This window comes from Indicator indicator, chromosome 1 (genome assembly GCF_027791375.1).
Source record: "Indicator indicator isolate 239-I01 chromosome 1, UM_Iind_1.1, whole genome shotgun sequence".
NCBI classification, from domain to species: domain Eukaryota; kingdom Metazoa; phylum Chordata; class Aves; order Piciformes; family Indicatoridae; genus Indicator; species Indicator indicator.
The window spans coordinates 79,689,989-79,956,951 of record NC_072010.1 but is presented as its reverse complement, the minus strand read 5'-3'; the positions used below and the strand labels follow the sequence as shown (position 1 = coordinate 79,956,951).

The window sequence follows — 266,963 nt, the reverse complement described above, 5'->3', positions numbered from 1 at the left end:
TGTGCAGTCTTAGATGAGGGGATTTCCCTGATTTATGAAAGTTTTGTGACTAGGAAGGAGGTAGCGTTGTATAATGCCATGTGTAAAAGAGGTATTTGAGGTATAGGCTGAAATGCAAGCAATGAAATGTAGTAGATAAAGCCTGTGTTGGTATAATGGTTGTTTAAAAATTGTATTTAAAACCCAAGCTGGGATTCAGCAGAGTTAGAGCTAACTATAGCACAATCTCTTTAGAAGACAGTAGCATTGGCTCAAAGTAGTCAAAGCTTGGGCTAACGAAGCAGTGGGGGACCTTTTTATCTCTAAGGCCAGATAACATTTTCCATGTGTTTCCATGTGTGGGGAAAAAAATCAATCAGAAATGGGCTATATGTCATAAACTACCTATTAGACTGTCACCAGCCCACTCTAGCTCCCATCTGCCTGCTTTTGGAGAGCAGCAAAGTTGCTGGTTTGGGCATCCCATTTCTCAGTTGTTCAGCAAAGAGACTCCTACTGAGGAGTCCAAACAATACGAAGCGTAAAAGTCCCTCAGGTGTTGGTACACTGCAAAAATCTCGAAGTCTGCAAGTACAGGTGAAAACACAGGCATGTTCTTCATTATAATAGCAATAGTAAGTCACTAAACAGCAGTATACATCATCTGTTTTAATTCCACTTTTTAACTGCAAAGTCTCCATGTTAGAAATGCATCAGGACGCCACTGATAGCACAAATTAAAGTGTCAGCTCTCTAACCAGTTCAATTTGTGATGGCCAGCATTTACAACACTGTGGAATATTTCATTAAACTATTGACACTGAACACAGTATAAATATTTTTTTCTTAGCTATTCTGATAAAACAAATGTCTAGTAGTTCCTAGATTCTGCTTTTACTTACTGCAGCACAAATTCCAAATAGGCCCATGCACCAGAACAAAGTGAGAATTGTTAGCGGGTCTTCCCTGCACCACCAAAACTGAGGCTCTTCGTTTTAATTGGATACTCTGCTTTCACTTCTGGATTAGGAGTGGAGCAGTGTTGGACCCCCACAGGCAGTGCACACCAGACTATCTTAGTGACTTGCCAGGTCATACCTGCCCTGAAGGCCGTTGGTGGGGCAGCTTTGAGAAGTCAGTGATAAAAAACACGCAGAAGTTGTTTTGTGATGACGTATTCTCAGTTTTACTTGTGACACTCTCTCTAATGTTTTTTCACATGGTGATCTTTCTAGTAGTGGAATCCTGTGTTAAGAAAGAGGAATGTAAAATGCATTATTTCCCTGTGTTAATGGATTAGTTACCCTTTTAGAAATGACCACAGCGTTCTGAACTTCAGTCTTAATCTTTGTATTCTCCACGTGGAGGAAAGCCTGGGTCACTCCCAAGTGCTGATGGTGGATGTTCTAGATTATACTGAGATATTTAGTTTTCTTGTTCTTTCTGAAGTGAAACTCACTTTACATTTCAACCTTTGGTTTAGAACTCGATTTTCATATACTAAAGAGCAGTGATGTTAACAATACTTCATTGTAGATGAGCTGTGAGGCTTAAGCCTACTGTATACATAAATCTCTGTGCCAGGATAGACTGATCTGTCGTTCATGTGAGAGTTGAACAGCACAGGTGTGAGTGTTTTTCTACTGAGGCAGGCCACTGCATTAATTACACTCTTGGAGTGGAATATTCTGTTTCTTTAATTGTTTTTTAATTGGTTTTCTGATTCAAGTGCTGATGTGTTAGTAAGACTGTAAGCAGTATAAAGTTTCAGCATGCTACTTATTTTAGCAAGCCCTGCCATGTAACATGCCTCTGGCAGGTTGCTGAATACACCACTTGCAACCATGACCTTTGCAATCTCACCTCCAGTGTGTGGACTGGTATTTAAGCCATTGACCAAGTATATAACATCTTGCATTGAGTAAGGAACTCTAACATAAATCTTGATACTAATTCAAAGTGAGAGGTTCATATATTTCACAAAAATTATATAGGAAAGGTGTGGGCTTGAATACCATCAGTATTGAGGCAGTTCTGGTTTAAAAGTATGGCAATATATTAGGAAGTCATGAAGTCTACTACAATGTCATGAACAGTGGCTTTATTACTGCTGCCCGAAAGAGGAACAGTGGGAGCAAAGGAGAGAGAAATTGTTCAGAGGGACAGAGGTAGCAAATGAGAGATCATTCACACAGACAGGACAGAGGGAAACCTGCCACCACTGCCTTTCCTGGTGCCATGCTGCAGCTCTGCAAAACAAGTGTGCACCTCTTCTTCCTTTTTTTTACAGCTCAGCCCCAATCCACAGTCCCAAAGACAGGAAAAAAGTATTGCAATATGTTGAAATCCTAGCCTGAATAAAAGCAGTAGGGCAGGGATGACAGCTGCAGGCCTTGAATCTCCTTTATTAACACAGATTTTTACATCTGTTGACTTCAAAAGAGATAGTCCTGATTTACACAATAGGTACAAACCTATGAATCTTCAGTTTCCAAAGGGTCAGACCTAAGTGAACCACGAGCCCCTGCACAAACAGCTCAGCATTCCTATTAAATCATGTCTTTGGAGAGAGCACATTAGCTGCTAGCAAAGCTGCAGTTTCTCATAAGCTGTTTCCCAAGGCCAGCACAGGTGTGTTTGGAAATGGATGGTTCTTTTCAAATGTATGGTTCAATAACATTCTTCTTGGGTGAATTGTTCAGGCAATGCATTGCTCTTTCCTTCAAGCAGGATGGAAACGATTCATTTAGCAGGTGCTTTGATAAAAATCATGAGTGGCAGCTACACAAGTTATAATACTGCAACATAAGACTATTGTTCTTCGGCTTCCATTTAAAAATGGATAATAGGTAAAGGAGTTTAAAAGTTTGCTTCCTCTAACTGTTCATCCAAATTTATTTAATTATTTGAATGCATGGTGATGTTTCCCCTCAAGGAATGTCACCTCATTTCTTTTTGATACACACAGACACACAGTAATTAGGACTACTCACGAAAATCTGTGAATTACTAGAACAGTTTATAATCAAGCTGTTGAAAGACAGTAAATGGAGGCATTGCATTTTGCATACGTTAGTCATTGAACAGGGACGAAAAAAACTATAGCTCTTTAGATCACTGAAACATGTTAAAAATCACACCCAAATGCCACACAAGAGAATGGGAAAGTTTTCATTTGCGATTTTTTATTTCTTCTTTTTATTTTATTTTTTTTTAATACAGAAAACTAATAATTCCACTTGAAAATATTTCTCTGTTATCCTTCCATTCGTTCTCCTTTCTTTTCTGGTTTCAGTGTCATTTTCAGATTTTAAGTATTAGAATATCAAGAAGTATATGTTTTTTAAAAATTACTTTCTTTTGTATTTCCTTTAAAATTACTTTTTCAGGAGGCTTACAGAAAATAGAACAAGAAGTGACAGTACTAATGCGATGTGGCAACTTGAAAGTCAAGACAGTTTTTTAAGTAAAAGAAGGAATGCAGATAAGCCTGTCACTCTTCTATAATTACTGAATTATTTGGTTTAATTTTTCTGAAGTATTAGAGTATTGCTCTCTAATTAAAACAGTGTTATGAGAACTGATTGAGGAGCACAAGCAGAGGAACAGTAGATTATTTTAGAATAACCCTGTAATAAGTTCCCTTTAATAGCAAAATATATACGTTCAGCCTCATTAATGTCAGCTTGTTTGTTGGGGCTTCTGTTTGTTTGTTTGGGTTTTTTAATTTTTAAATATTGTGTGTGTTCTCTAAGCAATAGTTCCCAGCCTAGAAGTATGTGTCAATTTTGGAACTAATTTCTTATGGAATTATAGTCTAATTCCTTATGGAATTGAAAAGAAATATCCTCCCTATGGCAGGTGTGAAGCTGGTGCTAGTACAGTGAGAACATATGCCACTGTCAGGGGCAATTTGATCTCTATTTCTGTCATCTTCTTTGTGCAAAGTGATGACCAAACTGAAGTTTAAGTAGGTTCATCCAGATTTGGGGATGTGGGAAGGGGTGGAAGGCCTCTCTGGTGATCATGGCCGGTGATAACGCCAACCCAGAATTAAAAACTAGCAAATGGAGGTTTGTTCATTAATGCAATGAATAACCTATCCTTTTAATGTCTTCGAGTGACTGTGACTCATCTCTCAATTTGTTCATGTTTACATATACCTGCTCATTGAACATCTGTTAAAGCTGGAGCTGAATGGGTTTGGGATTTTATTTTAACTGTTAAGTTTTTGTCAAATTACTTCGAAAACAAGCATTATTAATATAACATTAATAGCCTATGGCAGAATGTAGAGGTGAAGAACAACACAGGACCTAGAGACCAGAGGTGCAGGCTGAACCACAATGTTGCTCATAAACATAGTTTCCATCAATTGCAATTGACATTAATCTAGTTGAAGAGAGAGGCTCACAACTGAATTCAGCCTTGGCATATACATGAATAATGGTCAGTACAAATTAGCAGAGGGGGCTGAAACAATTTAAAAAAAAATGTGTGAAATTACAGTTGATATTTTTTCTGTTCTAACAGTTAGATCACAGAATTCCTACATTGCTCATATTGAGAGAAAGAAGAGGTAATATTAGTAAAAAGTGCCCCATGTTATACTGTAATTCTTACAAATACAAGTCCCATTGAGGAAACTAGGATATCTTTGAATGATATGCTCAAAAAGAACAACAGAATAAGAAGTTATTTATTTACAATCAATAATTCAAACCACTGTACCCAAGCCCTCCCTTCTTATTAGAATGTTGATGCTGTGTTCTTGCATCTCTCTGTGGAGAGGATGAAACAAGATACTTTTGTCTTCCTGTTCTTATAAAGTCAGTGCTCCATATTAGTGTTACTTGGAAACCTCTTAGGATGAATAAATTTAGTAGGAACAAGTACACAGTTCTCACCAGTCTTGGAGCCTGAATAAACCATTAGCCAGTTTCAAGGATGAATTACCACCAAGTTATGAACACTTTCATGTATTTTTAACTCTGCAAAAAACCCTAAACCCATAGCATTAAAAAACAGAGGGATAAATTTTATGTAGATGTGGGAATAGACATAATCTGGTCCAGCCACAAAGCTGCTCTTTGGTACAGGGGCAGGAAAATATTGTGATGGATTTGATATAAAGTGCCTGCACTTATACTGGTTCTCATTCACATAGAAATGCTGTAGAGCTAGCAGAAATAGTGAGTCTATTATAAGTGCATCTGGAAGACTACAAAATTCTGGTCTACCATAGTCTAGGAAAGTAATATTCAGTAACACAGAAGCAGAGAAAGAATCATCAGAAGTGAGAGCCTAAGTCAGAAGGGCAGATGGATATGTGGTTTGTTTAATCTAGCAATTGATGGTTGAGTGGAGATGAGGTCATTGTGTCTGTAAACACAGGACCTGGGTTAGCACCAGGAAAGGCAAATAACAGTTTTAAGTAAAAGTCAATATTGGTATGAGAATAAATGTAGTCAATCTGTTTATGGACAGTCAGGTCTATAGAAATCAAGGTCAATTCATGGGACAGCAAGAGAAAAAAAGGAACCTTGTTGTTTCTTAGATACAGCTTTGCGTGTGAGATGAATCATGCTTCAGTCTAAATGCCCAAATATTAGTTGACTGGGCCTAAGCATATTTGTTAGGCATCTTCTCTAACAAATGGGAAACAAATATCATCTCCATATATTCATCTCAGTCTAGCAGCCAAACTTGAAATAGGAAGAATCCAATGCCATGAGTGATCATTTGCCATTTATCACATAAGTAGTCACAGGCAACAAGCATGTACTTGATACCTGCCTTTTAGATAGCTAAAGGCAGATCAAGTAACCATCACTTTATATATTTAGCAAACAGGATAATATTTAGCAAACAGGACACCAACATCCTGTATGTCTTTATCAAGATACAGAGAAAGTCCATTTCTTTGGATATAACAGAGAAATTATTTATAGACAGCTTCTAACTTAAATCCTTGCTATGCTGAATTAAGCAGTAATCTTTCACTAGCCTCAGTGAAGCCCAGATTTTACCTCTTTAAAGTGAACAAGATAAAATACTGTAAGGCAAAGTTATATTAAATGTAGAAATCTTCCATAACCAAAGACTGTTCTAACCACTGAGCCTTTGTCTTTTGAAAGCAAGTTATTTGTAACATTTCATTAAAATGACCTTCCAGGCAAAGTCCAGGCATCTATTTGACCACAAACTGTCTCAGAGATGATATGTGCATTCTATCACAGTGATAGTGTGCGCAAATATTTTAGACTCCAAACTGGGCTGCTTATCCATTGCTGGAAAACCCTATGTATTAATAGTTAGCATTGTTCTGGCATTATTCTTGAAGTTTGTTTTAATAGACAACACAACTAGATCTCCTCTGGCATGTCCTAAATTCAGCATGTAACTTTAAGGTTCTATCAAATCTGGAATAGGTAGGTATCAGTGGACATGGCTGCATCATTTGTTCCTCACAATAGTAAGCATATATCAGTACGACAGACAGAGTAGAAGTATTAAACTCACAGTGACTGTGAAAGCAGGTTTTGTTTGTGGAATAAAGAGCTCCTCAGCATAACTCTTTTCTGATGGAAAAGTAGCCAACAATTATAAGTTAAAAGGAATGTATAAGAAACAGCTGAGAAGTGCTGGCTTTTTTACATGTGAGTCGGATGTTGAGGTCAAAAGTACTTATTTTGCTGTAGAATTTATTTGCATCTTCTGCAAAGGAAATAGGGCTGGTTCTCTGAAGGGTAACTGATAGTCCTTTTGATAGCCATCACAGATTGTTTTGGATGGCTACCTTCCAGAAAATCTTAATGGGGAGAGAAAAATATTCTGCGTATGGATGTAAATATCCTTTCTTAAAAGGATTTTATGTTAGACTCATCTCTCTACACTATATAGGTAACTTTGAGAGGTTTTCTTAATCTGTTCCTAAACAGCAGGAGTATTTGTGTAATGATGCTGTTGTGAGGTTTGACTCATCCTTCAGGTTAATAGAGTGCACAGTTGTAAAAACCCCTCACATGCAAAGTATTGTTAATTGCTAGTTCTTTGTAAAAGGAAAGGAAATTACTCAGGCTGGAGAAACGTTGTGGTGAAGATTATTGATGGACTCCAGTGTGATAGAAGAAGAGTTGTTTGTATAAAATGTGAGACTTTCTGCAGGAAGCACTTTCAGATGGTAAAAGGATTAGTGCTCCAGGAAGGATAACTAAGGAACATTGATAGGAAATCACCCAAACTGGGCAAATATTTTGGAAAGGTCTTGGCAAAGAAGGATTCAAGTCACAGTGAAAATGGCAACATGGACAGGACTGAGCTATTCTGGTGCTCTTTGGAGGGACCAGCCTGAGCATTTCTATTTGCAAAGTGTATGGGAATAGCTTGTGAAACTCCACTCCCCCATTCTGCTTGGGGGTCACAGGGTCAGAAGCAGCAGCAGAAATTAAAAGAACTGAAATGTAAGTCAAGAAAAAAGAATCTGGGAATATTTTATTTTCCTATTCTACTCATTTAAAAAAAAAAGAAGAAAAAAGAAAAACGTGAAATGTGCAACAGTAGGAAACATAGTGTCAAAGACTTTTGTAAACTGGAAGTCTTTCTCCTTACATTTGTGATTTGTAATATCAATGACTATTGAAATGGAGTCAGCTTTTAAACTGCAACTTATTTTCACAGGTTATGGCAGCTTGCTTCATGGCTTCAGTTAATTTTCACTATTTGAACAAAATTTTCCATGATTTCTGCTGCCTAAAACTCAGTTAGCCTACAGTCCTGATTCATGTGCAAGCAAGGCCTTACATCCTTAAGGGTTTCCCAGTCTATGTGGAATCAATTTTGTCTCATTATAAAACCTGAGCCTTTTCAATAGCATGATGGGAACATGGAGCTACTTTTTTTTTTTCTGTATTTAGTTGACCCTACCAAGCTTTTTGGTAAGTGACCTAACTGAGTATTGTGTCTCTACAAGGCCTCTAGTTTTGGGAGCTTCATGGGTAGATGTGGCAGAAGTAAGGCTGATTTGTCTCTTACACAGAAGCAGGCACTGACTGAAAGGTTTAAGCAACACTGAGTGGTTTTGTGCCTAAATGGTGGAATGGCATGTCTGAAGGGTGGTGAGGATGTTTGATGCTGGATGACGAGTAAGTTTTGCCAAGGCATTGGTGAAGTCTCATTATCAAAGATGTCAGTGAAATAAAACTACAGTCACTGTAATCCCAAAGGACTTTTACAAAATTTTTGTAAGGTTATTATGCTCTGAATGGTGTTAAAATATTGAATTTATGTAAATGTAAATGACTTGTTTAGTTATCGGAATAAGATACTGCGGATGTATTGTAGGATATATATATATAAAAAAATGAATGTGTTATCTAGATGACTGAGTTATAGAAGATGGTACACTGGCCATCTGTCAGTGATTTTCTTTCACCAGGAAAAAGAATTTGTTGATAGGAAAAGAAATTACAATTTATTAGCAAGTTTTGGATTGTATGAATGTGTCTTGATTTTTGTAATAAAGAATGTTAACTCTACCTCTTAATTTCTGCTATAGTAAACCTGTGAATTTTAGGAATGATTTTCATTTGAGCAGAATCCAGCATAACAAAACTAAGACTGGTAATTAAACCTTCCCTAACTTATTTTAAGATAATGGTCAACAGACTAGCAATTTCTTCATGAATCCTTGATTCACCAAAGAAATCCTATTGATGGGAAGTCACAGAGCATATGCATCTGGAGGCATCTTTCCAGAAATTTGTCCCAGTGACACCCTGAGGAGAACAGTGAAATCTGTAGTGGAATAAAAACATCAGGACTTGCCTGACTTTTTATCACAGAATCACAGAATCAACCAGGCTGGAAGAGACCTCAAAGATCATCAACCAATCACCCAACCCTAACTAATCAACTAGACCATGACACTAAGTGCCTCATCCAGTCTTTTCTTAAACACCTCCAGGAGCGTCTACCCCACCACATCCCTGGGCAGCCCATTCCAATGGGCAATCTCTCTTTCATGTCAAGAAAAAGGGATAAGGGCTTCTAGCCTCACACCCTCAGATTATATCAAAGTCACTCCTTGAATCTAAGCCACTTTTCCCTGTTCACACAAACTTTCTCCTCCATGTAATTTCACAGGAGCTGAAACAGTTCTGTAGCAAAGTTATTTTGTGGCATAGAACTATTCAAGTCAAGGGTAATGACAACAAAACTAAATTTGGAGAGGTGCACAGATAAGGGAGACAAAAGAGGGATATTTACCGGGATTAATGAGCTGTGTACAAGATGAGTAAAACAAAGTTCAGAGGATTTGTTTCTCTCTCTTAGAATCAACATAGTTTCAGGACTACCTCTGAGTCACAAATTCCAACCAGCAGCATAGAAAATGTTTCATTTCACTTTTGTCTGAAAGACAGCTTTTGATCACAGTTTCATAGCCCTGCCTCGGAGTTAACCTATCTAAACTTGCTTAGAACTCTCATCAAGTTAATGCTAGAAGAATCACACCCTTTTAGTCATCTTTAATTGCTGAAAAATGAGAAGAATGCAAAGTGCATGAGCCAACAAGAATGCAAGATTTATAAACCCTACATTCTTCTCTTGGCATAATCACTCCTTGAATTAGCATGCTTTACAACCATTTTAGTCAAGGGAACCTCTTAGTGAGCATAGTGTGTTTGCAACTATTGTAGTCCAATGTTGGTGTCCCATCAGCTCTCCCAGGGAGGGCTAGGTCAGGTCCAAGTGCTGGCAGTGCTGAATACAGTATCCTTCCCCTTCTCAGACTATGTGTGGAACCCCACTGTGATGCTGTGACACGTCAACACCAGTAAAGAAGTTTAACTGGAGCACACATGGACATACTGAATGAGCTTCACTGAAGCTAATTGTGACAGCTGTTGGAAACGCTGCAGTTAGGCAACTTTCCTTTTGCTGTGCTTGAAGACTGATACCACATCCCCTATGGGTTTCTTTGTTTGTTTTTCTGTTGTTTTATATATAAAGTCTGTAGTTCATTCTGGTTTTCCCCATGAATCATGTTTTCAAATATTTCTCATCATTTATATTGCTTCCTTGTTGTAATGGTCTAACCCCTGCCAGCAACTAAGTACCACACAGCTACTCATTCACACCTCTACCCTGGTATGGGTAGGAGAGTCAGAAAAAGAAACAAAACTTATTGGTTGAGATAAGAACAGCTTAAAAATTGAATTGAAATAAAATAATAATAATTATAATGAAAAAGAAGATTGGGAGGGAAAAAAAGAGAGAAAGAAAGAGAGATTAAAATAAACCCCAAGAAAGACAAGTGGTACACAATGCAGTTACCACTTGCTGACTGATGGATGCACAGCAAATCAGCCGCTTCTGGCTGATATTTATATACTGAGCATGATGTTCTGTGACCTGCAATATTGCTCTGGCTAGTATGGGTCAGTTGTCCTGGCCTTGCTCCCTCCCAGGTTTACACTAAATCCAAAGTGTAGCACTGTACTACCTACTAGGAAGAAAATAAACTCTATTCCAGCTGAAAACAGGACACTTTTAGTGTTGGTTTTTTTTTTTTTTTCTATTAATATTCATTGCTTTTACTACAAAAACAGTGACCAAAACTGGATACAATTAAATGCAAGACTCACAGCTGTTCGGAGCTGAAGGGAAAACCAATCATCTCTCAAGTCTTCAAACCTCAGAATAGTGCTTGCCTTTCTCCTTACACCGTGGTAATGTTGATACCTGTCACAATCACTGCAATCCCTGTAGACTCTTCAGGAGAGCCACATCCAGTCTGTCTTCACCTTGTCAGGACCATGTCTAGTTTTAATCCCACCTTGTTAGGATCGTGCCTGCTTTCAGTCTTGTCCTCCAATGAATTTACAATCTGGTTTTGTGTCAGCTGCAAATGTAAAAAAATATGTCCTCTGTCTACCTCTTTGGTGTGTATGAGAACTAAACAAGAAGTGTGCAGCCTGAGATGGACCCTCTCTTCCTCTCAGGAACACCCATCAGTGTGCTTGGGGTATTGTGAACTTAATGACAGCTGGTCTCTGAGCAGAGTTTTCTAATGACCCTTATACCTACTTGTGGTAGTCTCATTCCTATCACATTTCCTTTATTGGTTTCTAAGATGGTCATAGGAGACAGTGGCATCAGCTTCACTAAGTCCTAACTACGTGACAATTACTGCCTCTTGTTTCTTCTCAGATCTGGTTACCCTGCTGTAGAAGGAAAGTAGATTTGTCAGATATATTTGCTCCTGACAAATGCATGTTAACTTCTACTCGTTTTGAAGCTATTTTCTAGGTGCTTACTGATGTATTTTACATGAACAGGCACATGAGGAGAGGCTGATGGAGCTGGGACTGTTTAGCCTGGAGAAGAGGTGGCTCAGGGGAGACCTCATTGCTCTCTTCAACTATTTGAAAGGAGGTTGTAGCCAGGAGGGGTTTGGTCTCTTCTCCCAGGCAACCAGCACCAGAACAAGAGGACACAGTCTCAAGCTGCGCCAGGGGAAGTTTAGGCTCAAGGTGAGGAAAAAGTTCTTCACAGAAAGAGTGATCTGCCATTGGAATGTGCTGCCCAGGGAGGTGGTGGAGTCACCATCCCTGGAGGTGTTCAAAAAAGGATTGGATGTGGCACTCGAAGCCATGGTTTAGTTAGTCATGAGGTGCTGGGTGATAGGTTGGACTCGATGATCTCTGAGGTCTTTTCCAACCTTGTTGATGCTATGATTCTATGATAAAGTGCTGATAGTGATGACTGTTATTCTCAAAAATTGTGATTGTTATTCTCAAAAATAATGTGATAATTTTTTCCAAAGATCACTAAATTCTTTCTCCAGATTTATATGCAGTATAAGAAAAACAAAATAAAACTCAGAACAGATGAAAGAGGAAACAGATATTGTATGAGATGTTTGGTTCAAAACTAAGATATATAAATGCTAACATGTGACTAGTGCCTAGGCCTAGATGTCTAGCACCATTTAAGAAACTCCAGGGCATGGGAAATATCTGTGGGGATCTATAGGAGACATGACTTCTCTGGAGCAGAAGGCAAGGTACTCTAGACACATAAAATGGCCTACAGTTAACAACTGGATCATTCCTTGGTTGACCTAAATTAATTGACGTTAATTTTGTCATTTTTAATCTCTTATGGTATCTCTGCTCATTCAGTTTTATGTTACTGCTGAATTTTGATTCCTTGGTTTTGGAAGGCCCTCTTGGGCATATTATCTTGAGGCTGAGTTTAAAGGGGAAAAACAAGCCTTTTAAAAAAATTTCCTGGCCTTTTAGAATATAGTCATTTTTAAGTATAATGGGAAGGAGGAGGAGAATCTTTTTGCTTTGCTATATCCTTGTCATAGCATATCAGAGACTGTATTTAACTGCCTTAACACAAATAATTACAGTGAGTCAGAAACCATTCCCAGCACTGCTACTTGCATTTGAATAACTGATGTTCTTTCAAGTTATAAAAAAGTCAGGAAGCAAAGAAAGGAGATTCACATACTGGTCTGTGTTTAGAATAGTGCTAAGTGGGTAAAATAAATCACTAACTTAATCTACAAAGAAGAGAGAACATGTGAAAAAAAAATGCCTCATACTACTCAGGATAGCACTGTGGTGCAAATGGGGAGGCTCAGAAAAGAATATGCATAAGGATGAAGGGTCCACTGAGGAGCTGAAGCTATTTTTACTTTCACAGAAAATGCTGACAGGTGCCCTGTATCATACTTAAAGAAGTTACAGCAGAAGGCACAAATTCCTATGTCTATGTCATGTGATTTATTCATATAAGACCAGACCTCTCTTCTCCCAAAAGGACACTTCATTCAGTGGCTGGAGGTACAGAGGTTTGGTGCTGCCTCTGTGCTACTCTCCTCCACACGTTGCAGAAGGGTGCATGGATTTGTGTTTGTTGGGGTGCCAGATGCTCTGCCTGAGAAAAGCAGCAGCCTTTTTGCACCCCTAACGGAGGCCACATTTGTGCTTACAATATATCTACCAGATCCTTTTTGCACCCCTAATGGAGGCCACATTTGTGCTCACAATATATCTACCAGATCCTTTTTGCACCCCTAACGGAGGCCACATTTGTGCTCACAATATATCTGCCAGATCTTTGTATGTCCTGCCTGTTTACAGCCTGGAGAACCTTTTGACAAGAGTTATCTTCTGCAGCAGCCCTCTTAACTCTGCAGTGCTATTGCCAGAGTCTCAGACCCAGCCCCAGGCTCCCGCTGACCTCTGTGCACACTGACAGCTCACCGTTTGGGGTTTGTCTCCCACGTGCCATACACATGTGGGGATCAAAATTAATGATGGCAGCATGTTTCCTACAGCATTATCAGAGAACATCTGTGTGGCAAGGACCCATTACATAATTATGTTCTCCTTTAGGTAAGTCCACCTTGGCAAACACCCAGCTTTTAAGCTGGCCATGTCCAAGACATTTGTGGTCTGGAAGCTGTAGAGCTGTGTCAACATTGGACTTTCCCAAGTGCTAGTGAAGAAGTGAATTGCTTTGTTGCAACATAATTCCCATGCTAGACAGCCATATACTTTCCAGCTGGGGCAGTCTCAGACAGTGCTCCCAGAGTGTGGGTCTTCTCTATCCATATATGCATCCACGCTTCAACCAATTAACATCTCATTCATCAGCATAAGTGAAATATGAGCTAAGTCTTCATAAAATGGATTTAAAACAAAAACATTTTTTTAAGTGTCCTGGCAATAAGACTTAACAACTTTTTTCCAAATAAGCTTCTTTTTAAAAAGTCACTAATTTGTAACCCCACATTTTTTCCACAGTTGTAACAGTGAATTTAATCCAACTTCCCATCTGTTTTGGAGATGTCGTTTTTATGCTTTCAAAGCATTCAGAAAGTTCAAAAATTATTCAATGTTTGTTTCAGTATCAATCTAATGTAATATTGAAGGCCTGAGAAGGCATGAGTGCTGTGATTCCTGAACAATGAATAGCCACCACCTGACAAGCAATCTTCAATGTGTTCCAATTACTAAGAATCTTATAATTTTCATTTGGACTATTTAAAGTACAGAATACTTCTCACTTTTGTTGTTGTTGTTGTTTGTTCGGGTTGTTTTCTTTTTTTTTTTTCCAGTGTCTCCAGTCCAGATGCTAGCAGATTAACACTTCATTCCCCATGAATTGCTCAATAAAAATCCTCAGGTTCAGCTTCCAGGGAAAAAGTCACAGTAGGGTGGTTTGTGTTTAGCAGGAAGAGAAGATGATTGCAGGACCTTGTTGGGAACATTTAGGGAACATCATTGTAGTCTACTTGTAAATCAGATCATAGATTCAGTAAAAAAATGTGTATGTATTCATGATATATATTGCCTGCCTTCAATATTTGACTAAACAAATGAAAATTTCGTGATAGCTCTACTGTTAGTTCTAGGCCCAGAGAGGGAGACTGACTGCTGCTCCATTCTCTGTGAAGGGTAGCCTTGAAGGCCAGCCCCTGGGCTAGAGGCTCACTGCTTGCACACAAGCCTGTTGTGAGCATGCAGTAAGAGGGAGTAAGAAAGTGCCCTTGGAGGACACTCACTGTGTGAGTGAGGGAAGCCTGCATGATGGCCTTGGGCACAGGGAGTGACCTCCTAGCCAGGAGCTATGGATCCAGCTCCTTCAGATCTTACAAGCATAGCTGATTGGGGACCTCTCAACTGAGTGTCTTTCAGCCTGTGCAAAGACCTGAGGAAGGGCTATACACAGCTGGTGAGTATTTATTGGCTAATAAGTGCTCATATGTTCACCACTCACTGGCAAGGCTCTGCTGGCCCTGCAGCCATCAGGCAGGCTGGAAGGTGCCATTCTTCATGGCTGAAACCTTCACCTGCATGGCTGAAACCTTCACCTGCATAGCTGAAACCTTATCTGGCTGAGTTGCCATCATCTGCCTCTTTATTTCTCACCACCACCTAGTATTACAACCTTCACACCATCTGAAGTCCCAGACTAACCATTACAGGCTGACCCCCATTTTTGTTTTCACTTTTCTTTGCTCATGTGGTGCTAGATTGGGAGAGGGGTCACTCCTGGAGGAGCAGACAACACTGAGCTAGACTTGCAATGACACCTCACAGAGCTGGCCCTGGGGTTATATCACCCTTGGCATTAAAATTCAGTTTCATTCAGTAATTTGCACCAGTACCTTCCAGTGTGAGAGTGTTTCCTAAGTATGCACTCAGAGTGGCTTTAAGGATTTCAATAGATAGAAGGTTCTTATATTGAAATTCTTCCAGTGATTAATATAACAGAATTACAGTTTTAAAAAAATAAATCTTACTTTAATTCTGTTTTTTATTACTCTAGTTTCAGCTGCACAGGGAAACACACAATCCAAGATTTAAACAAATTAAAAATCCCCTTTTGAGACGTAGGTATACCTGAAACAGTGAAGGTGGAAAATTTCTTAGAAGAACAATGGTTTTAGAAGTTGTCATAGTTGTCATCATACATAAGATCGCTTGGGGGAAAAATCAAATAAACCAAACAAACAAAAAAAGCTTTTGAGGGAAAATTGGTTAAATCATCAGATAATTCAATAAACAGAGAAGCACCTCTCTTTGCTTGTCATATTCTCAGCTTTAATCACAGCTATAAAAAGCTAGTCCATTGTTCAGACTTCAAAACCTCTACTGTGAAAGAGAAATACAATACCCTTTGCTGTATATACACCAGGTGTTTTTCCCTAACAAGCACTGCTGATAGAGTGATGTTTAACCTTTGATGGTAGTATCTATGGTGTGTTGAATTGCAATAAAAACACTTTCCAGACACAGTATCTTCCAGGATTATAAAATCTATGGACAAGCCATATGATTCTTTATAATGGCATTAAATAAGGACTAGTGGTGCCAGGGAAATTTGGGTAATGTTGTAAGTTTGATCTCTTACATGGGAAAAATCCAGAGTGTTTAATAGCTTTATTAAGCAGCAAGAGTTTATTCCTGCATGTCAGGTCAGCAATAAATTCTTACATTACTACCGTTATAAAAGTCAGTAACAGAAACTTGAAGCTATGTTACATGACTCTCCCCTAGGAAGGCTGAATGATTCATTTTACTCAGTGCTGCACAATGATGGTAGGAAGCACCAGATTTACAGAAAAAGAAAATCAACAGAAGAATAGTAATCCAAACTCTGTGCTACACAATTGCAATTTAATGTACCACTACTGAAAAATCCATTCGATTATCACAATCAAAGTAGATTCTCAGTGAAAGCAGAATTTGGGAGGTGAAAAATGTTATTAAAATACACTGAGAATTCCACATGAGCTAAAAATGAAAGGGAAGAGAGCCAATCGTATACTGGGGTGCATCAAGAAAAGTGTGTCCAGCGGGTCTAGGAAGGTTCTTCTCCCTCTCTACTCTGCCCTGGTGAGACCACACCTGCAATACTTTGTCCAGTTTTGGGATCCTCAGTTCAAGAGAGACAGAGACCTGCTGGAGAGAATCCAATGGAGAGCCCCAGGGATGATTAGGGGACTTGAGCACCTCCCGTGTGAAGAGAGACTGAGAAACCTGGGGTTGTTTAGTCTTGAGAAGAAAAGACTGGGAGGGGGTCTGATCAGTGTATAAATATATGAGGGGTGAGTGACAAGTAGAGGGGACCAGGCTCTTTTCAGTCAGGGTGACAGAGCACAGGAATAGGCTGTCCAGAGAGGTTGTGGAGTCTCCTTCTCTGGACACATTCAAAACCCACCTGGATGCAATCTTGTGTGGACTACCATAGGTGATCCTGTTTTGGCAGAGGGGGTTGGATCCAATGATCTCTAGAAGTCTCTTCCAACCTCTAATTTACTGTGATACTGTAACAGAACCATGGCAAGGAAAAAAAAAATCGTGTCTTTTAGAGCCTTTGCCTAGTACACCTTTGTGTTTCTGTAAAACTCAGCTCATTGTTACCGCTGAAAAGTAAAATCCAAGTCTCAAACCACCCATGACCACAAACTGGAACCCAGAAGAAAGCTGCGATAGAGTTACTGTGATTTCAGCAGCTTAGCACAAGGCAGAAGTCTGCCTCTGTATTACAGAGCTTGAAAACATGCCTCATTTCTACCTCTAGGTAATAGTAAAGTACGTTACAGAATTCATAGGAAGGCACAGTAAGCATGTTGTAATCAGGGAAGCTTTAAAATGAACTGGGATTAACCTCACCTACCAATTAATGTTAATCATTTAGCCTAAACTAGCACTTAGCTTCCTGCTATAGTCAAGGGAGAAGGACAGACACCTTTAAAGAACAATTATTCCACTCTCTACTGATTACCCAGAGTGGGATGAATTGCCTTTCATAAATGTCTGCAAGTCTCCACAGAATACAGAAGGACTCCAGATGATTACCTAAGATCATAACTTTATTTTGAGTCATTGTAAACTAAATGAGATTAAAATAAGGCTGCTGGTGATTAAAATAAGGCATTTTTCACAGCTGGCATCAGTTGTCCATAGAACTGGCAAATCCACGCACTTCTATTTGGTCTCTAAATAAAGAGAAACCTGGAAATGGAGCATTGTTTTTCATCTAGTTCATTCTTTGTTTCCAGGAAGCATGATTTATGTCTGGTGTGGGTAGTCTCAGTTAGCGTCTTTTTCTCTAAATTCTGATTCATCCTAGAGAAAAAAGCAATCTTATGATATTTCAGGCTATACCAGTGTGGTGGGTTGGAAATCCTCCCCAACACTAACTTTACCAGACTAGCTCAGTTTGGAAGCAAATGGAGCTATATTTCAAACAAAACTGCAATCTACAGCGGAATGCAATGAATATGTACAAATATACAGTATTTACAATATTTACAGGTATTTACAATTAGCAAAACAGCACAGGTAACCCCCTGGCCAAAAGACCAGGAAAAGTTGCCTCCCTGCCTCCCCCTCCCTGACTCCCCTGTACAAAGGGAAGAGAGAAAGTAGCAGGATAGGTTAATACCAAAACAAAGCAATGCAGCCAAGGTCAGCAAAGCCTGTTAGAATATCTCCCCAGTGAAGAAGCAGGAAGAGAGCAGAACACACTGCTAAAGATTGTTTTGGGAACCAAATCTTATGGGACCTATCCCTCCATTGGAATTGTTTAGAAAAATCATTATTTTCCTTTTTACACCCAATAGTGATTTATTTACATTTTTCTACTTTCTGCTCGAAGTCTGTGAAAAATCTTAAAGGCATAGAGCCTCAAACTACCACAACCAGAGAATTGTCAGCCTCCCATGGCCTGACATCACATAACATTCCATTGCAATCCCAAGTATTATCTTAATATTTTTAAAGGATGAGAAAAAGAACATTTTGGGCTAGAAAGACTATTGCTACCACAAGTCACTGACTTTTTTTAAGAAGGAATAATTAAAACCATGGTAATGCCAATTACATTAGGTGACTCTGTAACCCATGCTCTTCAGTTCTGGAGCTGTAAAGAGTTAAACACTAGGAGCTTTAGGATGTGATTGCCCTAAGCAATACTATAGTATCTAGAGGACCAGTTCAGCCCAGTTGCGAAGCATGATGGCAGACGTCACATACTTTTCATTCTCTTCCTCTCAATAATTTTTTCCAGGCTGGAGAAAGGAAAATCAGTAACTTGGCTTTTTGAACTTCCTTTTTCTTTTTAAAACTATGGCTGTTTTCAGGGAGCTGACAAGCTAGCATCTCTGAAGAAAGTGTTGATCATTTCCATTAGCAGCAGACAGTAGTTTTTCCACTGTTTTTTCACCAGTCAGGGAGAGTACAAATCTGCTTTGTAGGAGGCAGCTCACGTAATCCTAAGGTCTTCTAGAATTTCATTGTGTTTGATGGAGTTTCATTATGCTGGGGTAGTGAGGTGGCTAATACCTACCAGACCAACTGAAAGTTTTCTGCCGCTGTGAGCTCCTGTCATGTTCAGTTTATTTCATCTACAAAGTAAGACGAGAGCTTTTTACAACAGGCTGGTCTCAGATTTAACTCTAAGACATTCAGTCCTTGAATGTCATCTCTAACTGACCTTTACTGATTACTGATCACAATATACTCAATTAGAAATGAAAATACAGATAATAGACACAGGCAGATAAAGATAGATATATAGACAGATGCAATCACACACACAAAGATAGTGTTATGTGCATCATGCACAGAGCTTCCAGCAGCCCAGAATTCCTTGTCTTCTACACGGTGTGTCCCTAGACACCTCACAGCTTGCCAAAAAAACAGCTTTTCTGAAAGGAAGAGATATTTAGTTATCTCCTTAACTAAATAGCCAGCTACTGAATGTCCATAGAAGGACATTGGTGTTCCCAACAAAAGCTTTGTCGTGTTCAGAAAAGAAAGAAGCCCCAGGAAACTGAAGCTTCCCTGTTTTGTGGTGGGTTATATGGCAAGGCAATACCAAGAGTGGCAAGCTCTGTGTAGCCTTGCTTATGGTCTTCCAGCCAGTGTGAGGTTAAAGAGCTGGAAAGAGCCTGAAGTCTTGGGCTGGGAATGCATGTTTCCCAGGCCCATGCAAAGCTGACTGTGAGATAGGCACTGCTGGGAGAGATGGAATCCTTTCTAACAGGATTAAGCCTGTGCCTGTTCACATGGGCAGCCTGGACCAGGAGTATTAACCCTGAAACAGAAAAGGGCTGGTCTCTGCTCAGCTTCCCTTGTTGTTCCACAGAAGGAGGCATAACGCAACCCCAGCCTCAGCACAAATGACCAGGCTCTCAATTGGTTGTTTTAACACTTGCACCCAAAACCAAACTGAAACCAAATTTGGCTGGTATACTGTTGGGAAATCAGCAGAGATGACAGGAATGCTAAAGAACACACCAGGATTTTGCCATATGCAAATGATTGTCTTTGCATAATTTAAGGAGACAATTATTCTTCTAGATAATTTTATCTGACTATCATTTATCTTTATTACCGTATCAGATGTAATTGCAGAGCAAATTATTGACATGAGAAATTAAGGCTCCCCATTTAGCTCCAGTACTTTGTTAAGATTTCCTTGATCTTTTAGACATTTTTGCTATTTTGAAAGTTCAGCAAGTTCAAGACCTTAAATGAAACAACCATGCAATCTTCCAGTGAGATATACCATAGAGCACAAAGAAGTAAAAAGATCTGCCTTGTGCTCAGAGCCAAGAGGCATTTCTCTCTACAGGGTGTCAAATCTAAATCTAGCTACTGTCAGCAGTGGCTACCCTCCATTGTTACTCTGTGGCTCTTCGCAGCTTTGGTTGGGATCTCTAATAGCTATGTTGTAAATCTGTCATCGTTTTCCATTCTAATTCTGTGTTACTTTTCATCTGACAACATGCCTAAGAGTAGATCATGGACCTTTCTTCAGCATCAGATGAAAGGCAGATGGGAATAATTCTTTTTGTTAGTTCCCACTCTACTCACATCTCTCCAGAGCAAAATGAATGTCATGTGGCATAAGGCTTTATTACAAGCATTTTTTGAATGGCCAGGTTTCTAAAAAGAAAAAAAAATAATCTTTTGAATTAAATGGCATATCATAGAATAGCAAAGTTTGAAAGGAACTTCTTGAGATCATCTCATCCAACCATTGTGGTCAGAGCAGGGGCAGCAGGAGCAGGTTACTCAGGAGGACATCCAGTCAGGTTTTGAACTTCCCCCACAGAGCCTCCACAGCCTCTCTGGGCAAACTGTGCCAGCATCCTGACAGAAGAAAATTTTTCTTGTGTTTAAACAGAATTTCCTCTGTTTCAGTTTGTGCCCAGTGCCTCTTGTCCTGTCACTAGGCACCACTAAGCAGAGTCTGGCTCCTACTTCCCCCCCAACAGGTATTTATACACAGGGACAAGATCCTCCTGAGCTTTTCCATCTCCCTTGATCTGGTGCCAACACTTTGCCTAAAGCAGCCCAGGTTGCTGTTGGCCACCTTTGCCACGCTGGCTCATGGTCAGCTCGATGTCTACCAGACCACCCAGGTCCTTTCTCCCAAGCTGCTTCCCAGCTATTTGACTGGTGTTATTCCTCCCCAGGAATAACAAATGCAGGATTTTGCATTTGTCTTTGCTGAACTTTACATGGTGACCCTCTGTCCATGTCTCTATCCTGTGAAGGTCACTCTGACTTTCACAGCAGCACATTCATCTAGGGCATCAGCCACTTGTACCAGTTCTGTAGCAAACACCTGCAGACTTGCTGAGAGTGAATCGTGTCCCAACACCCAGGCCATCAGTGAGGATACTAAACGGTACTGGTGATTGCACTGATCTGCTGTGACCTACCTCCAGCTGGACTTTGTACCACTGACCACAATCACATGAGTTTGGTAATTCCACCAGTTTTTAATCCACCTCACTGTTGATTAATCAGTTAATTTTTGGTGTCCTCTTGGTCCTTCCTTATCTGTGTGCATATGATTGATCTGGACCTCCTTAGACCATGCTTGTTTGTTAAGTCTCTCGCCTGCATATGACCCTGCATCTTTCACTTACCAATCTAGTTTACCACTACCTCTCTTGCCTCCTTTCCATCCCTCATTGTACCTACTTTAAAAGTCTCCCCATGTTGGCCAGACTGTTGGCAAAAATGTCTTTGTTCTGCTTGGTCAGCTGATCCTATTTCTTCAAGACAAGTCCCCTTCAACATAAGATACACAACCAGGCACTGAGTTGTAGGATCTGTCCACTCCTCCCAAACACTTACCTTTCACAGACAGAATCAAGGAGAAAATAAAACCCTCAAGACTTTCATCCTTGCCATGAGAGCTACATAGTCATGACTGCCACTTTTCAGGGCTCACTTTTCCTTATTGCTGGAGCCAGCATGGAAGAATACCAAGGGACCAAGGGGCAGACACCTACAGATCTTAGTCGAAGCCCCCAGCAAGCAACAATATCCCCCAAGAGCAGGTCAACAGATGGAGGCCTTAATCTCCACAGGAGGGAGTCTTCCACTGTTGCCACTAACAGCTTCCTCCAGGTGCTGTCATGGGGCTCAGGCTCAGCATCTGCAATGCTGGGCTGGGAAGAGCTCCTAGCCCTTTGACTGCTACCAGGATGCCCTACATGTTTGGTAGGTGCAGACATTCCCCTGATTTCCAAATTCACAAGCTCCCAGCCTTTGCCATTGTGTCTCCAGTTCATGAACTGACAAACACAGACCCTGCCTGCTCATCAGGCTCCTCTTGTAGTGACAGAGAAGGTCAGGTCACTCTCCTTTTCATCATCCCTGAGGCCACACAACCTGCTGATCTCATCTCCCAGCTTCTTTCCCTTTTGAGATAGAGCCTCCCATCATGCACACAAGCTGCAGGTGAGGAGCCCATCTGCCCTGGCCCACCAAGGGAACCACCCAGTGCTCCTCAATATCTTGGACCTGCAGCCTTCTGGAGGAGCTCATTCTGGGTCAAGGCCTCTGCTGTGCCAGGCAAGGCTGCTCCAGTCAGTGCTGGGGACTGTGTCTTGTTCCGTGACACTATCATTGCCAAGCCCATGTACAGGGTTTCTGTCTTCTTCTCATGCCCTTCTGTATCAAGTGCTGCAGCTGAGGGCTGCTGTTGCTAGTTGAATGTGTTCTTCAAAGTTTGGTCAGTTTCCATTTGGGTCATCTGACAAATACCTCTCTATAAAAATTTGCAAGTTTTTATAGCACACCATCACATATTTTATGCAAGCTTACAGAGAAATGGACTCTGGCTAACCCAGTGAAGCATCACTCATAGTCTTGTTCTTGCTCTTCTGTCTATACATAATGTATAAAGAGCAGGTTAATAATGTAGAAATATTGAAGATACTTTTGCATATAAATAAAAGATTAAGTAAATGCATGCACATGCACACATGTGCCTCTGCACGTGAGAAGGCATTGAATAAGGTAGGCATTCAGCACATGACCCATGCTGAGGTGACAGATGTTGCCACAATGCCTGAAAGCCCAGAAGCCATATTTACCAAGCTCATATAAGGACTTGAAGAGCTCTGGACCCTCTACGGGGACACATTAGGATTTCAGACCAAGGTTTGGCACAGTGGTGTCAAAGACAGGCCAGAATTTCATGCCAGGCTGTCCTAGCATCGGTGTCTGCAATTGTTTAGAGAGCTACCTTTGTAGTAGGTATGAATAGAAAATGAGATTTAGAGGCTGAAATGATTTCCCTCATTAGAACAGCCTGAGTAGTGGTTATGTGATCTACAGTGAATGGAAGGTTCTGTAACTACAGGTGTCTTCAGGTGGCACTGCTGGCCAGGTTGGCTCATCAGGAGAGTGTCCTGCCTACTGGATCCTGGAAAGCAGGGAAGCCCATGCTATTGAAACTGGTCCGGCATGCAGCCAGGAAGGCCAAATTTTGGGACTCACTTGTAGGTTTTTGAATGAATGAAAGAAAACAAGCCAAGAAAATTTCCACTCACAAGAGTGTAAAAGAAATATTTTTTAAATCAAAATACTTCATGATGGTAAATAACTGAGTGCAACAACAGCTATCTTTTTCACAGATGGAACAAAGCAAGAGCTTCAAGGGGGGGGAAAAAGCAACTAGAGATGACTTGCTGTACCAAAAAGAGCACTAGGCTTTTACAAATTGAACTAGGCTAGAAGCTTGCCAGGGCCAGTAGTTGTGTGGGGTTTGTTATGTGCTATAGTGGTGCACAAGCAGTACAATGGTAAGGCAGTAAGTATTATCAATCCACTCACCTCCAAACATTCTAGGAATTTCAGGTTACAATAAAACTCTATGACCTCTTTTTTTTTATTTCAAGACTTCTCCCAGAAGACTCCTTACTGTTTTACAAATACAAGAAAAGTATCTCCTATGTGTTGTATGACTTGGTTTTGAGGGGGAAAAAAAACCACACCTTAATTAGCAAGAGAACAAAGGAAGGAGATGCACAGTTATACCAATGTGCTACAAAAATCTTACCTATTAAGTTTATCTGTGAAAAATGCATATAGCAAGTCAAACACCCAGTTGTTGATTGTCTGTCATGTTTTCCAAGACAGGATGGGTGTTAATTAATGAATAGCATATCCAAGGACTTTTTGTGCTGATTATCTTTTTTTCTATTTTGGGATCCTGAGATTTGCAGAGATGTCTGTATCCTCTCAGAGAGACTGAAATCGTGTTTCTGAAGTAAATTTCTTACAGCCCTTCTGCATCCTTACAAGCCATTGACAGGAAATAGTATCTCTGAGTGATACCACTGAACTGAAGTTAAAGTCCAGTCCAATTAGTCATTTCCTTGTTTGTGAATGACTGTTCCCTCTACACCCCCTTTTTAAACTGTGTAGCTCAGCCTACTTTTCAAATTACTTTAAAGCCTTTAAAAAGTCTTAGTGACAGAGCTGAACAGTGCAGTCATAGAAATATGACTAAACAGAAGAAAAAGTTTATTGACCTTTTGAACATTCAGGAATGCAATACAACAATGCATGACTTCAATTATGTGAATCCTCATGTATAATTAAATGTACTTTAAGTCTCCCTATTGGGAGTCAACATCAGAGTTCAAACTAGTACTAGGAGACTGATATATTTATTGTATGCTAGTAACACAATATATTATTTCATCAAGTAAGGGGACCAACAGCTGGGGAATTGGTTGTTAGAATTTATCTATGCTTCAATGGGCCTAATTTAAGATTTTGAATTCTCAGGGGAAGAAACCATGTTTAAACTTCCCATCTTTATTGTTTCAGTGAGTCATTCTGGATTTACACCACACTCCAGTTTTTCACATTCTAAGCCTGATATGAAGTTCCCATTACTGGAAGCGGAACAAAGCCTTAAGAACCTCCTAAAGGTCATTAAAACTGCACTTATTTATAAGACATTTCCTTCCACACATCTTTCAGCATACATTGTATCAAAGTGACCACTTGTTTAGTGTGTAACCAGGTGGGTTTGCATTTTTAGGGAAGTTGTTGCAGGGAAACAAGGATACTGAGTGACATTCTCTGGATTTTCTTCAGATTTGCTCAGCCAAGCAGATTGCCTTTGGCATCACTTCAACAGTTGTCATCCAAGAAGCTCCATGGGTTGGGAGGATATTTGGGTCTTACCTTATAAGCATCCTTTTGATGCCACACGCTCATGAGGCTTTTCACAGCTGTAAGCTCTGTGAGTGTCAGTGGACCTCAGGGCTCTGTCCTGAGCCTTTCAGATCTTTCATTAAATTTAAATCTCCTTGAAACACTGATTGTGTCATATGGCTTTCATTACCATAAGCATGCTGATGATATTCAGATTCGTGGTTCACGTTAACCTTTCCTACTGAGGTCAGTAACAGTATCTCTGAGGATCTAGCAGCTGTCTCCCTGTGGATGTCTCACAATTTTCTGATGTTAAACACAGGCAGTAGGATGCTCTGTTAATTATGTCTGACAGTTTCTATTCTTCTTTTGGTTTGCATTTCATGGAATCTGCGCAGCACCTTTAGCTGGGAACTTGAGTCTTATTCCTGACAACAGTTTGTCATTTACTGTGCTTGTATTTTGCTTCAACAAAAAACATGCCATTACTTAACATCTCATAAATTTGCCTGTACTTAATCATTACACCAGCAAAAACATCCATCTGTATGCTTGTGGTTACATGTTTTGAGCTTGCCTTTACTCAAAAACGTATTTGTCATGTCATTGTATGCATACTTTTATGCTTGTACCATCTTTATTCATCCTGGCAGCATTTACGGGATCTGCAGTAGGCAGATGACAGTGTATATGAACCTGGGCATTCTGCCCCCTTAGTGCACAGGGCATTTGTCTTTTGGCCTGGAGTATGTTTGGCCAGCTTGGAGTATGGGCAGAGGAGCCAGTCAGAGACAGTCAGATGACTGTTTTTGTAATTTAACTGAATTGTCTTTGTGGGCAAGAAAGAAAAGGTAACGGTCTGCTCCCTGCTTCTCAGTATGGGGCTCGCTTTCAAGTAGGGTATTAAATAAAACAGTACAGTGGTTCTCCAATGGTCCTTGAAATGATTAGGGGAATTCTGTTGTGTCCAACCAGCAATTCCTGTCCTGAGTGGCAGCAGCGGGACAAGAAAGAAGTTTCTGTTCAAATAGATTAGCAGAGGGAATACACATGTGGTTTTCCTCTATCAAAGGTTAAGGAAAAAAAAAAAACCCACACCAGAAAAAAAAAAACAAACAGTATTAGGTTTATTTTTTCTTTTGATGGCTATTGAAAAGTTGAAAAAAATATTTTCATTTTCTGTTTGTGCTCCATTTTAAAGAGATGTTGGTTGACCTACCAGAGCTAAAATGTTGTCCTCATCTGGGAAAAAAAACAGCTCATATTTTTTTCTTTTTTTTTTTTTCATTTTAAACCCAGGAACAACTTCACTCTGTAGATTTAAAAAAAAAAAAAAACCAAAACCAAAACAAATTACAAAGGCTTCAATGTCTTGAAGGTCTGGAGATGTAGTGTATTGCTGTATATAATCAGGTAACTGAAAATAATGGTGAATACTGGGCAAACAGGATGTGGATTTTTGCATGACTTGGGTGTCCTTTACAATGGTGAGATCAGAGAGAGACACAGGGAGCAAATATGTCTCATAGTAACAGACACAGTAATTTTTTTACAGTATTATACTGATCAGCACATACTTCCCTCTCTAAGAAGAAAGAGCTCAGCTCTCAACTCAGTACTGTCCCACTCCAATCATTTCCCAACAGGGAATAAGGGAAAATACAAAGTCCAGAAATTTTCTAAGAATGTCGTGCTTACACTGCCACCAATTCTAGCCCTGAGCTCAGCAGGTTGCAAGGCAGTGCTTGTGGGTATTATATCAGAAATGTCTGACAAAACCTGTGCTTGAAATATTCTCCAAAAGATTAGTTTGTGACAGATTTGATCCTACTGGGACTGCCAGACCATATTGTTGGTCTCTTTGCTGCCTACTCACATTTGTAACTTCCGTACAGGTGACCTATTGCCTCTTCAGTTTGTGGAGAGAGGGTGCTACCTTCCACAAGTTAGGCTATCAGGAAGAAATAGCCCTGGGAAGGTTTCATTGGGCAGATTAATTCCTTCCTGCATAAGGAGTGGACACCTCTTCATGGTCAGGTCTTCTGCCAGGCACCCTCACCTGAAGCTTAAGGCAGGTGATATCTTTCTCGAATAAACTCAAGTGCAATTGCAGCACTGAGAATGTTCACCTTCATAGACCTCCACTTACCTGATAATCTGGGAACAAGAGTTCTCTGCTTGGTTTGAAATTTGAATTTGAACCTCAGTGTGTCACCCTGAGTGCCCCAACTCCTATGTTATTCAGAGACAAGTGTCTCCCATTACAACTAAGCATTTGTTACAAGCAATCATTATCCTATGAAGCAGTAAGATTAAAGTGTCTTGCCCAGGAAGTGGTGATAAGTCTTACTTTTTATGTTTTCCTCCTCTCAATGAACAGGAAATAATTCTGGCATTTAGAACCAAGAAAAAGCATTAAAAAATGTATTCTGCTTCACTGCAGTAAGAAATGTTTCCCATTTTATATATTTACGCTTATACAACAGGGAACTAAAAGAAGTCACAATTTCTGATTCAGCCAAACACTTTGCAGATGAAGATGGAAGAGAAAATTTGATACACATTTCTCTCATGTTGTTATAGTCTTATTTAGTTGGAAATTATTTTGGTTTCTTCATCTCAAGGATTACCATGACACTGTGAATCTTAGTCTGAAAAAAACTCTTTCAAGATGAACTGAAAATGGAATGAAACTCATTACAAGATGAAGGAATGGAATCAGATATTCTTCATAGTATTATGCTACAGAGGAAAAAAAATGGTTTAATAAGCCACATACTTTCTAGGGGAGCAGGAGAAAGATTTAGGATAATTATGTGGGAAGCCTGATTGACAGTTAGTTGAAGGAGTAGGTCATGATAAGGAATTTGTTTTCTAGTTTCATTGCGTTTCTTAAAGCATTACTAGCTGCAAGCTGGGGAAAAAATAAAAGAATAGATAAAAACTTCTGACACTGACTGTGAAATCAGTAACCACAGAAAAAACTTACTCTGAATTAAAATGCCTCTATCCCAAGTAGCTAGGTCATTTGCAGACATTTTCAATGTCTGGTAAAGTTACATTTTTCCCCAGTTTCTGGACAAAATTTCCCTTGCATTCCAGAAATCTCACAAGAATTTTCAAGTTCAGCATGTGGAAAGATCAAATCAAGACATAATAAAAACAGCCACAGTGAATGAATCTATGAATAAAGATTTTGATGTAAAAAAAAAATGCAAACCACTCTTCCAATTTATTTTCCTATCTTCTGCATGTTTCATTGATGAAGGTGTTACTAGCACCTCAGTGTGGGACACATCTAATAGCTTGAATTCTAGGAGGAATTTCCCTGCTCACACTGAGTTTACAAATAATTTCTAGGGCAGTTTTCCTTGTCAGAATATTTCACTCCTATAAATAATTTTTTCATTTCTTCCTTTCTAAGGTCATTCCCTGTTGGGAATACCCATTAAGAGCAGGAGCAAACAGTTCCTGGGGACTATGTCAAAATAAATGTGTCTCCAAACTCTCCCTGAAACCAAGTTGTTTGATGATTATTTGTTGAGAAAGTTCTTAAAATAGAGTGGAAAAATTTCCTAATCCCAGTCCCATTTCTCATTATTGCAAATAAAGCTTTTAAGAAGATAACCAAAACACTAGTGTATAATTAAAAACGTATAAAAATATACACCCAAATGTGCTATTCCACTCTGTGAAAGAGCTGTCTCTGTCAAACACAAGCTTGTACATCCATTACTTCCCATATTAACTATGTACAGCTGCCTTATCTGCTCTAAACAGTGATATTGAGCAACAACCTTATAGAGGAAATAAAACCACATCTTTCTCTTGCTATGGCTGTATGGTTTGTGTCAATGCTCAGTACTGATTACACGGTCCTTGCAGGGCTGTGAAGGCTATACCAGCACAAGATTCTTATAACAAACTGCTGAAGATAGAGTAGTACTCTTCAATGCATTTTTACTACCTTCATTATAGAATCATAGAATCAAGAAGGCTGGAAGAGACCTCAAAGATCATCGAGTCCAACCTGTCACCCTAAACCTCATGACTATCTAAACCATGGCACCAAGTGCCACGTCCAATCCCCTCTTGAACACCTCCAGGGATGGTGACTCCACCATCTCCCCGGGCAGCACATTCCAATGGCCAACCACTCTCTCTGTGAAGAACTTTCTCCTCACCTCCAGCCTAAACCTCCCCTGGCGCAGCTTGAGACTGTGTCCTCTTGTTCTGCTGCTGGTTGCCTGGGAGAAGAGACCAAACCCCTCCTGGCTACAACCTCCCTTCAGGTAGTTGTAGACAGCATTGAGGTCACCCCTGAGCCTCCTCTTCTCCAGGCTAAACAGTCCCAGCTCCCTCAGCCTCTCCTCACAGGGCTTGTGCTCAAGGCCTCTCACCAGCCTCGTTGCCCTTCTCTGGACATGCTCCAGCAATTCAACATCTTTCCTAAACTGAAGGGCCCAGAACTGGACACAGTACTCAAGGTGTGGCCTAACCAGTGCTGTGTACAGGGGTACAATGACCTCCCTGCTCCTGCTGGCCACACTATTCCTGATGCAGGCCAGGATGCCATTGGCTCTCTTGGCCACCTGGGCACACTGCTGGCTCATGTTCAGGTGGCTGTCAATCAGTACCCCCAGGTCCCTTTCTGCTTGGCTGCTCTCCAGCCACTCTGACCCCAGCCTGTAGCTCTGCATGGGGTTGTTGTGGCCAAAGTGCAGCACCTGGCACTTGGATTTGTTGAATGCCATCATGTCGGACTCTGCCCATCTGTCCAGCCTATCAAGGTCCCTCTGCAGAGCCCTTCTACCTTCTAACAGATCAACACCTGCTCCCAGCTTGGTGTCATCTGCAAATTTACTGATGATGGACTCAATCCCCTCATCCAGATCATCAATAAAGATATTGAACAGGATGGGGCCCAGCACTGATCCCTGGGGGACACCACTAGTGACAGGCTGCCAGCTGGATGTGGCACCATTCACCACCACTCTCTGGGCTCGGCCCTCCAGCCAGTTCCTAACCCAGCGCAGAGTGCTGCTGTCCAAGCCACAGGCTGACAGCTTGGCCAGGAGTTTGCTGTGGGGGACAGTGTCAAAGGCCTTGCTGAAGTCCAGGTAGACTACATCCACAGCCTTTCCCACGTCCACCAGGCGGGTCACCTGATCATAGAAGGAGATCAGGTTGGTGAGGCAGGAACCTGCCCTTCCTAAATCCATGCTGGCTGGGCTGATTCCTTGGCCATCCTTCAGGTGTGCAGTGATTGCCCCCAAGACAATCTGCTCCATGATTTTCCCTGGCACTGAGGTCAGGCTGACAGGCCTGTAGTTCCCAGGTTCTTCTGTCCATCCCTTCTTGTTGATGGGTGTCACATTGGCCAGTTTCCAGTCTTCTGGGACCTCTCCAGTGAGCCAGGACTGGTGGAAAATGATGGAGAGAGGCTTGCCAGCTCTTTCAGCACCCTAGGATGAATCCCATCAGGTCCCATGGACTTGTGAATATCCCAGTGACTCAACAAGTCTCGAACTAATTCCACATGGATTTCAGGAGTACAACACTGCTCCTTGACCCCATCAACCAGCTCAGGAGGCCAGTTATCCTGAAGTCCTCCTGCCTTACTGTTGAAAATGGAGGCAAAGAAGGTATTTAGAATCTCAGCCTTCTCCTCATCCTTAGTTACAATGTTACCCTCCACGTCCAATAAACAGTGGAGGCTCCTCTTGCCCCTCTTTTTAGCATTAATATATTTATAAAAATGCTTTTTGTTGTCCTTCACGGAAGCGGCCAGTTTAATTTCTAACTGTGCTTTTGCCTCTCTAATTTTTCTTCTACATGATTTGGCAACATTCTTAAACACATCACTAGTTGCCTCCCCCCCTTTCCAAAGGCGATAAACCCTCTTTTTTTCCCTTAAATCCTTCAGGAGCTGTTGCTCATCCAGGCCGGTCGTCTTCCCCGCCGGCTCGTCTTACGGCATGTGGGAACTGCCAGTTCCTGTGCCTTTAAGAGCTCCTGTTTGAAGTAGGTCCAACCATCCTGGACCCCTTTGTTCTTAAGGGCTGTTACCCAGGGAACTTTCCGAATAAGTTGCCTGAACAACCTGAAGTTTGCCCTCCGAAAGTCCAAAGTGAGGGTTCTGTTACTGCTCCTCCCTATTTCCCTGCATATTGAAAACTCCACTATCTCATGGTCGCTGCACCCTAGACAGCCTCCAACCATCACATCTCCCACCAGCCCTTCTCTATTTGAGAACAGCAGATCAAGCAGAGCCTTGCCCCTGGTAGGTTCACCTAAGAGCTGTATCAGGAAGTTGTCATCCATGCACTCTAGGAACCTTCTGGACTGTCTCCTCTCTGCTGAATTAAGTTCCCAGCAGATGTCTGGTAGGTTAAAGTCCCCCACAAGGACAAGGTCTGATGATCTTGAGACAGTTTCCAGCTGCTTATAGAATATCTCATCAGCCTCCTCATCCTGGTTGGGTGGTCTATAACAGACTCCAACCAGGATGTCAGTTTTGTGCGGCCTCCCTCTGATTTTAACCCACAAGCATTCAACCCTTTCTTCTGCAACCTCAAGTTCTGAGGCATCAAAGGATTCCCTAATATACAAGGCCACCCCTCCTCCTCTTCTCCCTTGCCTGTCTCTCCTAAAGAGCTTATAACCCCCCAGTGCAGTACTCCAATTGTGAGAATCGTCCCACCACGTTTCTGTGATGGCAACTACATCATAGTTCTCCTGGTGAACCAAGAGTTCCAGTTCATCTTGTTTGTTGCCCATACTGCATGCATTGGTGTACATGCACTTCAGCTGGGCTGCTGATTTCACCAGTTTATGTGGTCCTCCCTCCTCTCCAGGGAGACTGGTTTCCACACCCACCCCCTTCAGACCTAGTTTAAAGCCCTCCCAATGAGTCCTGCCAACCCCAGTGCCAGCACCCTCTTACCCTTTCTAGATAAATTCAACCCATCTTGGTCCAGCAGGTCAGGTGCAGTAAGAGTTGCCCCATGATCAAAGAAGGCAAAATTCCGCTGCTGGCACCATCTCCTAAGCCAACTGTTGATGGTGTGGGTTTTCCTGTTCCTCTCAGTGTACACCACTGCTGCTGAGGGAACTGAGCAGAACACCACTTGAACTTCTGCTCCGTCAATCGATTTCCCAAGGGCCTTAAATTCCTATTTAATCTTCCTGGTGCTGCTCTTTTCAATTTCTTCACTTCCAGCCTGGATTACCAGCAATGGGTAATAGTCAGAGGGCTGGATTAGTTTAGGTAACCTTTGGGTGATGTCCCTCACCCGGGCTCCAGGTAGGCAGCACACCTCCCTATGGGATGGGTCGGGACGACATATGGGTCCCTCTGTTCCCCTCAAGAGAGAGTCTCCACTAACTATAGCCTTTCTCTTTTTCTTTGTAGCACTGGTCCTTAAGGTTTGGGGGGCCTGCTTCGTCTTTGGCATCTCCTTGATCGGTTCCTCTACAATACTCTCATCCACATTGCCCTCAGCCTGCAGAGTCTCATAGTTATTGCTCAAGGGCAGCGGGGGAGGGGAGAAGGGTCGGGGTGCATTCCCTTTGCTTCCCCTGACAGGGACCTGTATCCATCCTCCACTGCTCCCCTCAACTGGAGGGGGTTTCAAAGCCTGTTCCCACATATCCAACTCCCTTTCACATTCTCGTATGGTCCTGAGCCTTGCTACTTCTGCTTTCAGCTCAGCCACTTCATCCTTCAGCTCAGCTACCAAATTTAAGAGACAATTCACCTGGTCACACCTGACACAGGTGTCTCCTTCACCCTCCACAACAAGTGCCAGGCTCAAACACTCACTGCAGCCAGAAGCCTGAACACCAGCACGCTTGCAGAGAGACTCAGTCTGGGAACCTACTGCATGTTTAACACCCTTTGTCCGAGTTGTTACCATGGTAGGTACCTGCTGGCAAGAGATCTTGAGATCGGAGATTTTATTGAGAGTTGTGGTTTTTTTTTAACCCTGTACCCTGTCAGCTGACCTGGCACGTGCAAGCAGGCAAGGAGCCTATAGCTCACCAGCCAAAATGGCGTCGCGCGCTCAGCCCCGCCGGGTTTTAAACATTCCCGCGGCTGACGTCACAATCCCGAGCAGGCACGCGAGAGGACGACCGCTGGTTGTCGCTCTCTGCCAGGGTCCTTCCGCCCCGCAAACCCCGAAAAGAAACGAAAAGAGAGAGAACCCAAAGCAGGCACAGTGAACCCGGTGTCGATCCCGATCAGCTCACCAACCAAAATGGCTGGTGCCATTATATGACAATGCATCACTGGCAGATACAGAACCTTGAGCATCACAATAAACCCAGAATGGAAATTGAAATAAATCCTGCTTATGTGAATATTGATGTAATCTAAAGTGTTATTGCCACCACTCTTATTTCAACAAACTTTTGCTAAAGAGAACAATGTATGGCCCAGACTGTGATTCATATCTCAACCATTTCACATTTCTTTGCTTCTGATAATATTTTCCTTAGAAACTTTTCTCCCATCAAGGTTTTATAGTGTAATTTTTGCCACTTCACTAAAGCTAAATTCCACTTTACTGAATTAGAAAAAGAAATCTGAAGTATATGGTTTAAAATGTTGCACATATTAAAAATGTCAAGTTGGGAAAATAATAAGCTATCCATGAAGAGTTTTGATTTCTATAAGTAGGAACATAAAAGCATTCAAACCTAGTTTAATGCTAGTTAAACCAGAGGTCATTAGGGCTAGTTTGGCCATTCTTGTAAGACTGACAAATTTTATGTATGAGAAACATAAATTTGGTAAAGAAATGAAGGACTAACTGAGATCTAATTTGTTTTATTTGACTTGACCATGTACATGAAAAATACATTTCCCCCATCTTAAGTACTATAATTTGTATTTTTATTTTTAAAAGCTGTTACTTGTTACTTAGTATGCCCTTTCTTTGCTCATGTAGAGTCTCTTTTGTTGGATATATTCCTTTAACACCTATGCCTAAGCATGGGTAGATCCTAAAACCACCCATAATTGCAAAATATTGTGACATGCTCTTGAAAAAAAAAAAAAAAAGGCAAGCATGTTTTGTGTGCATTCCAGGACCAAACAGAAGAAAATCTTTGTGTGTCAGATGATATAGGGCCAATATCAGTAAAGACCTAAAACATATGCAAGTTGTATAAGCTGCTAGAAATATGTTAGATGTTTGACTTTCAAAGTGTGATCTGAAATGTAGAAGACCTTGAATCTCTTCTCAGTGCCTGGGCCAAGGAAGATACTCCAGAGGAGCTTTCCATTGAAACACATGCACTGAGTGAAGAGGTACTGAGCAAAGGGAATATTCTCCTCTAATCCAACAAAATCAGGAGTTTCATTTAACACAGCAGGTCTTTGTAAAGTGTTTAACTTTGGTTAGGAGTATATACAATCAGCACCATGAATTTCACAGTCCTGCTGAGCAGCAAAACTCTGAAGCAAAGGACTGGCAGAGGGCATTCCTCAGCTGGCACAGCACTCTGTCCATGCAAAGCACCCCAGACAGGAAGGAGTGTGTGCCCTCCACTGGGTGTGGATTAAGTACACTCAAATCTACACAGATTTAGTTTGCTGTGTACAGACTCTTATGATGCCCATGTAGCCAGCTAGAACAGTTCAACCCTTTTTGAACTCTGCTCTACCTTGTCTGTTGTATGTGTTTTAATGTGTTAGAATGTTTAATTGCAAACACCAGTCTTTCACCCTGTTGATATATGCCTTGGGGAGACAATGCAATGTCATTTTGGCATTGCTCAGTATCCCCTTGAGGATGCTATGTCCCATCCAAAATATAGCAACTATCAAGTATTGTCATAGCCTTTCTTCTTTTTAGTCATACTAATTTCTGCTCACAGCATCAGCTGTACCTCTATTTTCCAGCTTCTTTTAATCAATGGCTTGTGATTAGAAAACTCTAGTGTTTAAGGAGACCTCTTTGTTTGTTTATTTTTTCTTTCTTGATAATTTCCAGACGTTTCCTATGGCGATTTGTTCTGTAATGCAGGAATTCCATCTGTTCCTTCCTATACATTGGCTTTGTTTTATTTTGCATCTGCATCCCATTGTGATTCAGAGGATTTGAATTAGTGCCTCTTATTTTCTGTACTGCCTATTTATCATAATTTCTGCATTTGCAGATTGTTTCTTCCACTTGTCTGAGTTAATTATTGCAATAAATAATTCATCAAAATGTATTAGGCACTTCTATATGCACTTTAATGTACCTTCAAACTCATATTTGAAACTCCTTACAAATAGCTGTTCCTGACATTAACTGAGTTCCAAAGATAATGGGTAACTTGAAAGGTCATGATTAAGAAAGACACTCAGGGTAACATTTATACATAGTTAGGATGACCATAAAGAGTCATGGAAAGAACATAAACCTCTGTTTGTTTATTGCAAAACGATACAGACAATTTAGTAGTCAACTGACTTCTAGAAAACCAGTAGCTCTCTAAAAGTTGTGAATAGCACTGAAAGTGTGGTCTTCAGGCAACTACTATCTTCAGTAAATAGCTGTGTTTATAGGGAAGACTTCTGCTTGGCTTTGACCCAGTAGGTTCTAAAAACAGCTCAATGAGGAAGAGAATATAGACTCTGATGGTCAGCCAGCAGTTGCAAGAAGTGGTAAAACTGTCACCTTGATAAAGTTTATTAATCATAAGAAATACCAGCTGGGAAGAGTTCCTTAGCAATGTATCACTCTTCATGGAACTGAATATATGAGAGCACTTTTGCCTCTGTGCATTATCCTATTTAGAAGAAAAACATCCCCACTGACAGGCAGCATCTTTTTAGTTGAAATATCAGTATGAAACCCTTACAGAGCTTACCAGAATCCAGAGTCAACAAGCGTGGGTATTACCTATCTATGTGCATGTGGTTTTAAGCATAGTAATTACTTGTTAATCCTTGTAATTATTATAAAATCATTTGTGTTGCACTTTTCTCATGTTAAATATGACTTTAGGAGGGTTGGCTAAACCTGAGAAAATTTGTTTTTCAGTTGGAGAGGGTCCAGAGAAGGGCCACAAAAATGATTAGGAGGCTGGAACATCTCTCCAGTAAGGACAGGCTGAAGGAGCTGGGGTGCTCAGCCTGCAGAAGAGAAGGCTCTGAGAAGACATAATAGTGGCTTTCCAGTACCTGAAGGGAGCCTGCAAGAAGGCTAGAGGAGGGCTGTTTGCAAAGGCCTGTAGCAACAGGACGAAGGGCAATGGTTTTAAATTAGAGAAGAGTAGATTTATATTGGACATTAGGAACAAGTTCTTTACCATGAGGCTGGTGGAACACTGGAACAGGCTGCCTAGGGAGGTAGTGGAGGACCCATCCCTGGAGGCCAGGCTTGATAAGGCTCTGAGCACCCTGTCTAGTGGAGGATGTCCCTGCTGACTGCAGGGAGGTTGGACTAGATGACCTTCCAACCCAAGCCATTCTATGATTCTATTAGTGTTTATATACAGATTATTGGTCTATTCCATTCAGAACCCCCCAAAAGACTGGGCATCTGCTCTGAGACACAGAAGGTCAGTTTGGTGGTGCAGGGTAGCAGTCCAGAGAAAGCATTTCCAATGACTGAAGCATGTCCAGTATGCCAGGAGAATGCCTGTATTATGGAAATTTTCTTGAAATTGTAAAATTAGAGTTTAAAGTTCCCACACAAATCCTTGGAGTTATAAAGAATGTAAAACTTACTTTTTAAAATGAACTTGGCATCTTAAACTCAAAAATATGCCCAGTAAAGGATGAGCACGTTTAAGGATGTGAGGTAGCTGACTGAGGGTAATATGAAGTTCAAACCTTTGGAATGCTCTTTTACCAGTTTTAACACATTTGTTTAATTTAATGCATTTGCTCTCATCAGCAAGGCACCATCTTTGCTATATGAAGCTTTTAAATACAGGCTAATAGATTTCATAATACAAAGTATAAATTGGTAGTAGTGGCTGAAGGAAATCCTGTCTCATGCTCCAGTAAAAGGCATCATACAGCTGTTCTGAAATTAAAAAAAAAAAAAATCTGCCAGAAATTATATAGAGTTCACAGTATGTCCATTCAAGAAACTATGCAGATGAAGTCAAGAAAAGACAGTAATGGGAATACCTGCAGCAATATTGCTAAGAGAGCCTTCATGCTGTGGAGCCACAGGTCCTGCATGTTTTTGAGGGCAGAACATCTAATCGATGCACACTGGGTTATTTTTTTCCTTATTGAAACTTTAAGTCTTCTCCTCATATTTTCTTTGTCATTCTCACTGCTTTAGGAAGTAGCATTCACAAATGAATATCTTAGATTTTGTGGGTTATCAGTTCATCAGAAAAGATTCACTTCTCCATTGACCTAGTATTTCCATGAGTGCCAGTGCTGCAATACTGGCATTTTAATCTATCTCTAAACTGTGTGGTTGCAGAATGATACAAGGAATTTTACACTTGTATTTTTTTTAAATTTCAGACTTCTGTCTTCCCCCCACTGAGTATTAATCTCATATTCAAAACGTCATCTAGAAGTTTATGTCTCTTCTGTGCAGTCTATTGGTACAAAATATATTCCTCAGGGATTTCTCAAATGCATTCCATTTTGCACACTGCTAAAGCACTCAACACCAAGCATTTGGATTGTGTATGTAAATGTAATTTGTATGGTCTGTGTTAAAATAACCTGCTCTTAACATGCTACTGGTATGGTTATCCAGAATCCACTTCTGTTTACAATGATTTTTAATTTGCATTTAAAGCAGCCTAGTGAGTTGCTGTCATCTCTGAGGGTAATGTATAATCTCTGGATTGGACCCTAATAAATAGCTGTGCCATATATAGGAAAATATTCAACAAAATTAAAACAAAACAAAACAAAAACACCTGGTGGATGTGTTACTTATCCAGAAAGATGAAGTGTAAATCCTTAAGTATTCACATAAGTTTTGAGGAGCTTTCATATATATTTAGGTTCAACATTTTTTCTTGTTTTCTCTTGCCCTAGTAAGGCATAAAGCCTCCTTTATTCTTTCTAACCCTTTGCTGTGGCAAGATTTCATCAGCGGAAACCCAATACAGCCATTCCCGTCAATTTACAACAGAAATCCTTTTCTTCCTTCCTTCTGTTTGTTATTTTTTCATGTAAACTGTTTAGAAAGGCTACTGAGATTAGACTGCTCCTTGTATCAGCAGGCACTGCTTTCCCAGAGTGACAGGCTAATTTCCTCCTTTTCTCCTTGTAGCCTTGCACCCTGCTTGACTGTCGTGGGAACTGGAGAGTTTGTCATTAGCATCCTGAAAAGGTTTACCTATGTCTTCACTTGTGTGCATTGGCAAGTGAAAAGCAAAGCAATAAAAATAAAATGCATGCAGTGTGGAGGTGGGGCTTTACTGTCTCAAGTGCTGGAAATCAAACCTCCAGAAAAAAATGCAGCATTTGGGACTCAATCACAGTGAAGGATATTTTGCTAAACGTAAAGAATTACATAATGGCAATGTTTGCAAAAGTATGAGATGAAAACTAATTTAGAGCATGCTTTCATAAGGGGAATGAAGTCACCCTTTCTGAGGAAAATCTGAGGCAGTAGTACACAGCACTCTGACAAATGGGCACACTGTGGCTCTTCCTCCTGGCACTGCACAATTTAGTTTGGTTACTGTTTCCACATTGGAGCATCAAACTGTGAGTTCTCAGAGGTAAGCCAATACAGAAATTTCTAATAGAGGGGAGAGGATACCATTGAGTACAAGTGCACTACTGCTGGCTTTGTCCACATCAGGTGCTAGATGTCTATTAACAGTTATCTGGTCCTTGTTCACCTGTGAAACATGTTGCAGATAGGAATACTGTATGTGAGCTGAAAGGCATCTCACCAGCTTCTCCTCATGGTAAGATGTTCCACTCCAACAAATCCTTCCCCAGAAGACAGCCCTGAAGGGGTTTCACCCTGTCCTTCTGGCACATGGTAAAGCCTGCAGAGGCACTTTCTCTGATTACTGGATGATCACTGTGGGAAAGTAAATTATAATGAAGTTTCCATTTCAGCTGCTATCTCATCCCAGTGAAGTCCTTTGTCATACTCAAATGGATCAAATAGTGAATTAAGACCTGAAGTGTTAGCTGAATCATTAATCTACTCTGAATCAAAATTCTCCTTTTCTTAAGAGCTAACGATAAGATGCCTATTTTCAGTCAGATCCTACTGCTAACTCCCTTTACAATTTATTCTCTCAAATTCATATTTTAGCAAATCACGTTCTTATTCTCATATTGATTGTGCCTTAGGCATGAAACTGTTTTAATTTCACAACAAATTGTAGTGCTGATCTTATTGAACACCACTCAAAGTCCTTGTCCTCTGCACTGATGTCATATCCTTTTCTGATAAACAGCATTAAAAATGTATGTATCTGATATCAGCCATGTGTGCTTCTTACCTAATACACCATGGCATGGCTAGAAATCATTTAAAGAACTGCTGTTGTGAGAAAACCTTCAGGCAAACAGTGTGACATCCTCCTGACAGCAAAATACTTTGCAACTCGATCAGAGTGAATCCAGATTAGTACAAAAACACAGATGACATTCAGTAATTCTATGGTAAAATCCATAGAAATATAATGAGGAGTACAAAGAAACATTAATTACCATAGCTATTTAAATTCATTTGATACAGTAGTACATGCTTTCTGGCATCTAGAAACTGTATGTTTTAGGTAAGTAAAGAAACACCTCTCAGTCTAAATTGCCCAGCTGCTCTAATACCAGAGAGGTAGAATAAACTTTTTCAAGATCTGTGTCTTGGGGAGAGAGGTAGAGGTGGTATTTTCTGTAGTAAGAAGCTTTTTCCTTTAGTTTTTTATGTGTCAAAAAAACCCCATGAAACAAAGAGAACTCCTTCAGTTTTCTGTTATGATTCTTGCTTCTACTGAAGGTCTGTAATCAAAGTATAGTCCAGAAGCAGTGATGAAATTAAATTCTCCTCAGCCCACATCCTTTCAAGGTCCTCCTGAATGGCATCCCATGCTTCAGACTTATTAAATGTACCATTCAGCTTGGTATCATCTATAAACTAGCTGAAAATGTGTTCAATCTTGTTGTTTATATCATTGATGAAGGTATTGAACAGCACTTGTCCAAATACAGACCTTTGAGGGACACCACTTGTCACCCATCTCCATCTGGACATGAAACCATTGACCACTACCCTTTGTTTGTGATCATCCAACCTATTCCTTAGCCACTGGACATTCCATCCATCAAATCCATATCTCTCCTGCCTAGAGAGAAAGATGTTGTGGGGGACTGTGTCAAAGACTTTACAAAGGTCTGGGTAGATGACATCTGTTGGTCTTCCCTTGTCCATTGATGTAGTTACACAATCATAGAAAGACACTAGTTTCGTCAGGCAGGACTTGCCCTTGGTGAAGCCATGCTGGCTGTCACAAATCACTTTCGTGTCCTCTATGTGTTTCAATATAGCTTCCAGGAGTAATTGTTTCATAGTCTTCCCAGACCCAGAGGTGAGTCTGACAGGTTGGTAATGTCCAGAGTCCTGTTTTTTTGCCTTTATTATAGGTGGGTGTAATCTTTCCATTCTTCCAGTCTCCAGGGACTTCACCTGACTGCCATGGTTTTTCAAATATTGTGAAGGGTGGCCTGGCAATTACACCAGCCAATTCCCTCAGAACTCTGGGATACATCTCATGAGTTCCCACAGATGTATGCTGAGGTTCCTCAGCTGGTCCTGAGTTTGATCTTCCCTTACAGTGGGAGGGATTTGACCCCACTGCTCCACACCTAGATGTCCATCAACTCAAGAGAGGGACAGAGCAAGTTTGCCAGTGGAGACTGAGGCCAAAAATACTGTCTAAACAGAGAAAACTTTTACCATCCCAAAATGCCTGTTCAGACAACTGAACTTTTGCCCTCCCTAAAGAGCTATTCAGCTGATGCAAAATAATTCTGTATAGTGGGTTCAACTTGCTGTAACACCTTACGAGCATCCAGAGGGTGTAGGATAGACATCTAAATACAGGTGTTTGAATATTGGGCTTGATTTGTAAATTCATTAATTTTAGATAGGATGAAGCCCATTGCAGTTGCTTTATGCAGATGAAGTTATATATAAATGTTTGCTGATCTGGTAGTGATTACCATAATGAGAATTTGCAAAGTAAACATATTTCTACTGTCAAGTATAAAAAGAACACTTCACAGAATATGCCATTTTACTCTCCACCATCCTGATAATTGTGGTTTGTCAGCATTTCCCTTTACCTTTTCTGAGTCTGACTTTTCTCAGTGATTTTTGTATCATTAGGGTACTTTCTTTTCAAATTAAATTATATCCTGCTTTGCTTGCACTGACCTAAATACATTTTTAACCAAATATTGTAAATCAGGGAAAATATTTTCACTTCAGGCAAGTTACTTCTTCTAGACACGTTTTTTGGCATGATGTATATAGTGATTTAAGCTAGCATCAGAAATCTGACATCACAATTTTAGTTATTCCTGAAGACTGGATTAGGCTGAACAATTCTTTTCGAAGTTGTGATCAGTACTGAGTCAAAACACTCTTTCTCCACTTAGATTTAAGACTATTTGAGAGGTTATTTGGGGTGATTTTTGTTGTTTTTGTTTGTTTGTTTGTTAATCAAAAGCCAACGCTGTTGATTTGAAAGTCTAAATTTAAATTCAAACCTTTACCACTTATTGGAAACAGTTCTGGCAACTCGAAGCCCTCTTTACTTTTCACTGACTAATTTCAGATTCCACTTTTAATTCCTTGTTTGATTGTGCCTGAGTTTTAAATACACATGCCTGTGTTAGATGTTAGAATGGGAAAGCAAGAAAATTAAACTATGTAAATTGCTTGTAGGGACAGCAAAAAGGTCTAGAATGTTACAGCCAGCCACATATCTCAGCCATGGTAGTGACTTTGCTTCTAGCTTTACAGAAACAAATACTTCATATCTCTTGCTCTTGGATGGACTTGGGTTAGGATCTTGATTGTCTTTCCTCATTAGGGTATACAGCAGATGTGACATATTAACTTAATTATTTCAGTGGAAGCACAGAATGATGCCAAGGAGGAATCTGTTGCCTTTTTTCATATATATTTTAGGAAAAAAAACAGTTAATGTTTTGACTGGACCAAAATAATTGCTTCTGGAAACTGTACCTTCTTTTTTTCTCTTTCTTTTCCTTTTTTAATTGTTCTTGTGTGGCTTAGGATAAGTGACCAGTATGATACAGCTTTACATGTGACTAATAAAACTGATCCAAGAAAGGACTCAGTTCTCATAATAATGCTCCGTCTCTGCTTGGACAGCCAACAATCGTTCCCAAGGGGTCCTGAGGTATTTTCAGTTTCTGCAATTGGTTCAACAGTGGATGGGAAGGAAATTCTCAATGCTTACTGAAATCCTAAAGGAAATACATAACAAGAATTGCTAATGTCCCTGGAAAGGATGTGACTGCAAGTACTGGGACATGTTACTCTGTGTGTGGTTTCCAGTGGCTGGGATCACAATTCCCAACTGCCAGATCACTCTCTCCTCACAACCTCTACAGAGCCCAGCTCCTCCCAGCATTTTACTCATCTGTCTTCCACATCCAACTCACTGCCAGAAACTGCTGGCAACTTGCATTTTAGAGGCACCAGGATGCTAAAGAACAGATAAGTTTTTTGTGAACTGAATTTTCTTTGTCCAGTGATACTTTCAGCAGTAAAAACACACTTCCAGCATGCGCAGGCTGTGATGTTCCCAAACGGGATAAGTGGTGGCTGGCCCATTTGCTTAAGCTTAAGCTTTGATTCACCACCAGGCAGCACGTACAGAAACTTCACAGAATTGGTGTTGTCTGCTGAGTAATTTTGCAGCAGCACCTAACCTCCTCCCCAGTATATGTATTTGTTGCCTGTGATACACGACCAGAACACCTTTTGCTGAAGATCTTAAATGGTTTGTGAATAAGGGTCTCGTATCAGCGTAATGAGTGTGAGACTGAGACACATCATTTTTCAATGATTCTATTTGTATTGTTGTATATGTCATTTTTCTCTTCCAGAAAGCTTTTTTCATAGTATGGGGGAAGATCTACCTGACCAAAATCACTGTGGTATGGGAGAAATTATACTCCTATGCAGCTAGTGAATTTAATTAGAATAACAACTTTTCTATCAAATGAAAACTCCCCTGAAAAGTCCATAGCAGGCATTGTCTCTTATATTCTAGGCTACTTTAAAATAGTTATGATTTTCTTTCTGACTCCCGGGGAATTTTCATAAGCACTAGAAAACTCTTGGCTGAATCCTATTTTCCTTATTCCAAGACTTAGTCTGGGTCTTACTGAAATTACCAGGAATGTTTGCATGAGTAAGGCAGGAAACATTTTATGTTATCCCCACAAACTATGCGATAGGGAAATTTGTCAGCCAGGCTTTCCAGGAATTATTGCATTGATTTATCTTTGGTGTGGTATGTCTCAACAAGATTTCTTCAAGCACTTCATTCTTGAAGTTATTTCCCTTTAAGATATTCCTGACATCTGCAGCTTGTATGGCTCGAAGCACTAGAAAGTTGCTCCTCAGATGGTCATTACTTCACAAACAGTCATGGTTTTGACAGCATGGGCTATGCACTGAAAAATCCCAAATCTTTGCATTAGAGACAGTATTTTTTCTTTTAGAGAATAATTCTTGTGACTTTCTCCAACACTTTCTTCTTTCATTTTGCATGGTTTCTTGTCATGCTTTCTGGAGCCATAAAGGGGCTCTTTATCCCTTCCCACAAGCACCCTCCATACCATGCTTGTGAGTGTGTTCTCTTTCTGTTCTCCCCAAAATTTATCTGCCATGTCAGCTGGCTATGTAAAAGTGGAAGATAAAGATTAACAACATGTCCTTGTCCCCCTAACTCCAGGATAAGTCCTGCATGGCACTGGAAGTCACCATTTGTCCAGGAGGGCTGCAGCATGAGAGATAAGAAAGGTATGTGGGCTCCATAGAGAACCTCCATAGGAAGTCCAGTGGAGATCTAAGCACCGGGAGAAAAGTGCCTGGTATATGTTGCATGAAGACTGAAAAATAAGGAGATACCCTAATTCCACAGTGAATTCAACCTCTTTATCTGTTACAGACTTTATAACTTGAAAAGGATCCTATGCTTATTTGGAACCTCCTTGAGTCAGACCACAGTGGCATTCATCCTGAGCTGTGGAGGGAGAACTTTTGACTTGGCAGCTATGTCTGGAAAAGCTTTGCCTGGAAAAGCTTTGCTGCTGCCACAACGCCCTAAAAGAATGATGGGGAAAATGCAGACTGCTAAAAATTAAAAGGATGAACAACATAAACAAACTGATTACTTTATGGCTCTAGGGTAGTTTATGTCCATTAAAATGAATGGATTCTGCAAGCTAGGAGAAGGAAATTAGAGTTGGTTAATGACAATAGAAAAAAAAAAAAAAGAAAGCAAAAGCAAACAAATAAACACAAACAAACAAAGCCAACAAAAAAACTACCAAGCAGTGTGTAGTAAAATAAGGTGCAAATAACTAAAGAAAATTGCTATTTTATTTTATCCATCTGGTCTACTTTTGTGGTGATCTGCCTAATATTCATAATACATGACAAGTGTCTCCATGCAAGGCTTTACAGAATGCAGGTAATTAATTCACCTAGTGTCCTGAAGGGACAAGCCCCAAAACATGCCCTAACCCAGACAATAATCTAAGCACCTAATGTGCAAACCTGGACACTTCCTGGGGTCTAGATGGTCCAGGCAAACGTGCAGCATGTGTAATTAACCTTGTAACACAGCAGTGAACTGTGTGTGCCCCTGACCATGTTTGGATATGCCCCAGCCTATAGGTTCAGCTATCAGGTTTCTCTGTTACCAAAGGGCATTAATTGTCTTTGGACAGTATTTAAACCAGCCAAGAAGGTAAGCAACTTGCCTTATTCTCACCCAGACAGCAACAAGAGCCAGATGCTACAGGAATTGCAGCTGAAGAGCTTGCCACAGCAGGCAAACTACACCTGGACCTTGTTCTCACTGAGGAATCACAAAAACCACATGCTGCGGGAGTTGCAGCTAAAGAGCCTACCCTAACAGGCAAACCACACCTGGGCCTTACACCTGGACCAAGGCAACCAACACTGCAAGAACCCTGCACCAGAGGCAAAAAGCGGAAAAGTCCCAAGAGAACTGAATCCCAGAAGAGCCACAGAAAGGCTACACCCAGCGACAGTGCACATGAGAGAGAGAGGCCTCCCTAGCCCTCTCTGAGCCAAGGAAAAGCTCCAGACCATGAACTGGGCATGAGAAGGCAGAGGACCCTTAGCCCTCTGTGAGCCAAGAGCCACTTGAATTATAGTTACAGTATCTTGGAAGACACTAGACAAAGGAGCAAGATGTGAGTCCCTGGCTAATTTGCTACAGAATCCCTCTTGTGCAAAACCACAGATCACGGCATCTTTATTTCCAGTTTGGATCACTGTATTGGAAGTTCCCAGATTTGTGCTTAAATTGTTTAACTGTCTTCATATGTGGAATGTATCACTCGCAGCTGAATAACAGAAGCTGTAAATATAATTCATAAATAAGTTATGGCAGTGTTTGAAGATACCACTGCCAAAAATATTAAATATAAAATATATAAATATATATATGTATTATTACACCTATCTGATATTGTTTAAAGCAGATTTGAAAAATACCATTCCAGAGCACTTTCCAGGATAATTGTGTTCATCCAAATCCGAAATATGTTAAGATATGACAACAAAATTCCTGCCCTGTCCTATTTCAAAATACCTGAAATAAAAAGTGTCTTCAAATGAGGAAAAGTATGAAGGATAAAACTTCTTACCAGCCTTTCCTTTATAGCACAGACTTATTTCCACAAAGACTCCATATAATAAGGTAGGATAAAGAGAGAGTAAATATAAACTATTAAACATGTCAAAGGTTTCCTTTTTACATGTGGACTTACAAGAGACATGAGATGTTTTGTGTCTCTGTCATTTGCAAAAGGTTTTATCAGGTTGGGAAACTCTCTTCTCTAGCATGTCCCAAAGTACCTACACAATGGCAATCCCATAAGTGTGTGCCTCCTTTGCAGCTGGACACACAGATGCATCTGGAGAGCTGTCTTTGGCATTACCATTAACATGCTTGATAAGCCCTGTGAAGGACAGCATAACAAAAACACAATCACAGGTTCCTTTGGGATCCTTGAGATTTGGAGCTGCTCTTAGCTGCAAGAGGACACACGAGCCAGTAAGGGTGCAAACAGTCACCTGGGCCTGCTCTCTCAGGTAAGAGGTGCAGGATGTCATATTTTGAACATGCCAAATTGGGTATATGTACCCAGGGCAGCGGAACAAGACAGAGGAAGCTTCTATTTTCCTCAGGAAAATATGGAGGAAATCATCACTGAAAGAAATCTGGGCAAGTCTTGAGCTAACAATGTCATTAGAAAGATACAGTAGAAAGTTTCTATTTTCCTCAGGAAAATATGGAGAAAATCATCACTGAAAGAAATCTGGGCAAGTCTTGAGCTAACAATGTCATTAGAAAGATACAGTAGTGTTAAAGAATTGCACAACTTGCTGTGAAAAAGGGTGATGAAATTATTGCTCTGGAGATCTCGGGTCAGATGAACATGATGCAATGAACTGAAAAGTCTCATTAAATTATCTGTCCTGTTTCTTCCCTCTTATATCATGAACACAACTAGTGTTCCACACAAAGAATTCTGGTCAGCCAAGAGAACAACTGAGAGGCTGAAATACTTCAGTAAGAATGAAAACAGTAGAGGAATTTCAATGAGTTCAGTCCCCTGTCATTTGTGGCAGTCATATCATGTAACCCCATAGGTTTATAACTGATCAAGCTCTATTTTACAGCTAATTAGATTCTTCTTTCTTTTTCTTTCCTTAATGCCTCCAAGTAGAATGCTATTCCAGGCCTTCCCTGTAATAATGTCTAGAAGTCTTCTAATTATCAGCTCAATCTTCTTTATGGCCAGGTTATATTAGTTCCTTAACCTAAATAACACTTTCTCTGCCAGGGGATTTCCTTTGTTAACGTATTTATGAAGATCAGCCCTAGCCCCTTTCAGTTATTAATGGGAACCTAAACAAACCAAATCAGTTGCTTTATTATTATTTACACATGCTCTCCTTAAGAAAGGTGAGTGGGGGAGAGAATGACAGGAATCTGGGGACACAGCCTGCATCAAACTTGATGTGAGTCAAGGACTCATCACTCCGAGGAGAAGCACCTCTGGGATCCTCCCTTTATAAACCTGCAAAAGAGTAAAATAGTTCAGACAAAACACTGATCTCCACTTGACTGAAGTGCACTAAATGCCTAAATACTGCCTTTGATATAAATTGAAAATGAACCAGCCACTGTTACTGTCATTATAAACTCATAGCAATGAGCTTTTGTGCATATGCTGTACTTTCTATCACTGATTTCTTTTCTCGTTCTGGTTTGTTTGATCTTTTGCTTGTAATAATAGATAGAAGATAAGAGAAACCTGAACTGGTTTTTTTTCTATTCAGTATTTGAAGTGTTTGCATAAGTTCTAGCACATAAGAGACAATACATTGTTAGTGGCTGCTTTTATAAATGCTTTGAAATCTAACCCAAGTAACACTGTTTAGAAATTATTTACACAGACATATTTATCACCTTTGATATAACAAAATACAATGAATAGAAGCCGAAATGAAATAACATCAAATTAGAAGAGCAATATAAAATTGCAACAGCCAGAATAGGTGAAGTTTAGTGCAGGTTTAGAATAATGGGAGCTTCTACAGCAGCAGCCATTATTAAATCATGACTGAAAGCTTTCCTAAAATCTATGCATTATCTCAGGGAAGAATTTCACTCAGTGAAGTATCTAAGTTACACAAGGTGTTCATAGTAATCCTGACTGTCAATAAAAAGAAGTTGTTTAAAATTATTGGAGGTATTATAGGATTATTCAAGCTGTTCTAGGCTAGAGCAGTAAAAAAATGAGGTAACTACACTGCAGAGAAGTGATGCTGGTAGCTATCTACTGTAATAAAGAGTTATAGTGGCAGCAAGAAAAGCTTATACACAAATATGAAATAGTTGTAATTCCTTTTAATGAGCGTTTCCTGTTAAGATTAGCAATTTAGCTGAAATAATGAGTACAATATGTAAGATATTCACTGTTAGGGGAGCTAGGGAAACCTATAAGACTTATAAGGGTAGTGCCCATTTTTGCTTAAAGGAGCAGTTCTTGGAATAGAAAATCCCTGTGAAACCTCTTCATAAATGTCAAAGACTCTGGGACAAGCTGGCTGGAATCTTATAATACACAAATTTCAGACAAAATGCCAATAATGTGGCTGGTTTATATTGACTACAGACATGTTCCAGTAGATCCTTTCATGTTCAGCTTGAGCAAAGTGTTGCCATATTGTAAGCAAGATGCATTCGAAGAAAGTACATAGTGATACAAAGCAGATGCTGCCCTTCTGCCATCAAAACAAACATTTGTAGAAATGTTGTTTGGAGGAATTCTCCAGAACAATCTAGTCCAAAAAGCTAGGCTATTGCCAATTGTCAGCCTTGGCATTGTCTTGCCACATCTTGAAAAGGAGATTCCAAAATGTGACTGGGCACCTGTTCCAACATTGCACTGCTCTCCTAAATTTTTCATACGCCCTGCCTTCCAGAATATCCTAACATGCAAACTGAATTCTCACTCTGTCCTTTGCTTTGTCTTAAATTGGGAAGGCTTGGGTCCATCCATATATGTAGAGACCTTTCCTTAGCAGGATTGCCCCTTTTGTAAGCTTTTGCTTACTTTGTTCTTCTCTTACAGTCACATAAGTTTCTGTACTTCTTTATTGCCTCCCATTCATTAGTCACATTTCTTGACACCCCTATACTAAAAGTTCTATGGCCATTTTACTGTTCTGTAGTGGGAAAAATCATTGCATTTTCCCTTACCTTGTGATGCTTCGATTATACAATAATCAGTTCTGCTTGACTTACAAAGCATTTGAGGGAATGACTCAAAGTTCGCAGAAATCTTTTTGGAAAGATCACCAAAATGCTGATTTGATTTCAGCTTCAAGTGAGCAATTCTAAACCTCTTCAATGTGCTGACCTTTCCAAGAGTAAAAATGCAATAAGACCCTTCATATAGAGCATGAGGCTCAGCAACATAAACTAGTGCAAGGGTTGTAATTCCACGTAGTTGTGAGATAGGTCTTTCCCATTTCTCAAGTTTAGAACAGGCTGAAAGGGGGCAAAACATGAGGAATTTTCTTTTTTATATAATGGTGGTGGAGTTTTTGACAGTATTAACTAGTTTCATGTTTCTTTTCTGCAAGATGGGGAGAGAAGAGCATAAGACAAAATTTTTACTTTGAAGTATCAATGCCCTTTTAGACTATCTGTTCTTCAAAAAGAAAAATTACAATGGATTTGAATAGGAGACCTCAAGCCCTAAGCATAATAGATAAAGAATGTGAATGTCCTTTGATGTAACCAGAAGCCTTTGATGTATTTATAAAATGTTGCAACTCATCTTGTATTTTTAGCCAGTTATTGTAGGGATTAAAAAAATAATTAGTTATAACTAACACATTTTACAATATTTTAAATCTGTTCTCCTGAATCTTCCCTTTCCTTCCTTCACTGCTGACATACATGCAATTTTGGAAGCTATATCGCAAAGGCAGATGTGCTGATACAGAAATGTTTAATGACTCAGTAAAGCTTCCTTAATACAAATGGAAATTAAGAGTACAGTGTGTGTTGGATGAGGGAAACCAGGTTATGCTGCTGGTTTCATTTACAGAATTGACAGCTCCCTTGTTCAGTCAAACTGTACTTTCATTTCATGACACTATAGTATAATCTACCCTAGTTCCACTGAGGTCAGTGCATTTATTTTCAATTTCTCTCTTGGGGAGCAGTATTTGGCTATCATTAGAATAGGGGTTCATTAGCCACCTTGTAAGATAAATGTGTTAGAGACAGTTAGGAAAAATCTAAACTGAAGTATTTGTTCCACAGAGCTACCAGTGCTATTAAAATAATCTTATTTCTTTTCGGGGACTGTTTTTTATGAAGAAAAAAGATCTTCCTCTGGGTTTGGAGAATTTTATCTGACCAGTCCTCTCCACTACTCCTGTCCTGCAGTCTAAAATTGATGCCTTCCCTGAAGTTCTTCTTTCATCGCTTCAGACTTGTCTTGTGCTTCCATTTCATGGGAAAATTGTTGCCCTGAGAAAATATCAAAAGCTCTTCTGGCTTTTTGGTTACTCATGACTCCATTTTTCACAATAAAATCAGTTGGTTTTGAAATCAGCAGAGTGTAATTGCATGTGCCTAGGGAACATTCACATGTCCTCTGCTATAACAAATGTGCCCCAGGGCTATGGTGTCTATCTGCCCTTTCAAACTGTCTGCTTAATTTCCCCTGCAGCAGTCAGGCACCTGCTGCTCATTTCACCATGGGGACTCACTGTGAAATGTTCTAATAATATACGTGCATCTGTCCTGCACACTTTCTTATGTGAACAAGTCTATTACTTCCCTTCAGTCAAACCACCTTTGCTTCTATGACCTTTCTTTCATGAATAACTAGGGACTTGGTACTATGTGAAACGTTATCACAAGTACCACCTGGTCTTCATAGTTCTCCACCTACCTGAATGGCAGGTATGATATACCAAACACCAAAAACATAAGAAAAAGCCTCCTGGCCTTTAGTTCATATATTTTATACTTTCAGAGAAGGTTTTCCTTGTAAAACCATGTGGCTTAGGGGAAAAATGTCAACAAAATGCACTTTCTGCTTCAAATCTCTTCTGTCGTACTGTCCTCATCATTTCTGTCCTTGCAGATCACTGCAATTGCTCCAGCTGAATTACTGTCAATCATTACTTCAGTTACTGCTTCTGCCCTTTGCTTGATTTACTGCTTTGTCAGAAATTCCACAAAGTCACCATGGCTGTTTTCCAGTGATATACTGGACAACATGGGAGCAGGTTCAGTTTGGGATTAAGATGTGTGAATTGAGATGTCTATGCTTGAGCTACAGGATAAAATCTGCTTCTAAACTCAGCTGAAAGGTAGGTGCCACACATCAGCTGAAACGTGCCAGGACATCCAGCAGATCCGTAAAGGACTAGCAGGTCATCTAAGCCATGTAAGATTTCCTGAAGAAACAAGTCCAAGGAGAAGGCACTATAGCATAAAAAAATTATGTTAAAATATCTACATCTGCAGGCTAATACTACTTTTTTCAGGTGTCCTAATATTGAATTGTATGTTACAAAAGAGGAGTCAACACAGCATGCTTTATTTAGGCAAGAGCTGCTTGGTAGATGAGCTTTTGACTGAACAAGGATGTTTGGGTTTGGTTTCTAAGCATGTGTGTGATTATTTTTAATGCAAAATCTACTGGAAATATTAATTTTTGTTTAGAATAGCCTCTGTTGAAACCACTTTTGTTTTTCCTTCCTAAAAGGTAAAACAGGCAAAAGCTGCCGAATGAGATTTTTTTTCCCTTTTCATACTGTAACTTTCAACTTCTTCTGAGTCTAACACACAGGTTTCTCATTGTTTCCCTTCAGATTGCTCCCAGATACATAATGGGCCCTATCTGTATTCTTTTGGAGTGGATAAGGTCCTCATACTTCAGATGTCTCTGAGAAAGCTTTGTTTTTTTTTCAACCTCACAAACATGAATGAGTCATAGTCTGATTCATTCTCTCTTCTGGATTTAAAAAAAAAAAAAGAATCCCCAAATCTCAGCAGCATGATTTTCATGAAAACAATTTATCTTCTCTTCTATTTTCTTTATGAATGTGACTGTCCTGTTTTTGCAAACTCTTCCTCAAATGTCCTGCTGGTACCCCATGTACTTACATCAGGCTGACTAGTAGAAGATAGGAAGGAAAACAGCAGTACTTCACTGAAGCTACATTATATTTCATTTCCTCCAGATACACCATGTCTTGAAAGAATAAGTAAGGCACTGAATTAAAAGACACTCAGTGAGACAATGAATTAATGAGAAAAAGACAAATACCAACACAAAGAAAAGAGGCAAGGAATCAAAAGAGGCCAATTCAGTGAAGTCCACCTTCAATCTTTAAACACAACCTTTTTGCTCTTCAAACAAAAATTTAAAAGCTAGAAAATGCTGAAAGCCTTCTGTAGGGAGTTTTAAAAAAGAAAGTACTCAAAAGGGAGGAAATATGAAAGTTCAATAGAGGAGTAAAGTCTTGGAAAAGATTTTCTGGGTGACTGAGTCTGAACCTCTGCCATTTCAAACAATCTTTCTGGTAAACTGAGCAGCCACCCTCAAAGTAGCTGAGCTTTTAGTCCCTTCCTTCCTAAAGGAAAACCACTGCAGCATTGCTGATTTCCTGCCTAAATTTGTCCACAGCAGTGCAAATGAATAACTTCTTTAATCAGCATCATTAATTGAATTCAATATACTCATATTCACCCCATATGAGTTACTAATACAAAGCAAACTTTTTAAAACATAATTGCTTTTAATTTCTCCTTTATGAATACATTATGGTGATCATCATCATTAACCATTATCTTGCATATAATACATGCACCAAATATTAAGATTATTGCAATGTTATTATAAGATTTTAGAATAATATTTAATACAATTCTTGATAAAGAAATCACTCCCTAGCCCACAAAAGTAAGAGATAGAGGTTAACAATTCCAGTTCTTCTGGAAACAGAAGAGCTTGTATGATGCAGGCAACTGTGGGTGGTAAAGTTTCCAGTGTCCTTATTAGCTTAAACTTCCCCTGTAGCCTTGGGGTTTCACTTTGCTGTGCTGTCCCCATATTCACTAAAATGGAGATAATAGTATGTTACAGAGGGTTACATCAGGGTAAAGGGTTTCAGGTCCTGTGATATCCATAGACATATTCCAAAGAGACTGGCAACAGGTGTTTGTTGTGAAAGCATTGCACCCTTATTTTTTTTTATGGGTTAGGCATGTGTTTCATATACAGTACATAGAGTGTGTCATATTTCATATAGTACCACCAAAGACTGCAGTTTATTAAAGCTTCTATCATGCAATTAGTTACTCTATGATCTCATATAAATTCAATCTGTGACACATTTGCAATGGCTATTGTGTTTGTAAAGTACTTGCACCATATGGACTGCAGTACACACTCCCCTGCAAAGAGCATGTAGCATCCTATTCACATCATGACATGTAAACCTGTTAGTAAACAGAAAGATTCTCATAATGAGCACCTAGAATTTAGACCACAATGGTTGTGAGGGCCTAGGCAGTTAAATAAACCTGAAAAATTCAAGAATTAGAATGGACTACTTGTTTACTCTTGAAGAAATACATTAAGCCAAATGAAAATGTGAGTGGAAAAGGGGAAATCCTTTAATTCCCATACTTAAGGGAAAGTAAAGGAATTTTGATACTGCAATTTATCACAGGAGGGAAAAAAATTGAAGTTGTACAGGGCCAAATTTTTATGTGTTCAAACTAGCACTCGACTTAGGAGTTTCACATGTTGCATCGCTTTATACAGACATTAAGGTGTAAATCATCACACATAGCTTTTGGTGTCTACACCTTTACTAGTCCACAGAGAGAAAGAGATCTTCTGCTCATGACTCACAGGGCTTTAGATGCCAGCTTTAGAGTGGAGAGAGTCTTGCTGAGTTCTGACCACTGACTATAACACGAGGTCAGACATCTGTCTCAGAGGATAGATGTACAATATGGTATGTTGCCAACATATACAGAAGGATTCAGCTGCCTGTATGCATGCAGTGCAGTTTTAGGCACTGTTTGGTGTCTTAGCTATCCCCTGCTACCCCAGCTGGCATATGTAACATCTGCCACAGAACTGAGTGTTTGCATTTAGGCAACAGAATGGCCTTCGAGGGTCCATGGCAGTACCATCCAAAGAGCATCTAAGACGTGAAAAAAAGTCAAGGAGAAACTTTGGGAGGGAGGGAAGGGAAAGGAAGAAAAAGCACTCAAACTACTTCAAAAGTACCAACTAAGCATTTACAAAAAGATCTCCTGCATACTTTGAAGCCACAGTGATTTAACTTGTCCTACATCTGGAAGTCTAAGTCTATATGCTGATTAATTTAGAATAGAGTTTAAGCTTTTTAAATGAAAAAGTAGGTGTTTATCAAAAAAGTGGATATGTTCTTCAAACCTAACCGTAATCTTTGACCACTCACCAAATAAAAAAACTATACTTAATGTTTTACAGAAAAAGAGAGGTAAAACAAGAATACTTTAAACTGAAACACATGGCAATAGCACTCTTTGCCTAAAAAAGTAATTATTATGGAAAGTAAATTATTTCAACTGTGTTTTCCTTCCCTGGATATAAAGGTTTATCTATTAACAAAAAGGTGTGAGGCAGTTACATATGAAATTATCCTTTCATGGGATAAAAACCTCTCTATGTGTGCGTAGATGTGAATATTATGAATGTGATTTCTGAAGAGGTTGATATTTACAGGGAAAGGGAGGCTGCTTACTGAGTTGCATAATGAAATCGCTGGCACATGCACTTTGTGAAACGGGGTAAATTCTGTCTTCATAACACCTTAAAGAGTAAGGTGCATGGTGGGTGAAGGAAAGAATTTAAGGGATTTTTCATCTCCAGGCCTTTCAGATGTTGCTTCTCCACTTATCCACATGGTCATAAACCACTAAAAACACTGATCTTCAGTGGTAATGAAATCCACTGCAGAGACTGCACAGTTTACCTTCAGGCACTTGAACAACCTTCTAAAGTCATCTAACTCTCTCCAGTGACTAAACAGGAATGATTGCTTTAAGGTAATGTACTCTGAATCATGTGTGAGGTACACATCTAAAATCATCTTATTACAAGTGGTATTCTTTCCATCTTCACCTACACTGGGTTCATGGTCATCTGTGATCTTTTCCTTCACTGATTTGTTCACTGCTCTCATTTGATTCTAGTTCTTGCAACTTGCTGTGGCAGTAAGTTTCACTTTTCTTATTAAGTATTGTGTACAGTAAGCAACTGTTTTGCCCTTAGGATTTTAACCTTGGCAAAGTGGAGGTGTGTTAAAACTAGACAATGGTAGTCCTGATGTAACTTTAACTTTACACATCACAGTAGATTTTTTACCTTACCTATAGGTATCCCATTTGAGAAAGTGCCCACATGAATTGCCTTCAAGAATTAAAAATTAAATGAAATAATTTTTCTGTTGCTTTCTCAGAAGTCTAAAAATAAGCATTTAAACAAACAATGATATTTTTCTAAAACTGTCAAGAATTGCACAATATTGGAACTTCACAAGGCTGAAGTAACCTTTTTTTTTCACTGTCTACAGCCAAACTGCATGAAACATAAACCCACTGAGCTGCAGGCAGTCTTCTAACTGCAAGGGTATACAGTGCCTTCCATAAGGGATACCTAACTCCTGAGTGGCATTTTTATTCTTCTAGAGCAAATAAGTTCTTGTCAGCACTGCATCTATAGTTTACCAGGCATAGCAGGATGTCTCCTATATTCTTTCATTGGTTAGTCATTTGTGCTGGAATTAGCATTTGTTTGGTCATCTGACACACAATGTCGGTATCTGTAAATTTTTAGTACATTGGGGACACTTTGTACATTTCACCATGCTTGTAACGTTGCCTATACCTCTTAATGTGAACTATCTTTGTTGCATTTTTAACATGAATTTACTGAATGCTCTTGTAAGTTGATAATAACTCTGTTTTTTCATTTTAGATATCCATATGTACATTATTTTGAAGGACATACTTTCCAATAGTCTATTCCACCTACTTTTTCGATTATGGCTATTGAATAATTCTCCAAATAGAATGGAGAGATACATTGTGAGTGTTTGGCAGGAAGTTTTTCATAGCTGACTACAAGAATCAGGAAAGCTACAATACTTTACTCAGAAAACATGTTCAGACCTAAAACACCTACATGACCGAGGACATTTTCTGGGTTGAGTCTTTCTGATGCCTCTCATGAGCGTTTTCTGCAAAAGTCCTAGGTGGAATTTTACATTGTTATGCCACATGAAACTTTCCCTCTTCCATTCTTAGTTTTCTATTGTGTCAAGCATTTGGTTTGAGCTTTTTGCAGGTTGGTTTAATAATTTACAATCACACACTACTTTTTTTTTTTTTTTAGCTCAGATTCTTAGCCCTTTTTTGGGTGATTTAAAGTATTCAGTATTTAGATACCTTGAGCATAGCTGATCCTTCATGCTTAAAGCATGAAAAAATCTATTGGCAAGCTTCAGGCTTGGATGGTATATCATACTGAATGAGTCACCATCCCTATGCTATAGTTGTCTCACCTATCAAACTGGGGGCTAACAATCTCATAGGGATAAGATCACTTATGTAATACATTGTATAGTTCTCTATGTAGTTAAAATAGACTGTATTATTGTCAGTCATTACTATTAAAGACCCATTGTTTCAGAAAATATCTGAGTTCAGAAAAATGTGAGTTCATGGACATTAAATATGTATTTCTCCGCCTCTGAACTTAACTGCATATAGCACTGAATTGTTACTAAAGAGAGCTAAATGGTTTTGAATTACGAGGAACTTTGGTTTTGAAAGTGAACAAGTGAATGTAAGGAATAAACTAACATAGAAAAGTAAAAGACACTGCAAAAAAAATTGATGCATCAGTTGAATTGCTTCTAAACCTCTTCTTTTCTTCAATCAGATTCAAAAGAAGTAAATTCAGATAGATGCAAATGTATGCATTGTAAGGAAACATATCAAATAGCTACTGTATTCCCACAGTAATTAGCTAAAGGGATGCACAGTAAAAAAAAAAAGAAAGAAGGGAAGTGAAAAGGAGCTAATCTGAAAAATAAGGCTAGGTGAGGAAATTGGAAGACAACAAGAATTATGGATGAATTGAATAACAGTGTTTAAAGTCAGGATAGTATCTTTTGGTCAAGCATGCAGCTAAGTTACATTGGTTTTGTTGTTAGGTTTTTCTCCAAAATGCTGATCATTGGCATCTTGCCTGAAGCAGAAGTGAGCTTAGTGAGCATTTCCACCAGTTCCTTCAGTACCCTCATATGTGCACCCTCCAGTACCATAGATTTATGTATGTGTAAGTGGTGTAGCAGGTCATTAACCATCTCCTCTTGAATCATGGGGGCTTCTTTCTGGTCCCCATCCCCATCTTCTAGCTCAGGGGCTGGGTATCCAATGAACAACTGATCTTACTACTAAAGGCTGAGGAAAAAAGGTATTGAGTACCTCAGCTTTTTCCTCATCCTTGACCATTACTTTCCCCTCATGAATCTTACAAGGGACAGAGATTCTCATTAGTCCTCCTTTGGTGCAAATATATTTGTAGAAGCATTTCCTGTTCTCTTTAACACATGAAGCCAAATTAATTTCCAGTTGGGCTTTGGCCCTTCTAATTTTCTCCTAGCATAGTCTTGTGACAATCTTGTAGTTTTCCCAAGTGGCCTGCCCCTTCTTCCAACGAGCATAGACTCTCCTTTTCTCCCTAAGCAGCAACCAAACCTCACTATTTATCCAGGTCAGACTTCTTCCTTGCTGACTGATCTTCAGGCACAGCTGAACAGCCTGTTTCAGTGCCTTTAAGAGTTCCTTCTTGAACAGAGAAGGAGGTAAGGAGAAGCAAGCAAGGGAAAATATTGTGAATAAATATCTAGCACTCATGGTCAAGCCAAAATGCTGTCATAAAAATAAACATTACAAATATTTTCTAATGTAAAATGTTTAGTTTGAATTCTGATCTAAAAAAAAAATAAATCTGTTTATAGCTGAATACAATCCAGATAACATCATTGCTTTCCAAATCACTAGCACCATAAAGCAGAACTACAGTTCAGTGAGATACATGGTAAAGTTTAACTCAGTTCACTTAAAAGTGAGAAAAAAATCCAACCCCCCAAAAAACAGCCCTCTCTCAAAGACAGGCAAACCAATTTTCCTACAACACTGAAAGGCAGTAAGACTGCATGACATCACAGATCAATACAGATTGGTTTTATGCATTCCTTCCAGTTCTCCTCTTTCCAGTTACTCCAATGGATCAGAGTGAATTATCCCAAGCTTCAGGAACATTAAATCACCAGGCCACTGGTGATTCAAAGAGTAACAGTCGATCATAAAGATCAACAACAATAATCTGATTTTACTCTATTAACAACCACTAGCATCCAAATGCTAATTACCATTGCCTTCTTCCCTCATTTCTGCATCCACTCAGATATTAATTCAGAATCAAGTGGCCAAACTGATGCTGAGATTTTAAAACGTTTTGTGCTTTCTCTCTCTTTCCCCTGCATCCTAAGGGATCCGAGTCTCACATCGGACTGTGACAGAAATGAAACTCATATTTCAGACAAATCACTGTTAACTCTAATTCTTAATGCCACTACAGTTTGCCATATTGTCAGTGCAGCTGATGCTGATAGCTTCTCAGTTGTCTTGCCTTGCCCCTGAAATGCACATAACAGCATGACAATGGGACTCTGCCTCTCTCTTTTTGTCAAAGCGAGTGTCTAGGAGCTACAGTGATGAAATTTTGGTGCTGACAGAAAGGAGCTGGTCACAAGCATCCCACAGCTTACATGGCTCTTTGTGCACCTTCTGTCAAATCCACATATATTACCTCACAGAGTCAGCTGTGCCATGAGTCCTCTTGATTACAAGGTATATTGTTGCAGGGTTTTGCTGAAGAAATGTAATAGCTCATCATGCATTTTCCCACCGATTTTTTCTGGCTCACAGCTAGTTTGAACTTAACAAGTATATTTCATATGCTCTTTGCTCTTACCGTCCTGTTTTCCTTTTCTGACTCTTCGTGGCAGTGTCTCATTCATACTTGCGTGATGGTTTTACTGAGTGAAGAAGGAAAAGGGATAGAGGAGGGATGTGCTGGTGCCATGTGACTTGGTAGCCACTCACAGTCCCTTGGCCACCCATAATACTCTCCGCTTCCACGTTAATCTTAATGACAGGAGTCCCCAGTGATGTTTAAAGACTTTCTTTCCCAAAGCAGCTCATGCTTCTAGTCTGTGTCAATATCTCAGTCTTGAACAAGATAGAAAAACGTCCTGTGCAAAGCCAAGCTCCATTATAGAGAAGAGGACCAGATTCATCTTTCCCATTCCTAGTTATCAGGGTATTTGCTCCTGTCATTTTGTTTCCTTGCTTAGTTTTGAAAAGGAGAATAGGTGGGTGCTTGGGAGATTCTCTCTCATTGTCTGGAGCAAGGAAAATTCAGCACCTCGAGTTTGGAAGGAAAAGAAGGAAGAAGGAGGTTTTATAATGCATAAAGCAAAATGCCTTTAGCCACCATTTGCCTTCCACCCCTTCCATGCTTCATTCACACAGTTCTGCTGCCTCCAGGTGCAGGGAGAAAACTATTATTAGATGCTACAAGAGCATTGCCTGGGACATCCATGTTTATCTTCAGTTGTCCTGTTATCTTTCCTGAATGCAGAAACAGGACTGTGCTTCTTTCCTAGCTGCTTGAAAAGAATTTCCCAGGCTGTTATGCTCAGTAATGACCTTTACTGTCCTGTCCTTTCTGTAATCAAGGTTGGGTTTGGTTGCTCCAATTCATTCCATTGGTCATTAATAAATGGAACCACAGAATTTCTAATGTGACACTTTGTTGAGCCTTTGTAAGTATTCACTTTGAAATACTGAAGGATATTACTGCTCTGGTGGTGGAACTGCCTGTGTTACAATTGTATGCAAAATTGTACTGTCACTGCATCCATCGGAGTTCTTGAGCAGTTTTCTTTACAGTTTGTAAAAATAATGTAAAACCCAGTACAATATCTAAGAAAGTTTCTTTTAAATAAAATTTCAAAAAGCACTTGTGTCTAAATATGCTCCAGCTTGTTTAAAAACTGAAAATAATCTCATAATTGTGGCTTTTTTGCCTTCCTGCCCTTCCATCCCTATAAGCTTTTTCAATTGCTTGTGTAGAAAACACCAAGGTAACTCAATCCACAGAGATCTTCTAAAACAAGATGACCTGCCTAGTGGATAAGGGAAAAGCTATGGGCATTACCTACCTGGAATGTAGTAAAGCTTTTGACACTGTCTCCCACAGCATTCTCCTTCAGAAGCTTTTGGCGTAAGGCTTGGATAAGTGCATTCTGCAGTGGATAAAAACTGTCTGGATGGCCAGACCAAAAGAGTGGTGGTGAGTGAACTTAAATTTGGCTGACATCTGGTCTGGTCATGAGTGGTGTTCCTCAGGGTTCAGTACTGGGTCCTGTTCTCTTTAGTATCTTTATTAACAATCTCAGTGAGGGGATTGAGTGCACCCTCAGTAAGCCTGCAGACAACACCAAGCTGGGTGGCTGTGTTGATCTGCCAGAGGGTAGGAAAGACTTACAGAAGGTTCTAGAAAGGTTAGGTCAATGGGCCAAGGTTAACTGTATGAGGTTCAGCAAGCCCAAGTGCCAGGTCCTGCACTTGGGTCATAACAACCCCATGGCAAGCTAGAGACTTGGGGATCTGTGGGTGGAAAGCTGCAACTCAGAAAGGGACCTGGGGATATTGGTTGGTAGTCAACTAAGTATGAGTCAGCAGTGTGCCCAGGTGGCCAAGAAGGACAATGTCATCCTTGCTTGTATTAGAAACATGGTGGCCAGCAGGAACAGGGAGGTGGTCGCCCTCCTGTACTCAGCACTGGTGAGACCACACCTTGAGTACTGTGTTCAGTTCTGGACCCCTCACTATAAGAAGGGCATAGAAATGCTAAGGCATGTCCAGAAAAGAGCAATGAAGATCATGGAGAGCCTAGAGCACATGTCCTATGAGAAGCAGCCGAGCAACCTGGGTTTGTTCAGTCTGGAGAAAAGGAGGCTGAAGGGAGACTTTATTGCTCTCTACAGCTACATGAACGGAGGTTGGAGCAAGGAGGGGACAGCCTCTTCTCCTTGTTGCCATGTGACAGGACTAGGTGAAATGGATGCAAGCTGCACCATGGAAGGTTTAGGCTGGATGCTAGGAAATACTTCTTCACTGAAAGGGTTATCAGATGTTGGAATGGTCTACCCTGGACAGTGGTGGAGTCACCATCCCTGTACGTGTTTAAATGGTGTGTGGACCTGGGGCTTAGGGATATGGCATAGTGATGACCTTGCAGTGCTGGGTCAAAGGTTGGACTACACGATCTTAGAGGTCTCTTCCACCCAAAGATACTCTGTGGTTCTGTATTTAAACAGAGTATCTTATTTTCAGCCCCTGAAAACAAGATACTGAGTTTCACAAATCTAAGGCAAACACTTTTGTTCACTGAATTAAATTAAAAAAAAACAAAACAAAACAAAAACCTCTGCAAGTATAGCTCATGTGCAATTACACAAAAAGTCAGAGAAACAGCTATTGAGAGAAACTTGCATGCAGTGTGGGTTGTTGGGGAAGTAATATCTCTTAATGGAGCCCTGCAGCACAAACGTGTGAGGCTGTTTGCAATAACCTTGGAGCATTTGGTAAGAAACACAAAATGGTTTTGCTGTGAGCTACTTTTCCATCTCCTCTCCAATTTAAAATCAAGTCAGTCCCCTTGCAGGAAAGCTTTGACAGTTTTGCTATGAACTTTTGGTTCTCACAGGGTTTGAAAACTGCATAGCACAGAAGCCTCTGTCCTCTTTTCATATATTCTTCCCTAATGCTCTCTGAAATAGCTTTCCTGACCAGCAAACGGATTAAAGTTGAAGAAAACCAGAGACCACCAGCTTTGTCCCTGATGCTAACCAGAGGAGTTCTCCAACTGGCAGCACTTCTCACCAGCCAAGAAACATGTCTGATATATGCTGAGGTCCTACGTGTTGAGGCCTCAGATCCCAGTAAAGTCTGAGGAATTTTCACTAATTTCAGTGGAGTTAATCCAATCTTAGTCTAAGTGTTAATGGGCTGTAGCATACTCCTTTGAAAATGACATCTTTTTTCTGGTGTGATACCTCACTGAGATGGGATACTGTGCCATAAAAGCTGTATGTTCATGGAATCTGTAGGTCATTTCCTAATGTTCCCAAATTGCTGACAAAGAGAGCTATGGGAGGACAGAGCTTCCCTTTCCATGGGTGGGGAAAAAAAACAAAACACCTTTCAATTGCATCTTGGGTTTTGGGGTTTTTGTTTGTATAAAGCATTAATTCAGAACAGTGCCCATGGGAATCTGAACTACTTTAACTCTAATTTTAATGCTTTATCAGACTTGATATACACAATCCTTCATTTTCTTAATTCTCAGTAGAAAACTATTTCCTTGCTGTGATGTCCTCCTTGACCAACTGAGGAGTAGAAGAACATGAAGCACTCCAATGCAGTTCTCCAGACATGCCACTGCTACCTCAGATTTTTTACAAACATTTTTCAGTACCAGATATATTGTTGATATATTTCTATTATGAACTTTCAATAAACATAAACAATCAACATTCTGCCTTTGAAAGAAATGTACAGATTTTAAATGTTGTTCATCTTTATTTCTTGTGGAATAATATCTTTTTAAGGAAACTTCCAACTCCTATTGTAGCTTTTTTTTTTCATTTTCCATTTCACTCTCCTACAAACTGTTCCTTCAAATCGCCAGAACTGTATGACCATGACATAGCTTCATTATTCCTATATGATCCTTTGAGAATAGCAAGACTGGATTGCTCTGGGCAGTTGTTTACCCTGAGGAAGTGAGTGCTAGGTGGAATAAAGCAGAAGCATCTCTTTCTGGTGGCTCACTCAGAAAAATAGAGTGAAAAGTTGACAAGACACCTGAGCACATCTGATTTGTCAAGAGACTCTGCTGCCATCAGGTAGCTTCCCCATCAGTCAGTCTTGCGTGCTTTTACAGGATTGTCATCTCATTAATTTTAATAGGGTTGCTTGATGGCAATGAGGGTCAACACTGATTAAAATAGTTTCAGACTGTTGCTGATAAACTGGAGCCCAGCTGTATTTTTAATGAGAGGTCAGCAAAGGCCATGAATCAGATCCCACTAGTTTTGGACAATTGGGCCAACAGTTGTCAAAAGAGGAGGGAGTGCAACTAATAAGCTCTTAGAAGTGACCCAATAAACGAGTTTCAAGGAGGTAGTAGAAATACTGAGTCCTATATGCAAAGATCAGTGTCAGAAGTATTAGTTATGAGGCCTGAAGTACCAGTACTGGCCTTTATATTATGCAGCACTATTGCAACAAGACACCTCTTTCTCTCTTTCTTCAATTTTATAACATAATCTGCAACACTAGGAAATTAGACCTCAGGCAAACATCCCAAGTTCACTTTGCAGTCAATAGAGAGAAAGATGTTCTTATAAATGCAATTCATCATTTAAATGCATATTCATCAAATAAACCAGATGAATCATACCCTAGAGATTTTCTCTGTTGACTACAAATGAAGCTTAAGCCAATTCAATAACTCCAGGTGCAGATACCTTTCATTGTTGCTATCGTGTCAGGAGACATGAATCTCACCGAAAGATGCTGCACTTGTGGAGATGCTCTGCTTTTATTAATGGAAAGGAACAGACTCAAGAAATGTGTTCTTCTATCAACAACATTCATTTCTAGGCAGACTTAATGGTCTGTATAAACTGTGCATGCAGAAACATATAAATGCTGATCTTAATGTGGTTCTTTAGCCACAGACCTCTGCTGTTGAAAAAATACCCAGTACTTCTGAACACCAACTCTTTGCACAAGCTACATAGGAAAGAGTTGATTGAATCCAGGGAGAGCTTCAGTGACAAGCTTATGAGGTTTATTTCAACCAATATGTTTGCCTGCCCAAAAGTAAAGAAGGTATGGGGGAAAATATAATGGACAAAAATACCATTTATTGATATTGCTACCCAAATGGGTGGTACAGGTTGTGTTAACCTTCATGATAATTGGTGATACAGCTCATACTGCTAGTACTGGCCAAAGACTGAAGAGCTCCTTCAAGGAAAATTTTGGGGTTTTTCCTAAACTTCCTGCAAAATAAACAATCCCAGCCTACTTAGTCATAGCAATACCATGTGCACTAAGAGAGTTCCTGGTCTGAACAATGCGATACTTGATGGCTGACCAGTTAGAAACTGAGACCAAATTACCTTATATTTGTTTTCAAATGCTCATCAAACCCAAAGACCTTCAGAGGAAAGATGTTCCACAGAATCACAGAATCAGCCAGGTTGGAAGAGACCTCCAAGATCATCAAGTCCAACCAATCACCCAACTCTAACTAAGCAACCACACTATGGCACTAAGTGCCTCATCCAGGCTCTTCTTAAACACCTCCAGGGATGTCGACCCCACCCCATCCCTGAGCAGCCTCCAAGCTGCCTTGACAGTTGCTGCAGTGCTTAGACTATCAATAAACTTTCAGAAGCAGTCCTAAGCACACCATGTTTAAGAAGCAGTACTAAGCAGTACTAAGCCCTCCATGTCCACATGCACACCTCCACTTCTCACACTGCAGCTTAGGTTATCTGTAAAATTCTCTCAGATACCTTTTCTGTTTGGAAACTTTGTGCTCCAGCCCAGCTCCAAGTGCATTCTGAAGGCTTTCTCCATTTCATTTCTATGCATGTTTCCTTGCCTGTCATGGTCAATATACCTTCCCTTAATTTTCACAGCGTCCAGCCACGTGGGTCATGACCAGATTCTTCTATAATGTTTTTATATACTTTGACACTGTAATGAGATCATCATTCAGTCTGCTTTTTCTTTCAGGCTAAATATGCTACTCTTTTGGAGTCTTTTTCTCATCAGTGGCATGGATTTAACTCCTTCCCTTTATTGGGCTACTCTAAAACCAACTGAAGTGTCAAAGATGTAGGAGGTTTCTCAATCTTTTAACTTTTGAGTTAGTAGATGGTTGCTAAAATATGGTGAGCTGAGCATAGCTACAGTTCTTCCACCTTTCTTAAGCAGAAAAATCTGCTTAGAAATGTCTGGGTGTCACAGGAGCTGACATTTGGGATTGATACCCAAAAAGTCAAAGCAAATGAAAACTGAACAAAAATTTTAAAATAATAAAATTCAACCATCATCATCATCCCAATTAAATAATACAATAATTATAATAAAACAATAATAAGGCTGATGATAATAATAACAATAATAGTAATGATAACACCACCACCACAATACCAACAATAATTAATAATAACAATAACATCAACACCAATAATAATAATGATGACAATGATAATAATAATAACAACAATATCCTCTAACCAACCAGAAGAAGCAACTGCTAGCCTGTTGGCTACTCTGGCAGGCACCACTGAAGCCTTACCAGCATCCTTACCAGCATCCTTACCAGCATCCAACCCACCAGAGAGAGGGAAGGGTAAAAGCTCAAGTTATTCTTGCTCCCTTATTATAAACAGAATCAGAGAGAATCACAGAATTAACCAGGCTGGAAAAGACCTTTGAGATCATCAAGTCCAACCTGTCACCCAGCCATGCAGATCAAATTGATCCTGTAATTCAATGATTCAATACACTCCATTTTCAAATTGTTCTTCAATGGGAATGTTTCCAAATAAAATTTTTCTCAGTTCCAGAGAACAACTTGAAAAATCTCTCTGAAGTTGAACGTTTAAGGATGACACATTTCACCCTAGATCAATTGAATACAAAAATCAGTGTTTGGTGTTGTTTATTGTCCTTACTCTATATTCCATTAATGAGCTATCAAAGCACTGTCTTCCTATTCCAAAACTGTCCTACCTGTATTAAATAGCTATTTTTGGAAGTGACAAACTGCCCCTGGAAGCCTCTCTCCTTCAAATTAGATGAGATTAATTAAAATATAAAATACTGCTTGGTAATAGTTTGCAAACTCAGAATGGTGCATTCAATGTAATTAAATCTAGCAGCATGCAATAACTTATATACCCTTGACTTCACATTCCTTATTTTAGTTACATTATTCACTGTCTTTCAGTAGACACCAAGTTCCACAGAGGGGTTTGGGTCAAGAAGCAATTTTTTGGACCATAACTTGATAAAATTCCCAAGGCAAAGATATTTTGACTCCAATACCAAGAACAAGAGCAAGTGATCAAAGGCAGGAAAGCAGAGGAAATGGGAAAGTTATCTTACAAAAGCATAATATAAGCATAGCAGCTATGCTCATATTTCTTTAAGTTGTCAGTGTCTGATGGTCATCTGGGGAAAGTGATATTTAACAAGATGATTTGCAAGACAGCTGCAAAAATGAGTTTCTATAGGACTGCCCTAAACTGTGACCATGCTGGAGATACCAGGAAGTGGGATGAGGGTCAGTCTCCAATATATGCAGGTTCTCATACTTCACTGTGATGGGGCATGTTATTTCTATACATCTATCCACATTTTTGCCATTGCTAACGAAGAAATGTTTCAGAAATAAATCCCTATCATCTAACATTTGATTCCAGTAACCCCAAGTGATCTTGGTAGCTTAGTAGAAACTCTAGGATCAGACTTCCTCAGTTCATCTTCCACATCCTTTATTTTGACATGTTTATAAGTTCTAACTATCACATATACAGAGAGCCAAAGTCAACATAGCTGATTAGGCCTTATCCATGTTCTGTTCTAGACACCTTTCCAGCATGGCCATGTCTTTGCTTTGGATTTCTTTCTCCTGTCTGTCAAAGACAAATCCAGGTCACAGGAAACACACACAAAGTCAAAGTCATTACCTGCTGTGCACCCATATGAGATTGCTCTTGGCTCTAGTACTGAGTCTTCTGCAGCAGTTTTTTGGTTGCTTTTCAGCAAGCAGCATTTATTCCAACTTCTTTATTTTTTTTTTTTTATCTTTCACATCAAAATTCTTATTTGACAGAACATTATAGAGTAGAGGAAATCCTGAGCAGAGGTGTAACAGCTTCTGGCTTGGGTTGTTTTTTGGTGGTTTGTCTTTTGGTTTTGGTTTTTTCCCTCTTTTAATATAGTGCTAATAAAGAACATACTAGACTTCTTTGCATGTTTTTCTGAAACATTTATTGGAAATGAAAACAGTTTATGGATTCCAGCCACTATTGCTCTGTCTTTGATCTGGCAATGGGACTACTCCAATAAACATAATCTCTGTGCGTCATTCACTGTATTTCTTTTTCACCTGTTCTATTTCATTTAAAGACTTTCCTTTCTGTATATTGTTTTTAACTTTTCAATATTGTTATTCATAAATGTTATGCTCCAACCCAGCACATACTGACATTTCACTGCTTGTTAACAGTCATAGAAAGCAATAAATACTATAAAAAATGTTTTGGGAAGACAAAACATGGAGACATGAACAATGGTGGTTTGAAATGAGAAATAAAAGTAGCCTACATCTCTTGATACTTGCTTTAGAAATGCATGAGGTACATATACTTTTTAGTAATAAAGCAGTGCATTGCTGTAGCAAGAAGTCTCAGTGTAGGACAGAAGTATTTCATTAACAAGTGTGGAAAAACATAATAAGGACAGCAAGCTTTGCTTCGAGTAGTGTCAGGGCAGGCAGAGCAGAAAAATTGCATTCTAAATGTCAGAATGGATTTTCAGTGCTAAGAGACCACATCCAATGTATGCAACTCTGACCTATCAGTTACAACAGCTATTTGTCTCCTGCATTCCCATTATGGGTTTTAAAACTAGGCGGTAGCTGTAAAATGAGATTGTCAAGCCACAAGTCAGGAACAAAACAAACCTGAAGGAGAAGATGTAGACTTTTTAAAAGAAAAATTGAGTAAACAAATGATGACCACAACAGCCACTGGTTTATTTCTTCTTGCCATTATCCATTTTCATTTCTACTACAGAAGATTTCTTTCTAAGGGTTTCCAACAAAGGGCACCATGTTTTTGTATATAATCAAATGTCAAGGATAAAGTAAGATATTTGGGAAAATGTTGAAGTGCCTTATACCAAGAAGGAAGACTCATTTGCAGCAACCTGGTTTTCTACTCCTAAATGAGGTAGGCATATTTTAAAATTCCAGTTACTTTCTAAATCCTTTCATCTTTTTTGCTGACATCAATGCAATTTTTTTCCACACTGCACAAGGAATTCAGTCAAGAGGACATTCAGATCTGATTTATTTGTCCAGATGTAGATGCTTACATCTGAGCTGGTCATCTGGCTGTATTATCTAGCAAGGTCTTAACTGGTGAAATTCATCTGGCAGTTCCCTTCACAGGGCATGTTTCTATGCATGCTACAAGAACCAAATCCAATGAGTGCCTGTTTCTTTTCTCTGACTGTGAAAATAGGTATAGGTGAGGAACCCAGGTATAAACATTTTTATGGTAAACATTTCAAGTCAGGTAGGATGAATCACCATTTGAAAATCAATTCCAGACAACACATCAACATTACCCATATCATACCATAGAGCCACCATCAGTCTTCGTTTACTACTCAAACAAAGATAGGGGTCTTTCATCCCTATCTTCTGTCATTCTAAATAAATGGTGGTGACGTCATGACAGACCATGACCTCATTCAAACAAAACACACAGTTTTTCATGACAGAGGGTAAAAGAAGTGATATTTTCAAATAGAACAAGTTTTCTTGACTCTCTCAAATTTTTCTGCCTACTGCATCACAAAGCCAAGGGCAAGAAAAATCAATATGTTATAGGTGTCTGCTATCAAACCTTCCATCTTTGGAGACATGGCCCTTATTTTCTCCCTCTCTGACAAGAATTGCACATCTGACCAAAACAGCTTGTAACAGGCAACCATTTTGTTAATTTTTGGGTTGTCTTTTGTGTTAAACATATGTTAGCATTAAATAAATCCTGGTATATAAGGTATTTTCTATCTTGTGGGACATTGCTACTATTCTTAGCTCCCCATTGGTTAAAAGGTGTTCAGCTGCACTCATTGGCATGTCTGCATTCTTCCTGTTAGTGTTCCCAAATGTGCTGCCCTTAAAGCTTTTTCCCCCTCTTTTACCACATTTGGCAGCTCTGTCTCCATTTCATCATCAGTGCATTAGCAAGGTTGTCTTATGCAACACAGTGAATTTCTGCCTGGATTGGGGATATTGCCAGGCTAAAACATACAATGATTGCTCATTCAGGCTGTGCTGCAAATTGAAAGCCTTATTGACAGCTGTTGAAGAGGCTGCTGTGAGGAGGGAAGAATTGCCTGGTGTCCCAGGCTAGCTCATGCTAGTGGAAGAGACCCAAGGGCTGCCTACTGCTCGAAGATGCAGCAGTCCCATCACACAGGACTCCTGCACCCACTGTCCCTGTGCCCTTTAGCTTCATGTATTACAATGCACCGAACTAGGATTCCCTTTTGAATATAGTATAGAGAAGTGGGAAGTATTCTGGGATGCTTTCTTTTCAAAAAGGTAGTCTGTTTTCAAACTCAGGTAGTCCCAGATTTTTTTTAAATTATTCTCTTGCTAGAGGGTTAGAGGGTAAACATTTTGTTCTTTTTCAAAGCAGAAATAAATAATTCAAGTACAAATTATTTTCCAGTAAAGTAAAGTAGCTATAATTCCATTCCAAGCAAAAGCTGTAATTCTTTTCACCCATCACCCTGTGCACTAGCTCATAGGAATGGAGCACATATCTCTGAAAAATATGCTTACTGATGTAAGTATCTATGGGAATTTGTAGGTCCTTGAAGTTATGTCTGTAGAACACACTGCAAAGAAACTGGGAAACTGCTTTTACTCTTGCACATCACCTCCAGAATACATTTACTCCTTCACGCATGATTGCTTTTATGTGCACTGCTTGTGATCTTGATTTTGTTTTAATTAATTTCCTGTTCAGAAAACATGTAGGCATTGCCACCTGGCTGAGTGTTCATTTAATTATGTAGAATAGAATAAAGCCAAACAGAACAAAGTAGAATAGAACAGAACAAATACGTCAAGGTAATTAATATAGGATATTAAATTGCACTTCAGTCATACGCTTCTTTCAGCTTTTTTTGCTGCAATCATAATGGCTAAAATATTATTTTCTCTTTAAAACAAAAAATGTTTTGTATATTGTATGGTTTCAACACACAAGGAGTGGGTATTATCATGAGAACTGTCAGAACTAATGAACTTTGGCAATGCTGTTTAAAGTACCATTGATCTGGCAAATTTTTCACAAATGGTAAGACTCCTTCAGCCTTCTTTATTTATTTGGCACAAGAAGAAGCAAATAAAAAAAAAAACAAAGACTTTATTTGTACTGGTTTATACTGAACTTGTCTAAAAATATTTAGATAAAGATGTATCTTTGGGAGCAGTAGTCTTTATTCCCAAATCCTTTGTCTGGATGGCTGAGTGTGGCGGTGCTAGGTAACAGAGAGCTTTCGCACACACTGAACAAATAAGGTTTTGGCCTTCTTTTGAAGGTGCCTATAAATGGGAGTCTTTTCTTGGCTGATTTTGTCTGACCAGACTTTATCTGTCTGGGCTCCCCCTGCATTCAGCAGAGAGAAATAATCACCTCCAGGCACATCCTATCATGTCAGCTGAAACATCCTCTCTGGGTAACTACGTGTCTCCATGGAGGGTGCCTTGATGAATACTGAGAATAGATAGACAGCTTTTATGGAGGGGAAAAAAAATTAGATCAGATGGATCCCTCCTGATTGATCATGAGGAGAAAGAGCCCTGCCCCCATTCTGAGCCAGTGAAACCTGCTACAATAACTCATCCAGGCTTTAAACAGACTAAGTGCTGGCAATCCTGCATTCCTCAGTGCATGATGTGGAGAGCTTCAAAGGGAGCTTGTTCTTCACTCAGACTTCAGCAAAAATACCAGGTCAAAGGTTGAAGGTTTGTAAACTAATAATCCCCAGATGACAGGAGAGGAACCCTTACCAAAATGCTTTCAATTTTTTTTTTCTCATTTTTTCGCTTCATGAGGACTATGTCAAAAATGGTTGAAGCACAAATTTTAAGGCAAGCAGTAATGATGCAGATATCTTGGATGAGCAGGGAAAGAATTGATAGCCATTTTCACACATTTTAGAAAAGGAATATGCATGATCCTAGAAGAGACTTATGGGTCAACTCTGAAGACTTTATTAGCATTTGCAGCAATGATAAATTTTGGCACTTTCTGTCTATCCTCTTTTAGTTGTCTTTCAGGCATGTGATTTTTGTAATAAAGAGGAAAACCAGGATATCCTCACCTTTTTTACCAAAGGAGTTATTAAGAAATACTCAAGACAATGCAGATCCTTTCAGTGCCTAGTCTGAACACAGGTCTGCTTTACTAATGCAAGAGTTCAGAGTTTCATATGGGAGACTTTGTAGGCAGGGAACGCAACTGGAAGGCTTGCAATGACCTGAGGTGTTGAAATAGTCTTTGGGATAACAATTTCCAGCCAGAGGAATCTCTTGTCTCTCAGCCAGTAACCCCAACCTGTGCAAGATCAGACATTTATCTCCAGTCAGCTTTCTCCAGCTCAAGTTCCCATAGCTCAAGTAGCAGTATCTCTGAAAAAAACAAAGCAGCTCAGTCTTTCACCCATAGTCCCTCACTACTGACTCTGTGAAAGAACTTCTTTACTGAGGTTTCTATATGCACACATAGATAATGAAGATATTTACAGCTATACTGACAAGAAGAAAATGGCCAGGGAGCAAGCTATGAAAACAGCAATCATTTCCCATGTACAGTCACATTTCTCACCACACATAAATTGCCACAGAGAAAAGCAGGAAAGGAAGACAGCCACTCCAGCAACTACTCATGTCAGGGAGGTATGAAATTTCTTAACTGCCCAGCAAGCGGGACAGAGGCTAAAAAGTTTGCCTGAGAGCAAACACTGAAAAAACACTGTTTTTCCCACACAGTTTGTCTTTGACTGCCACCACTGTGGGCCATTATGGGCTTTGTCTGAGAGAGAAATGATCGGATTTGATATGACAGTCACTCTGCATACAGGACCCACTAAATCAGGCTTTCGTGCAGTTAGAAACATGGATGAGAAATGGGTTGTATCAGTTTGAAGCTTAGATATCCTGTCTGATCTGGTTATTCATGATCTACATAACTACAGACATGAAGGAAGAAAAAAAATTTTTTTTTTTTTTTGCATCTCCTCTCATACCATCTGGGAATTATTAATTTGCAAGCCTTCATACTTTGACTGAATTTGTGCTTAAGTCTAAGAGGGAAATAGCTGCTTTGAAGCTCTTCTCAACCTCATGTGCTATGTCAGCCAGATCTCTGTAACTCAACCTATTTTAAGCCCAGATAAATTATTGTAGCAAGTGTCACCATTTCAGGACAGGTTATTGATGCCCACTGCTTACTCCAAGTGGGAAGCATCTTCACTTGCCTAAAAGATAGGCAGGGTTAACCTTTCAGGCCCTGCTTAAAAAAAAAAAAAAAATAGAAGCCTTTATAGGGCAATTCAGCCACCTCTCTTGGATACCTGCTTTAGGACCTGCTGAACTGACGTCTTGAGTTGCAGCTCTTCCCCTCTCCCTCTTAACATTGACCACAGTCAGCTCCCAGAGTCCAGAATAGACACCCTCTCCAAGGACTTCAATGAACTACTCAAAGAAAATGGCAAAAAGAGGTGTGGAAGAGGGAGACAGGAAGAGTGGGCATAAAGATAAAGAGTAAATGGTTCATGGCATGTAGTGCTTCACAGGTGGAAAAATAAACTGGGCATCTGTTCATTTAGTCACACACAACTGCTCTCTACACAGCACTACTGGTTTTTTCCTGCCGTGCTATCCTTCATCCAAAGAAAAATACTTCACTTTTCAGAGAAATAGCTTTGTCTGCAAAATTTTATTGTCTTTGCGAGCAATGACTAGAAGTTAAAGGTAAAGCCACACAATGGTGGCCCTTGTCCATATATTCTACCTCCAACCTAGCCAGTGTGGTTTTCCTTAAGAATAGCAGATTTGTCATATAGCAAATACATGACATACTACATATGGCTTATCATAGCTAAAACTACATGACAGAGAAAAGAAAGAAAATGCTTAGTGTTACAAAATCAACAGACCTCATGCTCAGAAAAATTTAAGCAATTTATTACTAGTCTAACTGGTATCATTCTGCATGATTGTAAGAAAGCATGAGAGTTTAATTGTTGGGAAAAAACAATCAATCTTTTACCGGAATCTGAAGGATCAAGGCAAAACATGGCATTGAGCCCAGCTTTAATAACCTTCAATGACATGTGAAGCTTAGTTTTCTTCAGTAGAAAGGTATTTTTTCTTCAAGTACTTTTGCTTTTCTTTTTCTTTTTTTTCCTTTTTTTTTTTTTTTGATAGATATTTGACTGCCATAGAGCACATAAGACACATAAGCTGCCTTCAAATAATTTATAAAGTATCTTGCATCCAGTTCTGGATTAAGAAGAAAATTATTGGAACAACTGGAAATCCTTGAGTATGCCTTTCTTAATGTTTTAAAGGATTTTTCTAACCTTTATATGGTAAAATGGATTAATTAAAAAGTAATTTAAGTTAACATATCTAGCTTCCACAGAAATAATTAAATTGCCAATTCTCAAGCTGTAAAACTGCATTGCCCTTTAATGCAAGTGTATAAAATGTTTGATAGATCAGTGATCTTAAATTATTTTTTCCAGTGTGTCTATCCTGAATTTACCCTGTATTTTTTTGTTTTGTTTTTAATTGGCTTATCTACAAGGCAGTTCCCAGCTGCTGTTAAACCCAAGTGAAACTTAAAAAAACAGACCTTTTGTATTTTCCCACAACACTCCTTCTGCATTTCCCAGATGATGGATGAGGATTGGTCTGAGTCCAGGAGCTTTGCTGTGCAATATGCCATGAAAAGGTGGGGGTGAAACAAAACATGAGAAATCTTAGCTAGATTTTGTTGGGTTTGACCTGCATTTCCTTCTTGTACTCTCATTGTATATACAGAAGTTACACCATCAAATTCCATTCTTGCATGCAGCCAGAGAACCATACTGAGTCAGTTGAATATATGCAGAATTAAAATCTGTCTTTGAAGCATAGGTAGACAGAACCAATTCAGCTGAAAGTGCATCCTTTATCACATATGTGATGCTGGGACAGGTTAGAAAGAGCCCACAGAAGGAATGTTGGTCTTGCCCTTAGCTCTCCCTTCCATTGTTTCTAGTCTCATCCTGTTTAGGTGCACTCTCATGCAGTTAACTAATAACAAGATGTTTTGTCAGAAAAAGGAGCTGTATGCAGCAGGGTGAGACATTATGTTCCTCCACCTCTACTCTGCTCTGGTGAGGCCTCATCTGAAATACTGGAAGGACAAGGAGTTACTGGAAAGAGTCCAGCAGGAAGCCACTGAGATGGTTAGGGGACTGAAACTCTGCAGTCATCTGTGGAGGTAGAGGGGCTGCACTTTTTTTTGGTGTTTTTTTTTTTGTTTGGTTGTTTGGTTGGGGTTTTTTTGTTGTTGTTTGGTTTTGGGTTGGTTGTTGGGTTATTTTTGGGGGGGGGTGAATTTCTCTTCTTTTTGTTCTTTTTTTCAAAGATTTTTCATATTGGAACATCTACCTTACCAGGAGAGGCTGAGAGAAGTGGGTCTGTTTAGCCTGAAGAAGAGGAGAGTGAGGGGAGTTCTCATTACTCCATTACATATTTAAAGCACAAGGGTCATGTGGATGGAGCCAGATTCTCCTCAGCCATGTGCAGTGACAGGACAAGAGGCAGTAGACACAACCTGAAACACAGCAGGTTTTGCATAAACATAAGAAAACCATTCTTTGCTTTGAGAGTGGCAGAGAATTGAATTGGGCTACCCAGAGAGGTTGTGGAGCGTCCTTCTCTGGAGGCATTTTAAATCCAACTGGACATTTTCCTGCATGGTTTACACTAGGTGGTCCTGTTTTAATAGCAGGGTTGAACTTGATCTTCAGAGGTTCCTTCCAACCCCTACCATTCTGTGAATCTGTGATCCATCTCTAGGGCACCCAGCATAAGAAAAACATGGGCTTGTTAGAGCAGGTGCAGAGGAGGGCCATGAAGATAGACAGAGGGCTGGAACACCTCTCATGAGAAAATGCTGAGAGTTGGAGTTGTTCAGCCTGAAGAAAAGGCTCCAGGGAAACCTTGTAGTGACCTTCCAGTTCTTAAAGGGAGCCTACAGGAAAGATGAAGAGGGACTCTTTATCAAGGACTGTAGTAATAGGATTAAGGGATTTTTTTTTTTTTTTAACTAAAAGAGTGTAGATTTAGATTAGATATAAGCAAGACTTTTTTGTGATAAGGGTGGTGAGACAATGGAGCTGCCCTGAGAACTTGTAGTATCCCATCACTGAAGGTGTTCAAGGCCAAGCTGGATGGGCCTTTCAGCAACCTGATCTATTTAAAGCGTCCCTGTCTATGGTGGAGGGGGAGGGGAGGGAGCAGTTGGAACCAGTTTATTCTTAAAGGTCCCTTCCAGCAAAAACCATGTTGTGATTCTGTAAGAATGTTTCTTGCCTTTTACTGTTGTGCCAGTATTCTGGATCCATTTTATTTTCAGTCTATTAATCTTCCTTTTTCCCCTTTTGCTTCTTCCCTCCCTGCCTGAATAAAAGTACTTCAGGGTACTGGACAATGGAAATTTTGGAAACTGTGATTCTTCAGTTCCTTTTTGGATGGAAAACAAACCCAAACCTCACAAACATTTAGAAGATTGGGAAAGTCCTTCATTCTCAATTCTGTTGCTAATAGTTACATTTGACATATCGGTGAAATCTTGATCCAATTATATCTGTACAAAAGTTTCAACCGATTTTTAGCTGGAGCTCCTCTTGCATTGTATTTTACATCTGCTGAGTGTCCAAAAACATGATTTTCTACTGGCAAAAGATAAAAGGGACTACTCATTAGTATTGACATAGATATCACTAATTTAACTTTTATCTGGAGGTCTTACAACAGGAAAAAAATCTCTTCATTATTAGATATGTAATAGGCAGTGTGGTCAGGGATATTTCTTCTAAAGTGCAGAAGAAATACAGTTGCTAAACTGCAGAGCTACCTGGATTTGTGTGCAGCTGAATGAATTTTATCATACATTTAATAGACCTTGTTACATCTCTAAAGCCAAGGAAGATATGAATACCAGTGTCAGTGCTGAAAGTTATCATTGCTGGTGCTCTGCCTAAGAGTGACAAGCATGCTATGAAGTATACATGTGCCTCAAGTGATATGCAGTTATGTTAAGCGACCAGTTGGAAATGTCTGGTTGCTGCCCTGCTGTTTTGGTTGGATTCTAACATTAAATCAAAAGGTATGTGAGTGAGTGCTTGAGGATTCCCAATGGGTAAAAATTGTAACATGCCAAAGGGAGCATGAATGACTCACAGCTATTTTAGGAAGAACTTGCTGCGACAAACTTAAAACCTTTGTGGTAGATTTATAACTACATATATTTGCAGTACCACCTCCTGCTATAAAAAGGGACAGAAATTATTTCACATCTCTCTTGCTGTATGAAAGATAAGCTTCAGGAAGAGAAGAGCCGGCACAAAGGAAAAAGCTTTCCAAACATAAGTCTTTTTTTATAAACAACTTAAAACAATTGATTTAATCAGCTATGACCCTTGCAAATGCCAAAGACTGATAAGCTGATTGTATTGATCTCTACTCTATCATATTAAACCACTACCAGCTCTACATAAGGTGACCACAGCTTGGCAGCCTCTGTGATAATATGCTTTGAAACCAATTCTTTGGAAGCTAAGTTTTACCTCTGCTCATTACTGCCTTTAAATTCAACTGGAAAAATGACATCATGCTCTTGCATAGGCAATTATCAATGTTTGCTCTGGGGACCTTTGATTTTGAAGTGAACCAAATGATGTGGTTGTTTCCATGCATAATACCCTAATATTTGCACAGTCTATATATATTTGCACAAAGCTGTGTTTATACAGGTTTCTGTCTGAAGTGGCTAGCTAAAAACTAAGTCCCTTCCTGAAGCTATACCATCATGTCAGCATGGAAAGATGCTGAGTGGACTATGTCTAGCAAAGCACTTTATTAGGCTCTTTGGATCCCATCTGGTTTTCAGGAGCTCAGCTGCCTCAAAACTGGGGCATGTTGAGCTTCCCTGCACTCTTCTGTGCAGATGTGTTGCAGGGCTGCACCCCGAGCTCTTTGGAGGTATCTCAGCTCTTAGTCGTGCATTGGGGCTTTGTGTCTGCAGGCAGGTGGCCAGGCTGGAGGAGGAAGGGACATGGACCAATGTGTGCTCCTGTGCCCTGCTTCTGTCCCAAACTAGGGTGCAGCCAGTTTAGAAACAGCCTTTGTGTTTTCACTGGAGGCTGAAATTATCTGTAATAGCTTACAGGTTTAGCCTGGATTCTGTAAAAATGCAAACATTTGGGAATGGCCTGGGTCATCAAAGCAGGGCTGCACAGATGGGAGGGACACCCAAGACCCCTGTTCCAATCTGACAGTTCAGCAGGTGCTGAGCTGGTGCCAGATGAAGAAATGAGCAAAGCTGAGTTCTCAGGAGATGAGCCCAGGGAGGTGTATGGGAGGCAGCAGGACAGAGGCTGTGGTGGGGAGCATTGTTCCTCTCCCTCCCACTGTGCATGCTGGCTGCCTGGCTGTGGTCCTCAGGAACAAATAGTCATCATCTTGAACTCATTAAAATTGTCCTCATCTCTTACAGGGATTTTTCCTTTATTTCTTTTCTCTTTTCTTTTCTTTTCTTTTTTCTTTTCTTTTCTTTTCTCTTTTCTTTTCTCTTTTCTTTTCTTTTCTTTTCTTTTCTTTTCTTTTCTCTTTTCTTTTCTTTTCTTTTCTTTTCTCTTTTCTTTTCTTTTCTTTTCTTTTCTTTTCTTTTCTTTTCTTTTCTTTTCTCTTTTCCCTTTTCTTTTCCCTTTCCTTTCTTTTCTCTTTTCCCTTTTCTTTTCCCTTTCCTTTCCTTTCCTTTCCTTTCCTTTCCTTTCCTTTCCTTTCCTTTCCTTTCCTTTCCTTTCCTTTCCTTTCCTTTCCTTTCCTTTCCTTTCCTTTCCTTTCCTTTCCTATTTGCACAAACAAACTGTTACCCTCCCTCATTTAAAAAACAAGGGAGATGTCCAGCAATCTGACAACCTCTCAGGATATTTATTTTAATGTACTAGCCTTTCACTTCTGGAGATTAGGGAGTCCTCTGGGGGCCAAGAAAATCTTAACAGTGAAATTCAAAGGGACATGGAAAAGTTTTTGTTTGGATTAATTAAATACCTTACATGTGTGAAAGACTTCTGTGCTATTTTTTCGAGTAAGGCCAGTGCAGCACATTGTATGCTGGAACTGGGTTTGATCTGAGACATTTGTCCAGCTAAAAACATGCAGCTGAGTTGTGGGAAGATGAATGATCTTTCTGATCCAAGACTCAATACCTGGTAGGGAGGAATTTGTGCTGCAGGAGGGAGGGAAAACACTGGGGAGCAGTAGCAATCATCAGGATGTGTCTAACTTGCTCCAAAGGCAATTGTGCAAACACTGCCCCCAACACCCCAAACACAGGGAGCAATCTTGGCTCCAGGTCAGCCATGGGTCTCACAGGAGGCATTTCAGCCCTGAGCTCTCTTTGTAGATGGGGACCAAGTATGCAGGCTTGGGGGTGATGCAGAAGGGACTCCCCAGAAATCTCAGGACTATTTCAGTGTTGGAAACCACAGCCTTCTGAAATGAAAGCTATAACTATTCCTTCTCAGCTATGAAGGCTTTGGTTAACGGTTTTGCCAGGAGCAGATGTCTAACTCTTCAAACAAAAGAGTGGTCACTAGCCCCTGCATACAACAGAGGAGATACCCAAACCAGAGACGAAGAAATCTGAGAGACTGACAGCTTTAAGAAGAAATGTAAATAAGTCCATAACATCCTTGGCAGATTCTCTTCTTTGGTGAAGAAATTAAGATGTCTCTTGTCCACTATTGATTTCTTTGTATTGTTTCTGTCACTTAGAGGAGCTGTTGAGACATTGCTTTTAAAAATATGACGTTAAGAGATCAGTCAAAGGCATGCTGGTAGCTTTTCTGGCTGGCTGCTAAATGGTTGTTTTAGAAAGCATGGAGCTCTATTTTTAGGGAGGAAATGGGTTTATGGATTAAAAGTCAAAGGATAAGGTAAACAACTGCACATAAATCTTTACTGCAAAGGATTTTTCTCTTTGGTGCAGGTTAGTGCTTTCACAACTGGCTGATGAAAGAGGCCCTCGCTGTTATTTTGTCCCTGTATAGGCTACACAACCTCTCAGGTATAGTAAAAAATCATGGAAGAGCAGAACGAGTGTATATGGAGGAAAGAGGGGAGGGGAAGTAAAGCCAGCAAAATTAGCTTCTGATTGTCAACTATCCCAGCTGGAATTAGATTATGTCACTTGTGAATATTTCATAGCTACCAGCTGAAAGACATCTAGCCAAGCAATTAAAGCCAATCAGTGGAAGATCTGAGTGTTTTGCTTCTCAGCCAGCTAAAACCAGCCATGAACTGTATTAAACAAGAAAAACAATATACTTCTTCCTGATGGCAACAGGAAGGAAATGCAGTTACAAATTTGTCAGCCAGTGTGCATTGCTGAGTGGTAATTCCCTGGGGGAATGGGTTAGGGACTCCTGTAGGTGGCAATATGCCTGAGGTGGGGAAGCATGCATCTGTTGTGCTCTGGTCCATGCTGGAGGCATCAGGGAAAACCTCTCTTTCTAACTAAGCACGTTGAAGGGTGTTTTAGCATCTGTTTTATCAGGGACTGTTGCAACAGGACAAGGGATAATGCTTTTAAGCTGAAAGACCATAGATTCAGACTAGATATAAGGAAGAAATTATTTACTGTGAGGATGATGAAGCACTGGAACAGGTTGCCCAAAGGGGTGACCGATGTCCTATCCCTGGAAACATTTGAAGGTAGTTTGGACAGGGCTCTGAGAAACCTGATCTAGTTTTAAATATCACTGCTCACTGCAGGGGGGTGGACTAGATGATCTTAAAAAATCTCTTCCAACCCAAACCATTCTATGATTCTGTTCAGCTAGCTTAGAAATTCTTCCCATGAATCCCATCTGTAAGCTAAACTCCCACTGATGGTGAAGATAATTGTCCAAGGGAGGCAGAAGAGACAGAGGTTCATAGTACAACTTGTGGGGGCTTCCCTCTTTTTTTTTTTTTTTCTGATGTGATTCTAGGGCCATGGAGCAGATTGCTAGCAGGAGAAGGCAGGAACAAAGTTCTTGCTTTCTGAGCCCCATCAAGTGGAACACTGGAACAGGTTACCCAGGGAGGTGGTGGAGACTCCACACCTGGAGACATTCAAGGTCAGGTTTGATGGAGCTCTGCACAACCTGATATAGTTGGGGATGTCCCTGCTTACTGCAAGGGGGGGGAGGGGGGGTTGAACTAGATGATCATTATAGGTCCCTTCTATCCCATTACTTTTTGTGATTCTGTGAAATTAAACCTAATGTTCATTTTCTAGAATAACATTAGCTGCTATGAAGAAATTAATTGTTCAGCTGGCCTCTTAATCTAGATGACAGTTTTATTACAATTAAAATATCACCTCTAGGAGCCCCTTTGTTTGTATTTGACAGATTTTATTGTGTTAATATAGACTAATTAAGCAGAACGAAATTATGCATTTTATATTAAGCTTAAATGACTGATTTATTGTATTTAAACCCCAAAATTTATCATGCATGTTCTCTAATGCCATATAAACTAGATTAGATCACTGCTGGTTTACATTCCACTTTGGTGATTTGCCCAGTTGAATAAGGTTTTGTGAACGCACTAAGATAAGGTGAATTAATGTTCTAATAGTTAAAACAGGAAAGACTCTCTTTAATCATTTTAGAAGGGTAAAAATATCATGATGCTAGCTAGGTCTAGCCTGTGCTTCAGCTCAGTGGCTCTAATTTCATGGGCTGCTGTTGGGGATCTCGCCGAAGGGCTTTAATTAAAGCCTTTGCCAAGTGAGATCAACTTTCCACCCACTCATTTTTGTTATTGAGCTTTCTTGTTGCTTATTTTTATTAATCTATCAAACTCCATTATTCCCCACTGAACATGCAGCTGAAATGGTCCCCACCGCATACAGTATTCAGCAGAAAGGAGTAGAATCATAGAATCATTGAATCATAGAATCAGTCAGGGTTGGAAGGGACCACAGGGATCATCTAGTTCCAACCCCCCTGCCATGGGCAGGGACACCTCACACTACATCAGGCTGGCCAGAGCCTCATCCAGCCTGGCCCTAAACACCTCCAGTGATGGGGCCTCAACCACCTCCCTGGACAACCCATTCCAGGCTCTCACCACTCTCATGGGGAAGAACTTCTTCCTCACGTCCAGTCTGAATCTCTCCACTTCCAGCTTTATTCCATTCCCCCTAGTCCTATCACTACCTGATATCCTAAAAAATCCCTCCCCAATGAGTAATCTCACTAATGAGTACTCAGATTTCCATGCAAGTGCTGAGCTGGTCACTGTAAGTCTAAATGCAACCTGATTCACATCAATCTTAATATTTTATGATGATGGACTTCCTCTCACCTTACTTTAGACTTCTGTCCCATAGATGCTTACAGCCCATCTCATTGCTCATTAACAGAGGCAATTAGATATGTGGTGAGATTCACTGGACATGGCTTTTAGATGCCGACTTCAGGATGAGATTTGTTGTGCTGTTATGCTTCTATTCCTTTCCATACAGAGGAAGCCTAAGGTGATTAATTCAGACGTAGAAGATATCTACAGTGCAGAAATCTGTTTAGTCAGATTAATCCCAGGGCTAATATCTGAAATACTGCTAAGACATATTCAAATCACAGTGAATATGGGTACTTTTTATTGTCAATAGAATTGTAACTGAAGTGCTTGGGATACAACCTTTTGCGAATCAACCTCCAAAACAAATAACTGGAATCACTACTATTAGGGTGTTTCAGATAGTTTTAAGAACCTTTCAGCAGACCAAGAAATGCTATTTAAGAATAGAAATTTTCCTAAAAAATTGGCTTTCAGAGACCAAATTAATTTCATATATCCAGTTTGAATCTGATAACCAGTTTTGGCCAGAGGAACTACGGAAGGAGAATTTCAGAAGATCGTTTTTCTTCTTTTACAAAAGTGGTTGGTGAACTCATGACATCACTGATTTTCCTTTGCAGTATTGCTATATCTTCAACTTGGCTTTCCATTTTGGCTATTAGCTTGTTGACATACATTGTTTCTTGCATAATACTGTGGGGAAAGAATGACGCTGGGGCTGATTTTCTGCTCAGTTATTAAAATGATATGACCAAGTGAACAATTTAAATGATTAGTGTGACTAAATGCATTGTTTAACAATATAGATATTTGTGGGTACGAGTAAACTGGACCGAAGAGTCCAGTTTTTAGGACTTTATGCAGGATGATGAGTCTCATTTCCCTCATCCTTAATCTCCCAGCTGTCTGTACATAGGGACTGTACAGTCTGTAGTGTATGCATTTGTCTTACCTGTGGGTGGCATCTAGCAGTTTCATCAGCAGAAAGCTTCAAGTAATCTCCAGGACTCAGCTGTGCTGATGTCGGTTTCTGTTCAGCGTAAGCAGAGATTCAGTAACTTCCATTCCTTTGAGGTGCCTATTTGAACTGTAGAAGAGCAGGTCTAAGAAAGAAACAAAGTGGAAATAGGTTCCTGGCTGATTGCTCCTACTTCTTGCTAACTCCTCATGCTGCCAAGGACAACACGCAGGCACACTGTCTTGTGAATTATCTATAACGTTCAGGAACTTGCCAACTAGGAGGAAAGGCAGGAAGGAAGGCAGGAAGGCAGGAAGGAAGGCAGGAAGGAAGGCAGGAAGGTAGGAAGGCAGGAAGGCAGGCAGGAAGGAAGGCAGGAAGGAAGGGAGGGAGGAAGGGAGGGAGGAAGGCAGGGAGGAAGGAAGGCAGGGAGGAAGGCAGGAAGGAAGGAAGGCAGGAAGGAAGGAAGGCAGGAAGGGAAGGAAGAGGAAGGAAGGGAAGGAAGGAAGGGAAGGAAGGGGAAGGAAGGGAAGGAAGAGGAAGGAAGGAAGGGAAGGAAGGGAAGGAAGGGAAGGAAGGGAAGGAAGGGAAGGGAGGAAGGAAGGGAAGGGAGGAAGGAAGGAAGGGAGGAAGGGAAGGAAGGGAGGAAGGGAAGGAAGGGAGGCAGGAGGGAAGGGAGGGAGGAAGGGAAGGGAGGGAGGAAGGGAAGGGAGGGAGGAAGGGAAGGGAGGGAGGGAAGGAAGGAAGGGAAGGAAGGGAAGGAAGGGAAGGAAGGGAAGGAAGGGAAGGAAGGGAAGGAAGGGAAGGAAGGGAAGGAAGGGAAGGAAGGAAGGAAGGAAGGAAGGAAGGAAGGAAGGAAGGAAGGAAGGAAGGAAGGAAGGAAGGAAGGAAGGAAGGAAGGAAGGAATGGAACCAAAAAAAATATTTACATACCTTTGAGTTGAGGAAAAAGATATTTCCTCCCAGAAATATCCCTGACTTGTCTTGCTTCTGTCTTTTTTGATCTACTTAAATTACAGCAATGAACCTTAGAAGCAAAGTTGTTCAAGTGTGGTAGTGATGTGTTTGTCCACTTGGCATTGTTAAATAATGCCTGGGTAAAGTGTTGTATTTTGCAGCAAATAATTTGTTATAAAATAGATATTAACTTGCAATGCAGAAAAATATGAAGAATTTGTTTACAAAAAATCCAGGAAAATATTATTTCTGTGATCTTGTATAAAAATTTTTTTATTTAGAAAAGGTCTTGTATCTGTGTATGGATCACCTGGAAGTTTGACACAATATCCTTGAAAGTGATAAAGCTGTTCAGAGTTAGAGACACAAATAAGTCTGCAGAGACATTTGATGCTACAGACACTTCATTGCCATGCTTATCTGGGGTAGGATTTTGGTGGTTTCTTTGTGATAATTTAATAACTTCCTAGTTTCTTAGGATAGCAAACTTTAAAATGTAAATATATGGTTGTCTGCTGCTTTTCCCCTCATTTTTGTGACGTGTCAAGTGATTTATTGCTTTTTATTCCTTTGGGAAGTTTTGGGTGCAAGTTGGGCAAGACAACTTCATGGAGGGCCTGAGGACCACAAAAGACTTTCTTTACACCAAACTAACAGGGCAAAGCCGTAAAGGTTTTAAGCTTGTATTGACAGTTCCTGCTACAAGGGATTCCATACTTTCATTTCACTGCTGCTATTTTAATTTCTCATCAAGTCATTTGAATAAGGAAAGAAAGCTGCTCCACTCTGCAGTTCACAGGCAGCAATTCATATGTTAGCATATTTAATTGAGCCTGTTGCAACCATTGAGACCGTACAGTTTGGCCTTTATAAGTTGAGGCCGCATGAAGCAGTAGTAAACATGCCAAAAAACTCAGTCAGTCTTTACAGTTGCCAGAAAAGGTGTTAATATTTCTCTCTGTTCTAGTGGAACCTCATTGGGATAAGAAAAACTCATTCGTTAAGCACCGCTGCAGACTGACAGATGCTGACATATGTAATTTGACAGCTGCAAATACCAGGTACTAGAAAGTGTCATTTCCCATAAGTATAAAATAATGGGTCATTATTCCCTGACAGATTAAAACCCAAGTACTATGAATAAATGAATCAGTAATCCTGTGTACTTTAAAAGAAAAATAGAACATTCGTTTTCTTCTTCCAGAAATAAAGGTGATTTCCTTTGTTCTTCCCTCACCTGCATGCATTGCTGTCAATTGCCAACCCACTGAGGAGGTGGAGCAGAGGAGGGAGTTGCTCACACTATCTACTTAAGGCATTTACAATCTTTATGTCCCTAAAAGAGGGATGCTCTCTTCCTAGGTAGCCAGTGCAGAAATGGCACATGCATCCAACACATAATTCAGAGGAGAGAATTCCAGTCTTTTTGATTCCAAGAGGATCCCAGGAGTGCAGTCACCCAAGCTAGATGCCTGACATGAAGGGTGGAAATATTTGCCTCTTGAGGGTTATCTATCCTGCTTTGTGCTTATTGACAGGATGCATGCTGTTGTGTGACCCCATAGGCATACTTCAGCTGTGACTGCTTCTTGCCTTTAATTTGGAGCCCACTTTTCTGCAGCTGGGACACTGGCCACGGTGACCTTCCTCAGGCAGATAGCTAACAGTGGAGGAACCTTGGACATTTCAGAAAAAGCACTGTTAGAGACGATTCTCTTGCTCAGGGCGGGGGGAAATCTGTCCACTGGTTGAAAGTGAAGTGCAGGTGGGGAGCAGGGACAGATCACACCTAGCAGAGCTCTGCTTGAGCTGCGTTTGCTGCGCTTGCCAGGGACCTGTGTCTCGCTGAAGTGATACTCTACCTAATGTGGTCTGAGTCCTAAAGCAAGCCACCAGGCACTGCTCCCAGTATGAATACATCTAACACATTTAACAGGAATCTAGTGGATGTCAAACTGGTTTCCAGTGCCTGTCTGTACGTAGCAGCCTTGCACTTAATTTGTACTTTGTGATTAGCAGTTAAAACACAGCTAAAATGTATCTTCCTTCCTCCCTCCAATATGATTATCAAACCCATCATCACCATAACAATATGTGGCATGAGATGCTGCTGAAACCAAAGGCAGTTCTCCAGGTGAGGTGATAGATCTTGTTCAGCCACAGTTGTGGAAAGGAGCATGGCAGGAGTTACAGCAGCGAGTCACTGGCGGAGGAGTTAGAGAAGTTAATGGCCTCTGAGTCATTGGAGAAGTCACCTGAAGAGAGGGTATCTCTTGATAACTAGTTAAGCAGGATATAACAATCCCAGCAGCTCTGCAAGAACAAAGCAGCTGCTTGAGAAAAGTGCTCTTTGGTGTCTCTTGGGACAATGTTCTCTTTTGTGCATTAGGTACTTTCAAAAACAAGCATTATTTGTTAATTTATTCCAGCTTCTTTTAATCTGTGTGCCTCAGATGTAACACAAGATAGGACCATTACAACTGATAATTTTGAGCTATTGTATAATGGAGGCCTTACAGAATTTCACTCTAATGCTAGCATTAGGGAGTTGCTCCTTTTTTCATGTAAGTGCAATCATTCACATAAAAGACAAATAAAATAATGTCTTAACCCATTACTTACTGAACCTATTCTGGTAAGGTTTTTAACAAAGTACTTGAAGCTCTTCAGTGAATTTTAAAATTTAACTTGTATCATGCTATCAGGGCACTATAAATATTTAGACTCGTTAGCAAATCCAACATGTTTAAGATCTGGGTTTTGTGTTGATTTTAGTAAATTTTGTTTGCTACTGTCTTTGTGTGTAGCAGATTAATTAGAAGTGTGATAAAACCAACTGGAAAAACAACACTGAAGTTAATGGATAGATATCCTATAGTCTTGGAAATTCAGGACATTTTTTGACTTCTCTTCTACTGTAAGCACTGTAGCCTTCAGGTCTGTGACTGAGCTCCTAGGAAGTATAACCAATAATAATTAGATGGAAGCTAAAACAAACATGACTGTACTGAACAAATATGCATCATTACAAAAGTGTCTCTATCAATGGGAGTGAAGGAAATATACCTTCAATGTTCAGATTTAAGTACCTCATTACCCAGAGAGCATAAATATTTGTTTAAGGGACAGATTAAAGAGAACTCTTTCCCATTCCCCCATCCCCCTATTTCTTCTCCAGTATTTAACAATTGACAGCAGTTCAGACATCTGTAGAATTTGCTGAGGCTTTCCCATATTTCAATCCCTGAAGACATTATCTTAAGGTTGCAAAGCATCAGACTGAACTGGTTAAAGAGAACATTTCTGGTTGCCTTACACCACTGTTCATGAACTCATGCTAATCATCACCTAAGATGCCAGACTTTCTGTGCTAGCTCTGTTTAAAGAAAGTTGAACTGTTGGGGGAGGGTATATTCTTGCTTTCAAGAACATGTTTTTGAAGCCTTTGAAGACAAGAGACATTGGAACAAGTCTGCAGGTAGAAGCTTACAGACAAAAACATGTCGCAAACATTGCAAAGCTGAAATGAATGCATTCCCCACTTTTGTAAGCTCCATGGTAATCAGGTCAAGTATTAAAGAGTTGTTAGATATTGTTGTAAATGATTACTTAGACAAGTCTCAAGCTTCTATACATTTATAGTATATATAGGATACATGTGTTTACAGTAGTATTATTTAAATTTCAAAGAATATAGGTAATTTTAAAAAAAATTCTTATAAGCAGTAGAGTTATTGCATTTATACTGTTTCAAGGGCACATATTTAAAAGGGGAAGAAAAAAATACCAAACCAAAAGTAAGGTCAAAAGCTTTTTTTGAGAGACCTGATATGCATGCTTACATGCTTTCATTTTCTTCTTTTAGTTTGAGGTGTTGGTAACCGAAATTTCCCTTTGGTGATCCTACTTTGGCAGGGGGCTTGGACTCAGAGATATCCAGAGGTCACTTCCAACTCCTACCATTCTATGATTCAGTATAACATATGGCTATAGTAACAGCCTGTCTGTCTCCCTAGTATTTGTTGGCAGTATAGTTTGCTTTTTGGTGTATGAAGTAAAAACGAGTTTTAAAGGCAGGAGCTCAGGATGTGTGGTGCGTGGAGTGCCAGTAAAGTGGTTAAGGCACTGCTGGCAGCACAAATCTGCAAAGAAACCATCGTATCAGAATGAAAACAGCTGTCTGCCAGCACCATAAAATTTAGGAAATGTTGTGGATGATTAGTTGCTGCTCCTAATGTGTGAAAGTTGGCCTGTCTGTATACAGACAAAATAAACTCCCTTGTACTTCTTGCCACTCATACATAGAAATCACAGGACGTTATGGGATTGATTATAAGACATAAAAGCCAGGAAGTTCAGTTTTAGAGTGAAGACCATGGCAATGACTGTCTCTTTTCATTTGGATGTCACTGCTTAAAAAACTAAGGTGAAATTAAAAGGAGCAGGAAACAAACTTCAAATGGAGAATGGGATAAAAATCTAATGGGAAAAGCAACTTGGTCAGGAAGAAACACTCAAGCACATAATATATGGCACCTGGGCTTTCTGGAACTTGGGGGGTTTAAGTAAACCTTAGTGGTTCTGGAACAACAGCATGGGAAGAGTCCAGCAAACACACATTCTGCTGAGTGCCACATAGTCTTTTTCCCCAAAGAAAGACATCCTTCCCATTTCTTCCTTCCCACTAGCTGGAATATTCTCAATAAATTCCACTTCAGTGAAAGCAAAAAAAGAATCTGGGCTAATTGTGAAGAGACTACATAAGAGGGGCTTTTTGTGTGTGTGTGTGTGTGTGTGTGTTTGCGTGCATGTGAAACTATTCTGTTACAGTTGTCTGGAGTAAACTGTTTTGCAGCTCATTTCAAAACTGAATCATTTGAATGTTTTCTTTCTGTGAGGGAATTTGTCTCACCAAACTGATTACAAAATAGATGTGAAAATCAAGGACCGAAGAGAGGGCAGAAGGTTTTTTTTCTTTTATATACCTCTGAGCCTTCTGCTTTAAGCAATCATAACATCAATAAAAATTTATATAGCACCTGCCATTCTATGGCTTAAAAGCACTTAACGCACTTTAATATACTATTGTTCAGAAAGAGAAAAAAACACTGTTCTAGAGGAAAGGCAATTTCTAGCTGATAGCAGTGCTGGAAAACAGAAAGTAAACAGGATTTAGTGCAAAGTAAACCAGAACTATTCAAACTACAGACTGACTAGAAGAACAAAGCTAACACTTCCACTGCTGCAAAATTTGTCCGTGGGAATTTCAAAGCCTGATGTTTCTTATCTTTCATAAACAGGCTGTAAAACTTAGGTCCCACAAAGTAAATGGATGGTTTAGTACTTACTCTAACAAAGGACAAGGTTTTATTCTCCCAATTTAGTAAGATCCAGCCTTGGAAAAAAACGGTAAGATTTAAGTCTAAGTGCCCACAAGGGGTTAAGAAGGGCTGTAGAAATGACTAATGTTTTTGCCTAAGCAATAAAACCAAATTCTTGAGTTGGGGGGGGAACTGCAATATTTTTGAGTGCCTTTTCATCACAAAAATGTCATAAAAAGATTTTCTTTCTTTCAGCGTGATTCACTTCATTGTATTTGCAAGAAAAGTAAAGGAAATGAAGACTTTTACTCTGGGAAATGCCATTTTCACCTTTTAATACTAGTCAGCAGCCCAGTGATTTAGGAGTCATCCTCAGGAGAATACTAGGACTAGCAGATGAACTTTAATGTCTTCAATTCTTACTGGGCAAAATATTAACTAAATAATTTGCTAGAGAACAGCAGAACCACAGGCCTTAGGTAAATGACCTAGAGGTTGTTCCGCAAAGTGACTCTCATTCAGTGAATGCATATTTATTAGTATTCTAGTTTTGTGGAAAGTAGGACAACTCCAAGAGGAGTGCATAAAAGGGCCAGTCTCCAAGTGCCCTGTCTCACATGACAGATTTATTTCATAAACATAAGCAAACTGCTAACTTTTGCATGTGTAACCTTAATTATAGAGGAATTTCATTTTTTGTTTCTTTTAAGCCTGTTATGAGATTTTTCTGCTTACTGTGGAGACTGTTTTAAGAATTAATTTAAATATCCTAAATTATCATGTACATATACTAAAAATATATTAAATTTAACCTTTGAAGTAGTTCTTAGTTTTTTTGCTTCCAAAATGAAACCAACTGAATAAAAGCTGCTCTGGATTAAAGAGGCATACTCTCTATGTCACTCTTAGCAGAGAAAGATCTTGGTCTGGGCTGTAAAGGTAGTAACAAGCAGCTTTGGTCCCTAACAACTTCAGATGAGGTTCCTAACAACTTCAAACTCCATCACCTCTCTCAGTTCCCTCAGAGTCAGTAGGAATCCATTAACTCACTGACAATCACATTGATTCCAACAAGCTGGTACGGGACATCATGTGCTGCACCAAGACACTAATCCTGGTCCTGAGGTATCCTAGCTCTGCAGGTACAACACTTACTCTCTGCTGATCTTTTCTCCACCTGTACTAGGAAGAAGGGTTGTTGCTAGCCCAAGCAACAAGTTGTGTTGCCTCCTGTTCAAGATCTATACCCACAGCCAGATACAGATTTCTAAATGTGTGCTGTGCTTTGCCATGATTCCATAAGTTTTTGGAAACAGCCTCCAAGACATGGGAGAACTTGGTCTGGCTTAGCCAAGCTAGCCTTCTGGCATCCACATCCATTTTAGGGCTCACAAATCTGGTGTCTCCCCAGCCTGGTGCTCCAGCATTGCTGGATGTCACAACCTACTTATTTTCAGGTACATGACCCAAGGAAGAAGCAATGAACCGGAAGTGTCAGCAGACTGTAAGATCATCCTCAGTCTGGCAGCTACCAGCAGCCACAGCTTCATGTCTCAAGGAACATGTGCTGACCTTCATGCTAAGAAAAAGTAGAGAAAAAAAGCAGCCTCTGCCTTTCCTGCTGAAGCTGGACCACAGTATTGCAAAGGAAAAGTCTCTAACCTAATTGCTGTGACATTTATTTCAGAGTTGGGAGACTTCAGTTCTATCCTTGTTCCCAAACCTGGTAATATATTATATATTTAAGAAAAGTAAGTAAAATATATAAGGAGAGTTGTGAGAAGGGGTGGAAATGCAGAGCTTCCTTATCCTACTGACTGCACTTCTCTCCCTCCTGCCTTTCCCAAGGTAATTTTTCTGAAGGGGTTGAGAGTGGTGTCCCTCTCCTGAAAGGAAGTGGGGAGAGTGGAAAGCCCTGAGTCCTCTTTTTCTACTTCCTGCTCAATGTTCTAAGCTCATGTAAGATGCAGGACCCAGCACCACAACTTCTCGGACACATTTCACAAGAAAAGTGAGCAAGTGCTCTGACTTTGCTCAGAAATACGATCCAGAGGGACAGAAAACTCCTGTGACCGCTAGTACGGGGAAGAGGTGAGATTTTAAGGTCTCTGCTATTTTTCAGTAGCTGACATCAGGTTTTGCCTGCTCTGTGAGTTGGCTACAGTGAAAGCTGTTCTTTAGCACTTAATTCTCATTGTACTTTGAAAAGGGTATTTAAGCACCTGTCTTGCAGCTGTAAATTGCACAGAAGCCTAAAGGTTACATATGGAAATGCTGCCCACCAAGGAACCTATGCTGTTTTCTAGATCTGACCAAGTGATGTGCAGGGAAAGCTTTTTACTTGAATAGCTAATGGTTTTTACTTATGTTTTAGACTTGCCCCTGCAAAATAAGAGATTTCCATGCTCCAAGGGCCTTTGTGCATTTCCTACACAGATTTTGGTATGCTAGGGGAAATGCTTTTGCAAATAGGAAAGATGGTAAAGAAAGTGGAGAAGAAAAATATCAGAAGAACAAAACCGCATTTCTTCTAGCTTCATCATCTTGGCTATATTTTCTTCCTGACAGCAACTTTGAAATAGCAAAGGAATTCCTTCTTCCAACTCTTCTTGTGACCTAAGTGCATAACCGATCAAAATGTATTGGTTACACGAAAGCCTCACAAAAACCACCAGGAAAGCACTGTAGATTATTTTTGTCCTCCTTTTGCCACTATGTTTTTACAGATGTGATATGTGGCTTAAGCAGCCAAAGCAGACAGCCATGCTTTAGCCCTGATGAATAGTCCAAACAAAGAAAAGGGTCTTTCTTTCCTCTCCCATTCACTTTTTCTCCAGAGTGTCACTAATTTAAATATATATATATATATATAATTTTAAAAGCACTTTTAATTGACATATCTAAGAAAATTGCTGAGAAAAAAGTACACATTCAGAGCAACAGCTTTGATTCCTGCAAGACTCAGAAGTTAGCAGGCAGCAAGAACACCCCAGTAGCCTTTTGTCAGCCATGCATGGCCTGTGGCACCCCAAGGCTGCCGCTGCTGCCATGTCGAAGGTTCGAATGCCACCTAGTGGGCCTCCACCACCTGAACCCATTGAGGCCATTAAATTAAATCCCTGCTCATTATCCTCACAATGATTAATACATATCGCAGGTGAATCTAGAGTCCATCTGAAAGAGTGGATTACCAAATACACCCAGGCAGCAGGAGCAGCAGCAGCTGAGGGAGAAATTTGCCACAGCATGTTGCAGGGGTAACCATGATGGCATCTGTTGGTTCAGAGGCAGCACCTAGGAACCATGACAAGTTCACCTGCACACAAGGACATAGGCCTCTCTCAAGTATCCTGTGGTACTTGAATGCCCTTGTGACTCATAAGATCTTTCCTCTTTGAAGTTTATGGAAAACCTACATGTGAAGACAACTGTGAGGCCCTTTGGGTGCTACAGGACAGATCTGAGAATAGACGGTGGCTGGCTACTGGGATAAACTGCCAGCCCACCCTACTCAGTGCACAGAGAGCTGTGATAGATGTAATGATTGATTTGTTTTTTTTCCATTGATCTGAGAAAGGCAGACTATGTGCGTCTGTAAGAAAATAACCTAACTTCAATTCATAGTATGGCTGTGTAGTGTGACGCAATTACTCACTGAATACTCCCTTGACAATCTATGAACTTATCAGGAAGGAGCAGTGGTAAGGAAATTATTAACCAGACCTTCTGAGGACTGAATAAAAAGTCAGTCTCAACAGGGAGAATTCTTGGCCAAGCATCACTGTTTGCCACCTTTTTCCTCTGTGCATTTCCTTTTCCAGACCCCTACATCAACAAGACAATGGAGATGGGAAGAGGTGGTAGCAGGAATGGCCACATTCTGGGGAGGTGTCGATGCTGCTGCTTGCACTGTTGCTTGCCTGTCATCCTAGACAGAGAAAAAGCACCTGGTGTTTCTGTGCATGGGGGCTTGGTGTGCCAGTGGTTTGAGAGAAAGGAGTGGTGCAGAGTTGCAATTCTCGAAGATTCAACAACTTCTGTAAGGGTGTGGGAAGAAAGGGTTCACCCCCTTATACATTGTGCAATCTACAGAAGAGCAGGTCTGCAAGGGACTAGCCACCAGGCAGCTACATGTGTGCAGTGTGCCCCTGTGCCACAGGAAAACATTTTAGTCATGCCCCTACTCCTTCTATGACTAGCAATCAATCACAGTTGTTGTAGGTTTTTACATTGGAGAGGATGGACAATCAGTGTTATCAGGCCAACACGAAGAGCTTATGTGTCCTATACGATGTACGCTGTAACTCTGGGCCTCCACAATAGAAACACAGGACCTGCTCATCTGGGTGGGATGGAACATAGAGGTTGGATATGCATTCAACTTTGCTTATCCACAGGTCTGAATGCACAGCTGGATCTCTCAATGTCTGAGTTTGGCACTTACACCAGACACTTCTCATAGTTCCCTTGTTTCCCTGCACACATTCATCTAACACAAACACCTTGACAGGTTCAGCAGGGAGGCAGATGGGAGGCAGGAGCCTTGGGTTCAGTTCTTGTCTCTCCACCTAGTTAGCACATGTAACCACTGCTAACAAGTGTGTTTTCTTCCCTAGTCTAATGGGTATGTTAATGGAGAACAAAAGAGCTTCAAGAAGAGAGGCAAAATGCTTTACAGCCTTATTAATGGGGCATTCTCCAGAGAAAAAAAAAAAGATCTTGGCAAGGGAAAAATTCCCCCTCTGCCCCATATTATTGAAGTTTGAACACCAAGAAACCAGAATTATAACATAGAGCCAGAAAAAGAACAAATGAGAAAATACATGTTACTGTGGTCTGTATGTACCAGGCCATCAGATGAGCAAGTTGGCTTCTGGTCCTAGCCCCTCAACAGTTTGTCTTTCACAATTCACCAGCACTGAATGTTTATTCAGTGGAAATAATGCTGGGGACTAATGCTCAGTTTATGATTTCTTTCCTGGTAAATCTGCATTCTGCAGAAAGAGCAGATGTGTTGATTTGTTTGGGGATTGGTTTTTTGGGGGTCATTAGAGAAAAGCTGCACTGAGGAGGCAGAACAGGCTGGAACTGAAGGCTGAGCAAGAAATTAGATCAGAGCAGGGAAGTGAAAAAAGGAGGACAGTGATAAGGCTTTTAGCTACCTGCCCTACCTGGTTATCCCTACGCAGTGAGAAAACTGGTACCCTTGGAAGGTGCCTGTGTATCTGGAAAAAGGCAGTCTGGAATGGCAAGATTTAGTAAACCAAAGCTGCTGCAGCAGTCAAAAGCGCAGAGATTTCTGTTACCTAAATACAGCTTGGCAGAGGGAATGATTTCATTGATGTTCACACAGGCCTGGAAAGGAGAGGTGCAGTGGAGATTATGACTCAATCCTTGTGTTTCTATGACTAATACTGTGTGGTGGTGTTCATAGTGAACATAATTCAGATTCTATGTTGATTATCTGTGATGTGGCAAATCTTCAGATAGATTGTGCTTATACCTCTGTTTGACCTATAATTATAGCACCACTTCAATTAATTAATTGAATAAAGAAATAAATAATATGATGAAACAGATGTGTAAATGTAGGACAGAGATTAAAAATCATTAATTACTCCAATAATCCAAATGACAATTGATCTCAAGCATCAACTCCATATAAGAAGATTAAATATTCTGGTCAATGACAAATGAATGTTAGGTGTTCTGTTCTTTGGCTTTTCTTCTTGTTTTTTTTTAGCCATTTGACCATCTGAATATTTTGTGCCAGTGAAACACCTTAAGGAATCGGAAACTGTGAACCAATTGTTTAGGAGTCTGGAAAGCAGGATTTTCAAAACTGAGGAATTCTACAGAGGCAAACTCAGACTTTGTCTATTTTGTGCTTTTAACTGTACTTACCTGAGGCCAAATACTGTGTTCAGGCTACAGCAAGGCCTAAAAGTGTGACAGACACACCACACACACCCCTAATACAGTAATTACCAGAGTACAATCAAGAGTCTAAGTTGCATGTAGAAATCAAGAATCTACATCTCAACATCACTCAGAATAGCCATCTAAGACATCTCTAAGGAAAACTTTACAAATGCTCATAGGACAATGTTTTAGTGAGTTTTTTTCGATGAGGAATTAATTAATTATACATACCACAGGTGCCGATAGGTATATCTTTATTTATTATAAAGACAGACAAGGTTGTGCTGGAGTGCTGTAAAGCACAAAACCCGAAAGCAAGGCACAACCCCGCAAGTTACTCACAACCTAAGAGCAGAGCCTGATCCCAAGCAAAGCGCAGCTAACATCCTAAGCACCCTGTAAGAATCACAGCAGCACCGAAGAACATGAAATGGCAGAGCTGACTGTCTCCCATCCAGGCAGGCATCCCCATAAGACCAAATCCTGTCTTGTTGGATCAAAGAAAACAACAGAACCCTGCCAGTAGAGATCTTCAGGTTTTTTTAAGGGTCCTGTGTCCCATGACATTGGGCCAAGACATCACAGAAGGCTGGGTCTTGGAGCCAAAGCCCCTCCCATATTTCACAATCATGCTATGTAACTCCTCATCCTACTGCTTATGCGCACAGCCTGCTCAGGGGGTCATATGCCCCCTGCCCAGCAATAGCCTTCCTATTCTTCATCTTCCTCAGGTCCATTAGTGGTCAAACAAGGGCTTGAAGGCCTTTTGTAGTTAGCTCAGGATGTCAACACATTCAATACATTCCCATCCCCACTTAGTTTTATAAACAGAGGAAAACTACAGAGATACGTTATCCGTTACTCTTATTGTGCACCTGGGAGCTTCTGGTCAAACATCGAGCATTCCCAGGCACCCCCAGGCAGGTGGGTACAAACACCAATTATTCCCAGGCAGCCCTCAGCAGCTGGGTACTTCTAATCAAACTCCAATTAACTCTCCCCTGCTACAGACAATACTCTTTCTGGCTTGCCAGAAAGACAACCAGAATAGCAGTTAGCTAAGAAGTAGCTGCACAGGGATAAGTGAGCGAGCTCTGCTCACATCAGGAGGTCGGGTGCCACTTAACGTTTAGAAGACCAGTCATATGGGTATTGGGACATTTACTTAAGATTATATATAAACAGGATCCCAGCCCTACCAGATCCCAAGAGTCTCTAACCATGAGGCTACTTTGAAAAACAGAAGGCCTAGCGATAGCACTCTAGTGCTTTGATTTCTTTCTGGAACCCAGTGCTGACAGGGGCCGTTTTGGGGGCTTTGGTAGAGTTTGTAATTCCTCAATTGCGGCAGATCATAGGTGTCTCTCTTCCCAGGCTTGGGGACTGGTTGGCCTCTCTAATTCAGAAACTTTGGTGCTTAATGGTCATTAATCTGAGAGTTAAGTGAGTAAAACCTGTCTCTAGGCAAAATGCAACTTTGACAATGGTCTAAACATCAATACACTTTATAAATCATGAGGCCACATAATAGAGAAATATGTTTCCATGTTACCTTTCCCACGGTTGAGAAACTTCAGAAGCAGAGAACTGCAGTTGAGCTCATTTCTTAATTACTTGGAATGGTCCTTTCTCATGACACAATTATTTCAGCCACTCATTTCTGCTGCACTTGTCAAAGGAGAAACTCAGCTGGCATTTGATGCACCAGTCCTGCAGCACTCCATATCAAGTTGTGTGCACCAAAGTCCCAGTCCAGTTCTCACTAGCAACTCTTGAAAGAACAAGCTTACTTCAAAGGAGAGAAAAGCTGTCTTTCAGACTACATTAGAAAAGAAAACCAATAACATTGGGTGGTTCTCCTGAGAGTTAGATGCCACCATGGAGATAGCTTTGAGACAATAAAGTGACTGTCCCTAGCTAATACAGTTAACTGTCTAGTTTCCTAAGCAATCTGTACATTTTTTTCTGTGTCCTTTAGTGAATCAATGTGGATCAAGAAAGACTAGTTAATCTGTAGGGTGTGTGATCTACAATGACAGCTGGCCCGTGCAGATATTTCTCCAAAGCCTGTGCAAGCCAGGAATGAACCACAGGGGCTTTGCAAATCCCCACAAAGAGTCATGCACTGATGGTTCAGTCTGCAGAATCATTTCTCAAATGAAACACAGCTGAAGTGCCAAATACCGACTCTCCACAGTCTGGCTGTTACACGTGGTAGTGTCTTCCTAACCAGCTAACTGCTGTGACTGAGGAAAGCATTGTATCTGTAGGAACATTCTGACTGGTTGTGACCCGGACTATATAAGATTAATTCTGAAGATAGCAAGGGTTTAAGTCATTAACTGTGCTCAAGCTCTGCTTATAAAGTGCTCAAACTGAGCATATCAGTTATGCTCAGAATGCAAGAAAGATTAAAGGAGGGATATAGTGTTGACCAAATGCTGCAGCTACAGTACAGCAATTCTTGCCTCGTTTTGCCTGAGATCTTAAAACTGCTTCAGGATACAGTTCTCACAACCATGTCCCAGATTCTGATTGACTTCACTGAAGTCACTAGTTACTGGTTGAACAGTGAACACGTATGGATGGCAACCGGATGCTTGTTTCAGGTGAAACGAGGACTGGTGCCAGAATACATGGTGCACAGCTGTAAAATTATGGGCAGCACTGAATTCCTCTCAACATTTTCTTTTCCATTTCCCAGCTGTGCCATCACAAGTGCTGACAGGTAGGTCTAAGGCTCAGTCCCTTGTGACTAAATACAAACTACAGGAACTATTACTACTTATTTGAGCTGCTGTGTGCCTGGTAGCTCCTGGCTTTCCAGTGGATGCATCGGGCTGTGTTAGGACCACAGTAATCAATGGAAGAAGCTGGAGGCCCTGGGACTCTAATATCAGCTTCCAAAACGAGAAATTTAACTTAAACTAGGATATTGCTGACATACCAATTTTACTAAACTTCTTCCATGGAGCATGTCTTGAGCTCTATGTTACTTTTGGATAAACCACTGATTAATGTCTCATATGCACAAAGCCACAGTGCCTTCCTCTTTGGTTAGTATGTTAAGCAGGATGAAGCCCATATTCTTTGCTACTACCTAAAAGCCTCTGATAGAGACTTAAGGGATATTTCAACCAATTCAATGGGCATGATTGAACCTGCCATTTTCAGTTGTTGAGCCTAGCAACTGAAATATACAGAAAAAACCTAAAACACAAGGGATTTGCAACATCTAGCTTTAAAGAAGCTTCATGATTATCGTAAATGGAACAAGCTGGTAGAAAAAAAAATCTTAACTTCTCTTTTTAGATTTCTTTAATAGAGGATTGATGATGTTGTAATAAAAAAACACTTATCTCTAAACCCAACAAAGTCAATAATCAAGGCTGATTCTTTAAAGTCCACTGAGTAAACCTTAGTAACATAATATTAACTAGACCATAACTAAATTAAATATCCTAGATTATTCATCAAGACTGAGTTATCCCTATAGCTGCAAAAAGGAAACATCAAAGTCACACAGAAATATTAAATACTTCTCTATTTACTAAGATGTTCAAGAAGTGTTTCCAGTACTGTCAGTTTTATTTTAAAAATAGAGTCCAAACATTGGTTTTGATAAGTTGCAACATCTTTTCTACAATTAAAAAAAAACACAACAACAAAACAAACAAAAAACAACACCAAACCAAAGCAAAACAATATTCATAATTATAGTGGCATTCCAACGTGGAATCAGTCAGTCTCTGGTAATTCTTAAACATTCTTTTTCTGCTTTGTCAAAGCATAAGAACTAATAATTAGTATCACTGTGACAGCCAAAGGGTCTGGCTAACCTCATCCACATTCTGAACTTTAATAATAAACTTTCTGGTACAGATTGCTTCAAGTACACATCAGAAGCTGAATGTAATTGAACACAGCTCATGCAAAACAAAGGTACAATACTGAACTTGTATCATCCAAAGGTTTTCGTTCTCTTTTTTAGCTTGACATCTTTGAAGTCCAGCTGCCTGATCACAAGAACTGAACTGAGGTTCCATAAAGTGAGCACTGTATACTAAACTACTTACGGAACTCTCAGACTTATCAGGCTTCGTGACTTTATGGAGCTCTAAAAACTCAAATAAATATGTATGGCTGAGATCTACACCTCTTGGAGTCTATTTGGTAACTTCTCAGACATGTTTGGGAGTACAGATGGAAAACTGTGACCGAAAATGAGCTTGTTATGGGGAAATACACTATGTCATTACATCATAACAGCATTTTTTGAGAAACACTTGTTATTCATTTATATTAAGAGTGTTTCTCATTCAGACACTCAGGTAGGCAATGAAGACTGCAGCATGGAAGAAGTTTTCTAATTAGCAAAATCTGTGCAGTTTCAAAGCTCTACTTGTCATTCTAGCATCACCACAGCCTTGATAACTCCAAATAGCTGAAGTTAGCTATGACTGTGCCATTTCTGGACAGCTAGGTATCAATCCCTGATCTAAGGGGGTTGACCATATTTTGAGCAGACACTGGAACAAGCAGCAGCAGTACATAGTTACACATTCAAAGCTTTTTTCTTTGACCATTTAGATATTTAAACCATTCCATCTGAAGAGGGACATGTTTGACAGAATAGATCTGTACACCCATTGACCTGCCTTCTGCTTGGGTGGTAGTTCCAGGATCAATGAAACTGCACCCACAATAAGTGCATAAATCTCAATTCCTTCTGGTTTGTTTTTTTTTTTTTTCTTATAAACCACCATGATGCTTTCATGGATTCTGATTTTAAGGCCTGAGGGCTCCTTGTTATGCCTTTGAATAGCCATAAACTGAGTTTAAGCTGATAAACCAAGGCGATACCCAAATGAGTTTATGTTCATGGCCAGTGTAACTTCAGTTAGCTGATTCCATGTCTTTTTCTCAGGAAATTACAATGTTTTTCAGTGTTGAGGTACCATTCTGGTTCCTGTTAGCAAGCACTGCCCTCAGCAGTATAAACGTAGTCCATAGCTCTGCCACGGACTACATTGTAACTCAACAGGGCCTTGAATTTCCTTCACTAACAGAGAAGACTTTAGACCTCTCCTTTTCCCTGACATACATGAAGCCTTGACTTTGAGTTCAAGTAGCAGAGGAATTCACTCCCAACTTAATTCTCTTGGGTTTGCAAGCAAAACAAGTATTTAGAAGTGTTCAAGTGGGGAGACTATGCACTCTTGTTTCCTATGTAAACATAAAGGAAGATGGATAAAATGTTCATTAAACACGTACGTATTAACATCAAGAACTAGAAAAGTGAAAAGCGGAACACAATCCTTGAGCTTTAATTTCAGAACAAGATTGCTCTCAAAAATCATCTTATTAATCTTAGTCCAAATCCCTTAGATTCTAGTAGTTTTAGGTTTAGTTATGGGAATGAACTGACTTTATGATGGCATCTCTGTTCAAATGAGGGAGTTCAATATTTATGAGCTTAGTTTTTTACTTGGTTGGTTTTTATGAGTTTGGCTGATGATGATGTTTTCCAGAGAAAAACATAAGAAACAAAAATTTTACACTGTATATCTTATTTTCAGAAAGAAAGGGTTGTTCAGTTGTGTAGCTTACATAGCTCTAACAATATCACTTCAATAATACATTGTACTGCAGATGTTCAGTATACACTGAAGTATTTATAGGCTTTGGCCAGAGTGACATATATTCATGTCAGTTTGTTGCAAACACTATTGTTAAAGGCATTACTTAGCAGATTAAAATTATCCTTGTACTTCCGTTTCTTTTACTTAAACAATTTGGGCCATATTTTGTGTGAATGCAGTGGGACATATGCCAGATGGAGGCAGAGTTACTGGAGATAAGAGGAGGAATTTGTGACATGTAACTTTGGGCATCTTACTCAGGCTGCACCTGGCTAGTTTTCTCAGCCCAGGGACACAATAATCGCACAGATTGCCTACAAGTTGGATCAACAGTCTGGCTTTTGTCTGGAGTAAGCAATAGGCTCTTCTGGCGTGAAAGAACTCCACTCATCTCTGTCCATGAAGACCATCTGGATGCGATGACCTTAAACTACCAATATCTGTATGAATTTAAACAGAAATATCATAGATCCTTGAAGTCTAAATGAAGGGACCAGACTCTCTGAGGGTCTGAAGGTGATTCAGGGCATCTAATGATGCAGCTTCTCTTTAAGTTTGTAGTCATGAAGCAAACGATGGACAGTGTGGACTGCATGTTACTGACAGTAGAATTTGGCCATCTGTACTGAGAGCAGTGTGACTAAAGTGCTAGTATATTAACACAGACAAGGTTGACTTTATGCATCTCACAAAGGACCAGAATGAGGGTTTAGGAAAATTTTGCATTTTTACCTGAGTGACTTGGAGATCCCTACCAGAGGCTGTTAAATCTTGTGTTCCTGCTGCAAACAGATAAATAATTAAAGCTTTGCTATCCTTGTTAGCATTCTCAGTCCCTTTGGTCTTACCCAGCCACAGTGTTGTGGGGCAGGATTCCATAGTCCTATGACTAGCAGATGCATAAAGAGTAGATCTGCTAACAGAATAAATATCTGTGACTGTTAACTTGAGCAAGGCAGACCAATGTCATGAAAGAGCAATGATGAAAAGAACTAAATAGAGGATCAGGAATGAACGCAGAACTTCATTAGTTTGTGAAAAATTATGATGTACACTAAGGGAGAGGGGGGAGGAATTCAATCTCGTCACTAACATTGAAGAGAAATGGATAACAGTCTCCCTTTAGTGTTTTTGAAAATTTCTCCATGGGCTTCTATGTTTTTTCCTGTTTTGTCCACAAAAAATAACGTAATACTAAATATTACAGTACCTGTATGCAAAGTTGCATAGAGAAATACTATATCCTTACAAATAAGTAACATTTCAATATTAACAAAGGGAAGTTGGTTGACAGAAATGCTAAACTTTATAAAAATCAAACAACTAAGGCAGGGAGCAGGGCACACCACATTTTGAAGTGAATTGAAATGTGTTCTTGCTCCTTTAACTCCAGTCTTGATTCACTTATTTTTTTTATAAAAATAAATGAAGATGACAATTTTTTTCCATTTTAAAATATGACCTTTTTTTTTTTTCTCTCTCATGAAAATGGTGTAATTCAGTAGCAAATAAATAGCATCATTTCAGTAATAAAAGCAACTGACATTACTCATACACACTCTTCAGTCTGGAACATAAATCTTTGTATCTTGTAACAGCTTATACATAAACAGTGTCTGCTAGTCGGCACACCTGCCTCAGGAGTTACTGTGAATACTGATGCACCCCACTGGTGCTCCTGGCTCTTGGTCTCTAAGCACCACATCACTTATACAAACCAACACTCCAATTGTGCTGTTAGGAATCTCATTAAGGAAACACAGCTTGATGTCTGCAGCTGCTCAGAGCTTCTAAACTGCCTTCCTCATTAAATAAGTGCCATCCTGCATCCAATCCCTCTGTCAGAGGCATATTGGGCCATTCCTCACACACGTTACATTTTCTCTTTAAACAAAATGAAATACCAAACGTAGCCTTTGTGTTAATCTAGAAGGGATTCCTTTGGGGTTACTTTCTTCTTCCTTCACCAGTCTAGTTAAACATGATAGATTCAGGGTCCTGGTTTGCCATTTGAGCCATATGTCTTAATACATCCTTTTTAGTTATGATACCCAGCAGCCTCCTAGAGGAGAAAAGGAAAGGAAAGGTCAACAATCATCTCATACATCATCTGGTTTTTACCCTGTTCAGCTGCATGGACATTGTGTGAGTGTCTCCATACAGCATTGTTCATTGTATGTATTACCAAATTATTATCTTTTATAAAAAGCATTCTCATCTTGTGTATTTTTACTAGCCTGGCCATGATCATAGGTGAAATTGTTACCTGTTCTTGACTGAGTGAGAAGTTACAACTAAGATACTTTGGGTTATAGAGGACCAACAGCACAAAACCTGTCCTGAGCTTGAGCATGGGGTTTAGTAATGTACAAACTAAGCAACAGCACAATTTTTTTGAAGCTTTCACTGTCCAACAGCATAATTACTTAAAATTTGAGTGAAAATCCCTCATTTACGTGAACCTAAAAATTGCATCTGTCAAGAAAAGAGAGGCCTGTGGAATGTCCGACCCCAAGAGTCAAAAGTTTCCTAACCTTCAGTATGTAAGGGCTTTTATTTTGAGTCTTTGAAGGCCATGAGGCACAGAATTTTGAAACTCTGTCATTGCTACAGTTTTTCCACCTTTCATTTCATGTAAGTGCTAGACTTCAAGATTAAAATCCAAGTGCAGGCATCTGAACCTGTGTTCTGACAATGGTTATTTTCTTAATGCTAAGGACACTGCATTGATAGTAACAGCTGATACGCAATATTTTTAAATAATAAAAAGGCTTTTTGCAGAAGAGTAACTTAGTCTTCCACATTTGAAAATTATTTTTTTTTATATCCTGTTGTAAATTTTATACTTGCTGCTAGATCCTAGCATGAGCAATGATCCCAACAATAGCTCGAATCCCATTGAAATTCCTAATTTCATGATTGCCCACACTACTTCATCTCTTTTCTTTTTTTTTTTTTTTTTTTTAGTGGACTTTTGGTTTATATACTCTTTAATTTTCCATTTAAAAAGCTAAAAAGATCCATTTTCCACCTTGGACATCTTTATCACAGTCTTCACAAGCATCTAATCTAGCTGGTTATCTAGAAACAGGCACTTTCTTTTCAAACAACACTACTTGCTACATCTGCCTCTGTTGAAAACTAAACAATAGTAGGACTTGGAACAGTCTATTACGTATTTATCTTTAACTTATCTAAGTGACAATACACTAAGGATTTGGGAGAACAAAATAAATGTGACAACCAGCACGTGCCATTTCAGTTCTGAGCATGACTTCTTTTGTTGCCCTGGAGTGGAGAGACACTGGGTCAGTTTTCCTTACTCTTCCATTCACAAAATGGACAACATCAAAATAGTTACTTGACTGTCTCAGAGGTGATGATTAATTAGCTACTGTCTATACTTAGCTTTAGACAGGAAAAATGGTGGTTTTGTTAATGCTGAAGAAAATCTCTTGAGATTCTCTAAGTACTCACCCACTGCGAGTGACAAGACATTGCCGGAGTCCGAGCTTCCGGAAAATATCTACCACTGTCTCCATCGGTGTATGGTCAGTGACAGTGAAAGGGCTCAGGTTGAGAATACGCCGGAGCTTCAGTGGATGGGGACTGTTGGGCGGCAGTTCAGGGGGGTCTTCAGTGAAGTACACAATGGAGTTGCTCACCACTCCATCCTGACGCTGTCTTGCATTCTCTGTACAAGAGAAAGATTAAGGTAGGCACCTAAGTTAGGCTTGATAACAAAACAAAAGCAAAACTATTGTTCTTTGGAAAGCAAAGGTAGTAGCTGCAGTTTGCCTTAAACACGCTGAGGTCCCCGAAGTTTGGGTTACTGAGCAAACTTGAATTTCCTTGAGACACTGTTCCCTTAAAGCTGATGTGAAGTGATATTTTACAGCCACACACTTTTGCTTGGTTGGGATAATGTTTTCTGAATAAATATGCAGCTTATTGTATTCATAAACATCACTAAACCAAATTCTGTCAAATTCAAGTAACTCTGTGTCATTTCCTCCATTGTGAAAATCACAACAGAAACGTCTATTGCATGCCCGCAGTGGAGTCAACAACTGTGTATGGTCCCAAGCGGTCTTTGAGCACTATGTTTGTTCCCAGACTTCTCAGTGGAGTTGGGGAAATCTGGGCACTGTGAATGGATTTATGAACACAAAGCCAGGGAAAGAGAAATTCACAACCCAGGGATCCAGGTGTGGTGTGGGTGTTGTTCTAGAGCAGCATACCTCCCTGGCATGCAGGGTAAATTTGTGGATTTGCACTTAATTCCTTAAATAGAGTTTGAATCTCTAAATTCCAAAAGGGCAGAAGATCTTAGCATCCTACTTATAGCAGAACAGTAAAAGAAGGAACAACATATAGTAGTACATCAGTTTGAAATGTTTTTCTCAGCAGCAGATATCTGACCATTTTCAAAAGTTCAGAAGTAATCACACATACTTTGATCAAAGTATGAAGTGAACTTCACACTAGATCTGGAATTTACATGATCAGTATAAGCCTTTTACTTTAAAGTATGCTCCAAGAAGAATTTTTAGAATTCACAGATTGCATTGGGTCGGAAGAGACCCTCAAAGGTCATCTTGTCCAGCCCCTCCTGCAGATCAGGCTACCTAGGGCCACATCAAGTCTGATCTCGAAAGTCTCCAGGGACAGGGCCTCTCAATCACATCCCTGGGCAGCCTGTTCCAGTATTTTACCACTCTCACCATCAAGAACTTCTTCCTTATGTCCAACATAAACCTACCCTGCTCCAGTTTAAAACCATTGCTCCTCGTCCTATCGCTACAAGCTCTTCTAAACAGTCCTTCCACAGCCTTCCTGGAGGTTGCCTTCAGATACTGAAATGTAGCTGCCAGGCCTCCCCAGACCCTTCTCTTCTCTAGGCTGAACAGCCAACTGAAGCAGTTGATTTTCTTTGAAGTGTTTACCATATTCCTACGCAACACAACAGGGTGTAAACAATATATGAAATGAATTTCCAAATGACAGACAACTTCTCTTACCCCAGAATATGTGCATCGTGTGTTTGGCTCTGAAATTTTAAATCTTTGTATAAATTACAAAGGCATAGCAATGGACAACAGCTTTAAACTAGAGAAGGGTAGATTTAGACTGGACATTAGGAAGAAGTTCTTTATTATGAGGGTGATGGTACACTGGAAAAGGTTGCCCAGGGAGGTGGTGGAGGCCCCATCCCTGGTGACATCCAAAGTCAGGCTTGACGGTGCTCTGAGAAACCTGATCTAGTTGGGAATGCCCCTGCTTACTGCAGGGGTGTTGGACTAGATGACCTTTAAAGGTCTATTCCAAACCCAGTGCATTCTATGACTCTATGATTCTATGAAACTTGCGGAAATAGTTGAATTATTATCTATGATTAATATAGATTGCTTCTGTTCTTGAGAGGTGTAGCAAATCAGACATACTCAAAGGGTATGTGTATATTCTTGGAGCTCATTTCCATTAATCAAAGTGCAAAAACCTGCTCCTGTGACTTGTAATGTGTAGACAGTAATGGTTTCTAACATGTTCCAGCTGCATTTTTTTCCCCTTTAATGATCATTGTGTTGTAACATTTCTGGAACTGAAGCAGTGCTGGCTCAGACCTAATATCAGTACAATGTATGATTTTCAACCTTCTCACCCCACATATTACGAGCCCTATTGGAATTTATAGGAATGATGCTAACTTTGCCTCATCTTGTTTCGATTCATACATCTAATTTCAAGTGTGAATATGCCCGCCTAGATCTTTGATATATGATCTGTGCTAAGAGGTAACATTAATCAAGGTAACTCCTACCCTTTGATAAAAGCCCTTGACAGCTGGGTATTTCCTTCCCAAAGCAGTGCCCAAAGCAACAGGGCCAAGCATTTCAGTTACCACATTGCTGCTCCCAAAGCAGCAATGACCTGGACAACAGTGATTAGCTAAAGCCATGACTTCACTCTTCCAATTCAAACATCTCTCTGGAGAAATTTGAATGATGTAGTACTATTGAACAAATTCAGCAGCATCAGAAAAAATAAATGGTGGAATTTGTATGCTGGAATGGGGAGTTAGAGTAAACCAGAAAAACAGATCATTCTTGCAGTAATTGGGTAAGAAAAACAGATACAGTTTAACAGAAAGAGCAAAGTGAATGGATGATGATGTTTGGTTTTACACAGTAATCTATGCAGAAGGCTCTTGTCATAGCTAGAGAGTGAATTAGCTCTCCCAAATGTGAAACAGCCTCTCATATTCAAGAGTTCACAGTTCACAACCTACATTAACTATGTTGCTCTCTCAACTCCACATTGGAAAAAATACATTATACAAGCCACCTGGCTTGTGTCCAAGACTCTGCCTTTTGTACAATGCCTCTTACGCTGGCTAAGTTCAAGAAGAGTTTTGCAGGGTCAGATAGTCCCCACTGTAAGTCTGTAAAGTAGGTGCCATCTAAAATGCAGACATCTATTCCCAGAATGTGACTCTACCCACCTGACCTGCCTACCCACTCAACAAGAGCCAGTGGAAGAATGCAATCCTCCTGAAGGTGCTTCTGAGCACAGGGAAGTTTCATTGCCACTTCGTTCTCAGGGACTGAATGCATTTCTAGAGCATGCTTAGTGCCCCTCTTACAAAGAAAGAAATGATGAAGGGGTAAATCATGAGGCAACACTGCCATTTATGACCTGAATGAAAAAAGTCAGTTCCTAAAAATTCTCTGACTCACTTCAGACAGAATCTGATAAATCTGCTTTTAAAACAAGGGCTCTGCATCTTCACTCCATGCAGTTTTCCCGCTGGCACACCTCCCCACAAGGGAGACACTAAAGGCTATAAAGTTAGGATGGTAGCAAGTGTTAGTCATGGCATGGGCAGTGTGAAAGTCAGACACAGGGTAAGCTAAATATATCTAATTAAGTTATTTTACTTCTCACAGGGGAATGAAAGAGGTATTTGAAAATCACTAGCAAAGGCAGTATAAAAACAAACTATTTCATAAATGTTATCAGCTCTTGGCATTAACACTTTAAGTGAGACTTCAGACATATACTTACATTCCTAGCTTTGCCATAAAAAGCATCTTTTTTTACTACCAAAAGAAGATTAGCCCTCTGAAAACAATCAGTTGTTTGAAGGAGGTATTGCAGCTAGCAGCCTTGGACTTCATCTTGATGTCTTTAAAATCCTCTTATACTGAGATCTGCACACAGAAGATTATCACTTCATGGAGACTTTTCTTTTTATTATTTGTTTTTGGAGAAAGGAGGAAGAAACCATCAATGATAGTGGGTTTTTAAGGAAAAAGTTAGATTCCCAAGCTCGTTCAAAGTTACAATTGTACAGTTTGAGGACATGTAGTAAGGAGCTGACACTTTAAGGCCTGTTCTTCTTTCCTATGTTTTGAAAAATTAGTGATGTAACTAAATGCAAAATTAATTCAGTTCATAAACTACTTTCTCTAACTGAAATGACAACTTACACCACAGAAGGGGAAAACCTTCTTACTGAATTTCACACTACATTTTAAGAATAGAAAACCAGACTCTGCCATTTCTCTTCTGCACATAGTATTGATGCAGCATTGATGACTTTCTGCCAATTGGGATAAAAAGAAGGGAATCAAGTAACAGCTGAGTGTCCTTAAATAAATATATATTTAGGTCTAATCACTTAGGCTGAGTTTTTTATATCAAGGAGATAAATATATACTAAAAAACAAAGGAGAGGAAAAAAAAACAACAAAACAAAACAACACAACAAAGCAGCTTTTAAGAGAATTGAGAATTGTTATTCCAGACTTCATTTTAGCTTTGTGAGAAGTGACTAGGAAAGCAGCCCTCTAAAATAGTCCTAATTTTCCAGTCATGGATTTTCTTTTCCAAATAATATGGGAGTTTCCATCTGAGAAAACAGAAGGTGCCTGAAGCAGAGGGATGAAACAGGCCCACACTATATCAAGATTTGGATATGCTAGACATTCCATTCCCCTGCAGAGTATATGGCAACCATGCCCAGCCAGCAACCTGCCTGCCCATCCAGCTGTCCCTCAACACCACGGAACTGCCAAAATTGGGAGTGGACCAGGGGAGTGATTTGCTAGGCATGCAGGATATTTTGTCATATGGTGACAAAGGTTCATGACTGCCACAGCTGCTGCTGGCAGCCCATGGAAACAGCAAGAAGTTCAAAACCGCAATGGCTCTTGATCTGGTTCTGACAGGTTTACCTCTGTTGTCTTGCAGAGTTGTACTGTTCCAAGTAACAGCAAAATCAAGCCAACAAAAGTCAAGTCCATAGAAGTCTAACAGCTGGTAAGTTGCAATACAACCCAGCTATGGGTTATAGCAACTAGTAAAAAGCTAGACTTGGGGCAAAAAGTTAGGTTTAGTTCTTATTTACCCATTCTTCAAGGTGAATAAAACTGGTAACACCCTACCCTATCAAAATCAAACTTGTGCACACACTGATACTGTACTCACTTATAGCAAGAATCAGCTCTCGTCTCTGTGCAAATCCAATAAGCCTCTCAGAGTCCTTCGAAACCACTACTGGAAAGCCGTTGTAGTCAGTCTCCTTGATCAGTGTCTCAACATCCTCCACCGTCATGCTGTCTTGAGTCAGAACAGAGAGAGGAGCTTCACCACGTCTTGGTCTCATAACATCTGTTGCCAGGGTTCGGTGGGTGAACTCATCCTTCACATCCAGGAACGGGTAACCATTTAGATGAATGTGAGCTTCATAGATTCCTTCTTTCCCAAAGGCATCTGCGACCCACTTGCTTGTGACAGCTGCAGCCATAAGAGGTACAATGTACTCCAGGCCTCCAGTCAGCTCAAACATAATCACCACCAGAGAAACCGTCATTCGGGTAACACCACCTGCCAACAAGGAAAGCAGTCAAGTTTCCCTCAGTGCTCTTGAACCTACTAAGAAAGTAACTTACATTTTTGAGTGCTACATTCAAAAAGGCATCAGATTATTCATTATGAGCACTTTGCCTTTATACTTTGTTAAGCATTTTGGGGATTATTTCACTGGAGAAAGATTTTTTTTTGTTTGCTGCACTTTTCATGCAGAAAAAAAAATTGTGTGAACTTGCTCAAGACAAAGAGGCTAACATTGAGAAGTAAATCATGAATGTTAAAAGACAGAACTATCAAACCAGAAAACATACCAAAATATCAGCTATACTGGACGCCTGAGAAACTAAATCTGAATCCTCCCAAGAATCAGCTAAGTACCATGGGGTTAGGTAGGAGCACTGAGAGCTGGCCTTCACATTGGTTTACCTAGCACATTCATATTAAAAAGAAAGCTAAGCATTATTTTTGGGCAGGACATGGTTACAAAATCCTACATAAGGATAGTTTAGGGCCACTGCAAGAGCTATGTTACAGCTTAAACCCTGGGTTTTGATATCAGTATAACACAGTTTGAACTATACACAGCTTGGTTTGAGGCCATGTAGGGGTGCAGCTGTAGATAGGGTTGTAGTTGTGTTTTTTTCTGAATCTAGTCTTTCAGTATCAATTTCATAAGCAAGTTCCATACTCCTTCAGTTTACATTAAGGGATAAAAATAATCACATAAGTGCAGACAAGTGTGTATGTATCACTGAATTATTAGGTAACATTTCTTTGCCTCTGTTCAAAAGGTAAATGTAATAAATCTGCTATTTTTAGGCCTCAAAATACAGTACCATTTTAGATGAGAGAAATCAGAAACAGTTCATTAAAAGATGCTTTTAATCTAGCAGCATACAGGGAAATTCAATTGTTGACTATTTAACACAATGATCCGGATATGACTTTCATCTGAAGAATGCCTTAAACTTCTGACTCTGAAAAGCTGAGAGCAGAGGAAGGATCTTTTACTCTGAGTGAGTCAGGTCTTGGGCTTAATAACCAGCAGTGACCATTCTGCTGTTTGTGTCACTGTGTTATTAAAATCATTAAAGCTTGATTTGGACCTTTTGAAAGGGAATGTGGTTGCCAACTATCAGCTGGAATATCAGAGCAAAATGTATGTGTATCACCTATTTTATGAACATTAAGAACATTCATGAACAAGAGGAAGCGCTTTACTCTTTTTGACATTAAGATTCATCCTAGGCTATTTCAATGTGCCTACACTGCTGTAGGTGTTCACATCCAAAGAGGTGATCCAGATTGCCCTTGTAATCTCTGGAGAAAAACAAGCACTGTTGAGGCCAAATTCATCTGTTCATTTGCCTGGTTTTAGATGTTTATTTCCAGATGAGACCAATCTTTCCAGTACCTCATTTTTCTGTTTTGACTGTGAAAGATATCAACACAGCGAGCTCAGATGTTGTCTACACTACAGACATTTAGACAATCAAATCCCACCCTTCCTTCCCTTATAATTGATCATACAAATAATCCTGCTTTTCTCTTATGAGACTCCAAAACTGAACCTTTTCCAGCTCTTTCCTGAGTGCATCTTTCATTTCAAATCTACCCAATCACATTAATCATGCATTATGCCTCCCCATTATTTCGTCATCTGATGACAGTATCAACCGCAACAAAAAAAGGAAGTAAAACATACAAGGGGCATAGAAGGGGACAGATATGATCAGGCAAAAACATGGTCAGATGGTACACTTATAACATTCCTCTTGCCTCTGTGACTAGAAATGTGATATCTGAGGTATTATTCAATGGTCTTGCTCTAACAGTTAACAGATCATTCCTGTTATATCCAATAAATTCTATTGATTGAATGTAATCAGATACTGGCTTACGATCAAACTCAAAACCAGAATACAGTCCAGTTGGCCATAGTGTAACACATAGCCAAAATAAGATGCAGACTTTTTAACTCTGTGTACCTTAAATTTTGGCCAGAACTATGAAGTTTGTCCCCTGCTCTGAAAGAGCACAGTCTAAACAAAGAAGCAGATTTAATCCAGTTCCAGCAGATTTCATTACGTTAAAGGAGGGGAAAAAAAACAGGCAAAACCACTCCTTCTTGGAAAACTGTGCCCTAACCTTACTTTTTTTTCTTTCCTTCTATGTGCTTTTTGGCAGATTAAAAGGAGTAGTCATTGCTGACTGCAAGCCTCTCTCTTGCTGGCTACTCAGCAGATCACTGGAGAGACCATTAGAGGAAGTTGCCCTTGCTTTAGGCCAGCACATGTTGATTTCAACTTCTATTACTTCCAGAAATGCCAGCACAGTACCTAACACAAACATAAAGCCCTCATAAACAATTTGTAGGTCCCCAAACACAAGTGGTATTCATGCACAAACCAGTGATCAGCAGGTACTGTACCCAAGCAAGCTGCTGCTCCCACCATAGCATAAAGTCCCGGTGTGACACAGTCTGCCCCAGGTCTGCACCAGTTCCTGAAGATGATCCAGTCATGATGGTGATATGCCAGCTGCTCTACTCCAATCCCAACCATCCTGCCAGCCATGGCTCCAACCGCCATGCTGGGAATGAAAAGGCCTGAAGGGATCTTGAATGAAATACAGACACATGAGCACCTTGACAAAAATTACTAGTAATGAACTTATTGATCAAGTAATTTTTACTATTATCAGTAAGAGTTTCCTTATTAAATGCCAGGTGAGAAGGCCACAGCCTTATGGCAACCTACAATGGTGTCTCCTGTGTTAGGTAATAGGCTTCTGCAGTGACTGGGTTTGTGTGGCTACGTGTGTATCCATAGCTTTATAAAATATGAAAGGAGTTTTTAAAGTGATTTTGAATCCTACCTGCTGCATCACACTGAATTTAATTGATAAACTGTGGTTCTGAATAATAGTCTGCTTTTAAAGTCAAGATGCTCCTGATTTTGCTGTTATTGCTTTCTCAGCAGGAAGTCAGGAACGGCTGATGGTTTCATCATGGGTTGAGAACAAGCTTAACTGAAAATAAGCTCATGATTTCACCCTCTGTCACATGGAGTACTTTATGGTTTCATGACTACTCTTTCAGGCTAAATCAGGCCAGATTTTGAATTAAATGTCAAATGCACAATACAAATTCAGAAAAAGGAGGCTGTGCTCAGAGACAGCTATTTCTTCATCTCAGTTTGCTGTATGTTTTCCATGAAACAGTATGAATCATTAACTTCTTGTCTGCTATACAGACAAGGCTCAGATCACTAAAATACACTACTCAAATGAGAAGGAAGGGGGAAAAAAACCACTTTGCCTTGGGTAAGCTGGAGAAAAAAATTCCTGATGGAGAAGACAACTCAGATACATAGTAAGGGCTTGCATGGAGTTGATGGTTTTGAAGAGGAAATGCTGTTATATTTTTTAATTATGAAAACACACTTTGAGCTTCCTAGGGAACTAAACTAATAACCTCAGTATGGCCCAGAGGCATTAGGGCTGGTAACTGGAAGTGCTGTCTCCCCCTCCCCCCAGAGTGTTAGTTTTGCTGATAGAGTTGGATTGAGTTGTCTAGATTTGGCATGTAAATCTATTTTATCTGTTCTTTTGCAGAACACTTGAAACTGTTAATAGCTTCTATTAAATTTTAAATAAAGAACCACATATAAAATAAAGAACCAAAATCTGAAGTTTTTAGACAAATGAACAAGCATAACAACTGACTGATGGCCACAAATCAGTTTATGCAGTGAAGGGCATCTCATTTCAAGTCCTCCTCCAGAAATATTAGACCTGCAACATCCAAGTGCTCTTAAACTCCTTCTTACTCTCCCTGCTCAGGAAATCAGCTTGACTCAAGTCATTGGTCCTGAGTGACCTCCTACCATTCAGTATTTTTTGTTATCAAGTGGAGAAAACATGAAAGAAAAACAAAACTCCAACTTCCTACTATATTCCCGGTAAAAGTCCTTCTAAAAGATGGATCTTCCTTCAAGTGCAGCATTTAAGAGAAAGCTGAGATATTTTAGCTTTGAATGTGCTATAAAATACAGCATATAACTCTGAAAAACCACTCATCATTTGCAGAAGTCAAATCCAGAACTAAATGCTCAGATAATGAGAGCTGTAGACAGACAGATACGTGCTTTACATTGGCTCTAGCAATCAGATCTATAAAATTTACCACAAACAGCTTTGGACATATTGAAATCTTGGATGAATTGTTCTTGGGCTTTTCATCATCCATTTATGAAGAGTTGGAGAAGCAGAAGGAAAAAGTTTCAAAACCAAAATAATCAAATCATGTAGCAGTCAGCTCGCCCACTCATTCCCTATTTTTTCCAAGCTACAGTGCCTAAAAAGATTTTAAAAAGAAAGTTTCAGGTATTTTTAGGGTTTTTGTGACATTTTAAATGTGCAAATCAGTGAGTTTAAAACTATTTCTTCCCTGAGCATGGCTACCTTGAGACACATTAAGTCATTAATCCAAGAAGACAAACAATAGTAAATAGTCCATATCCCTGTGAGAACTGAAAGACAGCTGCAAGGAATCATCTTGAATTTGCTTATAGGCAACAGTGGATTTAAATTCCCACCCAGACTTCTTTTTCCCTTAATAAAACTGCAGCTGACTGGAGGGTGGAAAAGCAGTGCTCATCCCTCTGCTGCAACAGGGACCCACAGAGGAAGGTGCTGGCAGGCAGGTGAACCAGGAGGCATCTCAATGACACCTTTGTCACTGGGTCTAGGTCAGAGACACACAAGCCCTGCCAGATAGGTCACGGCTGCTGACAGCAACTCATCTGTGCCTTGTGCTTGTATCAGCTTCTGCACCTGCCCCTGATTTACCTTCATGCCGAAAGTGAATATCGTGATGACAATTTTAAACACCAAAGCCAAGGCAAGCTGCCACATGGCTGTGTAGACTCCAGGGCCAGCAGGTCTGTCAGGAATGTCATCCACCGGTCGGGTCATGTTTGGGTCGTTGATATAGTCACAGAGCTGCGATGACTCCAGGGCACCACAATCGTTGAAGAGCTCTGAGATCAGCTCACTGGTGCTCCGCCGGGTGTAGGGGTTGGGGTAGGCAATGACGGCGGTGATAGCTGTTATCACTATGACCTCCAGGACGGGGTATTTCCCAAGCCTGGTGGTTTTTCGCCTCCTGCACCAGGCAATGTTGCATCGGATAAAGAGGGTCCCCCACAGGCCTCCGAAGACGCCAAGCAGGATGAAGGGAAAGAGCTCGGCCATGTACCAAGGTGTGTGATATTCCACATAGAACAGGACCAGACGGCTGTTTCCAAAAGGATTGATGGACCTCAGTGTGAAGGCAGCCACGAGAGCAGCAAAAAATGACCTCCAGAGGGTTTTCAGCGGAAAGTAGTAGCTGACCTACAACGAAGCAGAGGCTGTAAACACTTTGCTGAGTGTGACAGAGGGTGTTTGCTTCAATTGCCATTGCTTTGTGCTTTATCTGACTTTAGAGGGGGCATTAGTCCTTACCACAGCCCAAACAGGTTCACAAAGGTATCAGAAAAGGCATTTTCAGCTTTCAGATAGGGAGCAACAACCAGTTAAAGGCCAACAAATCTAAATGCAAAGTTGCTGGCTAGAGATGACAACAAATGCTTGACAGCTTGGCCCATGCAGCAGCAAGCTGAAAGTTGGAAACCTCAGCACAGAGGTGAATAATTTTGTTTGTTCCCAGAAACCCAGTGCTCTTCTCCTCAAATTAGACTAAAACACCTGGCTATTTCTTATTACTAGAAATCAAATGTTTTTGCTTCAGAAGAAATGTAAGTATATAAATATTTGAAAAATTAAGAAGAATGTTGGAAAAAGGTATCAGATGAAAATATATTTATTGAGGCAAGTCAACTGCCAGGTCTCACCTCTTCCAGACTAAAAAGCACTCCTCCAATCGGAGCCCCAAAGGCGACAGAAACTCCTGCAGCAGCTGCAGCTGAAAGCACCTACAAAGCAAATATTTATATACAAGGCATGAGTATTCTGAAACACTGAGTATCCAGACAGGGAAATTCGAGATGATGTGAGCCAATCTCACCTCTCTTCTCTTTCCTTCATTCTTGCTGTACTTTGAGAATAGGCTGCTGAAGAAGTTTCCACAGCAACAGGCCACGTGGACTAGTGGCCCCTCTTTCCCAAGGCTCAGGCCTGAAGATACCACCAGAACCAAGGTGACTGTTTTGATTAAAAGTGTCCACTTTCCTAGGTAGCCCCTAATAATGAACCCACTCAAGATGGTTTTTATCTGGAAAGCAGGAAAGACACATTTAAGAGCTTAAGAAACTTTGTCTCCTCTGAACTTGCAAATGGAGTTGAAACACCAGTGCAGTTACAAAACTGCAGATTGCTTAAAAAGAGACAGTAATGGAGAGAAAGAAACCATAGGCAGGGCAACTTTCCCAGGGATACCTGAGCAGGGGTTAAGCAGACCACACTTTTACTGTTGTTATGGGTGGTCACCTGTGTTGGAAAGGAGTCTCACAGGGATCAATGAAAATACAAAACCCTCACATATCTCTTTGTCTTACAGGATCATAGTTAAACTAGACTCAGCTTTAATAAACCAGGAAAATAAGCACAAATAAACAACCACAGACTTTTGCCAGTTAAAGTAAGAAAAAAAAAAAAAACATTCTGAATATTTGGAAAGACCATCTATAAAAGCATGCAAGGATTACTAGATGAGAAAGTCCAAAAGATCTTATTTCTACACATTTTCTCTGTATTTTGAATGTGACCACAACACACATGTATGATACACAGGCTGCAGGGTGGAATTTGGGTTTGAACTCTAGCCCTGGGAATGGACTGGAGCTGAGCATCACCTCATATGAGAGATTTACCACTTGGAAATTAGATTTACAGTTAACAATGAAAACTTTCTTAAAAACATGAATATATCAAATATGTAGCAAACACACACATGTGACTACTTTGAAATGTGGAAATTATTTAAATATATTAAAATATTTGTGCTTGGTTTTTTTTTCTAATTGTCTACGAAACATTTAGATGCTTCTGGAGATGAAGAAAAGAAGTATACCAAGATTTCTAAAATCTGGGCTATTGATTCTGCCAGATTCCTAAGTAATAATCCAAGTGGTTCTATAGCACTTTTAATAAAAGACTGTCTTGATTTCAAAAATTTTGAGCAGCTCTGCTGCTTGAATTACACAGTTCTTCATTCTAACAGCTTAAATGCAGACTGAGGCTCAATATGTAAAATACTGAAAACCAAGCAGAGACTTTGGCTGCCATCATGCTGTCACACCAGCATGACAATGCGTACAAGGACACAATTTGCAGAATATGGGGACCAGACACTTTTTTTCAGGCATTTCAACTGATGGGTATTTCACATCTTCAGTAACTTAGGAAACCTTAGCTTTATAGTCCTCTCTTTTTTTCAATTTATTTTGGTTTTATTTAAAGCCTATCCTAGAAAATGACCAGTTTTGTAATTGGCCCAAATAACTTAATCCAAGGGAAGTTCTGTATTATCTTCTAACAAGTATGTGACTTGGCCACAAAAAGTTGGGAGTCCACAAAGTGGTGACTGGGAGCCATTGATTTTTTTATTTCAAGTTCTGCCAACGAAGAAGTATGTACATTAAGCTGCCACAGTGGCTTTTGGACATTTTCTACTACAAAAAAATTTAGATGGGCACCATAACAGCATGTTAGACAAAGGCATTAAGGTAAATGAAATAGAAAGACAATCATCTTGTTCCTATGCTATCTCATTGTACAGTTCTCAAATGGGAAAAAGTGGCAGATAATTTGACTTATTTGGATATTCACCCACAAAAAGAAACTCACCTCTGGGATTCCAGAGCCACACGCATAGGGAGCAAACACTCTGACCAAGGAGACTGCCAGGAAAGCAAAACATAGAGCCCACATAATGTATAGAAAATAGTTTAGAATGTAAGCACTTGCACCCTAGAAAAATAACAGTAACAAACATTGTTAGACAAATGCAGGTTGGCAAATCTCACACTTCTACTAGGGATCATGATGGCATGGAGCATGATCTTTTCATTTACATGCTAGCTGCTGGTTTTCCTCAGGAAGGTCCACTAACTTTATAATACACCAATAATTGTATTACCCATGGAAATAAGCAGCATAGCAATATATATCTAGCCTGGTCCATAAAATCTGTTTGCAAAGGTCCCCAACACCTTAAGCAGAGCATCTTTCAAGGACTGAAAAAATTAAGCCAACCACAAAAAGTTCCAAAACATCAAACAATTCTGTCATAAGGGTGATAAAAAAGCACCTAATGGCCCTGTTCATCCCATGGCAGGTGACAGGGGACACATCTTTTCATGAGAGTTAGTATTCAAAGGTCTCCATGCAGATGATCATCTTTTCAAATGACATCTAGTCAGTTCAGGTCACAAATGGGAAGGATAAAACCATAAATAAACCCCTCCCTTCTACATGACACTACTGATGATAAGGCTGAAAATCATCTGAAAACGCAATAGCTCAGTAGATCCCACGTAGACGTATCTCAGTCTTTTTTCCCCCTTGAAAAGCACTACAGCCAATAATAAAACACTCTTCAAACTGAATAGCTTTACTTTACTGATAGATTGTAAACGCTAATGATATTAGCAAGAATTGACTGCACAGTGCCATAGTGAAAGCATAGGGAGGAGCGGCCTTCAAGCTTTCCAACCTGTCTCCAATGGTCAGCTCAAAACTATTGTTGAAATCTGCCTTAGAATACCATTCCCTCTTCACAAGTGTAATTTTTTTAGATTAATTTCAAAAACCTCACCTACAGAGACAAAAGAGAATATAGTCAGAACCATCAAATCAAGTTTCAGACTCGGAAAAATACCCTCTACCAACATGACACTACAGAACTAAAAACAAGATGAACCTCTGCACAAATTGGTTTGACTCCTTCACCTTTAAGTGAACTCTTCCTACCGGATGCAATCCCAGCTGCTCAAGAACATCAGGGCCCCTGCCTTTGCTCTGCAGGACAGCAGCCTGGATATCAACATTATGATAAATCAAACAGGAAAACAGGCATTAACCAGTTGTATTGTATCTTCAGTTAACAGAGCGTGCCAAGCCCAGTTTCCAGTCATAAAAACCTAGAGCTGAGAAGTCTCCCTGTTTGCAAGCCTGCAAGGAATCAACCTTTAACACCACAGATGCTTGCTAGCATTTTCTAGGTTTCCAGCATTTTCCAGGTAATTTTCCAGGTCTCTGTCCAATTGAAAAGACAGTAAGGAAACCACTGCCCTTAGCTTTATGGATATATCTGAGGAAAGGGCAATTTATGATCTTCGTGCTCACTGAAGTTAGTATCTGGCTTTGGCCATAATTGATAGACCAATATGATGCCATTCTCCAATGCCCTGAGACCAAGCAGTCATGAATCCCACACCTACAGTGACTGACATCTGTCTGCAGTAACCATGGATCTTTGTTGCTACAGCTGAAGACAGTCTCATGAATGTCTTCTCCTAGTGCTCTTAATTACAAACAGCTAATACAATATTCACTCTCCCTCTAGAGAAAACTCTGGATATGTTGCCCCAGGGCGAAATTCTCCTGTCAGTGTGAACCTGGAACAACTCCAAAGAAGACCAACACCAATACAAAAATTTGGCTCTGCAATGTTGAGCAAAAGCTGTAGTTTTGCTTCTAAATTCACTGGAGTCAAATTAACTTTGTTTCTTTTTCCTTCTTCTTCTTTCACATCTCAGAAGTCATATGAAATCTATGTCAGCTTGTTACTGCAGTCACACATACACCTACAGCACTGTGGCAGGATGCCACAAGAGCCTACATGGCCAGTTCAGTCCTATCCCTCAGGACAACTTCCATTGTTACATTTTCCAGATATCTGGCATTCTGCAGGTCCAATTGCAGCAGCTTCTAATGATTAATAATAAGAAAACCTCTGGGAAGTGAAGCAGTAGTAACTCAGTATAGCAAATGGCTTCACTTCTCATTCATTACACACAACTACTAAGGCCCTGAATCAGTAAAAGTGTTAAGCCTGTAGACTGGAATCAGAAAGTGAAAAGCTCATCAACAGACATGATCCTGCTGAGGCCTTTTCCACAAGTGCAAGTGACAGGCTCACCCTGGCAAAAATAGTAATGAAGCAAGTAGGGGGAACTCAGCTCTGGTAAGACCCCACCTGGAGTACTGCGTCCAGATCTGGAGCCCCTATTACAAGAGGGATATGGACATGCTGGAACGTGTCCAGAGAAGGGCCAGCAGGATGATCAGAGGGCTGGAGCACCTCTCCTATGAGGACAGACTGAAAGAGTTGGGGCTGTTCAGTCTGGAGAAGAGAAGGCTCCGAGAAGACCTTATTGTGGCCTTCCAGTATCTGAAGGGGGCCTACAAGAAAGCTGGGGAGGGACTTTTTAGGCTATCAGGTAGTGACAGGACTAGGGGGAATGGAATAAAGCTGGAAGTGGGGAGATTCAGGCTGGATGTGAGGAAGAAGTTCTTCCCCATGAGAGTGGTGAGAGCCTGGAATGGGTTGTCCAGGGAGGTGGTTGAGGCCCCATCCCTGGAGGTGTTTAGGGCCAGGCTGGATGAGGCTCTGGCCAGCCTGATCTAGTGTGAGGTGTCCCTGCCCATGGCAGGGGGGTTGGAACTAGATGATCCTTGTGGTCCCTTCCAACCCTGACTGATTCTATGATTCTATGATTCTAACTGAGTAAACTCTTGTATTCTAGTTTGCAAGACCAAGCAGTATTTCAGATCTGGTGTTAGTCCAGTTTAAGAATAAATGGAAGACATTGAAAACAACCCTCAAAACTCATAGTCCCTCAGGATACCATCCTGTGCTTGTTTAATTCAGAGGCCAAAAGCTCTACTCTGACTTGACTGGGGATCTCACGGTTTGCAGACTCCCTCCTGTGGACGTTACAGCGATGTGTCTCCTCAAGGTCCTCCAGACTAACAGATTCAAGCCTGCAAAATTGGGAAGTGCATCCTAGGTATAGAGGAGCTTCCACTCTTAAAGGTCTCAGCTTCATTGCAGGAGATCCAGGAACCCTGGGACAGGAATCCAGTCTATTGCTGGATTCAATGTCATGAGCTACAGAAGACACCAGGTCCTTTCCTCTACCCTGGATAGGCTTCAGTGGGATGGAGTTGGGACTAAGCTGCATCTTCAAAATCATGAAACCCCAGGTCACCAGATACTGGCTAGACATCTAGCTGAAGTGAGTGGCATATGATATACTTTAACACATCCATTCCTCCAGTAAATTTCAGGTGTTGAAGCTCTCTCACATCAAAAATTCTCTTCACCTGCTCTTTGGAAGGAGCTCAGGACCAGAGGAATGAAGGCTATAATTGGCCTACAAAACAGTGAGTAGGGAAGAAACCATAGTCTGGTATGTACCTGACGTACTATTATGTTTTCCATAATAATTTTTATCCAGACTCTGGCCTCATTTTTTGTGAGAACTAGAATTAAAAAACATTTTTCAAGAGATACCCTGGGAAACACCACAATTCTCAGTGAGAACATACATACAGGGTTTATCACAGTCATAAATCAGCAAAACCACAAGAACTGATCTAAATTTGGTGCTCAAATGGCAAATTCAGTTGTCTATGGTGAGAAAGAATCACAGTCATGCATAAAAAAGAAGACATGTCTGAGTGGGATACCTTTAGGGAAACTGTTCCAAATACTTCTTACCTAAAATGAGCTCCAAATTAGTCCTCTATGCACTGCTGTTTATGGGGCCATTATTAAAATGTCAGGCACAAAGTAAGGCAACAAACCAAAAGAAAAGGGGGGGGGAAAGATTAAAAAAAAAAGGGGGGGAGAGGAGGCAAAATTATCCAAAACCTCGAAATCAGTCAAATTCAGTGTATTTTTATCCCTCTCAGAGTCCTCAGCAGCTACAGGAATCATCAAATTTTGGTGATATGGTAAACATTTTGCTACCAAACAGAATTTTTACTTTCCATGTTCACATTTTTGTTAGGTTTTTCAATGTAACAGCAACAGACAGCTGTATTATTGATATTTACTGCATCCATCAGGCTCTGGCAGCCAGATCTAAGAGATCTGTTAATAGGTATGTTTTGAGAAAAGGCCTAAACCTTTTTGTCCACTGTGACAGCACACTAGGGTGGGAGAAGCCAAATTTGAACACATAAAAAAGCAAAGTTTCACAGTACCCACCTAGCTGATTTTGAGTAGCAGGTGAAAGCAATCAATTTTCTCAAAGACATGCTCAGCATATATATTCCAGCCTTTCAGAGTAACAGCATGTCAAACACATGCACAGGAATTCCAGCCCTTGTAACAACTGTAAGTCTCCTCTTTTTGCCTTTCCCACCTTTTTCTTGTTGTTGTTCTCTTAAATTAAATCATCCCCAGACCTGCAGCTTTATACTAGGATAATATTTCTTCACTGTTATAAAGATGCAATCACCCAAACCATCTGTTGATGAACAACCTAGTAAAGCTCTGGCAAAGGGAAGCTTGGGATTCTGGACTGGCAATGCAGAGAGATTTTGGCCTGCAATTAAATGGTGGGAATATTCAGGAAAAGTGAGCACCCCACTAGTTTCGCTATGGTTCATTAGAACTTTGGAAATATGGGTTATACATAGCCACAGACACTTTCATCCAGCACTACTTTTACTCTAAACCTGAAGTGGTACTGAGGGAAACATGGAATGACAAACTTGTAAGGTCATGAAGGTGCCAGCAAACACTGTCTGCAGGATCAGGCTACCTCTGCAATGGAGAAAGATCCGAGACAATCTCTCCAAATCACCCATTTTTTAATTGCCTGGCTGGAGATGACTCATCCCATAGGAGTGTATATTTTCTTCTGCTATTATTGACCAAATTGCATAACCAGACTTTTTTTTTTTTTTTTAATCCCATTACATATTTAAGTCACTTCTCTTCAAAGCCACATTTATCCCACCTCCACGTCATATTCAACTGTTGTCATACTCCAGCCACCCGCAAAACTGGGGGAAGGAATTCAAGACAATAACTCTGCCTAAGGACTTCAGTTGTGAAAGGATCAATATTATTCAATATACTGAATAGCTTAGGTTGAAAACAACCTTTTTCTTTTTTTTTGCATTTTTACAGAAGCATCATCTGTTAAAGGACTATAGAAAGGCTTCTATATTCAAAATGAAACTTTCACATTTTTTTCCAAAATTGTAGTAAGATATAAAATTTTTTTTATATATATATATATATATATATATGAAGTATACATTTTCTGTCAGTCCAGATCAGCTTTTTCCCTTCCTGTCCTCATTCCCTGCAAATTTTTCACTTTAGCCCATTATTTCCCCACCTTCTGGTGCTAGCTAAATATTTACCTATCTGATAGGGAAACTGATTGCAAAGGTACTGCAAGCATTCTTATGCAGCTCCCACAACTACTCCTGGCATTTTAAATCACAAAACCCACTTGCAATCCTCAAGATTTCCTCTTAAATGTATTTCTCAGGTGTCATCTTCTTTGTCCCAGAAAACTGTTTTGAAAAATTTAAAAATGGATAGCAGCTCAGGTCCCCCTGTGATTTGAAGTGTTTGTGTGACGGTTTGAAACTGTCTCTAATTTTTCTTCTCAAAGTTCAAGCAGAGAAAGGTAAAGAGTATAAATAAGTCACTATTGGGTGTAGGAAAGCAAAATAATGATTGTTCTAAACACTTCCATTGGATAGATAGAAATGTTTAAGAACTACCACTCAAAACAAAGTAGGCACAGTCGGGGCAACTTGCTGGGCTGTCTGGCTGCTGTTTCTTCTTCTCTTCTGGCTGAGGATAACACACTGACCTTGGCGAGCTAAGTTAACAACCATTCTGCTTTAGCTAACTCTGCTTTCTGCCAGGAGGGCCTGGGGGGAGGCCCCTTGGGAAAGGTCCCCTTTGGGGGGAAGCAAAGGGAGCTTGGTTGTGCTTTTTCTGTTGATTGTATATATTTGTAAATGTTGTGAATTTTGTATATTTGTACATATTCATTGCATTTCATCATAGATTGTAGATTTTGCTTGTAAATACAGCTTTCATTCGCTTCCAGACTGAGCTAGCCTGGTTATTGTCAGTGGGGGGTGGAATTTCAGCTCACACTGACACAGTTTGGAAACACTTTTTGATTAATACAGATTTTCAAAAAAGAGCAAGACAGAACTCCTAGTTTTCCAGCTTCCATCCCACTCAACACTAAAGCAATGAGACCTCTCCCAAGATAAGCAGATATTGCTTATGGAATGTACTTTTTTTTTTTTCAGCATGCTCACTTCGTTATTTTCCCTTTCAGAGAAACTCTCTGGAGGGAACATCAGTGAGTATGAACAAAGGTCATTCCCTGGCCTGCTGTGATCCCAGCTTAATCAGGCCTTCCATACCTCCGACTGGCTTACAAGAAGTTCTGACCATTTCTGCCACTGGGGACATTTGTCCCTGTCATCAAAGGTAGTTTCATTAGATGTCCAGCAGCACTGCTCGTGGCTGTACCAGAAGGCAGACAGGCAGACACCCTCTTTCAGGTCTGTCATCCAATCCACGGCTAAATCGATCACTCCAGCTAATGTGCCTGAGAAAAGAAATGCAGAAAAAGAAACCGTGGCATTAAAAAACATCGAGTTGCAAGGAAAACACAGGTGTAATTATAGTATCAGCAAAAAAAAAAAAAAAAACACATGATTTGGGGTGGCAGCTGCAACATAAGCATGAATATACCAAAGAATGCAATGCAGTAATAAGTTTGCAAATAAACAGCCGCACGAGCTTGCTGTCAGGCCTTCTCTCATACACTTATGTTTCAAATACTACCTTTTTCATACTGATTGATTGCCAAATAGAGATAGCATAAATTATGTAGGGCTTGATCCTGCAGCTTGTCCCAGGCAGGTGCACTACTTGACTGAGATAAGGAAGACTTCAAGGTCTCTGTACACATATTAAGCTATCAGTCTCAAATCACACTGTCAGGATAGAGGAAGACAAGGAGATGTGTTTTCCTATAGCCTTACTGGTCCCAAAGCCACAAGCTTTCTGAAGGATCATTTCGGTACAGAAACAATACAAATGCCAAATTCTGACTTGTGAACTTATCAGAATCGAGCTCTCCCCATTCATTAGCAATCCAAACACGCAGAATAAAATTATCTTTCCAATTCCCTCTGTACCAAACTAATCCTGACCTGTTTTTTCCCTAGTAATTAATTACACAGAGCTACAGTGACACCCGGTGGCCGCCAGACACAAACACAAGTAAGCTTGCTGTGGCCAGACACAAGAAAACCAACCACACCACAAAAATCCTGCTAAAAAACTCAGTAGCAATGCCCCAGCATCCCCAGAGCAGACGTGTCCTCACAAAGGCAACAGCAGGAGGAAGGGGGAGGCTGGGAGCAGCCAGAACACAGAAAGGCAGACCTGCGTTTGGCCCCTACATCCAAGATTTCTGGAAAGCAAACCACCAGCTGATAGAAGAGCCATGTAAAAAGTTTTCCAAACCCCTCTCAGATACAATGGAAAGTAGAAGTCAGCATTATTTTTATAAGTAATCACCAATATGATTTGAGGGAAACAGTAACGGATTTGAACAGAATTTAATAGTGCATTTCAGTAGGAGTAAAACACTGGGGGGAAAATGCTATGAAAACTACAAAATGTTTTTTTGTTTTATGCTTCCAAATCTTTTAGCTTTGTGGCTCCTGCTAAGAATGCAATTACATGAAGCAGGGGTGGGGGCTGATCTCTTTTCCCCTAACAGCTGGGGTAAACAGGTGGGCTCAAGAGCTGCTTTATTTGACCTGGAAGTAAATTTTTGCTTTTCATTTTTGTTGGAAGGTGAGGGGGAGTTTAAAAAAAAAACAATCAAATAATTCAGGCATATGTAATCTGTTTCTCATTCTACAGAATGGAAATAAACCACCAGTGTTCACAGAGCCTTATACGTAAGTACATTTTCTCACTCCTCACAACACTGACAACCAATGTGACTAGGGTAGCAGTGAAGAATTGTTGCTGTGCAGGAATAATCTGAAAAACTATACAGATACACTAGACAAAAATCACACACACACCCCAAAAAAAAAAAAACACACCTGCAGGGAGTAATAATGTCTGGACCAACAATTTTCTTTCATGAAGACCTTGCCTTTCTCCTCTTGCTTACTCTTTTCTCAAATTTCTACAGAATCACAGAATTAAGCAGGTTGGAAAAGACCTTTGAGATCATCAAGTCAACAACTTTGAGATCACCCAACACCATCTAATCAACTAAACCATGGCACTACATGCCTCATACAGTCTTTTTTTTTAAACGCTTCCAGGGATGGTGACTCAACCACCACCCCGGGCAGCCTATTCCAATGGGCAATCACTCTTTCTGGGAAGAATTCTTCTTAACATCCAGCCTAAACTTCCCCTGGTGCAGCTTGAGAGTGTGTCCTCTCCTTCTGCCACTGGTTGCCTGGGAGAAGAGACTGACCCCCAACAAACAACAACAAACCATATTCTTAGATGATGATAAATCACTGTGCTGTGAGTTGGGTCAGCATGCATGGCTTACTGAGTTTTGCAGTAAACTCTAAATTCTCCTCCAATTTTTCTGCAAGTTTCAGGAAACTGTACAAAGGAATCCTCACCCCTTAGACAGCAGCACCAAATGCTGTGTCTCTTGATGGACTTTCCTAATTCCTGTGGTTACCCCAATCTTCAAAGCTCACATTATATTTAATTAGGAAATTGAGTGCTAGTGCTACCTAGCAGAAGGTGCAAAGGAAGACAAGCCTTTGAATGTCTCACCCTAACAATGTTAAGGAACAGAGTGAGGCACATTCAGCTCACATGCACCCCACTACCCCTAGGAAAATATGCTTAACTATGCAGCTGATCTAATCCCTTTTGCCAAGTGCTTTGGCAGCCACAGGAGGACAATGTTACATGCCATTTACTACGTTGCATAGAAGAAAATCATGAGAGGGGAGGGCCAGCACTTGCAGAGTAATAGCGCAATAGGGAATGCTTCACAAGACATGTGACCAAGACTGGAAGTTTTCCAAGTTTTGAATCTTTGCAACTTTAAGTGAAATTAATGGAAGTTGAAGATTGTTCACCATCTCAGAAGGTCAAGCCTTTCATAGATTCAGTCAGGGTTGGAAGGGACCACAAGGATCATCTAGTTCCAACCCCCCTGCCATGGGCAGGGACACCTCACACTAGAGGTGATTTCTTGTGCTTCTCATGTAAACACAAGACTGCAATAGAGCATCAGTTTATCTCCCTACATCTCCCATCAAAGGAACTGAATTTGCTCTCCCCTTCTACATAATCTCCTGTCCAGAATGAAAAACAATGAAGCACTCCAAAGTCAGGAAATGCTGAACTTCATTTTAGATATTATCCTTTTACCTCTCTCCTTTTCCTTTGATTGATGATGGCCAATACACATCCTTTACAATGTCCTAATGACGATGTTAAGAATGTTAAAAATTTGCTCCTCCTTCAGCTCTCTCACATAAAAAAAAAAAAATCTCATCACCTGCTCTTTGGAAGGAGCTCAGAACCAGAGGGCTGAAGGGTATAATTGACCTACAAAACACTAATTAGGGAAGGAAACAGTCTGGTATGTATCGGATGTACTATTATGTCTTCCATAATAATTTTTATCAAGACTCTGGGTCATTTTACAGGAGAACTAGAATTAAAAAAACGTTTTTCAAGAGATGCCCTAGGAAATATCGCAATTCTCAGTGAGAACATGCATGCAGGGGCTACCACAGACATAAATCAGCAAAAACACAAGGAAGAACTGATCTGCACCTTACCCTCAACCTCCATTCCCAAACTGGACATACCAGCATTAAAGCTTATCAGAGGTCTGCAACTCCAGCATTCAACAGCCTTGAGGATTTCAGCATAAAGTTTTGTTGCAAACTGGAACTGAAACAAACCTTCTGGAATATTTTTACTGAAATGGGATTGTGTGAGTGTATAACACATTTTCTGTATGAGTGAGAAAATTCCTGACCATCCTGTGGAAGGTAACTAGAGCCATCAATAGCTTGCTCTAAATTGATTTACAAACAGAATTCTCCATCCCAAATGAAGCCAACCCTGGCCTTCAGATGGGGTTCAGCAGCCCTGGCAGTACACAGTGTATCAGACTGTCTTGCCACCTCATTCTTCCATCAAAGCCACCTGGAAGTTGTGAAAATTTACATCAAGCTTTTACTGAGCAGTGTGACACAAGAGCACTCTGACATCACTGAAAAAGCATAAAAAATGGCAGGTGTTTCAACTTGGTAAAAGAAGCATAGCTTTCTAAGTTGGAAGATGTGCTAAACTGAGCAGAAGACAGGAGCAATTCAAGAAACTAATGAATTTTCCATCTGAGTTTGTGAAAGCTGTTAAATATGTAATGTCTGTCTGGCCTGGGAGCAGACCCAAAACTGAATCTGAATTTGTATTTTCCCTTTATGCATGTATAAAGATAACCCAGTGTATATAGCAATTTACAAAACTCCCACCTGAGTGTCCACAAGAATATTTTCACTACATCATCATAACCTACTTGCACAGTTAAAGTAAGTGAACACATTAAAAAAAAAAAAAAAAAAGAAAGAAAGAAATCCTACCAATAAAATTTACTTCTGTGACTCAAGGATTCACAAAGCCAAAGTAGCCGATTAAATGTAAAGTGCTCAGATGTATACTTCCAAAAGCAATAGAAAAATCCCTCCGCTGGTGAATAACATTTTTTCTAGGTCAGCCCTCAGCAGGAGACTTTGCAAGTGGGTATTTTTATTAATGTTTGTAACTGCATGGAAGCATAGCTGTCTTTTTAGCTTGAAACATCAGTGGAGAAACAATGAAGCAAAAAGAGAAGCAGATGGCTCTGAAGGAAACTTCATTGAGATGGTTTCAGGCATGACTGTAACACTAACATGCCCATACCTGCCAGTAGTCCTATAAGAAGCATTACAACCCATCCTGACCAGGCATCCAGTAAACTCTTGATGAACTCCCATATGGATTCCTTACTTTTGCTTGTAATCTGAAATTAAACATACATACAGACACGTTGCTGATTCAGGCTGGCACAAATTTTTGTATATAATTTTTTAGATAAAAAAATATTTAACCTCCCAGAAGGCACATACAATTAATTACAATTTCTCTACTGCCCCCCCCCCCCAAGTCCCAAAAATCTTTCAGAGATGCTCTGCAGATTAAATTGCCAGAAGCTCTTTCATATTTACAAACTCAAAAAAAAAAAAAAAAAACCAGAACAAACTACACCCATCTTTTTGGAAGTCACCCTCAAGTCATACAATAAGGTAGGAAGAAATAACTTTGGAGAACTGTTTGGTGTTGTCACCACCATGACAGCTGTAACCCAGGGACTGAGATGCATCACAGCCAGACACCTTTACCTTTCTGTGGCGGTCAGTGTCGCGCGATTTCTCCCGCAGCCAGTCGATTGTGTGGAAATCTTCGTAAGTTCCAACATCAGGGAAAGGCTCATCCAGAAAATCCATCAGGTTGCCAGAACCATTCATGTCTCCTGCATTGACCATATTAGGATCTGTACATAGAGGAAAATCAAGCATGTCAATAAATTGATGCAGCTTTGCCAGAAATTTCAGAACCAAGTTTTCCGAAATACCTCCGCAAACCACAAAGAGAGTATGAGTCAGCAGGCCTGGTGGTACTACTGAAATCTACATATTGCCACTAGAAAACATTTTGCTGAAGACTATTTGAACAGCTTAGCAAACCTTAAAAAGCACAGTGTGCTTCTACATGACTCAATAAAGCATTGCTCCAAAGAGTGATTAATCCCATCCATCTTAAAATAGGTGTCTGGGAAATGGGGTCTTCCAAAGAGTGCCTACGGTTTGCAATCTGAAACGGTAAGCCTAACAAACAAAGAAGAAAACCCAAATAACAACAACAAACTCTAACAAAAGGTTACCAAAAACAAAAAAGCAAACCCACACCCACACCCCCAAAAAAAACCCAAACAAACAAAAAAAAAAAGGGGGCAAAACCAAGAGCCCACTTAAGAAAAAAAATGGAGACAGATATAAACATTAGGAGTTTTACAGAACTGACCCTGCAGAACCTGCATCTCCTTGATGGACACAAGGTAACTTTTGCAGGTCACTGATGGGGCTAACAAGGTACTCATGACTGCTACGTACTTTCCTCCATCTGGTATGTAAACAGAGATTTCACAAGTAAAGAATTTGGATCTTTGAATCCGTGAGGGAATTTCTCAGTCTGTAACTGGAACTGTCTATACACCCTGCTGCTCTGCTCAGCTCCCTTTTATGTACTGCCTTTTCACCACTCCTCTTGTCTCCATTTTCAGCTGTTTTACTCCAGTCATCTCTCTTTAATTTTTCTCACTGATGGAGACTTTGGGGATGTAACAAGCATGAATAGAGTTTTGTGAGTGTTCGCTCTTTGTGCTCCACCGAATGGGACTGCTTTGGATGACACAGGCCAAGCAGCTGAGAAAAGCATGTTATTCACAGGCAACCAGCAGGTCACCATTATAATGCTATAGAAGCCCTTTTAGGTGCAGAAATCAAGTAATCTCCAAGCACCATGAAATGTTTGAAAGTGAATCAAGCAAGGAAGGAACAGCCTGGGGAAGGAAACCAAATGCAGAGCAGGTGCCCCTCATGGCGTTGCTGAGCACAAACAAGCTGCTGCAGGACTGAGGTGATTCAATAAGCAGCAGTTACAAGCAGTGATTTTGAGAACAGCAGTTCTTTGCCAAACAGATGAAAGCACACTCCCACATTTGCTAAAGAAAATGAGAGTCTGAAGGTGGGATGCTGTGGCTGACACCAGGAAGCTGAAGTCACAAATGGACCTTGACTTCATTGTCTTGCAAAGCATTCCAAAGACTGAAATGGGAAGCTGAAATGAGGTGAAAGGATTAGACCATGCTACTGTTTAGCAAGGCTGTGATACTGTGCAGATCATCTACTTCATTCTGTTCTTCCCATACAGCACAGAAGGACCTGTAAAGAACAGGCAGTTGCGACTGCTTGCCTGCATGAGGCAGTCTGCCCGCTACATAAACAAACTTCTGGGAACTCTTGTGCTGAAAACTTTGACAAGTCTGTCTTAATGCTATAAGAAAACTATGCAATATGCTAGTTATATCACAAAAAATAGCTTTTTAAGTGTGTTGTCAATGCCCAGCACATGGCAGTGTTTTGATGGATAACATCAGGCCAGACCAAAGTAAGTAGGATAATTTCAATCTCATCCTGAACCCACCCCAAAAATACATGCTGCATAACACATCCAGGGAGAGAAGAATGTGCTAGAGACCACAGGGCCATGGAAGACTAAGAAATTAAACAAACTTTGAACTCTAGGTAGCACACCAATAACTAGAAGTTGCAGCTAACTGGATGATTATCAGCCTGAAAGTTCTGCTTTTGAAAGCAGAGATGCGATATCATATTATGGAAAAATCTATTTATTAAATAAAACCTAAGGACAACACTTTTGAACTGAGTACTAGAGAGTTCCTACATTATGTCCTTGCACTAAGTACTGTAAAGTCCTTTCTCATTATTTTTCATTTATTTATCTCATCTTAACTTCAGTATCTGAAATAATACAGCTAATTTGCCCTCATAGGGATGCTCTGCTGGCATAACTGAACTCAATTATAGATATTTTAATTCAACAGACATAGATTAAGATCAAATTATTTTAACCCAAACACAAATTGTTGCCAGGTGTACTGCAGCAACCCACTCTGATGATGGCAGAAGTATGGGCACTCATTGTGCAAGTTGTCTCATCTAGCATTAGAAATCTACACTAAAATCTAGATTCTTTTCATAGCTGATGAAAGGAAGTAAACTCTATTCAGCTACAATTTGTTTGATGTATTTTAGATACTGATATTACAATAAGACAGATTTTTTTTTCCTAGAAATGTTAATTTATGTTTACTGATTACAAAGAAAAGTCAGAGGTAGACATCCACAAGTCCAACACTATCAATTGGAAACAAAACATTGCAATACCATTACATGCAGAATTAGTAATAAATGCAACTCATAGCCAGGTCTAACACCTGAACATCTAAGAGGTTTGGAAACCTTTTGCATCTTGCTGAGTAACTGATTGATATGTATTTTATCCCTTTGTTGTTCCATGTCTTAGATGTCCTTGCTGTCCTTTCTACTACTTTTCCAGATGTTGACACAACACAATTTATGCAAGGGAAAACGTTTCCTGCTTAGTCCCCTATTCTTTTCTTAATAATTCCTGGCATTCTACCAGCTTTCCCAAGGGCTAACATCCAACATTTTTACTGAGCAGTCTCTGCTGTGACTCTGGGTTATGCTCCATCACAGGCAGCAGCCAGTTTGGAGCCCATCATTCTGTGGTCTCTTACAGACATTTTCCCTGTTGCTTTGCCTTTATCAAATCTAAATTACATCTGCCATCTTATCCCCTGCAATACAGAAAAGAACTTTCTTTAGCTCTTAAAAGTGAGCTCCCATTTTGCTGACTAGCTTCATATACCTACAAATGAACATTTCTGTCAATGGTCTGCTTCTACCAAAGAAACAAATCTAACTGAACTATGTAAGTCCTGAACTCAGAGGGTTCCAGTTAGCAGATTTTCTTGGATTCCTGGATGACCTCACTGTGGCCTTCCAGTATCTGAAGGGGGCCTACAAGAAAGCTGGGGAGGGACTTTTTAGGATATCAGGTAGTGACAGGATTAAGGGGAATAGAATAAAGCTCTAAGTGGAGAGATTCAGACTGGACATAAGAAAGAAGTTCTTCACCATGAGAGTGGTGAGAGCCTGGAATGGAATGGGTTGTCCAGGGAGGTGGTTGAGGCCCCATCCCTGGAGGTGTTTAAGGCCAGGCTGGATGAGGCTCTGGCCAGCCTGATCTAGTGTGAGGTGTCCCTGCCCATGGCAGGGGGGTTGGAACTAGATGATCCTTGTGGTCCCTTCCAACTCTGACTGATTCTATGATTCAGACCCATACCAACCACTATGGTCTTGTAGATGGATCAAGGTCCCATCAGGGATAAATACACATATCAAGAGAGGTCACAGTGCTAGATTTGAAATTGTGCCTCTTAAAAAGAGGCTCTCCTGGCTGCCACACAATTTAGATATCTTCCAGAAACCTTGAACCGGGTCAACCTGATGTTTAGTCCCTGATTGCCAAGCTACCCATGCTTGGTGCACAATATTCTGAAGCCAGAAAGAAAGAGACATTACCCTACAAACACCAGGATGCAGCATGAGAGCAGCTGGAAGTAAGGGTCAAAAGAGCAAGTCCAAATATTAGCCTGTGATGCTTGATGACTTTAGGAAGCAAGAAAATTTTAAAGCAAGTAATCACTGAACTCTCCTATGTAAAGAAAGCAAAGAAGAGATTAGTGTAAACAACCTAAAAAAAGCTGGAGTGTGAACACAGTGAGTGGCCTGATGGGCTGGGAGAAGCCAACAAGCACAGCAGGTACTGCATGGCTTGCAGGCATCTGCTGTTACATTTACTCACATTTTGTCATTTTTCAAAGAACCAAAAGGTAGTAGAATGATCATATTAAAAGTCCTGGGTTTTATGCAGGCCTCAGTGGGCAAACTCATGTGATTGGGACCAGCTGCAGGATATGCTGCAGATTGGAGCTAAGTTTTAGAAGATCAATAAATTACACTTACAGTGGAAATGCTGACAGCCTCTTAGCTTTATAGCACTGTTACAGCACGTGCAATTATAAAAGCCAAGGCTCTATTGGTGAACTGACATTCTAGATATTATATTGACAGACTGATCAGCTCTGAAAAGTATTTGACACGGCAAGCACAGACCAAAACATCCCATGGTTCAAATAAGCTGAAAAGTATACTGATGGGAAACAACTAGCTGAACAGTCATCAAAGGAAAAGTCTTGGCCCTGGCCTGTTGCTACTAGACATGCTAGTTCCCTGCTACACTCTCCTCATCCTGTTTTCTGTTTTAATTGGACACATTGCACCAAGGCAGGCAGTACGCTTTTTAATGCAATTCCAACAAGTTTCAAGTTACTTTCAACAGATCACAGTTACTGAATACTTCAACACTTCAAATGTTTCTAGCAGATGAACATTCACCTACACACTTTCATGTGTATGCTGCTTTCCTTGAAGACAGTGCCACGTGAAACAACTATACATGCAGCACAGCATACCTCTCCTCAGTGAATCTCCTGCTGTAGCATAAGGAAGAAGTGAACTTGGCAAGAGTCTGGGAGGGAAAAACAGAAGCCTAAAGGCCATTTGTAACTTCCTCAATTCATATTTGCTCGGAGAGATTATTCCAGGGCATCCAAAGCATCATCTGTTCCATCTCTTCCAAAAGTGGTGTGAGTTAGCCAACACGCAAAAGCGGAGTACAGTGCATCTCAGAGCTTTCCTCTGCTTTAGCACCAATATTACATACAACGACAAAACAGGGAAGATCCTACTGCAGACACAATGCTTTTAAGTGGTTCCACTTCAATCATGACTCCATCAGAGTTGAGCACGCCACTGATTTAGTGTTTGGCCATATGCTGTGCCCATACAGCACTGCATGACAGAAGGCATTGCACATAGTAAGGAGCAGGGGGGCTGTGAAACTTCTGGGATTTATGTTCCATCGTACCAGATAATGGCAATGTGATCTTACTAGTTTAATAGGTGACAATCATCACAAGACCCCTTTGTGCTGATGAATGATTTGCCACTCTCTATGCCCTTAAAACTTGTATTGACCATTCCTAGTACTGTATTCTCACAACAGCCATGCATGGTGCCCCAGCCTCATGGCCATTAACTGTTCAGTGTGATCTGCTGAGCAAAGGCACTTTGTCTTGAGACCTACTGACCTCTGTCAGTAGGCATCCACCTCTCATTGCAGGGGACTTAGACCTAGCCACAGAAACAGATGCAGAGCACTCTCCACTGAAGACCTTGAATCCAGGCAACTGGGAGGTCAGTGCTGCCCACAGAGTGAGCTGAAAAAGTCAGTATTCAGAAAACACTGTCAGTGATAAGGCTAAGGGGAAAAGTTCCTAGAGATGAGCATAGTTACATGGCAGGTCTTCAGTACCACCTGGCAAGAGAACATGGGTAGCCTCTATATATGAGTGAATGGCACTGCAAGCTCTCAGTCTCCCGTCACACAAGCACAGACAGGCTGCAGTGTCAGAAACGTTACTGAAAAATAGAGGCAGCATTTCACTCGACGGCCCCACTACCACACATTAAGGAGTTTCCTGGTTTGTACATGTTGGCAAGCTAAATAGGGTCGCATCTTTGATGTGCAGCTTTACCCTGACTAACCTCCGTGGAAAAAATTATGAAGCCAAAGCAGAGCTCAAAAAACACAGGGCACCAGATCACAGGGGAGAGGGCATGAGGGAGAAGGGGAAAGTGGGAGGGAACGTTTGGGATAAATGGTGAAAAACTGAGGCACAAAAGGCTCCTCTTGACCAAACCACAGTCTCCAATTGTCCCTTCTCAAACAAAACACAGGCTTATGGGGTGAACAGGGTGTCTCATCAGGGAGACAACAGGGCTGGCTAGGGGTGCAGGTAGCTGGAGGCATGGGGGCACACAGAGCACATCAGCAGACCCCAGGAACTGATAACTAACCATCAGGGCTTCCTGACCTTTCACCAATGCTCTCTTCTCCTTTTCTCCTGGGAGGCCCCTGGCTCGTCATGCTCCTTTTTCTCCAAGGGGTGAACCTCCCCACAAAATCCTGCTCCCCACCCCTTCATGGGCCAACTCTCCTTTCACAAAATGTGTCTGGTTCTCTGATTTTCTTGGAAAGTCTGTGCAAAATTAATTCAGCTGCTGCGTTATGTCAGAAAGGAAAGGGGAAAAAATATCCCAGCTCTTTTCTCATGGGCTGTGAATGGAATTTTCACACTCACATAACTCAGAATCGACTCTGTATAATGAAAATGCTAAACCCACTTCTCTCTTTCCAGTGAGTCTTAAAGGTCCTTTCAATAAATTTAGTTATTAGTGTAGGTGTCAGGGTGGCTCTTTGTCTCCTCAGAAATAAGGGAGGAAAAGGGAAGGGGGGTAAAAAGCAAGTCATAAGACTGCAAAAAAAGGCAAATACATCCAGAGAGAACAGAGTTGCTCTGCCAGAGGGCAAATAACCTGGCAAATAGTTATTCCTAAGAAGCTCACTCCTTAAATGGGGTGTTCAATGGTATTAAATACAACTCTCACTGAAAACCTCCTTAAGCTTTCAGCTTGCCATCAAGCTGATAAACCTGCAGTAGAAAAGCCATTAATCTGTTCTATCATGTCATTTTCATGATGTGAGTGGAGGTAGTGATTAATTTTCACACTGAGGGAGGGCAATGTTTTCCTCTTCACAGGGCACTGGATTTACTGCTGTGTTTGATGCTGATGGGCTGCACAGTTACAGGCGAGTTAGTTCATACCATCGAGAGGAAGCTCCCCCACCAGTAAGATAGAGAAAGCTTTTCCTTGGGATGATGCTTGAGAGCAATACGATAAAAGTCTTTTAGGAACATCAACTTCTGGTCAGAGTTTCTCCCTTCTGGTATTCAAGATGATGTGTGATTGTTTGGTTATGTTGGACTAGTGATGAAGAAAGCCAAGAAAAGCCAATTCCTGGTGTGTCTGTACGCATGCAAAACCAGATTAGACTCCTACTCTACAGCCTGGTCTCATTTCACTAAATGGAAAAATCGACACACACACATATACACACCTTGGACACCCTGCAAGCTGTAGCTCAACGGCAAACGCAAACTGGAAAAGAACTGGTACCTATGAGCACTATGCTGCTGTTTGAGAGTCATGAACTATGCTAAGCTAAAACCGGGTCAGACCTGAGTGAGGCTCAGGTGCCACAACACTGATCCATGACACACATGAAATGTACCTGATCTGTGAGTGAGGTGAGGGCGAGAGCCTCCCTCTTTGCCCTGCACAAGGACAGGGCTACCGTCATGAACCTGTTCACTTTCCCCTGATCCTGAACCCGGCTTCACAATAAAGCAGCTCCCAGAATACAGAGGTTACGGCATTTCAAGAGCCTGTTTACTCCAGAGTAAATGCTCCTCTCCAACACCATCCCCTTCTCCTCCTCCTCCAGTCCTTGTTTAAAAGCCACCAGTCACTACCTTTGAAAAGGCACTACCTTTACAAGGCAAATCTCAGTGCATGCAGGTGCTGAGTATCCATGCAGCTATGTGTTGAAGCCAGGCATAGCACCCCAGTACTGACAAGAAAAGTGCCCTCCATCTGAGGATGTTTCTAGAGTCAACCTTTTGTACTAAATAACTTAAGTCCCTGATTTCCAAGCTGTCCCAGAATGCATTTAGGGCTTGTACCTTGTCTTTTGTTGCACAAAAGATGCCTGACTCAGATCAAGAGGCCAGGAGAACTACCACCCTGTACGTATTTCCACAGGGCATTCAAATATGATGGGGGGGCAGGGAAGTGGGGCAAATTCAATATGCCTGTAAACCCCATGTCTGGCAGCTCTGCTGTGTACTTCATGTGGGCAGAGAGCCAAGCCTCAATTTGCCTGATGAGCAAGAGCTCAACTTACTCCCAGTGCTGGAGAGAATTGACCCAGCCTCGACTTCAAAGGGATTCAGGAGAACAAACCCACCATGGGCATCGCCAAGATGCAACACCCCACCGCCCCATACAGGGCCAAGTCTGCATTTCTATCACTTGTGAGGCTCAGTCTTGGAAAAACCTCAAGGTTCTGTGGGAGAAAAATCAAACTGAAATTTATTTTCCATTTCAGTTTCAGAGAAATTATGTCCATTTTTTTCTTCAACAATTTTTTATATACTCTCCCCGCCCCCCTTATTTTCTTTCACTAGGATGTAAAACTGACTTTAGCACATGAGATCCAAAAGCTCCCCAATGAGTGCATGGGCAGGCACACAGAGCCCCTGGGCCTGCCATTTGCAGGTTTTTCCAATAGGGGGAAAAATTTATTTGAACAAATAACGGGATTTCCAAGAATAAGAAAACTTCCTGCAGACTAAGGGTAAAAAGTCACCTGACTCTCTGCCTGATGAAGCTGCAGCTGAGTCATTCTCTATTCTCTGGCAGAGGCAGAGAGTTAATTATTAGACTCCTTTAAAAAGAAAAAAAAAATTCTGAAAAGTATAAGCTCAAAAATTAATTTAGCAGCTTGCCAATATTTGTATTAAATTCTAATTGTGTATTCTAACATTTGTATTAAAATATTTTTAAACAGTGATAAAGTATTTTTGAAAACCTGAGATATATTTAAATAGCAATACAGAGAAACAAAAAATAATACAGAAGAGTCACCATTTTTTCTCCACAAATATCACAGAATCACAGAATGTTAGGGGCTGGAAGGGACCTCGAAAGGTCAGCTAGTCCAACCCCCCTGTCAGAGCAGGATCACCTAGAGCAGATCACACAGGAACACATACAGGCAGGTTTTGTATTGATATAGAGTGCACAAACACATGACCACACCGGGAAAAGAAAACAGACTCTGGACTTTGCTTATATAAATACTAACAGTCAAAAAAAAAAAAAAAAAAAAACCAAAAACCTACAAACCAAACCCAAAGACCAGGTTAGTATGGATTTTTCAGCTGTTTGGTGACTGGCATTTTGTGAGAGTAAAAATCTGCTTGTGATCTTTTATGATCCTTCTGGAAAATAATTTTTTCATGCTTAATGGGATGACAAGCAAAATGCACCTTACACTACAGCAAACGATGCAGGAAACCTGTCAGCCTAGGTACACTCAGCAAAAATTAACAATAAAGGAAAAGCCTCTCTCCCCAAATACATCGACTAATCCCCTAAACAAGTTAATGCTCATCCTCTGTACAACAACAACTTCCTTTTGCTATCCGAGGGGGCGGGAATAAGAGAAAAAAAAAAAAAAGAAAGAAAAATAAAGCAGGGAATGCAAGCAAAACACCATTGCTGCTATCCCCGCATAGCTGCTGCTGCTGCTGCTGCCTGCTTGCATCATACAGAATTCAGCAGCAAACACCCGAAGGAGCCATGAAAAAACATAGGGACAAAGGGCCTTCTTCAGCTTTAAAGCTCCATCTGGCAGTCTTTCTACTGGCGATGTCAGCCGTGAGAAGAGCGCAGAGCCAGCGGGCAGCCTCTGCACCTGCAAAGCCGCTGCCTGCAGGCATCCCAGCCCTTGCCCAGCAGAAACTCCGCCCGGCAAAGCTGCAGCTCCAGAGCGGCAGCACGAAAGCAACTGGCAAACCGGTTTTTACAAACAATTATGTTGCTTACCTGCGATGCAACATCATTTAGCCCAGTCCCAAAGATTTTAATAGCATCATTTCTTGGGTGGTATGGCTGCAAAAGCAGTGATGTCATGGGGAGGAAGCAGTAACAATCATGTGACTGCATCCTCCGTCTATAGGATATCTGATCTGATAGGAGACGGGGCCAGAAGGAGACGGGCCAGTCTGTAATCCCGCAGGATTAAACGGCAAACCTCTTTACTCTGCTCTACCTGTTCCGTCACCATTAGAACATGGACTGCTTTATTCCCCTTTTAACCTGAACTGCATATCTTGAAAAGGCTCTGTGGAATTTTTTTTGCAGCCGCGATGACGATCACGTTATTCATAAGGAAAAAGCACAGTACGTGTGCTGCTTACACACCGGGAAGCATTCCTGTTGACTCTGCAGCAATGCCCCCTGTCATGTGTTCTTTCATCTTTATGAAATATATAACCACAGCAGCCTGGACATGAGACAAACCATAAAGCCACCATCCCCTGCATATTTTCCATTTCTCTGTGCTCCATTTCAAGTTTATCCAGACTTGACTTCCCTCTGACTTCTGTGCCCTCTTTAGGCTTTGAAAGCTAACCTCAAAGATTTCATCCCGGCTACGTTCCACTTCTTAATTCTCCTGACATCCATCCACCCCATCATCTGTAGCCTTCTGTCTTTTCTTCAATACAACTGCCACTACTTGAAAGATCCTCTCCTATATGCCAACCCACTTTTCAAAACTTATTTAAGTCTTCCCATTATTTCCAAAACAGAACTTCCTAAAATGTTTCATTTTAAAAAACAAACCAAACAACCAAAACCAACCAAAAAAAAAAAAAAAATCACACAACCAGAAGGCAAAACAATGACCCTGAATTTCTTATTTTGGTTAACTGAATACTACATCTCAGAAAAATATTGGTGGGGTGGAGGGGGTTGTTTGATTTGAGGGTTGTTTTTTAAAAAATAATGTTATTACACACTAAAATGTATTTGAGTTCTATGATAAAATAATAAATTCAAAGTTCTGATTGTAAGAAATCTGTATAATCTACCAGAATCATGTGGTGCAAGGCAAAGGCTGTAACTGTTCATTGTGAAGATCGTGTAAACATTTGCACATGTGCAGTGTGTTTTATTTCAGGACATTCAGCTTACTGGTCCTTCTCCCATGTTTAAATATTGTGCAGACTGGTTTTACCTATAAGGGGATCCAGGGATGTGCTTTTTTATTGCCAAGCAGATGCATCAGTTAATTAGGAGACAATGCACAAGCACCTATAAAAACATCCATGAGTGACTGAAGGCACACACCTGACTTCCACTCACTCCAAAGGCTAAGGAATGCAGTTCTGGAAGACCTTTCTGTCCCAGCATGCTTGAGCAGGTATTTATGGATGCAGGTACTTACTTATGCAGCCTGTCCCAGCACATCATGCCAGTTGATAGAGAGTATACAAAGCCTTTTTTCAGAATGGCCACACAACTCCTCCAAATCTTATCCATAAACTGAAGAAAGTTCCTGTACTTTCTGATATGGACTCACCACAAAGAAAGCACAAATTATAGATTTTATTGCGAAACATGAATGCTTAGCTTGCTTCACCTGAAATTCCCACATCTTTCTGGAATAAGAAGCATGGCTTTAGAGAAGAGATTCGATTAGGCCTTTTGTACACAGCACTGCAGATCACAGTTCCATAGTGCTCATAGATCAGTAACAGCACCAGACCTATCATTACAATGTTAGTGAAGTGTGGAAAAGTGATAGAAGTCCTGACTTCTTAAATTTATTGTCTTGGTAACATATCTGCAATTTTTGTTAATTAGTTAGAAGAAGAAATATGGAAAAGAGCAAGCAGCAGCGCTTAGTTGATCATAGACATCTATTCCTGGAAACTTCTGTGCCACAAGACACACACCGTAACACACACACAGTGTCCTAGATGCAGAATACTAATTTTGTGCACTAACCCAATGAGTGCAAGGGCCTCAGTCTCCCATTGTTTCCTGAACAGGTCTTACTGAATTCAGTTTCTCATTTTCTCTTCTCTGTTACAACAGCTGAACTCACAGAGTTTCCTGCTGAATGTGTATTTTTAGTTGGATGGTCTAACCACAAACATACTACAGGGACAGAATACCTAATTCTCTCGAGAAAATGTCACTCTATAGTCTAGATATCTATGTACAAATTTAAAAGATGATTGAAAATCCTAAGAACCCAGAAACAGTTCCTAAGAAGCTTTTAACTCCAAAAATACTGAGGTTTTCCAAAACGTAAGCAAGCCATCAATAACATTTACAGATTCTAAAATAAAATCAACTTTGCTCTTTGATATTTTCTTCCAATGATACCTAAGTCAGTTATGTGGTCTCATAAAAAGTACTCTTCACATAGTATTTTGGAAAAGACTGTTCTTGATTTTGTTGGTTTGTAATTTCTCAAGTCTCTCCATAAATATTTTGTCCTCTCAAAGATGTGAGTCTGTGGTTGAAAAGGAGACCAGAGTCAAAAGAAACTCTTAAGTTCCCTCTTCCCTAAAAATTTAAACTTCCACTTTACATCCCCTGAAAACAAAATACACAGTTCATGCAATTCCTAAAAAATTCTCCTTTTACATAGCACTTACCTTTACGTCTTTCAAAGTGCTTATAAGAACTGCAGTAAGAAATACATGTAAGACTTCGTTCTTACAGGAGAAAACCGCTACGGACATACCCATTATAGCTTTTGCTGTTGATCCTGATGGTAGTGAGACAGAGACGGTTGGTATTCCAAATGGCTATTTCTAGCAGACCATTTAAAAATAACCTAAACTCTGTCATACCCTTAATGCCTTGCAAACACTGGGCAGAGACAGGAGTCATCTGTCAGTACTGTATTTTGCCCATGCTCCTCAGCTTAGAGTTGCAGTGAGAAACTGAGAAATGGCCTTTCTGCAATTACGCAGGTTTAATGTTTCCTTTGTGAAAGCAGCAAAGTTTAGCCTAAAAAAAAGGTAACCAGTATTGAGTGGCTTCCACCTTGGAATTAGTCATAAGATATTACAGAACTAACAATGGCAGCCTGCTTTCTATTCAAATCCACAAAGCACAAACCTGTTACAGAAAAAGGCATTTCAATGACTTGCAAGCGGAGCTACCCATGAATTCCAGGAATATTCAGCTATGAACCTCTGATACGGCTGTCAGCTTATCTTGAGTGATAAGCACATGGGAGAACATACCTGCCATTCCTTGCATGCTGCATCCCTTTCAGGTCTTCAGTGTAACCCCTCTAGGATCTCCGATTTCACAGGTTCCCTCTCCTACTTTTATTTGAAAATTTCTTACCTTCTTCACCTGTGACAGTGCTAAATCAGAATACAAAATTTCTTCAAAGTGTTAAGAATGAGGCAAATATAAACTGTTCAACAAATGTCTTTGACATACAACACAACTCTGTTTCTTTTTATGGCAAATTATTTTATTTTGTAGAAGAAATACTTTCAGATAATACAAAAATGACACAATCATACAGAACTGTGACAAAAACAAGAGAGATGAATACTGAATATGATAACTCATTACCACATCAAGACAGAACTCATTACAGCAGTCAGAATCACAGACCCACAAGATACACTGATGACGTCTCACAGCGGTCACTATTTAAAAACACCAACTGAACCCTCTGACAGAGAGGCCACCAGACACTGCCCCTTTGTATAGTCACAGAACAATTCAAGGGGGAAGCAGGGTCCCTATCCCAACCCCTGCCCAAAGTAGGCCTGACATGACCAGGATGCTCTGGGCTACATCAAGCCAAGTCCTTGAAGCCTCCATGGACAGAGTTCCACCTTTCTGGGCAACCTCTTACAGTGTCTAATCATTCTCACAGGAACACAGTACACACTGAGTACTTCTGCTGTCGCTGCACGGCAGCTTTTTAAGAGCACTACTATGTAAGGGCCTCCACTGAAGATGAGACATGGAATTCTGACTAACTGGTCTTTTCAAGTAAGGAGCACTGAAAAGCTTGCTGTCCCTAGACTCTTACCACTTACCCAAACACTAAAAGTTTCTTACGTAATTTGGTTTTTATCTGCATAGTTTCTGAGTATGTCTAGCTGTGCCCAAGGAACCCGATATTGGATGGTTAACTTTAGGATGGTTAGCATGATAAATGCTAAATATACTTTAATTTCACATATATTGATATACAGTTCAATCACTTGATGCTTGTAATGGTTACAGGCTATATGAGGAAACAGGGAACACTACCTTAAATGTCTGTGCTAATCATCCTCAGCGATCAGTGATTTCAATTTACTGTCTTTTTTTTTCCCCATTACCATTTGCCTCAGCTTAGACAAGTAAAGGCAACTCAGTTTCACTTTTGGGTTTTCCTGATCTTTGACAAGGTAAGCTCCTGAAACTCATGAAAGACCTACTTACAAAATTGAAAATATTCTGATTGGTCCTGCTAAGTTCACTTCATTTTTGGCTGTTGCTTTTGTTTCCTGACATGTAAAAATTGGGAACCAGTTTGACCTTTAGTTCACAGACAGTATGACCTTCTTTCTAGAAGAATTCAGCAATTTGCAAAGTCAGTCTTGTGTTGGGCACCTCTCTTTGTAGGTAATGTATAATTAGAAAAATATGAGAAACTCTATTATAGTAGCTTAGTAAAGAAGTATTTTTACATACTTGCAGGATGCAAGGACACAAAACTGGCATTCTCGGGAATTCAGGGTGACAGAGTCTTTCTTTAAAGCACACGGTCACAAGTAAAGTTATTTCATACATCAGATTTGAGCTGGTCCAACTAGCAACCAGGTGAGCTGTACCTTCCAGAATTACACACCTTCCTCCTGGAAAGTGTCACTGTTCAACAGAACTTTCATGTAGTAACCTCAAAGCACATCCTTTAAGATGAATGTGTGTTTAAGCATCCTTACTTAATGCAGCTGCTTTCCAAAATCAGCACGTACGTACTATCCTGAATGAGATTAGAATCTGAGTCAGAACTGCAGAAATTACTACACTACCCCTTTAGGGACCTTTCCACACAGCTAGCTCACATTGTTCTTTCTCACCAAACAAACCAAAGACCTGTCACCCATTTCCTTCCTCCGTTTAAACTGAGAATCTAGTTAAGAATATAAAGGTATTTTAGACACAACTGAAATGAAAACAATCTATTAGTGCACAGTAAGAACATGCAAATGAATTCTGCAACGTTTAACCTCACTTCTAATCCGTGTTAAAACACATTGCAGGTGATAATATTTTGCTATAACGCAGACAGTGCTAAAGGATACAATGTACATAATAAGCTACAGATAATAAAGCTGAAGAAAGTGACAATTTTAGAACATAGTATTTTCGTTTCAGGTATCAGAAACAAAACCAGCTCAATGGTTCCATTCTACTGTATGACAAACACTGAAGAACAAAATTTCAGTCTTAAAATACATCTTAAAGTAGGTATTTTCCTTCAAGGAAAAAAAAAAAGGCACTATAAATAAGTTACACTACAGTGAATTTGCCTGAACTCACTTTGTTTCTGTCTTCCAGCCTTTAAGTCAAATAAAACAGCATAAAAACTGTACACGCTCTTAACAGGATAGTCGATCTTTTATAAAATAAGTTGTCTTCAGAGATGTCAGTTTCACAACAAGGAAAAACCAAGCCTTGTTGCGGTCGCTATTATAAAATATATATGTATATATATTTATATATAATGTTTTTGTTTACTTTTACTTTTTTTACTTTTTTTATTTTTTACAAAATGTGTATATTAGCTTTTGCACAATTTTTATTTTTGGGGTTTTTTTTTTAATTGAAAAGAAACTTGGCTAATCTAATAACTTCATTAAAATAAAAGTGATAAATACTTCATGTTTACAATGCAACATGTCATACATCATCAGCTGGCAGAGGAGGTATGTTAATCCTTGGTCTTGTGAAAAAAGCTATCTTCTCTCTGTGATCAAAACAAGATAAAAAGGAAGTTAGACAAATATATGTCTACTTTAATTTTCCCCAAGACTATGGTTTCTTTACTCTGGTTAGTATTTGTTATTTACATGCTGAACTGATAGTTTATTTGAATACAACATGGAAGCTTTATACAACTCACTGAACATCAGTCACAGCTGACTGTGGGACAAGCCCTGCATAAGCCCCTTCTGCAATGCAAGCTTCACCCCTGTACTCTTTGCTTATGTAAAATGGGGGAAAAAAAACAGACAACAGCCTTCTTTTTTTGCTTCTTTATTGAACAAACAGTCCTTACTGTAAAGTATCATTAAGAACTGGATGTCGGCATTAAAAAGGTAAAAAATTTAAACAAGGAAGACATCTTTTCCTTAACTTTCTACATCTCGTTTTATTCAATTTCTCATACCATTTTGTATCTCAGTAGACAAAGCATAAGCCCCTCTCTTCTCCTTACCAGAAACGTAAGATGTAAAACCCTGAAATTTCTATTCCTACCTACCTTTGTGAGAAAGGCTTAAGATAATTCAAGAAAACAACAACAAAAAAATTGCCCTAAAGAGATAGCTTCTGTATTTCACTTAAGTGTTCAGTTCAAAAAAGTTCTAAAAAGCTAACCACTGGATGAACAACATAATCTAACATTGTAGCTGAGCTGTCCTCCACATCTATCCTGTACTAACATTTTCTTCCTGTTACTCTCCCAATAAAAAACTATTAAAATTTGAATGCTGCAATAATAAAGTCTTCAAGGTACAGTGTAAGTCAAACAATGTACACTGATAAACAATGCACATTGCTTATCAATGGCACTTGTACACAAAATACACTGTCAGAAAAAAATTAGTAAAGCTATGAGAGGATATTTACTGTGTGAAATTAAACTCATTATTTAGGCCCACAGGCCTGTACTGAAGAACTGACTAGTCATTTGAACTTAATGACTAAGCTAAATTGACAGCAGCACCTAAGCTTTCTACTTGAAGTCTTTTAAAAATTATTTTTATTTAAAATATTAATGCATTTTGGAATTGTAACACTGCCATTTTACCTTAGCCCTTTGCACTACAAATAATTCAGTGGAAACTCATGTGTCCAAATCAATATAGAGTTAAAAACTACTGGCTATACAGAACAGCCATGGAATTTAAGCTAAATGCTTCAGAGAGCTTTAACCTCTCTAATGAACTTTTGCTATACTATTTCAGTACACATTACCAGTTACCTGAAAGTTTGCACCTGAATAGGCTCCTTCTGATTTTGCCCACGCAACTGGTATATTTCTTTTGATGCTTTCTTTAGCATCTTTTCAGCTGCTTGCTCTTGGTGATGTTCAAATTTGGTCTGTCTGGTCTGGAAAGATGAATATAACGCTTAAAATGATCACGTGAATAAACAACACCCAGGAATTCCTAGGTTAAAATAATGATTTTTTTTTTAAACTGCCCACCACAGTAAAGCCATACAGGTACACTGTCTGAAATATCTGATCATTTAAGAAGTATAAATTCAAAAGACTGACAGTATTGTTTCATTTCTTAATGCTCTTCAGACAGATATGTATTAAACTCATGACATTAACTATACACAGATTTCTCAAACAAGACCTTAAAATAAATTTAGGCTCACTCTCTGTCTCTGGTAATCCAATGACAATTTTGTTTGCTGCACACTTTTTGTCCATATCCTCTTTCTCCAAGAAAAAAAAAAATCATCACATACTTAAGGAACATTCCAAATAGTTAAAAAAATGAAGTATCAAATCAGAAAACAACCTTTCAAAGATCAGAAGGAAATTATTACAGTTGCAATAATAAAACCCATTTAAAAATAACTTTAAACAAAAAAACGAACCAACAAAAAAAAAAAAAAGCCAAGAAGTACCCTTGGCAAATAGGACCATTCTCCAATAACTGTCTTCAAATAAACACACAGTGTGGCAATCATCAATGCAATAATTTTTATCATGCTAACTTCAAGAATATAGAAGCAACATTTGTTGTTTGAAGTGCTACAAGAACAGGCCTTTAGATATCTTATCACAACCAAGTGTGAAGTTGAAACAGAAGTTTCAGAATAGGTTGAGTGTTCATTTCATGTTACCATACCTGCCTTTCTGCTTCCCTCAACAAGTTTCGGAATCGCTCATCCCGAAGGACCCAGTGGGGTAGATCTGTCTGCCCTCTGAGCTGGGCATCTTCCAGACGCTGTCTCAACTCTCTTAAAACACATATCTCCTCGTTCAGCTGTCTCTGTCTAGTTCTGGATGCCTGGAGATCCAGCTCCAGGTCTAAGGACGTCCTTGCCATAAGCTCAGCCAAAGATGATCTGCAGGACTGCTGCATTATTAGGATTCAAATGAAACGAACAATAGGTTATTCCCAACATGGCATACTGGTCTGTCTTTAGCCATATAGAGCATATCTTGTCTGTACTTGACACACAGAATCTTTCTTGTCACACAGTTTTGGAAAGATTATTTATTTCCCACAGGGAAAAAGCCAATTAGCTGTGTGGCTTTTCTGTACCATACATGAACTTTTCCAGTGAATGCTTTCTACTCTCTCCATTAACATAATCTCTTTTTGGCTCGTAAATATTTAACTAATTTAAGTGTATGGACTAAGATTTCACATTATGATGATAATAAAAGGGATGCAATATGAAAAACTCACAATGAAGTTATATATTGGGAGAGGGAAGAAATCAGGGCTGCCTGGGATGAACAGAGAGTTGACTCACTGCAGGGCTCCTGAGGCAGTAGAAGCCAGCAAGGAAACTCCCATGAAACACCTCAAGAGAATCAAGGGGAGCTCTGCTAAGAAAGTGTTGCAGCCAACTTCCCAGTCGAAGTGCCTCCATATGAATGCACACAGCACCGGCAGCAAATGGGCAGACTCACAGGCTCTTGTCCTGCTGGGGGACTTCAACTACCCCCACATCTGCTGGAAAAGCAGCACAGCAAGCTGTAGGAGTCTCCTGCAGTACCTCAGTGCCTGCAGTGAACTTCCTGAGACAGATGACAAAAAACCCTACCTGAAGGAGTACAATACAGGACCTGATAGTCATGAATGCAAGTGACACTGCTGTCAAAAGTGGGGATAGACTATGCTGCAGTGATCACACACTGCTGGAGTTTGCACTCCTAATGGATATGGGGAAAGCTGACTGTAGTCAGGACTCTCAATTTTAGGAAGGCAAACTTCCAGCTCCTTAAGGAGTTAGTCAGTAGGACCCCATGCAAAAAGATCCTCAGGGGCAGGGGGTGCAGAGCTGGTAGATCTTTGAATTATCCTTAGAGCATAAGAGCTCTCAAATCCCCATGTGTCAGAAATTGGGCAAGGAAGGGAATAGACCATCATGGCTGAATAGAGACCTGATGGTCAAAGTAAAGAGTAAGAGGGAGCTGCACAGACAGTGGCAAGCACTCTCTAAACTGGAGAAAAATGGATTTGATGGATGGATGTGGTGAAGGCACCATATGCCCAGAATTATGCCCCCAAATACTGGAAAACTTGTCCCGACATGTTTGTGCAAGTTCCCTCCTTCCACCCTCCTTTCTGGAGTGGGGGACAAAGGCCCAGGCACCAGCCAGATGGCAAACAACTCCAATCTGCCTTCTAAGGGGTAAACAACTACACGCACATATTGCATGAGATGCCCATGCGCCTTCCTTTTAAGGGCATAATTCTAGCTTCATGCTTTCTATAGGCTAAAGCAGGTTGTTGACAAGAATGCCCCCTTGGTCAAAATGCAGTCTCGAGAAACTTATGTAAGTATTATCCCACTTGTAAACAGGTTGCTCTCTCCTTTTGCTCTCTCCCTTTGTGCTCCAGAGCTTTGCACGCTCTTGCTTTGCTCAAGCTTTGTAAGCTCGCAGCGCTTAAGCCATCACCTGTAAGTCTTCTCACTCCCACACGCATGCATACTAGTGGCCTCTGCAACATGGAGAAGCAGCCAGCACCCTGGGAAGGCTGCCATGCCTCAGTTTGCCTGAGGAACCTGCAAGGAGATCCCTTTGCTGGAAGCTACAAAAGCCAGCGTTGAAAGCTCAGCCCCAGCGGATCGGAAGAAGACTCCGCCGTGTCTTAAAGAGGACTGGACTCCCCAGGGTAAGCTTTAGCCCAGAGGGGGAGGAACTAGCCAAAGCCCAGCAGTCCAACATCTGCTACACCTATAAGCAGCAGACCGAGCAGCCATGACCTCGTGCGTACTGGCTCACATAAGCAGGAACTGCGCTCAGCTGCCCTGCATGACCCCACCATTCGTGGGAGACAAATGGAGCCACCTGTTTTGCTGCTCTGCAGCCCTGTGCCACCAGGGCAATATAAAGTCCACAATGCGCACCTGCAGCCCAAAAGGCCAGTTGCATCCTGGGCTGCATCAAAAGAAGTGTGGCCAGCAGATCAAGAGAGGTGATTCTGCCACTCTGCTCTGGGGAGACGTCACCTGGAATACTGTGTCCAGCTATGGGGCCCCCAACACAAGAAGGACATGGACCTGCTGGAGTGGAACCTCTGAAGTAGTTGTAGAGAGCAATGAGGTCTCACCTCAGCCTCCTTCATGCCCAATAACCCCAGCTCCCTTAGCCTCTTCACAGGAGTTGTGTTCAAGACTTCTCACTGGGGTCAATGTCATGAAGTTGGAAAATACTGTACTGAGTAACATTTCCCTTACAGAGCTTTATTCAATAGTGGTTTTATGGCACAGCTGTCTACTTGCCTACACCGGCATGAAATTTACTTCTGCTAACCACCAAGTATGTGGGGTGGCACAGGGGCTGACGGGAGGGCTTAAACTATTCATTCCTGAATACTTGGGTCTCAAATACAATGATCTACCAGGCTGCACGGAGGTGAGCTCAATGTTCTACTGCCACTTTCACACACTTCTCCAAGTCTGCACCTTGCATCCTAAACTAGATTTTAAGGATTTAATCAAGTTTATATCTAAATCAATATAAGTTCTCAATGTCTACCTTTTAGCTTAAAAAAATCCAACCCCAAAATACACATGCCCTCCCCAATTACATTACAGAAGCCTTAAACATTTTCTAAAATCATCAGAATGTACCTGCAGACATCTAAAGCTTAGGTATAAAAGTGCCAATGTTCTAGCAGCTTAGTGAAAGCCAAACCCAGGCTCCTGGTTATACCTGCTTATACCGCAGGGTGCGCCTCTCCAACGTGTTCCGGACAAAGGGCGACTTCCTTGGCAGAGTCGAACTGTCACTGTCACTGCGATACAGCTGATTAGGAAAGAGATTGAAAACGCAGGTTGCTTACAAGTTTGTCTACATTAAGAAATCTGGATTGGTTTGTTTGTTTTGGCTTTTTTTTTTTTCTAAAATATACCAAAATTGTCCTGGTTTAATCAATCAACTTTTTTCAGCTTTAGTTATTTATAAGAAAAATTTATGTAACTGTTTATACTGTATAATCACCATAACTCAATAAAACTTCAACCACCAATAGCTATGTTTCATCCAGGCATTCTACAAAAGAGCCAAGACAAGGCAGCCTAAAGAAAAAGGGGGAGGTTGGGAGTAGGGAAGTTAAAAGCAATAGTATTTCTCTCTCAAGCATGTACTGTCATGGGCACAAACAATACAGTCTCCAACTTTCCCCCCATTCTCTGATTTTGGGGACTGTAGATTAAATGAGCGTGTTGAACCATCTTCCTTTTTTGCACTATCTTTCTTTGTGAGGGTGTTTTACTCACATTTCTATACCATAAACAGATATGAAATCCAGAAATCAAACTCAGGAATTTGAAGATATCCATAGATGTACTGTGTGCAATGTAAATAAGAAAGCAATGACCAGAAGATCCTTGGTTCAGAAAAAAGCATGAAAGTTAAAAATCACTACTGAATTATCAAACCCAAGCTCTCAAAAGCTTTGATACAACTAAAGCTACACGCATTTCACCAATACTGTAAAAATCAACACCCGCATACTGATCTGCAATACCACGAGCAAACTGCTTATAAGCCTTTTGCCACTGGACATACCAATCAGCTAACATAACCTTGAAAACTGTTGCGCTGATCCTCAATTACTTGCACCAGTACACCCAGGAATCCTAGCTCTCACTGTAACAGGCATCTTGTAACATTCAGGACAGCAACCAGAGTCGTAAGAATACTTACGCAATAACCCTAAGATGACACATTCAGCTCCCTTTCCAAAACTTGTAGGTAGCTGAAAGTTAGGCATCACTACACTAAGCTGTTTATGCACCTCATTAGGCAGCACTGTACCTCTGTAAAATCAATCACCCTAGTCTAACATGTAAGGTTGCTAGAGAAAAGAGCTTATTATCTAATTTGTCATAGATTCTTTAATTTTAAATGTAATAAACTCAGGTTTAAAATCTTAAGAAGAGCCAGGAGACCTCTCCCCCACTGCAACAATTAAATTCAAGGAAAGACTATTCATCAATATTAAAATGAAGCATTTTTTTTGATACATGTAACAAAGTCTTAGGAGGTATTATCAAAAAAGTACTAAATACTTGCATGAAGGCCCCTCCCCACCCCTTCTTTTTAAGCCTTACTCACTCTGCAAACATATTGACTTCGTGCTCCAGGCGAGAAGGTCTGGGAACGAACAATAGTACTACTGCGAACAAAAGCAGAACCCCGTGGCCTGCGGCTAGTTCTCTCTTTTGGAAGAATAGCAACTTCTTCAGGAAACAGATCCTCAGTGTTGGTTTCCTTATCCACCTAAAATTTCAATGAAGGAAAATTTGTTATTTTTTCCTCATTTTCTCTCTCACACCAGAAACAATGAGACATTTCAACAACATGAAAAGTAAGCAATTTGCCATCTTAGCAATGTTCAAGTTTCAATGTACACTGAGAATAGAGGATGAATCACCTCATTAAAAAAAAAAAAAAAAAAGTAGGTCATTCAAAATTATAAGATTACATTTCAGAAGCCTTTTCTGGAATAGTAACAATTATGAGATGCAGTTAGAACATGAATCATAACTGCACAGTGCATGGACTGCATTCAGCATTGGCAATTGGGCATTAACCCAGCCATCACCTGATCTCAGGCCTCAACAGAAGAAAATAAAGACAGGCAATGTGACCCTGAAGCAAGTAGCCAGCATAAAAATGGAGGAAGTCAAATCAAGAGAAGAAACTCGACGAAAGAGACCTTAAAAGACTGTTGAAATAAAGCAGGAACAGTAAAATATCCCAACACAGAGAAAACATACGCTACTCTAGCACAGCGTCCAAGCTTGAAGGTAACTCACTCCTCAACAGGAGGCAACACAAACGACTTATGTTCCTCTACTTCAAGGGACGTGTGCTGATTTCAACTTACTTTCAGTGTTTCGTATCTTGGATACAAAAGGTTTCAAACATATCCATTTCAGCACAATTGTTCTGAAAATTTCAGCCGTATTTATTGTAACACTGAAACAGCAATGCAACTCTTAAAACGTGAAGCTTTTTTCTTTGCAATTCCTTCAAAAATTCTTATTTCTAAAGAGTATTGGAATCTGATCATGATCTTTTCTGTTGCAATTTCAGGTTAACACAGACATTGATATGAGTGTGTATTTACAGATTATATAACGGCCACAGTAAAATAGCTTGGCTTTTTATTAAAAAAAACAACCAAGCAAACAAAAAAAAAAAAAAAAACCAAGCAAAAAACCACAAACAAACAAAATTAATTATGTCCAGAAATAACTAGCAAGCAAACAAAAATCCCAGCCCTAAAGAGGGCCTTTTCAACAACTCATAAGGCACACTCATGAAGGCAGTGCTCAGAGGGTTGTTAATGTTATTTCTTACTCTTTCCTCTCCTGATCAACTTGGACTCAAACCCAAGGAGTGTGCCAGGCAGCGTGGCAGTTTGCATACTGCAGTGTCTTTTCTCCTTACCTTTAGTGGTGGAGGCTGCATTTTTCCAGGACTGTACTGGCCTGCTGGAGCTGCAAACATGTGTCCAGCTAACGAATCCCCACAAAATGGCTCTGGGTAAGGAGGACTAGTCTGGGTGCAATTACTGCATCCACTGTCAACAGATTCTGCTTGCCAACTCCTGAAGTCAGAACATCACAAAAATTTTGTAGGTATTAAAAAAACTCTATCTAATTGTGCATCATGTTTGTATATTTCATTATCAAGGTCAGTTTATCATCATAAAGAATTTCCAAAGGGATAATCCATCTCAATTGCATTTCTGTGGACATAAAGCAAATACATTCCATGCCAAAAAAAAAGACCACCACCATATTAAAGAAAAAAAAACAACCAATAACTCCTTCACAAATTTTCTTATGAAGCCTATGTTCTGGTCTTTATAACAATACTAAGAAAACAGTAACAAAAAAATATAACGCATCTCATGCAGCAAATGAGGCTTATTATTCATGACAAAACAACATTGTAATAAACACTGAAATACTAAGAGCTGTGCTGCAGGTTCACTCCGTAAGGACCTCAATGTGTACCTTTCTTTCACATTTTTCCATTTCACCACAAACTATTTCCTTTTTTCAGTACAGTGCTTTTGCTAATCCATTACAGTTGCCTCCCTAGCAGTTTCTGTTTCATATGATGTTTTCATACTCCCTAAATTTCATGTTTGCATGCCATCACATACTAGAATTTTTGTAACACTAACAGGCAGCTGGTCTCAGAATCTGCTGTAGTGTAAATACCACTTTGTGTGTTTGATGAGGTAAACTATTTTTACCGTTCTGATATGGCTTCTGCTTGATCTTCCTTTCTTTCCATCTCCAAGATTTCCTCCTCTGTGTATTCCAGTTTTACTCTCTCTTCTGCCAGCTCTCTCTCAACTGCTTCCAATTGGGCGGTGGTCCGAGCTAAGAGGGCAGTCACTGCATCCTGAAAGGTAAACCAGACCTCAAATAAAACCATTCCAATAAGCCAATGTACTTAACACATATTATTCAAAGAAAACAAAATAAAAACATGGCCATTTCATTTTCCTTAAATAAAATGATAAAAATAAATGTCCTGAATCTTAAGGATTAAAAAGTAAGTGGTGTCCCAAGAATGTAGTTTCTCACAGAAACCAGGCAGACTTTTTCCCCACTATGGAGCATCATTAAGCAAGTTAGGTCAGCAGAGACCCCTGAAAGGTTACCTAGTCTGACGTCTTGCCCAAAGCAGGCAAAGCTTCATAGCTACATCAGGTTGCCCAAGGCACAGTCAAGGGGTGAAAAATCTCCAAGGATGGAAAGTGTGCAAACCTTTCTTGACAAATCTCTTGAAGTGCAGTGGCAGAAATTTAATGAGTTTTAGTTAGCTGAAGAGGAAGTGTGCATACAAATACACAGAGTACTATTTCAAGCACCTGTCCAGACACCACCTAGCTTTTAAAGATTCTTTTAAAATCCAGCCACTGCCACAAGACTTAAGTCAATGCATCATCTTCTGTGCACAACAGATAAGATCACAAAACACACCCCACAGGCCAAACAAAGTAAAAAAATCACTTTTCAGAGCCATACTGTTTTAACTGTAGTTACATTTCCAGAAGAACAGGGAATACTTTCTTCACACTGGTTTTTGTTCTTTGCTCTTTGGGGGTCTGAGCCAGTGAAGATCTGAACAGTATACCAGTGAAGCTGCATCTCACCAGAACTCTCTGCATCAGTCAGGTTTATCTGAGCAATGCCCTGTAAACAACAAAAAGCATTCACCACAGTAAGATAAACATACACTGTACAGAAGACACTTTATCATTTAAGGACTATTTTATTTACAATGCAAAAAATACGTTTTAACAAATACTAATTAAAAAGAGACAGTTTTGTTCTGTGGCATCAAAATGTCTAAGATGTTGAACTTCTTGCCTCTTGCTTACTTAAGTCAGGAAGGACCAGAGTAGGTAATTTATTTTTCACTGAAAAATAAAATTTCTGTGACTGATGTAGATATGTTTGTTAGAGCTGACAGCTGATAATATTTTATTTTTAAACCACTAACAATTATAATCTGATTTCTGTATTTGCTGAAATTAGTATTACTTTAACGATATTACTTTAATATTGTTTTGGTTTGGGGGTTTTTTTTAAGAGAACTCTATTTGAGATACTCTTCTGTTCTCAGATGCATCTTTAAATGGGAAAAAAAGTCATGCAAAACAGTTGGCTTTTTTTTCTGCCTATTTGTATCATAAGGCAGTCAAATAGGTCATAAAGTAATTTTTCCACTTTCCAAGTGATTTTTATATCTCCCAGGCTAAGGTGAAAAAAAAAAAGGTTTAATGGAGGCCTCCCAATAAAGTATTCCTAACTTTAACATAGCCCTACTCCACCAGACAGAGCTTATGTAAGAAATTTCTGAGTGGTGTTGACCTAAATGAAAAACAGCTGTGAGCAAATCCATGCCTTTTTTTTTTTTTTTGGTATACCAGCTCACTAGGCAGACTTAGCAATGATTTTGTATTGGCTAATCTTCAATTACTGCTTTGGGCTTTATCTAGCTGTCTTTACAACCTGTTCATCTCCATGCTAATGGATCACATGCTAAGCACGTTTTCATTTATATTAATGGGAAAATAGCGTGAAAATTGTTTTGATCTCTCACAAAACAAAGACCTGGATGCAATGACTACAACTGTAAAGGCAGTAGAAAACGTGTACAGAAATATCATTAGACACTAAGCAGTTAATCAGAAAATAATAATAATTTTTAAATGACTATATTGTTTTTCCAAGATGAATGTTCCCTGGGACTCTGCTTAAACAGGTGTATAAAGGACAATGGAGGAAAGTTTTTGAGACTAACAAAACAATGTTGTATCATGATACAACATGTCACTGAGAACGTTATTTTATGCCAGCTGGAGGCTGGCATTTTGTAGCTGGAGGCTACAAACACAGATGTCTTCTCATTTATATACAAAAGAGGGATGTCTTCTAATTATCTACTAGCTCTGGTACAGTGTAGGAAATAAATATGTATCAAACACTGACACTTGAGAGTTGGAAAATGTTTAGGACATTTTATGTTGCTTTCAGAGGCAGAGGGTAAAGTTGCTTTCCTGTCAGCAATATTGGAAAAAACATGTTGACTCTTTAGATGCTTGACATTGTGTTTGTTAGGCAGCTAAGAACACATGCCAAGAAGTTGCTACTACAAAGTGAATGAGTGGGTACAAAAATCACCATCAAACACAATTAAAAAGTATCAGTACTGAAAGGAGTAATTAATATTTCACCTCCATCTCAAGATTTGGACCTAGCTCTGAAGGATGAAGAAACCAAGGTGGATCTGCTAGCAGTCTGTCTGTGCCTGCTCCGATGTGTTTGTTAACAACTTGGATGGCGAAATAGTAGAACCATTTATGAATCTCTTGATGATGTCAAACAGAGGAATTGTAAAATTTGTAAGAAAAGGAGCAGAGTTTAAAAGGATGTGAAGTAACAGGACAGATGTTCTGAAATAAAACCAGAACAAATTGCAAAATGCAAAAAGACCAATGTTACAGTCAAGAAGAAGTCACATAAAATTAAGACACAGGGAATAATTGGTTGGTTAGGGCCATAAAAGACCAGAAACTTGGAGCGAAGCAGCAATGCCCGGTGATTGCAAGCCAGGCAATCACATTTCTTTGATGTTTTAACATGAGCTATACATGCTAATCATGGAAAACAACAATTCCTTTATCTCAGCATTGAGAAGGCCACAAGTCAGCTTAAAGAAACGCAGTTTCAGCTGTAGGAAAACAGAAAAAGATCTTTCAACAAGGGAGGGCATATGAATAAAAGGCTGAGGGGGTAGAAAGCTTAGTAGATTTATTTTTTTATGTCAGTGATGTTCAGGACTACTTGCCAAAATATTTCTTTTTTCTTGCTTTTTTCCGTCCCCAACCCCCACTCTCCATTCTCTGTTATGTGCAAATATTTGTGTAACTTAGGATACATTCCATCGGGGCTTCTGCATTTAGGAAAGCATTTAACTGGCATAATCCAACTGAAAAGAAAGCAGTCACCAAGAACTTCAGATATATATGGGATGGATGATTAGAGATGGGAAAAACTGTAATCTTAGTGGAGAAGGCTTATTGATAGAGGCCACCACAGCAGTTCCAAAGAGGCAGCAAATGATTTCTCAGTTTGAAAAAGTGCCTATTTTCCATTTACGGCAAAAGAAGGCAATGATCCTAATGTTTGAATACCTACACTACTTCAACGCAGCCACTTGAAGGAACTGTGGCATCGTTTCTTTCTTTTGAGCAACATTAATACCCTAAAGTATGTAACCAGCGACTGTAGACAAAAGATATTTCTGACAAAACTACACTAAGACTATGAAGAGAAAAAATTCCTATTGATATGAACTGAAGAAGCATTATTTTTTGCTAATTCAGTAACAGCTGTTAATAAAAGTGCTGTAAGCTTAGAGATGCGTTTGTGTCAATATAAAGATGATGCGCACTGAAATGGGTATTGAGCTTCCCAGAGAAACAGGCTATACCAGTATAAAGCATTTTTCTCCAACATATCCTAACCATTCTTGACATGCATTTCTCTTTCATTACATGGTAGTGCAAAAAAGATAACATTTCCTACTGCTGACAAGACCTTGGGTCCACTTCCGCTTATATGAAGGTGCTACCTAGTTTTAATGTGGACTAACAAGCATGAATTCTTGACCAGATTTGCTCAAGTAAACAGCTCTTACCCATAGTCCAGCATGACAGTGAGCATAACAGTGAGACACCTGTACTTTTATAGGCTTCATAAAATTTTCACTAACCCATTTAAACCCCTCACTAAAATGGTAGCCCACTCCAAAACAGCCAGGCCATCAGCCCTAAGGCAGATTTACTTTTGATAATAACTAAATTAAGCCAATACTTAACACATCTAAACAGAATTAGCACATGTAACCTATTTAAATTGCTGTATTTATTTGAACGCATCTGCATCGATCAGTTTAAAGTAAAAAGTTCATGTAATCTAAACCTGCCTGGACCACTACTATCCTGCAACAAAGATTGATATAAGAGTAGTCTCCTTTGCCTACTGTTATGTAATAACAAGGCGTTTGTCATCTTTTTATTAGGAAACTATTTTGATGATACTGATTGATCATGCATGCATTACAGTGCCACACAGAAACAGAACTCTTGAGCACACTGTAGTATAAAAGCTGTCAGATGAAGTCTTTGAGGAAAAGTTTATTTTTTATTTTTTTTTTTTAGTAGTAGTATTATTTTTGACACAATGCTTTCTTCCTTGCACCAACATTTAGCAACAGCAGATTTTTTTTTCAACTTTCCCCACTGCAGATATTGTAAGAAATGCAATAAATAATAAAAACTTAATCCTTTATCTACTAAATCCCACAGCACTGAATGTAAATCTTACACACATTTTCAACATGCCTCCACAATGTAACAGTACAGGTAGCTGTACTTTCAACACTGCTCAAAAAGACACCAGTTCTCACCTCTGCTAATTTAGCTAATCATCTGGACACTTCACGTAACCTAAACAGCACATATTTCAACTATTAAAAAATCCTATCTTTTTTAGTAACAGAACTATACTTATGTGTGCAAACAGACACATTCACATGTAATTCTATCAGCACTTCTTATGGAAAATAACATCTTCATTTTCTCTTTTTTAGTTTCCCATACCACATGGCTTTTAAGAAAACGGATCACTTACCAATAGTTCTTCTTGTTGCTGATGGTCAACAGAGCAGATATACAGCTGCAGTGATTTTAACTTCAAAACACTTGAATGCACGGGGATTCGGAAAACTTCATTAAATATTAACGGAGTTTGAAATTCCATAGCTCTAGAGCAGTAAGTGGTTGGTGTGCCTGACTCAAGTGGTGGCAAGTAAACTCTCACATGACTGGGAATGGCAAAATAGACAAGTAGCACAATTCAGAAAAAGAGCTATTTTGCATTTCTCAAAATCAAGCTAAGTAAAAACATCAGTGTAACTTCTGTATTAAGAACCTGCTCTGAGATCTCCTTGTTACAGGAATTTACTTTGTAATCTTAACACGAAAGAACTGCAAAACTGATTTGGAGTGTTGTCTTTTTAACTAAAACTTTTTTCTTGGTGCTCCGCTTAAGCAGAGGCACCAAATGGCACTTGAGATGCCCTGAGGTATCCAAGGCATCTACAGGGTGCTAGCAAATATGGCATAGGATCTATGGGAGAGTTACAGCCTTCTCCTGAGCTGAAGCAGCTGGAGGCCAGGTGCTATGCTATGATATTTCAAATGGAAACACATGCATTGAATTGCTCTGTAAGCATCACTGATATATTTCTTCCCTCCACCCACTAAGCATACCTTTCCCCTATACCCTTAAGAAACTCAACACAAAAGGAGGGCAAAAGAAATCTGCAACTACTGCATCCCTCTGCCATTGTAAAAAACAAATTTAAATATCTGGTACCAACTCATTTGAGACTCCAAGCCAAAACATAAAAAAAATCCACAACTATTTTAATCTGACAGAGTTTAATCAGACAGCAGAGCTACTTAGAGAAGTCCTTCTGTGTTCTTCCTGTCCTTACTGTCTGCCTAGGCCCTGCAATATCCTACTTTTTGCCATACCTTTCCTTCTGCCAGCTAACAGCTTCAGGATACTGTGTTGTGAACCAGATGAGACACTTTATCTGGTTTAAAAAGCTTCCGGAGGAGAAGAGGAAGCTGTTAGTAGTGAGCCTCTGTCACTCATTCAGCCCTAACCCTTGACATCTACAGAAATAAAACAAGGCTCAAGGGGAAAACAAAAAAACCCACACACACACAAAAAAACCCCCACAAACAAACAAAAAAAACCCCTTCCAGGTCAGAGGCTCACTTAAGTTGACTACACAGTTGTATGACTTCTTGTGCCACCAACAGAGAGGGGTTGACACTGACAGACAAATAAACAGATGACAACTGGAAGAGATCACTATGGTGGAACTGCAGTACTGTAGTGTGGAGCATCAAGTTAGCTAACCAGCTTCCCATGCTGTTAGAAGGGAGCCATCCAAACCCTCTGCCACTGGCTGCTGCAGGTAACTTCACCCTCGCTGCCCCAAACATCTGATTCAATGAATGTACAGTTGCACGTGGATGTTCCTTAAAACAGATAAAAGCTTTTTTGGATTTTGGTTGCATAAACCTTTTTGACCAGTCAAACCAACTGATTTAACTCTGCAGCTATGCAATTTCTTGATTCCAGCCCAGGCAGATTTCCACAAGAGGTTTGGAGGATTAGCTAGATCAAGCGTTCTCAACAAAGATCAACTGATCCAGTGAGTCAACTTAAACTCCACAGAATGGCTGACTTTACAATACAACATAATCACATTTCCATTTCCCAGTTTTCAAACAACCTCTCCCAGAGATAAACAACTTTAACACGTAAAATTTCTTTAAAATATGCTAAGATACATATCACCAGGAAAAATGGTGTTTTATGGCAACTTTGCCATTATTTAAGAACCCTTTTTCAGAATAAACTAAGGAGTGGTCTATAATGTGATATGGAAAAGTAGCACAGGCCACCAGAAAATTAAAAAAATAAATAAATGTAATTAATTCTCAGCTATCTCAATTTGTGTTAAAATTATCTTTGGAAGCTTCTTTACAGATATTCAAGGATATCTGTAATGGCCACGAAAGCCTGCAGATATCCTGGTTGGGTTCTTTTTGTTGGTGGTGGTGCATTGGTTTTGGCTTGTATTGTGTATCTTGTGCTTTTTTTGCTTTGGTTTTAAAGATATGGGGCAACCTATCTCTAATTCATACATATATGTTGCTGTAGGAATTGGAGAAAATTAACATAAGCTTATTCTGGGATATATCACCAGCTATAGAGAGTTTATACAAAAAATAGTATTTCTGGGACACTGCAAATAACATAAACAGCTTTTTTGGTCAGATGGCATGGGGTGATGGAAGCAAAACTTCAGCATTTTTCCTGTGCATAATAAACACATAAGAACAGGGGTCATTAGAGACTACACTTGTTACCTCACCATTTTGATAGGGTTTTATTAAAGACATTTTGCATCCACAAAATCAGTCCTTTCCTCACGTAAACTAAGATATACCATCTTCTCCAGAAACAGCTTAATTTTGCATGAAAGCAAACAAAACTATGGTATTTATGATCATGGCACAAAACAAGGACTGCAGATGAGATTTAAGCTTACATTTTGCAGTTTTCTTTCACAACTAGACTAGTGAAGTTCTTCAGCTGTAGTACATGGACTAACAGACATTCACTTCCACTGTCATGCCTGGAAAATAAATTTCCTGTGTTAGTCACCAAGTAGCAATCCATTGTTTAACAGATAGAGATAAAAGATTTAAAGAACATGAAAGCACCTTTTGTTATTACATCTCTTGCACAAATCTGAACAAAAGCAATCACAGTTATATATACTGATAACAGAACAATATTACTAATATGAGCTACAGTAATACAATTACCAGAACTAAGATAATTAAACATTAGTCAGTTTGGAAAGGGTAATATTCCTTACTGTGACTCTTGGTAGCGAACAGGTTTTGTCAAATACATTCCCTGGTGAAGCAGTCACAGCATATGCATGTGCCTGTGTGCACACACACACACACACACACAGGCTGTTACATGCATCTGTCACTCTTTCACATCGGCATGGATTTTGAAATGGAACCAGCAAAGCTGGTTGAGATTTCAAAATTCCCAAGCATGTGAATTAATTTTCTACACAACAGAGACAATTCTGAAAGGCTAAGATACAACATTCTGCCTTGCACTGCTATCATCTGCCCTTCCCCATGCCAGCCCACTACCAACAACACCACGGCCTAAGTACAGGATTTCAAAGCTGTATTGGGGAATTGTAGTTGTATCTCTTCACCTATGACTTTCCTAAGGTAATCCTCTTTTATCTGGCATAACAAAATCTCACTCACAGAGATATATCCCCATACCCATATTCACTCTAATGGTCCAGACAACAAAAATAAATGCTACTGAAACAAATAATGATGGTCCTTTTATCAGCCAGCATGCTTATGAACTGCAGTTAAGGCACATCCCCAGCACAAAGTGGCATATGACTGACTGATGAGTACATCCACTAAACTTCGGCTGTCAGATCAGAAACTTCCTTAAACTATCTACTACAGTTAAGTTTATTAAAAAGTAAGAAGACAAACCCAAGAAAAGGAATGAGCAATTCCAGCTGAGTTGACAGGGAGAAGGAAGAGTAACTACTCACAGAAATCCAACATGTATTTGTGGTTCTTCATTACTGGCAGCATCACCATAAGCAGGTTCTTCCAGATCTTCATTCCTGCAGGAACAGAAAGGACTGTAAACTACATACTGACTTAAGCTGTTAAAGCAGAATGAAATGAACATTTATTATGTGATTTGTGGATAAAAGCAATTATTTGGTAATACCAGAGTGACTGGTAATAGAAGGAGTTGAGATATCTATTTAAAAGTACACAGAAGCAATAATTCACAATTTTAAAATCTGATGGTTTAGAATACTGCTTTCAAGATATTTACTTCAGTATTCATTCTGTTTTCCATTTCTGACATCCTTAAAACTATACCTTCTTCCCAGTTACTGTTTATTGTGTTAAAACAACCATATAAATTAACACCTCTTCAATCACTTGGTCAGTCTACACATTTTTAGATTTTCAGCAGCTCATGTATTTACTCCTTGTAGTTTTATCACATGCTACTCAGAATTCTAATCCACAATCTATATTATTGTTATAGATAGTTGAAATAAAATTATTGATTTATGGCTAATAAACTGAAAAAAACTATTTCAAGGGAGAAGTATATGGTGTTTAAATGTTAGAGACAAAGTGAGAGAGACTTGGTATTTGCAAAGATGACAGTGGAACTGCATGTAAAAAGCTTCTTTACTTTAAAACACACAGTCCAGTATTTTTATGTTACTAAGAATTAGCAATTTTGAAAGCCTATTCAGAAATTCAGAATGAATTTTCTTGGACCGTGTGGTAACACAGGAATATTTCCAGCTTACTATGCATTTATACACCTGACCTTTTGCTTAAAGCTTCAAACACGCCACTGTCACTAGCCAGTGAATGATCTGAGAGACATGCTGAAACTCGCCTGGCTCGCCTCTCCGATCTTCTACCACTGTCTCCTCGCAGAGTTACAGCTGTCAAGGAGAAAAAAAAAGTGAAGATAACATCAGCTCAAGATGGCTTCTTGAAAATTAAACAAGAAACATTTATTGTGTCAAAACTAGCAGAAAACCAGCATGAACACAGCTCATTGCTTTTTCATCTAATTTTAAATCTAAAAATTAAGAATACAATTGACCGGAGATTTTCTGTGGGAGAATGAAGGAAGGAAGTAAGTTTGTGGCTAACTTCTCTCTGACAGGACTAAGTATAAACTCATTGCATTGTTATTAAATCCTTTGCTGGTGGCATAATCCCTCCTGGAGGAAGAATTAACATTCATTCAACATATGTACACACGATACCCTAAACGTGTATGATTTACCTACTGAAATACAATAGGTTGAAAACAAACACAGAGACTAATTCTTTTAAGTTGTCTGATAACACAATGTGAGGTTTTGTTCTTTTTTTCCTAACACAAAGTCTCAAAGCATACTGTTTATACCATAGCATAATAGCAGCTTTTATTTACAGTCTGAGAGGCATTATCAAAAAGAACCAGTGCTTGCCAGCTCACTCAGACCACTGCTGTTTCAAATTCTTGCTGAATTACTTTGAAAACTGACTGGGGGAGGAGAAAGCAATATTCAATCCTTTCTTCTGCCCTTCCCCAAATCATCAGCAACACCATAAATACTGACTCAGCAATCATTTTCATGTTGTAAGTATATCAACAAAAATGTTATATATCAGGTTTTGCACAGGCAAGTAGGTCCAGCAGCTACCAATCCTTTAAAGTATGTGCACAAACGGTAACGCTCAGGAATTGCATGAGTAAGATTTTGACACTTCAATGATAGCTGCTAATCTGAGATTGCTTTCTTTTGAGTTCAAGAGAGAAACAGTAAACATAGTTGTGCAAGTTATGCAATCTCTTCACTATGCAGTGAAGTTTTACCAACTTTCTCCTCTTTTGCTTAAGGTCCAACGACTGTCCTCAAAGCAGAAAAGCAGTGGGAAAGAAACATCACTTGAAAAGTGGAGAAAACATTAGATTTGCTTCTAATCATGCTGACAAACTTAAATAGCAGAGAAGCATTTACAGTTTCAGCAAACAGAATTTGGAGGGATAGTAGCACAGTGCACGCTGCATAGGAGACAAGGACCAGCTGACATCTACAGCTTACTGCCCCCAACTGAGAACATGTCTTACTCAAAGTAACAACTTGTTAAGTACCTCTGTTACACGTTATCCTAATGCACCAGAAATAAAATGCTGCTACACAATTAGCAAGTTTCCTTAGCAGAATGCCAACCCATAGGCTGAGCTCCCTCTGCAGAGCCCAGATAATGAGACACCTGCCCACATGGGACCCATCTCAACTCTAACCAGAGAACCACCAGGACAGGACATCAGGACTTGAAGCTTGATAAAAGTTTCCCAAATAAACAGAACTATACCAGCTGCTGTCAACAGAAGGTCAGCTTTAACCCACGGTGGGACTGGGAGACAGGATGCGCTGATCCCAGCAGTCCTGTGCCAGCCTGAGGTACAGCCCAAAAGATGTTCCAAAAAAATCACTGGGTCCCGTGTGGAACTAAAATCTCCAGAAGGGCCAGTTCTCTATCGTTTCTGATCCATAACCTATCAACCTCCCCTCCAAATTCTGGAATTTAGTCATCTTCAGCTATGCAGGAAATTTATCTGCTGACCAGGAGCACTTCCCTGTACAGTACAGTACAGTATCCCACCATTATGCACATAACACATCGTGCAGTGTTACTCATGTCATCTGCACCACAAACAAAAGCCAAGTTCAAGATAGGCCACAGAAAAAAAAATCAAATTGTATTTTGTAGAATCATAGAATGGTTTGAGTTGGAAGGGGCCTCTAAAGGTTATCTAGTCCAACCCTCTCTGCAGAGAGCAGGGACATCCTCAACTAGATCAGCCCTCAACTAGATCTAGCCCTGTCAAGCCTCACCTTGCGTATCTCTAGGGATGGGGATTCAACCAACTCCCTGGGCAACTCATTTCAGTGTTCCACCAACATTCTGCAGAATTTCAACCAGGCTCTCCTCCATATCATTTGCCCAAACTGGTAGGTTTGGCTTTTGGTTGTTTTTTTACATTTCTTTTAAAAGAATTTTTAATTTGGTGAGCCAACCTCTATGTTCTATCAATAGTATTTCTGCAGAAGCAAAACTTGCACCCTGTGAAGACATCTTTTAATATGAAAGCTTCCCAATAATTTTACTATACTGGAAAGAGGCTGAACTTCTCAAAAGTATACACATTTTGTACAGAAGTGTTCTATAACATCTGTACTAGTTTCAACAAGTTACACGAGGATGACTTCTTTTTGTAAACAAAGTCTTTGGGTCATTCCTCTATGTGAGCACTTTGTATAGATGCAGCAGATGAAAGACCTCCTGGGCTCGCTCCTTTGGAGGTTCATGTTCCCAGTTTGTTAGCACAAACTGGTGTGAAGTACCAATATAATGTCATGAAAAAATGACATATTACGATAACGTTGTAACTTGACAATGACTTGCTTGTTGCCTGCAGGCCATGGAAACATTCAATAACACCTGGACAATCCCAGCAAATCTGAGAGAGATGCAAATACCAAAACATGCCCCTTGATTAGAGGGGAAAAAAAAAAAAAAAAAAAGCCAGCAGGAAAAATTGGTCAAGAAGAAAGAAACATCAGATTTTGGTTTAAACAGAGCAAAGCTTAGCACAGGTTACAAACCTTCCAATGCTGAATGCTAAAGAATTGTTTAAAAGTAAAGTTTAAGAGAGACAACTCATTTTCTCATTTAAGTAACAAAATTGGTGAACAATACATAGGAATTCCCAGAACTACTGGTTGCCAAAGCTTGATAAACAACAACATGATTGAAAGAGCATTTTCAGTTGTCATTATTTGAAAAAAGTTAACTCCAAAGGAAATAAGTAAATAAGTAACTCTAAAGCATGTTTTGCAAGCTTAGGAGAGTACAAATACTGCACGTCAGCTGAAAACGCACTAATAAGAGTCAAACACTTTCATAAAAGCTACCTAAGAAACATAAACAGACCTCACCTACTGTGATGCTGTCAGGCATTGCTATATAATGAAGCTGAAGCTCACAAAACACTTTTTCCAGAAATTTAACTACAGCCATGAATACATTGTTTAGTTGACATAGCAAAAAAATTAAGTATGCCATAATGATTAAACAGATATAGCACAATATCAAACAAACCCAAATGTAGCAAAATTTCCCGTTTCTTCACATGCAACTCAAAAAAATCCAAACAACCAAACAAACCAACACTTTATACAGAAAGCCACTCTGGGAATTACAGGCAAAAACAGCACAATAAGTAATTTCAGGTTCACTTACAGTGCATTTTTCTGTTGTGCCGCAGGAGAAACAAGACAAAATGAAAAGCACACAATGATAAATCATCTTTTAGATCTATGACAACATTTTGCAAATAAGAGACTATTCAGGCATTAAAAGACACCTCAGCATTTGAAAGATTATTTTATGATAGAAAGGAGGAGATAGTGAAGATATTGGTGTTTTATTAACATTTCTTCCATTCCCAGCTATATAAAATACCTTTCAGTCATATTCCCTCCATTCACACATGCTAACATATTTCACAGTACACCCCCAAGAGAGATTCAGAACAAGAAAACAGCAGATCAGCAACAGAACGTCAAAACTGAAGTTGCTGAAGAACTGCTTGGACTTGCTCAAGTGCTGCTTCAGTGCAAAGTATGTACAGTTTAGTCAGTGCTAGCCCTCCTGGCTCCCAGAACTTGTGAAAACTACCTCGTGTTTTGTCTAGCGATGGAACAGGCAGAAGATTTGTCGAGCAGACTGACTGATTTTGCAGCACTGCATTCTGCTACCAGACCATTGGGTGGCAGCAGCGAAGCACACTGCATAGTACCACAGTGACAAAACAACCCCCCCCCAGCATTTGGGGCTCCCAAACTGTGATATACAAGCTTGATGCTTCACCAAATTCTTCTAGAACAGAGTACAAACAATTTCAAAACTTCCAACTGCTACTTGAAAAGAACTGCATTACAGTTCCAAACCCAACAGCTTTTTGTGTGAAACTCAAGGTAGTCATGACTCCAGACAAAAAAGTTTTAAACAACTGCTTCCCAATTCAAATATAAAAACCAAACAAACATAAAAAACAAACAAACAATAAAGCAAAATCACACAAACCAACAAAAAAAACCCTTAACAAACAAGCAAACTTCAAAACCCAAAACAATAAATAAAACTCCCAAACCCTAAAAATCCCAACAAAACAAAAGAGACCGCTTGGTTACCTTTGAACTATACATTTTTCCTCAAAAAGCAACACAAAGCATTCTTTTGTACACAAAAAAAATTCTGTAACCCCTGGACCAGGAGCTGGACACTGCAGCAGTGACAGCTGGTAGCATAAGCATGTTCTGACAGAGGTTTTCAGAGAAATGTGAAATGCATAAAAGCATGACAGCAAAAAGGGAAAAGTAAAACCAAAGGAGGAACTTATCCCTTATCCTCTTGCTCCCTAGGCCCTTCAGACCAGGCCTTCACTTCTAGGAAACACGTATGAGCTATAAATGAACTACTAACATAGTTTCTCTTACCACAGTGGGTGAAGACATGCTGTGGTCTGATCTGAGGTTTAAAGAAAGCCTCAGGAAGCCTTTTCATGGCACTAATTTAAGCACAAGCTTACATGCTGGTCTCTGGAATTCTGTTTATTTTGGTCTGAAAGCTGCAATATGGGCACAAGAAATGTTTACATCTAGTAAATGTAAATTCTGCAACAGTATCTTCTGGCAATGCCAGCTGTGTTAAGGAAAGAAGGCAAGTCTAGACGCAAAATGCTGTAACAGCAATACAGACTTTTCAGCGCAGTGGTGAAATTTTCTTTTAAAATAAAAAGCTAGAAGATTTTCTTTAAATACTGGCAACGTTCCTTCTTATAATCAATTGTCAAATAGAATTTTTGGTAGGATAATATCATACATTCTCTGGTTATATTTCACATTACTCCTAAGTCCTGAATGCAAGACTGCAATTGCTAACAGAATTCTGCATGTAGAAGTAGGATGGCAACTACAAGCTTTCATACAAAAAACAATCTCTACTAATCCTTCTCTACTGGTATGGTTTTATTAGAAATATGAGCAAGCCAGTACACCAAAATATCATCATGAAGGAATACTCTTTTTTAACAGCAGTTCTTCTACTGATTGATTAAAACAGGGCAAGAGATTTCTTGTGTGCTTGTATGCTCAGGTTTTTTAATTAGTTTATTTTTTTTAAAAAGTTTCTCTTTCCTCTTTTGATCTCTGTTGTGCCTCCGAAGCTTCCACCAATGCAAGCTAAAGCAAGTCTGTCAACTTCAGAGTCAGGAAAATGAAACTCAACATTATGTGTGCTGTTGTAACTGCACACACCTCTCCTCTGCAATCACAGAGCACAGGTCCACCAAGACAACCAACCCAAAAGGATGCTTAACTTCTCACACAGCCCCTAAAAGATGCTCTTTGGCTGATGAAGCACTCTACTCATGAGTATGGTGCACCATGCACTCATGACTACCATGCCACTGTGGCTTCTGCTCCACTGCAGAACTTAAGACATGGGAACCTGGTCTGGGATATGTATGAACTCAGCATGCAGTGTGTCAGCCTTCAAGCACTGTTGGCAGCATCACTTCACTGCCTGGTTTTGTGTTTGGGTTTTTCTTGGGGAATTTGTTGGGTATTTTTCTATTTCCCCTGGGTTTGTGTTCCTCTAAATTATCAGGATAATGGCAATGTGGGCACAACTGAGGACTTCAGAAGTAACAAAACCATGCTTTGACTGATTTCCAATACAAGACAGAAATATTTATTCCTTGATGTGCTAGACTGCAGTCGGCCCATGTTCCATTTTCTTTTGCCCACCCAATTCACCACTCTCTTAAGATCAACTTGCAAGCTTTTCCTCTAATATTTCACCTCTCTGCCCCAAATCTAAAGCTTGGGGGTTCTGATTTTTTTTTTTTTAAACAACTAACACCTACCATGTGATTTTTTTAACTGATGGAAGAAAAACAAACTAAACTGAGTAACAATTTCTACTGTGACAGTTTGCTTATGTCTCTGTGAGGATTTCTATGATAATGTCACAAAACAATCATGTCCATGAACTCACCTCCAACAGTCTGGGCAGCAGTCAGCTGTGGTCCCATTTCTCGCAAGGCTTCACCGTCCACAGGGTAAGCGGACATGTGAGATGAGCTTGTTCCTTGTGTATCATCGTCACCCAATGCTGTGGTCTGAGCCCTGAGCATTTCCAGGGCTCCTATGCTTGCCATTTCCTCAAAACCTTCTGACATCTGAGCCAAGGGAGAATCTCGAGATGCAGAGAGAAATGGGGTGTCCAGAGGTGAGCTTGGAGGGGATAACGATGACAAGGAGGACCGTGATGACAGGGACGCCAGGGACTGTGGGGTATCCAGCGACCTCCGCTGCTTGTTGAAATTCGAGTGTCCGACAGGATCAGCGTATGGCACATCCTTTGTGAGAGACTCGAAGGGAATGATGTCAAAGCGTAAATGCTGCCCATAGTCTGTGACGCTGTCTGATTTGTCATACTGCGGAAGGCCATAGATGTCCGTAAAGCTGACCGAGCTGAGGGAGCCTCTGCTGGAGGCCAAGGATCCTCGACTGGAGGCCAGAGATCCCCTGCTGCTGCCAGAGGACATTGTGAGGGTGCTAGCTGACAGACTACGGCAGGTAAAGAGAGAGAAAAAAAAAAGGCCCTTTCAAACATAATTTAAATACCAGTGCAGACAAAAACATCAATCCAGATTACACAAGCAGTTTTACATGCATTCAGTGCAGTGACAGAGAGAGAGAGAATTTGGCATTTCAGGGACTAGCTCATGTCCCTTGCCCTGGTCTCAAACACATCTTTCACTGGAACACGGCAAGTGACAACCAAATCAGGGCCAGGCACCTGAAGACAAAAGGTCCAATAGGACTCCTTCCTCCAACATGTAAGCTGCCTTAATTCAGCAGAAAAGAAACCACAACAGAATCTGGATCAGTGGATTCAGTGTAAATCCAGGAAGGGCTTGATCCAGCTTGAATTTGAGTTAACCATGATCATAAACATATCAGGGAAGACAGGTAGGAAGGGATTTCGAAAGCCCTAACAAACGGCTGTGCTAGCATCACTCTCACAGGGTTTTCCAGTGCAAAGTCAGACAGACATTAGCATGAATCCCATTCCATTTCCTCTTCCCACTCTCAGACAGTTAGGGAGAGAAGAATAAAAGTGACTAAGAGAGATCGAGTGAAACACAACAGGAACCGAGCTTTTGATGTTGGCATGGTGTTGAGCTGAGGAATCCCCAAGTGCTGCATCTAAAAAGGCAGCTGCAAGTGTGAATATGCAAAACATGCTGGGCTTCTGTATGGGTCTTAGCACATTCTCATATTTAAATGGCAAAATTTTGTCATCTCACTGGGGATCAAAAATCCCTCCTTTGGAGAAGGTACCAGAGTATTAAAACCTCAGAGAACTTAAAAGAATGTTATCTTCATATTAGTAAACCCATAACAATATTACAATGGGGCTTAAGTACATATCCTCTTTTCAGAAAATAAGCTAACATATGAAATTCCCAAATCTACATAATGATCTAGTCCGAACAGCCATCACCAATGCTATTCATGAAACTCCATCAAAACCATCACATTCCATTGACCAAACTGGATAAATTTGATTAAAACTTAATTTACTTGGCACATGTACACAAAAGTATTAAAAGGTAAACTTCATAGATTACTAATATTATTCTCTGTTGCAGTTAAAATTCAAAACTTGCTGGTTTTACATAACTCACCTTTTTAACTGGGAGTGTAAATAGGAGGTTAAACGAGTAGCTTCCTCTAACTGCATAAGCAAACAATTTCTCTTTTCCTGTAAGAGTATCCTATAAATAAACAGATACATATTACTATTTTTCTTCATTACAGTAGTGCTCAAAAAGTGCCACAAGCTTTCTAAGTACAAAAAATATCACTGGATTGCAGTTTGAAATAAAAAAAAAAAAAGAAGTTTCACTGTTTAATAAAAAGTTTCAATTTATGCATCTTATATGCACCAATGGTGATTCCAGCAGGAACACAAGAACCAAGACTCCAGCAGAATTCCCAGGCAGGTGTTTCAAGTACATTTATAAATAATTAAGTAGGTGATAACAGCATTTTGAATATTAATGTATGACAAAAAAAACTCTCGCTGGACTTACTTTTTGCCCAGTCCAATAACAAGCAGCTGAATTACTCAGTACCACTGCCACAACACAAATGTACCTAGAATGCATTTGGTCACAAACACCTATAAGATGTCTACCTTAAAATCTGTATTTTGCAATTAATAAAATTTCAAATAACAAATTTTATCTATTGCTACTGTGTTTATTCTTTTCCTGAATTCAGAATTAAGTATTCCTGGTGTTTTGTTTTTCCGAGCCCTATCATTGAACTTCAAAAATAAAATCAGGGTGGTAATCCGTTTTGTGCTGTACATTTGTATACTCAAATTCAGTGTTGCATTCACAAGTTAGATGGAAATTGGGCTTCTGACAGAGTTTAGAGAAAGCTTGTTTCAGTGCTTCATACCTTCCCCTCAACTGCAATGACAGCTGTTAGAATTCAACAAGTTAATAGGCAGAGGGGGTACAGCAGGGGGAGAAAGGAAGAAGTGGTGGTGAGGGGAGGCAAACAAACCAACCAACCCACAAAACCAATAAACCAACAGGGAGCCCTTCTGAGTACAACAAAATGGCAGCATTACTTTCTATAAACCTCATATGGTTAAGATATGAAAAAATTATGTCTTTGTTAGCAGTAAAAACATAAATCTCTCAACTTCTTTGGCCTCCAACTTCATCAATTCATATCCTGGCAAGGGTCTGTACTGCTGTGCTCCAGCAAGCCCACTATTCTCCAGGGAGGCTCCCTTTATTGCAACCACATGGCAGAAGCTGCACACCCAAGCCCATGCAATATTGAAGATCTTCTCCTGCTCCTGTGGACCCCAGACCAGGTACAGGTAAACCAAGCGGTGCAAAGGCAGCTGCAGATCGACTACATAAACTTAGTATGATAAAGGCATTAAACACAGGAACCAAAAGGAAAAGACAAACGTAAACAAGAAACTCAACTGATTGAAAAGCCTGCAAGGGGTATCCATATCATGTACTTTAAAACACGAACTTAGGAACCTACACTCCACAGTCACCAATACTGAAAGTTAGGTACCTGTGTTAAAGGGCAAGAGATGCCTCCACAACGAAGGCTGCCAGCCAATCTTAGAATACAAACAAACAAAACAAACAAAAAAAGCCCAAAGAAACAGAAAAACAAAAACCGAACACCACCGATGCCTAACCAACAGACACGAAAAAAAGCCCCACCTCTCTCATACAAATTGTATGTTAGTTATGATCTGTGTATAACTCAATGCCTTTAAAACTTGGTAACAGGAGAGAACAAGTAACAATTTCAATGAGGAAGCTTCTTTGTATTTCATGATTAGGATAGAGCAAAAATAGAAAAGCATTAATTAGGAATGGGTTTGGATATTCCTGAGCACAAACCAACCAAATAAATAAAAAAATTACTAATAGTTAAGCTTTCCTCTAATTTATTATACAAAAATAGTGTGTCCTTCAGTATCATTCTACTTCTATTCAACTTTTTGCTGGCAGTTGAAATATCAAGTATCACATTGGAACACTGGTTTCCACAGCATGAACTACATGGAAAACTAGCTCGGTCTTCTTGCCAACATAGTATGTACTGCCTAACAAAAGAGCCCAAAAACAGCAAGTAAAACTTACTACACTACAGTGTAAAGTGAACTCCCTTTTCTGTCAATTTAAGCTGGAAAGCCAATATAATGATACTGCAAACACTGCAAAAAAATATAGAACACTGAACTGTGGGTTGGCTGTTAATTTTCTGTTTATTGCCTAAACTTACTGTCTAAAGTAAGCCTTTTCAAAGGACGTGGATTTCTCAAGATATATACATAGAAGGCACTTTGAAGTATTTCACGTGTCTTAATCACGTAAATATTAATCTTTATAGAGGTCACATTAGGGCTGGTTCATGCAGTTTTCCTCAAACCTGGATTTTTACCAAGCCTGGGAAACAAGAATGAGTACTGGTTACTTGGTAACTTGAAGAGGTTAAGAAGCTTTGCCCATTTATTTGGCTACAGGAGAAACAGGGCAACTCTGAAATAAACACAGTGTTTCCCATCAATATGGTTTGGATGTTGTTTATTCTTATATATAACTTGATATTTAAGTTTTAAAGAATGACTCTGTTTATTATGTTCTCTGACTGTCAGAGTTGGGATATGCTCCCACTGCTGAGACTGCAAATTAAAAGGGAGAAAAAAAACTATACAAAAGACAGTAAAGATTTAATCATTTAACTTTTTTTGTTATAAGGCAGAATCCAAATGCAGAAAATTATGCTTGTCCTGATGCTTCTGGTAATGAATATTACTCCCCTTCAAAATAACAGAAAAATCTTTCACTATCCAAGTACTGTTATTCAGGTCTCTATAACAAGACAGTATCATAGAGACTTTTTCCAAGCAGCTTTTGTGACTCCATTCTGATCTCTTCTTCCTATTCAGACTTTTTAGATTAATTAAAGGAGAACTAACTAGTCAACATCACTCTAACCCTCCTTCAGAAAACTCAAAGACAAACAGAATTAAATAATGGCATTCCGGAGCAGTCTCTTCCCTTTTGTTTTGTTTTGTTGTTTTTTTTTTTTTTTTGCAAATTATTCTAGCAACATTTTGTTTGCTTCTTAAATACAGTGACATTCCCTAGTTTTCCTTTGGAACTACCTATATGGATCTTACAGTAGATTAAAAAAAACAGTTTAAGTTCCCAAACCTTTCAGTGGCCCCATGTGCAGATGTTGCTCGAGCCCGCTGAATTTCATCCTCCAAACGTCTTTTCTCTTCATCCAAACGTGCAATGTCTTCTGGGGATCGCCTCTGCTGACTGATGAGCTGCAGCTCCTGAAGAAGAGCCTCCTTTTCTTTGATGAGCTGAAGACGGTCCCTGTCCGCCTCAGCCATTCCTGGCCAAGATTCATTGTCTAGCAAGGCCAGCTGCTGTTGTATATTTGAAACCCTTTAAAAGAGGATAAATATATTTCAACATGCAGAAGAAACAAGGATGAAGAAAATGAAGAGGAAAAATACCAAACGGTGAAGCCTGTTGACTTCTATGACTTTCTTCTTCTGGATTTCAAAACAAAATTTAGAGGAGTTCCAGATGATTACTTGGTTTTGTGGCTCAATAAACTAACTTGATTTTTTTTTTCTTTTTTCCTTTTTTTTGGGTAATAGGCTTTAAAGCCAAAAGTAGTTTCTTATATTTCAATATGCTGAACCTCTACACAAAACAGTTGTAAGAGTAATTCTGCAGTTGACACCTTAGGAAATTGATCTGCTAAAATCAATTTTGAACTCTCATAAATATTACAAGGAACCCTAAAGCTAAAAATTTCACAGATTTTTATTTTGGCAAAATCAAAAGGTATATAAGCATAAAAGGGAGAACACTGTTTTACTGCTAGATGTTTATGCTTGTCTTACAATGGGCAATTTAGACACTTCAGAATGTTACAGTTAAAATGACAGGTAAGTAAGAGAAATTCTAGATTTCTGCATTTTGAATATTTTAAACAAAAGGACTGTACAACAAATACGCAACTGTATACCTCAGTTTCATCTTCACTTTGAAATAGTGGCATTCAAAGTTCAGTGCACCATAAAAGATTATGACTGTTTAAATGAACATTTTCTTTTAAAGTACATTTAAAGCCAGCCATAAAAGTAGGATATGCGTTCATGCTTTCGGTAAGTTAATCTTTTTTCCAAAATATCTGGTAAGAAACAAAAGCTAGTAACAAACAAAGCAAGGTAAAAGTACGTAACAAGCAGACAGAAGATTCACAGAGGATGCATAGTGTGGTAACATGTTTAAGAACAGAGAAAAAAGAGCATAGACATGACAAAGGTGAGGTTTTCCCCATCAAAAACAAAACCTCAGGCAATGTTTATTTCATACTGACATCTGGAAAGTATTTGGCTATCTTATTATCATGGGAAGAGAAATAAAGTATCAATAGAAGTCATTTCACAATAACTGCATTCATGTATGGTTAGTAATAATTTTACTGTGAATTTTGTCAAATACATTTTTCTCCCCCTTCAATTTCATTTACAGCATGTGAAGAATCTGGGTATTATGTTACATTTTAGTCTAAAGCATAACACTTTATCAAGCACCTCAATACCATTTCCTCCTCCTTGCATTAATAACCAACTTCCTGCTGAAGCTACTGAAAAGCACCATTGTGAATCACTACATATAATCTACATATTTCATGCCTCAGCTATTGTGCATGAATTCCAGATGTAACTTCCTGAAGAACACCTCACCCCATCGACCAAACAACAGGGCCAGGAGAGCAAGGAGTCAGGACCTCTACTCTCCCCTACCCAGGCTGCTATGGTGTTGACGTTCCAGTAAACAATCCTGAAGGCATATAGAGCTTGATTTTCAACTGTTCATTCACAAATGAAAAAGATGGGGACTCAAAGTCCTTTCAACAAGATTAGAGAATTCAGGTACAACTGAGTTATCACAGCTTGGCAATCGAATGCAAATCAGATGAGCCCTAGCAATGTATTTGAGTGATCATGTTCATAAGTTCTTAAACAGCTTGTGGATGAAAGAAGACTACATGTGTCTGGTGAGATTTCTGTGTTGTTTTATAAAACAGCTGCAGGACTGGTCCCCTCCTTAACATCCTTAATTGTTTTGCTAGCTATTTCTCTAATGCAGAGTGAACTGGTTAAGAAGTAAACAAATGCTAATGCAGGCAACAAGGAAGAAAGAAGTACCAGAAGGCAAGAGGGGAAGGTGGGATCTCTCCTTTCAGCACTGTTTAACTGAATCAGCTCAGCTGTAGAGTAAAACATCACCCTTCAATACAAGAGGCTTTAATTTAGCCTCTTGAGCTTGCTGAGAGCCTGTAACTCCCTTTGCATATGACATTCCAGATTAAAGCTTGCTTTTTCCCCTCAGCTTCAGTTATGCTGATGCTTTGAAAGTAGGAAGTTGTTGTACAGTAACTTAATTACACTCTTATTAAAAGGAAAAGTACTGCTGTGGACAAGGTTTGTATCTCTGAAAAGTTCCAAAACCTGATTAGATATTTACTTTGATTCCTTTGACACTCTAAGCATTTCCACCAGTTCTTCTCTCATTTTTCTTTTAAGCAAAGAAAAAGCACTTGCAAAACACTGCATAATGAAGGAATCTCTTGGGAAGGGAACTTCAGCATCAATAAGCCAGTCTTCTGTAACCTGTATTTCCTGTAACTGAACTAAAGTTTTGGGGGAGTTTTGTGCTTGCCTCTGTACGATAAGTTGTTCCAAAAAGCTACCAGCAATAAACTTTTTAAAATTTATCTCCTTTGCTAGAAAACATCCCTAAGGCTTATATGGTCTCACTCACTGAAACCTAACAAAAATATCTGAATAGTCATAATCAGTTCTGCTAAAAACATAGTCATTTAAAAAAAAAACCAAACTCTTAAGCATGTTGTATAATTGCAATTTGTTTTCCTTCAACACAAGCTTTTCTTCCCAATAACAATAAATGCATAAATAAATCTCACCATATTTATCCATGCCAGGTTTTATACCTATACTACACCAGCCACTCTCACTGCTGATCTGTTACAGAAAAGTGACAGTTTTGCACTTCCAGACTCAGGGCTTATATTCACCTACTGTAATACAGATTGCAATTTAAAGGTGGGGGAAAAAAATATTGTTTTTGAAGTCTCCATTTTTCAAACACGTCTTTTCCTTCCCACTAGGTGTTTTTTGAAGATATTACTTCTTAAGTGTAGTCACTGTAAAAGATTATTTTTGTCTGACCTAATGCCAGACACTGAGGTCCCTTACCAATATAGCAATTTAACATATTCCTGGGGAAAAAACAGTTAATTTTGAGCTGTCGACATTCCAGGCATTTTGCCCATTCCCATCCTTGCATAACAAGTGCTGAGAAGCTTGCATTCCATGCTCAAGTAGGTGGTATCAAATGACTAGTTTCCTTGCTGCTAGTTTCAGTATTTAAAAATTGCAAATGGAGATGAATGTAACAGCTCCTGTTAAGCAGAAAGGCAGGAAGGGCACTGATGGGATGAGAAAGGTTTAACCTGGTCATCTTAACTAAACATTGATTCAAAATGGCAAACTTGCCCTGAAATGGCCATACTAATGTACCTAGCCTGATGTCTCGCCCAAGACAATGGGTAGGCATAGCATGGTGAAGATGAGTACATCCAGTTACTACACAAACTACATGCACGAGGGAAAAAGCAAGTATTGTTTAGAATTCACAGCATGCCTGATTGGTCATACATCTACACCCCCCTGCCTAGACAAAATGAGGCAACCCTTCTGCTACTGGAAGTATCTGGAGAACCTAAAAGATTTTTTAGCGTCCAGAACCAATTTTCAAGACTGCTACCTGAACACAACACTAATGAAATTATACTACTGAGCTCAAGGGCATTTTCAGTTCAGAAGAGGTTATTTATTAAAATATAGCATGAGAAGTGACACTGAAGTAAAAAAAAAAATCACAGTCTGATTTGCAATTACAATTAACCTCATGCTTAGACCGTTACAAGGATTATGAACAAGACAGGTTATCTTGGGGAGAGAAATATCTGAAGTGTTACAAAGCTCTTAACTCATGCTCATAAAAGGGACAAGGCACTTCATAACCTGTAAGTTCTGGTCCTTTTAGCTTAAACAATTTCTTCAAACTTACTTTGGTTTGATTTCTCAAGGATATCAATATGCCCCTAAATTTAAATACCCAGACTTTTGGGTGACTTTACCAGACTATTCTAGAGCTGAGGCTTTTATACCTACAAAATGGCAAGAATGGTGAGTATAAAAGAAAAAAAAAAAAATCCACAGTTATGATTTGAAGGAGAATGGTGGCTAAGATCACACAAATATAAATCAGCACAGCTTATTCTTTTCCTTAGGCTGATAAAAGGACTATAACTGGACTTAGTTCTCTGCCACTTCAGGTGGCAGGGAACTTCTCCCACATGCAATAATCAGAGGAAGTGGCCATGGGACTGAAGACACATAATGGTGGGTGTAAAAACTCGGTAATTTCTGGTATTTACAGATCCTCTTGAGAGTGAATTATGATTTACTTCCAAAGAGGAGAAGGCTAAGGAAAGGGGAAGAAAGAAATGGAAAGAACAAGAAGCCGGGGAACTCAGCCAAATGCTCACAAAACTTCTCCACTGTGTCTGCTTTGGCTGTTCTTGCAAGTATGTGCCACTGTGGCTTTGGCGCACAACACAAGTACGCTCTGCAGAATATCCAGCTTTCCTGGCAGCCCAGTTCAGTAACAAGGAGGTCTTAAATTGGCTTAAAATGCTCATGAAACCTTTAGAGTTCACTGGCATTTTGAAGACAAAAATAGGTATTCCCCTTTAGGAAAACTGCAAAGCTTGCTAAAACAAATGAAAGGGAGGAATTACTGTTTTCCCCCAATTCACAGGTAAAACGGTGTAATAAGAACTTTAAAAGACAGTTCAAGAGCATGGCTCAGCATCCTGTATAACCTTAAGAAAAAGTTTCATATTTAAAAACCAACACTGGGAGATTTAGGTTTAGCTGACCTGCCTGAGCCAGGTATTTATGTGATACCAGACAAATTACTTCATCCCTAATAAGATTTTCAGATTCATTTAGCAGAATAAAGCATGCAAATCCACCAAATTTCACTAAAATTTTGGCAAATGCACCTTAAAACCTGCCTACACAAAATTAATTTCAACAGGAAAATACTTAACTGCGTTACTGTATCAGTACTGGAATACTGCTATCAATATCCAAACAACATGTATTTTGCTGGTACAAGCACAAACTGCACTGGTGTGCTGCTTCTTGTGCAAGTGCTTTTAAAAGCCCAACTGCAAATTAATTTTGGTAATGAGACAACAAGTTTACAACAAAGTAACTATTCAGCAATTACCCTGAAAAGAAAGAGCTAACATTCCTAAAAGGAATTTGAAAATGTTAAGCATAGCTTAGGAGGAGTAGGCTATAATAAAACTGTTGACAACCACTGTATGATTTAAACAACTGAACTGAAAAATAACATCTTTGAATTCTAGTTCACAGAAGGCATAAACAAATTACTGGCTTTGCACCCCAACTAGATAACCTGGTTGAATATTCTTGGAAATATTATTTTATTAAAGTCAATTACCATCTGACTGGAAAAATCACAGTTACAAATCTTGGAGGGATAACTCTTCATCTATTGATTACTACATTCACAAGATATAAAGCACTGCAACAATGACATTTCATGACAATTTGCTAATATACTTCATGTAGTCATTACACTGAACTGCACAACTTAAGAGTTATCAAAGAAAAACAATTTGCTTTTGATTTCTCTTTCTATGAAACAGTTTATTCAGAAAACTGCTTAAGGGGTACACTTTCCAGTGCACAAATGCTTTCATGAGAGGTGGTCTCACTGAAATAGCAATTGAAACTAAAAACTGTATTTATCCAGGCAGCTTAGGGCTGTCTATTCAAAAAGACCATCCTCCTTCCCTCCTCCTTCTCTGAAGGGCCACACTGACAGATCTGAGAGAAGAAATTTCACGGAAATAAGGTACAGTTTACTTAAAAATAATGGGGGCTAGGGGGAAAGGGGGAGAAGAGAGTGAAAAGCAAAAGACACGTGATGGAGCCTCTCTTCAGCATGACTGGTGAGTTAAAAACTAGAACTTAACACTCCTCCTCCCAGAGCCTGAATCAGACACAGGAGGGAGGACCTCTTCCCCAGCATGCTGAAGATGTCAGAACCCACAGCTCACATAATCTGAAATACCCATGGGAAAAATTAAATTGCAAATTACCCAACTCTTCCTTCCAGAGGGAAACTGAAGGGGGGGGGGGGGGGGGGAGAGGCAATGTGAATGTCTTAATTTATGCAAAGGCCAAACAACTCAGTAGTTAGATTTTTTTTTTTTAAGAAGGAATTAAAATCTTAGTATCTTTTATGAGGGAGGAAACATATTTGAGGAATATATGCCAACTTTCCTACCATCATTTGGTCTCATCTCCTGAACTCCTCAATATAGTTCCTTCAGAAATCCCAACACTGCATCTCCTTGCTCAGACACCATATACAGAGAATATACTTTTATTGTTAAAGTGTCCTTATTACAAATGGCAAATATTCTGCTCCTATCTAGAGCTGTATGATCTCCCAGCTAGATCTGCAAGAGTGACTAGATTGCAAAATACTGCCCTTCAGTTTGTGGGGCTTTTTTTCTGCTTTCCTTTAAGGGAAAAAAATATACTTTTCTCCTACAGTGTATTTTTAAATTCTCCCCTTAAAACCTGGAAAGACAACATTTTGGCTGTTGTACTCATTTGCTGCAAGTTTCCACACCCTGTCTGACAAGCAAGAAGCCATAATACCCTGCTTCACAGTTGTGAGATACTGTAGCATTTTGATTTTCTACTTTGTAGATTTTAATCCGTTGCAGCACATTCTGTCACCCACACTGTGCAGTAACAGTAGATATTTCACCAGCCAAGAGAGAATGAACACAAAGATATTTAACAGAGACAAAAGCCCTACAGAAATGCCAGCAAGCTAAGGGGAAGGAATGCATGATAAATGAAGAATGCAACCACAGAGATAACTGGTAGGGGCAATGAGCTTTGTGCAGTTCCACTCAAAAGCTGAAAGCTGATTACTTCTGTACAATATACTGGGCAAAATAAGGCTCCTATTTTAAATCAACTAATATTCTTTTGCTAAATAACAGACTATTGTCAGAGCTGCTACCCTGGGACAAGCAAAACTACCCTTACTGCAATTAGCATTCTCTTGTTGGAAGGTTATTTACTTGGATATTCTACACTTAATTAACATCAAAACCCATCTCACTTCAGAAATACTGCATTCCACACGTTTGGCATTTCAGGTGTGACATGCTTCTGCTAAATACTTCCAAAAAAAGGCAAAAAAAAAAAAAGGCCCAAAAAAACAACAACCAAACAAAAAAGGAGAACCCTATAAAATTGCCACCACCACTCCATCCTCTTCCCTGATATAACACCCACGAAGAGAATTGTTTTGAAAAACAGATAGAAAAGGTACATCAGAAAAAACAAACTACAAATGTTTAATGTCTTTTATAAACTAGACAATATAAAAGTAAATTCTATCCTTCTTTTAGCCACTGTCATGAACCCCTAAATTATCACTATTATTATTAAGTGATAAGGGTTAAAGTCTGTGACATAAGAGGGCAACTGACTGGTTTTTGTTCTGCCCTTCCCCCCCCAATTTATTAACCTTCATTAGCTAATATTCACTGGCATTCACATGCAGTATTTTACAATGCAGACTTTTATTCCAGTTAGAAATCCTGAAGATTTAGCTGTGTATTTCTAACATGCTTAGACCAATTTAACTTTTTTTTTAAGCTTGTACTGCATCCAAAAGTGGGTAATTTTTCCAAGAACAACAAAATGGTGAATTGCCTATGAAGCTTCCAGTCCCTGCCAAGACATATGACAGCATTACGGTTTCCCCCAAAGAAAAACCTCACTGTAACATGAAAAAATATGAGGCCAAAACGTTGAATTTTTTTTAACCCTTGTTCTGAGAGTCATTAAAAAAAAAGTGGCAAAACAGGCAAAGTTGGAAAGAAATAAGAAAAATCGTAACTCAAAAAAAAAAAAAATAGAGTTTTCAAAGTTAACTATACAGTCAATTATAATTTTAGTAAAAGAATGTTCTGTCAGCACAAATTACAACAATCATATCTGTATGAAATTACTGTGTCCAAATCATCTATACCTACACTACTGGCTTGAATATGGGGCAAACAGGATGAATGAGGACCTGCTAAACAATACTACTAGGTCATAATTTTCAAGTGGTGCTAAATAAGAACAGATTACTTGTACAAAGCCATGAAAAAACACTGCAAGATTGACCTGCACGTAGGAAATACTTACAATAAGCAATTAGACTAAAGGACTTAGTGGAGAATTAATTTATTTCAAGCAATTGTTTATTTACTCCTATTTGTTTTCAATTTCAACATTTATTTTTATGTACTCTTTTGTTCAGCTATGAACATCTTGATTTATCTCACAAGAAGTTCTGCATTCTTTCTTCACACTCAGTTCACAACTTCAGTATATTGAATTTGAAAGACAGGTATGCAAAGCTCTGAATTTACTGACAGACCAGGTTTAGGAGTGCAAACTGCAAGACTGTTTATACTGAAGTTTAGAACAGGGAAAAATTAAACCAGTTCAATTAAACCACTGCAATTTTGTGTTTATGCTAGTGTAGAACAGGGATGACATTTAGCTCTATCTCTGCAAATGAACATAACAATCGCAGGATAAAAGTCATGCTTACCTAAGTTTTTGTTATCTGGGAGCTACTCAAAAGAGTAAGCAAATTAATCTTCCTGAAGACATTTCAGCTAAGGGGCTGATTCCAGTTCTACTTTGAAAATTTTAATCACAACAGTGAACATTTAAAAAAATAATAATAAATCAACAATTTTTTCTTTAATTACCTTTTCTTTGCCTCTTCATACTGCCAGTTCAGTCTTACTTTGTCTACAAGTCTTGTTTTGTCATCAAACCCAAACTTTTGCAGAGTTGAAAAGCAAGGCGGTAGGGGGCGGGGGGGAAGAGAGAGAAATGAGAATTTTAAAACATTTTTCATCACAAAGAAAGGGACAAATTAATCTCACAGTATTTACTAAAGAACCTCAATGCTTTAAGAAATAACATCATAAAAATCAATGTTACGCTTTAGAAATACAAACCTGGGTTTTTTGCTAAAAATACAGAAGATAAATAAGCCCTTTCAATAAACTATGATCCTGGAAATCAAGGGCTAGAAAATAGAATGACTGATGAATGCTCAAAGCTTTTCAATTTTATCCAAGCCTAAAACAAAGAGTGTTTTAACTGAAATATTTTACTCCTTGATACAGCTATTCTATAGACAGTTTAATTAGAAATAATTCAGATTACACTCCTGTACTGTGATACCCAGCACTTAAATCATTACATCATTTTAAAGAGTATTAAAAAAAAACACCCCCTGATGATTGACTTGGTTGCAGAATGCACATTTGTGCTATTCCTACTGTCTACAATCCAGTTTGTACAGCATCTTCTTTCCACCTTAGGTCATCAGCTGTTTCCCTCTCTTCAGAAATCTGCATACAGTCTAATAGTTAAAACCCAAGTCCCTATTTAAGTGCACTGCTGGACCTCTGGTTTTCTCATCTAACTGCTGCTATTGCTCTCTACATAATCACACCTGTTTAAAAAAAAATAAAAATTGCCTCATTCTTATTCACATTCTGCTACTAAAAATTCAGGAAAACAATTAGGTTAATTATGCAATTTCAATTTCCTAACAAAAACCCTATACCTGACAAACACAATTTCCTGAACCTGCTTGGCTTGTCTTGGGTGGCATTCAATGTGTATTGTGAATGGAAAAATGCTGCTTTTGAAAATTCTCTTTGGAATTCAATAATCACATCCATCATCACTCCAGAACAAGACATCCCAAAGGCACCATCAACCTAAATACTACACTGAAAGGCAGCCTAGTGTAAGCTAAGTTTTCTTAGATGCTTTAGGGGTATATCTTCTTAAAAACACAAGATTTCTTCCTCTATTGAGACTCTCTGGAGACATCCAACTGGGCAGCTAGTCAGCAGTGAAAAAAGACAATAGAGGAAAAATGGAATGATAAATGTCTATAAACAAGAAGTTATAGTTCAATAAAAGTTTCTAACCAAATATAGAATAACATCCAAACTACAGTACTAACAGGTTACTAACAGGTTGTCTTCTTGCTTTGTTGTAAATCTCACCAACAGAAGAAAAATGTTTTATTGCTAAAGAACAGCTTAAGCTGCCACAGTACTAATGCAAGCTAAATCTTGATTATTTTGGATACACAATTCCATTCACACAGAACTAATTCCAAGGAATGTCAATATATTCTTCTTAAATAACACATTTAAGGGTATATTTGAGCATAAAGGTACAACAGACTAGATCAGAAGTTTTACTATTTTTAAGAAAAATATTTTGAGATTCTAACAGTCACTTCCTTTATCTCAGGTACAGGAAGAGTAGACGTCTGGCCTACATCTTTGATGTGCATGAACAATGATGACAAGCATGACAAAACCCAAGATTTTTTTTTTTTTTTTAAAAACCCACTTATATATGTCTATATATACACATTACTACTACCAGAACACTAACATCTCATGCTGTTGCACAATCAACAGGTCTCTACTGCAAGTTTAAGCTGGCTGGAGTGCTTGCTTTGTTTCTGCTTCATTACAAGTTTCAGTGAGTCAGAACTGGTGACATGAAAAGATGTCCACGGACACCTCAGCAAGAGTTGTAAATTCAGAAATGAACCTGTGGTGACTGTAGTGAGGATGTGGGAAGTGCTCTACTGGGACACTTGAGTCTGGGAGCTGATTTTACTTGTCATTGACCTGCAAGCATGTCACTATACCTCTGTGCCATGATCAAATAGCAGAACCACAAAGACCACCACTCACATGATCCAGAAACAATAAGCAAACAACTCCCTCACCACCAATACTGCTTTGGATGTTTTGGTCTGTTACAGCCAACATCTCTTAAATTAAAACAGGAAATAACATATCACTAGAGTATAAAAGCAGCTTCTTTTCTACAGCAAATGTCTCACATAGGAACACATACCTCACCAGTGATGTCAGTCTGAGAATAAGCATCACAGTGCTGTTGAGGTAAACAGGAGTCGCTGAGTGAACTAGAATTGTGCTGGAGATCCTGCAGTGAATCTGTAATACAACAGCTATTCCTGAATCCATCTGTTAACTTGGCCAGGCTCTAAAGAAGAAAGTTTTAAAAAACAGAATTAGAAAAACATATTTTTGTAACTTTTATTAATAGAAGACAAAGGAGGGGCGTGGGGGGGGCAGGGACTATTTTAGAAATATAGGTAGCTTACCTATAAAAACTACTTCAGAAAGTAAAATTCATCGTAGTGTTACTAACACACAGAAACTTTGCTCTGTAATAAACCTATCCTTTTAGAAGATGCATCTAACAGTCAACAGATTTTAAATTATTTGGCTTAGATCTATGACTACATCAGCTTCTGTATGACTTGCAATCTAGCAGCTGTCAACTTTCAGGTTAGCCGATAGGGAAGACCAATGTGATTCACCCACCCTTTCGCCATCTTCTCCACAGGTTACACTCCTTAGCCACTACTGCTACCACATCGAACTTGATTAACACCTTGTATTGACTGTATTTTTTTGGCAGCAGATTTCACTGTTGTGGCTCTCTTACCCAAAGTTCACATAGTTAAGAGATATTTTACATTTTGGCTTAGAAAAGGGACAGCTCTGAGATGTCTACACAATGACACAAACAGTGAGAGTAAACAAGAGACCTAAATCAGTCTTTAAATGCAAAGGGGAATATGACAGAATCACACAAAATAATAATTTGTTTGATAAGACAAGCTTGGTTGTCAGGCGCTTAAGATGCTTTATTTAAAAAAAATGTTAATATTATTTTTATTTTCTGATTGTGCACTCTTTTTCAAAAAACCCAGAAAATGTAGTATTAATAACAAAACTACTGAGCAGGTTGTCATTTATGGTGGAGACCCTAAGCATTGTGCATCAAAAGAAAGTTTAAAAAAAGGTTTAACATCCCCTCACCAGAAGAGAAAGGACTATCAAAAAAGCTGTCGAGGAACTTTTTAGGATATAAGGTAGTGATAGGACTAGGGGGAATGGAATAAAGCTGGAAGTGGAGAGATTCAGACTGGACATAAGAAAGAAGTTCTTCACCATGAGAGTGGTGAGAGCCTGGAATGGGTTGTCCAGGGAGGTGGTTGGGGCCCCATCCCTGGAGGTGTTTAAGGCCAGGCTGGATGAGGCTCTGGCCAGCCTGATCTAGTGTGAGGTGTCCCTGCCCATGGCAGGGGGGTTGGAACTAGATGATCCTTGTGGTTCCTTCCAACCCTGACTGATTCTATGATTCTATCAAATTACACAGAAAAAAATTATCTGATATTTTAAAATCTGTATCAATTTGTAAGTCAAAACATAATTAAACCATTTGGTTCTAAAAATACACGTAAAAGCTCTGAAAAACTCCAGTGTTTAAATTACAGAATCAGAGACATATCTGAAGTACTGCTTTGGGAAAAGGCTAGCCCTCAGGAATTTCAGAGACAACTGGTGATTTGCAACAAGTCCCAGTTATTATTGTCCATGTCCAATTACTAAGATTTCTCAGTCTTCAAAGTGCAGTTAGAAAAGAGTAACACATCAATGCTGCCTTTTCTTATAACAAATTCAACTGATGGAGTCAAGATGACAAACTTGTGGAACAGCAACTAACTGCTGCTCACAAGAACAGCAAGGCCACCTTGAAGATGGATGCATCTAGTTTCAGAGCCTGGAAAGCAACCATAGGAATTGCATCAGGCTTAAGACTAGCCAGAAAAAAACTAGCTTTTTCCAGTAGTCTCCAATTCTGTCATACATGGTCCATCCCTTTGTTTTCATTATACACCGGCCCCGCCCGCAGCGCTGCCTCCACTAGAGGTGAAAAAGAGGGAAAATACCCAGCCTGGTGCAGGAGGAACAGACGAGCAGGCTCCCTAGCCACAAGAGGTGGGGGAGCAGTGCTGCTCCCTGCCACACTCCCACTCACACACACTTTGTCTTCTTCCTGTGGCAGAAGGCAGGCAGTGATACAGCACATGCTGCTTCCTCTTCAGTCCCTGCTGGTACTACAAGGTCTGAGCAGGGCTGGAATTTTGCTCTCAGCCCTGTCCGGGACAGAGGACAGTGCAGAGTGAGGCCAGACATGCTAGCAGTGGGACATGGCTACCACTACTTGCTACCAGAAGCCGAATTATCCTGGGTCCCCAAAAAAAGCCAATTCTTCAGCCACCTCCAAACTGAACTGTGCCGTATTAGTATGAAGGACACAAAAAAAATCAGCTTCTTCTCAGTCCTGAGATAGCAAAATTTAACTTCAATATATGTTGACAGGAAGTTCCTAGCTACTTTTCCTTTATCCTCCATTATTTGCTACAAAATTAACTGCTCCACCTCATGGCAAAAAAAAAAAAAAAAAAAAAAAAAAAAAAACACCACAACAACACCCTGAAAACAAGAGTGTCTTCCACTTGATGAAAACTGATCTAACTTTCTTCCTCAAAACCTACTGGAAATCACTGAGTCCTGTCAGTCTCCAACTGTATGGAGGACCCTTAATTGCATTAAAACATGGAAACAATAATATCAAGTCACAGCTACACAAATATCAAACATTTAAAATGTCCTCTTCCTGGTAAAGTAGAGCCAGTAGCACAGGGAAAAAAAAAAAAAAAAAGAAAAGAAAAGAAAGAAAGGGATTCAGAAAGACAGAGGTTTCTCCCAAATAAGCTATGTTCCAGCTGACACCTTTGGCTAACATATTACAAGCATGTGTAATACCAAAGGTCCTTATTCCAGAATTTAAAATTAAATTTTTGCCAGTATTTCAGCTACTTTATTTATACCTGGTGTGCTTCTGATGCCCTCCAGCATCTCCTTGGCAGGTAATGAAGGGCTGCTTGGCTGCTGACCAAGCTTCCTATCTGGGCACAGTTGTTGAACCCTGGATATTACTTTAAAATTACATAACATTTGGCAGGTGGCAATCACCAAGCAACATCACCTTAACTTACATCTACCTGCAGATGTGACTACGCTCTAGGGTAAGCATAAATGCTTTGAGTCCTTCTAGTTGGATGAGTGAAAGTATAGCCCTCAGCAATCCTAACACAGAAAAATGCAATCTTAGTTAGCATACTTTTAGACAGAAACAATTTACATAAACTTTCATCTGGGGTTTATGGATTGCTTGTGGCAGTCCCGCAGAAACTGCTAGACCAGCCTAACATATGGATGTGAAGTTCTAGGCACACATGACCTACCCAAAGAGAAATGAGCAGTCATTTCATCATTGTCTGCTGTGATCTAAATTGGGAGCTCTCTTCCGCTTACTATTACAGTGCAGTTCCTATCTAACCTACTCAAATGGTAAAGAAAGGAAAAGTCAAAAGAAATTTAAAAAACACCTACAAAAGCCAAACTCCAATACTTCCGAAAGCTAAAGGACATTTTAAAAGCATGAAAGGGATGAGGGGAACAGAGACACACACACTTGCTTTCAGAAACCTAACCACACACCTTGATTACTCAGTATTATATAAAAAGTTCACCTGCTTTTTTTGAGCAGTGACAGTGCCTGTTTGGCTTTACTTGTAACCACAGCATCCAGTTTAAATCTGACCACTCTCTCCTTCCCTTGTCAGCCTGCTCTCCCACACAGCTCAATCCAATTATCATATTTCTATGACAGCTACAATTTTCCAAGCACCTACACAAGACTGAGTCATTTTGACTATGTTTAGTTCTGTTGCTTACATTGGCCAGATTTAAATTAAGAAATCATAAGAAATTGTCTATTTCCTTTCTCTGAAATAAACCCCCCTTTGTCTACACAATACCTCAAACTCCTTTACAAACAATTTTCAAAACAAAGTGTTTCACAAGAAACCTTGTCTCACCAACAAGAGCTTTAAAATGTAGCATTTCTGAGGACAAAACAATTTCAAAATTGACAGAAAATTAAAAATCAAATTCTGATCTGACTAGGAAGATATCTAAAATAGGCCTGCACTTGTTTGATAAAGCTAAATAAATCCATAACAATAATTTTCAACTAATTATAAAAAAACTAAAGCACAGAGAAATTTGGTGACAACAAAAATAATCTTTTTTTTTTGTTGTTAAATTCGTTTTTAAATGGGCAGAAAGCTGGGTATTTTAACAGAGCACAATAAGTTAGCAGAAATACACAATTTTTACAGCTGTTAGCTTTTGTAAAATATGGCATTACAATTGTTACAATTGCAACAGAACATGCATAACCATGTTGCATGATAGGTATGTGTGGAACAACTATTTCCCAGATTCTTCTGGACTATACATCTATTACTAGATGATGTCAGATTGTCATTCATTACAAAAATGATAAATATCCATGACAAAAATGACTGATATTTCCTGTATGTTACATAGAATCATGACGAAGGATAGTAGCACTTTTAATTTTCATTTCTCTTGTATGCAACCTCTGCATTCTGGTCCTGCCAGCACTGCCCAATCAAGATGCTAAAGCTTGATCTTAGTCTTCTAATTCCCCCAACACTGTATTTAAAGAAACTGTAATTGCATTTCAAGTTGGCTTAATGTTTACAGCTGTATTTAGTGCCACTGAACAATGAAAATGTAAGGGAAGGATGAAAAAAAAACATTTTTTTTAAATCTGGTGGGGGAGTCAAAACAAGGCCAATAGTTAAGCTGCTCCAAGATCTCACACACAGGTCTTCAAATTACCAGTTAAGTTTCCTAAAACGTGCGTCACTGCATCCATGAAGAACTGCCTTCCTAACCATGTCTTGCTAGCCAGGCATGTGGAAGACTGAGAATAACTTTAAAACTTGGCAAACCCAAATATGAAATATGCTACAAGTTGCCAAGGTACAAACATTTTGTAGTGACTTCAGTGTTCTGTCTACCTGAACAAGGATTTGTGGCCCATCAGCTGACCTTTGGGTAATGCTTTGGAAATTGAATAATTGTGTAACTATAGAAATTCATTGTATGTAGATAACAAGCTATCCATTAAACAATTTCGAACAAAAAAAAAAAAAAAATCAACAAAATTACCAATCTAAAAAACAAAACAAAACAAAACAAAACAACAATCCACCAGTGAAATACTACTGGAGATAAAACTGAACCAAAATGTTTGAATGGCAGTACTAACTTAGTAGGATCTAAAACTTCAGGTAACAAAGATTCCTTTTTTCTATACAGCAGTTTGAAAACTGTGTGAAGAGAATTGTCCTTGTCACCCCTCTCTGTATCTGCAGCATATTTGAGCAAGTCTACACTCAAGCTACTGTGGTGGCAAAGGCTCGTGGCTCTTTGATCAAGCTCTCATCATATTGATAACAGACACAGCAAATGACAGCTCAGGGCAAGATGCAGAATCTGTTCAAAAGCTCAAGCATGTACCTCTCCTCGATAGTCATCCTCTGATTCATAAAGTAATTTAAAGCTTGCATGATAGTTTCTGTATACACTGTATTTAATCATACTCCAAAGGTTTTGTGAAAACATTCAAAATTAATGTGTCTTGACTGGGGTACTTAAGAGGAGAGTTGGGGGCAAAAAAAGAATTGCCAAACTGTGGCACAGTGACATAGAGATCCAGATCTGTGATTTTTTTTTTTTCATTTTAAAGGGAAACACCTAGAAGAAAAAACTGGTAAACAAGAATTCTCAGTCCTACTTCGTTATAGGTAACACAAAGAGACATTAAACAAAATAAAAAACTTAAAGGTAGCATAATTACTCCATACCAGCCTTTGACGTAGTCAGCAGCAATGGAAAGCTACATTCAATAAATACATTGATGTGAATTTAGAATAGTAGATGGATGCATATGAATATGTATGCTCACAACATAGACACTGACTACTTACCTCCTTCAAGCTCCCTGCTGTTGGCAATTATCAAACACAAAAATCAGTTTAGGCCACTCCACTTCCGTTATTTAAACTTGCTAACCCCAATGAAATAACAAACAAGAAAATAGAGGGGTTTATTACTTTTTAGCAGCTATTTGTTGAGTAGCATATTTTTTACCTGCATAAGGTCCTGCCTTTCTTTTTCACCTGTACATATAGCTTTCTTTATGGTTCGAAGCTCACTCATTATAGCTTGTGCTTCATCCAGTCTGTAATTTGTATGAGCACTTGACATCTTTCGGTCAATCCTGTTGAAAAGATTAAGCCAAGTTCAGCAATTTTCACATAACTAGTGCACAGAAGTTTTAAGGACTCTTGATTATTCATGTACCACTTTGCTTCCAGGAACAAAACGACAACTTACTGGGAATTAACACAATATCCAGTGACAAATACACTATGAAAAACAAGCAATGCAATTTTCTACCCAGGTTCTTCAGAACCAACAAACTTCCTGGTTTTAATGTCCTAATACAAAGCTTAATCACAAGCAATGTTGCTATTTCATGCAACAAAAGTAAAATCAACCTAAAACTAATCTACATGACAGTGTCTTTATCGTTTGCGTTATTAGCAGTCTAGCTGCCGCATTTTCCATGCAGTGCTACACACTGCAACATCGCTTGCAGGACTGCTATCTGATCTTGCTTTAGAAGTTTCCAACAAAGGCATTTCATGTTCTTGGGAAGATATTTTAAGTCCTAAGATTTTATTGCAGATGTTTTCCTGCCATTATGGCCATCTATGGATTTCAAAAGCACACTTGGCAATCAGCAAGAGTGCTACTCACTACATCAGGTTAAAGTAGTACTACCGTTTCCATCTTGACAAAAAAACCCAAAACCAAACCAAACCAAAACAAACCTCTCATCTTAAGTGGGGCATTACTGTCTGAGTTTTTAACTTTTTTTCCCCAGCAGTTTTCAGCAGGAAAGGACTGCAGAACTTGCTGGAAAATCATTCAGTCTTGCATTTATTACAAACAACCAAGGGATTTTAATAGGCTACCCACAGCAATTAGCGAAAACGGTATTAAATTCCTGTTAAAACATGAAAACCTCAATTTGCCTGTTAATCCAGCATAGAAAGCATGCATATAGAAAAAAGATGGTATGTGTAATGGTCCCTAAGCCAATGCTAAGAACTAACATCTCCAGGAAAACGTCTCTGGTTAAAAGAATTAAATATATAACATTCCTCACTCATTCCACAAGAAATCAGTTTATGAAAATAGTAGAAGAGGGCATCCTATACATACATGACAAGAATACCCAAACTGTTTAAAACACTAAGAATAAAAGGATTCACCATAAGTACTACATTAAGCTAAGAGAGTCAACAACTGAGCACATTCTGCAAATTAGAATTCAACACCACTTGTAGAAGATTAATTGCTTTAAAATTAAAATATTAAAATGAAAAAATCAAAAGGCTTGAATTAAAATCTTACAGTTTTACTGGGTAGTTCACAATATTTAAGAAAAAGCAAATGCAGGTTAGGTTTCTATGGTTTTAGGTTGTTTTTTTTTCCTGACAGTTCCGCTTTTGGACACAACACAAAGTAAGTTTGAACATCAAGGTTTCTACTTAAGCACAGTTTTCCCCATAGTGCATAACAAAATATACAAGCCATGACGATTTTTGGTTCAAGAACAAGAAAGGACTTAAATGTCAGTTAGTTTTTTCGGTTTTGTTTTCCTTTTAACATGTTTCAGTCTTCACTGGGTTTTTATTTTTTTAGTTAAAACCCTGAAAATATTAGACAAAGACATGGTAAAATAACTAATGCAATTACCTAAACATTACAAGAAAAAGATAACGTGGTTTAATCTGAAGGTTACCTTAATGTGGAGAACATCCATTCTACTCAAACATTATACTTGAAAATGCCTCCTACACAACTGCTCATTATACTGTTTGGCAGGTTCATGGTGGCATTTCAGGAAAAGGAAATTATTTAATTTCAACCAGATTTTTGTCCAGTTACCCGCAGTCATGTTCCTGGATGTCACTTTGGAGCCCAACTTATGAATTGATAGTTGTTTAAGGAAAGAATCAGAGACATTTCTACTGCCGGAAATATTTGAGCTTAAATCGGTATTGCTGTCAACCCAAAATGACTTCAGTACTTTACAAAATTACTTGTTATTTATTGTCTGTTAATTTTTCCCCCCTCTTTTCATAAGGCTCTAGTTTTGAAAACCACAATGTTAACAGGAATCTTCCATTTCATTAATGGAAAACAGCATGACACAAATACAGATTAGACCTTTGTGTGAATAGAAAGAACATTCAAATAATACACAGAAGTATGAATGAAGTACACATTTTCTGAGAGAGATGTTTCTAGGGTACATGGACTATTAATACACCGCAATCATTTCAGTCCTACAGGGCATTTTCTGTGTTCCTCCACTTTCCTCCACACGCTTTCAAATACACAGCACGTCCCCCACCCTCACTGAAACACAAGTCTGTAGTTCAGTTACAAAAATCTCATTTTAAAAATTTTCTCAGCTCTTACACCCTCAAAACTAGTCTGTAGCTACAAATGGTTTAGTCCTAATTTCCTGTCTCTCCCAACTTCTCTCAGTGTTCATTCCGCTCTCACAATCAACTGGCCAAGTTTTAATTTCCTTTGTTTCTAACTGCCTTCTTCCTCCAAAATTCCTGCTGTGGAGAAGGGTCACTGAAAACAGAGGGGAGGAGGAACTGCTCCTCATTCTCAGTCCTGGCTGACAGGTCAGAGGAAGGAGTATGTTCCAAGACAGGGTCATCTTTAACACTGCAACTCTGGACTGTAACAGAATCAGCCCTACTTCAGGGCAAAGGCACCTGTGGTGGCTGGGGAACACTGTCGTGCAGAGTGCCATCTTTGCAGGCTTTGAACAGTGAGCTCTATAAAGACTCCAGTGGGCAAAGGCTGACTGTGATGTCCAAATATTTATCAAAATGTTGCCAGACTTGGATGAAACTCGAGAAAATACAATCCTAATTAACAAAAAAAAAAAAAAAGACTGGAGTTGTAGAGGTATTTGGGAAAAAAAAAAAAACACAAACAAACAAAAAAAACCCCACACCACCACAATCTTCCCTTCCCCCACAAAACCCCAATTTCCTCCAGGTTTTTTTGTGGGTTTGGTTGTTTCTTTTTTATTCAGTTCTCCTCAAAGACAGCTAAGTCATTTTACTAAAATTAAAAAGAACAGAAAACAAAATACAGTCCAAGGCAGACAGTGCACATGGAAAATGTCAATGCAAGAGATTTGCATTTAACAAAGGCATCTGAATCAGACAGCAACATAAAATGATGGAAATACTAAGCAACCTAACCACTCTTACCATAAAATTTGTCTTTTCTCTGAGAGCTATACCCAGCAGAGGTTGCACAGGGAGTCGCATGGCAGCAGGTTCTGATACCTGCTCATAATGCCATTCTGGTCAGACTTTCAAAGCAAACACTCAGCCAGATGTAAAGCCCAAAGTGTGACAGCTCCTAATATTGTTCTTGGCTTATACTTGAAATAAAGCGAAGAACATGGCTTTTAAAAAGCTGAACAGGATGCATGCCATTCTCAGTTTGGCAGTTACTTGAAGATTTGACCTAGCAGAAGAAGGAAGAAAATTTATGCAGACCAAAACTTCGAAAAAAGTAACAAAAAGGGGAAATGTCCAAGATGTAAGAATCTTAATCAAATAAATAAGTAAATAAATGGGGAAAATTATCAACATTTTTTGTTTTAAGAAGGAGCAATGATTTTCTTTTTAGACAATACATTTGCTTTGTGTATATGCAAAGACTAAACTACTTCAGTACTTGAGTGACCCTTCTCACCCACAAATACAAGGTGTAGGGAAGGTATCACCCAGGGACAACAGAGAGCAGAGTTAGGCTTTTAGCCTGATTTATCTGCTGACTATTCAAGAAGGCTAGAATTGCTTCAGTTGCTAGCGTAAGTACTCTCCAAATTGGCTTACTTCCTACTCTAAGCAAAACGCTCAGAAGGAAGCGCATATCTCACCAGAAAGGCAATTAAAAAATTACTTCAAAACACAAAACAAAAACAAACCCATAAAAGCCTCTGGTTCAAAAGTGAAGCCTGCAGAGAGCAGAGCTCAGCAAGGCACAAACACTGACAGAAATTCACTGCAGTCCCAGATAACACAGAGGCAAAACACTCTCCCCAGCTTCAGCAGGCAACAACAAATGCCACCCAGTGCACCACCAGGACAGAAAGTGACAGTAGCAACAGCAGCAATGAGCAGCACCATAGCACTCTGTTGTCATGTTTGAACTTTTAAACTAGATGATCACTAACTAATCAGATATGCATTAAAATATTCCTTCTCTGCAATATCTCTCCTCTATCCCCATCCTGGAGCATGGGCAACTTCACTTGGGATAAAATTCAAGACTAACATTTGTGTTCTTAATCATCTGCAGACTTTACTTTTCAAGAAGTTGCACTTCGCTGGTCTGTCTGTAATTAATTATATTCATTAAAACAATCGTGACTTTCAAATGACCTTCAAATACTTTCATCGTCTTAGTCAAATGGTTAGTCCTTTTATAAAACAATTGAACCTATACCCTTAAAATAACTCAATAATCAGGAGAAGGAAAACAAAGTAGAAAAGGCAAAGCAATTCTTACTCACTTAAATATTTAGGCCACCACTCTAAAATATTAATTATACTTAAAATATTAAAATGTCTGCTGTTTCAATATACTGAGTGCTTTATTTTACTAATTTTCAGCAAATGGCACAATTTCCCTAACTACCCATAAATGCTTTGTGCAGTCAATAAAAAATATATTTATGTCTGAAAATGACTGCATTTTATCTGCCAATGAAGGATTTTGGTTGAACAAGTTTTCTTCTCTAAAGCTTTTAAAATGTTTTATAGAACAAAGAGAACAGTGAAAGGTTAAAAAAGAAAAAAAAAAGAAAACATGCATGAGCTACACTTTCTCCTTTAAAAGTAAAACCCGAGTATTTCCTTTTATATCATTTTGTTAGCATCATGTTGATCAGAACCAAAATTTGAAAATAATCCAATTGCTCCAGGATTCCTAGAACTTGGATAGAATTCCTGAAGCAAAGGCATGCCCCTGTGCTTTGTAGCAGCAATGCAATAAATCCAAAGCTTCAAATTATTTTTACAGATCCTGTACTTATGCTGCAAAACACATTAGATATGCAACAGCTCCAACACTTTCAGGAAGTGCCTGCATTAGCCATTTCTTTCACATGCATGCTGGAAAAAAGGCCAAGTCTTTTAAATGGGTGGCCACACATCCAGGGCAAATCCAAGAGCTGTTCAACATATGGTCTAGCCTCTGGACTTGTTGAACAGATCTGGAAGTCACAACAACCTGTGCTTACCTGCCATCCTTTCCATGATCTGGTAACCTCTCTCCCTATCCCACCAGACATCCCATGTATGCACTGTATGTGTAGGTGTGCTAAGTAGCACACAGATGTCAGTCACTCAGTGACCAGCAGGGAGAGGGTCACCACAACAGTTCACAACCTTTGCACAGATGAGTATGAAATAACCAGAGCACAGTCTGCCTAACAGCCCTGGAAGCGGTGGTGAATTGCCTGGAGCTACCTTTCCTCACAGGTTGGAGAGAGAGAGAATCATATTTATATGGACTTATTCTGCACATGCAACAAAACTGAAGGTTCTACAGACGATCAGATTTACAGTACGCACTCAAATCAGCCATACTGTGCAGAATGAGATGGTCATCAGATAAAAGGAAGAAGCAGTGTGCTGGTATACAGCCATGAGAAGTACTGTGCCCAGCCAGGAAGCCTGAGTATTGTTGAGAGGAAGACTACTGAATGGTTCTTTGGGCCGTGATCCAGGTGGTAAACATCCTCAGAAAATGCTTGGAAAATATTTTTTAAAATCTAATTCCACCTTGACATTTTCAGGAAGAGTTAAAAAACAGGGCCTCTAAAACTGTTTTTGCATGTGGCTCTACGAAATCACCGTTCCAACCAATTCTGTCCAACCTTCCTTCCATCATTTCACACTGTCTCACCCTGCCTCACTATCATAGCAGAAACTCTAAAGCAAAGTAATTAAGTGGTTTCAAACTCTTTTTTTGTTTGACAACGCTTTTCTATGAAATTCATTCCAAGGTGAATAAAGGGAAAAAAAAATATCTTTCCACAAACTCTTAACTTACTCTTGCAGAGTCTCCACTCCTTTTTCCTTATACTGCAGCTCCTGCTTCATCTGTGCCAGTTCTCGTTTCAGCCTAGAAAGCTGAATATTAAAAAAAAAAAATTAAAAGTAACAATATGCAACAGAAACTTTCATAATAAAAGGAAGATTTTGTATTTGAAAAACAAGTTACTTTAAAAAACTGAAAAGTGATAAAGTTATTTTCTGGCTTTTTTGCTTTAAAATTTGCATTAAAACGACTGAAGACTTTCTGGAATATCATAAGACCTAATCAAACGGCAGTCACAACATTCAGCCTCTAAAATATATATTTCTTCATCTATTCTACTTGGTTTCTATCTCCAGTAGCTTATGCTAACAACTAGCAAGTTTCAATACATGTGATTTTTCTTCTTCCTTTGTAGCAGACAGACACCTCTCAACTGTCTTCAACTCTTTAGTCAACTTAAAAAAAGACTGAACTGAAAAGACTGAACTGAACATTCGATGCTGTTAAGCTTTTCGACCTGGGAAAATAGAATCACTGGCAACAGAACTGGCCTCTGTCCCAGAAATGGCAGCCTGGTTTTCTACAGTTATTTTCATATTGCCCTGACCTTTTAACCCCTCCACCAATTACCTTGTTCCACCTGGCAAGCATAAATCAAAAGTGACAAAAGTACTGATGTCTCCATAAATATTTTTGTGGGTTTATGAAAACAGTTACTAGAGAAGGTTGGGAAGACCATAGAAGAGTACTATCAGCACCAAGAATGATGTGCTAAGAAACAGCGCCTTGCCCTCCAAAACTGACAGATAACTGAGGGCAATAGCAGGAGTGTCCTGGGTTCAGCTAGGAGAAGGTTAACATTTTTCACTAGAAGTTAGAAGAGCACACCCAGATGGGCCAGCCAGTGGGGTATTCCATACCATAAGCATCTACATAGATGTATTAACAGACACACAGAGACACAGGGGAGCTTGCATGGTGGGTTGCAACAGTTCTCCAGCACAGAGGGTTTTTTGGCTGGCAGGCATCAGGTGAGGGTGTCGTATTTTACATTATTCAGTTTTATATGTTACTTCTTAACTGTTGTTACTCTCTTTGATCATCTACTCTTTGTATTGTTCTATTAAACTCCCTTATCTCAAAACTTGTTTTGTATTTTGCTCCCAGTTTCTCTTTCTCAACCTGCTGGGGGGAAAGGGGTGAGGGAGGGTGGCAGTTGTGTGAGCAGAGGAGTGGGTCTTGGCCCCAGCTGTGGCCTGGACTTAAACTGCCATAAGGAGGAGGATGCAAGGTACTACAGGCAAATGGGGGGAATGAAGTGTTTCAGTGTGTGGTGGTGAGGCCTAAGACTGAACTGAAGAGTCCAAGTAGGAGCAGGTCTGGGTGAAAAACGCTCTCTGTTCTCAAGCTATCAAACTTAGTATCTTTACTAAAATTAGTCCAGAATGCTCTTGATTTTCACAAATATGTCAATAAATGGCCAAACCATTACTTATAAAAATAAACAAAAAACCCCAACCCACAGGCAAACAACAAAATGAAACAATAAAATACTCCAAACAACAATAAAACTCCACCAAAAACTAAAAGCCCACAACTGTAAAAAAAATTTTAAAAAAAAAATCCTGTATATCCATGTGTAGTTTTTACCCGCTCCACTCCAAGAGTGAGGGTCTTCACAGCAGTTCTGGGAATGCAAAAAAGGACCATGTCCCATCATCCTGCATGGCTCTCCCTCCCTCATGTGTTCTTGCCTTTTTCTCAAAACTCAATGCACCATCTCCCAAAGCACTTCTATAGAATCACCAACTCATTCCATACTCACCAAAAGGAAAACACTAAACCATGTACACGAACACTTCATAGTGCGTATTTTATTCTATTACCCAAAACAACTGAATGCCTACGCACACATTCAGTTAAACAAGTTTTCCTGTGCACTTCAGAAACAATTTTGTTTTAAGATGCGGGAACAGAGAGAAATAGAGATATAAAGTGAAGACCTTGTTTGTTTTCTTTAAATATTATATAAATAAATAAGGCTTATTTTCCTCTTGCGAATACCCTGACATTTGAAGTATGTAAACCAAGCAAACTGAAGTCAGCATGTAGTAAACATATACAGATAGAATAAATGCCTTTGAAGGGTGGTGAACAGGATTTATTTTCAGAGGCACTCATGTGAAAAGTGTTCACTACAACAAAAATGGAACACTATCCTGCAAAGATAAGTATTTTTTATTTATTTTGTGAGTGCATGGTATGTTAAATCCCATTTCATCCGTTAATAAAAAGAAACATACATTTTAGAAATAGGTTCTAGAGCTTAATATTACAAACTGCTTTTTGTAATTGTTTATGACTGCTATATCAATTTGCCTGAAACCAATGTGCAGACTAACTCTATGCTAAAGCAGCATGGGAGAAATTCAAGATGTCAGCATTCTTCGTTCCACAACAACAGTACAAAAAGCGTGATTCTAATTTAAATATATGTATGTAAAAATGGAACATTTTTACTACAGAACTGCCTATCACTCTCAGAAGGCTTGAATTCCCCTAGTAGAGGAGTACTGGCCAAATCAGATAAAAAGTTTTATTTCACCAACATGTCTACTGAATTGTGAACAGATTTCCAAAATAAAAAGGCAAAATGTTCAATGACACCCATGAAACCTCATTGAAAATAGACAAATACGAAAATACAAAGATAATGGATTCAATCAAGAAAGAATTTGGCTACAGAGTATGGCTACCTGTGGCAGTTTGCACAGAATAAGCAACTTCTGAAAGCCTGGTTGACTTTGCCTCTGACATCAGGGACAAAAACATTTATGCTTGTAACATGGAAAAAGCATTACTTCACAAGTCACTGAATTACAGTAAATACAGACTCCTTTTTATTAGAGTAGAAAAGCAGCTTTTAATATTGTATTTCCAAAAAGGCATGTAACACCCAGTGTAAATGCTAAGGTAAAACAAAAGCACATACGCCTCCTCCTTTTCCCATGTCTAATTAATATATTTACAAAATGAAAAAAAGATTACTCACTCTATCACGACGGCTGGCTATTTCTGCTTTAATCTGATATGGGTCATACTTGGTATTGGTTGAAAATCCAGAGAATGCTAAACAGATGGAAAGCAGCATTTTACATTATTTATTTTTCTTATTTAATACAATTGTTAAGATGTAACACTATTTAACAGACCATTACATTCATTCTTTGTGTTACTGGTCACTACTAGGTTTTAAAATAATCCTCTGCACTAATGTACAACTGAAAAATTACATTTGGCTTGCCTGAATATTTTTTCCCCCAAAAAAACAACAAAAACTGAATATAGCAGCACTGCGTACTGCCTAAAAGCAAACAGTTTCCATGACAGGATGGAAGCATTTACTGATAAAAGCAATTTGTCTAAGATTAACAATTGTTAACTGCTTCCTAGATATTTTGGATTAACAGTATGATAAAGTAACAGAACTATTGTCAGAATAAAATTCAATCAGCTACAGAGGGAAGTTGCCTCCTAAAGCAAGAGCATAGGGAACCAACACACAGACCAGCCTCTGGCAAGTAACTCTTAACACAGTGAATCTAGAGTCAGGGAATGATTTCAAGCTGTGGCATTACAAGCTAAAGCCTAGACAGATGAAGTAAAGCTCCTAGAGGATAGGCTGACCAACCATGATTTATTGGGTGAGCCATTCACGGTAGTGCTGCCCACTGAAAAATGCCTGGTATGTGTGCAGATGAGGTTGTGCTGTTAGACCTAGCAGTCTCTTGTAGAGCTGAAGGCTGCTGTTTTGAAACCCATACCTTTGTCTGCATTGTACTGAGCCTTTCGACTCTCCGAAGAATACTGCCACACCAAGGTCATGTCAAGCATGAAGGAACTTGCCAAAATGAGTAGTCATGCCTGGATTAATTCTCTAAATCCAGGATTTTCTACGGAGTTGGTTTTTTTTATTATTTTTGGGGGAGGGGGGAGGTAGGAGAGGGGGTTTGGTTTTTTTCTGTTCATTTGTGATGGTTTTTTATTTTGCTGTTTTTGTTTTTGAAACAGTGCGAAGCACAACTGAGTCACAAAACTGCTGCATGGGCACCTCCCTGCCAGCCCACAACTGCTGAGCTCACACCACCTCCCACTCATGAGCACACAACGCTGAGTCAATGGCAGCACCCACAAGTAAAGAGAAGGAAAACAGCCTGTGAAGTTTTAGCTCTTTTAAGATAGCAGGTTGAAACAACAAGCGGTGGTGGAGCAGAAATGTTCACAATGTAAGAACCCAGCTTTGGCCATCTAATTGAACTTGCATTAGGAGCCTAAGATTTCTGTCCAAGAAATGGAGTGGAGGCGTCGAAAAAACAAGTGGAGAAGCCTTGGGGAATCTTGAGTTGACAGCATGATTAATTCCCAATGGGATTTTAAATTTTTTTTTAATATATTATCTTATTAAATCAGCCTATCCCATTTTCCTAAAACAGATTCATATGATCCTAAACCAATATAAACTGTATTAACACATCTGTAGAAAATGTAAATGTTTTTAACCTCAAAACAAGTGAAAAGTTTTACTTAAATGATTTTACAGTATCTCATTCTCAATTCTACAGATCTACCCAGAAAACCCCACAATTATTAGAAGACTGAGAAACACGGAAGTTATCAACACAGCACTTGCATTCATGCTACAGATAACCTCCAATTGTCATTTTCATTCATATTTTGTTGATGTTTCAAGCAACTTAATTTTCCAAGAGCTTTAAAAACATGAAAACCAGGCTATTTTTCTAGGATATTATCAACTTCAAGAGAAGTGTTTCTATATACTCATCAGAATTCAACAACACATCCCACAGAACTATTGCAAAATAAAAAGCCCCAATCCTACTAAAGTGTGGTAATAAATTTCTGTTTAGACTTTGTAATCTAAAAAAATACAGGTGACTATCTTTTACCCTATTCCAAGTCTTTAGACGGTAGTGAAATGCTCTTTAAACAGTAATTTCTTTTTTAACATTTCTTACTTAGTAAGAACAATTAAAAGCTTTCTTAGTTTTCTTCAGAAACTTGAACAATGAGAAATATGACTAGTCACAACTGTTCAGTTATATCACAAACTAAATCAAACAACACATATTCTGAAAACTAAAGAAGGTGCGATAATCCCAGATGACCACTTGGTCAAGACAATCTTGCACATCTCAGCCCAGAAAACATCTTTTATTGAAGATTTTGACATGCAAATCAATTATCTTGGATGAATAAATGCCACTGGATCAGTAGCTTAACACTTCTATCCATATGACTGCTTTAAGTCCTCCTTCAAGGTCAAGCTTCCTGAACATTTGCAGAGAGGGCTAAGCAAAGCTTCCTATACTTACCAAGTCTCTGGCATTTACCAGCAAATCCTACTGTTACATAATGGCTTACACACAGTGGCTACTGAAAAGCCATCTGCACAGTGAACTCCACTACATTTCCACATGGCAGGGGTGGAGGGTATTCATTTGACACAATTCTTTGGACTGTTTGGACTTTTCAGGAAAGACTTTTCCCTGTTGCATCCGCCAACAGCCACGACGGTGCAAAAACTAAGACATCGTAAAAAGTGTATCATCTACTCCAAGCTACCAGAGTCATCTGAAGAATGAAGAAAACAGAAAACCAAGACTCTAAGACCTAGACCATCAATACTAGGATCAGAGACTGGCATTCAAGAATGAGGTGCACCAATGAAACACTGCTGCCTACTTCATGGTCAGAAGTACTCTTGACCACAATACCTTATCCCTAATTCTTTATAAAGTTGGTAAACCAATAATGGATGCACACAAGGACTACCCTAAGCTTATGGCTCACCCCCATGTCTAGGATGGAATAATCTAGGAATTCTGGAGTGCAAGTAGGTGGCTGGTCCAGCAACATTCAAGCCTTGGGTTTTGTTGCCTTGCATGAAGCATCAGTATGGCTTGCTCGAGATGCTAGCTGGGATGCATTCCTGTTTGATGTTAAAAAGGCATATTCTAACAGATTTAACAGGACATGAAAGTCCCTGAACAGCAATATGACAGGATAGCACATCCCTTCTGTAGTCAGGATCTTCATTCAAAGGAGGTTTGTGTGATTGAAACACTTCATACTATTTATTACATCACATGTTATGAGAGGCAGATGGGTAAATCGAGAAGAGACAGGTGAACTCACAGCTGGCATAAGAACGGCTGTCATCCTCACACATTTTGTGCAATTGCTGATATTCTTCTTGGGCTAATTCAAAACGCTGCTGCTTGATCTGATAAATCTCTTTCTTGGCATTGAGTGCCTCCTGGGCAACTATTAAATATTCCTTTAGCATGCGTTCCTGCTCCCTTCTCCATTGCTCCCTTGGGTCCTCAATTTGCGTGAGCTCTAAGGAGAAAAGCATTTTAAAAAAATTAAAAATTGTAGGACATTTTATTCCACAAAGTACATATTATTTTGGTAAGGTTTGTTCTTAAGTACTATATCTAAGACTACAGTACTTAAAATCACCCCAGCCTGGACGAGAATGAAGGATGCAGAATGGAAGAACATGAAAAGTCCTTTGAAATATACTGTTCTTTTCTTTACAAATGACAGTGAAGTCAAAGATAACAGTGATTTGGCTCTAACCTTTGCTTGTAGCCACCTTGAAAGTTCTGACAACAGCTTAGAAGAGTAAGGGTATCTCAGTGCTTAACCCATAATGGTCAGAAAAACCTTAAGATACTACACAAAACTTCAGAAGTATAACATCCTGAATGGTCAGTGACTACACCTGCGTAACTAAGAATAAGGTCATTTAAATTTCTTCCCTTTTTTGCATTAAGAAACAGCACTGTCATGATTTCCTTCTCCAGGATTTAGAACAGCTCATATTCAAACACAAATCAAAAATAGGTTTCCAGTACAAAATCTTTCTTGAATACACTGATTTTCTACCATATAGCAATCTCTTTGCAGTTGCAGAGACATTTGAGAAGGACACATGCATTAAAATCTTAAAAAAAAATTACTGGTTTTGGTTGAACAAGACCTTTAAGATAACCAAGTCCAACTCTATTTGTTTTCTTTTTATGCTGATGCTCAAGCTAGCAAATATGTTTTACGTTAAGATGTCCATGTAGAGCTTCCTGTTTAAGTGGATGTTAATTTCTGATGATTGAGGCTTTACTTTACTGATAAGAAGTTGCTTCACATGCAGTCTCAGTGTTCAAAATAGTAGCAGAGCCTGCAGCAAAAGTCAGAAGGTAAGAACCTAGTCATTTTTTTCCAAACTCTTTTTTTCTGATGAGATAAAAATCCAGTTATGTTTTGTATTAATCTTGTGTACATAAGTCTGTATATTGGTATCAGTGATGAAATAAGAAACTGTAAAAGATTGAGTTTGCCACATTAACAACTCAAATGGTGTCAAGGTCATGCTAGCAACTCTACCATTTGAAAGCCATCTGAAAAGTACGTAAAACCATAAATCTCCTCTATGTACTTCCAACAGATTTGTATACTAGGTTCCTAAAAACCTTTTCTCTCAACTTTTACATTGCACATTCAGTTTCTGAGGTCCTATACTACAGGGCACTGCATTTCTTATCAAATTATTTCAGAAGCCTTCTTAATAGCTTCCACCATTATTCTGACATATAAAACTTCTTCAGTACAATAATGATGTTCTCTTCTATTTCATAAAGTACAACAGCTTCCATTTGCCCTGACTTTCTACACAAATTTGCATGTAATGACAACATTGAAGCTACGTTGTATGAAAAAAGTTCATTTCCTTTGTTACTTTATAGCCAATTTTAAAAAACCTACAGTAATTGAAGCACAGCCCCAGACAAATGCAGAGAATATAAAATTCCCTCACTGCGGAATGCCCAACTGGTTAAAGGAAACTTCAAAGGTTCCCAAGATTCTGAGGAGGAGGGAAAGGAATTCTATAGCTAGCAGCCGCCAAGGTTTTTAAGCAATGTTTGGAGAACAGCCAAGAGGAGCTTAGTAAGGGTGTCAACAAAGTACTAAATTTACAGAACAAGATGGAGATCAGGTTGGAAGCACCATCAAGACTTAAAGAAGATTCCTCTGCTCCTGGGACTTTTCAATGTAAGTGGTAAGTTATTGCCTAGAAATCTTTTTATTACTTTCTGGATAAACAAACATAGCAAGAGGCTTGGAAAAATCAGATGTATTACTGTTTGCTTTTAAAAGGTGAAAGGGCAGAAATGAACCTGGGGCTGCTGTTTAAGAGCCAGCTGAACTTGAGCCAGCTGTATGCCCAGGTGGCTAAAAAGGACAACAGCATCTTCGCCTATATCAGGAATAGTGTGGCCAGCAGGTGTAGGGAAGTGATCATGCCCCAGTACTTATCACTGGTGAAGCCACAATGCAAATCCTGTATTCAGTTTTGGGCCCCTCTCTACTAAAAAGACAATGAGGTGCTTGAGTGTGCCCAGAGTAGGGCAACAAAACTGGTGAAGGGCCTAGAGAACAAGTCTTATGAGGATTGTTTAGCCTGAAGGAGGTTTAGGGAGACCTCCTTGATCTCTACAAGTACCTGAAAGGAGATTGGAGGAAGGTGGAGGTTACTTCTCCCAAGTAACTAGGGACAGGACAAGAGGAAACGGCTTCAAGTTGCACCAGGGGAGGTTTAGATAAGATATTAGGAAAAGCTTTATTGAAAGAGTGGTCAAGTATTGGAACAGGCTGTCCAGGGAGATGGTAGTTCTCCATTGCTGGAGGTTTTAATTAAAAACATGCAGATGTGGTACTTTGGTTTACTGGGCATGGTGGTACTGGGTTGACAATTGAACTTGATGATCTTAGAGGTATTTTACGACCTTTATCATTCTATGAAAAAGCTTAAAGATGGTGCACGAAGTGAGAGAGGTTCCTGGTAAGTATAACTTTAGAAAGACATTCTCTGAACTATCTGTTGTGTTTTCTCCCAGTACTTCTTGAAACCAAAGAACTTCAGTTTTGTCAATACAGAACTCCAGTGCTGTATAAAGCATCTAATCTGGTCAGCCTCAAAGTGCAGTCTGAATATTTTCACATTGAAGTTGCCATTCCAAGTATTTCAGACACAGTTCAGAATAGAATGTAAAGGACTCTTTTCAGAAAAATATTTCTTCAGCTTCTACATTGTCTGCCACTTCCCTGACACCATCTCATGATGCCCATGATTACCTACTCATTAGTTCTCACCTCCACAAAGCAGGTTAATGCTGTCTTGATTGGTACCTTTGTTGTCTGCAGTTTAAAACTGGACCGAGTACCCTATTAATTTTAGAATAATGATTATCCATCTAAAATATTGACTCTGTCTTTCCTCTGAATAAATATATAAACCTTGCTTGCAAATGCAAGCACTGTATTAGCCTAAGGGTGACAAATCCATTTAGCTGTGACGGCTGAATTACCATTTAGGATAATATCTGTGGGCTGCAAGTAATTAGTTATCATGAAAGAGACAAATTTTGCAACCTTGTTAATTGCAGAATGATTCCTTTCACTCAGTTCAGCACTGGCCCTATGAAGTTTCCATCCTTCTGTTCATATATTACTTTTACTTAATACCAGGTATGATTAGTTTTATTTTCCCAGACTCATTTATATTAATCTCCTCTTTCTGTGTCTTCCCATTGAGCATTTGGAAATTTAATTTCTCTGTGCAAAGACTACAGTTTTCGCTTTTAATTGCACAGACAAAAAAATGCAAGCTAGATCTGACATGCCCACAATGATTAATATCCATCCTGTAAGTCCAAACTTATGTCTGTGGTAAAGCAGCTACTAACAAAGTCTGAAAAGAAAAAGGGAATGTGTTCTTTTGCATGCCATGACAACTGTTATTCCTATTAAAGATGCCTACTAGTAGGATGCTTTAATAGTTTTTTTTTTTAGTCACAGCATTGCAATGGAGTTCACATCCTACTCATTATTTATAGATTCCTAAAACCTTTTACAAAGTTCACAGAAGAGGTGTTAATTATCCTGCATTCACACACACGCAGACATTCGTGCAAGTGTACTCCATCACTGTACTTTGATGTAAACCATGCAGTAAACAGCAATGATTAAGCTACACAAAGTTATTGCAAGAATAACAGTATGTATTTATTGCCTTCCCATCCTCTCAGTTATCAGTGCATTAACAGCTCTTTAAAGTTTATTATTTAATTTATGACCTTTGTTAATTTCACTACAAGTAAGTACCTGTGTGGGTCAAACAACATCATGGGAACATTCGTAATTCTGTTATTTGTTTTTTTCCAAGTAAGTAATTGTTAAACCACAATATACAAGTAATTTCCAATAATGGCAGGAAGCCAAAGTAATTTCTACACTTTTGTTTTTTTAATTGACTAGATTTCAAGACGATAGGCTTGAGGTTCGTTTTGCATGTTATAGTGTTTACCATTGCTGTGATAGTCCATTTAACTACTTTCTTCTTTTCTCCCTCCCTGCCAGCTGTCAATACCCACAATATTTAAAGCATTCACTCTTTGGTGATAAGAAGTTTAATGATAGCAGCAGAAGAGTAACAGCAGCAGTAGTACAAAGCTGTAAAGATAAGACTTTTTTTTTTTTTAAAGTAGAACTGGCAAATGTGCCAGACAGTGGCAATACAAAGCTCAGTAACAGCCCAAAAGGGAAAACATTGGAAATTTTTCCCTTAGTTTCCAGAACTGACATCTGTTGTCTTTTTTGACAACACTTTGTACTGTATTAAAGCATAAAACACGCATTGCTAAGACAGGACTAGATTACCATATTTCATAGTGCTTTTAATTAAAAATCAGCAGTTTTATCTCAGAACATACTTTGTTTTTCAATATAAAAGAGCTTTCAACATAAAAGTGAACTACATGTGATTGAAATATAGGAAATAAAAGAGCATAGCATGAAAACTTTCTTAATGAACATACAACAAAAAATAACAACAAAATTACTGATACTGCACAGTATGACAAAGCAAAACAAAACGTTTTTATCCACTATAACTCAATGACAGGTTGTAAAATTCTTTACAAATGGAAAAAGGATTGTGCCCCCATCTGAAGGATGAGAGCACAGTGCAAGAAATTACTTGCATATATTTTCTCACTGTAGCATGAGTTGCATAAATGTTACTGAAAACAAAATTAGTGCCATCAGCAGCTTGCTAGGATTGCTCAGAATAATCACACATCTACTCACGATTTATGTGGTCCATATAATAAACTCCAATCTGTTGATCATAAACAGTTTCCCATCCTAAAGGAAGCTCATCACCGACACAGTCAGCAAATGTCAATGGCTTTGTAATCCTATAAAAATAAAAATAACACAAATAAATACAAATGCTGCATTTTACAGTGCAATGAATGTCACTACATGTTTTGAAGATACCTCCATCATTTGATCACAAACTAATTATGCTGCTTAGGAATGTGCTAATAATTACAAACATACAGTTTCAAAATATTCATTTAAATATGCTGACAGATACTTCCCAAACAGGTAAGGCAAGCTTCTCCCTTCAAGTTTCTATGTTTAACAGTTTAATTACAGTGGAATGCAGCCCTGCCAGTTTTTCTTCCATATTGCAAAGAACACAAACATGAAGCTGGAGTTCACCACTGCTAAAATTTACTAGAAGCTTTATAGGCTTTAATGACTTCAAGGTGTCAAAGCAAATAATTGTTTCTTCTTTAAAAACAAAATAAAACTTAGAAAGCACTATATAATAGAGCTCTCCTCTTTTCAATTACACATTTTCAGCTATTAATGATAATCTCTTGATCCAGATCACAGAATCACTTCAGCTGGAAAAGACCTTTATGACCAAGTCCAACGATTAACTAACTCTACTAAGATCCACACAAATTATTTTCTCTCCCTCAGAATGAAGAGAAACAAATGTCTCTAGAGCATTCTGAAGCCACTAGAACAGAAATTTTAACTAATAAGTAAGATCATTTCTATCTCACAGCTTAAAATATGAGACCCCCTTCAAGCCAAACTCACGATAGACCTGTGGGAAAGAAAAATCCAAATCAGCAGTTTTGGTATTGACAGTAATGTTGAAAACATTGGATTACACATTCTAGAGAAAGACTCTAAACCAACACTGTTCTAGAATATCAAGGTATACCAACAACAACAAAAAAGACCAAATAATGCAAATTACATATCCTTAACATTCAGTTGAATTGCATCTATTTCCAATATCATTATTTTAATCATTACTTAGGCCCCAATAAAATGTTTTTCTCCAAAAGCTGCCATAAAATTCCTTTACAAAAAAGGTTATATTAAATAGTAATTTCAGTTATACATGGGGTATAGATCCAACACCTTCAGCATGTATTTGTTAATTTTTAGTACCCAGAAAGATGACATCTTTACAAAGATTCAGTACATGTATTAATTTAGAGACTGACTTAAGTTCACCATAAGGCATAGCACAATACTCTTTGGTGGAAAACGGAAATTCCATTCGTATGTTATGAAACCCGGTTAAGGTTTCCTGATATCAGATTTGGACTGTGCTTACAAATACCATGCAGAATAGAGGGATCATTTGGGCTGGTAATTGCACTTCATCTGATAACATCTGTATAAAACAATAAATTCGTCTGAACTAAAACATGTCTTTGAACTGGAAGTCCTTCTCCAAAACAAAAACAGCCACACACATCCAATGGTAAAGACTTCAAATGATGGAAATCCTATTACAGCTACATTCTAGCTATTCCAATGGTCCAGGAAGTGGACCACTCAGGAAAAACAAACCACTAATAAAAAGCACACAACTTTGCCCACAATAATCAGGGAAAAGCTCCATTTACCAGCCTCCTAAATCTGTTTTCATATTCTTGATACTGAAGGGTTCAAAATTAACTGTAGTAGAATTAGCATTAAAAAAAATTAAGAAAAAACATTCCCACTATCTTAAATGTAATATTTGAACAGCTCTGTACAACAGTACAAAGATCATGTTATTTAGGTCAAATAACAAAGAGCTTGATTATATCCTATGGATTCTCAAACACGTGTAAACAGTTTAATAAGAAGATGTGCATAAACTCTTCCACTGACAAATACACAGTTTACATTGTGCAATCATGCAAATCCAAAGCTGAGGTATTCAAGAAAGAAAATGTTACTATGGCCTGGCATATGCATTCTTTCAGTAATTTATCTAGCAGTCAGACCAAATATTGCCAAATACTTCTGATCTCCCTGGAATTCAGTCAAATATTAAAAATATAATATGCAGTAATTTTTCTTGAACTCTCATGCTTTTATTCTGGAGACATCATGTTTACAATTTCTCAAAGTAGTCTAGACATTGGCTCCTAAATTACCATGCTATAGACAAGGTTTTCTTTGGAATGAGTTATACAAACATACCCTTCACACTTTATTTGTAAATAAAACCTGCACATGATACTCTGACCTTTCACACTAGCAGAACTTTAATTCATAGTTCTCCATGATCCCACCAGGGCTCAGACTTCCAGGATAAGGACAACACTCACTTTCTGGAAAACAGAGACTGAAGAAAGCCAATGCATCTGGTCTAACTACTTTTCATTCCAATATTACAAAGCCCACATGAACAAGTTTAATTAATGGTTTTGATGGAAATTTTGTAGGAAAAAGTACACATTAAAAGCTATGTTCTACATAGTCAGACCATTATTAACTTGACATTGCTCTTTTTAACCTATATTCAAAGTTGCTCCAAACTAGATTCCCTTCAGACAATGCATAACATCATATTGAGTCTCCGTTCACTCCTACCTATATCCATGTAACTCAAACATCCTTCATTCAAATCCCCAAGGTCAAAACATTCAAAGCTTGAACTAAGAACTGGAAGTTTAACTAAGTCAGCTGAAAAATACATTTCTGGTTTAACTAGCTTCACTCTGAGGATAAGATTCTTTTTGTTGTTGTTTATTTGTTTTGTTTGGTTGTTTTGGTTTTTTTTTCAGTTAGGGAAACTAAGGTTTTGCCTAAAAACAAAGACAAAATGGAACGGATACAGATATGGATATTGGAGGTAAGCCACAAATTACAGCAGTAGACTGTTGAAATGAAGTATCTTCTGGAAATGCTGCTTTACCCTCTGGGGTTTTGTAAAATTGGACAGGCCTTTTCTGCTTCTATATGAAAAATCATACATCTGTTAAAACATTTCGAATTGTTAAAATGAAGACGAAAAACATTTTGAAGCATTACAAAGACAAAGAGAGTAAAAATGCTACCACTTTTAACCTAAATTAAAGACAGGCTGTCCTATTCAAAGTAGCAAAAATAACTAAGGTATTCTATCTGCAACCAGTGATTATGTCCTGTTTCCCTCACAACTAGTAGACAATATAAGGTTCTGAGCTTCCAGCTGCTAACAGTTTGTATCATCAACCAATTTTGTCCACTGGATCTACAACTCATCCATGGGAGCCAGGTTTGCACATATCAAAGAGGTGGTCATATCTTCAGATAACAGGTAAGCTAACTTTATTATCTTAAAACATTTATCCTTTCCAAAAGTAACAATGCTTTTCCATCCTTAGGTGCCCAGTCTTTGATGACTCTAAAAATCCTTCAAAAGCAAATACAGAAACATGTAAGAAAGCTTCCATAACCCAAATCCTGCATCTGTCCACCTCTAATTCTGCCCAAATTAGTTTTCATTCAAAAGAAAATGGAGGCCTGATATTTGCACGTAGTAAAACAGATACTTCTCAAAACCTAAGTTTTTTGGGTTTGTTTTTGGGTTTTTTTTCAACTATCAAGCTAAATATAGAACTATCAAGTCAAAATACAGAAATCAAACTACAAAATAAAACCAAACAGCTGAATAACATTGTTTCTGACAATGATGTGTTTTTCCTGTTCCTTGTGTATTTATTTCTTATCTTTATCAACTAGCCACACATAGAAGGATTCCAGAATACCACAGCTTTCTGAATATGCAGCAGCAACAGGTATTTCTTGAATGCTTCAGTTCATGGCAAGGTGTGGGTGGAAAGAAGACAGCAAAAGGGAAAGGCTAAATATAATTTTAGATAAATGACTAAAAATTGTTCTCAGCTTTAGTAGTTAACAGAATCTAATTTCAACCCCAACAAAAACCACAGAAAGCCTCAACTGTTAAACTTGTGGATTCAAAGAAAAGGTGTATTTCAACTCTCCAAAACACAGTCTGACTAACAGCATGGGGCAGAAATTTTGTTGTCACAGATTTGCAAAATCATAACCAGATCACTAAAAAAAAAAAGACATCAAAAAATATTAGATAAGATCCTCAGTCTTCCCACGGTCCTGATGTCACATCAGAAAACTCTGGGTGCTCAGAATCTCTAAGTCTAATTGAGTAAAACTGCCCCTGAGAAGAATTAAATTAAGACAAACAGTCTGTTTTTGAAAAATCTTGAACAGGAAATCAAAAAAGTGTTCCCCAACTAGAAAAGTCACTGCAAACTAGCTGCCATCTCACAAGCAATACCTAGATGCCTAAATTACATCCAGGGTCACCTTATCTTCCAAAGTGGACCTGGATTAAGAGGGAAGCACTGACCACAAGGGCTAATTATGAAAAATAACTACTAAAATTCTGAAGAAAAGCCACCATTTATAGGGGAGACAGAGGGAAGCATGTCAGACTGCCAACTGTGCTTTTACTGTTGTTCCCGATTTTGGTCAAGCCCAACAGCAGAAGCAGAAACTGTCTAATAAAAATCGATAATCCTCAACAGACATCTAGAAGAAACAGTCTCTTAAATGTGATCTCAGTCTGAATAATCATCTAATGGTGTGTATATATAGATAGATGGCTTTCCCTGACAAATACAAATTACCGGCTTGAAAAAATGTATTCATTCACTCTACACATCTGAATTCTGATACATTACTGAAGTGTCACAAGGCAAGAAAGAGATGAAGGTAAAATAAGAAATCATGCATACATTTCATAGCTTCTAGCTGTTTTTTTTTTCTGACTTCCTTTCAAACATGAATTTGTGTTACAGCCATTTTTATGAAATTCAGATAACCCTCCTGTCTTCACAGTATCACAGTATATCAGAGGTTGGAAGGGACCTCAAGAGGTCCAACCCCCCTGCCAAAGCAGGATCACTTAGGGTAGTCCACACAGGAATGCATCCAGGTGGGTTTTGAAAGCCTCCAGAGAAGGAGACTCCACAACCCCCGCCCTGGGGAGCCTGTTCCAGTGCTCTGTCACCCTCACGGTAAAGAAATTTCTCCTCCTGTTGAGGTGAAATCTTCTATGTTCAAGTTTGAACCCCTTGTTCCTTGTCTTATCACTGTGAACCACTGAAAAGAGCCTGGCCCCCTCCACTTGACACCCACCCCTCACATATTTAATACACATTTATAAGATCCCCTCCTCTCAGTCTTCTCAAGACTAAACAGCCCCAGGGATCTCAGTCTCTCTTCATAGGGGAGATGCTCAAGTCCCCTAATCATCCTTGTGGCTCCCTGTTGGATTCTCTCCAGCAGGTCTCTGTCTCTCTTAAACTGGGGAGCCCAAAACTGGATGCAGTATTCCAGGTGTGGTCTCACCAGGGCAGAGTAGAGAAGTAGAAGAACTTCCCTAGACCTGCTGGACTCACCTACATCCCAGGATCCCACTGGCTGTCTTGGCCACAAGAGCACATTGTTGTTCCATGGAGAACTTGCTGTCCACGAACACTCCAAGTTCTTCCTCTGTGGAGCTGCTTTCCAGCAGGGCAGCCCCTAACCTGAACTGGTGCCTGTTGTTATTTCTCCCCAGATGTAGGACCCTGCACTTGTCCTTATTAACCTTCATGAGGTTTGCCTGCACCCAGGTCTCCAGCCTGTCCAGGTCACGTTGGATGGCTGCACAGCTTGACAGGCTGTCTTGTATCATGGTTTTTATTCTCTCCAACCACACAACAACAAAACCCCAAAAAAGCATGCAATCAAGCACAAATAGCAGATGATTTTTTGGTTGTTCCTCAAACAGAGGTGAGAGACGCTGTTTACACTGCAAGGATTCTAATCCTGTTTTCAAAAGTCACAATGAGGCCTTAGAGGCGCTTTGTGAACATACTCCACCACCACAGGTCAGAGCTGGACAGCAGTGTGCTCCAGGCCTGCAGAACCTTATCTGAAAGACGCAGAGAGAACCTGCAGCCACCTAGCTGGACCATGAGTCCCCACTAGACAAAACCCACCCAGCTCCTCCAAGCAGGCTGCCCTGGACAGAGCTCTCCACTCCTCAGCAACCACTACCTACCACTCTACCAAGCAGGGCAGGAACACCTCCCATGTATGCTGCCCAGCTGCTGAAGCAGGGACCTTCCTCCACCGTTCAGAAAGAGCCAGGCACCACCAAGACCCATGCAGCCTCACCTTGTGGCAGCTGTTTGAAGCAACTGCCACTGTGAATTCCAGACCCCATCTTACAGCACTCTGGAGTACATCACGGTTTCCCTCACTGTTCAAGTAGACAAGTCGTAAAGGAGCTGGGTTTTGAAGTAATGCTTGGCAAATTACATACTGACTGCTTAGTCAAAAGTACAACTAATTTCACCAAACTATATGTATCTTTTTAACGTAAAAATCCCTTGTAACTTTTTTTTAATACAAATGATATATCTTCATTTTAATGCATAATTTAACCTTGAGTTCTGAATAAAGTAACTTTACTGAACTTCTACTCAACCCTTCATTGAAGTAAATCCACAGAATAGATGTTTCATCAGAAACTTGCACAAGTGAAATTCTGGGCTCAGAACAAAGCCTTAAAGAAGGTAAGTTGTATTCAGAGTCATCACTGGGACACTGAAAATTTCCTTCAGAAGTAACAACATCACCTCTTCTAAAATTCACTTGAAATGTGGTCTCTTTAAGGTCACTTGAAAGTCAGTCTTTTAAGACCATACTCTTTTCATTCTTTTTTAAAACAAAACAAAACACAACTGCAAATAAGCACATGAGAGAATGCTAACAATGCCAAATTTCCTTCAATTAACTTTCCAGTAAAATAAGCCAACGCACCATACATCAGTGTGCAAAACAGAAGGCATAGAATGGCATTAGCCAGCTACAGTACTGAATCAGCATTTTTAAGCATGGAGAAAAATGTGTTCGTTACCAGACTTTTTTTTTTTAATTATTATTCTAAATAGAAACAAGTGTTAACTGCCTTTAACACAGTATTACAAACCTAGAAAACCTATGCTAAGACAGCTGAGAAGAACGACACTCCCACAAATACTTGACTGACTTGTCAGTCACAACCTCCTAAGCCATGGTTTGCCACTGCTTACAGTGTGGCTAAGAAGCTGGTGGCAGCTCCTTTTCACCCCACCCTATAAGCTAGTGTTTCAGGAGCTGGTTCAAAAGCAGGTCTAACACCTGTACAACAGGGCAGCATAGACAATAACTTCATCAGCCATCCTACACCTCAGTCCATAAACTGTTATTTCACAGGCAACTGAGATTATGCTGATCAAGAAAATTAAGTGGTATCAATTACCTACCTCTCTCTTGTGACCTTGTGGTGGAAAATAAAAAAAATTAAGGAAAAACAATAACAATTGTATAAAAACTCGGAAGATTGACCAGAATGCATGAGCACTCTATTTTGGCACTCAAGACCTGAATGGAATGATTCTGTTTCCTACAGCATTTCAGAGCAGTCATACTTTTTTCATGCCAGGTAATCCCTTTAGAATGATAGAATCATAGAATTGTTAAGGTTGGAAGGGACCTTGATGATCATCTAGTTCCAACTACTCCTGCCATGGGCAGGTACACCTCACACTAGATCAGGTTGGTCAGAGCCACATCCAGAGCCTTAAAAACCTCCAGGGATGGGACTTCTACCACCTCCCTGGACAACCTGTTCCAGTGTCTCACCACCCTCATGATAAAGAACTTTTTCTTAACATCCAATCTGAATACAGACATTTCTATTTTTGTTCCATTCCCCATAGTTCTATCATCAGCTTTAATATTCTAATAGATTTAATATTTTTAAAGGAAAGCTACAAGTGGTGAAAAGAAATTGCTGTAATAAGCCAGTTATGCTAAGGAATATGCAGTTATGACATATCTGTAGCTTCATTGTTCCTTTATTACTCTGAGACACAGTATCAGAAAAACTTATATGGACTTCAGCTAGTATGTAGCTCAGTGTAAACAGAAAGGCAAACAGAAAAGAAAGTAGAGATAAATTTTCTGTCTGAAATATGAAACTTAATATGTGCTGAGTATAAAGATAATCTAGTTTTTCACTCAGATTTTCTAGAATCTGAACCTTTTTTTCCAATTTTTCTTTACATTGTTCTTAATCTCACTAACACGTTTCTGATGGGCAGAGTACTATATACGTATTTGATGAAATATATTCACTGGTACAGGGAATGCTAACAGGGCAGGTGAACATGAAAACACTGCATAATTCCATTTCATGATGCAAAATGTATATGAAACTGCATGTATAAGAGATAACCTATAAGATAAGCTGATTTAGAAAAAGTAACAGAAATTTATATTGCCTAAAAACACCCACAGGAAATGTACCTGAGGACACCCCCTAACCTCCTTTCACTATTCTAGGAATGATAAATATGTAACAATCAACCAACAACAGAGAAATAATATACTTTTGCTTTTATCCTTTATGATAGTCCCAAAACTCAAATCTGCTAAGAAATATCTACTTTAGTATGTTGAAAAGTAAAATAAAATTATATGTCCAATTGCAGCTCTCACATAACTTGTCTGGCTGCTCAGGAACTGCTGAAACAGTTCCACAAAAGCAACCAAGTCTGCCAAGCAGCCATCTATTTTTTAACAGCAGCTATGATCCAGATCCAAAATCAGAACACAAATATTATGGGAAATTCTCAGTGAAAATATACCCGTATTTCATCAAGATTAACAAAATTCTTCCTTCAAAAATCACAGCTGGGGTTAAAGTCAGCACTTTTAAGAAAAGTGCTTTGTTTCTACTACTCCCTAATTTATTTTTACAGAGGATAAGCAATTAAAAAAAATAGAGGCAGAGAAGTTAAATGAAACTGTCCATGAGCTTTTTGTGTATGCACAAATAGCCCAAAGTTACAGGCAACTGTGCAAAGCCACCAGCCAGAACCTAAGATTCGTGGCACAGCACAGGCAATTGCTGTGGGAAGGCAGGCAGTCTGGGCAGCAGGTGACTTGACACCCATACCAGAAAACACAGAAAATTATGTACAGCAGCTGGGAATAAGACATACAAGGAGGACAGCAGGAACATGTGGCAGATAAAACAGCTAAGGAGAAAACTAAACTGGTGTTAAACCGGATCTTTGTATCAGATCTTAGCTAGAAACAATCACATGCAAGGTATTTATGCTTTTTCTTTTGCTAGTCCTAATAAAGCTGCCTTTATTACCCAAAATCTCTAAACATTTACAACATCTTCTCAAGGACTTGCATACTGGGAAAAATTCAAGAAACAAACAAACAAACAAACAACCCACAAAAAAAAAAAAAACAGCGAACCCCCAAACAGATAAAATTCCAAAACCTAACTAAACTAAAAGATAAGGAAAATTTAATGGGGCATTTCAGAATCTGAGAAACAGACTGAATTCTGACACCAGTCTATGCAGCATAAATGACACTACACCTGTCCACAGACAGCACAGCTTGAGAGGGGGCAAGTAAAGCAGTGTTCTAGTTTCACTGACTCCAAAACAACATCTCTAACTTTTTCACCAATTCCTGCAAATAACAGTGATTTCCAGCTACATGCTATTGATAATTAAAGTCCTAATTAGCAAAGGCCAGCCCTGCAATTATCTGTTTATTTCTTCAATCCTGCAAACCACAACTCTGCAGCCTTTTGCTAGAGAAGAGCAAACCACACAGCTGTCAGATTTTCTACGTCCGTGATACGTATTTAGGCCTATTTCTATGTTCAGTTCAGTCTATCAAACTGTTTCACAGTTGTAGCCTTAGTTTTGCAATGATTCTTTTCTGGTTTGAGAACTCAAATTTCTGACAAGTTTATCTGGCCTCAATCCTGCCCACCAGTTAACTAAACCATCACAGAAGAGTTACTGGGAGACATGATGAATTGATACACTCCTATATAGAGAGTATATGTGCTGGTGCGTAAATATCTGCATACACATGTAAAATCGTTCTCTTCTGACTCCTGTTTGTAACTTCTGTATGCAACTACCAGATGAGGAGGAAACACCTGTACTTTCCTAATGGAAGTCATCTGATCAAGGCAGAAAAGGTGCATCTGTGTGACCTTGCCAGCAAGTTCATAGTAATAATCCCTTTGAACATGAACAAGAATAATGGGAGGAGTTCAAAGCACAAAGAAAATGAACCAGACAAGGGAGGACCCAAGCAGACAAGGAGGAACAAAAACGGGACGCGAGATTCCAAACTGAAATCCATGAAGCTCCACATTAGAAGGAAAGGAAGCATCAAAAGAAGCTTTGCATCTCAGTAACAAGTAAGTAAAATGGTCTTAAATTCTACAAGGCACAATCATGCAGTGGAATACTTCCTGCAGACTCTTGCAGGATCACTTCAAGTTTGTATCAAAATAATCAGCACATCCTCTGTATTACATTGCCTCTTTCATTTCTAGTTCATTATGGTATCTTGGCAATCTCTAGAGTAGAAGTTAGAAGTTCTTCAGAACTGTTTTCCCAGTTTCCATGTTCTCTTGCTAACCTCATATGCCCTATATACAGAAAGATCATGCCAGCATTTGCTGAGTAGCTTGTTACCGCTAAGTCAGACCTCCCTACACTTTTGGAGTCTGTGATTATCCCAAATATACGGTATGGCAGAGACTTTTAGAAAAGCTTGTGACAGCTATTGGTAATTCAAGCTTCTACACATTTGTTATGGTTAGTTCTGCACTGCTGAAGGCCTCTCCCCCTCCCTTTAAATTTATTCATTCTTTTTTACCAAATAGACAGACTGGAAATAACTGAATATGTATGTGAACGTGTATGTGTGTGCATATTATACACATATATATACACACACATTGATTTGCTCAAATACCACTGAAGTGTCAAATGACAGAGGCTTAACCCAAGCATTGTTTAAAGAAGAAAGCACTATAAAACACTTCTGTGAACACTTTAAATCACTTTAGGCAAGTGTCAGTCAGCAAAAACGAGAATCTTACGTTAAACAGTAATCTTTGGGCTACCTAGAATGCACATAGTTGAAGATGCACAGAGTTTAATAACCACAGAATCTTGAGGTATATCAATTACATTCTAATGTGGTCTACAACTTCTTATTAACCAAAGAAAACCATTCTTGTACACGGAGAGGGCTCATCATGCTAGAAATCATGCCAATGAAGGGGGTTTATACTTCTGCAATCTGGGAGAAACAATGTTTTAGAACAGACTGTAGCCAAGTTAATTACTACTAGTGTTCCCTTAAAGGTAAATTGAAGTTTAATGAGATAGGAAACAGACACCTGTTTTGTTTATACAGGTTCACAAACAAGCACAGAACTGCTATCAGTGAAAATTTAAGTAATTTCATGTTATAAAATGTGTTGAGCCCCAATGCTTCAAAAACTTGGCAGTATATTCAATTAAATTTTACTGAAATTAATTTCATGAACCTACTTCCACTAATAAGTATTACTGAATGATACTAGTAAAAGAAAAAACACATATTAAAAGCTACCAGAAATCATTTCTAGAGAAATGAAGCTGATGAAGAATAGGAGGAAAAAGTAAATGCAACTGTACTGAGTATAAAACAATGGTTAGAAAAAAATACATATATTCAAGATACCATTCTTTTCAAGTCTCAGAACAAAGTGATGTGTAGATAAGTGCCAAAAGAATATGCATACCATGACTTCACATACATCCCATTAAAAACAAATTGTGTGGTAAAACAGCAAACAAATGCTTCACAACCAGAAAAGTCTACACTGCCAACTAATATTAGAAAGTCAAGATCTTCTCATTCAACCTTTCAGAAGAGCTTTAGTCCTCCTCCTAGCCCAGCCTGTTTGAAAAGTGTCACACTTGTCTGTATTTTTCTTAAAAGCACCATATATGGTGTTTCCCAAACATGTTCAGCTATCACATTCATGGGTAGTTTTATGGACTCTTGTACCATTTCTAAGTAATGTCCTCCAATGTGCTACTGTGCTGTCACACACCAAATGCACCTGTACAGCAGAGAAATTCTGCCTTACAAAAGCCGACAGCCCTGGCCCCAGGCCCCTGTCAATGCAGTGGGTGCTCATTGCAGAGGGAAATCTGTGATCAGAGGGCCTTACACACTCTTCCAGGACACAGGCAAGGGGGGTCTTCCAGACCTTTAGGCAAGAAACACGTATAGGTGCATGCTTCAGATGCTTAGATGTGGCAATGGACAAGTCATTAGCAAGTATTGCATATAGTAGCATACACACAGGCATCCTCAATCTACCACCATTTCAAAGCTCTGTATTTTAACTATTACAAAAACAGTTAATAGGTACATTTAAGGCATTCGAAGTGGTCTAAAAATAAACCCATTGAAGAGAACTGTGCTTAAAATGTGGGTTTTTTTTTTCCAAGTGTATCAAGCAGTGATTTTCAGCTTTGCTACATTTTCCTCTCCACAGCTCACTCTCTGTCCTTGTTTTAAAATTATTTATGCTTTATGACATGCTAGCTTATATTATTTCTAAGCTTATGAATTACAAATTTATGTAAGCTACAAATACATAATGTTAATACAGGTGTTGGGGAGAAGATTCTCTAAAGTATGTACCTAAACTCTTAGAACTGCTTCCACATCCCAGGCTGAAACCCACATCAAGCAGCAGTTGCTAAGCTTTTAGGAAAACTTAGCCCATTTTCCCAACATTTAACTATTTCAGTGTTATTACCATTTCCCAAATACACTTGCCTCCTACAGTCCTCCTTAACGCTGACATTGTAAACTAATGCAACACATTCCCCAATCAAAATTGGTAATTTGGTAATATACCCTAAATAAAGTTTTACATTTATGTTCATCTGACATTTTTTATCAGGGTGAAGTTATGAAGTTAGATGTCATTATTTCTATGGCTGCCAGTAGTTGTGTAATAAATTTATATATATTTAAGCTTCGAGCCAGACCAATAAAGTCCTTCCAAGTAATTAATACAAAGAATTATTCATAATTTTACTGTCATTTTTGCTAAAATACAGGAACAAAATGTAATTTGTGAAAAATCCAGATAAGGACCATCAGATATTGTAAGTTTTTTGAATAGTAACAGTGCAATGAGAAAAAACATTAAGACAATCTGCTTAAGCCCAATATAAAAAAATATTCAGAAAAATTCACCTTCTGTATAAGAAACTAAGAGTAACACAGTACAAGTAATGGTTGAGCATTTTAGAATATAGAATTTCAGACCTACCAAGAAAAAAGTAAAAACCAATAATCAGGAGATAAAGCACAATTATTAGAAGAAACACCATGCCATCCACCCTAAACTGACCTTAATTTAAACATAATTGAGCATCCACAAATAAGAAGTACCTCTTCACTAAAAACAGCAGTGGAAATTAAATTTATAGTAACAGACTAAAGAGACTTCAGCAGTAGATGGCTCCTCTTTTTCCTCCTCATCTTCCATGACCAAGAAGGTTAAAAATAGAGGCTTCCGTTTCCTTAGATTATTTCTCTTTAAACTTTTCTAGAGCACCGAAGTTAGGTACTCTGCCAGCTTCCTACATTTGTGTTAGAAAAGAAGGAGTGTTAAAAACATGCTTCCATTTACAGCAACTCAGGAAACCAACTTCTGTGATTTGCATTATTACCATTTGCAAATGAGAAGTCTGTCTAGAAGCTGTGTAGAGCTCTTCCAAAGCTTTGCATATTGGTCACCCAAAGACCTCTTACACTACACAGTAACATATTTTGGGGATAATCCTCCATTCCTGCATATTTTCCTGTATTTATGCATTCCTTTGCAGTTAGTAAACACAGATATTTTCAGTGCACAGCTTTGAATTTCCCATATCCAAGAACAGCTCCAGTACAAGGAAAGAGAGCTTAAAAGACATAAAATGCCACCTTCAGCTCCCTCCTTCTCTCCTAGACAGTCCTGAGCCTTCGAGGAAGTCAGAGCTGCAGGAAGCCTCTGACTTCCACCATGGCAGTACAGTGTGGCCACAGCTGTCTGGGTTCATATTTTAAAGTCAGAAGGAAACAGTCATCATCTAATTGACCTGTATTATGTAGTCCACAAAACTTGAGCTGGTAATTCTTGCATCTAGCCCAACATCTTGTGGTTGATCTAGAGCATATTTTCCATAGTGGCAAGAGCAGTTTGTTTATATTGAAAAAGATGTACATCACAGAATAAGTATCTGAACTTTTTATCTGGAAGGACTGGGTATCAACAAACGAAAGTAGCAGGCAACAAAATACTGCTGTAGTATAAAGCTGTATCATCTATGAACTACTATAATGCAGTGCCACCCATTCATTAGGGCACCTAGTGTGCTTCATTAGGCACTGCCCTATTAGGCAATTTTTTTTATTTCTTCTAAATCTGTTACACTGAAGTCCTTCTGGCTGAAGTTCTCCCTACTGAGGATGTGCCTCATTCTTATCTCTTGAGAGAACTTTCAATTAATACAGTTCAACTATTTAAAACAGTGGAGCAAAAGAAAAAATTATGTCCTTCCCCAGACACATGACAGAATTCTTACAGTAATCTCCCAGATTATCTCAGCACTGCTAGCACCAGGACCTGAATTTTTTCAGTCTACTATCCCCATGGAAAATCATTCAGATCTGGTGAAAGCAAAGGGCAGTGGGAAAGGGAACACTGTTTCACAGGTTCAATTAACATATTCTGTGAAGTACAGAAACCCAGTTCTCTTTACAGATTTACTCTCCACTGAATATGCACCAGCTTCTCAGGACATGTCCCACTACAGACCCACCCAGTGTGCCAGGACATCATGAGGCTTGCTCCAACTGCACAGAGCAACTCTAGAAAAACATTTCCAGTACAACTGTGCTCCTTGTAGTCTGGGAAAAGAGACCTGAAAGGCAGTTTCGCCTCCCAGTCTCAATGCAATCTCTGTTATCATCTGAACACCACAGAGGAAAAGGAGGAAGCAGGCACATCACAATACAGAAGGACGATGAGCATAGGAACTATGTGAAGAAAGGAGGTGGCAAACAGAATAAATGGTGCTGGGAGGCACAGAGAAAGAAGGAGGAAAAACCCAAGAAGGACTAAGGGTAGAGCTGGAGCAAAAAGGACTGGCTGGGAGCAGTGTTAACAGCCCACGACCTAACCAGTTGGATAGGATAAAAACAAGACTAGCCAATGATGCAGTCCTCTATATATCTCTCAGCTCTGAACATAGCTCTGTTCTCCCATGTGAACCACACTCCAAGTACACACCAATTATAACACAAATTCCTCCTGCAGTTTCATATGAATGCTGGATAAATGGCATGGTACCACTGAACTGGAGAGATCCCTGTGGTCTTTTAATGTGTCCCCTTCTGCAGCCCTAACTTCACAATCCCATCATTTCATGGCACAACTACCTCTGACACTCATCTGATAATACTGTAAGCTAGTAGTAGTATGCATCAAGTCACTAGAGCCACAAAGAAGGTAATGGGGAAGGAGGAAAGTAGTAATTTGGGGGTGTTCCCAGTGTTACTAAATGGAATCAGTTTACTTTGCATTCAGATGAGAAAAAAAGACAATGCAAAGGAGGGGAAAGGTAAGCAAGATCTCCTACTATTCATAAAAAGCTGTTAATCCAATTCGCAGTGTACTATGGGTACACTAACTCCAAGAAAACCCACCCAAAGTCAGAATGCAGTCGCATAAAGACAGACCATTTTATAATAATTCCAATGCAGTTCTTAATTCTGGCATTTTTGAATATGTCTACATTTAGCTATGTAACTTTAAAAAAAACACCAAAAAAAACTTAAATATGCATCACAAAAGTATCTCAGTTAGGAAAAGTATATTAAGGCATCAGGATCCGTATCTTCAAAAGTCTTCTCAGGTTTGGGGAAAAAACAAAAGCCTATTTTAAAAGTCTCATTCTTTTCTGAGAAAGTCAAGTACACAGCAAGTGAAAAACCCAAACCTCAAAAGCCCATTTGAATATCCACTGTTAGCCAATGGTACTGTTGCCCCTAGGAACAGCAGCCCCCAATAGGAATACTTCCTTCATTGCTCATGAAAGACTAAGACCTCACAACATAAGAACTTGTCATGATTAGCATATTTGGAAACCACTTTGGGGGTACTGGTTGACAGCCGCCTGAACATGAGCCAGCAGTGTGCCCAGGTGGCCAAGAGAGCCAATGGCATCCTGGCCTGCATCAGGAATAGTGTGGCCAGCAGGAGCAGCAGGGAGGTCATTGTACCCCTGTACACAGCACTGGTTAGGCTACACCTTGAGTACTGTGTCCAGTTCTGGGCCCCTCAGTTTAGGAAAGATGTTGAATTGCTGGAGCATGTCCAGAGACGGGCAACGAGGCTGGGAAGTGGCCTTGAGCACAAACCGTATGAGGAGAGGCTGAGGGAACTGGGACTGTTTAGCCTGGAGAAGAGGAGGCTCAGGGGAGACCTCATTGCTGTCTACAACTACCTGAGTGGAGGTTGTAGCCAGGAGGGGGTTGGTCTCTTCTCCCAGGCAACCAGCACCAGAACAAGAGGACACAGTCTCAAGCTGTGCCAGGGGAGGTTTAGGCTGGAGGTGAGGAGAAAGTTCTTCACAGAGAGAGTGGTTGGCCATTGGAATGTGCTGCCCAGGGAGGTGGTGGAGTCACCATCCCTGGAGGTGTTCAAGAGGGGATTGGACGTGGCACTTGGTGCCGTGGTTTAGATAGGCATGAGGTGTAGGGTGACAGGTTGGACTCGATGATCTTTGAGGTCTCTTCCAGCCTTCTTGATTCTATGATAATCCATTTATCTGTTAAGATTGGTTAAAAAAAATTTACTGAACACAACACACACTAGGAGCTGCTCAGGATATAATTAGATATTCATGAAGGAAATGAACTACTAAAACATGTGTAATGATTGACTGGCCAAACAACCATTAAAAGAAAGGTGCGCAAATGGAGACAGCTGCTGTTCTTTGAGCCATATCCTCAACAACAGCCTCGCTAAAAAACAGTTTTTCTTAGTGGCTGCAATTAAAATCTCTATCTAGATTCTCTTTTTTTTTTTTTTTTTTTTTAGTAAGACCAAGTCCATATTTAATGCAGAGACCACTCACATGCCACAACAGAAGAGCCACATAGACATCAAAAACACAGATTAAATGAACTACAAGTGAAGTAGAGGCAGAAGGAGAAAAACATTTGCATTTTCAAGAGGCCTGTTTGGTACTAACTATCAAGCAGGTGGGACAGATGCATTCAAAAGCACAGTAGGACATATTAGTCTGGCATATTAGAAATCAAAGCTCTTCTCAGTGCTAGCAAAATGGACATTTCCTTTATTAAAATACAGAAAATTACCTGCCCAAAGAAAGTATATGAAGTCTTGTCAAAGCAAAGGTTCCCTGTATTTCACAGCGCTTTGTGTTACTAGCAAAGGAAGCATTAAAACCTTAACATCAATTTACCTCCTTTCTTCAAAATTATTTATGAGTAACCATCAATGGGACCCTCTCAATCTTTGAGGCGAGCATGGTATGTCAAACTGTTTCCTGACTTAGGAGTTGATCAGCAAAATTTAAGAGAGGTGGCAAATTTTCCCCAACAATACCAGCTATTTCCAATTACATAAGTATCTACTGATTCAATATCTTTTGCATGCCTGCTTGCTTAGTGGGGTTGATGAGCAATACTTCATGAGATTCAGTAAAAGAAGGGCATGAAGCAGACTGAACCGTTACTATTCTAGACAGCAAATGCCTAATGTGTGCTGACAACTTTGTGACTAAAGCCTGTTTAAGAGATCAGGACCTCAAAATTTACCACTAGCTCCTCAAAAGGTATTAGGAAACCCAAGCGAACTGAAAGGGAAACTATGGCACATGGGAAGGCAGGAGAGCATACAAGCATGACAGGAAATTCCCAGGAAAATGTGATAACAATTCTTATGCACTTAGTCTGCTCCACATATTCTCACGTTACATCACCTTCTAAAAACCTTTTACTATTGCGCATTAAGCAAGACGACATCCTCTCATAAGACAGCTGTGGAAAACAAAACAGGAGTACTCCCTCTTTTCTCCCTCATCTTGTATTTATGACACAACTGAACAACTAATTTGAAGAAGAGCTTTTCTCACCATTTCCTAGACCACCACTGCTGCCTGGAAAGCCTGTCTTCTGCCATCACCCTTCATCTGGCTTCCTTTTGCTGGCCTTACTTCCCCAGAAGTGAGCTCTGGTGTCTACATACATCACCACTCTTGTCTCTTCCCAGGGTTATAGCCACATCCTGTTCTTATTCACAGGATTTGGATTGACAGATTTCAAACTTCTGTAGCACAGCAACAAGGAATTACTGAAGATCAAAGTTGTCAGAAGAGCAAAGGTCTTCAGTCCATCTCTTCCCTACTCATTAGTTGAAAGTCTGACCCTGAATTTATATTCTTAAGAAGTTCACTTTCTTGACAATTTTGTCCTCAAATCCTAATTACAGTATAACGAAGATCCCAATAATTAAATAAATTATCGTATTGCATTAAATCTATTTCCCCCTGCCAAATCAACAAGATATTTTTAATCACCATTCAGCAGCACTGCCCTTCAGCCTACCTGATCATCTTCAGTCTCTTTTCAGGACAAGAGGAAATGGCCTCAAGTTGCATCAGGGGAAGTTTAGACTAATCTAAATATCAGGAAAAACGTCTTTGCTGAAAGAGTGGTTAAGCATTGGAACAGACTACCCAGGGAAGTGGTGGAGTCATCATGCCTGGAGGCATTCACATGACATGCATACATGGTACTTTGGGACACAGTTTAGCGGACATGGCAGTGTTGGGTTGACAGTTGGGCTTGAAGATCTTAAGGTCTTTTTCAATGCTAATGAATCTTGATTCTACAAATCTACAATTCAGATCACCCTTCTGATACAAGGAGCCTCACTATCGCATGTCCAGTTAAACCCTGTTGCTGTTGTATTTTAATGGAAAACTGGTTAACTGCTGTAGCAGTCATATCTCAAGTGGAATTTAGGGAACAACATCGATCCTATTCCACCCACCCCAACCCTTGGAAAAAAAAAAAAAAAAAACAAAAAACCAACAACAACCCACAGAACAAACCCCCACCACCACCAAAACAACCCACATCCAAAAACCAAAAACAACCCCCCCCACAAAACAAAAACCCAGCAAACAAAAAACAAACAAAAGAACCCACAACCAAACCCCAAACTCTCTCTATAACAGAGTGACACTGTCATTGCCAACAACTGATCCCCATGTAGCAGCTCACACAAGAGCCCCCGAGGGATGGGAAGGGGAATTGGGAGAAAAAGGCCCAGCACTGTGGGTTGGGATAGGGGCACTTGAATAGAACAGCACAAAGAGATAACAATAATTAGGTAGATCAGTAATGGTAATGAATTAGTACATACAGCGAGCAATACAAAACACAGCGACGGCTCAGCACAGCCTGCTCACCTGATCCTGTCTGATGTCCACATCCTAGTCACACAGTCACCTACTTCAAAGCACTCCTGCTTGCTCCAGCTATCCCTTCTCTTACATAGTGGGCATGACAAATACCCATTGACTGGTTCAGCTGCCTATCTTCTTGTGAAGGCTTTAAAAAAGGGGGAAAAAAATATACACACACACGTATCTGTATCTTCATACATATATATAAACTTAACCCTATCCTAGCCAAACCCAGGACAAACACACTTGGCAGCATATGAACTATCCAAGACATCTCTAACCCACACTGCTTTGTGAGGCGACACAAGAGCGATGTTAAGGGTAAGCATCCACGTACACAAGCATATTTCATATTTCTGGTTGAATAACCTGTACTTATCCAAATTTCAGCAAACACATGAAAGTGCATTCCAGAAAATTAACAATAACAGAAGCAAAGGACAGGATGGCATCATTGCTGCCATCTTATAAGAATAACAAACAATTTATTGACAACTGAGCCAAAATAATTTCACAATGTAACATTTTATGTGACCCAAGAACAGTATGAAAGTAAACAAAAAACATTTAAAGAGCCCTTGTATACAGACCCTGACTGCTTTTAAAAGGAAAACAAATTACACAAATGCCATTTTCAATAGCAGCTTGTCTGACATGTGGTTCAATTTAACAGGTATTAAAGATATGGTAAGCATAGACAAATTCCTCTTGGAACTTTTAACATCCATGTTTTTCTTAAGAAAAAGAAATAAAATCATTACTTTCGGAGATTAAAGATTAATTCAATTCTTTATTTCTTGCGTCCTTCAAAGTCATCATGAAAATGACTCATCCTCATTTATTTTATACAATAAAGCCCAACACATTCTTCCATTGTTTTGAACCTAGACAGCTTTGATCTCCATTTTCCAAAACAAGAGAACTATATAAGCAATCTCAAACATACCTTCCAGATCAGACATGTCCTTCCACAGACACACACACATATATATTAATGGCACAAATTATTGTGCTCCTCTTACATAACTATCAATCACAAGCCTTTCTAAGCGTAAATTTCAGTTGCACAAAATATGCAGCTATTCAAACAATGGCAAAAATACTTTCTTAGTACTGTCTCCCCCTTTCTTTCCTGAAAGTGCCCAAATGCCTTCTCCCAAGACTGGGAGCATCAAGAGCTGTTTCTTATGCAAGGATGGCCAGCACCAGCAGCACCTCTGTGAGCACCATGCCAGCATCACTGCACTGCTTCATGGCATACACTTCTTGAGTCTGATCCATCATGCAGGAGTGGGACACAGCTTCCATCTCAGGAGCTAGCACAGGAGCAGCACATGCGGACAGCTTCACAATGTGGTGTCACAGAGGAAAAAAAAGGAAGGTTCCTATTGCATGCTGTCACATGGATCTTACTAATTACTGAAGTATTCTGATGACATTACAGCTACTGCTTTCCCCAAACAAAACTACGACAGAATAAGGTATCAATCATTCTGCACTGTGGTGGACACCTGTTACTCACCTCCACCAACCTAATACAAAGCAAACTTCTCACTCAAGTTACGTGGCAAAAAGACAGAGCTTAACACATGAAAGCACACTTGCAGAAAATGAGAAGCATCTACATTCATTGTATTGTGCTTGAAAAGCACAACTGTAATATGAATACAAGATCAATAAGCCCCAACAATTTTTAATGCTTATTAAAAAACATGCCACCTGCCTTTGATAACGAGGTAGAACAGAGGAGAGAAAAAAGGGAAAGCAAGACCACATGATTCCATCCTCAAATCAAGCTTGCTCACCGCTGCATTTCCTCCTGGTGTCATCAGTAAATTTCATTTCAAAGAATAGACAAAAATTCAGGTACTGAGGTCTTCTGCCTTTGGAAAGCTGTAACTGAAACTAATTATTAACTAGTTTAGGAAGTGCTTTACAAAGGAAAAGCGTGAACATTAACAGAAAAGATTACTGAATCTTTACATTACTCTTTTATTGTATTTATACAATCACAATGTTCATTTATAATTAGAACACCACTGTAAAGTTAAGAAATACTCTAATTAGTACCTACCTGAGCACCAGGTACAAGGAGTTTAAAAATAACAGTATACCAAAAAAAAAAAAAAAAAAAAAAAAAAAAAAACATAGAGCAGAAAACCAAACCTCTATCTTGTAAATCCCAAGCCAGTACCACTGTCTTCTCTTGAGAGGCATGACTAAAATAGGCAAACAACATTTTAGGACTGGTATTTCACAACAACAAGAAGATGAGGTCAGAAAAGGCATTGCAGTAATACAGCTGGGTGACAGGAAAATGAATCTAAAGCAGGATTTTGGAAGACTGGGAAGAAAAACTTAAAGGTGCTTTTTTGTTTCTATCAAGTATTTGAAAAGAGTTATTTAGTTGTCTACTTTGAAAATTCAATTTATCCTTCCAAGTAGGTACTGGGATTGGATTGTATTAGAAATCTGCCTGAAGTCATGGCTTTATTTCAAAAATCTTTGTTTAAGATAACTTCCTTATATACAAAAATGATATACTACTGCAAATCAGCCATTGAGAACGCTATTAACTAATACTGGTGATACATCCCGTGACAGTACAGATTCTACACCTGCTTTATAAATACAATCCTATGAGAAACAACTAGCACCTACAGCTTGCTCAAAAAGAATGTTAGTGGACCTCTGTAAAGAAAGTAACATTACAGGTACTGTAAATTTGTACAGTAAATTAATTATCTCACACAAACATTTCCAGAATTTTTCTACGCAGGATGCTTCCAGCAGACTCACAGCAACTCTGCCGTGGCTCTCATATGTACAGCTTCCAGCTACTTCAGTGTGGCACAGAGCTGGAACTAACATAACCTATCCCACACAGGGCTTGTTTGCTCAAGTTTGGTGATGAATTAACCATAGCCACCTGGCTCCCAACCAGCTCAAAGCACGAGCCGAATTTGCAACACTGCATTTAGACACTACTGAGAGCGTCTCATAATAAAATTGCTTACTCACCTTATTCACCTCACTTACTTCATCTAGTGGAATAAACTACTCACCCATATTGCTACACAAAAAAGCATTCACATGGATGATTGAGGGCACTGCTTATTCACGCCCAAGATTACTAAACTTCAGCTTTCCTAGGTAAAAGAATCTGTGCTTAATGAAGGCCAAAACAAAAGCGAACGCATCTTTGCTGACAGTGAAACCAATGGCACCCGCTACCTGGACTGCATTTCACACAATACATCTCTGATCCTTTTTGTCATAAGAAGAAGGAAAAGGGAAGAAAAAAAAAAAAAAAAAAAAAGAGATACATTATAGCAGGTATCTCACTGATAATTCTTTTGCAGGACTCCATCTCTGGTCAAGATCGTACTGTTTGTTCACACATAGGAAACCAAACCTAAAAGCCAAGCAGTGTACCACAGGCAATGCAGCCCAACAGCTATACAGGAAACTTAAATCTAATGCTTTGTTTCTGGGGGAACAGTGCATCCATTGCACACTAACCACAGAACAATTATAGTCTAAGCCTGTACAATAGAATCGGGTGCACTAATCTCAAAATGTATTTCTATGACTGACTAGGCAAAAACATCATTCTTTTTAAGGAATTGGCTTCTGCTTTGATGAACTGACTACTGGAAGCAAGCAGAAAACAGGAGCATTAACTTCAAAAAGAAAAAATAAAATCAAGAGCTTATAGTCCCCATCTCCTATAAAAAAATGGACATGATTTTTATTAATAACAGTAGTAATTAATAGACCTGAGTCTATTTGGGTTTTATTTCATCCATGAGTTTCCAATTTTAGGGAAACCCTCTATATAATTCTAAATCCTATCAACGGTTATGAAAGTAGGATGCCTAGTAGAAAGTAAGAAGCCTAATGTTTACACCTAACTGGGTATCAGAAAATCTCTCAGGAACAAGTGGATGCAAATACAAGGCAAAAAGCATCTGGCAGAACTTTCACCTTCCCAGTCAGTCGAAAGACACAAACCCACAGGAAACCAGACTTCATCAATTCCGGTACTCACGGAAATACCTGACTTCTATAAATGGCAACATTTTCCACATAACATTTACTGTGAGCTTCTTTAGCACTTCAAACTCAGTACCCTGCAAGGCATCTCCCTGCCCTACCCTAAACATTCACGTGCAGGCTACCCAAATATTTTTGCTTCCAAATGTTATTTTCTTTTAAAATACATCAAATATTTCCTTTAAAAACCCATCTAGTCCTATTTATGTGACTATTTGCTGGGTGGAACAAAGTTAGATGCTAAGATGGAAATACCATAACAGCTGAGTATTTTAACTGGCAACACCCTTGTAATGACATGCCTGTGTGTGTCATATCAGCTACAGACTCCACAACCTTACAAATCTGACATCTTCTAGCTTGAAAAACTAATTTAGCAGGTTTATCAGAATTTCACATGCAGATGTTCACAGACATTCTTGCACTGGAAATACGCAAGAGTGCTGTATAAAGCATATATTCACAAGTTTGAAGCTTGTTAATAAAGAACTAAGCAGCAGGCAAGTTGATATACCATCCCTCCAAAACTAGATAAAACTTTTGTACCGTGCCATAAAACAATTTACAGTACAGCAATTTTCCTGTAGAATAAAAACCCAAAGTAGAGATAATATACAGCTTTTAATACTGACATTTTTATCTCTTTCCAGATAAAGAGCAATACCCTGATTACCTGCACTGTTCCATCAATGCAGGTGTGACTATTTATATAGATTAGCAGCGCTATTCAAGGAACTTGTCCTAAATAAACATAAATTGTATAAATAAGGATGCTACAATTCTTTGTGCATCTAACACTGCCCGACACAGGAGATTTCCCCACCCCAAAATTTGAAAGCAAAGGTAATGGCAATAGATACAAAGACTACGCTACTTTTTCCTTAACACAGATACCAGACAGAGGCATGTTCATTCCCAATTTGAGTATTTTCTGATACACTGTTGCCACATTTTATAATCTGAACTTTGCCAAGACTTATTTTGTTGCACTTTCTAAATATAACAAGCGGGCAGGGGGGCAGGTAGAGCGGAGAAATGAGGTAACACTGGATTCAGCATTCCTGCAGATATCAGAGTCGTGATTAAAATATTTTTCCTGATTAAAAATGACCCACCCATGAGAATCAAAGAGACAGAAATCTGGATTAGTGCCAGTTCATACAATAACTGTGTTTATTTGTCTTAATAAATATTTAAGAAACATGACTTGTGGTATTTGATATAACCAAGCCCGTGGTTAAAAGGCCTCTCTCCCTGACATAAGCAAATACAGTCTATCCTCTTTATTTGTCCAACTTCTCTTCGACATTCAAGGCTAATCTAGTTTTAGGTCAGGAAAAGGACTGTGGTCTATCATTTTAAACAAACCATTGTAGTAAAACGTGAACAGGAAATTCCAAACTACACTGTTCAAAGAACAATGATTTAAAAAAACAATGCTAGCTCACAAAGTACAAGAAGCTTACAAGTTATCACAGGAGAGTTTGGGTGGAAAATAGTAATAACATTTTTAAAAAAATAAAATAAGACATATCCATATATACACATATAGTCACCTTGCTCGTTTTTTCTTTTCCCCTTACTGTTCCTCACTCCCCACTGGGGCTAGGGGTCCTTTGAACTTTGCCAAGGGAGAAACTTTCAGATCTGAAGGGGGAAAGAGTGCAGTATATACAGCTCTGTCTGATACCTTGGAAATATCCGGCCTGCGGGAGTTAGTGCAGGCATGCCATTCATTCCACAACATATAAATGCCCTCTTTAGAGCCTCATCTAAGCAGCAGTTTCATTTGGATTTTGAGGCACAGGTCTGCCTTGTTTTTCAATAAGCGGCAAACTATTTTTACCATGACATTAAAAAATATTAAAAACCCACCAACCCCCAGATTTTAAAAGCTGATAGCATACAGGGAGTATACAAGATGAGTAAAATCCAGATGTGAGGGGAAAAAAATTTCCTGTATTAGCATTTTGCAAATTTCCCTCTCCTAAAATATAAAAAATCCCACAACCCAAAAACTAAACCCTCAAAAACCCAACAAAACTGAGGCATTTTAAATTCTACCAGTCATAGCATTTTAAAATGTTCAGAAATTATTTAACCAAAGCATTCTAACAACTCTTTGGAAATTATTCTCATAAAAGTCTGGACATCAAACCATCTTCACTAATGGGGAGAAAAAAAACAGATGTATTCCTAATTTGAGACAGAAATTATAGTAAAGGAGAAATAGTTCACCTTTAATGTAATATAGTGATGTAGTAACACTGCCTCAAGAGTCTATTAGTTTGTATAACCTCTCAGGAAAACTTTTTTTTTTTTTCTTTACAGGAGACATATCCTAAAAATATCTGGACACAAGTATATTAGCATTCAAATCTTCATCCACTTTCAAAAACAAGCCTCACTGCACATACATAAAAGGCCAAAAAGACAGAAAAATGAACACATGATCTTGAAAGAACTGCATTTTAAAGAACATGATTCATGGATTAGAGGGAGGGGGCAGAATTTCCACAGCCAGGACACTATCCATAGTATTGGGGTGTTCCTAATGGAACCAGCATATTAGACACAGGGTGATTTATTTTTTTATTTTACGAGGACAGAAAACTGGATTATAAATGTTCCATAGATTCTAAATGTAAAGAAAAGCAACTTATGGTTGTGATTAAGGCAAAAAATGAACGTAATTTTATCAACTGACTTCAGAAAAAATAAAATAAATACCTGAAGAACAGTATAGGCAGACAGTCATACATAGAAAACTCCAGTACATAATCCTACAAAAGAGATACTCCAGAAATTTATTACCGTTTTAATGATACAATGATGCAGCTATATTTTAAAACAGCAAAACCTTTTTTTTTTTTTTTTTAATTCTGAATGCTTTACATGTAAGGTGTTGAAAGAAAAAACATGAGTGTCTTCTTTCATATACTATTTCCAAAAGAACGAAGTAATGGCCAAAAAGCTTCATACAAGTCAGAAACCAGCAAAATCCAGAAAGCCTTTACCTCAAGGATTCAAATTGAGTCCTGGTTGATAGTAATGAAAGTGCAGTATCACCTTAAGGTTGCTTGGCAGAGATTGTGAAAGAGAGCAGAGGACATGGCTCACTCCTCACTGATATCCAGAGAGTAAGACCAGCAATCATTGCTCTTACCAAAAGGAAGATCTGAGTACCCATGGACAAATCTACAGGATTACTCCCAGAAGTAATTTACCTAGCATGATATTACAGCACACGCTGGTAGACATTTACTCTGTACCTGCAACAAGCTCTGCATACAAGGTACTTGATATTTCAGTGGAGGGGAGAAATTTATGAAAATGGACTACTTTCCACAATCACTGGAGCTTTATCTAGTCTGTCAGATTTCCACAATATTGTGGCAAATTTTATGAAATATTGTTTAAAATATAGACACACACATACGTATCTATATACCTTCATCTATATGAACCATCTGGTGTTTTGCCTTTTACTAAGTCATGGAAAGACACAGTTTAACCTGGTTTAGCATGAACACAGGTTTACATCTAAGCTCAATGAAATATTCAAAGATTTTTTTAATGCACCCTTCTGAGAAAACTCAAGACTTTTTTTCTAAGCACTTAACACACTCCTAGAAGATAAGAAGTTGAGGCAAAATTTCCCACAAGCTGCTTCTGAAAATGGAGTAAAAATTAAGGTAGTTGATAATTCTTTAAGACGTACTTGAACCCCTATGAACAGATTCAGTACAATGGAAATTCTGAGCAACATGCACAACCAATGATAGGAAACATGAACTACACTTTTTCCTCTTTTTTAAGAGAAAAATATTTACCAACAGAAGCAATGAGGCTATAGCTGTAAGAAATCATTGATGGCAAGATGCCTGAAATTTCAGCTGATTAAATGACATTGCACAAAACATTCACATACTCCTTCCTACATGTTTCTAAACAACTAGTTTGATTATTTAATTGGCCTAACTAAGCAGCTACATTAAACAGAGAAGTAGAATTCAAATGCTCGTGCAGAGTCTCAAGCACATGGGGTCTATTTATCACAAATCTCAGAGTACACCCATAACCACAAGAGTACTGCTATGTTTTTCCTTGAATAAACTATGAGCTGGCCAAAAAGCAAAGACATCTCAAACTAACACAAAGTAGCATACACTTTTGGTTTTTTAAATGTCATCACTCAGTACACTTCATACAGTTGGAAATGAGCACATGAATATGTAGTATGATTATATATATTCTTTAACTGGATTTTGACAACTTACTGCATTTACAGTCTTTACATGCATCTCAAATAAAAAAAAAATAATTATAATAATATTATACACTACTAATAATATCTAAGATTGTGACAAGCAGGACCAGGGAAGTGATTGTCACCCTGTAACCAGCACTGGTGAGGCCATCTCTTCAATACTGTGTTCTGTTTTGGGGCCCTTACTACAAGACAGACATTGAGGTGCAGGACCAGGTCCTGAGAACAGAAATGAAGCTGGTAAATTGTTTGGTCAACAAGTTTTATGACAAACAGATGAGGGAACCAGGGTTATCCAGCCTGGAGTAAAGGAGGCTGAGTGGAGACCTCATTGCTCTCCACAACTACCTGAAAGGAGACTGTAACAAGGAGGGGGGTGGGTAGTCTCTTCTCCTTAGTCACAAATAAAAGGATGAGAGGAAATGGCTTGCACTAGGGGAGGCTTAGGTGGGATTTTAGAAAAAACTTCTTCACCGGAAGAGTTATTAAACACTGGCATTGGCTGCTCAGGGAGGTGGTTGAATCCCCATCCCTGGAGGTGTTTAAAAGACTCACGCTGTTACACACTGTTACAAAGACCTACAGATGTGATGCTAAGGGACATGGCTTAGCACCAGACTAGATAGGTAACAGTTGGACTCAATCTTAGAAGTTTTTTCCCCAACTGAAGCAGTTCAGTTATGTTTTCTGTAGCTCATAATGGATAATCATCAGGTTAATTGATGTTAGTCATCAATTATAGTGTTATAGACTATTCAGATGTTACTAAAATTTATCTAAGCTCCAATAGTCATGATAGTCTTTAAATGATTTTTTCCCTCTGGTTTTGTGGTTAACGTCTTCTGAAGTTTGAGGCTTTTTACCTATATGCCATATTGTATCTTTAAAACTGCGAGTTTTAGTTTTATCAAAAATATGTAATCTGGGAAAGCAGAAAAAACAAGTTTAAAGACTAATTTCTGAACACATGTAATACTTTCTCCATCTACTATTTACCCCTATATTACAAAAAAAAGAGAAAAACCTCAATGGTAGTTTGCTTTTTTTTCTGAAATTCTTTTTATCCTAAAATTCTCTTTAAGCATGGATGGCATAGCTGTTCAAGTCAAGTAGCTTTGGACTGTATTCTCCTTTGAGAAGTGTGTCACAAATTGTTTATGCTATAGAATTAGATAATTATGCAGTACTTCAGCAGACTTCCCAAATATGGATAAGCCACTCTTTCTAAGAATGTCTTGTGTATTAAGGGTGTTTAAAAACTTTTTTAGCTGTTTAAACTGTAATCCAAGATTAAATAAATCAATGTTTAAATACTACACATTTTCAGCTTTGATATCAAACTTTGCATCTTGCCGTAAAGAATACTAATCACTGTGTGTGAAAGAGTTTCAGCCTAAGTACAATATAAATCAAAATAGTTTCAACAAGATTCTCCATAGATATTTGATTTTGAAAATAACTCTTTCAGAAAGCTATGAAAGATAGCCTTTGATTCTCTGTTGCTGGTTCAAGGGTGTTGATATCACTGTATTTTATTTTTGTCCCACTTCCAATTAAATACACTGAAATAGTAAAGTCTTTGAACACAAAAAATTTTAAAAGTTGCTCCAGTTTTTGATATTTACTAATTCAACTGCTGGAGGCAATCAGCTTCTTCAGCAAAAAGAGCTAACAGTAGAGCACAGAATTGCCTCAATTCTGCAAAAGACACTGAGACCACTACGCTCATCACTGGACAGAAGAGCCTTTCCTACTCCAGCAAACACCCACAAAAAGGCGGAGAAACAAACTGAGAAATACTCCCACTTACTGGATAACGCAACATGTATAGAGCAAGCCTCGCCAGGAGGCTAGCTGTATTAAGTGGCTGACTCAAATGATTCAATGGGCCATTAAAAGTGACTGATTATGTCTCACCGTGCTTTCAGCACACCCTAATTGTACTAAGTCCAGATTAATTTTCCTATCTGGAACGGAATCAAGAAATTATTAAGACCCTTGTAGCATAGCAGAACTAAGCCTGCATCCCTGTTCCCTTGCCATTAATGACTAGGTAAAAACTGTGGGATTTATCTCCATTTAACAGGCTCGGGATTGATAGCAAGGCGAAAAATCAAGTGTCCCTGTTCCTCTCCATCAGCAAAGATGTTCAGCTACTTCAAATACTATAACGTTCTTCTCTACAATCTGGCAATTTCAACTTTGATGCAGTCAAGTCCCTTACAAAACTTCCCCAATCACACTGTCACAATCTTTTTATTGAGTTATAGCTCCAAACACTGGAGACAAAGCTACCTTCTAAGCTCCCCCAGTAGCTGCTCTGTCATTTTTTTATTACCTGGACATGCCTTTTCACATTCCACCCTTCCCTATTTACACCCTACACTTCTACACCAAACCTAGATCCTCCTTGGAGGTGCTGCACTGTCAAGATCCACCCCCACATCTAGCTCTTCAAGTTCCCTCTCACACACAACTCCAAGGTACTGCACTGCCACTATCCTCCCACAGACATTTATCTGGTCCTTGCTCCAGTTCACATACACACCAACTTTAATCCCTGCCAGGAATGGCAATGCTCACCACTGACTTCACCAAACCTTTCATATGAGGGCTTCCAAGCTACCACTGATATCCCAAACTCAGTCCCCAAACTGGTTCTGCTGCTTGTAACTCTCTCACTTCTTAATAGCCACTTCAATGCTGCTGCTCATCTGAAAACTAACTCTGATACCTACCTAATTGAATTTTGTTGGCATTTATACATCCATCTTACACCTGAAAAAAAATGAATCCTTCCTTATAAACATAACACGAAGCTTGTCTAGAGATGTGTTGCTTTACTATGGGGGTATTTTAAAAATCAGTAGACGAGACCACTCACAAAAAGATTTACTCGAAGAAGGTTTTAAACAGACTCATCACTTTTGTCTAAGCCAATTCCTCCTTGAATTAAACTTAATTGACTTAAGTCACTTAAATTGCCATGAAGGTTAAGTTATCTTAGGGAACTAAACTGGCTGAAAACTACCCTCTCCAAAACCAGGCAAATTAAATACTGTATAGGGTGGGTTTTTTCCTAATATGACTAATGGTAAAGTCAGATAAGCACCGATACCAGTATAAGAGAAGGGGGAGACCATGCGGCTGGTAAGGAGGACACTAGCGCTTTTGGCAGCAGCTAACCAGTAGCTCAAGGCTGCTATGTTGCAAAACCTTGCTGAGCATGCACTACTCTGCAGTGGCAGAGGTAGGAAAAGTACCTAAAGCACGTTTTCTTTAACTAGCTTCTTTCAACCAGAAACAAGATGAAGACTAACTAAAAGCTGTGATACTGGCTGGCTTTGCCAGTGAATGTGAACTGTCACATCTGCAGCAGATAAGATATTCAGGAAGTTCTATTTTTAACCATAAGCAGAAAAAGTATTAGTCGTACTTTGCTTCACCAAAATATCAGCTAAATACTTCTGTTTGGCCTCACATACAGATTTACAAAGCTCTGTTAACAAGACTTTCCTATAGATAAGTTTTTGGGGTTTTTTTTCTTTTTTTTTTTTTATTGCCTACAAGTCATTTGTTCTGTTTGCACAGTGCTGTCACTATATTTACATTCACTAAAAACACTTAAGTTGTTATCTCTCAAACTAAACTTATCACCAGAATCCAAGCCTAAATATGACTTCTTTTCTCTAGATAATAGAACTTAAACCCAGCCCTATGCTTGTGACATTTGAAGTCTTGCATTCTCACATGTGCAGATTACAGATCTTGAAAACCAGACACTTCCCCCCCACACACCCTTGAGAAGATAGGTTAACGCCAATACCCAATTTTCTCTTAACAATGCTTGGTACTGTTCAATGACAATAAATGCAACTATTATAACAATATACTGACTCAGACATACATTGATTTATGCAAACAAAAAATAGAAAAGCATCTTTTATGGCAGTTTTGAGTGCTGACAACATCCACAACAGATCACTCTTTCTCAGTTTAGAAGATCCAACTCACTTGTGGAGCATCTCACAGAATCCTTCAAGAAAAAGACCAAGCACCCATAACATCTGCCATTGCATCGCTGCAACATGCTGAAGTCACAAGTGCTAATTTAGTCCTTTCTAGAATGCACACAAATACAAGAAGGCAGGTGTCTGCATTCCTCATCTAATTTCTAGAAATACTTTTATTTAGAGGTAAAAACTACACATGCACACACACAAAAAAGTCCCTTCACCTTTAAAAAAAATACTGAGAAGCTTAACAACATTTTTTTGGTTAATGAGGTTACCATGGCTCAATAGCTGTTTTATGTTTTAGCACATGTGCATTATATCCTGCAGTTTTATGCTACCTAAGCTAGATTTTCAAAGCATATGTATTTTTAACCAGTAAAATCCAATTAAATAAACTGTAATTCACTTCTACTGTACTACAAGGACAATCTTTTACCTTTAGGAAGAAACAGTGGATGCCTCCTACATCTACTTTCTGTGATACTTTAAAAATACTATGAACATTAATAATCTTCAACGACTGGAGATGTAGCATACATTTTTAACAAGAGTGAATTACAAGAAAATGTGAATCCTCGCTTCATAAAGGTATTGCTTTTTCCCAACCAACATAAATACAACAAGAAATTACAAGCTACTCTTAAAAAAACATTTAAACAAAAGAGCTGAGATCAAGGGGGGGCAAAAAATGCTGGCAATAATTTACAATTATTTACCATAAATCAGCTGATTAACATCTACTTGCTATTTGAATCTATCAATCAAACAAAAGACTCAGCCTGAAAAACGTACCTAATACCAACATCAATTCTAGGACACTTGTTGCCTACATTCATTCTTAAATCATAACCTTACATTGTGGCTGAATTCCTTGAAAATGTTTAAGTACCTGCCTGTTTGAAGACCTACTGGCCAGGATGAAAACATAAAGATCCCTCCTGAAAGGCACTGAAGTAGATTTATCATGGCATATACATATACAAAACTTTCAAAACAAACGTCAGCTACAGTATGCCTTTTATAATATTACCAAATTATTCTGAACAAGAATTAAAGCACAAATACGTGCAGACTGCCCAGTGAGGCTTCGGGCAATGCAGCCTTTTCTCAGCAGCATGTGCTGCAGCATGTATTCTCAGTCACATGCCAGAAGAGCAGTCGCACAGCTGCATAGCTTTCCCATCCACACTGTGGCTGCATCCAGATTTGACATTTGCAAAGAAAATTCAAAACATCTGGAATTAAACACTACTTTATATGCTATGCTTTTAATATAAATTCTATCAAGTCCATTGTATTTACTGCTAACTTAAGGTAATCAAATGATGCAACTGCAGTGACCCAGATGCTTCAAATAATGAGATGAACTGGTTTTCTTCCTTACTGTGTTAAGAGAAACAAGCAGATAGAGAAGCTCTCCACTTTGTAATGAAGGGATGGATGTTCTGCCAATACTTATGAGATATATTTAGCTATATATAAATTTTATATAGATCAAATCATGCGACAGTGCCAGTAAAAATAGATGGTTATAGACAATGAGACTTCAAATGATAGCTAACTTCAATCAGACTCAAAAAAAACAATTAACTAGATAATTTCATCTAAAGAACCTAAGGAGAGTGGGAAAAAAAACACTTTGACATTTAATATCTCTTACTACTAAAAACATATCATATTTCTGGTCTCAACTTCTGACTATTGAGTATTATTACAAATCTACTAAACAAAACAGCCCTAAAGTCTACAGTATAATCCCTTTTTCTGAGCAGTACACAAACCATTTCTTAAACACCTCTTCAACTGAATAAATTTTGTTCTCATGGGCAAACATATTTTCCAGATCCAAACTCTTTCAATTTATTTTCCCCCCTTCAACCATCTCTTGCAAGTTCAGCACTGATAACCTAGAAAGCAATATTACAAAAGCACAAATTAGTACTTCAGTAGTTTCTGCTCCCCTTTAAACAGCATCAGAGCATCACTTCCAAAAATACATTTTTGCACCACATAGATTACATTTTATGTTTTAAAGTGACTGATGCAGTCTGTTAAAGAAAGTGATTTAAATCTGCCGAGTCATCATGTCTTCAAAGGGAATATTAAGAAAAAGATCAACAATCACTTTGGTTTTTCCCATTCCACAAACAGCATTAGTTCAAAACAAAACTGTGTTAAAACAGTTGATAATCAAAACACAGAAAGAAAGTAGACACAAAAATTCTGAAATCATATGTGAACCTGAAGGAAACTTTCCAAAAAGACAAAGGTACTAACCATCCTGTTGCCTTCACCTTTCTGATGCTTTGGAATAAAAGTATTTGAATTCTGAATACTGAATGACACTAATTGAGACTCAGTGTGAAGGTTTAAGCCAGGTCCACAAAAATGCTATTTGTGAAAAATCTTGATTTAAATGCTGCTTCTAACTGTCTTGACAAAAAGCCCACTGCCTTTCTAAATATTTAATGCACTGGTGCACCAAAAAATCCTTTCCACTCACTAGAGAGGGGTGCATCTTCCAATTTTGGCAAAAAATTGTAGAAGCAGTTCTCATTGCCTCACAACTCTCTGGTCTGGCCTCGGAGTTGCTGCTCTCCATGTATCAAGTAAGGCAAGAAAACAGGTGAAAAAGTAGTTTGTCACTAAAAATCCTCTCTTAATACAAAACAGTAAGTAGTTAAGCAACTTCAGTCTCAAGTGTTCAAGCTTTGAACGTCTGACGTGAATATTCTCTTGATTTAAGCTTCTTACTTGCAATCTCCCATTCCTTTACAAAATCAAACTGGGGAAGAAGAAATTGCATCATCCAGCATCACATTGGCACGTGAGTTTGAATACCTCACTTTGCCACTTGCTACAGCAGAGGAAACAGTAGTAATGGACTGTCTTTGCCCTACCCCACAGAGAGAAGCAGCAAAACAGGTCTAATTTGCTAAAAGCAAATAAAATTACGAGAATGAGGAGTCCTGAAATCATCCCACAATGACAAGACAAAAAAAAAAAAAAAAAAAAAAGCAGCCATCACTTCTAGGTTCTCTGCCCAATTGAGCATTCCTCCTCTGCACCACTAACAATATAGATACCTGTCTAGTGACTTTCTCAAGCTGACTCCTTGTTTCACACCCATTAGCCTTTCCGGATTGTTTCCAACCTCTACAATTCTCATTTTTCATCAATCTCCTTGTCCTCACAGATCTTACACTTCCTGACCTTCATTATAATATTTTATATATAGTTCTTACATTTCACCTTCCAACTATCTTCCCTTCTTCACCTAGACTTTGCATGATGCCTTGCATGCATATTTTTTAACTCTGAAGATTCCTCTTCCAAACTCAGTGCACTCTTTTCCCTCAGGGTTCTCTATACAGCCAAGAAAAGAGCTGACACCCTCACACCCTGAACCCTCACTAGACCGGTTTCTTCTTACCTGTTTTTCCCCACCCTACTGGTTTTCAGTCCAGTTCCCCTACTTTTTTCTTCCCAGGCTTTAAGGTGCCATCCCCTCCTTCTCCCTATCCCCAACTCTTGATTGCTTTGCTGTCCACAACCTACTGAAATTTTGCCCCCTCTCTCTATTTCTAATGTCAATCCCCACTTGTTCCCACACTCCTTGCAACCTACCTTCTCCACAGGGCCAGGGTTTTACTGTTGTACTCAAATTAAACAGCTTTTTGGTCTCATGCTGATGAGGACGCCAGACAGAAAAACTCCTCGATTTCAATTAACACACCAGCAGTCCAGCTTGCAGGAAGTTTCTGCAAATGCAGCTGCTAAAACCTAAGTCTTTAACCAGCCCATATTGATTTTTCAGTGCCTACCAAACTCACCCAAATAAGCAATTTCTCCATGCAAAACCACTGCTACATCTTACAAGTTTAAAATCCTGACTCTAAGATTATTTCAATCTTCAAACAAGACAATTCACATTAAGAAACAGGCCCTCTCTCCTAGCATTTTTCAGAAAAAAAAAATACTGTGTTTTATCTGTAGTTTCCACATATAAGAAATCTAACAAGACTCACTAGCTTTTTGGAAAGCTTTTGCCAAATTCAACATTTTATCTAAAATCTAATCATCTGAAAATGCAGTCTTGTAACAACAGCAACAGTAATAAGATCCTTGGTGCCACAAGGATCTTCAATATCAACCACAAACATAGTCAGTGTTTTATAAGATCATTTACAATCCCCAGTTATTGACCAGAATCTCAATATAGCAAGTACTATGCAAACAAGATAAAAAAGCTGCCTTGAAGAACTTGCAACCTATTAAGATAAAAGACTTACTACTGCAACATGAAGACCTCCATTGCTCCATTCTGCCAGGATCAACTGGTCACAATCCACTCATTACACACAATCCACACAGATCAAAACACTATCTTCCCCATCCTAACCACTGATTTGATACCAAAGATAAGATGCTTCTCAAATGGCTCATTTTTATTACTCTTCTACTATTCTCCCTCTTTTTTCTTAATTTATTCACCTTTTCTTAATTTATTCAACTGCAGTCCCATAGTTTTATGCAATTCCTCCTCAATAGAAACAAAACACACAAACACAGAAATGGTAGGGTGATCTCTGACACGCTACACCCAACTCAAAATGCTGAGATACATATGAAACAAGTAGGTTATTCTGCTCTCCACTTTCTCAACTTGTTTTTACAGAAATACAGCTACAGTACCATTTCCATGCTGCACTAACTTTTCTTTTCCAAACCTAGCAAGAACACAACTAACTTGATCCTTTCCTACTCCGCTGCTGCCCTCCTACTCCGCTGCTGCCCATGGGAATCTGAATAGCTGCAATGAAAACCAAAAACCCTGGTCATTTCCCGCTATGCAGAAGAACAGAGAGAACTCACTAACGCAACAGTAGTAATCTATTCTCAGAGATGAACTCTACAATCATAAAACTAGTTCCTGCTACCTATATTCTGTAGAGATTGATATGTGCTCATGAAAGCATGTCATTTTCTACCTGCCCAAAATAAATGCCTCAATCTCTGCTCTACAGCCTGTTCTTACCCAGTGTGAAAAAAAAAAAATCTAAGTTTAAACATTGATGTGAAAGGTTTAGAGACGTTTTCAAGCATTGTGTGGCATTTCAATTATTTCTTAAAAATATGAAGTCATAATTTTAGCAATACTATTTACATTGAATGGTAAAGGAGTTTAAACACGGTAGTAAATGGCTAAATCCTTTTTCATGTTGTCTGTATGCAAGATGAAATCACATAGCCTCTTAAATTTAACGGAAAGGATGACAGATGAGCCACAGACACACTGTTATGTCATCGATTACCTTTAAAACAGCATATTACAAGTAAGCTAACAACGTGTGTATGCACTTTAATGTAGAAAAACGTGATATCTAAAGCATATTAACCAATATTTAATACCTCGGCAAAAAAAAGGTATGTGCATGCATTAAGTATGTCTCAATGATGAGACAAAAAGATCTTCATCTGGTAGGTAAATATTTAGGCTATTTAAACAGTTATGTATCATTGTGCAAGACGGCAAAAATTGCTGAAATTACTGGTCTTTAACCCAGACTGTGCTTGAATGTTTCTGTGGCCTGCTTAACATTCCAGGCATACTTCTGGCAAGGTAGCTCTGGCTGAGGTTCAAACTGTCCTTGTCCAACTTTCACTTAGTATTAAAACATTGTTTAATATAGAAAAGTATACACAGAGACATATGTTTCTTACTTCGCAGACACCTAGAATACTGACACTTGTGTTCACTAACTCCGCGTGGAAATTTTTAGGCGAACGCTTTCAAGCGAGGTTGCATTTACCGAGCAGCACCAGCTACGAGTAGTGCATGCCTCCACCAGTTTTAAGCTCTAACGCTTAAATATTGCTTATAATGCAATTCTCTTAAAAAGCATAAAATCTGCCTGTATTTTTTCACCCTAATTAAAAGGAAAAGGCCTAACTCGATCTTACCACGCACTGCCAGGCCTGAGAGTCGTGAAAACGCTATCCCGAAACAACGCAGCAGTCGGGTAATATGCAGCAGACGGCATATTTGTCAAATTAACTGCAGGAATCTACCGGTTTGCTTACCTCCATGCAGCGTTATCTTTTATGAGGAGGTAATCTACCAAATTACTTCAGCATGCCTCCAGCCTGCTGCTGCCAATTAGTTCAGCCCCACTAATAAATCAGGATGGCCAGGCCACTCAGTTGCAGTGGTGCTAGTCCAGTAATTGAGGAGTATAAGCAGAGCCAGTACGTTCCTGCCTTCCTACCTCCCTTCTACAAGGACAACACTTAGTTTGAGCATCCACCATGAGAGGCGTAAAAAAAAATTTTTTTTTAAATCCACCACCTTACTTCCTATTTTTCTTGATTTAATATTTACACTGGCGGCAAATTAGGCAGCTGCCGGGGTAGGACTCTGCCCCTCAGGTTTTCACACGCATCGGCCGAAGAAGGTTGATGTGACAGGGCCCCCCTATCCTCGCTCGCCTTCCCGCTTCAAGGCGAAGGGACGTGAGGCGGAGCGCACAGCCGACAGGGTCACCGACGGTCCCGCCGCCCACACCCTCCCGCGGCCACAAACGGGGGAAGGAAAATGTCGCCGACGGGCCTGGTCCCGCCGCCGAGGGGGAGAGGACGAGGAAAGGGGACGGGGAAGCCGAGGCAAAGTTGGCGCCCAGCAGGGTGAACCAGGGTCGGGTCTTCCTTCCCTCGGGACTTCCCTCGTCTGTCTGAGACTTCATCCTCTTACCTATCCCGGGGGTCAATCCACGAGGTCTGCCGAGTGTTATGGTCGATATAGAAGACTCGCCCGTCGAAGTCCCTCGCTTCCTCCCAGCCGGCGGGCAGCGGGAGTTCCGAGCTCTCCCGGCCCCGCTGGCCGCCCGCCGGCGGCCCGCCGCCCTGTCCCGCCGCCACTTGTTGCTGCCGTCGCCGTCGCCCACCGCTCAACCACGGCATGGCCGCTCTGCTGCCGGGCCGTCGCCGCCGCCCAGCTCCGGCCGAAACCCGCTCCCCGCCCGCCGCCGGGGCAGCTCCCGTCCTTCCCGGGCCGCGGCCGCCCGCCGCCGCCTCTTCCTCCTCTTCCTCCTCCAGAACTAACAGGCGGCCCCGCAGGGAGCGGGACTCGGGCGGCTCCGGCTGCACCGCGCCGGGCTCATCCTCCCCCGCGCCAGCCTCGCTCCGCGCCGGGACCAGCCCCGCCGCGCTTCCTAACCCCGCCCGGGTCCTGCCCCGCGCCGCCGCGGCTCCCAGCCCCCGAGCTCGGCCCGCCGGCCCGAGCGCCTCCGCCCCGCCGCTCAGCAGCGCCCCGCCGTCGCCTCCCCCCTCTCCTGCCCGGCGCCTGCCCCGGCCATCTTCCCTCCCTTCGACCGGGCCTGCGCCCGGCCCCGGCCCCCGCCTCCGCCCCGCCTGGCTGTTCCCACGGCGCGGAGGGCCGGTCTGGGGTGGGAGGACCCTCCCGCCCTGGCCTTTTCCCCTGGCCGGGCTCGGTCTGCAGGGCAGAAGGGAAGCGGCAGAGGCCTGGCCGGCGGCCGCACCCCACACCGCGGAAGCCGGGCTCAAACCCAGTCACGTCGCCGATGGAGACAGGGCGGTAGCCCTCCCGACTGGGCCCGGGGGAAAGTGTCTGAGGCCCCCGTCCTGTCCCGAGGCCTGTGCTCTGTCACGGGCCGTCGGGGAGGGAGGCAGGCAGGCGGCGAAGAGGAGCGATGTCAGGCCCTCGCTGGGTCACGCATCCCGTGGTGCCCACTCGAAAAGCCTCGGAGGTGCTAGGGAAGCTGGATAGGCAGAGGGACGTCAGAAGGGGCAGGGGTCCACTGCAGAGCCGCTAAAAGTGATGGAAGAGAGGTGCTGCGCACCACACAACAGCTTGGGTAACAGAGGGTGGAGAATTTTATGTCTGACTCACTTGACATCTCAGTCGGGTCCCTCGGTCTCATCCGGTAGAGCAGAAAGCAGCTGTGTCTTATTTGGCCTGAGCCTGCTGGAGATCACGACACAGAAGAGTAATAAAAGTTAGCCTGTGGTATTCTATCCCTTTCCAAGATGCTGACTCGAACTAAAACTTTGAAAATCTGGAAATAAAGAGTTCAGGTAATGTCTAAGCTCCTTAAAACACGGGAAGGTTTAGCAATATGTTCTTGAACATCTTTTAATTCAGCCCTCTAAAATTCACAATATGCTGCCAGGGATTATATTACAATTCCAATTATGTTCCACTTCCATTCACTGGTTTAAGTTTTAACTGTGAATATTAGTTGTTGCAGTGCAGTTATAAATGCAGAAAATTAAAGGACTTCTGTTTGTAACTTCTTAGGCCTTTCTCTCTCTCCCCCTCTCTTTATTCTCTCCTAAACTATGAGTTATCAGAGCAGTGCATGAGAGAGGCAGTATAGATAATAGCACAGATCAGGCCTTTAACCTGTTTTGTAAGCTTTTTCAATAGTAGTAGGCTGAAGTCTTCTTGCCAGGGCTATTCACACAGTATCACAGTATATCAGAGGCTGGAAGGAACAGCAGTGACCTGTGATAGAGAATAATAAGTGGGTTTAGTGATGAAAGCAAAGCACTGTATGAAGCTCTAAGGGCAGTAATGAAGTAGACTTAAAAAGCAGTAAAGGTGTAAAATTTAGCATGTGCTAGGTTGTAGATCTAATCTTCAATAGCACAAAAGCTTATGTTTGTATCAGCTCATCCCAACAAAGAATATGCTTCAGGAAACACTGGGTTATTAGACTGTTTTGTGCTCCCAAGAGTTCAGCAGTTTGTCCAGGAGCAAGGTGCTGCTTGTGTGTTAGAGACATTTTTGAGGCATATTTCAAAGACAGCAAAGTTAAGGCACTATACAAACTCTCTATTTTTCACTTGTTGCAGTTTATTATTTTAAGTATGTCTCTCAGATTTACAGAGGTTTTGTTTAACAGAAGTAGACATTCTCAAATGGCTCAGGTTTATATTAAGAACATTTTGGGGTATTAGATTTTCTTGTTACTAAACGCCCCCAAAACCGTCCTCTGTGTGCCACCATTGCTTTTAATGTCACTGCAGCAATTAGCACAGTGTCTGCACAGCACCATGCCAAGACACTGGACTAGTTCATAATACCTGGAAACAGTACAGCCAGGTTGCTATATTAATCCACCAGGACTAATTAGTCCTGATAATCATACGTGCAGCATCGCCCTCCAACATAGGCTGGTTCTTCCTCATCAGTCCCTGGAGGGTCTTATGCATCAGTGGGTCAAGGGAGGGTCAAGTTTCAGTGAAGAACCTGTAAATGGACGTTGCAGAGTGTGAGACTGACCACAGTGGTAGCAAAAAGATTTCATATATGAGAGGGGAGCTCAACACAGCAGTAAGCAAGAGGGGAAATGGCAGGATTGAGAGTGGAATGTTCAGCTCATAGCTGTTCAACTAAATTCTTAACTTTGGCAAATTGCTCCAGGTTAAAGCCAGAAAATGACTTGGCTGGGTTTTGGTTTCTCAAGCAAAATTATGATGCACATGTTCCATGTAAAACATGAGCTGAATGTCCAGTGTGGCCTGGATCTCATGGATTCATTATAAATGCAGTTAAGGATGCATATGCGACTATGTAAAGGACAGGTCCAACATTTTTAGGTGTACTGTAGCTGCTTCTGTAACTGACAAATTACATGTCCGTAAAAATAATCCTTAGATTCTGCTGGGCAAAGTTTGAGGCTAAACATGAGAACAGGTCCTGAAAACCTCAGATTTAAAATTATCCGAGACTTCAGATCTAACATTCAGGCTGTCCATATCTAGAAAATTCAGTTAGGAGCTAAGCTTCTTAAACACTCATGAATATAGGTGTTGAAAAACCTAATTCCAAGAGCCCAGCCAACTGTGCAGAGAGCTGCCTACAGTAACCAGTAGAGAATGACAGGGCTAGCAGTTGCCTCACAAGAATAGAAACCCCCTCTGTCTGCAGCACACTCATGCCAAGATGCCAGGCAGGAACTCTCAATTATTTTTCAGTCCAGAATGGTACCCTTCCTCGGATGTTACCTCATCATTCTGCCTGTTCCACAGGAGGAAATGAACAAACCATTCGAGAGCCAAGGATTATTTTTTAGTAACATGAAAAGGCAAGAGGAGAAGAACCTGGAAAAGTCACTCTAGTTTTCATGCCAAAGGACTAATTTGCAGTGCATGTTATGCCATCCTTACCCTACCCTCCCAGAGACTGCCCTCTCCCTTTTATTTTCCTTGCTCCTCAATATCTGTCATGCTTCAAGATAGCACAGGAAAAGAGAGGGATGGAGAACCTGGTACAGCACAGCCTATCTCAGTTTTGAGTTGCAGAAAGAAACCCCTCTACCAAAGATGAGCTGCATAGTGCAGAACAGATGATAAATAACATATAAGATTTTGACTTAGAAGAGATAGACGTCTGCCAAAAGAAATTAAATGCTTGCTGTGCATATTTTAATCAATTTGTGCAAATGCCAATATGTCATATTTCATACAAAGGTATATCTGCATAAATTTACATCAGTCCCTTGTCTCATATCTTATTCATGTATACACAATATACATCTCAGTTCTCATTTCACACACCTTCGTTCCACACCTGTTTTCCTTTCCTTCCATTTTTTCCACCCACAAACATTGCTCGCACATTCACTCATTCCTCAGGCACGCCTATTCTCATTAATTCAAAATTACATAGGCAGCTTTTCTTCATGTACCCTCCCTGCCATCTTCAGTGTTTATAACCACAGACTCTACCTACACATCGCTGTTATACATGCTCTTATACCGAGATCCATAATATCACACTTTCCATAAAAATGTAGATAACATTTCCCACTGTAGGTTGTAGATAACAAGTTTCAACTTCCCTACCATTCACAGGAAAAGCTTTTAGTTCTGCATGAAAATCCCAACCTCATTCTGTCACTGCATTTCTTTCTCACAATTGCTGGAAAAAATGGGCAGCCAGTCAGATCTGTTATCTCGTTGTGTGTAATAAAACTCTATCTTTCTAGCTGTGAGCACTTATTTGTGATTTTTTTCCCATTTCCCAGATCTTCCAACCTGTGTGGGACCTTTATACTGTCTTCACACCTAAATAAAAGTCGTCGCTTCTCTGTGATTGTAGATGTCTTCTGAAAAGGCAGTGGCCAGCTATCACTCCTCCTGCAAGCTGGGGCTGTACTACTTTTCCCATGTCCAACATAATAATAAAATATTAAGAAACGGGGGCATATTTTCTATCTCTGTCCCTTCAGGTCTCTTCTGTACATGAGACATGCACATGTATGCAAAATATAAACGTAGAGATAAATTAGTGATGCAGAGGACATAGAGATATGTACACACATATACATATCCACATACACACTGAAAGATACCTTGTAAGGCTCATGTCTCCAAACCTAATATACCTGCACAGTGCATAGGACAGCCTATAGCTGGGTGAAATCTTTCAGGGGAGGGCTCTCCTTTGGCTACTGTACAGAGATTTTAGCATCCTTCAGCATGGTGGAAACCATGCTGGCTGCCCCAGTTTGCAGCCACAAGCTGATGTGGGGTCTGAAGTTTTTTCAGCAGGTTGCTGGGCAAAGGAGAGACCTGACACTTGGATGTAAGGATGTTGAACAATGTGGGACATTGTCCCTTCTGCAGGGGAAGCAATTGAGATGGTGTAGAAGAAGAACTGGAGAAGCATCAATCCCTGTGAATTACATAGGGCTTCAGGGATGGCACAATAGAGGACACGGAGAGATACAGTATGTAGTAGGAAGGAAGGCTCAACAGTCATCCACTGCAGAGTAACTGAAGAGTAGCGAATACTCAACCCTCACTTGCTGTCAGCAGCCGAGAGCTGGGTTCCAGGAATAGAGTCTCTCGGTGATCATTGTCTGTCTCAGCTATAGATGTGAAGGGTGCCAGGAAGAAAATAAAAAATGTGAAATCCTGGAGGGTTTTCAGACCGGAAGACAGAGTAGGGAGCTGTTGCTGCGTACACATGAAGGAAGCAAATCTTTCCATCTACACACTGAGTAGACCTGAGAAGATATTCTTGACGCTGGGTATTCCCACATAGAAAATACACTGCAAATCTGAAATCAATGGGGGAAAAAACAGAAGGTAGGTCTGAATTTAACATGAAGTATAACTGAAAGATTTTGCAAATAAGAGTGCTTCATCAGGAGGCATTTACAAAGGGAAAGATTTATTAATTCTGCAGCAGGAAGTCCATCTGAGAAAAGGAGAGCATTTTTACACTACTTTCAGTTCAGACATTAAGGCTGTGGTTAGCCTTTGAATGAATGCAATTTAAGTGCCTAGATACTCACTGCTATGAAATATATACACCACTATTTGTTCTCATATCATTATGACCATAAACCACTGAAATATGTATATAATGTGTTTTTATAAAGCACATTTAAAATTCTGTGGCATGCCAAAATTCTTCATTTATGCCATTGATTTAATATACAGTACATAGGTGGAATATACCAAACAGAAAATTTTAAAGAAAACAAATTATGTAGAAACAGTAAGATACAACACTTCTCTAGGCTTCAATCCTGGTTTTGTTGGGACAGAATCATAGGCTAGCCGTGGTCTGCAAGCCATTAGCAGTGTTGAGGTCATGGTGGTTGTGTCTTGCGGCTCCTTGCCCTGCCTCTTTTACCCCTGGAGGGGCTTGCTTACCATTTTGCTCCCAAGGACTGCCTTTCTGCTTATCTTGACCAGTGTATATTTGTTGGACTGAATATAGCTTTGTATAGTATTTATTGCCATTGATTGTTAGTTTTGTTGTTTCACTAAATCTGTTTTCATTTCCACCCACAGGTGTTGTCTCCTTTTCCCAATTCCCCTTCTTTGCTGGGTTGGGGTGACTGAGTGATAGAGCAATAGCTCTAACATTGGTTTAGCCCTGGATACAGGCTAGATGTAGACAACTCCACAGTTTAATAAGACTATATTAGCTACAAACAGGAAAGTTATGAAATATACAGAAGTTAGATATTAAATAACTGTAGCAACAGATTTAAACATAGATCAGTTCCTCTGAATATGCAGATCTGCTTGCATCCCGCTTGCATATCCCTTTCTAATCCTCCATTTCATGGCACCTACTCATTTGTCTCTCAAATGCTTGGGATAAAGGTAATGTGAATTTCTCTTTATCATTCCTAATATAATGTTTCACTTGATTTATTTATCAGCTGGCAGTAGTATTTGCTTCCAAATAGTCTAAGTGCTCATACTCAGAAAATCCCACTGAACATGTTCCCCTGGACAAATCCCATTCTTTGTGCTACAGGCCAGCCTGCCAACCATTCAAATGCCCAGATTTAGCATTTTATCTTCAAAACATTTAAGATGTTTGTAGTTATGAAAAGTTTTTTCAAAAATTCTCGTAGAGGCACAAGTAATTTTTTCATGTGTCTTCCAGTGGTACATACTCCCAGTCAGCTATCAAGTCTGAAGCTTGTGTGCTGTGCATAAACTGCACAACATCTAAAATTTTAGGGGGTTTTAATTTTTCTGTAGGGATGAGTCATGAAGCTAGTTCAATCAATACAAAATTCCTGCTCTAACCCCTGCCCCACCACAGGACTTGAGAGATAAGGTGTAGTTACACCACAGTTGCCTCTCTCCCATCCTGTCTTCTCTGTGGATGCTCACCCACTTATTCTATTTGCAAACTTAAGCCTATTTCACTTAAGTGCTTTCCCAGACAACTATAAATAGGCTCTTGGAAGTGGTAATTAAGTCAGGACCACATTCACTCACAGGAATTTAGCAGCTTCTCCTGGCAGAATACAATTGTTTTTTCCTCTTCCATCCAGGTCTTTGCAATTGGCCACAGAGGACCTGGAATGCTTTAATGGTTCAAACCATTTGCAGTATGATTGTATACTGGCACATTATTATTCCTTTGCCTCGTTATTTGTGCTGCTATTAATTTTTATTAAAAAAATATTGTTGGGAAACTTTCACTCTGAGCTCAGACTTGTCATGCACCCAAACTAAAACAGGATGAAGGAAGAGAGGGTGGAGCTGACGTAGAAGATGCAGAGGCTGGACAATGTGATGAGCTGGTAGGTGCCAGGGAGAACCTGTGAAGATGTGAACAGAGACAGCTGTGAACTTCAGCATACAAAAATATATTTCAACGGACTGAGATTATAACTGAAGGCTTACTGTTTTCTGTTTCCCCATATTATACTAACTTCAGCGACTGCAATGACAATTTTGTATTAGTCGTGTCATCGTAAGAAGTTTCTGTATGGCAATGTCTCTAAAAAAAAAAAAAGTACCAAAGTTAGCTTGACTTTTTCCAAATGTTACTGAAATTAAACTTGGAGGAAAAAAGTTCTCTTCTGGAGTTTTGTTCCACTTCATGCTTAAAGTGAGGGAGAGCTATTTGTTCTGTTAGATTTTACAAAGAAACCTCTCATGCCAATGTGCTTTTATACACTCAGTGATCACAGCCCACTGCATTTCAGCCCCAACAGGGCATCTTTTTTTGCCTCTTGGCGTTACAGCCAGCACACGTGCTGTGCCACCCTGTGGCAAGGAGGCCCCCTTCCTCCTGGTGGTGCCATGTACCACTCTGACAGATTGTTCAGAGAAGAACTGGACTGGTATGTGTCTTCTGTCAGTTTGAAAGATGGTAAATATATTCAGTCTCCTGCATGAAGCTTTAAAAAGACAGAAATAGAGAACTTTCTGGATAAATTACCATATATAGGCTTTCTGCAGGATTCCCCGGCACATTCACTCATTGACTCCCAATTACTTCAACAACACTGTAGCACTTGTTCTCACATTGACATCACTGGAGAGATATTTATTCCTAGACAAGATGTTTGCTGTGCAGAATACGTCCGATTTTGTTTTACAAAAGCACATTATTGCAGTTCATTTTTCGTTTTTATCCAAAGATGTATTGTCTGTGCCTTAGAGAAAGAAACAACACAAAACCATGCTCTGCAACCCCCTTTTATGTTTCTCTATCTAGAGAGACATGCCACTTCACGTGTTCCAGAAACTATACATTCCAATTCAGTAGTATGAGAATAATACTGCACTGTGATTTGGATACTGGAAATATGCTATAAGAAGCTCTGTAACACGAGAATGATTGTACTAAAGTCAAACCAAAGTCCATCCAGCCAAGTGCTGGGTTTCTAGCGGTGACCACTATCACCTGTATAAGGACAAATCAGACATATTGTGACATTTGATCATTGATTCTGTGATTGATTTTTCAAGAACTGTCTTCCAATTTCCAGTGAATTTTGGATGTTCTGGCCCAGAGCTGTTATCCTTGTATTCAACAGCTCATGAGGGATTTTCTTTATTAAATTCATTCAATTGTTTTAGAATCCACAATATATATATGATAAAGTTCTTTATTTATACACTTTGAGAAGTATTACCTTTTGTTTTGAACCTTTGTGCTATTACCAGTCAATGTCTCCTATCTGTTGTGCTAAAGGAAACTGATTATTCTCGCTCTTCTCCATGCAGATGCATCATCAGCCCTCCCCCCACCTCCTCATGGAGGAAGAAATTTCTTATTTGTCTCGCTCAGGTCAGACTGAAGTGATCATTGCTCCTCATTTGCCTTGAGGACTGACCAACACATCAGAAAACAGGGTTGGACAATAGTTGCCACTAGTCTGTCCTTTCTGAAATGAAGGCAAGAATACAATTCAGTGGTTTATTTTGGCCTTGAGTGCACATTTCATATAAGGTGGATATGCATGGAAGTGCTGGATCTCAGAACCTCCAAAGGTTATACCAGTTCAGAAAACAGAACTCCTTAAAGAATTCCCCAGTATGTCCAGATGAGAAAAAACACAGACATAGTACTATTATATTAATGTTATAGGAGTATTACATTCATAACCAGAATAGTTCCTCTTACATAACAGTTCAGGGTAGTTGTTGTTGGGTTGGGTTTTTTTGTTGGCTTCTTTTTAATTTATTCTAGACAGAACTGACAATCCAGCTGGATGGGCATTGTTCTTTTAAGCCAACAACACCCTCAGAAATCAAGTCAATATTTTGTAGCTGTGTAACAGATCACTGCTATATGCAGGATATATGCCAAGTTTTTCTAATTTCTTTAATTTCTAGCATCCAAACCAGCAAAATAAAAGTAAAATTAGTTTTGATGACTGTCCACTGTAATTTTTGTCCTCTGTCATCCTATAGTGAACATATCTCACCAGAACTACCTAGACAAATTACCTAGGGAGAAGACTTCTGTGTGTTCTGATAGCTTTTAAAGTTCAGATGTCCTCAAGTTCTTGTTAAGTTTACATTCACACTTCCATTTAAGCTGACCTCCAGAGATTACTTTTAAAATATAGCTGGATTAGTATAATAGGATTCCAGGCGCTGGAAGCGACCTCTGAACATCAAGTCCAGCCCCCCTGCCAGAGCAGGGCCATAGAATCTAGCACAGGTCACACAGGAACACATCCAGATGGGTCTTGAAAGCCTCCAGAGAAGGAGACTCCACAACCTCTGGGGAGCCTGTTCCAGTGCCCCATGACTCTCACAGTGAAGAAGTTCCCCCCCTTATATTGAGGTGGAACCTCCTGTGTTGTGGTTTATATCCATTGCCCCTTGTCCTATCACAGGGTGCAATGGAGAAGAGCCTGTCCCCTCCCTCTTGACACCCAGCCCTCAGATATTGATAAATATTTATCAAATCCCCCCTCAATCTTCTGTTCTCCGGACTGAACAGTCCCAGGTCTCTCAGCCTCTCCTCATAGGGCATGTGCTCCAGTTCTTTAATCATCCTGGTGGCTCTCCAATGGACTCTCTGCAGCAGATCCCTGTCCCTCTTGAACTGGAATATCCTCAGTAGATCACATCATATAATGTTAAGGAAAGTTTAAATTATATTTTTGGCTGCTTAGATAGTGTTTCCCAATATAAAATACCACTCTGTAATTGGCTTTTAAAAATGCTATTCTAAGATCTCTCATCCCTTTAAAAATCAAACTTGTAAAATCAAGGCTCTTTTCACAGGATCACAGGATGTTAGGGGTTGGAAGGGACCTCCAGAGATCATCAAGTCCAACCCCCCTGCCAGAGCAGGACCATAGAATCTAGTGCAGGTTGCACAGGAATGCATCCAGAGGAGTCTTGAAAGTTTCCAGAGGAGACTCCACAACCTCTCTGGCGAGCTGTTCCAGTGCTCCATGATCCTTACAGTAAAGGAGTCCCTCCTCATTTTGAGATGGAACTTCCTGTGCTGTACTTCATATCCATAACTCAAACTATTCTGTCCCAAATTGTAAATCTCCAGGCTGTGCAGGAAGCATGGATAATATGTTTGAAATAAAAGGAGAGCAGCTTGGGCTCTACCAGGAGACTTGTGGCTGAAAACCTCAGCTGTCACTTTAAAGAGGTGCTAGAATACAAACCCCAACCCTTCTACATGCGTGCAAACTCTCAACTGCAGCTGCAGAAAGGCTTGAAACACAAATTTGTAGTGATAAGATATTTCTTATTATATCACAATGCATATTTCATTTTGACCTCACTGGGAAGAGCTGCTAAAAAGGAATTAAATTAAGGAATTGTCCTTCTTTACATATTTACCTTTATTTCTTACAGGGGCATAGCAAAATTCTAACAAGTGGTTCATTTACTACAGCAGTTACCATTTTTCTAGCTCAGAAGTCAAACTTCATTTTTGAGGTACTGCGAAGGCTTGTAAAGGAAATCTCTTTAAATATAAGACTCAAAATTTTGAGGTTAGTTGCTGAAATAATCACCTTTAAATCAACATATTTCTGAAAAAAAAAAAATTACATCAGTAGACACAAGAGTATTTATTTCCACATAGTTCAGTGTATTTGAAAGCAAAGCTAGCCGATAAGAAATGCCTGTCACAGAATCACAGAACCAGGGATTGGTAGGGGTTGGAAAGGACCTCTGAAGATCATCTAGCCCAGCTCTCCTAGAATATCTTTCCTACCCTTTTTCTGAATCAAAATTTATTGAGTCAGGCTGCAAAATTCGGCACGGATTGTGGAATTTTCTTTCTAGAAAGACATAATTTAATATATTGGTAAGACAAATTGTCTTTGAGTAATGAATTTACTTCAGGGTTTCCACTATCTACACTTCAGACAAAGACTAACTTTTGCCGAGTAATAGTATTGAAATAGCCAAACCCTTTCCACAAATTTGGTAGGACTTAAAATGGTTCTTACACCAGTAATTTCTATTTACTCTTGAATTTCATGTAACCATTTCATTCCATATGTCAACATACAGAAGACCTTATTTTCAAAATAAGGTAGCTTCAAACCCAAAATACAGCAATTCATCATAGCTACCATATTATGTTTTGATTTCTATGTGCAGTAAAAAAAAAAAAAAAAAAAAAAAAAAGCCCTTAAAGATGCTGACCTGGTCTAGTGGAAGGTATCCCTGCCCATGGCAATGGGGTTGGAACTAGATCATAGAATCACTAGAGTTGGAAGTGGCCTCTAAAGCTCATCTAGTTTAACCACTCTGCCTCCCCCCCCGCCCACCACCCTTCATCTTCCCAAAGCAGCTCCTGCTCCACTCCCCACTCCTATCCCCACCCCCACCCCCCCTTCATCATCCCAAAGCAGCCCCAGCTACATCTACACCATCCTCCACCCTGCCTAAAACAGCTCCTTCTCTACCACCACCATTTTTGCACCCATCCCAGAGCCAGGGGCACAACCCTCAACCAGCCAAGAAACCAAAGAGGAGAGCTCAGCCCCAGTAAGAAGGCCTAGCCAGCACCTGTGGATGATATTGAAGCAGTCATCAACCCTCTTCCTACCTAATTGGGGGGCCACCAGGCCCCCCGGCCTTTGTCCCCACCCCAGTCACTGTGTGCACCACAGGGACTCACCAGTGGTGAGAAGAGGATCCTTCCACCCAGATGGGCACATCTTGGGGCTTCTACCTTTGCAAAGGGGGAATGAAAAAGGGGAGTGGGTGGGGAGGGCAAAGTGGCCACACCAGGGAGGTGGGAGGAGACTCCAACAGAACCCAGGTGCTCTGGGATTTGAGGGGAAAAGGGGGGGAAATGGGGTGGCAAAGGGGCAGACTCTGAAAGCAGTATTACTGAGAAAGAATAGATGTTTAAACAATATTCAAATATGAATTACTGGCTTTTAGTGACTGCTAGATCCTTAATGTGGCTAGTTTCAGGATGTTCCACTACTCTTGGATATTAGATAATTTACTGACAAACCCAAACATGATTTTGATAGGCCAATATTAAGTTCAATAAACAAAAATCCCACACACCTTCTGCTAAGGTAATTGTACAGCGTTATCAACTCAGTAAACTCTTTGTCTCAACCTGGAGGGTTTTTTGGGGGGTTGTTTTCTCACCCATCTGTGTGCGGGGGAGGGGGCTTGCTTCTGAGAGCAGGCTGTGTGAAGCCAGGACACTGCTGGGCTGAAGACGAACCAATGGGTTTAGCTAGCAGAGTTGAACTCTCCTACAGCTGAACAGGGACAGTACCTGCCACAATGAACCCTGTGGTCCCTCCTCTGTGAGTATGGAGACAATATGAGTATGAGGTGGAAACTCCTCGTTCTACAGGCACAAGTGCATGAGTTACAAAGAAAACTAAAGGGAAGAGAGAGTTCTTCCAGGAGGAGAGCTGCACAGTCTACCCTCAGAACAGTTTGATGCTGAGAGCTATGTGGTGACTTACTCCTTGTGTCATGCCAATATAACACTGATGATTTGGTCTGGCTTCAATCACAGTGAGCTCTTCCATGCTCCTTTAAAAAAAGTGAATGCATTCTCCTCTCTATTGACTCTGTAGACATCTTGCTTTGGAAGTGAGTTGCAGACTTCAAATTGCCTGAGCCCAGTAATGAAGACACTACCCTTTAGTAATATCTGTTGTAAACAGCTGCTCACCATTACAAAGAGTGAAGAATTTTGGGCAAATGCAGGGCTGCGACCCAGTTCTCTGGGGTGGGAGGCAGTTAATCACCAGACTTCATGCATTATCTTGCCTTACTTGCTAAACACTTCCAGCTTTTGGGGTGCAAAAGTGAAAAATGAAAAGTTCTGTCAAAACCAAAATCGAAAGGTTTAAATGACACTGAGAGTGTAGCTGAAGAGACCTTCCTTTCCTAAACTCTGACTCTGGGATTGCTAGAGGGAAATTTTGGGGCAGAGGGTGGCAATTGAGGGAATGCTGCTCTTTTCTTTTAGCAGTTGCCAGTATCCTGCAGACATACAGTCGAAAGCTGGAAAGGCTATCCCAAAGAGATGAGCTGCCTGCTGAATTGTTCCTTGACTTGTAGGTCTCGGACACCACTTAAGCCAATCACTGGCATTACTGTGAGAAAATGAATCTGCAGGCATTTGAATGTTTCACGAAATTGAATCAACACAAACCCCAAACCAAACCAAAGAAAAATTCAAAATCCAAACAGTATTTGTGATGTGATATGATATATATGACATATGATATATAGAGATATAGATATATATATATATATATATATAATGTGATGTCATTTTAATCTATGCCTAGATCAAAGATTATGGACCATACTCATTTAACTTCATTACCAGATCTGAAAGAACAATAGGGAGGTCATACAGAGGGCGCACAAAACCCCAACAAACCAACCAACCAACAAACAAACAAACAAAACCCCAACAAAACACCAAAACAACCACAAAACCAACACCAAACCCCGAACAGTAAAAAAAGAAAGCATTAGTTTACAATGCTATTCAGAATAGCATAAATGTGTACATGAAAGCTATAGTAGTCCATTGGATCTTTCTGTTGCCATTCAGCTGGCATATGTTTTTAGTGTGTGCTTTTCTACAGCCACAGGTTCTGATGAAGTTTGGTCAGCATATTTAGGATGTCCTGTATTCTGCTGTGAGAATAAAGGAAAGCTTAGAAAATGAGCAATGACCATTTCAGGTGGTGTTCTTTTCCATTGTGAGATTCCTGGCTGTGGTTTCTTTCTTTGCAGTGGTTGTCAACATTATGATGAAGTTTTAGGACTGCACTGTACTAATAAGCCCCTTGAAGCATATATCAAAGGTATGCTCTTTAGGGCTGAAATAGTAGGATTTCTCTTTTGATTGTAAAAACCTGTAAATGGCATTTTTCTTTCCACAGACATGATTCCAATGTCTTCCCCTCCCTGCCTCCTCCCCCCCCGCCCCGCCCCCCCCCCCCCCCAATACAGATTATATATGAACTAGGTTGATAGCAGCTAATTTTCCTAATATCATTACCCTTTGGGAGTATCATTTTACTAGAAGTAACATGACATACAATCCCCCCCCCAAAACCACCATCATTTATTGCTACTCTATTAATAGATCCCATAACTTGGTTCTATTAGCAAAAGATATGACTGCATATTTGGCAGTAACTCTCTTGATATCAAGGCAAAAAGCCACACGATTGGAACCATATTTTTCTCAAAACCACTTTCTAACAATAGATAGAATTCACACCAAAGAACATCTTGCTAAGAATAGATGGAATTATTGTGTAAAAATGCTTCATGCACAACGGAAAAAATTCCAAGAATTTTGGCTGGGAGGCTCTGACAATTTGTGACAAAAAGAAAACAAAACTGTCACAAGCACAGAAAATGTTTTAGCTCTGCTAGAGTGCCACTTGATTGCTCAACCCCAGGTGAGCATTTCATAGTTTTTTTGGAAGAACTTCACCTTTTCCAAATTTACCACTATTACCATGTATGAATGAAAACTGAGATTACTTTTTTTTGGGGTCATTGTTTTTTGGAATGTGTATTATCTCAGTGTAACTTGTCTAGGAAAGGATGACTGCTTTAGTAATATCTTCAGAGCTACCTTGCTAATCCTCAGAACACAGTTTGATGACTTCTGAACAGTCTGACTGCAGCTAGACATAATATGCTTGACTGCATATTATGCTGATGCTGTAGCACACATTTCTTACATATGCCTTTCTCTACTTCTCAAGCTCCCTCTTCAACAGAACAAGTTCCTATCATTAGATCATAATTAGCATAATTAACAAGTGCAGGTTTTGTCATTTTTAGCATCCTCATTATACCTGGGAGAAAAGAAGTCCAATGTCCTTAGAGCTGTGCTGTGTTTTTCAATGGTGAGATGAATCACATCATCCCGTTGCACTTACCATGAGAAAGGACAATTTGTCATTAGGGTATACTGAACATACATGAAATGTGCATGCTTCACATCACGTAAATGTGTGACCTGAAGAAATAACTCCTTGACACAGCTATTGCATCCTAGCCAAAGCGAATAGGCTCACCTCCAGCTCCAGCAATGCCACACTGAATGTGTTAGCGAGAGTCCACTACCCAACACTGTATATGTAAGTTCCCACATGACTAGCTTCACACCCAAACTGAATGTGCTAGTGAGAGGCCAGTACCCACACCGTGGGAGCAAGGCAATGTTCCTGCTGCTGAGTGCTTCCCCTCCCCTTTGCTTGTGCACACAAAAGTGAGGTGGGGAACCAAAAGCTAGACAGGTCCATGGTGGCTGTGAGAGCAAGACCTGAGCCGTGAGCTGGCAGGGCAGCACCAGATGGTGAATCTCTTCCTCAGCAGGTACTTGGCAGGTCTGCACATTGAAAGCGTAGCAGCCTGGCTGTCATTTAGTAAGTTTACTCTGCCAAAGCAGCTAACTAAATATAAATATCTCTGTGTACTCCATTCAGAGAAATTTAAAGTCTGTTGTAGAAGAATACATACCTTTCATTAATATATTATCAGTATGTATGTATTTTATTTAAATACTTTCTTAATTTAATTTTGGACTTTTCTACCCATAAATTTGAAGTGATCGAATAACATCTAATGGCAGTTCAAACTAAGTGTGAAGGTCTGAGTGTAAATGGCACCACAGCATCAGAAGTCCCGCTATGTTATATAGCTGATAGGTTAAGTTTAAAGTTCTTCTAGAGAACACACCTTCAGGAGATAGCTTCATTCTACTTTTCCACAGATCACTGTGTTTTTTTCCATGCAGTTTTCCAGATCTTCAGTATCTTCTCTCATCCTGTGTGAAAATCACTCCTGTATTTAAAAGTTTTTTTGAAGAGTAATGTCTGGAAGCCAAATTTGCCTCTGTTGGTTTGCGGCATCAACCTTCACTTCCCATATTAGCCACAAAATGCAGAACTGCCTCTTTAAAAAGAAAAAAAGAAACTGTTAGCAAGCATAGCTTGCAGTGATTTTTATGTTCTTTCACATTTTCCTGCCACACTTCCTTTATTTTTGTCTGTCATTAGGTTAATTGTAATTTCATCTGGTTTAGGCATCTGTCATTTTGTTTATCTTTTCTGTACCATGCATACCAACAGCACTGCATAAGTAACAGTACGAGTATGTTTATGTTAATAACAATAAGCATACAAGGAATTGTTCTATGTCAGGTGCTATCTTACAGCATCCCATTAAAAGCACAGATTACCAGTGAACACTGAACACCTGTTTTTTACATTCTTTAGTAAATGACTAATGTTTATATACAAAGAGAAGGTGACCTCAATTGCAAACTGTAGCAGCTGGCAATCCCATTGCCAAATCCTTGCAAATGTTAGCCATTTAAGAAAAGCAATAGGTTTCTTTCTGGGACTTTCAACCCTCAGCTTTATTTGTTCACTGCTAACTCAAATATTACTCATGCATATAGAATCACAGGCCAAAGAACTTCCTGCAACCTGCTGCTAGCACTGAGTGTCGATAGGTAAGGTGGCACAATCAGGTTATCAGCAAAGAGAAGAAAGATCCCGTATGTAAGGAACACAAAGCCATGCAGGGTCCCTAGAGGAGGAGCAAACCCGATTTCCTGCCTGGCTAGGATGGAGGGCAGGCGGAAAGGAGGAGGAAAGGAGATACTTCCATTGTTTGTAAAAGAATAGAAATTCCAGCTCTCAGAGACCAAAAGGCAGAGGCCTGAAAAGAAGTAATGACATTCCTCCTGCCTCGTGCGCTCACCTCCAACAGTTTTTTGAGAAACATTTCCATAAATAGGTTCTATGAGAAGGAAGTGAAAAGTATTCCTAATCTTCCCACAAAACGTGCAGAGAACATGAGCATTTCAACAACACATTTCTACAGGGAAGAATATTTAACTGACATGAAAATCAAGGCAGCACATTACATTATATTCAACACACACTTTCTAGTTGGAAGGGAAACAGAATTTCCATATTACTACCCAAGTGATGCCAGAGGCAGAGACAGAGTTATGATTCACAAACCACAGCCTGCAGTTTGCCTGCTCCAGGTACTGCAGGTTAAAAGCCAGCACAGTAACCAAGAGAGAAACCAGCTATCTTTTAAAAGGAAACCACTTGTGTTACAAGGAGTCATTCAGAAGTCTTTCTGAAAGATAAATAACCAGATTCTTATGGCAGCACTGAAGAAAAAAACAATGCATTAATTATTATCATCATATACATACCAAATTAATTATTATCACCATATACACACCAATTAAAACAATTTAATTACTAAATTAATTACTAAAAACAAATTAACTAATATTGAATGTGGGGTTTTCATTCCTGGTTGTAAGAAAATAAAATCTTTTGAATGAGTTTGTAATATTGGCCACGGTCCTACAGTTTGTTCAACAGGAACTTTACTTGTTCATATCCATGAAGCTGCTTACTCACATGGCATATGCATTTTGTTGATCAACCCATATTTGAAAATTATTAAAAAGGAATGGTTCTGTCATTTGAATTCAGCATTTTATATTACATGTTTTGTCATCCTTCATATCACTGTATTTGCTAAAAGCTGCCCATATATAAGTTTAACATATTTTCCTGGAATTAATGTTACTTTATTTCCATCTCAATCTATTTTGGAATCCAAACCAAACCTGAAAATCTCCTGCCAGAAAAAATGTTTATGCTACTAGGCAGAGCACAACACATACCCATGAAGATATAAACACTCCCTCTTGCTGCACAGTATTGGTATTTCTTTCCAGCTGTGTAGAACTTTATTAGAAAGTTGATTTATATGTAATGCTTATCAAAATGAGAGCTGTCGTGGCAGCATCTGAGTTAAATTAGGTGTGACACTATTCATTTTGGGGGCATTATAATTTTTGCGTAGCTTTTTTTTACCTTCTGTCTTCTTTCCTATATTACCTATCAATGTTACCTACTAAGGAGTCTTCTTTTTCCACCCCAGATGAATTTTCTTTCTTTTTTTTTTTTTTTTTTCAGATAAAAACCTGAAAGATGGAATGGGAAGGTACTTAAAGATTTAGATGTCCAATACTGACTTCCAGTCAAAGTAAAAGAAAAGCTTCTGGTCAAAAGCAGTTGAGTGTCTATTACCCTTAAATCTTTTGGAAAATCCCAGCCCAAACAGTGTGTGAATACAGTGTAGTATGTATGCAGCTAGTCTCCTCCCTCAATTTCCTTAAATCATCGTGGAATGACACCAGCTCAAGTAGCATGTGTTTAAATGGTAGAACAAAGGGCAATTTACTAGCTTTGATAGTTACAAGATTTCTGCACTGTTGCATTATCTTAGTTCTGTAATATCTAATTATATAACTCCTTCTGAATATTTATCATACAGCTTAAAGTGGATGTCATACTCTGCTACCCAATTACCTTAATGACAGATTTAAAAGTATAGAAGATATTAAAAATCAAGTGTTTACTACCTGGTCAAGGCTCTTTCTAGTGGCGTCTGTGAGAGAATCACAAGTTATTTTTAAATAAAAAGCTGTGAATGTACCCATGAACCCACCTAGGCATGAGTCTGCCTCCATCATTCTTCAGCTGGCCCCAAGAGCGAGCTACTCTCCTGCCCCTGTGGACTATACTGGGCTTGCCAGGCCTGAACAGAGAGAAAGGAACCGCCGCAAATGCATTGACTAGTTCTTTGCGGTGCATGCGGCACGTTTTGTGCCTGTGCTAAAACGCCTGCCAGGGGCATGGATATGAACGGTGAGCCGCACGGCCAGCGCTGCCCGCCGCTGCCTCCGGGCGCCCCCTGCCGCTTCCCGCAGCGCGACACGCGGGGCTGCTCTCCCTCCTCCGGCCTGTTCCGCGGCCGCCGTGACGGCGGGTAGCTCCGGCAGCTGCCAGTGTCTTTTCGGGGGGGGGGGGGGGGGGGGGGGGGGGGGGGGGGGGAGAGACCGGGCCAGAAGCCATACACCTCCTCCGTATTGCTCTGCGGTTCTGGAGTACCCAGCCCACCGGCTCTCGCCTCTGAGGGAGGAGAGCGGTCGGTTGAAGCCAAAGGTGCTGAGGACCCTAAATGTCCCTGGCATTTACACTCCCTCCTCTGTGTAAGCTTATCTCTCCGACCTGCCTATTTTCCCTGGACTGAACATCCCAGTTATTAGCTGTATATATGCATTGAAACTATCTGAAGAAAAGCTTTGCTTTCTCAGCATAGACTCCTCAGCCAGCCACCCAAGGGAGCCCCATCTAGTCCTCGCGCCTGTCTTTCACAAGCAACGTTGCTGCTTTGCTGCCCCTCCCACCTTTGCTAGTATACAGCCTTGCTGTGATAGCCTTTCTCTGACCTGATTCAGGTTATTCAAAACAGAAACTGTCACCACCAGCAGCTCCCAGACAAACCCTAGAGGGGACATCCCAAATTAAGTGACCCTCCTGGGTGTCCTTTTGTCTGAGGAGGAAGGCTCAGATAGTGGCTTGCAGGAAACCTTTGTGACTGCAACTGCTTTCCCCCAGAGTGCGTTTGGATCATATTGCTCATGGGACATGAGAGAACAAGGAGTAGGTGTAAAACCTTCAGATGCAGAAGTGCACAGCTGAGACCACTGGCTATCAGCTAGAGTCACAGTATCATAGTCCATGAACGACATATTGATGGACCACATGTGAGCTCTGAAATACAGACAGTCATACCCTGTGGAGAACTGCAGCCCACATGTCTACGAGCACAGCTGGTTAGTCCCAGCAAAGCTGTGGTTGTAAAGCCAAACTCCAAGTGCTCTGCATTCAGGTAATGCAAGTGGGAGATGCGGATGAGATCACAACACTTTTGTTTTCCATGTCTGCCCAGAAGGATGAATCCCTTTTAAGGCACAACAGGCCAGCAGAAGGGTAAATACCTATTGCCCCT

General features: G+C 39.6%; 2 protein-coding genes across 3 annotated transcripts; both read right to left on the bottom strand.

The window, feature by feature from the left end:
• Positions 1-102,287: 102,287 nt before the first annotated feature.
• On the bottom strand, positions 102,288-128,798 carry CLCN4 (chloride voltage-gated channel 4). 2 transcript variants are annotated; one of them, XM_054380711.1, is made up of 11 exons: positions 128,655-128,798; positions 128,176-128,275; positions 123,615-123,802; positions 117,042-117,164; positions 115,261-115,467; positions 115,088-115,168; positions 114,042-114,587; positions 111,622-111,808; positions 108,807-109,205; positions 103,794-104,010; positions 102,288-102,378 (listed from the first exon to the last, which is right to left on the bottom strand). In XM_054380711.1, the coding sequence occupies exons 1-11, from the start codon at positions 128,796-128,798 to the stop codon at positions 102,288-102,290; spliced, it is 2,283 nt and encodes a 760-aa protein (XP_054236686.1). The 2 variants fall into 2 exon arrangements, with proteins under 2 accessions (XP_054236686.1, XP_054236694.1); XM_054380719.1 differs by lacking the exon at positions 115,088-115,168.
• A 15,645-nt stretch (positions 128,799-144,443) lies between these two features.
• On the bottom strand, positions 144,444-246,650 carry WWC3 (WWC family member 3). The gene is made up of 23 exons (XM_054384655.1): positions 246,571-246,650; positions 208,021-208,130; positions 203,008-203,211; positions 199,844-199,920; positions 196,804-196,883; positions 190,720-190,849; positions 184,664-184,813; positions 182,467-182,540; positions 173,667-173,909; positions 170,586-170,675; positions 168,887-169,461; positions 162,585-162,705; positions 161,776-161,850; positions 160,717-160,803; positions 158,214-158,406; positions 154,038-154,205; positions 153,257-153,408; positions 152,440-152,599; positions 151,099-151,263; positions 149,692-149,784; positions 146,645-146,872; positions 145,762-145,889; positions 144,444-144,522 (listed from the first exon to the last, which is right to left on the bottom strand). Exons 2-23 carry the CDS (start codon positions 208,034-208,036, stop codon positions 144,456-144,458), a joined length of 3,276 nt encoding a protein of 1,091 aa, XP_054240630.1. The 5' UTR covers positions 208,037-208,130; positions 246,571-246,650; the 3' UTR covers positions 144,444-144,455.
• Positions 246,651-266,963: the final 20,313 nt, after the last annotated feature.

What these genes read in the sequence shown, in the direction of transcription:
- CLCN4 (XM_054380711.1), bottom strand. Translation starts at nt 128,798, where the DNA reads ATGGTCAATGCAGGAGACATGAATGGTTCTGGCAACCTGATGGATTTT. An exon ending in ACACTGACCGCCACAGAAAG is followed by an intron (nt 128,276 to 128,654) that starts GTAAAGGTGTCT and finishes GTTTAATTTCAG; the next exon opens with ATTACAAGCAAAAGTAAGGA. An exon ending in GTGGCTCTGGAATCCCAGAG is followed by an intron (nt 115,468 to 117,041) that starts GTGAGTTTCTTT and finishes CCTGCTTTCCAG; the next exon opens with ATAAAAACCATCTTGAGTGG.
- WWC3 (XM_054384655.1), bottom strand. An exon ending in GGAGTGGAGACTCTGCAAGA is followed by an intron (nt 190,850 to 196,803) that starts GTAAGTTAAGAG and finishes TCTTTTCAACAG; the next exon opens with GATTGACCGAAAGATGTCAA. An exon ending in TGCTGCCCAGACTGTTGGAG is followed by an intron (nt 162,706 to 168,886) that starts GTGAGTTCATGG and finishes TCTCCTTGACAG; the next exon opens with CTGTAACTCTGCGAGGAGAC.